The sequence below is a fragment of the Haemaphysalis longicornis genome, unplaced genomic scaffold, assembly GCF_048455015.1.
Source record: "Haemaphysalis longicornis isolate Haplotype H1 unplaced genomic scaffold, Haemaphysalis longicornis Haplotype H1 scaffold_6, whole genome shotgun sequence".
NCBI lineage: Eukaryota > Metazoa > Arthropoda > Arachnida > Ixodida > Ixodidae > Haemaphysalis > Haemaphysalis longicornis.
Window position 1 is genome coordinate 48,985,501 of NW_027526407.1, and position 254,091 is coordinate 49,239,591.

The 254,091-nt window shown below is 47.6% G+C and overlaps 4 protein-coding genes across 4 annotated transcripts; 2 read left to right on the plus strand and 2 right to left on the minus strand.

The window, feature by feature from the left end:
• Window positions 1–14,318: 14,318 nt before the first annotated feature.
• On the plus strand, window positions 14,319–29,694 carry LOC144141546 (uncharacterized). The gene is made up of 6 exons (XM_077673088.1): window positions 14,319–14,400; window positions 17,331–17,420; window positions 20,257–20,492; window positions 25,657–26,003; window positions 27,502–27,684; window positions 29,544–29,694. The coding sequence occupies exons 1-5, from the start codon at window positions 14,346–14,348 to the stop codon at window positions 27,653–27,655; spliced, it is 882 nt and encodes a 293-aa protein (XP_077529214.1). The 5' UTR covers window positions 14,319–14,345; the 3' UTR covers window positions 27,656–27,684; window positions 29,544–29,694.
• Window positions 29,695–62,649: 32,955 nt separating this feature from the next.
• LOC144142606 (uncharacterized) lies at window positions 62,650–83,087 on the plus strand. The gene is made up of 5 exons (XM_077674239.1): window positions 62,650–63,675; window positions 76,863–76,937; window positions 77,323–77,524; window positions 79,759–79,965; window positions 81,746–83,087. The coding sequence occupies exons 1-5, from the start codon at window positions 63,567–63,569 to the stop codon at window positions 81,888–81,890; spliced, it is 738 nt and encodes a 245-aa protein (XP_077530365.1). The 5' UTR covers window positions 62,650–63,566; the 3' UTR covers window positions 81,891–83,087.
• A 7,422-nt stretch (window positions 83,088–90,509) lies between these two features.
• On the minus strand, window positions 90,510–188,429 carry LOC144142607 (anoctamin-4-like). The gene is made up of 27 exons (XM_077674240.1): window positions 185,597–188,429; window positions 178,995–179,089; window positions 146,773–147,078; window positions 146,575–146,673; window positions 141,022–141,099; window positions 132,176–132,333; window positions 126,137–126,243; window positions 125,325–125,380; window positions 124,145–124,201; window positions 121,694–121,758; window positions 120,427–120,561; window positions 117,823–117,928; window positions 117,065–117,125; window positions 116,286–116,368; window positions 111,909–111,971; window positions 110,412–110,486; window positions 107,172–107,330; window positions 107,039–107,075; window positions 106,166–106,277; window positions 104,825–104,879; window positions 104,204–104,298; window positions 103,166–103,308; window positions 100,583–100,735; window positions 98,709–98,761; window positions 95,778–95,962; window positions 94,792–94,897; window positions 90,510–91,874 (listed from the first exon to the last, which is right to left on the minus strand). Exons 1-27 carry the CDS (start codon window positions 185,634–185,636, stop codon window positions 91,692–91,694), a joined length of 2,865 nt encoding a protein of 954 aa, XP_077530366.1. The 5' UTR covers window positions 185,637–188,429; the 3' UTR covers window positions 90,510–91,691.
• A 13,185-nt stretch (window positions 188,430–201,614) lies between these two features.
• Window positions 201,615–204,904, minus strand: LOC144141547 (uncharacterized). The gene is made up of 2 exons (XM_077673089.1): window positions 204,724–204,904; window positions 201,615–202,659 (listed from the first exon to the last, which is right to left on the minus strand). The coding sequence occupies exons 1-2, from the start codon at window positions 204,815–204,817 to the stop codon at window positions 201,680–201,682; spliced, it is 1,074 nt and encodes a 357-aa protein (XP_077529215.1). The 5' UTR covers window positions 204,818–204,904; the 3' UTR covers window positions 201,615–201,679.
• Between the last annotated feature and the right edge of the window lie 49,187 nt (window positions 204,905–254,091).

Below are 254,091 nucleotides of genomic sequence, written 5' to 3' on the forward strand. Positions count from 1 at the left end.
AACCCAAAACTAATCTGCTTGGACACGGAGACCAGCTGACCGGGTGACTCGCATTGAGCCGTGAAACTTCCACGCTTATTTCCAACCATCACAACGGGCATGTCATCGGTAGTGGCATGAAGCCTGGCTGTGCGGGCACGCTACGCCCCTTCCACCCCAACTCGTGCACTCATAAACCGGCAACCAGTGAAGGGCCCGGGCTTAGGAGTCACGAAACTGTCTCGCGGAAAGCCTTTCAAGCTGAACAAAAATTATGGGCTCACGTCAGTGTTTCAAGTGGGCAAGTTGCTTTTCGTTCCGGAGGGATTCGCAGCTACACGACAAGGTGGAATTTGAGGCGGCAATGGAGGCGACATGTTCGGCGGCAGCGGATTCCCGCCATTTTGACACCCATTCCCGCTTCTGATTCGCCACATTCATCTGATAATGATCCTACAGCCGTTATGAGCCGAGTGCGCAACTTGAGAAATAGGCATTGGTGGTGGCGAGGGCAGTATGAGCTGTGAAATAGGAGTCGGCGGTGGTGAGGGACAGCGCTGTAGCCGCACCGAGTAAATCGGCATCGCCGAAATGAGAACTTGGCGGGTTAGACATACACTGCTTCACAGTAAAAACGCTGTGGTTCATTCTTATTTTTAGGGTAACGTAGAATACAGTGACAGGTGATGGACGCCCTCATTAAAAGCATTATTACGCAGCCACCCAATATTCTTCTCGCGTTGTGACGAGCAGAAAACACGCCACTGACCGGGGTTATAGAATCCATTGTGCAGTTAACACTACCTAATCTTTATCTTTTATTTATAACCTCACTACGTTCACCCCCATCTGAAGTAGCAGGCCCCGCCGTTAGAGGGCTAACCTCTTCAGTGTTCATTAGACTCCTCTCTCTCTCTCTCTCTCTCTCTCTCTCTCTCTCTCTCTCTCTCTCTCTCTCTCTCTCTCTCTCTCTCTCTCTCTCTCTATCTCTCTTTCTTGCGTGTGTGTGTCAGGATTTAAGAGTTCCATTTCCCCTTACTGCATATTTAACATCTTCGGGAGATCTCTGTCTGTTGTGGTTAAACTTGAGGATGAGGCAAATACACCAACCAAGGCCGTTTATTGAAAGCGGTCCCTGTCAATAAACGCGCTTGCTTGCTGCATCTGACGCTTCCTCATTGCATAGTCTGTGCTAATAAATACTTCGTTCCATCGCACGTTGTACACACCGAACATGCTAGCGGTCCTCTAATTTGATCCCTGCGCACCTGCCAGTGTGTCTCCACAGCTGACGTCACCAAACAGACGGGAGTAGGGTGCAAAGGACCGTGCGTTTTCGGTTTCTGTTTATGCTTTAAGAACTAAGAAAGGGGATTACGTAAGCGAAGCTTTCACCTGGAAAGGTAATTGTGCATGTGCGCCGTTGCCATGGTGATACGGAGTAACTCAGCTGTGAAAGCACCGCAGTTGTGCGGGTGCGTGTCACGAGGGAGCTGTCGATGGCAGAGTTGGGGTGCTTGTGAGTGAGTGGCGATGCCTCCTTGAAAGGGATTCAACAGTGAAGACGTGGTAGTGACGGAAGGAGACCGAAGCACCTCTCAGTCCCGTACAAACAAGACCCAATAGCTACGTTAATGGACCCCCAAGTTGAACAAGAAACCGCCTTTGGTTAAATAACGAGATCTACGATCAAATACGCGACGTCAATGTTACCACGAACACTGTGCCTTGGGTTTCGTTTCACCCATGCTATGTTAGCCGCGTGTGCCCGCTCCCGTGACATCTTACCGTGGTTGTACGCCCAGCAGGGCCGCCCTCGTTTAATAGCTAAGTGGTGTCGCCTTGTCATCACTAACATGAAAATGTTGTTTATCTGTTTGTAAGGTTCTGGAAACTTGAAGGAAAACTTCGTTGCTTGGATAGTTCTCAAATAAATTATGCGGGCAAAACAAGACAAAAACTGCAATGCACCAAATCCATCCGCCGTTGCCGTCCACTCCAGTGCCAACACGTGCTTCGTTTAAGTATAATATTACTTCGCGGTGAGAGAGAAGTCACCGCTGCGTATGTCCCTTTTTTGTCATTGTGCCTTCCTGCGCTGCTAAAATTTCTGTGCATAATTTTTTTTCTTTGGCCCGCTGTCCTACTGCAGGACCATTCCGCTTCGTTCCACCGGAGGCGATGGACGTCCACTCGCCTGAATTGCCTGACGGCCACCCTAGTCTCAGTGGCCGCTGTGACACTGATCCTTCTGGCCCACCACCTGATTTCTGTCCGATGGAAGATGGCTGGATTAGGAAAGACGCTGTGCACCAGCGGCGAGTGTTTGTACCACGCGAACCTGGTAGCGAACCACATCGACCGGGGCGCGGACCCGTGCGAAAACTTCGAGGCCTTCGCCTGCTCGCGATGGGAGTACGCCGCCGGAGCCTACGGATACGGCACGGCCATTATGAGAGTGCAAATCTCCCATTGGTTCACGGAGTTTGAGGTAAATTATGATCCTGCATAGCTATGCAATGCTCGATACCCACGAGATACAATAGGGCAATTGAATACATAAATTTATTAATACAATAGGGCAATTGAATACATAAATTTATTTCACAAGAATGACGCTGACCTTCCGTGGAAGGGATGGTGAAAAGATGATTGTCCATGTCTGCATTTTTTTTTAATTTGAGAAGGGCAGCGTACGCTTTTAAAGACGGTAGTATTTCTTGGGCAACTCGAACGGGAAAATTTTGGACTGTCTGTCGTATATACTCATAGCCAAATCTGAACGTCTGAGCCCGGTTTCAATGTTCATACTTCTCACCATTGTTGAACAAGAACAAGGCATCGCGCATGTATAAGGCAGAAAATCAACCCATGAGTAATATTTGCAGAGTTCCTTTATTAAAAAATTACGAGTGCTTGCTTTTCACGATAGCAAGCAAAATACTACATCAACTGCAGAAAACTGTGACCTGCTGTTGCCCGTGCTACCTGGCGGAATTCGAAAAAATCAAACGCCAACAACAACGAAAGGTTCCGCTAGACGTTACCCGTTCCGCTTGGAATGCTCGTGGAGTAGAACAACGTGGTTCTATAAACGTTTAGTCGGGTGCCTCGATTCACGCGCGTCTCCGCCGTATGGCAGCGCTGGTATCGAGGCACCCGACTTGGAGCAGTTGAACGCGGTAAATTTGAATTGACTTGAGCAAACCTTCGCGTGGCGTGTTGTCTTGGAAGGAACGAGACTGGAGAGGAACAGCATGAGAGGTGAGCGGGAAAGAGAAGGGATGCATTTACTTGCCAGGGTTGTCTGTCGACTATCGTCTTGCGTCGACATTTTCAACGAAAAGAGCAGCTACGTGGCCAGTTTTTAAAAACGCGAGACACCTCACTACAGGGCAGACAGACAGACAAGGAACTTTGTCACTACAGGACTGCGCAAATCATTCCCCGATAAATTCTGTGCGTCAACATATTTTTCTCGATGCGCTGAACATCACAGCAGGGGCGGAATAATATTTGAAGGTATCTTCGAAGAGTCCGTCCTTAAGCTCGTGTAATTAACCCAATGAAACTGAAAGGATTGTTCTTTGACAGCGATGAGTTAAATTAGTCACTTGGTGCTGTCGTCACTCCCTCTGTAGACGCTTCGGTACTCCTACTCGCAATTTTTCTCGTTTCGGGGGACAGTGCATCTTTAGGTTTCGCGTGAAAGGTGCACTAAGTAAGGGCCTGAAGTTCACTCGTCTCTGCGCAATTCTTACTCTTAGTCTAGTGATTCAACATTAGGATGGTATACTGAGGTGTAATAACAGACCCGGAGGGAGTGCGGGTGCCTTCTTCACGAGAACTTTCATACTTGTGACATAGGCGGAAATCTTAACACGTAATTGAAGTCTTGAACAGTTGTGAAACGCTCTTCGGTCTGCTTGGTCTTCTCAGCAGTTCAAGGAGCGGGAGAATACGCGGTGGCAAGGCCTAGTGGCGAAAACGTAAAACCGATTTTCTCTGTCGCCGGGCGCATGCATGAAAATCAATGATGAAAAATTAGCCTAGCCTGAATTTCATGGTCCCAAGAGCCCAGTGCGTTTACCCTGGAATGTAACTTTCATTAACCCTTAAGCAAAATATTGCTGTCGAAGAGAACGCTTATATAAAAATTGCGCCCACCTCCCCGCGAGGGGAACCCTGTGTAGATGCGACGCATCGTGGGGTTCACTTGGTGTTTCCGTTGGATTGATTCTGAAATCGCGTGAAACGTGTCGGGAACGCGTATGATTATTATGTTTTATGATTATTATTATGTTTTCTTGGCCAATCTTGGTCAATCTCTCTAAGTGGTATGCTTGGGGCTTCGCTGTCGCAACGACCTTTACTCCATCATTGTTGCTGTAAGTGGGAGCTTCTTTTCTTTTATTGCAAGTGTTAATCATTGCCCCATCATGCGTTGTATCATAGCTTCTTGATGTAGTTTGAATGAGTCAAGGATATAAGGCGCGTTCGTAGCATTTGATTCTGTCTCGGTTTTGTGGCGCAGTGGGAAGAGCACCATGTACTTCGCGTTCCCCCCACAGGGTCGTGGGATCAAGACCGGGCGCCGCTATTATTTTTTTTATAGTGTAGGGGGAGGGGTGTGGACGGACAACAACGCCGTATGGAGGGACAAGGCGAGTGAATGAGATGCAGTCGCATCTAAAACACGCACATATGCTGCAATATGGGCGCAGGCGTCCAAGTACCGACCTCCGTCATGCCGAGGTAGCGTGGTGTGTGAGCGGCTCGCAGGGAAGTTGCATCCGTTCCGACGAAGCAAAGTCAACATTAAAATGTAACTGGTTTAATGCATGGGGAGTAGAGAACACCGATGATAAAGTTAGCAGCACGCTGTCGTGCTTACAAGGCGGCGTTGGTTTGCAATATGACAACTCGAACTGTCAGATAAACGTTCTCCGCGGTAGACCAGGATGCACTGGCCTGAACTTGCAGAAGGGCGAGAATAAATGCTCGGAATTCCCAACGGTGAACAGGCGTTCAGCGTGTTGCGCACAGCACCAAAAGTACAAACACACAAGACGCATTTCCTAGATTCTGTGTTTAGGTTCAGAAGCCGGTGCACACTGTGCCGAAGAGAGGGCTGGAAAGGGGGAGTCCACCGGACGGTCGTCGTTTGTGGAAGGCTTGCTCGAAAACGTCTCGGCCGAGCCCGTTCGAACCGGATGCCGCAACGGCGCCTGCTTCCGCGATTCAACGGTGCGAGTGGCGCGCGGCAGTCAGTCTCCGGCTTCTGGAAACATGTTTGATGAGCTGGTTTCACCGCTACACACGGAACCTTGCTGCAATGCAAAATACTTAGCCGGCGAACCTCACGCGCACCGAGCAACACCGAAGCATCTCGTGCTGATTCATAACAGTGCTTATATCTTGGCCCGCAGGATGTGCTCGCGGGAGGAGCTGCTCTCGGAGCACCTGGTGTCCGCGTCCGAAGCATGTACGACCTGTGCTTGTCTGACGTCAGCCACACTGCATCCCAGAGTGGCGTAAGGGCGCTTAAGTCGTTCATGTTAGCACGCAATCTCCGCTGGCCCGAGCCTCCGCTACCAGGAGTCGAACCTTTGGGCGTCCTCCTGGACTTGGCGTACCACTGGCGCCTGGGGCTCTGGTTCGACGCATCTCGCTTGCATACCACCCCTGTCACCGGTAACGCCCGAGAGCGTTCCAGGACTCTCCTAATCGAACCCGGAGCGTTTGTAGGCGCGTGGAAGGCCCAGCACGACAGCGTCAGGCGTAGTGACGGCTACGACCTTTACTGGAAGGAGTTGCACTTAGCCTTCTCTGAACCCGGTGAAACGCTACGGGACGTCAACATCAGCGAAATCAAAGAGAGAGAAGCTGTAATATTACACGAACTTTCCACAATTTTGTATTCGACAGTGCGGAAACCGGTTCGCTTCCCTATCGAGGACGTGGATCGCTTCACGCCTGCTATATCCAAAAGTACCTGGACTCAAGAGATAGCGAAAAAAATCGTCGCAGTGGAGCGAACAAAGCTATCACTAACGCCATTCGAGAGCATCCTTGCCTCGGACATCGCCATCCTTAAGGTCCTAAACAAACTGTACGCAAGATATGACAGACAAGAGATCCTGGACCACTTGTCCTGGTTCTTCGTGCAGGTATTCGCGTCCCTGGCCGACCGCCGGTATTTGGTACACAAGTATGGAAGCCAGATCCTTGCGGAAAAACGGAGACACGTTTTCTGTGCTACTGAGGTGGAGGCCTCCAATCAGTTTCTTATCGCGGCGCTTTACGCGAGGCTTCACTCCTCGGGGGTTGCTCGAAACAGGGTAGTCGTTCGACTGGAAGCGGTTAAACAAGCGGCACTTCAGAAAATTCTCAACGGGACATCATGGGTGGAAGACTTCTCTCGGGAGCTGATCGCTGCCAAAGTTCGAAACCAACAAATTGTCCTCTGGCCGCCTGATGACCTCCTGAGTGACGACGCGCTGTCTGAAATGTACCAAAATCTTCGTGAATACAGAGGTTCTTTCATCGAGTACTGGTTGGACGCCTACAACCACAAGAGGACCCTGCTGGGAGACCCAAGGTACGGTGTCGTCAAGTTAACTTCCATGTATTTAAGCTAACTCGGGTTATGTTGGTGCGGATGTGCCTTTTCTTGCTACAGCTTTCAATAACGAAAATTAGGCTTTCATTTAGAAATGTCCCCCACTTCCAAGTTCCAGCTGTGGCTGCTGCTTCAACGTTCCCCGTCGATGTCTGAACTTTATTACACACTGCTTTGTTGTCATGTGGAAATTTGAGGCAATAAACGCAGCCTTAATAATTATTTCTGTGCTAACATAGTAGTCGTTAGTCACCCCCAACTTTCATTTACTATTTGCGCAATCGAGGTCTTCTGGTGTTTGACACTATAATAAGACAGGCCTTATAGGCTCGAACTTTCTTCAGCTTTAAGGGTATTGATGACGTCAACGAAGCAAAATGGAGTCGAGCGCGCAATGTATTTGTCATTTTTAGTAAAACCTTCCACCGCCACCGAGTAAAAATGTTTTCAGGTCCCACAATGTTTCCTTGTGTAAACGAGTACACATCTGCGGATATTCTCACGGAGTAAGCCAGGTCCTCTTGCAGTCGTAACAACCTCATCGTTCTCCCGATAATGCTCTGCAGGTACGAAGAGGCTATGAAGCTGGCACGCAACTTCGTGCTGCCGTATTTCGAGTACGACTACGTGTCCAACGCTGTGCGCGTGGCCATTGGAGCTGTGGACATACCCCTGTACGGAGCAGGAAGCACAGCCGCCGTGCTCTACGGAGGTCTCGGCTTCTCCTACGCCACGCAGCTCGTCAAGGCGTTCGACGAAGGCGGCTTGACTGTCGACCCCCATGGCGCCATCAACGGCTCGTCGTCGCCACCTTCGTGGAAGCGCAAGTGCAGCACCGACCATCGCTCACTCTTCCCGGAGATCCCTGCCCTACAGGTGGCGCACGCAGCGTTTAGGCGAGCGCTTGCAAACGATTCCCGAGCGCCGAAACGCCTGATGGAGGACTACACCGAGGAACAGGTGTTCTTCATCATGACCTGTTTTACCCTATGTCAGCTTGAAAGAAGTGCTGAGCGCTTCTACGGCGGCGACTGCAACCGGGCGGTCAGAAACTTCGCGCCCTTCGCGGAAGCGTTCGCCTGTCCGGACGGCTCGAAGATGAATCCGAACAGCCGGTGCCCATATTTTGACTAACTTGCTCCATGTCTGTAGAGACCTGCGTCTTGAGGTGGACGAATTCAACTAGAGCGAACGTTACAACAGCTCAGTTCATTGAAAGCTCTGAAACAGCGCTCTTGCTTGAATCAGGTAACGCTGCCTGCGGACATTTGTAATTGCTATATTTTGGGAAAGAACTCGTCAAATACTGTAAAAATGTGCAAAGGACATTTAGGTTTGGAAGGCTTGAGATGCGTGCGCGGAAGCGCCACCATATTCCTTACCGCGTTTACAGCAGTGGCGAATATCCCGGGATTTCTGTTCTGTCTATGTTATTCCCGAAAACTTCTCAAGGCGCGGCAGAACATGGGGAACTTGGGCTATCATCTAAATTGCCACTGGGACTTTGCTGCGTCAGTGAGACACAGTTAACGCACTGTGTTTTTTCTTCTTTCAATGTGAGTCCCAATAAACACCCTTTGTTGCTCAGCTGTACACCAGCGCATAGCCAAAGTTTTCGCCCGGATTTTCTCGTCAAGAGTGAGCACCGGTAAGTGTTGTGGAAAGGGGATAATTTTACTTCAATTGCTCGGAATGCGAAAACTTTGCTCATATTCGCCTCCTGGAATGTGTGGGCAGAATTTCAGGAATATATCCGGTAAGTTTTGAATCTGTCGTTATCAGACGCGTCGAGAATGCACGGATCTGGAAAACATCTCCCGAAATCCGAAGAATGGTCGGAGCGAGGCCCTTCTCGTAACGACATGGTTTTCTGGCACTTGATTTCGTTATTTTCTCATCACAGGGAACCATATTTTTCGTTTCGCTGGCAAATTTACCACATTGAATCGTTTGGAGCACTCGCATCACTCGGCTAAAATGAGGAGATGCACGCCCGTTTTGCCGTGTCTGGCCTGCAAAAAATCTGGAGACAAACGTTTCAGCTGCATCCGTACAGCCGCGTAGTCCAGTATGAATAGCCTGAACAAAGTGATCGTTGTTTAATCACAGCGCAGAAGATGCTCATGAACTCCCCCAAGGTACCTGTAGAAGCTGTTGATCTGTTGTAGCGTCTGAAGGTGGAAAAAGTTCCTACAGACCTCCCGACATTGAAGGTGTCTTCATGTTGGTGGGCATACATCTAGCGCATTTCAATGCGAAAGCATAAAATGATCCTTATGCAATATTTTGGCGTGTGGCGTCTGCGTTACCCAAAGGTTGCACTGAAAATGAGCGATGGGGCAAACAGAATAAAAGTAAATTAAAGCGATTGGGGGACCGTATGTCCGGGATTCGATACTGTGTCCTCCGTAATGCCAGTTCAACACGCAGCCCCTGCTCCAGTCCGAGATTTTAACTTTTTTTTCATGGAAAATACGCATCACGTATTCCGTTTTGGAATAAAGGGCCTGAAGTACATCAGCAATATAAGTCTGTGATTGCATATACTTAAGTGGCCATCCATTAATGGTTCACAGTAAAGAACGTGCACCCCCAAAAGTTCGCATAAAAAGCCTGGAAGACGCAAACAGGCATCAAGCAGGTGGAAAGATTCTGGGGACTCACTTTGGGCAGCATACACGCTCGTTACCCATGCACATTGTTCCTCAAAAGTGATTTCGTTGAACGATGAGATTACGTGCGAAGGTCAATACCTGAGCATCTCCATAAGAAAGAAGAGACCATATGGGGCTGCACTATTTTTAACCACCAACCCGCCGTGGTGGCGCACTGGCTAAGGCGTTGTGCTGCTGAGCCGAAGGACGTGGGGTCGATCCCGGCCACGGTGGCTGCTTCTCAGATAGAAGCGAAAAGTGAAAACGCCTGTGTGTCGATATTTGGGCGCCCGTCAAAGATCCCCACATAGTCAAAATTATCCCGGAGCCCTCCAACTGGCGCGCCTCGAAGCTCAGGTGCAGCTTAGGTGCGTTAAACCCCACAGTCAATCAATTTTTAACAACCGGAAGAAATCGAATGTACGTGTATATATCTCTATACCTTATAATTTGCAGGATCCCATGTCCCAGGAAAACGCTGTTGCCTTTCGGTAACAAAAGGTGGGCCTGGTAAATACGTCGGGGCCTTCGACATTGAAATGGGTGTGACAGCCATGGACTGAGTCCTACCATGGTGAATTGAGCACGCTATGTACAGAAGTATTAAAGCACCCTTGCGCTTATAGCAAATATGTCGGGCTTATTGGGGTGAAGTCTGAATACAAGAGATAGGAAGAAAACGATCGGAAGACAAAAACGAACTTGGGGTTGGTTATGACATGATGCAATCGAACCACTGGTGGCTTACGGAAGTAATTGGAGCACGACAATCACAATAGTAGCAAAGAAACTCTACGCTAATAGTGCGTAGGTAGGGATACTAGCGGCGATTGGTTAAGCCTCTGAGTCACAAAAGAAAACTGCGCAATGGGAAAGAGATAGTGATGATGGTAATAACAGCAGGTACTACTGGACACGTTCTTTAATGTCTGTGCTATTACTATTGCGATGAACTCTGTACCACCAGACCATGGCGGCTGCTGACATTGTCGCAGGAGATGTTAAAATCACGAGACCCGCTGTTGCGTATAGGGGATCGCATAGCTCGATATAAAATGTACTGCTTTACAAGTCCACAGTGCCTATCTGAATTTTTAATGGAACACAAGGAGTGCGAGGATTATTGTTCCCTTACGCCATGCCGCTCTGAAACCTCGCTTTGCAGTATTTTATTCATCACCATGACAGAGGTGCACTTCGGATAATCTTCTGCGTGTCGTACCCGAATTCAGACGCCTCTCAAGATGCTTGCAGAAGTGGCTGTTTCAGCCATTGCTGATTTACGCCTGCCAAAGTGCCCTGACGGGCAGTATTTCCTTTACTTCTTATAGTAGAAGTGCACAGGACGTCCGCTTACCATCGACTGACCTTTTGAGTCAAAAGCCCTAAATGGTCCATTGAGGGGAAGAAAAAGTAAGCTGGTGCACGGAGTCCGTGCTAAAGTAGCGACTCCTTCGGAAGCGGTCCACATTACGAAGCCTTCTAAAGGGCGAGTTTAAACTCGGCATCAGCGAGAAGTAGACCCTACGGAAGCGTTCCACAGCGCGATAGGTTCCATAGCGCAAGCTTATACTCGGCAGTAGCGTGAGGGGGTCGTCCACACCAGTCCACCGCAATTGTAGAGAGAAGGAGAACACAGCCAAACGAATGAATAGACGGGCGGATGAATTTCCGTTGTCGTCAACTCTCCCATTAGACGGAGGCAGAAACGAGCAGCGGCACAACACGTAGGAGACAGATCCAAGCCATTCGAAAGCGCTAAGGCGGATCGCAAACCAAGGTGTCCCCACCAGAATGATTACTAAGAAGCCCTTTCACAACGCAGGACGGAAGCAAGCCGTCTCGTGGGTTCAACTGGACATTCGTGCTTTCGCATTCACAAGCAGAAGTGTTCAGGTGTCCTCGGGCGTTAAAGAAAATGGTGTACTCCTCAGGAGAGTGCTGAGCTACGCACTTTATTGCAAGGACAACACTAAGACGTCAACTTTGCGCATAACCCGGGCGCCTATAAACGAGAAAAAACAAAAGCTATTTGGTTTAACCAGAATGAACAGCTTCGGTTGCCTTCGCAAATCATATTTAGCTTCACAGAGCAAGATGTGCCATACTGTAATACACTTGTAAATTCATTGAGGATAATGAGAACCATGTTGAGGATAATGAATAAATAAAGGAGTGACCCCCCCCCCCGGCGTTTTCAGAATTACGTTGCTGTTCCTCCCTTGCCCGTTTGCGTAAATATCTCATCAATTTTTTTTGCCGTATGCAGAATGGCCTCAGCCGAACATCGCGGTAGCCATGTTGGTTGCTAATTATTAATCCAACAAGTTAGGGTAAATTGCTTGGTTCATTTATTCGGGGCGACATGTTTCAAAGCGAAATCCTTTAGTGCCGCGTTTTGACAAAAAAAAAAAAAAAATGCCGTTGTTGTTGTTGTCCGGCACAGCAAATGACCGCTTCTGTGAACAGTCAATGAAAAAAACATGAAGGATGCTCGCACTAAGGCGTGAGACTTGAAGCTGGTGAAGCTGTACGCAACCTTCACGACCATCGCGAAGGTTTAAGTCCACGACTGCAGCCGATTTCCTTCTTCGCTGCCGCAACGACCTTTACTCGATCATTGTTGTTATCAGAGCTTCTGTAAAGCTTGATGTCGGGCTAGTTGGTGTAACATGGTTTTGAAGGTACAGTTGGGTCCACTATTAAAGGGAAACGGCGAGCGCGTGTCCGCTATGCTCCGCGAAGCGCCTACACCGAGAAGTGGCGAGATTCGGAGACAGCCGCACATGCGCATTGACCGCTCCAGGCGTGAGAAGCCGCTGTGTCGTCTGCTACGGCGCTCCGCCGCTCCGCTTAGCTTGCGATAGCCATGGAATTTCGTACTCGCAGGATCTGAGCGGCCGGGCGAAGCGCCGTAGCTGCCGTAGCAGACGACAGCGCGGCTTCACACTCATGGAGCGGTCAGTGCGCATGTGCCGGCTGTCTCCGATTCTCGCCACTTCTCGGCGCTGGCGCTTCGCGGAGCGCAGCGGGCACGCGCTCGCCGTTTCCCTTTAACAGTGGCCCCCACTGTACGTTGCGCTTGCTGTGAACACAGAGACTTGCACGGGAAAAAACGTAGACTTTCACCAGAAGACGGCGCTATCTTCTGATTCGATTAGGCAGTTTTAGCATATCGTTAACGTGTTTGCGTTACCGTTTACCGTGTTACCGGAAGCGCTGGCGACGGTGAAGCCTGTGCCGGTAGGTTACCGTTCGCGGTAACTCTCGCGCTGCGCAGTCTACTCCCGCAAACACGGTAAACGGTAACGTAAACACTGTAACGATATGCTAAAACTGCCCATTGATTGATAGGGTTTAACGCGCCGACGCAACGCAGGTGATGAGGCGCGCCGTAGTGGAGGGCTCCGGATTAATTTTGACCACCTGGGGATCTTTAACGTGCGCCGAAATCTCGAACACACGGGCGTTTTTGCTTTTCGCCTTCATCAGAAAAGCGGCCGCCGCGGCCGGGAATCGAACCCGCGACCTCGTGCTCAGCAGCGCAACGCCTTAGCCACTGAGCCACCGCGGCGGGTGGCGCTATCTTCTCGTGAAAGTCTACGTTTTTTTCGCGTGCAAGTCTCTGCGTTCACAGCAAGCGCAACGTACCTTCAAAATCAGAGCTTCTTTCGTTCTTTTTGGAAGTGATAATCATTGGACATCACCTTGGAGGGGCGTACTCTGCGACGTGTCTTTCTCGTACTGAGAAAGTGTTGCCATGATTACGGCGAACACTGGAGTTTTTTTTTTGTCGAACTTGGCGAATCTCCCTAAGTGGGTATGCTTGGCTTGACAAACGTGCACAGGGGACGCTGGGTGGTCGCCGCAAGGCACGCACACACGAGCGCTCGGCATTTTCTTGGTTTTTTAATTGCCGGGTGGTCGCCGCGAGGTCCGCGCTCACGTGCGCGCGCTCGGCATTTCTTGGTATTTTTAACTGCGGGCGCGAGAAATTACGATTTGCTAAAAAGCTGCGCTGTTAAAAAACAGATCTGAGTTCGCATGGGACTCGAACCGTGATCTCCATAGTAGGATCCGAGTGAGTTGTCAGCAGTGGAACAAAGGTCACAGCAGTGCCTGCGGCGTGACACGTGAACGTGAAAGCACGGGAGTAGAACACGACGCGCCAGCCGCGTAGAACTTTGCATTTAGAAAGCTGTGGCGTCCTTTAAAATATTTCGCGCCAAAAGACAAAATAAGTGAAGAACGAAGCGCAAAGACAATGTAGCAGCAAAGGAGCCGGTCGAGGAACTATCGCGTTAAAAGAATAAGTAACAAGTGAAGAAAGAGACGAAAATACAATGCAGCAGTGAAGAAGACTTTGAGAAGCATCACCAGACTTTCGCGTTCGAAGCACGTAATGAGACTTAAGTGCGCGAGGAATTTTTGAAATCCGTACCAACAAAATCCCTTTCACGGGGAGCTTCGCCGAATATCCTTGAACACTCGAGCACCAACAACCCGCAGAGACCTAGGCGCCATGATTACACAAGAACTTAGCCTTATCGCGCAGGGATTCAAAAGGGAAGGGCGATATAAGAGGCTACGCCACTTCCAGCCTGGCTGTTGCTTTCTTTAGTTTTCCGACTTCAAATGTAGAGTAGCGTCATTCGAGCAGAAGCAAAAACGCGGAGAAAGACAAGAGGCTGCACAGATTGGAGGGACGAAAGGTCCAGTGTGCGAGAAGATGAATAGTCACGAGCACTACAACAAAGGAAACACGCAATTCGCCTAATTGTGTCCCCAACCCTTGTTCCCACTTCTCGGCAAATCGTTGGGAAGTACGAACGCTGCCCAGATACTGGCATGACGGCAGCGAAACCAATGTCTCGTGCGCGCTATTGTGACCAGTCGCCGATTCGTATAGACGTTCCGTTCCTCCGGGCGGGACGTGTTATGGCCGTCCGGAGACAATACAGGACGCACACGTGGGACCTCATTAGCCTGATTGACCCGTGGATGAAGCTACGTCACCAAAGTCACGTGACGATGTCCCCGCGAGTGTCTTAAAAGGGATGCAGCTGCCGACATTTCGGGGTGCAGACGGCATGGAGCGTCGAAGGCGGGCCCTGACCATTCTGCTCGCTCTGCTAGCGGAATCAGGTGCGTATGGTGTTCAGATCCGCTCGGCTTCTTAGTCGCACGCGCACTAAGGTTCAGGAAGCAAACGGCAATGTCCCGACGCGGTTCGAAATTACTGAAACCTAGCGTTTTTCCCGCACGGGCTTCACAATGAAGCCGACGCGCACCTTCGTTTGTCCGGCTAAGAGAGGAATGTGTCCGGCTTGTTTCTCATTGCTGCACGCTGGTTTTTGAAGATTCCGTTCCAGGGAACCTGCCGTGTCACCTGATGCCAGTTCTCCCTGTCTTGCTGGGTTTATTGCGTGCGCAGCACAAAGATATGGCACTTGAGGCGTCGTGTTGTGCAGGGCTGAGCACGTCTAGTTAACACGGTTTTTTTAGAGGCTTTGAAATGAGAGCTTTTATTTTGGGAAGGAAGGCTCCAGGTCAAGTTGGGGGGAGGGGGTGTAGGAAGCAGGGGGCGTTTGTAGACTTGTACATTTCGGGGTCTATTGGTGTTCCAAAAGAGACACTGCTTATTCCTTTGGAAAGGCAGAAGAACCAAAGCGCCTTTCTTGAGAATTAGATTGTTGAAACGCGAAGCTTTATACCATGCAACCAGACAAAGTCGAAGACCAAAATCCAAACTGCTTCGACTATGGGTGCGTTTCAATTTACCGTTTAGAAAGCTTCGTTGCCGTCTTCGCGGACAGTCCGCCATGTTAAGCCCCGTTCCAATTCGAACGAAGCAGTCAACGAAGACTGCTTCGAGGAGACAGCATCGAAGTCAGCAACGATGCAGGCTACCTTCCCGTCTAAACTGATGATGATGATGATGATGATAATGATGATTAAAGGCCTCCCCTTTGAATCGGGGTGACGGCGTGCGCCATCTAGCCTATCTTATTTTGGGAAGGAGAACTATCAAGTGACGCCAGCGCCACCTTTTTGCGTATTAATGTTAAAACAAAAGCACTTGTTCCTTTATTTAAATATTTAGTATAATTTACTAGTGATGAAGATGACTTTGTTAAATTTTAAATTACGTAACGTTTGTAATAGCAACGGTAATATTGGTTACGAAACTTGCGGCTTGCGCAACTCAACATGTCTGCTACGACGCTGTCGTCTGCGCTGGTGTTGCGTTTGCGACCGCGGCGCCGTTCCAATTTTACTCCTTTAGACGTCTAGTTAGACTGCTTCGTAGGCTGTCTACCAAGCTGTCCACGAATTGGAACGCAGCCTATGTCGGAATGACGCAGTCGGATAGACGTCGACTTCATAACGCGAGGGACCTAGGTTCGATTCCTACTACGAGAGGCGTTTTTTTTGTTTTTGAGGCGCTTGATTTGCCTTCGCTTATCATCATCATCATCATGTGTAATGTTGGCTTTCTTGCAGTGCATTATGGTGTCACAATATAGGGCAGAAGTGAAGCGTTGATAGTTTCTCTTTAATAAGTTGTGCTGCAAGTTCGGGATGGGGGGAATGGAGCAGACTCACGGCTATACACTCGCACTAGGCCGCGGTGTTCAATCCGAAGCAGCGTGGAAGTGTTCAGTCTATGAGGGTCGGTGTGTGGGAGAAGGCATTGGAAGGAGGGCTACCAAATTATGTACCGAAGATCCGCGGTTGTGAGGAATGCGCAGTGGGGATACCGACGGGACAGAGATGGGGTGTGTCGTTTACGATATGCCTCCGGTGTATGGAGGATGTTGGCGAAGTATTTGTTGAGAGAAACTTCTGGCTGATCCTGGGAAGAGGGGCAGAGTGGATCCAAAGACGTTTAGTGAGGGGTCTGCATCGTTTAAGTATATTGCCATGAAGACTAACACATCACTCGCGGTAGCAGCAGTTGTTTAATGAAGCGAAAATGAAGCGAGAAATACTTAATATAAGAGAATGGGTGTCGCTGGCCCGTGCATTTTTTCGCACTGCGATTTGTGACGTCACGAATCGGGAATCGTAAAAAGGGATTGGTGGAGGTTGCTTAGACGTCTTTTTGAGTAATGAACAATGCCGGAGGACCTTACAAAAGAAACACAAGTGTAGCTGTTGGCCTTAGCTGAACTCTCGCTTCTAGAAAGACACAAACTTCAGCTTACTAAGCAGGCATTACAAACAGGCAGCCGCACTATACCCCATTACCACGGTATCGTTGCAGTTATGATTTCAATTAGCTGTGTGGCCTTGGGGAAGAGGAGTTCCTTCGTACGGTTCCTTCTTCTATAGCACCTGACAGGAGCCGGCGCTGAAGGTACCGACGGTCACTTGTCAGCGCCTTTTGGAACCGAAGGCAGAAGGAATACGTACCTGCTACAGTTGCTACACCTGATACCCTCACGGCAGGTTAACTTCCTTTCTGACATTGTGATTCTGCGTTATGACCATACAAGACCACACATGTGTGCTCAGGGGGGGTAGGGGGATGTAACAAATTACCTCAGGCCAAACAGCAAGGTAAAACAAACAAGAACAGAAAGCCCAGCTTTCTACGGGTCCGATAAACCCGTAACCCCAGACGCAACGCGGAGCGCCTGCGGGAGTCGGACCCTGACAAGGGAAGAGTTTCGCCCCCCCCCCTGTGGATAGAAACATTGAGTGGCGCACGGAATTCTGACTTAGAACAAAGGAAACGTGTTGTTTCTGTACGTGTGAAAGTAATAGCTTTTTTATTATATTCAACCCCATACTCTCGCGTCGACTTCGTTGTTTTTATGTCATTCAGTCCAAGAAACAGGTAACACACGTCTCCATTCCTATTTTCTTACTTTTCCCGTGTTCTATATGCAACCACTCTGCTCCTTCTTTCAGTGCAGGGTAGTGAAACGGGACTGCACTACTGCTTAATGCCTTTGCCCTTTCTTTCAATTTCTCCTGCTACTCCTCATCTGCACTTTTGCAATCGACTGGAACCTAAAATCATCTTCTGCACTCTCTGACTGGCGCTATCTCCTCCATTCCTGGACCAGCTGTCCTGCCAGCCCAATGCCAGGTCCTGAAGACCAATCATCCTCCCCCCTTCAACTTCCAAAGTGGCATCGTGAGGCTCATCATCAAATGTGAGTGTTGCGTCCGTAGTTTTTGTACGTTCGTTTTATGCGAAGTGCATGTCATTCGGCCGTGCGTAAAGAAAGTCTAATTGGAAACATGGTAGCATAAAACAGCGCTTAGGGCGACGGTGACGATGAAGAGCAGACATGATGTTCCTTTACCTAAGAAACACTATCATCATCAACTTCGTCGTCGTCGTAGTCATTGGAGCTTTTTTATTAAGTGCGAATGTTAAGTGCGAATGTTAAGTGCGAATGCACTTCTTAAGCGACCCTGAATCACGCGTCCACCGCCGTCCGTCCATCCGCACCACATACCCACTTAGGGCGATTGGCCAAGAAGAGTTCCTTCGCTACCCATTCGGCATATATTCGTGATACTAACCACTTCCTACGGGAAATTAACAACATAAAAATCCCTGATGGCGCCTTCCTTGTAACTATAGATGTAACTTCTCTGTACACAAATATACCTCACCGAGATGGGATTGAAGCCCTGGTTGAATCCTATAGCATACATCGGGATCACGAGGCGCCAAGCCCACAAGTCATTGAAACTTTGACCAGGCTAGTGTGGAATTAAATAGCTTTTACTTCCACAATCAGTATTACCTTAAGCGACCCTGAATCACGCGTCCACCGCCATCCGTCCGTCCGCACCACATACCCACTTAGGGCGATTGGCCAAGAAGAGTTTTTAAGTGCGAAAGCGACCCCACCACATACCCACTTAGGGCGATTGGCCAAGAAGAGTTCCTTCGAATCACCCGTGCATTCGCACTTCCCCATGCTCCCCTTCAGGGAAATGCGGGTGAATTTTGTTACCATGGTGATCTAACTTTCACAAGTTGCCCTGATGGGTTTTACTGAAGATTTTCGATGCAGTATTGACTGCGTTGCCTAGCTGTCATAGCATTAATAGGGTTTTGAAAGCTTATGTCTGCGTGTTCCAGTTACATTCACAGAGTTGAGTGCGCAGGAGTTCATTTTTGGAAGTCGGGAAGGGGGTTGGAGACACAGAAAGAAAAGGAATAAATGAGAGGAGAATGATGACGGGAGGAAAGGAGGTTGAAAATAGAAACCAGAAATGTCAATTCAATGTGAAAAAAAAAAAACAGATTTTATGGGCATAATCTTTGCAGCCTTACGACTATTTCACCTTTTGTCCCTTTCAAGGGCGGTGCAAAAAGGCTGGCAGACAGCTGTGGTTGGAGCAGACGTCTAACCTGTGTGACATCGTAGCGTCGCTTGCAACAAAAAAAAGGACGACCAGTTATTTGCTCATCAGTTCGTGTCCCGTCTTGAACCTGTGAATCCCGGCGTTTTTCAGTGATTTCCCCTACACAAATTAGCGCCAGTTTTGCTTTGAGGATTTCTCCTCTGTACTACCCGGCGCTGTTATCTGAATACCTCATCCTACGTCGTACTGCACAGACTCTGTGCTTCGTTTCATCCCGCTATTTTGTTTGGAAATTGCACGCAAAGCCGCCAACGCACGCAATTTTTGATCTCTCACACACGCCGCTGCGGTCCTCAACAATATGTACATGCCTGCCTTTCAGTTAGCAATCGCTTGATTTGCTCATTATCGACATGGCTGGCTGCATGGGCTCGTTTACTAGCAAACACACATCGTGGCGAGATTCTTAGTCGCAAAATCGTCGACGGTCTCCTAAAAGAACGTTGCTAGGCATGGGCGTCGGCACGGGGGTGCAAAAAGAGCACTCGCCCCCTCGCCTCTCCACCTCCAAGCCACACAGTACTTGGCCACTCCCCCCGGCCCTTTCCCTCTCCTCGAAATGCAACGGGTCTTCCCCCATCAAGACAGAATCCTGCCAAAGTGTATGAATTGCGACATCTCAGGCAAACTGGCATATCGGGTAGTCTTGAAGGGCGCTCCAATTTCGAAGTGGAAGGGTGCACTTTCGTGAGCCGCTGAGCTCAACCCGTACGAGATGTCGAGTTGGACATGGCTTTCAACTCAACAATGGGAGCGAGTCGAAGACCACTTCTCGCCCATGTACATTCATCCATTCAATGGTGTCCAGCAATAGGTTGTATTCACTGGCGAGGCACGCATTCAGGAAACCATGTGAGTGCGCCGTCACTGGTTACGACGGGCTCCGCGGGATGGCGGTACTTGTCCGTGCTAAGAGATGTGTTGGACGTTCCAAACTCTACCCGACCGAACGCACAGTAATGCCTCAACGCCAATGTGGGTACGATCAATAATATCTCTGTTGACATCACCGTAAGAATCGGGTTGAAATGGAGCAGACGACGCATGTCAGTGTTTTTTTTCTCCGACGTGCGGGCGCAGCGGCCCCAGCCGCGCCATGTCCGTGGTGCTTCAGCCATGTCCGCGGTCGTTTTCAGTGTTGCAAAGCCATGAAATTGACAGCTAAGCTTTTCAGTAAATACTCTCTATGGCCGGTATTCAATGGCGTGGAATGCATGCAGGCAACCATGCGAGTGCGCCGCCATATCTGTGGCCAAGCGTCTGTTGCTAGGCGACGTTGTGTGCACGGCCCCCAGATCAGGGCCGCTCTCGCTACGTCGGGCTCCGCAGGATGGCGGTACTTGTCCATGTCCGTGGCGCATTGGCCATGTCTGTGGCCGTTTCCAGTGTTGCCAAGCGAAGAAATTGACCGCTAAACTTTTCAACGAATACCATCTATAGGTTTTTTATGTAATCAAGAGTAGGCGTGTGCTCAGAGGTTGCTTGAAGCTGCCTTCCGGCCACCACTTGCATGTTTTCAAAGAAAGGCTCTGGCACGACAACCCGTTGATTTCCCCCAGGCGTCGCCCGTTTAACGTCTCTCCTCCTTCTCTCCTGGTGTTGCAGCGTACACGGATGAGCTGATCCGCGACCTGGGCGACAGCCCCGTGCTGCGTATGAGCGAGTCGCAGGCCGAGTTCCTGCGCCAGCGGCTGGCTCGGCTGTACGAACACGTGCGGCGCCACCCGGCGTTACACCAGCGCTACCTGTGGGTTGGTCGCGACAAGCCCCCGGGAAACCCCGACGAGCCGCCGGTGCACTACCAGGCCGAGTCCCTGCAGTCGGCCGTCGGCTACGAACCGGTAAGGAACAACCCCAGCATCCTGAAGTGCGTGGCAAATATTCTTTCTCATTAACTCGGAAGGCCTTTGTTTGGGCAGACAAGAGATTGAGTTTGCGTGACCCACATTTGCTGTCCCTCACATCTAGCGAAAGCTCGCGCTAATTTTAAATAGGCGTGTCTAGAATGCCGTTCGACGGTGTTATAAGCGCTCCACTACATCGACGTCTACCGGCTTTTTGTGGCAAAATTGCCGCGTCTGGCACTACATCACTCGAGATAACTTAAAGCTATAGCAACATAGCTAAGCTAAGCTAAGCATAACATAGCTAAGCATAACATAGCATGAAATAACGCACACAAAGAAATGATTTAAAACACCAAAGCTAACTTAAGGCATTAAAATTATAGTTCAATTTAAATATAAAAAAACAAAAACAACCACCGATGCAAAAGCCGGTCTCGAGCCACCGCCCTTGCGATCAAGAAACGAGGACGGATCCTCTACACTACAACGACAGATTCTTTGGGTGGTGCTAGCCTAGCTCTAAATATTCCAATGTCGTCGGACGGCTCTCTAGACACTGCGTTTTCAATATGCCCTCAGCTGACACTGACTTGCGACAAGTTCGCATAGATACTTTTCCTGGTCTTACTTAGTCCGCCGTCTAGAGCAATGCCCCCCCCCCCCCTTCCCTTCCAAAGAGGTCCTCAGCTTCTTATTTGTAGTTTTTTTTAAGCATTCCACTTGCGCGAGGTTAAATCCCACTTGTGCGAGGTCGCAAGCGTGTTGCGACCGTCAGATATGCGGGCTCGAGCCAGCCGTTGCACCGCCTAAGGGGCGCCAAAAACTACTGTGTGGCAAAGTGATTTGTGCGCAAGCGGGTTACACCGCATACGCGCCCACGCCTGCATGGTTATCACCTCCTCTGCAGAATTGGCGCAAGGAGGGGAGAGGTTCTTTATTTCCCCCCCCCCCCCCCCAAAAAAAAAAAACAATCTCTGGGACCGCTACTGGTCTTGAGGGGTTACTTTGTTGGGAAGACAGGTGATATCGCACGCGCTGCCTTTTGCTCTCACACCCTGCCCCATGAAAGTAGAATAAAACGGGTGTGGCATTTCTTTCTGCGATGAGCGCAAAATCTTGCCGTAAACACCACGGCATTTTTTTTTTTTACTCGAGTTTGCTCAGTGGGATCGTTTATCTGCTCTGGAGGTACACCACGCTCGGCATGAGCTTTTGATCCCACTTAATGTGCATCTTTTGAAATGCGTAAGCGGTCTCTGACTATTTCATCTCATAATGTGCGCCCGCCTAACGAGTGGTCCGATGTGCCTGATATGTATACGTAAGTGGGGCCCTATAGTGTACGGAATAAAATGCCCTAAAGCCTTCGTAGTAATATATAAATACTTCTGTTGATACCCAGAAATTGTCTTTCCAACAATGCACCCGTGTTGAATAGTGAAGCTTACTTTAAAGGAGCCCACTGTATAGGTGTGATGCCTGCTAAAAAATGACTCGGTCTTTGTAAAATGGGCTTTCCCTCATCATTTCAGAAACAGCCGTGAGGCATCATAATAGCAACCAAACCAAAACAAATAAAAGATTCAGAGATGTCGGATATCCCGAGATGTATGAGAGGAGCGGCTGGATCGATTACGGGCGCGCACTATTTGATAATCCCAACGTACCAGTTCCAGCAATTTTTTTTCGTTCTGTTTTTAATTTACATTACTCGACAATGCTGAACGTCACACAGAAACGTGACTTTCAGCCTACCTGCCTATAGACGTTGGGGGAAAATGGCAATAAATTCACTCATTTGAACCACAAGAGAGAAAAAAATGGCGGAATCTCACACAAACGCGAAAGACTTGAAAGTAGCGAAACTATACGCAACCTTCACGATCATCACGATGGTTTAAGTCCAAGATTGCTGCCGATTTGCTTTTTATTCACTACCGCAGCGACCTTTCCTCCATCATTGGTGCTATAAGTGTGAGCTTCCTCCATTTTTTTTTAAAGTGATGAGCATGGGACGTCACCTTGGAGGGGCGTACGCTATGACGTGTCTTTCTCGTTCCGAGCAAGTGTTGCTACAATTACGGCGAACATCTTCCCTAGTGGCTTTGCTTAGCTCGACAAACGTGCGCAGGGGACGCTGGGCGTTCGCTGCGACGCCCGCGCTCACGTGCACGGGCTAATTTTCTTGATATTTTTAACTGCGGACACGAAAAATTCCGTTTTGCTAAACAGCTTCGCTGTTATTATTAGCTGCATCGTCTAGATAATTTTAAATATCAGCTTTTCTCGGCCTTAAATGGTCCTGGGAACCCTTGCTGCGTTTTCAAAAGGCGTGGGGCGAAAAGGGCAGGGGACAGGGGAACCGCAAAATCCTGTCAGAGCAGTTCACTCTTGTGGTGTATTCGCCGGTGCCAGCTTTTATGGGGGGACAGGCTTTTACTCTGTCCGGATTGCTAGCAAAACTCCGGTGTTGGGCAAAGCTGTAAGAATAATTGCGCGCACTGTGCGCGGAAGAAGGGAGGGTGAACATGCTCTGCGGCAAAGCCAACGATTTGCCCCAAGCGCCAATGTTTCTCATTAAGTAAGGAAAGCGCTAGGGGTTCAAATGAACCACGAATACAAAGTATAAGTTTACTGCATTCAAAAGAGTGCATTAACCCCAATGATAGTGATGAAAATTTTATCGCGAACTTTAAACAAATGATGTAGATATTAAGCAAAACAGATAAAGCAGCGGTGTTTCACCAGCCATTTTTTCCGGTTCCTTATGACGTCAAAAGGAAGTGTTTGTGCGATTGGCGGCCGTTGACCAAAGCCACCAGTGAGAAACACGATTGTGTATCTTGTTTAGTTCGATCGTATCAGTGGGATGGATACTCAGGTGCGGGTAACGCACGGACAACTATAATTTTATTATTTTCCTGTTTACGTTAGTGCCAATGAAATGTAGCGCGAAATTTAAACTTTTAAACGAAACTGTTTTATTCAGGAATACACACGGATTTCACTGACGTTATATCCTTCCCGGAAATGGCGCCAGTACAACGAAGCAAGCGGCCTGTAAAGGGTGCACCCCTGCACACAGGGTCTTCTTGTGGAGAAGCAACCTTTATAACTAAAGGGTAGCGCTAGTATTAAACCAAGCAGCGCTAGTGTTAAACCAAGCGCATAAAACATAGGTATATTAGGGCTTTTTGGTAAGGTGACATCTCATCACCCCGCTACAAAGGGGAAACCAATAGTAATCATCATCATCACCATCAGTACGTTACATTTAGGGTTGTTCGTTTTCGGGTTATATATTATAGCACGAAAATGTTTTATGCCGGGATACACCAAGATTTTACTGACGTCATATTCATCACGGAAATGACGCCGGTACACTTTTGCCGAAACGACCCGCCAGCAGGACGTCGCTCACCAAGCACCCACACAAGACAGCCGCCGACCCACAAATCAACGCTCCACAAATCAACCCACAAATCAACGCAGCGAAATCAACGCTCAGCTGTTGATTTCGCTGCGCATTTCACTTTCGTGTTTTACCGATTCCTATGACAGAGGGATCAACCAGTTTTTTAATTGCTTATCGTTTTTCAGATAAAAGCATCTCGGGGAGTGGGGGGTAGTGGACCTAAGTTCGTTACCAAAGCCTGGTTATTTCAAATTAGACAAAGTGTTATTTCCTCTTCATGCACTTTTAACGCAGGGCTTCGGGGTTCGGTGAACTGAGCTTTTTAAGCGAAAGCTTTCCTAAGGCGACCGATGGCGTTATGTGAAAAAGGTAATACATTTCTTCATAGACCGGTTGGTCGACCGAAATGCTGTAATAAGATCTCTAGAGACAGACGCGTGCGGGAAACCAGGCTTAACCCATTGTGTCAAAACGGTTCCTTAAAAATCGCGAAAAAGGAACGCTTCTCGATAAGACAGTACACGCATCGAGCATGGAGAAAGGAGTACAATACTGTGTCTTTATCTAATAAACCACTTATCGGTATAAGTTTAGATCATTCGCATAGATGCGTTTTCTTGGTACCCAAAAACTTGTCACATGGGTTCGTTCTACGTTTGTGATGAGAATTTGATGATCGAGTCTACGCCTTTTCAACGAAGTTTTTGACTCACTTCGCACGCAGTTTTTATGTGAGATAGCCTTCTCGCTTCTCTCAGCTTTCTTTAGGGAGTGATGGGGAAGTTTATTTTACTTGCCTAACCCAGAAAGTGTCTTATGCATAGTTCCAATCCCCATACTACACTGCAATTCGTTTTTGTCTAAAAGCTACTTTTCCTTGTGAAGAACAATTTACAAGCATTCAAACATAATGACGGTAACAATCCTGGACGGTTTTTTGGGTTGGTTCGTAAAAGCGGAGTATTAAAATACCCAGGGAGGACATTTTGGGGCTCATAGTAAATCCATTTTGCAAACGCCGAATAGGAGCTACAATCGATCTGTTAAAGGGACCGTGACTGATTAGCGAATATTGTTAAACGTATATGTAAGTGATACAGGTAACATAAAATTGGAACACGGGCGTCATCAATTCATCCAGCGGTGCATCGCAAGCATGGTTTGGCAGCAACCTTAACATCAGCTCGTTCGGTCGCTCGCTCGCTCGCTCGCTCACTCACTCACTCACTCACTCACTCACTCACTCACTCACTCACTCACTCACTCACTCACTCACTCACTCACTCACTCACTCACTCACTCACTCGCTCGCTCGCTCGCTCACTCACTCACTCACAAACTCACTCACTCACTCACTCACTGGCTAGATCAGGCGAATGGGGGGGGGTCTTCAACAACAAATAAAAATAAGAAAAACTGTGCTGCTGCAACGCCGAAACGGTTTAGAATAGAGTTATAGCAGGCCGAAGGAGGGGTCCTAGTACGATACCCGGAAGTCAACCAGATCGACTGCGCTTGCGTAGAAACGTCGAACAGTTATGCGCATGCGCGGGTGTTCCGACCGTGTACTGGGCGCCGAACCCGTAACGGCTTTTTCACTCGTTCAGCGAAACCAATACCTTGAGCAAATGGTTCCGGTACAGCGCCTGGTACTCGGTGGACCCACCTGCGCATGCGCCAAACTGCCCTTGGCCCTTCTGCGCACGCGCAGTAGCGCCACTTGCCGTCTCGCGTCCCTCGCAGGCGGCGTCCTCCGTGGGTCCGAGCAAGCGCGCAGGTGAAGGGGCCAGTCGGGTGCAGCGGGACCCCCGCTCCCCCCGGGAAGGCGGCGGAGCGGGAGCTGTGCCTCCTCGGGTGCCCCAGGGCGAGCGTGGCAGCGTGCGGGGCGTGAAGAGGACCCCTCCACACACGCCGCTGGCGCCCCTCTCGGAGGAGATCTGCCGCACCAGCACCGCCTGGGAGCGCATCAACCAGACGGTCGACTCGTTCGGCAACGCCGTCGAGGTCGTCCAGGACGAGGCCTTCCCGCAGTGGGTGTTCTCCTACCGCTGCGCCTCGCAGGGCTCCCGCTGCGTCGGCATCGACTCCCTGTGAGTGCACGCCTCGCTTCACGCGCATGCGTAGCTGTACGTACCACTGTTGGGTGGAAGTGACGTCAGCATTCAAGTGGTTCGAACGTTAGCTTTCGGTGACGGCCACGCTAGTTTTCGGGAACGCACGTCATGATTCAGACGGTGCGAACGGTAGCTTTAGCTGGCAGGCAATACTATAGTTTTGTTTACAGAGGTTCTTTACTGACCCTCGCTTTACTGTACTTTGCAGGCGTGCAAGTTCCTTTAGTGGAAGATTTATTGTCCCGAGTATATGTGTAGTTAATGTCTTTAAAGGGCGCAAAAAAACAGTTGTCGTTCTCACATTTTGATTGAAGTCGCCGGGAAAGATTCAGGAGCCCCTGACAGGCGCAATAACCAGCCGACAAAAAAAAAAAGTTTGAAAGAAGTACACACACAGACGAGCGGATGGATCGCCTTCCAGTGTTCCGTGTGTCTCCTTCCTTTGCACTTAAGTTTTTGCCGATTAGTAAGTCACTTAGCATCAACTTGCGAAAGTTCCTGCCCTCAGCATCAGACACCAACGCCGGTTAGGTAACTTTGGATACATGTTACCACTGGGAGCAAAGCAGTTCTTCAAGGTTGGTAGCAACGCACCTAAGGGAGGAGCAAATCATGTTAGTAATGTTAGGTTAAAAATTTGTAGCCAAATGGATTAAAGGACGTGGCATCCCTGACCACCCAGGTAAGACTCGTGTTAATCACAGATCAATAAAGTTCAGAGCAGTCGAATATTGGTTGGAATACTCCGGTCCTTTCACTGAGCATGCGCAAATGCCTTTCCATACGATTTTCGCCTGTGCTGCTTTTTTCATAATAATCCTGAAATGTTTCCCATTGATTGTGACATAGCGCCCCTCACCACAGAGATAAGAGCATAGCGACATAGCAACGTTCAGCGCGGTAGGATATGCGTTGACTTACTTTTAGTCCGCAGCCCTTTGGCGGCTGCTACTGTGGTCTTGCGGCGGTGACGGTGTCGTAACTGAGCAAGCGAAGACTGAAAGAAAACGGCGGAGGAAAGTATGGCGAAAGTCTGAGGTGGAGGGCCGTATGCTGAGCCCGGACGAGACGCTCGTAGGCGGCGACGCTTGGCGAAAGTGTGATGGAGAGGCACTGAGACATGCTTCTCGTTGGTTGGCTCATCCGAACCACGTGACATTTGCTCGGGAGGTTCAAACACGATTTATAACAATATGCTCGGTGACGACGACGCTCTGCGAGATAACGGTAGCGCTGCCGCACGTTCGGTGATAACGCGATCAATTCCTGAGACGCAGCAAATATGCGCCATGTATAGTGATCATCAGCGCATCTTTCTCGGTGCGCATACACATATGCCTTGGCATTCGAGCCGTACCCAAAGAGTTTTTTTTAGGAGTGTCCCGAAGTTTCGCGGCGGGGCACGATCGTTGCCTTGTCGAATGCCATGACCTCTACACGATTGACCTCGAGTGATATGACCTTTGCCCTCCAGGTACGACAGCGAGTGCACGGAGCGTTCGGGTTTCATGATCCTCTACCACCGCAAGAGCGGCGCGGAAGGCGACAACCAGCCCTCATGGGGCGCCGTTGAGGTTCCCCACCACTGCACGTGCAAGATTACCCCCAAGGTCATCGCGGAGGCCTAGCGGCCCTCAAGAAGTTGCGGCAACTCGATGTACGAAGAGTACTCCTTACGGCGATCTCATGCCGCCTGCTAATGTAATGTTACTTCACGTTTTGAAAGACACGGGCCTATATCAACGATTGCAGGGACAGCGCAACGTCCCTCGTTCGCCAATTTTGTCAGTTTACCGCCTTAGTATTGCGCATTTTTTTTGGGTGCTTTTGTACTGTCTTTGTACTTAAAATGGCCGCGCCTTCCGTTTTTAAAATTGTCTTCCTCTTCTTCTCTCTTTTATTGTGAACTTCGGTTCTTTCTTTCCGTTTCAATTCCCGTATCCCAATCCCCATGTCTAGCGTAGCCGATATGACAGCTCCCTGGTTAACCTCCCTGCCTTTCCTGTATTGTTTCTTTCTTCTTCCCTTCGCCAAATGAGCTTTCTTTGAATTACAACTAGTAACACCGCTTACAACCACGCGCCGATTTAAAGACACGTTCGGGTTAATCGTATACGCCTGACGCACGAAATAGACCACCTTGCACAGTACTTTATTTCGACTCGAAGCTTTCTTTTTCAGCGAGCTGACTCGAGTGAACTCACATGAGATTGTACCAGTGTCCCACTAGCCTTATGCGGCAGGGGCCGAAACAGGGACCGACTATTTCGGCCATTCAGGGATCATACTCAAAACTGCACATATATAGCAGAGAATATAATGTAATAATCAACGTTTACCCTTGACATTAAACGATAATTCGTTGTGTCAACGGCTAGCAACACGATGTCACACTTTTTTCTTCAGCACGTACTTCTTTCGCAACGTGTAAATGCAAATTTCACGCATCTATTTGCTCCGTGCGCGTAAAGGTACAATCACATGGACGTATGTGCCTAGACGTGCTCGTGCGATGGCGTTCCTTGGCGAAAGCACGCGGAGAAGTCCCTATAATCCCGCATGGAGGAAAGAAATTAGTACGTGCTTATTGCGCCGAAGTTTGCGCCGAAAAGCTAAGCAGATATCCGCGCACTACAGCTGCGCGTACTGCCAGGTTCACACTGTTGCCGCAACTGTCGTAATAACTCTAAAGAATTACGTCATTTCCCGTCTCAGCCAACCGAACTGCGTGACACGCCGCTTTTTTACGTCCATAGCTCAAGATAAGGCTTTTGTGTCGGTAGTCTGAACATAGCGTAACGTCGGCAAACCAGCCCGCTGCGGGCACGTTTGCCCCTACCTACCCAGGTAGGGGCAAACCGGCTTACCCCTACACCTACCGGTTTACCCCTACCTACTCAGCGGGCCGGCAAACAGGCCCGCTGAGTAGGTAGGGAGAGGGGGGTAAGCTGGTTGGTTAAGTAAAAAGAAAAGTCGTGTTTGTATCGGACTTCGTTGTAATGCCATTTAGTGGTCGGAAATGACAAAAACAAGCTTCGATTCAAGTGAGTCTAGTGGCGACAGGCCTGAGCTGAACAGTGGCGGGGACGGTGATGGACGCTGCCACGGGGGTTACTCCTGCCATAGCGCTTCTGGCCCTCGCCGGAGTAATGCGCGACATTGCGCATTTGTGCGCACGCAGCACGCATACGCCCAGGTACTCCGATGCACGGTATTTCTTAAATTACCCGCCATCTTATGTTAGCCTGTGTCGTGTCCTGTGAATTTACCGCTGAAACAAACACCCCTAGAAATTGTCGGACTACAGCCGCGCGAACACCGGTTACGCACCACCGTCATAAAGCAAAGATGTGCAAAAATGCTAGCTTCATGAGTTTGGAACGATCAAGTTTACTGTGTGATGAGAGGGGCGATTTTTTTTTTATTCTGCATCTTGGTGGGAAATCAGACGCGATTTTTTTACTGCAACATTCCGTCTCAACCACTTATCTCATTTTTATTTGTTTTCTCTTTCAGGAATGAAGATTGCCCGTTTGAAGCCACGCAAGTTCGAGGAAAATAATGACCAGACAAAATAGTCTGGGCGCAGCCAATAAAAGTTAGGTGTACAGGTCTACACCCCTTCCGGTTCCGTCCGGTGCACACGAGCTCTACGTTGTTTTGTCTACTCCTTCACATTGTATTCACACGCCGTTGAAAAAGAAACACTAGTAACGGCAGTAAATTGCATTGCATTTCTGTCAGAGACTACTTTTAAGGCGAAGCTTTCTACGCCTCATGATGGATTTTGATGTCACTACATAACGCACCGCAGGAAAGCCAACTTTATGCAATGAGTTTCACAAAACGATGATGATGATGATAATAACTGAAGGCACATCAAGCACCTCAAGAAAAAGAAAACGCTTCCCGTGGACTGAATCGAACATGGGTCAGTCCCTCACGTTATGAAGCCGACGTCTGTCCGATTAGATAGACAGATGCAACTTTATTTGAGCCATTGAGGTCACCGTTGAGGCGACCTCCGACGGGGTGGTACCTTATTCGCAGGGCCCATAAACGGCCAGCACCTCCAGGCCCCGGGCCACTACGGCCGCGTGGGTCGTTGCGGCGGGGCTCGACCGTAGGATCTCCCATCGCTCTTTGGGGGAAGGAGGCAGGGGGTGTTGGTTGGGGATGGGATTTGTTTGATGGAGGCTTTGAGTGACGTACACTCTGCAATGACGTGTCGCAAGGTGCCTTTTTCTTGGCGACAGAAGGGACATGTGTCTTCATATTGTTGTGGGAACATGGTGTGTAGCAATGTTGGGTGGGCCAGCGACTCCGCTTGAATTCTTCTTAATGTTGTCTGCTCTTTCCGTGTTACGAGTACGATGGTGTGCCGGCAGTGCACGCCTGTCCTCCCTGTACATTTCTGTTATGTCCTTGAAGCTAGTGACGGGAGTCGGGTCGCTTCTCCTCCACTCGCCTCCTCGTGTGCCCGGCGTGCCATCTCTCGGGCGTAGTAGTCGGCAATTGTGTTGCCGATTAATGAGGAGTGAGCGGGTGTCCGTACGACCTCGACTGCGCCATTCCGTCATGGTCGAAGCAGTTAGGGTTGCGGAATTTGGCTCAGGTTGCATGGGAGAAAACCTCGCGTTTTAACCATAGTTCTTTTAAGAAAGGTGCTTTAATTTATTTATTTGACTGGATTACACAAGCGACGCTCCTGAAACGTTCCGTACGAAATAACCGTATTTACTCGATTCTAAGCACCCCCTTTTTTCAACTGTCACGATGCCCAAATTGAGCGGGGGGGGGGCTCTTAGATTCGAAAAAGCTAAAATACTCCCCCCCCCTCCCCCGCCACCTTTTTTCGCAGCCATATCTCGACGAGACGGGCGCAAAGGATAATGTCTTATCTGGCGAACTTCAAAGAGAAAAATAGATGCAGATAGTGAAGCCCCCCACTTACGTATGGTACTGAGTCACCCTGACTACCATTCGAGTCCACTGTGCCGCGTGGGCCGCCGCTTTCAGTACCCCCCAGCAGGTCGTCTGCTGTTCCGTCAAGCGGTTTTAAGTGCGAATGCACTTCTTAAGCGAGCCTGAAGCGTCCGCCGCCGTCCGCATAGCAACAGCTGCGGGTGCGCGCGCTCCTCGTCTTCCTTGGCAACGGGGGGAGATGGGCGCGCGCTGCCTGGCCGCTGACATGGCACATACCCACGTGGGGGATTGGCCAGGAATCTCCTCGTCTTCCTTGGCAACGGGGGGAGATGGGCGCGCGCTGCCTGGCCGCTGACATGGCACATACCGACGTGGGGGATTGGCCAAGAATCGGGCGTGAGAAGGGCTAATGCACCCGCTTAAAGGAGTACTGACACGAAATTTCAAAGCTGAGATCCGCTCTAGCAATCAAGTACAACGACAACACAAATAGGTGTCTGTGAATAAATGCATCTTTCTTTCTTTGTAGTTGTGTGTGTGTGTGTGTGTGTGTGTGTGTGTGTGTGTGTGTGTGTGTGTGTGTGTGTGTGTGTGTGTGTGTGTGTGTGTGTGTGTGTGTGTGTGTGTGTGTGATCTCTCTTTCGCGAACATTACCGAACAGCGCAAATTCAACTCGTGCATTCGCACTTTCACATTCTTCCCCTCGGGGAAATGCGGGGAATTTTTTTTAATTGCAAGCTTCATGAATTATTTGGCCACAACGTCACCTCGGACGAGTTCCCGCGGGTCTGAAATCCACCTTGCGATAGTTGCATAGAAAATGGGGTGCCTAGATTCGCATGCAAACTTTTTGTAGCGTGAGCTACACTGGCCGAGGTTGAGCAGTTTCGCGTGGCTCCTGGAGAGACGTGCTGTGCATGCGCGAGGAGCAGTGCCATCACACGGCGCACAGAACGTTGCTCGCTGCCCGGCGTCTGACACACCCCACGCGCCCAGCGTCTTCGCGGACCTCCGTGCCGCACGTGGCGACCCGGTCCACTTGATGATCATGCGAGGGGTGGCCGGGTGTGGAACCGACGGCTCGTGCGTCGCAGTAACACCGGCGTGCGCCATTGGAACCAGCTTAGCTCTGGGGCGATTGGTGACGCTGCGCCGGGGCCGCCTGATAAATATACAAGTGTCACATAATGCGTATACCGTGTGTGTTTCATTGAAGCAGCAGTAAGCATGATAATCAAGCTAATCCTAGACAACCAGGAAACCTAAGAATAACCAGCTGAACCTTAGCTGATGCTACGTATATCCTGGCATAGCCGAGCTAAGCCACTGGTAATATTTTTTTTTCCAAATTTTATCTCGAAAGAATAGGGGAGGGTGCTTATAACCGGGAGTTGCTTAGAATCGAAAAAATACGGTATGGTAATACGGATTTTTTGCCTATCACGGCTCAAGGCCGCCTTAAAACAACGCACATCTTTGAGAAACTCATTAAAATAAAATAATGCATTCCCTTCGAAACATTTGGAACCATTTTTGCTTCTATAAGATGGCCAGAAACACGAAATAATTCAGTGTGTGAATTCTGCATACACGGAAAACATACGGAGTGTCATTACGCTTTAATGGGAGTACAAAAACATGATAAACTGTGCGAACCGTTATTATCGCGGCAAATCACAAGGTTTCATTGATTTCGAAAATATCTGCTTTAGTTACGCCTCACCGCGCCATACTCCGTATAAACTCCGTATTCCCATAATTCAGCATATGCGGAATGTTTCAGTAGGGAAGGTACTGAGCGTTGCGTTTAAACTGAGGCCCATAACATGAACATAACGCATAACATGAGTAGAACAGCATGAACAGACATGAACAGACAGATAACCGGAGTAGACGTGGACTAGAAGCTGGCAGCTTTTAAAGCAAAGCTTTACTACTTTCTTCCAGCGATTTCGTGGAGAATGCGCAAATGACCTTTTGGCCGGAGACACACCCCCGCCTACACACCCCTCGAAGCGCATCGCGTGATTCGCCGGGCCCGTTGTTGGCGCTCACGGGCGCCGACAGCGGTCGCTACCGCCGCTGCGGCCGAGGCAGCCAACCACCCCCGCAGCCTCCCATGCATGCGGCGCTGGGTGGTTTCGGGCAATGTGACTCGTTGGCTGTCTCACGCCCGGCGAAGAGGAACGGTGCATTCACCATGAATGAACGCCGCGTTCGCCCGGCCTCCTCCTGTGAGCGTTGCACGGAACCGAACGGCTTAGAGACGTGGTCGGCAATACAGCTAAGTCAAAGGTTAACCAACCGAAACGAAGACTCAACCAGACTAAGCCAAGCTTTTGCTTTGCATATAAAAAGTTAGCGGAGCTAAGCCACAGCCATTTTTAAGATTGGTGTGGTATCATCACCCTCGCCCCGATTACAGCCAATCTCTCGCTGCGGTTTAAAGGGGTCATGCAGACAAAACACAAGTTAGGTTCATTCGAAAGATTGCTTCGTTAGAATCATACGGGCACCACTTTTAACGCAAACTTCGCTCAAATAAGCTACATAATTAGGGGAAAAAGGAATGGCCATGCGACCCACTAGCTCCTTTCCCGCAACAGAACCTATGACGCCATATGCCCAGCTGTGCGATTGGCTGAGGCCGGCAAAAGTAAAGGTAAATTAGGCACGGCTTATAAGCTTGACGAAGGAGCTATTTGCGTTTAAATGTAATGCATATTCATTTTACAGCAGTGAGAATGGTGCGGTAAACAATGAAAGTCACGAAAATAGACGTAAGCATAAAGTACCGATGCGCACAGCTGTCGGTATTGGGCGCACTGCTTGTTTTAGCTGCACAACACTACGCCGCCTTGCACGACACCGGCTGATTGGTGTAAGCGACGCTGTCTTACGTGACCCTATTTGTCGAGCATACCCTATGTTTCACGAAACGATTACTTTTTGCCGTAACAAAATAAGCCAGGCGCAAATCCGGTCAAAAGCAAACTAATGACGGACAATGGTCCGTGGATAAGTACGGTAGCGCCATCTGAAAGGACTGACGGCAAGCATGGCTGCTGAGCCGAATGAAGCAGTGGAAGTTAGTTTGAATACGCGCACTTATGACTTCATTGCTGACGTACCGAAAACACACGATTTGGCGGGAAAATAAAAATTTTAACCTAAATTGGTAAACTTGTCAGTGAATACAGCATGTTTGCTGCCAGTCAAGCGCTGGGGGCACCATGAAACACAAAATCTTCCGAATAAAAAACGTATTAGATGGGAAGCATCTCATGCTCGGGGCTGTGTCCCTCCCTCCCTCGGTGTCGTTGTCGTTGTCCGCCGTCCACACTCTACTGCGCATGCGCGTCTCTTCAGACCCGTCAGCGTTTGGGCTGACGTCAGCGCAGTCCACTATAAAAAGAAATAGTTAGGCGGCGCCCGGTTTCGATCTCACGACTCTCTGGCCGCAATGGGAGGTACGTGGCGCTCTTTCCACTGCGCTACAAACCGAGACGGGAGCATGTGCTACGAACGCGCCTCATGTCGTCAACTCATTCAAACTACGCCAAGAAGCTACTGATACAACGAAGGCACGTGAAGCTGAACGTCAACGGAAACGACGACCTGAAAACTAATGGGAACTTCATTCGACCCCATGACTGCTTCGCATACTACTCAGGGTTCCCCTAGGGAAGATGGTGTAATTTTTTTTTGTCGGCATGGCCTCTTTAAGCTCGTATGGTCAAGAAAACTTTCATCGTGCTTTACTTGTCACATAAGACCGGAGCTTAGAATAATGGACACGACATGCCCTCATCAATTACAACTTAATTTACAATCGCCAGATATAGCCCTGTTTGAAGGAAGCTGTCACGAGGTCAAGTTTAACGTCACAGCGGCGAAGGTCATTCCGACGTTTCAAGCAAGGTACGCCCCTTGAAGATCGATCACCGACGTCACGACGCCTTTGTTTTGTATCTTCGGCTTCCCGCCTTTTTTTCGTGTTTCTCAAACCTTCATCGAGAAGGAATCCACATGGTTAGCTAAGAAACGCGCTTATTTCTGGCACCGCCAACAGATTTCGCTCATCGATGGCGGCGAAAAAAGGCAGCAGAAGGTCCGCCGAAAAAAGGACCAGCGTGACGTCACGCCAGACCCCCTAGAGCGTATACGGGGCTGGCGCGAGATCTTTTCTAAATGCGATTCGGTTTGTGCCATTGCTGGGTACATCGCCGCGCCCTCTGCAAAACAACTGACTCATCGAAGAGCAATCCCCCGGCCGTTCCTGTATACAAGTGCAGAGAAGGCACCGCTGACGCTCCACTCCTGGTAGTTGCGTGCAGTGCACTGACAATGGCGGCTCCACTCATTTTCTTGGAGGCTCTCCGAAGCACCGTATTGCTGCTTGAAAAGTGTAGCACGCCATCCTTGCTTCAGAGCCATATAGAAAAGGTAGGGAGATAGCACTGAGCCTTGCGGCGTTCCTCTGCTGCCGAGGTTGATCTTTTCGCTTTGGATGCAACCAAGACTAAGTGTGGCTGCCCTGTCGCTTAGAAAGTTGCGGATATAGTTATAGGTTCGCATTCGTACCCCTATCTTTTGGAGACTATGGAGAATAGCTTCTTGCCTCACGGAATCAAATGCTTTGGCTAGATCTAACCCAATCTGTGTTGCCTCAGATAGAGGCACGGCCACCGCCAGCGAGCTTCCTTACTGCCCTTGGCCACATCTTTCTCGGCCTGCCTCAGCTTAGTTCAAACCATCCTGATTGAGGTTTTTCCCTCTTAGCAATTCACTGCTGACACCAGTCCTAAAAGGCAGCCAAAAAGTGTCGGTGACTGCCGGCTGGCAAACAATTAAGACTCCCTCTTTCTGAACAATGAACACGCCAGTGGGAAGCCTTGTTCTGGTTTTGTCTGCTCTGGCATAAAAGAGTCACTCCCATACTGAACCTTGCCTCAACACTCGTCTATGGGAACATTGTAACAAGGTACGGAAAGGCAAAGATAGCAATTTTGGTATTCATTGCCTTAAGTGTGACAAGTGCGAGCCTATGTACGATGCGTGCTCAGTCATATTTTGAGACGCTGGTCAGCGCACGCGAGAGATTGTTGAGGTCGCGGAAAGGCAGCGGATAGGTGGCTGTGTCAGTACGACGTCCATATCTTTGAGCTCGAAAGAGCTGGCCTTCTTGAATAAGCATTTATCACACATGCGTGCTTGACGGGTGCGTGGGGGGCTGTGCAGTGACGTGATAAACCTCGTAGTTATTTGAGCGTGTTGTTGTTCCGTTCTAGTTATATGTCCCGTGGTTGTTATTAAAATTCACTTGTAAGTAGCGCTGGTACTTCTCTCCCTCGTCTTGCGCTTTCTTTACTGCGCTTAACAAAGTTTTAGTGGAGGACCAACTCGCTCGTACCCACACGTTGTTAAATAAAGATGTCGTTTTTTTTTTGTCACGTTCACTCACGCCCCTTCGTGCACGGAACTCACGCAGCGGGTAGCGCTAGATCTACACCAACCTCCCGTGAAAGTGCGAAGTGGAAGGGACTGGCACCTCTTCACCCGCGGCGGCGCAGGGGCCTATGGGCGCCGAGTGAGAAGCAACGACCGTGGATGCTTGAGTCGAGTGCCGCTGCTTAGTTCGGCGAGGAATGCACGTTTGTTTGGACAGCGCCTTCGAGAAGACGTGCGTACGAGCGGGCCCTGTTTACACCGGCCCTCCCTCTCCTGATAGGCGGAGGACTTTCCCCTGCAGCGTCTGCATGGAGCGGACGTCAAACTCTTTCCACCAGAGGAGGGAGCTTCTACTTTGCGGTAAAGCCGCTGTTGGGGAGTAAATAGTTCCGAGTGTGAAAAATGAACCGTGCGAGAGGTGAAGAGTAACTCAAGCATGTTCTTAAGGATGTACTGCATGGGCTGGAGTCGATGTAATGCCTCGTCTCCAGTATTCCTTGAAGGTTCGTGCTACCACTCAGTAACGTGTTGGTAAAGGCTTCCTAGACCACGGAGAAAGAACAATATAGGAGTGGAAACGACGCTTCCAAGCCCTCATTCACACAGCCGTTTTTCACCCAGTCACGTCAGCGTCACGTCACCGTCTTCCGTCATAGGCGATGGTTTTTCGGGCGATTTCTCGTCGAAAACGGTGCGACGTTCCGTCACGTCAACGCGACGGGACATGCCCCGCGGTAAACTAGCTAATCAGAAAACAAATTTTTACGGCTAAATTTAGCGAAAAATGAGCACAAGCCATTTCCTTCGCTTTTCAGATTAAACGCTCAATTTTAGGCTAAACTGATCACTAGGCAGACGACCCTGTACTCTGACGGAGAGCTCCAGTACGAACGCTACTCGTTTACGTCTCCGTCGCGGTTTCTTGACGTGACGGAGCCGTGACGGAGAAGGTGACGGCTAACCTTCATCTGAGTGCTTCATCCTTCAACCGTAGCGGTGCATGGACAAAAGTTGCCGTTACAAAAGTGGTGGAGTGTGCGGAGTAACGCAGACCCCGCTCTACTATCATGAGCCCCACCCTCAGAAGTCAAGACAACGCGATCCCCTCATCAGTTATGGAGCAAGCTGCTGCCGCTGCGACACCCCAGGCCAGGCCCTTCATCGGACCGCAACGTTCAAAGGGACACCGGAAGAGTCCGTTACTGAGTGGCTCACCTGCTACGAGCATGTCGCATCTTTGAACACCTGGGATGCCGACACCAAGGTAAAATTCCTCTATTTGGCTTTAGAAGGCGCCGCAAAAAATGGTACACCACGCAAATTCTGACTGGGGCGCCCGATTCCTGGGAAGCATGGACCACTCGAATCAAGTCGTGTTTTAGCAGTCGTCATGCAGCCGAAATTGCTCATCTTCGCCTGCAAAACCGAATCCAGTTACCTTCAGAGAGGCCGGAACAGTACTACTATGACGTGATGCAACTGTGTGCACGGCTGGACCCGACCATGGCGGAAGAGGATCGCCTCCGGCATCTCCTGCGTGGGCTGTGCCCAAGCACTATGGAGAAAATTGTCATCTCTAATCCGGGCTCCTGCGCAGAGTTTCTGCAGATCCTTCAACGCATCAACCAGGCCGCTCTCATGGCCCGTGCCTCCGGCCCACCTCCTGCCTGCCAGCCGGCCGGCCCGTACCCGTGGACAGCGATCGCCGCCGGGACGCCCAACAATGCTACCGGAATGCAGCCGCCGTCGGTGAGCCCCGTCGTTTTCGATCGCGCGCATGATGCGGCTGCTTGTGCTGCGGCCGGATGCGTTCAGGGGCACGGCACCCCTACACCGAATAAGGACGTGAAAGCCATCGCAGACTCCATTGAGGCGCTCGCTGAACGTCTCAAGGCTATCGAAGACCAGTTACGCCACCCCCCTGCACCTTGGCCCCCGAGAGGGTCGCGGTACGATGATGGGCGTCCCTTGTGTAACTACTGCAAGCGCATTGGGCATGTCACCCGCCGGTGCCGAAACCGAGACGAAGAGCAGCAGCGCCCGGTCCGACGAGGCGCTCAGGGTGAGCCCCAATATTCCCACTCGGGAAACGGGAACGGCCGAGTTTAGGGTACCAGCAGCCTGGCCGGACCGTATGCACGCTGTTGGACAGCCAACTTCTGGAAGTACCAGTAAATGCAAATGGCGAAAATTCAAAAATTGTTATCGACACTGGGTCTTCCGTGAACATAATTTCTTCAGAATTCGCTAAAAAACTTTCCGTGGCTACCAAACCAAGCACAGCAGGGATTTTGATCAAGGGAATCAGCGGAAGTATGCTGTCACCCGTGGGAGAAGCTGACGTAACACTCCAATTCGGCGCCTCACGCATCAGCCAGAAATTTTTAGTTCTGCCAGACTGTCCATACAAGCTGCTAGGTGGCCTCCCATTTTGCAGAGCAGCCCATTTGCTCCTTGATTTCGCTAACACGAGGCTACAAATAGGGACCGAAGTTTTTGAGCTGCATGTTGAATCGAGCACCCCCGTTCACAATGACGTCCTCACAACACGGTGTCGAGACAACGTCCGCATAGAGCCGCGCACCGAGGTGGTGATTGAAGTTGCCGTTTCGAGAGATGGGCCTCATCTCATCGAGCCGAATGCAAAACTTAGAAACGGACTGCAGGTGGCATGGACCCTCACAAATGTGCAGTGCGGTGTTGGAATTGTTCGAGTTGCCAACCCTACGCTGTCTACAGTAACCCTCCATCGAAACACAAAACTGGGTTGGGCGACGTCCATCCACGATGCCCAGCTCGGAGTTGCGGTGCCGGAGGGCTCCGTTGGAAATGAGGAGCTCCATTTCGAGACTGGGCCGCACCTGCAGCCATCGGAGCAAGGTGAGCTCACGGCTCTCATCCAGCGTTTCCGCCACTTGTTCACCGCCACTTGTTCACCAGCGTTTCCGCCACTTGTTCACCCATTCAGCGAACGACAGTAACTGAGCATGAAATTGACACGGGCGATGCGTCACCAGTCCACCAGCACCCGTACCGGCATTCTCCATTTGAGAGAGGCGTAATCGACAGTCAGGTGGCCGAAATGCTCGGAGAGGATGTAATCAGAGTGTCATACAGCCCGTGGTCCTCCCCCGTGGTTCTCGTGAAGAAACCGAATGGAGGTTGGCGTTTTTGCGTGGACTTTAGGAGACTAAATGCAGTCACAAAGAAGGATGTACATCCGTTGCCTCGAATAGACGACCTCCTAGACGTTCTCCAAGGGGCCAGCTATTTCACTACTCTCGACTTAACATCCGGCTACTGGCAAGTCCCGATCCGTGAAGAAGATAAGCCGAAGACAGCGTTCACCTGCGGGTCGGGGCTATACGAGTTTAACGTGGTCCCGTTTGGCTTATGCAATGCTCCCGCCACCTTTCAAAGGATGATAAACAAAGTTCTAAGCGGTCTCCTATCGAAGGTGTGTCTAGCCTACCTCGATGACATCGTGATTTTCTCCAAGACGATGAAATCACACCTAGAAGACTTGGAAGGCGTGTTCCTCGCCCTGGAAAGAGCAAACCTGCGGTTGAAACCTGAAAAATGCAAATTTGCGCAGAAAGAAATCAAATACTTGGGCCACGTACTGACCGGCGCAGACATCCGCCCAGACCCAGGGAAAGTGGCCGCAATTTCAGAGTTGCCAACACCAAAAAACAAAAAGGGAGTACAAAGTTTTTTGGGAATCTGCAATTATTATCGGCGTTTCATCAAAGACTTCGCGAAAATTGCCCGGCCCCTGACAAACCTGACTAGAAAGGACGCTACCTTCGAGTGGACAGGGGAGTGCCGCCAAGCCATGGAAACCTTGAAGGAGCGATTATCCAACGCGCCCATTTTGCGCCAGTTCGAACCCGGAAAGCCTATTGAGATTCACACCGACGCTTGCGACTACGGCATTGGCGCCGTCCTCGTCCAGAAGGATGACGGACAAGAGCATGTCATCGCATACGCAAGTCGCCAACTCAACAAGGCCGAGCTTAACTACAGCACCACCGAGAAAGAATGCCTGGCTGTCGTGTATGCCTGCGCACAATTCCGTCCGTACGTGTTTGGGAGCCCCTTCACGGTTGTGACGGATCAGGCGAGCCTGGCGTGGCTGATGAGGGTGAAAAACGCAAATGGGCGCCTCATAAGGTGGTCACTGTTACTTCAGGAATTCGACATCACGCTCCGTCACCGACCCGGCCTGAAGAATGGGAACGCCGACACACTTTCCCGCCTGCCCTATGAGCCGGCACCTGCCAGTGAAGAAAACTTTTTACCGCTGCTCGTGCTGGATCGTGTGGACGTCGGGAAAATGCAAGGAGAGGACGCTTGGATGAAGGAAATGATAGAGTACCTTGAGAAGCCGAGTCCATCAGCGGTCAGGAAACTAAAGAGGTCGGCACGCTGTTTTCGGCTCAACAACGGGATGCTCTACAGGAGGGCCAAGGGTTTCGAAGAGGAGCGGGCAGCACTCGTCGTTCCCAGGTGTTTGAGGCGCGAGGTTCTAAGGCACTGTCACGACGACGTTACGGCGGGCCACCTCGGCATCAGGCGTACGTGGGAAAAAGTACGCAGCCGCTACTTTTGGCCAAAAATGTTTTCGCAAGTGTCGAAGTACGTCCTCTCGTGCCCTGACTGTCAAACCCGAAAGTCAGTGCCTGGAAAACCAGCCGGATTTCTGCAGCCCGTTCCACCGGCCGGACGACCGTTCCAACGGATCGGCATGGACTACTTGGGCCCATTCACCAAGAGCAGATGCGGAAACCGCTATGTGCTGGTGATGACCGACTACCATAGCAAATGGGTCGAAGCGGTAGCTTGCAGCGGCTTCCGCCGCGGAAGCCGCCAAGGGGTTTGTCGAAAGGTTGTGTTGCGTCACGGGGCGCCTGAAACCATCATCAGTGATCGAGGACAGCACTTCGTTGGCAAGCTCGTCGAGGAAACCTTCCGTCTCATGGGCGCGAATCATGTCACCACCACAGCTTACCACCCACAAGCGAACGGGCTGTGCGAGCGTTTCAACCGTACGTTGGCCGACATGCTCAGCATGTACGTTTCGTCGCACCATCGTGACTGGGACGAATTTCTCCCCTACGTGCTCTTCGCGTACAATTCGTCGCAACATGAGACGACGGGGTTCACACCTTTTTTCCTCCTCCATGGACACGAGCCCGTGCTGCCGATCGACGTGAGCTTGCGAGCACGAAATGGAGACAGCAACACGCTGGACGCCTACAAAATCGCTCGTTGTCTCCGACAGGCGCGCCTTCTTGTGTCCGAAAGAGAAAGAAATCAGCAACAGCGGAACAAGGAAATGTACGACGCAACGCGACGCGGCGCAGACTTCCACCCCGGGGACTTGGTGTACGTTTACACGCCCTCGAGGTCGAGGGGAAAAACTACAAAATTGCTGCATCGTTACCACGGCCCCTACCGACTCGTCCGGCAGACCGGAAAGAACAACTGGGAAATCGTCAACCGCACCGGCCGCAAGCGCGACATCGTTAACGTTGTGCGGTTGAAAATGTGCCACAACTTCCCGCACTCTGAGGATGACGCGGACGACGAGGCAGCAGTGAGTGATTGTGAGTGTGATACGCGTGCGCCCCAATGTGTTTCCCCTGCAGCCCCACCGCGTCCCAGTGTTCCTGCAGCGAGAATCGCCGGACCTGATATTCAAGCCACAAGGCAGAACTTTGATACGTCGGACACTGAGACGTGCCGTGACAAACAACTCGTGAACTATGACAGTGACACTGAAGTGTATTACAGTGCGTGCGAAGGAGACGATACAGTGAACTAGCAATGCAGCAGGGGTTGTGCGATTCTGTGTTGGGATATCTTTGGTAGGCTTTTAAGTGCGAATGCACTTTATAAGCGACCCCAAACCTTCCACCGCCGGCGGCGGCGGCGGCGGCGTCCGCAGTCCTCCTCTCCCTAGCAACGGCGTGGAGCGGAGAGGAGCGTCGGTAGCAACAGCGCGGTGACGTCACTTCACCACGTGACCGCGCTCGCTCCGCCTCCTCGCCGCGGCTGCGCGGGTGCGCGCCGCTCCCCGCACCGCTCCTCGCGCCGTGACGTCATGGTATGACGTCACAGCGCACCTCCTCTCCCCAGCAGCTGCCGCGCGCCTCTCTCTCCACCGTGACGTCACACTCTTTCCTCTCCCCCTCGCTCGGCTGCAGCTGCCGTGCGCCGCTGTCCCTCTCCCCTTGCGCTCGCCTCCTCTCTCAGCCACCTGGCTCGGCGCGCTCGGCGCGGCGTACCCCCCTATATATGCAACGATAAACTGCCAGACCTCCGTGGGTGGGCTCGCGCGCGCTCACGGGCGAATGCCAACGGATTTTAACTTAACTCCCCCTCATAGCATCACCCCGTGCATTCGCACTTAACCATGTTCACCCTCGGGGAAATGCTTGGGAGTTTTTTGCCTTATTAATCCCGCAATTTTGTTCCTCATTGCCTCATTTTATTTTTCATACAGGGTTGTTCTCATCCAACGCATTTCTGACCCGAGACATGTTTACCTTTTTATTTTGTGGATATTTCTAGTGGTGTATTGGGGCTTGTGAATATTTGCCTACTCCTGTGTATTCTGTGTTTTGTTACCAGGTGTTTTAGCTCAAGGGCGGTTTCATGAAGCTACTTGGTAATCCATTTGACTTTCCGAATGTGCAAGTTGTTTTTCTATTCTGCCATTTCTTTTGCAATTACTTTGCGTGTGTTATTAAGTCCCTCTGTCTGGGCCTCGCCCTCAGTTGTTCGTGTTTAATTACTTTCATGTGTTATTTCAAAGCTTCTGGAGTTAGTGGTTCGTAAGAGTGGGGGCACTCTTTTTTTTCGTCGGGGAAGGTGTCGCGAAGCCCCTGTTCCGTTTGTTCTTTTTTCAATTTTTAGCATCCCTCTTCGGCCACCGAGGCCCAGCTTTTCTAAGAAACGCAGGCCGGGTGTGTGTTGGCCCGTCGGCCGACCCGGGAGACGCGGCTCTCGAGAGGGACCCTCCGCGAATCTTGTATTGCCGCACGCACTGGCGTCTCCGACCCCCGTTGCGCGCCTACGCGGGCCGCTGTGTTCTTACGACGACCTTCCTGTTTCTTCTCCTGTTTACTTTAGTGTGTTTTGTCTAACTACTTGCTCTACGCCCGTAATTCTCCAAGCGCGCGTTTTCGAGTCGAAACCTTGTGTCTGTGTTTTTGGTCCTTTTCGCTTTGGCGGGGACATGTCTGATTGGAGCTAAGAAGCGTCTTCCTGATTGGCTGCGGGTGTGCCTTAGCCTTTTTCCACCCGGTCCACACACACTAGGATGCGCTTTTTCCCCCAATGCGTCCCCCCAAAGCAAATATAACGCGGCCCCTCTGGCGATTGAGGGCGAGCAACACCAGGAGAGCCGCTTGCTGCCGATCGTCGGGGCCAGACGCCGGGAGCCCTTCGCCCGCCAGCTATGTTTCGCTAAGTACTCTTAATCTTTTGACTGTCTTTTTCATCGATGTAATAAGTGTAATTGTTTTCAAGTTCGTATGTGCTAAATGTCATCAATGTTTACCCGTAAATTAAATCAGTTAAAGTTTGAACGTCTGAAACCTTCATCTGAGTGCTTCATCCTTCAACCGTAGCGGTGCATGGACAAAAGTTGCCGTTACACCGCAATCAATTGTGGCCGCTATCATTTCATCTATCAGGTGCCGCTACCCTCTCCTTCGCCGTCGCAGCTACGAAGCTTTGTAGTCCGCTTAGGTTTTCATTGTGGCATAATATGATAGCGCTCGTCCGCGCCCACCGCAATGGGCCATTTCGCCTCCTATATATATTGCCGCATGCCTGGGACAATCTCCCTGTTTGGGTATGTACCTTTCCGCCCACGAGCTGACGCACAACCAAAGCTGCCGTGGTAGCACCTTAGCCTCTTCTTCTTCTCAGACCCCAATGTTCAGAAAGGCACATACCCAAATCTCCCTGTTTGGGTATGTGCCTTTCTGAACATTGGGGTCTGAGAAGAAGAAGAGGCTAAGGTGCTACCACGGCAGCTTTGGTTGTGCGTCAGCTTCGGTGCCGTCTGTAGGTCTTTTGAACCCAGTAAATACTGCTTTTCTACCTTTATTCGTGACAATATATTCTTGCTGTGTGCCGGCGGGCAAGTGATAGTGAAAATGACTTGACTAGAAGTCAACTGGACAAAGATTGGTTGTAATGGCAAAAAAAAAAAAAAAAATACCGCTGGAAGTGTAGCCGTTCAGGAATGTCATCGGCCTTGGGACTATGCACATGGCTCGTGGTTATCCAAGCTGAGGTATTTCCTTTTTATGCTGGGTCTCGAACTTGTCTACCTATGTTGGTTGAGATTATCGCACAGTCGATCCCGGATACATCGAGCCCGGATATATCGAAGTATCGCATATATCGAACAGTCCAAGCATTCCCTTGGGAATCCTATGCAATAGGGCCTTTTGTACGCGTGTATAGAACTCTCGCTCACCGTCCCATTCCATTAATCGAACGCCGCGCCGCAGGTGTCCCTGCGAGTCCGCTTCTCCTAAAAGAGTTGTGGGCGATGATGATGACTTTTCGCGTGCCGCGTCGCCTGGGTGGCCTGCAATACTTGCTCAGAAACTCTTGGGGATAGAAAGCATGGGGATAGCCTTATGACAACAAGAACGCAGGGCGTGATTGGATGCGAAAAAGGAAGGGGGAACCGACGGTAGACGTTGTGATCCAGCCGCGGCTGTGCTGCCATGGAGACCAGTGCGGTGTGGTGCGTGCTTATTTTGTTCGCGGCGGCCTGTCTTTGGAGCCATGATCACAAAAAAAAAAAAGGAGGAATTTGGATTTAGCCACGGAGGCGAACATCATTAGACGGGTAGAGGCCACTGGAAAGTAGTCTTCGGTTGTAGAGGCATTCGAAATTCGAATTTCCTCGCAGCGCGTTTCAGCACGACACTTCCCAGACGATCCGACGTAATCTACAAAGATGCGGCCAAATGACCATTCTGACCAAACTATGGTGGCAGTGGTAACCTTTAAGAACGCCCTCATCACCACCGCTTCAATCCGGACAACTTCCTCCCTGAGCGCTGAAGAATTAGCTATTGCCCTCGCCCTCACCCAAACCACCTCTAAGGTTATATGACCGATTCCAAAGCCGCCTGCCGCAGGCTCTTGTCGGGACGGGTGGCCCCCGTGACATGCCGTCTTCTGAAATAACACCCGCCTGCCCATCGGGTAGACATTGTGTGGACTCCCTCCCACTATGCATTGACGAGCAACAATTTTGCGCATTGACAGGCTCGAGACCTCACTCACCGGGGCTGCTTCCGCACCTCTCCTCACCTATCAAGAAATCACCCACCGAACCACGAGACAGACGTTTCCGAGTCCTCACATATATTTGACCAAAGCCAAGAAATAACACTCAGAAAAATTAGGGAGACACTTTTCTCCACCCCATCCGTATGCATTTACTCTTTCCTACAGAGTACTCTGATAAGTGTAAATTGTGCCAGAAACCAGGAACTCTGACACACATATTATTCTACTGCACAAAAAACTGAGACCTTCCGCCCCTGAACCCGTCCCATTCCCTTGAGCAGTGGGAGATACTGCTGTCCAGCTGTCGACCTGAGGACCAGCTCCCGCTTGTGACCACTCCTGCTTGTGACCAGCTCCTGCTTGTGACCAGTTCCTGCTTGTGACAGCACATGGGCTCCTGGACTGAGTAACCATTCTGACATTTTTGCGTAATAAAATTGTCGTTCTCTCTCTCGCAGCTACCTGACGTAAGGCGAAGGGAGCGCAGCCCTGCCTTTCTGGAGCGTGTCGTGCGTGTACTGTTGCATCTGGTCCAGCAAAGCGGCTTCTTTGCGTCTCCAGTTGATAGGTGTTCGGAAAAAGATGCCGTTGTGTGCCTCGAGACTGAATTAGAGAGCTGTCAGCATTCTCATGCGCCATTCCGTATGCTGCAACAACACGTAAGGAGTCCTAAGTGTTGACGATAACGTGCAAGATGTGGCGGATCGCAACAATGGGGCGATCGCGGCGGGAATATCCGTTGACAAAGAAGCGGACCTAATTGGCGACCGTGACGTGCCCATGCGCCAATGAAATCCGACCTTGCTTCAGCATTCACCGCAATTCGCGGCTGTGCAGCACAGTGGGTGGCAGCGGGCTTTCTCATTTGAATGACGTTAGAAAGCTTGAAGACAGTTTTGAGAACTTCATCACCCAGAAGACAAAGAAGGTGAAACTCAGGGACTTTTTTCGTGCTAAATAAAGGGCGGTGGCCGTCGCTCCAGGTTTCGCATTTTCCGTGCTTTGAGAAACAAAAGCTGTCAGTGGTGTGCGGAGTCTTCAGATAACCTTCAAATGGGTATATTTTGCATTTCGAATTATTGCTATGTCGAGCGATCACCTTAAAGTTTGATATCCGTATTCCCCGTGGTGTTCGATATATCCGGGATCGACTGTATATCACGAAATGATGAATTGATGGCTTAGGCGAAAAATTTGCTAACACAACCTAAATTCTGATCCACAGGAATACCCTCTATTGGGGTGTACCTGCTAATGGCTGTGCCTAAAAAAAGATGCTATGCTCAGTTCCTGTTCTGCTGCGCGGGATGTCACGTATTCTATTCCCAGCTACGGAGACGGTATTTCTTGTATGAATATCGTTTATGCCACTATCACGCAGATTCTTGATATGAATAACTTTGTACTAAAATGACATTTACTACTGGCTTCAATGAAAAAATGGCAGCATCTCCACTCCGTGGATGATGGCGAGGGTGCGGAGTACGGGGACACGAAATGGCATCCGATTTGCGCCCCGAGTGTCATCCGATTTTCGCCCCGACCGTCATTCGATTTGTGCCGTGAGTTGCACCTTGATGATTCCCTCACGGCTCAAATCGAATTTCGCTTGATTTTCGCTTGATGGTGGTGTGCGCACGAATGGACGCGGACGGACATTGGGAGGTCCTAAGGTACTGCGCACCGTTACAGACGAGGAAGTAAGCCGTTTGACTTTCGGGTATACTAACTCACGGTCATAGCCCAATGGGTAAGATGGCTGACACTAACTCTGTCTGGTCTACCAGACACAGGCTCAAATCCTGCCGGTGCCTGTGTGATTTTTTGCGATTGTAAATGCTATGCGCACGGACGCGGACGGACATTGTGCAGTCCTAAGATATTCCGTACCTAAAAAAAGGGCCGCGTATCTGTTTACTTCGCCACAAATGTCGCCGAAGGACGATATTCTTGCGCCTACATTGGTCTAGAATGGGGCAGTGTGCTCAGTGTCGTATCCTTGCGTCGTTCCGCCATGATGTTCGTAGTGTCGACTTTCGTCATGCCCGCCAGGGGCGCTTCGGCGTGTTCAACCTTAAAAAAATACTCTTGCCTCATGTTTTATGACGGTGGTGGTTGTTCGGTGGTTCGCTCAGTTCAGCTCTGTTTCAGAAAAGAAATTAGACGGGTCCTGTGCGGTCTGCGGGCCGCATTTTGAGCCGAGGTTTATTATCAGGCACTTCGTGCACCGAATAGATCGCCAAGAGGTACGCATTCCTTGTGCAAGCCGATGCTGTCAGAAAGCTCCGTCCTCACGATTCTTGAGACGCGCACTCCCCACACCTGCTCGTTGGCTCCTTGCCTGCTGGACACTTTCCTTCGCTCTTCTTGGCATAGCATTTCCATTCTCTCCACTTTGTTGTGCCGAGTTATGAGCGACGCCAGGCACGGATGGAACTCCAAATTAAACAGCTCCGCTTTAAAATAAAACGCTTCCCGTTTGGAACAGAACCTGGGTCCCTCGCGTTACGAAGCCGACGTGTATCCGATTGCGCCATTCCTACACGGTCGAAGCAGTTTGTATTTTGGTCTTTCACTCAGGTACTATGCGAGAAAGATTCCCGTGCTAGCTATCTTTCTCTTAAAGGAGTACTGACACGAAATTTCAAAGCTGAGATAACTATGTAGAACGCTTCCTTTTTATCAGGAGATATCTCCCAGCAAGTTTCAACAGCAACCGTTCAGCGAAACATATTTAAAATCCTATTTTAATCTTCACCCGCACGAGAAAGCCCAGAGTGGACCGACATGACATCATCTGCTACTTGCCCCAAACTGCCGACTTCGGGGCCCCCGTGACGAAGCCTAACTAACTAAGTGGTTCGAGTGAAAAGGAAAGGAGATGCACTGGGGATATTATTGAGCCCAGCTGGGGGCTCACCTGCATACAACCCAGTGAGGGGGGTAGGGGGAGGAGGGGTATATAAAGATTAGAGAGGAGAAAGGGAGTGATAAAAGGATAGGTAGGAGAAAGGGAGTGATAAAATGATCGGTAGGCGAGCAACAAGAGCGACAAGAGCGAGGAGCCTCGACGTGAATCTCCGTGAAGCCGACGCGCTGGCTGTGGTTGGCGCGCACTGCTCGGGCGTGTGTACACGTCATGGTTTTGGGACTGACGTCATGCTGCCCGGGCCTGTGGGGACGGCGAAGACCTCAGCCGGTCTGGGTGCGCGCGTGCGCTCGCTCGCGTGCGCTTCCAGAGCGGTAGCGATACGGAATGGTGACGTCACGTGATACCTCCTGTTATGGCAGCCGCTCAGCGTTTGTTTTGTCGAAACCGAAACTGACACGAATAAACGACGCCGTAAATGAATGTTTACGCCGCGCTCGACCATTTAATCTGTCATTCTATGATTAGTGGGCTGGTAGGCGCGCATAGCAGCGAAAAAAACTTAACACGAAAATTTCGTGTCAGTACTCCTTTATGAAATGGGCTTTGATTTTTTGTCAATAAACACAAAGAAAGGGACGGCTCTGCTAGGCAACGGCTAGGCATGCGCAGGGCCCCGCAGAAAGTGGAGGACGCGGTGGTGGCCTTCCCTCGACACCTGAATCCTATTTCAAGTCTTGAGGGTTAATCCAGCATTAAGGCGGTGTAAGCCCAGTAGGATTCGTATCCCCAAAGCTGGCACTGTTTTGATGTAACAAAAGGAGGAAGATTCAAATTTCGGGATCCCTCTTGCCAGCCCACACATTACGCGAGGCCAAACAGTAAAAACTCTATCATTCGAACCGCAAGAAGATGCCCTCTCAGTGCGAATTAATGATAGTTCAAACCCACGAAAATGAACAATAACAACAGTACGCTGCCATACGGCATGACAACACTTTGATGCCTGTGTCTGTGTCCTGCGTTTTGTCTCTAAAGGCAGCAGTCAGCACTCCCATCTTTGCCTTCTTGAAAACTAAAGGGACGGGAGACATCCCATCCGGTGATGACTTGTGAGCTGACGGCGCACTACTCTTCGTCCTAGTAGTCCTCGTCGCCATGGCAATGACTGGTTTTGCGGCTCTGACCCGATATAGCATGCCACCATCTGTTAGCGCACCACAGACGCCCCTGTACTCGCATTTTCATCGATGGAGTTTGCAAAAAAAGCATGTCTCCAAAAAAGGTCGCCATGTGGCATTCAGATTGCCTTTACCCTATTTTGTTTTCTCCGTTCTGCGCAGCCTGGTAGGATGCGTCTCTCTCGCCGTGTGCCACGCGCCAAAGCACCTGTGCGGTGGCGCGTAGTTCGAATTATCCGTGGCGGAACCTACGCTGGTTCGAATTAACGGCCTCCTCCTCCTCCTCCTCCTCCTCCTCCTCCTCCTCCTCCTCCTCCTCCTCCTCCTCCTCCTCCTCCTCCTCCTCCTCTTCCTCCTCCTCCTCCTTCTTCTTCACCATCATCATTGTCGTCATCATCATTACCACCACCATCACTGTCATCATCATCACCATCACCATCATAATAATAATCATCATAATCAACAAAAACAGCCTATTTAGGTCCACTGCAGGACGAAGGCCTCCTCCATTGACCTCCAGTCACCGGGGACCTTCCTCCCTCGGTCACCACCCTTCCCCAGAATTAGCCCTTGCGGCAATAAAAGTTTTGTCTCTCTCTCTCTCTCTCTCTCTCTCTCTCTCTCTCTCTCTCTCTCTCTCTCTCTCTCTCTCTCTCTATTGACCTCCACCCTCTTCTGTCCTGTGCTGTCCGAGTGCATTCTTTGCCTCCGAACTTTCTTATTTCATCTCTCCATCGAGTAAATGGCCTTCCCCTTCTTATAAACTCGCCTCAGGTGTCCATTCTGTTGTCCTTGTGGTCCACCTGTTGTCCGTTTGTCGTACCGCACGGCCAGCCCAAGTCCATTTCTTTTTCTTGAGTATAATACGTTCTACTCCAGTTTTCTTTTTAATCCAGGTTGCTCGTTTTCTGTCCCTAAGCGTTACGCCTAACAATAATCGCTACATGGAACGTTGGGCGGACCTAAGTTTGCTTTCTAATTGTTTGGTAAGGCGGCAAGCTTCCGCTCCGTATGTCATCACCGGCAGGACGCATTGGTTGAATACCTTTCTTTTACACATAGACTTTTATGGAGACTTGGCAGGGCCAAATCGTAAAGTTCGAAATATCCAACAATTCGAATTACTGAAGTTAGAATTAACGAGCTTTCACTTAGTAGAGGGCTACGTGTTAAACCACTCCCAACCGGGACTGTTTAACGTGCGCCGATACGTTGGCAGAGCGGATTTCGAAGAGTGCCGCCTGCATGCAGCTGGACGGGTTCGAAACGTCGTCCTGTTTCTGGCTAAAGGGCTGCGGAAGCGTAAAACAGCTTCTGCACCACCTCCACGAATAACACTGCAGATATTCGTTTCGTATCGCAGTGTGCTGGTAGGCCAACATGCCGTGGGCTTGTTACGGCAGTGCTCTATAGGATTCGGAGCGGTCAACATACGGTCGAAAGAATTCTCATTGGAACCCTCATTGGCAAAACGGCGGCATCAGAAAAATATCCCTACAAGAGACGGACATTGTGGTGCTGTACTCGCGGTCTTCATACGTCAACAAAAAGGGCCTCGTCAGCACTTGGGTCTCTCCCAAAGAAACAAGAATTTTCTAAGCGTTGGCCGAGGGAGACGTGGCGCAGCCGCTGTGCTTTATAGCGGCCATGAAGGCAAAATACAACCCGGTTCAATTTGAAGCATCTTGCCTTTCGTAACTCACTCAGCTCAATGCCAGCCAGAAAAAAAAAAAAAGAAAAACGGTTTTAACGAGAAAAAAAAAAACACAAGTGACATTGAAAAGCTTTCAAGTTTCGCCCTACAGTGTCGCTATGGTCCCTAGAAATTGTGCATATTTCTAGGGACCATAGTGTCGCGATATGAGGCCCTATTCTCGACTGCACAAATTCACAGTGAACTGTGATTTTGCCGGAAGTCTTTCCTGATTGGCTTTCAGTTTTGGTCACGTGCTTCCGGTTGACAAAGCGGTTGCGTGTGCTTTCGTCATTTTGACGTTTCATGACGTTTACTGGAACCTAAAGTTTGCCTTATTTCTGTTTACTGAAAGCGCATAATTCTTGGCTGCCAATGAAAAACTACACTAAATGCAGTGCACATGGCAACGTAGGGCCTGTCTTTGCTATTCAACAACTCAACGGCTTGCATGTCACGCCCTCTCTGCGATTGGCTGAGAAGGCGTGACGTAATTTAAACAGTTGGCGGGAACGAATACGTCACACAGTGGCAACTTCAGCCTGCGTAAAAGTGACGTGATGCTACGCAGCAGCTTGAAAATGGCGACTGCTGACGCCGTGAAATAGGGCAAAAAATTTCGCCGACCTACCTCATTCAGTCCCCTTCCCTTGAGCAGTGGGAGTGTGCGCTGACCAGCTCGGCGCCGGAGCATCAAATCGCCCTGGTGCAACGAGCCCTGGATTCGGTGCAGGCTCGCGGCCTCCTGGACGTAGGAGGCTGACCATGTCCCTTTTCAGCTCCCTTGGCTGCTCAATAAAAATGTTTTTACCACCATCCCCTTCGGCGCTGTGAAATCCCCGTGAATTTGCACAGGCGCAGTTTCGCATGACGTGCGGTTTGAAGCTGTTTCCTACCGAAAAAACAAACAAACAAACAATAGTTCTGACTGTTTACAAGGCAGCGATCACTGAGAATACAAAAAGCGTGCCGTATTTTGTGTTTATGTTTGGCAATAAAATAAAATTGATTTGACGTAACAGCAACATAAGATGGCAGTACAAGCCTCTCCATTACGAAGAACCCAACGCACAGCATTTGTCCACACTCGTCCTAGTAAGGTGGTGGGTCACATGATCGAACTCAAGAGAAAAATAACAAAGAAGACTGACTGTTTTAATCATTACTACGCGGATTGAAGTCCAGCTTGACGAATGAGGGAATCGGCGGCATCGGTACGCTCCGCGGTTATCAGGCGTAGCGCTTCGCTGCCCTTAAGCGTCATACAACCGATGGTCACGGCCGTCTTTTCCTGTGATAACGCCATAAACTTGCAACAAAGCAGCAGACGATAGCAAGGCGGTGGTGGTGGCCGGGAAGGTGATAACGCAACAAAGCTGGCATTCAAGCAGAGAGCTCAACGGTCTTAGTAAAAGTGAGTGAAATAAATAAATAGATACTGTAAACAAGATTGTGATACGTTCTTTAGCGTTACACCGGCCTTTCGCTCGCTTTTGAATCAACGTTACTTGATCGCCTTATGGTGTTGACGCCAGTTTTAACCGAAAGACATGTGTTTCTTTTGCCAACTTGAGCTGGCGCCCTAATTTTTATAATACATGCCAAGTGTTTTTATATCTTTGTTGCGTAATATTGGAAAGCTGGGTTGTGATCTTTATAAGCAAGCGTAAAATTACCCTGCAAGTCGTCATAGTTATGCGTGCATCACGTCTCTGATTGCTTACGTTTTGCTTGCGGCAAGAACATGGCGAATTCACTGTGAATTTGTGCAGCCGAGAATAGGGACTCGGTACACAACGGGACGCTCGCTGAAGCGCTGCTCCCCCAGACAGTGGCGCCAGATTTCCCTCTAGTATATATTAGTATGAAACTAAGGTTAACAGCCCTTTAGCATTCAGGTAACACAATTAAACGGAACAATTGGGCAGCCGTGTTTCTTGACAGTGGCTGGGGTCGGCGACGGACAATTGCAGAAGAATCAAGAGTCTCTGACGTCATAGAGACTTCGCCAGAAAGTTTCTGACGTGTCGCCAGTGCTTGATCTGTTTTCTTCAATATCTTCACCATTTGGTTGAAGTTTGCGATAGAACTCGTACCATTGTTATCGGGACAACGCTGTCTTTTTAATGAGACAAGCTGGTATTTTGTCGCCATGGCCCCTATTATTGCCTCGTAAGGTCGGCGCAGTTCTGCGCAGAATCCTTCTCTTCTTTTGCGACAGCCAGACGCATGCGCATCCCGTAAGTAAAACAACTCTATGAGCTATAGGTGGTATTCGTTGAGAAGTTTAGCGGTCAATTTCTTCGCTTGGCAACACCGGAAATAGCCACAGACATGGCCGAAGCGCCACGGACATGGCGCGGCTTGTGCCACTGCGGTCGCACGCTGAAGAAAAAAATAACACCGGCGTGCGTCGTCTGCTCCGTTTCAGCCCGATTCTCAACGGTTGTGTCAACAGAGTTGTTATTAATCGCACTCACATTGGAGTCCAGGCATTACTTTGCGTTCGGCGGGCTAGAGCTTGGAATGTCCAACCCATATCGTGTGCTTAGCACGGACAAGTACCGCCATCCCGCGGAGCCAGACGTAACCAGTGACAGCGCACTCACACGGTTACCTGCATGCGTTCCTTGCTATTGAATACAGGCTATACAAAATGTGGCCCAGGAGGGTTCGTACTTCCACTTACGCAAATTCCTCTGAGAGTGGGTCAAGTGCACAAACAGCTGTCAGTAGACGATAGGGAACACATCCGCTTACAAGGGTACATTGCTGCAATAAACGAGGAAAACATCATGGCCCACTTCCCGCGCGCCTCATAACCGTTCCAAGCGTGGTATTCTTGCTCCAAAACCACGTGTTTATGGAAATCTTTCACGTTTTCGGCATTGCTCAGTGTGGATGAAATCTCCAAACTGCCGCTGCAGTGCCGACCAGGAATATCGAAGTAGCTGCAAATATCGAGCGTAGAGTTTGCTTTAAATCCATACAGGACCGCTCAGATCGGTAAGACCCTCATGCACCCTTAAAACTAACATTCCCACTCTCTGGTCCTAGCCATCTACCAAGTGGCCATTCTGGTTGCGCCTCTCTTTACGATAAGAATCTAAATAATCCGACTCCTCACCCCACCCGAATGTTCAACCAACTTCAGGAAAGCGGGAACGGTTTACCAGTAAGTGGCGTGGTACCTAAAAAGGGCGCTTCAACCCTAGCAACAGTTTTCTTAGGTTTGGTCGTTAATTTCCTTTTTTGTGTCAATAGCATCCAGTACTGCCCGCCACAGGTATGATAACCGCTCGGAACTGGCGACCCGCCGGGGTGGCTCAGTGGCTAAAGCGTTGGTTGTGCTGCTGAGCCCAAGGACGCGGGTTCAATTCCCGGCCGCGGCGGCCGGCTGCTTTTCTGACGCAAGCGAAAAGCCGGAACGCCCGTGTGTTCGACATTTCGGCACACGCTAAAGACCCGTCAAAATTAACCCGGAGCTCTCCCACGACTACGGCGCGTCTCATCGCCGGCGTAGTTTCGCCGCGTTAAACTCCATATTTTGCGGACCCAGCAATAACATCAAATCTGGCACTGGCTGGTTCTTGACTGAACATTCTTTAAGATGCGGCTGTAAACCTACCTTTGATAATGGTACGATTTTATCCCATGGCCGGACGCAGCTGATGCGAGAAATTACGGAAGCTGTGGCGATAGCAAGACTGGGAGATAAATATGTCAGCACGCCTCGCTTGTGCTCACCGACCAGGAATTGGTTTTCTTGGTCGCCGCATCGCTGGGCGTTTAATAACCTTGTTTAATATGTCTTCATGCTTACGCATGCGCAGTCGACCCTTGTGAAGTTTATAAGGTTCACACAGTGGTCCAATAAAACACAGTTTGAAGTTTGCGCCGTCTGTGTTCGTCTGTACTTCGTGCCTCCCCATTATTTTGCGCAATTATTTTATTCAGTTATAGAGTACAACATGCCCTGAATGCGACTCTGAAAAGTCGTTAAATCGCCGGGCACCGGCGATAATCCCGAATGTGGAGCGGCGTGCGACTCTACTCCGTCAAGCTGAGCGCACCGCGGCGCTTGCACGCATGACTCCCGGTGGAAGAAGGACCCTCCGCATTCCGGACCTCTCACTTGTCGGCCCTGGACTGTCCATCCGCCGGGAGTGACGAGAGCGGCGCGCTGCCCGGGCGGTTTAAACATAGCCCGGGCGTAGTGGGCGACCGCAGTTCGCCCTCCTCTCCGCCCTCTTCCTCCAGCTGTCTTCGACCAGTGCAAGGCAGGCGTCAAGCAGTCTGCCGGCGTCGTTGCTCGCGATGGCCCCAGCGCCGTTCGCAAGGAGGGCCCGGTGTACCTTTCTTTAGCCGCCGTTTCCTGCGCCCCTTTCCGGTTGTTTCCTCGTCCTCGCGCTCGTCTCTTCCGAATGCCACGCGTCAGTGATGACTGCGTCATGGACCTACCGCTCGGAGAAACACGGCCTTTTGCTTTCTCACTTTTTTTTTCTTTATTGCCGGACTTCGACATGCACAAAATCTACACGTTGCAACACAAGACAACGCGAGTAAATACAAAGACACACAGGTTCTTCCGGTTGGTGTTGTCATTAAAAAGTAATTTCAGTGCTGCCAGTGGTTCCACGCGTGCCAACCATTTAGGCACATACTTTTGGACTTTAAGCCCTTCAACATAAAGCGTCACACTCTCACGAAAGAACTGTCGCGCCGGCCTCACTAGCCGCAGTGCCTCTTCGGGAATGGTTGGCCGCTTGGCGCCACGTTTTTTTTGTTTGGTCGCTTCACGTGATGAAAGGGTACTTCCTATAGGGAAGCAGATGATACGATGCGGATCCCGACCGTGATGTGAATATAAATACATGCATTTATGGGTAGAGTTAAAATGACTTTTTGAAGACGATAGTCTTTCGTGTGCTACTGGAACGCAGACATTTTGGTCTGCCTGTCTGTCTGTCTGTCTGTCTGTCTGTCTGTCTGTCTGTCTGTCTGTCTGTCTGTCTGTCTGTCTGTCTGTCTGTCTGTCTGTCTGTCTGTCTGTCTGTAACTAGATTCAGCCACCCAGCTGAAGTGAAACAGAAGCTGTGCAATAGTCATATATACCCATAGCCAAATCTAAACGTCTAAGTCCGGGGTCAATGTTCATACTTGTCGACATTGTTGAACAAGAACAAGACATTACGTAAATATAATTAAGAAAATTAACACCTAAGTTGTATTTGGAGTGTTCCTTTATTTAAAAACTTATGGATGCTCAGTTTTTGCTAAAGCAATATATACTACATCAACTGCAGAAAACCGTCGCTTGCAGTTGCCAGCGATACCTCCTGGTGGCATTGCAGATATCAAACTGCAAAAGCAACGAATGGTTCCACTAGATAGCTTCCATATTCCCCTTGGAACGCTCGTGGAGCCGGGCAACGTGGTTCTATAAACGTTGTAGTAGGGTGCCTCCATTCACGCGCGTCTCAGCCTTACGGCAGCGCTGACATCGAGTGCACCAGACTTGGAGCAGCGGAACGCGGTAAATTTAAATTGACTTGAACAAACCTCTTGGGAGGAGCAAGACGGGAGAGGAACAGCATGAGTGGTGAGCAAGAAAGAGAAGGGAGGCATTTACGTATCAGGGTCCCTGTCGACTATCGTCTTTTATCGACATTCGCAACAACAGGAGCAGATACGCGGCCATTTTTTTGCGCGGTTTCGTTTCTGCTAGGACACTATGGTGGGAGGAGGATGCGTGCCGGTACGGACAGCGGTTGCGGTATAATCAAGATGTCTGGTCAAAATTTCAAACAAATTTCGTTTCATTGTTCACTTAGTTGGTGCACGAGGATCCTGTAGGAGACGCGAAGTGTCAAATGACCCCTGATTTTGCTGGTAGCCCCACCTTCATAGCGATATTCATAGTTGTTCGTAATTTTCTTGTCGTATACACATTATTTTAATCGTCGTGATCATCCTACTTCTGTCCATACCAGGAGAAAGGACTCCCTTATAGAGTTCAAACCGTTCTTGTCTTACAGTGCTTGAGTCCTTTCCTTACCCCCAAATCTTCTATTTCAGCCCCACATCAAGTTGATGTCTTCTTTTACTTGTCCTGTCTCTCGATAGCCCTTCTGTTGAAATAGTTGGTCACCTGTTATGATTTCCCTACAACAACCCCACCACCCCACTCTCCAAATGGGCCTTGAAGCCTTTTCTTCTAATAAAGTTATTCACCCTCTTCCACGGGCAGGAAATGTCGAAATGGCCAAATTCTTTTCCACTACTGTTGGGCAGCAGTCGGTTGTTTTTCAGTCGGTTGTCAGACAGCAGTTGGTTGTTTTTCATCAGTAGTTAGAAAAGATGAGAAAAAAATACAGATGGACTTTGTTCTTTTTTTTTTTTTTTGCAGGGGAGCAAAAGCCGAGATAAAAATTGACCCTTGGGCTTTTTCGCACAGCGACCGGTCTTTCCACCCGGTTTTGCACCGAGGCTGATAAGTCCCTAATGTCCACCACGTTCTTGTTATTTGCTGCCCGAAAAACTGGGAATACCCGAGGCTAGGGGGATCAATCCCTCTATCGAGCCCCGTTTATCTCTTCTCGAGTATGAAGTGTGAAGCCGTCTTGTAAATAATCACGTCACAGAAGCGACGAGTGTTTTCTCTGTACTGAGAAGAACGTGATACCTTGTCAGTTGCAATATATTGTCGGATCGCATTCACACTTCGCCAGAATCGACGCATCTCGACCTTTTTCTTTTCTCGTTACGTTGTCGGCGTGCGTTCCTGATATCAGAAGTGGCTTCGACTGCGTCAACTTCGGCACTTTCAGCGACGACAGTCTTCTTATCCGAAGGAGAACTTTGCCACAGGCTTACGTTTCGGAATTCGACCCACGTCACTCCTTCGGATGAACGCAAACAGCTTCACGCCAGTGACGTTACTAGGAATTTCGTTTGGCGGGAAAAGGGGGGGGGGGGGGGAGCGTCTAGCGACAGAGTACTTATGCATTATACACCCCCCACCACCCCCACCACCCCCACCACTACTACTATAATCATCATCACATCATCACCATGATCATCCAGTTTGTGTTCACTGTTGAATGGAAGTATCTCCCAAAAGTTTTCCACCTCCATCAAGAACTTGTCGAGCCCATTCTTTGCGCCCGAATTTTTTAGTTCACCCCTCCAGCGAGTCCTTAGTCCTCCCTGTTTCTTAAAATTCTTCTTAATAGCCATTCCGTCAAATATCTTTTACACCTGTCGTTGTGCTTACGCCTGACGTGTACCGCCAAACCCCACTTCCTACTCTTAGTTTGAACTATAATATGTAAGGTGAGTTTGTTCTCGAATCTATGGTCTTGTTTTCTAATCTTTGAAGTGTTGTTCCAGCCAATTTTCATTTAATGACCCGTTGGGCTGAACTAAGCTTTAAAGCGAAGCTTGCTATGCCTTACTGATGCCGTTCGATGCCGCGCCAGAGCGCACTGCTGGAAAGCCAACTTTGCTAAATTTTTTTCCCCAGAACGATGATGAAGATAAGTGAAGGCGCATCAAGTGCCTTAAGAAACAAACACTTCCTGCGGTCGGAATCGAACCTGGGTCTCTCGCGTTATGAATCCGACGTCTATCTGATTACGCCATTCTAACACGGTCGAAGAAGTTTGGATTTTTGGACTTTGACTTTGACTCAGGTTGCATTGGAGAAAGCTTTGCGTCTTAGCCATCTTCCTCTTACGAATGGAACTTTGATTTTTCATAACGCTTCTTGTTGTTGATCAATTCGCCCTCGCGCTGCAAACGACTATTCTCCTGGTTAGCGCAGTTGGTAGAGCGACTGCTCCGGTTAAGCGGTGGTCCCGGTTTTGAATCTTGGACCAGGACAAATTCTTCAACGGCGAAGTTTCTGAGAAAGCTGTATAGCTTTCCTTTGCAGCCGTTGGCTGCATTTAGGTGGATGTCAAACTTTCCTTCGCAGAAACTTACTCCGCCTTGGGGATTTCCCCTAAATCTGATCGATTAACTCCATTCAAGGTGCTTCGTGAGACCCCAAGATTATGCCCATTATGTCATTACTGGGAGTACACATTTGGGGGATATCAACTCTTCTAGGGACAATTGTAACCTACTGCTCCCGATTTCAGAATGGTTAGTGAATTCGTCAGCTCAATACTTTTTCTGCGTTTACTTTTGTTATGATTTTGATCAGCATTTATACCTTTCCCGTGATTGACCATAATAACTTACCGTTTCCAATAAATTGTTGCCTACCTTGAAGAAGTGTCCCTTTGCATGGCTATTAAATGTAACGTTTGATTTTCTGTTATTTACATTCAACCCTGCAACGAAAGTCGCCGGCTACAATTGTCAAAACTTGTTCTACAATCTCTGAGTGCTTTGACTGAATAAAACGTTGTCACCCGCAAACCTTAGGTGGGTCTAGTATTACCCATTTATTCGTACCTCTGATTTTCCCAATTCAGCTTCGGGCACACCTCTTCTAGACAGGCTATAAAAAATTTGGGGATACTGTGTTCCCTTGGATGACATCCCTCGTTATAGCTGACTTTTTAGGCGTCTTATCGTACGTATCCTTCCCGTGCATCCGTCGTATATATCTTGGAACAACGCAGTGCCCATGGTCAACTTCATGATTTCTTAACACATCACTCACAACAGCACTGAACGCTGAATTAAACGTTTTTTCATAAACTTTAAATGTAGTATAAAAATCTTCATAAATTCTAAACATTTCTGTATTAAGTGGTTGATGGGGCAGGTATATAGCTGAGAAACTTTCCCGCACATGTTTAAGGGGCGAAGCCCCTTAAGGGCTCGGGCTGTAGACTCATGTCGTCGTCGTCTCATGCCGTCGCATTATCATGTAGTCACGGTACTCAAACACCGCGACAATTGTTTTCGACGCCTTGCGCTAGAATTTAACGCGTACTAAAAGGACACATCGGGAATCTTGTTTTCCAACGTCTCGTGCCAGAACGCTTCGTGCTTCAAAGGCACGAGACTTACAGCAAAGCTGTGTACCTCTAGCTCCCCATGGTTCCATCTCCGTGGGCAAAAACGCCAAGGCGCCAAGAATACACTTATACACTGCTTGCTGCACCCCTCCCCAGGATTCACGTTAATGGAGATGGCCCGGGATGTTTCCCGCCTCGTGCTAGACAGGTTTTCAGAAGATGCCGCAGCAGGTGTATGGTTTGGGCGGCAATAACTTTTGCTACAAAAGCCAATGGTTACAAAATAGACGGCGCAAGTAGAATGGTACACTTGGTATAAAAGAAGGTACCCACTTAGATAGGATTGTTTGCCGAAGAACGCCGCTTGATGTGCATGCATGTAGTTTTTCACAGCACTTTATTGTTACTGAATAAAATTTTGTGAATAACAAACTTGGCTTTTTTTGTTTTTCTGTTGTCTGTTAAACTATTGACACATGCTCTCTAGGCTTCTACCTATTTTTCTTAACCCCCCCACCTCCTTGATGATTTAGCCGGTCTACTCGTAATAAAAATTGTTCTGTCTTTCTTTTCCTTCTAAGTTGGGTCTCCCGTTCCCACGTTATGCAATCGCGAAGCATTTCGCACCTTACTCTAAGATAACCCACGCCCTGTTGTCGTTAGACACAAAACAAAACTCTGAGTTTCGGTCATTTCGGTTTATATCTGATTTTAGAGCTATTAGACGCGCGCCACAACGCGCAGAATCAGTCGAACTAGCATCGTTCAAACAGCGGGTTCAAGTGAAACTCGCAATTATTATCAAAAATTTACCACTTCATCAAAGGGCCAATTCGATCCGTAACAGCTTTAGTTTCCGAGACACAGCTTGCCTCCGCCCGAATGACAGCTTTTGTGGCAATTACACTCGTTTCTCTTATCACCGCAAAGAAAGTGTGCCGGGTTGCACGTGGATCCAACCGGAGAAGATAGTGGCGCAGGCCAAGGTTCTAGTCTTTCCGCCACGGAGGAAAGCTTTCGGCAAAGAGTCTATGGTTGCTGGTCTTCACCGGTTTGAGATACTTCAGCCAGTTTTGTATTTACTCTTGACCTTCCTCCTGTGTTTCTTTTTTTTTTGTATTTTGTCCGACGCGTTATAACTGTACGTTGTACGCAATCAGTCTGTGAAACTATCGCCGCTGCAGGGCGTCGTCACACAATCCTGCCGGAAAAAAACATGTTTTTTAACAAACCGCGTTATTTTTGAACAGTAATAAATGTACCGGACCCTTAAGATAGCTCTGAACAACATTGCATTTACGCTTGCTAGTTACCGAGCCCGAAGGGTGCTTTCGTAAAGTGCTTCTCCTAGCGTTGCTTTGCGACGGCCGGCACTCATTCCTACGCCGAGGCAAGCTGCACGACAGCCGTCACGTCGCGGGACTCGAAAGTGGATCCTTCCCTTCGCGAGGCGCGACCCGTCTACAGCGGCGTCCGGACAGCGATTAACACAGCCGCACACTCACTTCTCCCTGGAATCTCAAACGACACCGCGCACGGAGCTCAGGCGCGCTCTTGACCCCTTCGAGCAGTCCTATCTCGCTCCAACCCACTCGCCACTGTCAACACTCTTCTTTGTGCATCGTCCTTGGGCCGATGAGGACCTGTGCGAGACAAGTTCCAGATCAAACAAGCCCTCACCGAGCGCCGATAAAGGGACCGCGTAAAACTAGTTCCCGAGGTCTCTTTTTCTCGCCTCCTTGACCAGACCCTCCGGGCACTCTCCGTCGCAGCCACGCGCTCGGCCCGTTATAAAACGGGACGAAGTGGCCGGCTTCTTCTTCACTTGCGCCGCTGAAGCACCGTGATACCGGGACCCTTACAACTCGCGGACGCACCGTTCTCACCTATGGCTGTCCCAGTATCTTTTCGTGTCAATAAGAGTTAGCAGGTCCGCCCGTTTCTCTGCCACATGCTCAAAAGCAAAGGCCAGGCTTACATTAGATTCTGCTTCTGTGCACGCGTATCGTAATCGACGAAGTACCTTGCCGTGTCTCTCGAAGGCCTGTTCCAAAAGTATTCTTTATGACTGCAAAGTTGTGGCTTTGGGGCCCCATAGCCGCTGCGTAGTCCCGTTAAATGTTCGTCAGTCTGATTCCCGCAAAGATCACACTTGCAGCGATGCGTTGGCTGTCCAGGCACGTAGGTCTTGCATTGGTTCTCCAAGAATACTTTTGTGCGAACTAGTGGGCTACGAGGGTCGCAACTCGTCTTGGCTTTTGAATAGAACTACTTTGAACACCTGCAACGTTTAAACACTTCAACGTCGACGTCCGGTTGAGAAGCCAGGTCTGGAGCATTTGAAAAATTTCATAGTATGTACCGCCAAGTGAGATGTTGCTAGCGTAAGACCCGAGCGTCAATCCACACTTCCACGCATGAACTCGTTGAGCATCCCGAATCGGACACCTCCACAGAGCCGAGAGGAGCGTCACGGTAACGTCACCGACGACTCGGACGAGTGAAAAAGCGTCGTTGGCGCGCGGCGCGAGCGGGCGGCTTCAAGAGGTGCGTCTTGGAGCGAGCCCCTTGCTTCCCGGCTGTCACAGCCGCCATGCTCGGAGGAGGAACCCCCGTGCAAGCGCCGCCGCTACTGCGTCAACAAACAAAGCAGCCCACCGTGCGAGGGACGCCGGCAGCGACGCAGGAGCCCCGAAAACGGCGCAGTCTGCCTGCATCCACCTCCATCGACGCAGCCCCAGCGACGCAGAAGATTTTGCGTGGTGACCTGCAGCGCCGAGTTCCACCAGGGTTGCCGGGTCGTTGGTGCTGTTCAACATTTGACAAATCGCGTGTTCCTGCGTCCTGTGGAGCAGTGTGAGAGGCCAGGAGCGGGAGGGGTCTGTGTTGTTTTGGCCGCGGGCCCGCGCTTTTGCGCGCGGAAGCTGGTCCTGTTCGGAGGTGAAGAAGTCGGGACTCACTCACGTCAGCGCCCCACTCGTTCGTCTGCTGCGAATCTCAGCGCACGTGCTCTCGGTCTCGTGCGCGCGGGCTGCCTTCGTCTTTGGCAGGTCGATACTGCCCGACACCGATATCGGAACTGCAATTGTTCGCGAGTGTGTGGTAATCGGACCTTCTATGAACCGACAGTGCGCAACCCTCGCTCGGGACTTCAGCATGAGGCAACGAATTTCGGCCTGTGCGGTGTTACTGCTCTTTGGATATCTGGCGTCGTCGGTGGCACAAGGTAAGGAATACGACTCGGTGAGGTGGGGGAGGTCCCTGTTTTGGGAGGTCCATACACAAGAGCACTGGCTTCGCTGGGTAGTTTCAGCGTAGGACACAAAAGATACAGGTATCGTGTTTCCTCCATTGGGCCACGCCTGGATTGTCTTGCAAACAAGAAGTGGATGGGAAAAAAGGAGGCAAGTGATTAAGATTAAAGGGAATACAACCGAAAGCAGGGAGCAAGAAAAAGAGTATTTAGGGAAATTGAATACAGCCTTAGGCATCCTTGAAATTCAATACAGACATGGAAGTGAGTGGATGGGACACTGGGGGTGCTTACCCTTGGAGACTGGGATCGAAGTAAACTCGTGCTGCATGAAATGCACACGACGAGTTCTGACTTTGTTAAAAGTACCACGGGACCGTTCCTATTGCAATTATTTATTCAAACGAAGTTCTAATTATCTAACGCGTAAACAAGGTTGGCCATCAACCCTCTTCATAAACATGCCCTTGCTTTTAGTTCTGCTTCCTTTTTGCGGTACTTCCAACCAGTGCGCTAGCAATATGTTCAAAATCCCAACCAACTTCTCTTTTTAAACTTTGCGTTAAATTCACCAATTCCGTACTGTGCACTCTACAAAAAAGGAGGCTATTAAAACGTGGAAGAGATGTCACTAGTCTTAGAAGCCCCACTTGCAAGCAATGCATAACCTCTGGAAGTGCCGACGTAACTTATTGTTCCACAACAATAAAATCAAGGAACTTTACTTCCATTATAATTGGTTTGAAAAGTTTTCTAAAATAGTCGTGCAGTTCCCCATGACGATTGTACTTACTGAGGGGGAATAAACATTTACTTGAGTGAGGAGGTATTGGGACGAGGGTGGGCACGTCAGCTTCCTATGGTCCAAAAGGCTACAACCCTGCACCGACTTCAGGGCTCCTTGCACCAGGGCTTATTGCACCTCCTTCTCTGCTGAGCTGGTCGGGTATAAAATTTGTGCTCTTGGAGAGTGGAATCTCGTGAAGCTAATAGTTAAGCGCAAGAACCTCTATCAATAAATATTTCCGGAGAAGTACGGCATTGTGGCTCATTGCAATCCTTTCAGAAGCGAGTATTTTTTTTATTCACTTTAACGAACAGTACAGTATTGATGGCGAAAGCTAGCTTGTATTGCGCGCAGTTTCAAGTTTCTAACGCTCTTCACAAGTTTACAGAACCACGAAAGCTATTAGCTTTAACACTATGGGAAGTAACTTTTAACAGTGAATATCGAAAAAGGTATTGCGAGTTCGGCAAAGTATTTTTACAGTGTTCTTAACCAAATCTTAACCAAATATGTGCAACGGTGGAACTGTTGATGTGCAACGGTTATGTGTAACGGTTTATGTTCAAAGGTGCAATTCTGTGCAACGGTTTTACTAGGTTTCTGAACGGACAAGATTTTTGAGGGAAAAAGCGGGCGATGTTACGGATATTCTGAACACAACTTTAAACGGCTTTGAACTTTGCCTTTATTGCATTCGCCCGTTTGTTCACGTTTGCGGCTTGAAACCATCCGATAAGACTTAGTAGCGTAATTTAAAACACAATATTCGCCATCTTTACCGCAGCGATGGTCGTCCATCTCTTGTTCGTCATTTCCACTACGTCACTTGCATGGGTGCTGTAAATTTTGTGTTAATTGAAAATGGAGATGTTCTCAACCTTGGGCGCTGTCTAATTCATAATGTGCTTCTTCTAGCACTTATCTGGAAAATTCTTATCTTGTTTGAGCGGCTGTTTGGGTAGTTTTTAGTGTGTATTCGTTAGTTAAGCCAAATAGTGCTAGACAATCATTCACGTTTGACTTGACTTGAATAAACTTTTACTAATGTCCAATCCGATTCTGTGAAGCTAAATTCGATGTGGAGTTCAATAAGTAATGTACACCCTTTGTCAAAATTTCCTAGGCCATTCTTAAGCCTCCTCGACTACAAAGAATTCAAAAAATAAGCTTTACCGCTAAATCCGACAGAAATATTTTATGACATTACGAAAGATATGTGTTTTTCTAGCTTTCTGGCCTAAAACGTTTCAGCCTTGCTCGGGACGTAAGCTTGTACATTGAATTTTTCGCGGCCTGCGCACTGTCTTTCACAAAGACTGTAGATATCCTAATGACGAACAGGAGCTCCAAAATATATCGAATTAATCAGAGTTACTTGTACAGTGCTTAGTGATTGATTACCAGGAACCTTCCAGTAGCAGTATCGCCAAGTGTCAGTAGTAGCAGCCCCTCATTTAATTTAGTGCAAAGATGAGGGTTCCTTTCTATTCCCGGGCGGAATGCTGCAATGGGTAAAATGTCTAAGTTGTCAGAGGCCAGATGTCACAAGTTTTATTACCTACCCCTGTAACTGCCTTCTTATGTGGTTTAATAGCGAAAATTGGGTGTTGACGGTCGACGAACCTTGAGCAAGATCCTTCAGATAATCGAAGTTGTGAAGTTCTGCCAGGGTTGAGAAGCACAGCTGATGTATATACGTTCTACTTTGCCCAATATTTCGATTCTATAAACAAAGGTGAATTCTTTCACCTTTCGTCTTCGAGTTTAATGTGTCTGTTAACTCAATACCATGATCTGAGTTTCGCATCGATTTTAGTTAGAGAAGTGTTCCCGATGCTATTAAGCTTTCAGGAAAGAGTAAATTGCCATGCAGAAATCCATGCTCTCACTGTAACGCCCGGAGCAACGAAACAACTGTAATGTTACAAAACTAAAGTTAAACATGCCGCGTTGGCTGATTGGCCGAATGGCTAAGGCACTGTGCTGCTGAATACAAGGGCGCAAGTTCGAATCTGGAGACTTTCACTACGGCGCTATCCAAAGCCTAAGTGTGGCTTCCGCGCGGGAACCGCCTGAATAAAACGAAACCAGAAAAGAAACGGTACTGACGAGTAGGAGTAAAACAACTCTGAATTGGCTCCTCCGTCCCTTTTGTGGTGTTCCATTGTTCCTCGCGCTGACGTATTATAATGAACCAGTACCAACTGGGCCAACGCTCTGTTTTCACCATCGCTTATTTGCCAAATAAGTGAATTTTAAAGCGATATCTATGCGCTCGCCTGTGCAGAACCCGCTTCCACAGTGGCGCGGCCGTTTCTGCAACCTTAGCTACGCAATCTCTCTGTCGCGTTCCAAATGGCGCCGCAGACACATCTGAAATAGCGAAGCTCTACGAATAAATTCAAACCACGAAGAAATCGTTAAAGAAAGCTAAAAAATTAGCGTACTTAGGCGTTCTTGTTTCCCGCTTCCATCTCGCGAGCAGCCGCGCCTACGGGGGATCGAACCAGCAATCTCCTGCTGGACATCGGAATGACTTGGCCGCTGAGCTACCACGGCAGGTTGAAACTGTGCATTCAGGGTCATAAGTGGGTCCACGAGAGACAGGAACTCACGATCGTTCGATCACGCACACTTTTGTGCAAGATGTTATGAGTCATTTGGGCGCAGATAGATGAGTACCTTAAGCCACATAACTCCTACTCTGGCTGAGGCTTTAGGAGAAAGCCGTTAAAGACGATGAACTCTTTCGTGGGTGGCTGTTGCTGTTTAGTGTCAATCTCCACGTACTACAAGAAAAAAAATGGGAACGTTCAAGGCCCAACGCACTTCACGCCAATTCGGTGGTGCACAGACGGATAAACTCGAACTATTTTTGGCCGAGTTCATATCAGACACAAACGTCAGCGGGAGCCTTAACTCCAACCCCCTTATCTAAATACGCACTTTCTCACAGAAGCGCTCCCATCGTATATCCGCCTCAACGCACTGTGCGCAAATATTGAATTTCGCACTTACGGAAAGCTTCCAGCTCCCCGTTACTTTGGAAAAGTTTTATCAGCTAAGAGTTTATGTCAACCTTTCGCTCTGGGGGCTACTTTTGGAATACGCGGTCACGGAAGGATACCACTCAGCCATTTGCGAGAAGTTTAGAGAGAACTTCGCGATGTTGGGTGACCATAATCTTTCGGCCTATAGCAGCAAGTCAATATTTTGGATCATAACATTTTAGTTTGTGCGATTAAAAAAATTAAAGCTATACGTTATTTTCTTTGCGGTAACTTGGTAACTTCGTAATTTAGCTCCCAACATATAGCTGCTGTGAGAGGCGTTGTGTATTATTTGTCTATTATTGCTAAATTAGAGAAAAGTCTTTCTTTTTCAGGCTGCAGTGTATGGTGAGAGAACGATATAAGGTAAAGCGCGTGGCGCATGCGCATGACACCTACACTGTGAAATTAATGCGATGTTGACAGTCGACCAGTATGGGCGAAATCTAGGGACACGAAAATGCAAATAGTACTGTCAATACTATCTACAACATACGCACTCGCAAGTTAAATATTGTTACTGACAACACTGTTCAGCGGACTATCTGTAGTAAAATTGTAGATTATCGATAGCTCACTACAATAAAACTGTTGGTATAGTACTGATTTTAGATTATCAGTACAGTGAGACCGGCTGTTGCCTGTGCCAGTATCATTCCCACTACACGGCTCCAGCCTCCTGCCGCGCAACGCGGACGTGGTCAATATGCCGACGTCTTAAATGAGCGTCGTATTCATTTCAGGGAAGTCAAGGCAGATGACCACTCAAAAGTTGTACGAGCCCTTTTTACAGCCCTCCGGTCCCAACTTCCTTCTATGACTACAAGCTTCTGCAAAACCATCCTTGAGACACTGCTGAGCTGCTTGGAACCAGTCATATTTAGGTTTTCTGCGACGCTACATCCATAGTTGAATGCCTGTTCGGAGGCATCCCTCGATCAACATTATGGCCCCTAATTCCAGGTCGTGTGGTAATGAACTAAAATGCGCCACTATAATAAAATGGAATGCTAGAGGCCTGAAACCCGTTTGTCGGACTTTCGTCAGGTTGTGTACATAAATACCTTCCCTATCACCGTCATTTGCAAGTCGAATGTATAGATGAAACTTTCTGGATATGAAACTTTTTCCTCATTAACTTCTGGCGTACCGAGCAAAGTATTGCTGTTCATCCGATTAGAACTCACGTACGTTCTACACTCTGTTAAGCCACATGACAGTAACCAGTATATAGGCCTTACGGTGAAAAAGAAGCGCTTATCGTTAACGCTAATAGGGGTTTATATATCTCCATCCGGGAACTTCGACTGCAAGAGACTATAAAAAAATATTCGAGACACCCCTGGACCATGGATTATAATCGGAGACTTCAACGCACACCATACGCTCTGGGGTAGCCAGAAGAAGGATCTAAGAGGTCGACGACTTGTCTCACTGGCATCACATGAGCTTTGTTTTGTAAACGACGGCAGCCCAACTTCTCTTCGCGGAGCAACATATAGCAGTTGTCTAGACTTGGCATTGGTCTCCGGAAGTCTGACTGGCAGTTTTGAGTGGTTCACAGATATTAAAGCCCACAGGAGCGATCATTTTCAGACATACCTGAAGATTGAGGGCCTTGATGCTTTGCTTCTGGAAAAAATAATCCGGCGAATAGACTGGAAGAGTTTCTAATCTTACATGGAAGACATCTGCCGCTAAGTGCTTTTCTTGAGCTTCGAAAGTGCCATAACTTTCACTGCGAAGGACATCACGCGTTGTGTGCGGATACATCCCAAACGTATGGAGTTCGACGAAGCTTAGAACATCTAAGTACGATTCGCCGTCGTGCGGAACAGAGATACTGGCGCACAAAGTCTGTTCATGACCTTCGTGAGGCCAGACGGACAAAACCAACTTAAGCGCCATTCAGGCGATACAAGCCCTAGGTGTCCGGATGCGTCTTGGTCTACCGCGCTGCGCCTCAGCAGTGGCAACCATTTGCACCGCAAGAGATCATCTGATAACAACCTCCGCGGCAGTATATGCACTCCGGGCTCGCATTAAACATTTCGCTCAGCTGCCTCATCACCACCTTGCATTCCTTTCGTCAACAAGACCACGGGCACCATTTTCGTAGGTAATCGCTGCTCGAGAGTCTACCCTCCGGATACACACCTGCGGCATGACCATCATCACCCCTTTGGTGCCTCTCGCAGCCACAAGTGTACCAACCATACCGGGAATAGCCAACAAAGCGGATATGCCGCCACAACGTCTTCAACAGCTCTCCATGCACTTTTTACAAGAAGCCTACAGAGACCGGTTTCATGTCTACACTGATGGCTCGGTAACGAACTTCAGTTCAGCCGGAGCTGTAATCATGCCAGCGAGATGTGTATACATTCAGTTCACGCTGCCCAATTTTACGACGTCAACTGCATCCAAACTCACAGCTATTCGCGAGGCTTCTGTACCTCAAGCAAGAATTACCACAAAAATGGGCTGTGCTTTGAGACTCTAGGCCATCTCTTCAGTGTCTGCAGTCTGCTCTTCGCCGCGGCCCGTACGAACAGCTTGTGGCCGAGATCCGTCATGAATATGACCTCCTAGTCAGGCATGGATATAATAGTTTTTCTATGGCTCTCAAGCCACTGCGGCATTTCCTGGAATGAATGTGCAGACAAAGCTGCTCATTATGCCCATGGAAGTGCCCAATTGGCCAGTATCCCGTTATCACGCCATGATGCTGCAAGGTGACTGCGCTCTATCGCCGGCAAAATCACGCTTGCTCTTGTAATACGCCGTAGTTTTCAGACTCCCGCTTGTACTTGCTCGACGCCGAGCTGGAGCGCCGCTTACCCATTTACATGCCACGATCATATGTCACCTTGCTGTGTCGCCTGTGGATAGGTGTTGCTTTCACCAAAGCTTAGTCCTTCACTATCGGAATGGTTGACAGCCCTGCGTGTGACGTGTGTGCCACGGAAGAAACAATAGAATACCTCTGGTGTCCCTGTTCCCGGTTTGCAACGCAGGGACCGTACCTGTCAACCACACTCCGGATGTTCGACAGCAGCCAATAACTGCGGAGGCTGTTTTATGCCTCAGCCGTTGCCCATTACAGTACGATAAAAAAGCATTCCTTTGTGTTTTTGAAGGACACAGACTTGTCTGCACAATGGTAGGGACACCGTGCACCATTTTTCATTCGTCATTTGATTAGTTTACCTGTTGAGTTTTACGCTTTATTATCGCCCATGGTTCTGTTTTTGTAGTTATCTTTACTTTTCCTTTTCTTGCTTCTCAAGGTATATTCCACGTCCTTTAAGTATCCCTTCTTTTGCTTTAATTCCCTCCTTTCCCATTTACCGCGCGTAGGGCAGGAAACCGGACTGTTCCCCGGTTAACATCTCTGCCTTTCGTGTACCGTATCTTCCGTTTTCCCATTACACTAACAACAATTGGGTATATTAAAGTTAGCAAGAGTACTTTTTTCGTCTGGGAAGAACGTCAAAGCGCCTTCCCTGAAGCGTTATCTCATAGAAGTGCTTGAACACAAAACATCCTAATAATTATTGGGGAACGCTCTCAAAATCGTTAAACAGCAGTAGAAGCTGTAGCAACTTGGTTGACGAATAGTCTCGGTAATATGGTAGGAAGGCACCTCTCTGGTTGCATTTAAACTGCGCGTAAATTTTCACTTTGTGGCTAAGGATTGTGTAAATGTTTTCTCTTACATTCTTCGACAGAGTTCTCTGGCTGGCGCAGATGAATCGCAAGCTTTTTGATGGAACCACCTTGTAGCGTATCAATGCTTTGCCGCCACTGCTCGCCTGTTAAATTTTACCGCCATCATGCTGGCTGAAAATCCGTTCTTTGTATTACTTTTTTGTCTCTAACTTTTGTCAAAATTGCTAATCCCCCTAAGGAAAACGGAGAGAAGATGAAACTACTTGTTCGCGCTGTTACATCAGGTAGTCTCACTTTAAGAAAGAACACCTTCATCGCTAGGCCAGATGGTGATCCCGCTCGAAAAGCAAGGGAAGCTAAAGGTGACACTTCAGCTCCGAAAATGAAAACGACCCGGGTCCAGCAGGGCCAATTTTTCCGGTTCCCCAATGTTCCCCCGAAGACACCACGCAGACGACACTTCCAAGGACACTTGCTCGGCAGTCTTGCTCGCCCCAGACGAAGGAAAAAACAAAAAACCACAACCTGGCGGGAGCAGGCAACAGTTGACAGAAGGGTCTCCCCGGTGCAGGTCACGTGCTGCAGGGTGTCAGGCTCAACGCCTGCCTCGGGCTGGCCAAGTCAGTCAAAGCAACCACGAAGCAAACCGTTAAGTGCTTCGACGCGGACGACGTGCGTAGGGGGCAAAGACATCATTCGAACGCTGTCTCCGCAACTTGGCAGCATCGCCAAGGGAAAGACGTGTTCACTGAACGGGACTGCGTTGCAAAACAGAAACAAAGGTTGGAGTCGAAGGAGATCCGTTGAGGGGTGAGAGTCATGTCCGCGGACAGAAATAGACGCCGTCTACTCTGGTGGCTTCAGAGAGCGTGGGGCAACCCCACAAATCACTACGAACTGTCGCCAAACCCTGGGGTTCAGCGAAACGAGTGGGAAAAAGAACAAAAGAAGACTTTACGCACCGTGTTGAGTGTTGTGTCTTTTCGTGAAGCTGGTTGCGTCGCCGTTTGTGCGAAAGCGGGTTCCTGACGGCTTCAGTTCGTTCATGTTCTCAGTTCAGACAGGTTCCCATAAGCTGCGCCTAGGGTGTGTAGCCTTCTTCAACTGTAAATCGCACGCAGTTTAGCAGTTCTGCAGTGGTGTAACCCCGAACTGTTGCACAACAAAAAAGTAGAGTCGTTTCGGCAGGTCCTCCCGAGTCCCGTTGTGGTCTTGCAACCTTATTGAACGCATCATAATAACCTCTACCATCTGTGTCGTCCTGAATTAAGGATTGAACGGTGGCGGCAGAGGAGGTATACGAACATTTTATTTGAGCCGAAACGGAGATGGTTAAGCGGTTCCTCTCTTGCAAATACGTCCTTAGCCCAGGAGGTCCTGGATACGTGCGGCCAGTTTCGGGGTTCTTGGAAGGTTATTTAAATGACAGCGTTGGAGACGTTACTAAAGGCTGTTTTTACGTCTAAAGCCTGGATGGCACTTGCTGAGAACGTTCTGAGATGGTCTAGAACATCCTTTTTGATTTGGAACACGACGTCTTGAGTAGAAGCAAGAGCTCAAAAACAAATCATCGTGTGTGCGAGTCGGTAGTATTCTTCATGATAGGCTGTAGTCGAGTGTGGCTGAGGCGTTCGTAAGCATTGCCTACATATGATGTCAGAGATATCAGGAGTAAATTATTCCTGCGCAGAAGTTCGTGGAGTTTACAAATAAATATAACATCCGCATGTCGTTGTTGGGTGTGAACCGTGCCTTGGGTTTATTGCGAGTTGAATAAGTCGAGCAGCGGTTGGAGAGAATCGTCGCTTAGGTTACGCAGTATTTTGTTATCTATGCCATCATGGCTAGATGTGGCGCTGCGGGTAAGCTTTGCCAGGACCTCATGAAGTTCATAAACGGTGAAACGGACGTCGAAGGTGAGATTCAGGGTCTCTGAGCATCCCGGATGGTCTGTTGTAGAAGGGGGTGCCAGCTTATATAGAGTGGTTTGAATATTGGCAAACAGCTAATCTTCAGAGCCGGTGCAGTTAGGTTGTGTGCCGAGGGGAGTTGGGGGGTTTCAATACAATTCAATTCAATTTAGTTTCTAGAAAAGTCCAGAAAAATTCCTGGGCAAAAATCTGCTAGTGGCAGCGTGGCCGAGGCCGCGGAACCGATACTTGGAATGGCATACAGTGCATAAACGTACAGTACATAACTAGGGTTGGATGAACGCAAAAAGAAACAAAACAAAAAAAAACATAAGGGGACTAAGAATACTTCCCATGTAAAAAATCGCAAATTTCACATAAATACAGGTGGTATGCCGATGAATAGTTAAACGAGCGCAATAAATTTTAATTTAACGGAGAACAACGACACTTATTGCTAGTGAAGAAAACACGGAAAATCAAAGAAATACAAATATCGAATTATATATAGAATGCAATAGTTTATACGTTGGCCCCCAGAAGTGACAGTGCTGAACCTAAAGAGCCTATGATAAAGAACCATCGGCACACTTTCGCAAAACCTATTGCAGTAGCAGTACCTTTCACCTTACAGTAGGTGCTCATCAAATAGGCACCAAACAGGTTGAATGCATTCGTTGAATAGGTTGTTGAATGCATTTGTTGAATACATAGGTTGAATATCAAATAGGTTGAACACATTTGTATAGTCCAGTGTCCAGTTTATAACTTGCATGCACGCGCGTTGATGCTCAGCATTGGGAAGGGGCCGCACGGGCGTATATGACGACCTGCGCTTTGAGGTGGAACTTCGTCACGACGTATCCGCAGCTGGACGCACAATGAGTAACGTCATGTCAACAAATTATTTTCTCCTGACTAGCCACCTCAACTGCAAAAATTTACGGTAAATCGAGGGTTTGTGTGCTTCACAAGAAATCGTAACGTAAGCATTTCAAAGTATCAAAAATTTTCTCACTTTTTCTACTTAACTTGAAAGCCAAAATACGAAACCTTCCCTGCCATTACCTAATCGCAACCCTTTGTGCGGCTGAATACAACGTTACTTCAATTGTATCAATTTCTACAGACGACTAGGGCTTTTTCGCCGCAATTTTTTTTCATGTGGCGTGCCTGGAGTTGGGCTTCATCCATATCTCGTTTTTAGGGATACCTTGCTGAGGTGCGTTGTAGTTCGCCAAAGTGAGGATTCACTGAACAGCGAAGTTGTGCACCTTCGGTTGACCTTTGGCCTTAGCGCTTCTAAGAAAGAAGCATCTAGAAAAGCGGCCACAGGATCAGCGCGCCCTTGAGCCCGTATTCTAAGCGTTCTCCGACACGTTCGGGCTGAGGGCGGATGCGTCTCGAAGCAGAGGCCGTTAACGTCACCGCTCGCCGTAAATCAGTCAGCGGCTTTGCAGCAGCCCGAGCTGTCGCAATCAAAATAGGGTGTCGTAAGGTACACGGCAGAGCCTTTTTGCCTTGTTCTTGTTCCCCACCCTTGAAGCTATTGAAAGAAGCACAAGTGAGTCCTGTTGCCAAACCTTAGAACTGTGGAGCCCTTAAGTTCTAAAGCAGGTTCGTACTTTGTGCTTAGCCTGTAGCCTGGCGCAAGCCGGTTCGAGCCGGTTGTGCGCCTATTGCGAGCACTCATAAAAGCCCATTTTCCGTGTCGTGGCAATTGTAAATCACTTTTGATCCTCCAGAATTTGCAGGACCAATTTTAGAGGTCGTCATGGGGCGAAGTAGTACGCAAAATCAAGTTTTAAATTACTGTGAGACCTGTGATATGCTTCGCTCAGCGAGTATAACCTGGGAACTGCAACGTGATGTTTTAACGCCCAAGCGCAACTTGTTCGGCATGGACGCGTGGTCCAAGGGGAATAAGTGTCGTCGAAGAAGTCTTGAGCGTTACTATAGTTGAAGGCTTGTGGAGCGCCCACATGAAAATACCTACAGCTTCAAATTCCATTCAAATATCTTCAAAATTAACGTGATAACCCTAGTGGTCGTTATTTTTTTCTCTCTGACTTTACTTATATTATTCATGCCCTTTTCCTTTCAAAGAAAAGATAATCCCGCAACGGCGAATCGAGATCAAATTATGTTTCTAAATCACCGCCTTGATAGTTTCACCATTTATTAATTGAATCACCGTAATACCATTGATTAATGGTATTACAGAAGTAGGAGGCTAATGCGAATTGATGCAGTCAACTCAAGGGTTTCAAAATTTATTCTAGGAACGTGTGCGGGAGTTTTTTTTGTTAAAGCACCAATTTTTAGCGAGGAAACATTCAATTTCAGACATCAGGGCTTCGGGGGTGCTTCAAAAAGAACTGTAGGCCCATCCCATATATCAGAAAAAGCTCTTCAGGCGACATCGATCTGCACCAATGCAATGTACCAGTGTGTGTGTTATTTCTCAGTCATTTTCGAGGAACAAGATGTCCCGAATGATGTTCTTCGGTAACTGACTGACGAGGAACTTCTGAAAGGAAACAACTTGCTAAATGCATTCATTGTACATGGGTTGTAAGCTGTATTCATCGGTAATAGACTATTGCTCGTCGATTGCATAATTATCAGACGGAAAAAGAGACACGTGGAAAACATTTTCTGTGAACATTAAAACTACCTGTGTCTTTTTACCAAATACTAATGAAATAGTCGGTTCGCGTTCCGAAAAAATAACTGCGCTCCGCTATCTGTCAGCCCGCTCAAGGTGTACCGTTTTGCTTTCTCGGTGTAGTGGTTAAATATATCTTGAAGAAACAGCCTTAACACATTTTGTCTGTGTTTATGTGTGCGGTCGTGTGTGTTCATGTTTGCGTGTGCGTGTACGTGTTTGCGTGTGGGTTGTTATGTAAGTATGTGAGCGCCTATGCTCATGCCTGAGTGCTGCGCTAATTTAAATATTTATACGGTCAGAATACTGAATGAAGATAGGCTTTCTCTGTAAAGCAGAATTATCTCCTAACGCCACTTTTATTCGCAGATATTTTTTGGCGACGAACCCGAGAAATCTGTCCTATCTGCCTTTTATTAGAACGTCTAGGGGCTCCAGGCAAATATGAGTGGAAAGGCTTGTCGGGAGATGAGGTCCTCAAAGAAGGCTTGCGCACTATTTAATAGCAGTCAATGCCACGTTTCTACAATTTTTTTGCATTATTTTACTTACGTAAGCTCCACAGTATTCATCGCACATGTTATGCCTTTAATCTCCACAGTGCGGAACATATGGGATCCATAACCTCCAAAAATATCATAGTTCACGGCAACGAGCGCTAGTCGATGCACTCGTGGCCTCGCAATAATTGTTCCACTTGCAGCCACCAAGTTTACGGACGCATAGCTAGATCTAGAGGTCGTTGAATGGTCATTTTGCGGACCAGGAATGCACGTGAAAAAAGAACCAAATGATTATTAGGAAGCCCAAGAATGAATGCCACAACAGTCTTGTGCGCGTACGGCAGTTCGTGGTTAAACAGTTCAAACATTTATTTGCGCAGTCAAGATCCGCTCTTGGTACATGCATGCGTTTATATTATATATGTTGGAATAACACAATTCGAAAAAGTAGTCTGGTTATATAATGGGCAACCATTCATATCAAATGTTTCGTTTCGTTCAAGATTATTATATGCTATACAAAGTACCAGAGTGTGTTGAATGACAACTTAATTTCATTTTTCATCGCAGTGGCAGCTGCACCTTCAAAATCTGACGAGCTAAGCAAAGGCTACGAAGACGGGCGATTAAAGCTTATAGTCAAAGGTAAGCTGCACGAATCCTTCCCGGGGCAGTCGAAGGTTCTTTGCTGCGCCGCAAGTGTATTGAGGAGCGCGCCAGCGCATGGCTAGAAAGTGTTGTTTGGTAAGGCAGACTTAACTTTACATTTATTCTGCCTGCAATGTCTCCGCTTAAGCGACGCCGTACCGCATCAAAGGCAACAACATCCATCACACTCATCCCTAAGCCCTGTGCCCGGAAAATCTCCAACTGGAGACAAGACATATACCTTGGTATGATCCAGTGACCGCGGGGAAAAAGTGTGTTTTTTGATGTAGCATGCGGTACTTCTAGTCTCCGGATGTCATAAAAAATGTTTGTCTGCCTCGATGCAATGCCTGCAACTCGGTGCCTCTGTTGCTGTACGCAGCATTTGCGGACGAGCTTGTGCGCGAGCTCTCTTCGAAGCTGGACAAAGGACAAGTGCAGCTCCTGGAGGAGAAGCTGGGGAAGCTGCCAGATCACATCCAGGAGCACCCGGCGATCGGCCAGAAGCATCTCTGGGTTGGAAAGGGCAAGCCGCCTACCCCCAAGGACACAGAAAGGAAAGAGCGCCACGCCATGGCAGCACGGTAAGCCTATTTCTTGCAATTGCGAAAGAAATGCCCTTCAAGCACAAGACAAAAATTGTCAAAGGTTTGCTTTTGTCAAATAATTGGCAGAAAATTCACAAACCGGCCGCGTGAATGAGGCCTAACAGGCGATTACATTGCGTGTTCTAATACAGCTGCTCTAGGTGGGTGCGGAAGCTTGGTATAATCCTGCTGATTGAAGTTCACGAATCTGTATCGAAACACGTCCATATGATACGATGCATGATTGGGGAGTGGCGTTCACGGATGCTGGCACAGGGTAGTTTTAAGTGCGATGCACTTTATAAGCGACCCCAAACCATCCACCGCCGGCGGCGGCGTCCGCAGCCCTGCTCTCCCTAGCAACGGCGCAGAGCGGAGAGGAGCGTCGGTAGCAACGGCGCAGTGACGTCACTCACCACGTGACGCCACGCCCTCACCTCTCCCTCGCGGTGCGGCGGTGTGCACCGCGCGCATCCCTCTCCTCACCCGCGCCGTGAAGTCACGCACCACCTCCTCTCCCGGCAACTGCCGTGCGCCGCTGCGCGCGTCCCCCTCCCCCTTCGCTCGCTCCTCCTCTCCCCTCGCTGGCTGCAGCTGCGCGCGCACCCCTCTCTCTCGCGCGCCCGCCTTCTCTCTCAGCCACCTGGCTCGGCGCGCTCAGCGCGGCGTACCCCCCTTTATACGCAGCGATAAACCGCCAGACCTCCGTGGGTCGGCTCGCGCGCGCTCTCTCGCTACAGTCTCCTGCTCGCTCTGCTCCAGTTTAGACCGTTCGCTGGCTGGGCGCCTCTCAAGGCGATGTCAGAATTACTACGCCGTGTACTCTCGGCGCAAGAAATGCATTCGCACTTCCTCACGATTCCCTTCGGGGAGGTGGGGGCAATTTTTGCTGGTTGTAACTGGAGGTGATATCCTAGGGCCGATTGCTGCCCAAATTATTTGAACCCAAGTTCCTCTACCATAACCCTAATGAGGTGTCGAGAAGAAAAAAAAACAGACGGTCGGTGGTATCAGAAGCGTGACGGTTAGAGGGGAGATAAGAGGGTAGCGCGCAGGGCTCGGAAAACTGTTCATGCTCAATAGTTCTTTGTTGAGCATGACTACTACATAGTCATGCTCAACCCGATGCGCTGTACAAATTTTGTGCATAGTTTTGTTGTGTTGTGTACATGACCAGTTTTCCGAGGCGGAGGGATAAAAAAACTGGTCATGTTCAATAGTTTTATATAGCCGTTGACGGCAGTAAGCAATTTATATTGGCAGACTGCAGTACTCGTCTTTTCTACGACTCGGCCACCATAATTTACACCTCGGGGCATCGATTCATCCTGTTTTGCTAACACGAAGCCTGGGGCTAGTCCCTGTGGTGGCTGGACGGCGTGAGTGGTATCAGGAAGTTCATGTGTGGCTTTTTATCGACGTTTAAGGAAAATGAATGCCTAACAAAAATATATGAGCGCACATGATCAGGTGTGATAGACACAGCTTCAAGCAACAGGGGTACTCGTAAACTTGGCAAAAATCATTTGAAGAATCTTTTCGGATAAATTGCCTAAAGGGGCAGTTAAGTGCGTTGTGAACGTTAAGTGATCGTCTTTGTAGATTAGAGTTCAGAATACGCAAGCAATTTTCTGATATTGCCAGCCAGATTTGCGCGTATATTTTAACAAAAACAGTGCTTTAAAAAGGACCGCTTCTGTCGTACCATCGTTCCTGCCAATTTGCTGACGTAAGCTATAGTGAACACTGGCAAGGGGTTGCTGCATGCTTAACCTGTACAAACTATGCGTGAGCTACGCGTCAGAGAAAAAGGCAATGCTAAACACCAAAAGAGAAGAAAATTGAAATTTTTGAGGTTACGATGGCACTTTACAAACCAGTTTGACTTAATTACGCCAGTTCTGGCGGTGGCCGCATATGGGGCATGGCGTTTTCGCTCATACCGCACATTACAGGTAAACAAACGCTTTAGATTCCATTAAATGTTCGAGTAAACAAGTTACACGTGTTAAAAATTATGACGCACCCTCAAATAAGACATCGACAAACTCCCTTTTATCTCCCTTTAATATAAATAGTGCCGGGCCATTCATTTTCTTCAAACGAACGTTCATTTTCTTCACCGTAAGGGTACTTTGTCACACCATGTAAAATCGAGCGGTTCCCGCTGATCGTATGATTATTCCTTTTGGCACTGATGGCTTACGCACATGGTTCTTCCCTAAACGCAGGCGCAAGTTCGCCATGCATAAGCGCGACGGGGCCCTGGTGCTTCCCTCGGAGGAGATCTGTCAGACGACCACGCAGTGGGAACAGCTCAACAGGACGCAGGACTACGACGGCCACGAAGTTGAGATCGTGCAGGACGAGATCCAGCAGTACGTCTTCTCCTACCGCTGCGCCACGGCGCAGAATCCATGCACCGCCATCTCTGGGCTGTGAGTGGGCATTTTACTTTTTAATTCTACTTCTTTCGTTGACTCGTGCATCCTTTACTTTACGTGTTACGGCTCGCTTAGTCTTGGTTGCGCTTTCGCTTTATTCAGACACGACTGAATAGTGATGAACTGTGCTGAACCACGCCCACTTTTTACGGTTATCGCTTGGAGAGGCATAAAAACATGCCAAGCCACCAAAACATTTCTCTTTGAACATGATATAATTCAGAGATTCGCATGAACTGGGAAGTGCGGGTAAGCCATGGCCGCAAGGAGTTATTCCCTCAATGAATTGTAGCATTATACGGAAGATAACTAAGAAAACGTTGTTTCGTTTGTCGCTCTTGTTGATAAATTTTCATGGTATAATCTGGTCATATGGTCAGTATGATTAGTTCGACGTCACAAAAAAGTTACTGGTACTTAATTTTTTTCTTTTATGGCGTCGAAATGCGGAAGCGTCACTTCTCGTTTAGTTGGAAAGCAAATGTGTGGGTGGGTATGTGTTCGTCGTGGCCAATCGAAATTGGTAGATAGTCCAGGAGCCTGTAACGGCGTCAGTTACCGGCCAATTTCTTTGAGTTGGCATGTGCGATTTCTGGGCGGGTATGTTGAGGTCACATCCAAATGAAAATTGGTGTATTGGCCACGAGCTTCTGACGGGTGTTGTCACCTTCACTAATGCTGTCACCTTCACAGGAGTGCGTATATTGGTAGGCATATATTCGTCCTTAAGGTTACGGAACTCATAGAGTTTCATACTAATATATACTAGAGGGAAATCTGGCGCCACTGTCTAGGGGAGCCGCGCTTCGGCGAGCGTTCCGTCATGTACCCGGCAGGTACGTTCCACTTGTCCTTGGCATGGCTCATGAACAGGCTGAAACGTTGGCTATGGCTGCAAAAAGCAACAATATTACCGTAAATGGTTCGTGAAATTCGTTTTGTTGTCATAAAATTGAACCTACAAAATGTCAGTAGTTTTTAGAAGCTTAATGTACGATGAACAAGAAGAAAAAAAAGTTACTTTTTTTGTTGATTTTGGCTTCGAGACAAAAAAGAAGCCGTATGGCTAGCTAAGCCAAGCAGGCGAGGAACGTCGCTAGCAGCAATGGCGCCGCCCACGTCGGCCCACGACTGCAGCGACAGATTTCCCTCTAGTATATATTAGTATGAAACCCTATGAGGAAACTTAAAGCTCGGCCGACTGGCCGAGCAACCCAAAATTTATTGTACGCAAGCTGCGGTTTCGGGTTGATAATGTTGGACCTGAAAGCGTATGACTAGGGCTAACGCTGTTGAGTCAGCTGTAAGCTTTTGACGACTGCTGTCATTGTCACGGCCAGTCCATTTGAGTAGGTATGCTGTTACAACGTCGCAGTAAATGGGTAGCAAGATGAGGGGCTTAGAGCTACATGCAACCAATGGGAATTTCGGGGACAAGGTCTTGCCACGCTTTTAAGAGACGCATGCCTGGGATTGCCACTTATTTCGCCAAATGCGCCAAGTGATCACCAATATTTTTAGAAGATGCTATAGACGTGGAATGTTCGCGTCTCTATGCGTGCATCTTTTTGTCGACACTGTTACATCGTACAACCATAACGTGTATTGCTTTTTTGAGCCATTTCACGGAAATTTTCAGCCGATATCTTCACGTCCTTGGTCTTACATACCGACTGTTAAATTAACTTGTCAATTCTGCTAGTCGAAGTCACCCCAATGTAAACCGGCTTTGAAACACCTTATTTTTGCAATATTATTGTTTTCTTTCTTGCAGTTATGACAGTGAATGCACTGAGCGCAAGGGCTGGATGTACCTCTACTACCGGCCGATTGAAGGGGAAAACAGAGTTGCCAAATGGGGCTACGTTTCGGTCAACCACCACTGCGTCTGCAAAGTTACCCCCAAGGGAGCCCCCTAGGAGGCGCTGAACCAACAAGCGACGTGGACAAAAGACTCTAACCAAGCCCTGGTTAACAGCACTTGATGGAAACATTAGTTGAAGATACAACTAGCTGTGTAAATATTAGCTCAAATGCTTACGTGCTCTGCCAAAATTTCTTGAGCACCGGCTCAAACAGTACGATAAAAATAGAACAATTTATGAAGTAGATGCAATTATCACCGTGTTAGCAAAATATTGAAACAAACCTTCAGTACTCTTGTCTTTGAATTGCCGCATTGACATTTTCATTTCCAGATTTGACAAAGCCACAACATTGACAATGCTAAAAAAACGCCTCAAACATAGTGCGCAAAATTAACTTTTTGAAAATCGGTATAAAAACCTTTGATAAAGTCATGAAACGCCAACAACTGCGGTTTTTAATTTTGTAAGCAGGCTTCGCTTGTTTTTTGCCACGTTTTTCGCTTTGCTAAACTGCAGCTTTTGGTAACACCAGTCATCCGTCCATGCTTTTGCTTTTTAACCTTTAACGCTGCAGAATAAAAGTCATAAGTATCATTAGTGACACACCAAGCGTCATATTTATTTCTACTAATATTCAATAAGCTGGGTGCATTTTAGGCAAGACATTTTAAAAGACCAAAACGCTTGCCACTGCTCCTTTCTGAAAACTTCTCATGAAAGTGCAGAACTGCAACAGTTTGCACAATTGCCATACGACTGTGTATTACAAGAGGCTTCAGGACATTACACTCATTGTTCACCAGCGCCCACAGTTTTCAATTTTTTATGCTTATGGAGAAAATAAATATTCTTGTTGGATTGAGAGTTGCAAGAAAGAAATTAAACGAACTTGTTGGGGCCTAAGGCTAATATTTTATCCATAAATCATCACTCACTGCATTGAAGCATCTCGAGAATACGTCACTTCGCATTCATGATCTGACTTCCTTCTTCAGTATTATATATATTTTTCACAGTACTTCATACCATATCACCGCACCACTAGATGTGTGATTTCAGTGGAGCATTCAACACATTGAAGTCGGCTCTTCCGATTGAATCATCGCGCACAGTTCCTCGACGAGCGGTTAGGAGGGAGCTCAAAATTACGAACTCATCTTTTTTTCTCTGTGTGACCATTCTGCGTGAAAGTGTGCTGTGAATTTGTACATGAGAATGAAGTTTTTTCTATAAAGTTGCTGAAGTTTTTGTGCAATGTTTTTTTTGCTGATGTGCTTTATTAAGGGGATACTGCACCACGTGCAGAATATAAACTGTTTCTCGAAAGAAGTTTAGGGTAATTACATCCACATACAATCTGTTTCAGCACAATGCACAGTTTCCAGAATCTGCCTTGCAGTTCTAGTGCACACTCTGTGATTTGTTTTCAGGGATAAGCGAAACTAAATTAGTTCAGGCTGGTGAAAATACGTGACAGAAACAGCTCGACTAAAACAGGCGAAAAGAAACTAGTGCAAAAGCAGCTTCTGAAGTCTCAGGCACAAGAAGAAATATCCACCTGTGTTCCACAAGTGGACAGCATTAAATTTAGAATTTAACAAAGAACACTGCAAAAAAAATGTACTAGTTTCCAGCGTCTGTATTTAGGCTTACAATGGCATTAAATTTCTACAATAAGGCACCTGAAAACCAGCGCATACGTTTGCGGGAATAAAACCATAACCTTGAATGCGTGTGTAATGGAATTAAAACATTTTACACAACAAAACAACCTGAAGGCAACCAGTGCAACCTAAACATTAAGTGCATGATTGATGAGAATGGGTTTATTACATGACTAAATATGTGCGTCGTTTTTAGCTCAACTTTTAGAATCTGTTCCTGGCTTGCGCCCGGTTTTTTTGGCCGCGATTTCTTTTTTGTGATTTTGTCAGATCCTTTTAAATAGTAAACACCCTTTTCTTTAAACTACCTAGCATGGCAAAAACACCTTAGGAGCACAAAGCTATGCTAGAACTAAGCCTATAAAAATGGAGTGATTCTTACGCCATTGCAAATAATTCATGGAGCACCCGTCATGTTTCGTAAGAATTTTGTATTCCTGCTGATATGTTATGGGAAGTAGCTTGCCAGAGAAAATATATTCTTATCTGTCACTTGACGCAACACCTTCAATTGTCGAGAATATAACCGGAGGGGTTTGGTTATAAAAATGTTGACAAAATAAAAGAAAATCATGCCGAGTTTTCTTTAAGTCACTTCGAATAACTTACAGAAAAAATATAGTTCAACGCACGCCTCTGAAGCTTCTAAGAGTGGATCTGCTGGTAAATGGTCTTCCTCTTGTTTTAAGCTATTTCCAGTATCCTCCCAATATCTACCCAGTGCTCTTCCTGTATGTTTGCATTTGTTCTTACGAGGACGGTACACCTTCTCCGGGAAGGTTTTTGGCTGTCACCATGACATTAAAATGAAAGTAATCTGTAACGAGCACTTCACTTAAAGGGAACCTGCAACACGCTTTGAAGAGCGCAAATAAACCTACGCGACGTTTAGACTCCACCGTCAGGAATACCTTAGCCAACTATAACACGTGCACGTGAAGCGGCAAGCAATCAAATCGCTGTGAAAGACGCGGAAAACCAACGGCGCTTCAATTTCCCTCATTACGCACCGCTGGCACTACTGAAATTACGTCACTTATGCGGTGGATGTCCTATTGGCTGTTGCTGGTCAACTTTCTCACATTTCCTGTGACGATCCGCCGTCGTCGGCGCTGTGCACCCACCTCTTCTATGCCTGAACCTGTACGCGCAGTTTTGGCGTTTCTTTTGTGTTTTGAGTGCGCACGGAGTTTAAGTGATGAACCCAATACAGTGGAACTTCACTTCAACGAACTTCAAGGGACCTCAGGGAAAAGTTTGTTAAATTGAAAGTTCACTCAATTGAAATAGATATGTTGCAGCTTCTTGCCACGCGCTAAAGTAAACATCAGTTTTCACATGATATTTCAGCCCGTTTGTTGGTTATTGTGGTCATTTGGAAGCCGATATTAACTATTTAGCACCTTTTGTAGAATGCACTAATCTTCTGCTACACATGTGCTCCTAGGACGGCGGTAATGATTGCTTGAATCACAGTGTCCGAGCTCTCGTGAACCTTCTACGGCATAACAGTCTGTTGGGACGCAAATGACTTCAGTTTCTTAAAGCACATCAGTGCTTTTTTAGCTGACATTTTTGGTGCTTCCTTTTCAAGCGTTGATTCGTCGTCTTCTTCTTCCTGAGGTAGTACGCTCGCTACAACTTCTTCTGTAGTCAACGTGGCGCATGTATCAACCTGAGAGCCCCATGTGTCATTGTCCTAAAAAGGCAAAGGGCTGCCTGCGCTCATACTTTCCGAAAATTCTTCCCAGCCATTGGGTTCATTGCTCTCATCAGTGGAGACTTAGGATTGTGCCAAGCAATATGTTCGTAGAACTGAAATGCGCACTGCGCTGAATTTCGTTCAACTGAAGGGCGTTTACATTGGGTTAAATGGCGGTTCAGTAGCGGATTCAAAACATTCGTATAACTGAATAGTTAGTTTAAGTGACGTTCGTTCAAGGGGTATTTGACTGTACTTCCCTTTCAACCAGACCACTCGACAATCAATGTTTTTTTGTTACAAAACGCCCTACCAGCCTGAACGTGCGCTTGCGAACAGGCAGATATGCCTGCTTTTTTGTTGCACCAGACGGGAAATAGGCCCTTCCACATTGTGGATAAAAAAAGAAAACTCCCCGGCCTGTGATATATCGAAGGCCGCCGAAGTGAGCGCCACGAGCCGCCCCCTCTCCGGGAGAGAGCGCGCAGCTTTCGTCGCTTTGTCCGCGGTCGAGTTGAGAGGGAATGATTACGCGCGATTTATGATAGCGCGTAGCTTAGGCGAGAGTGAATGGAATTGTATCATTCATGCGGGAGGACATTGCTGTGGCAATAGACTGTACCCCAAAATACATTATGAGGGGTCGGTGGTAAGTGTTGCTGGTTTTCTTTAAAATACGCCAAATGCAAGCTTGTGTAAAAACCAACTGAAACAAAGCCATAGAAGTAGAACACTCAGCTTTTAGAGTGACGATTAAAATTCATTTAGGGAGCTCCACTCACTCATAATTCCTGCTTGTTTCCAGCAACATACAGACCGTTGGTCCTACCACGCCAACGCCACTTATGGTCGATGTCCAACCTACATTCACGTCCCCCCAACCACACACCGATCCAGAACAACGTTCATGCACAACAAAGCTCAGTAAAGCGCGTTGTTGGGCTAGTTGGTTTTTCATACCTATGCGTGAAACTGAGCACACGGACGGGACAGAAAGAAGAAGAGACAGGACGCTCGTCTTGTCTCTTCTTTTTCCTGTCCCGTTCGTGTGCTCGGTTTTACGTACAAGTTTGATGCACAACTATTACCTGAAATTGCAGTGTACTTATAAGTGGTCAAGCGCGGGTTGTTTGAGTTGTTCTCCCTTGTCTAGATACCAAGAACTGGCCTATTCACTCAATAAACAGTTATTACAAACCGCCAGAATTTTTGTATTTTCCCTTTTTCTCCATCCCCATCAGTTTCCCCCATCGCAACCAGTGGTCTCCCTTTCCAGTAAATGATCTACTTTACTCTGTAGGTCCAGCCGAGGTCGAGGTCGAGGTCCAACCTATATTCACACCCCACAACCACACACCGATGCACAACTATTATCTGAAATTGCTGTGTACTCAATTAAAATCGGTCTAGCACGGGTTGTTTGAGCGGGTCCTCCACCGGATGTATCTGTATCTGACTGCCGAACCTGTACCGGGCTGCTAACTCTACCTACTGCCGATACCATGAACTCGCCCATAAACTACAGACACCAAGAACTGGCCCATTCATTCAATCAACCGAGGCTTCAGAAACTCGCAGCATTAGGGTATTTCCCCCCTTTTCTCCCTCCCCATCAGTTTCCTCTGTCGTAACCAGTGGTCCCTCTTTTCCAGTAAAGGTTCTCTACTCTACTCTGTAGGTCCAGCCGGAGCCCAGCGAAGCTATGGACATATACAATTCAAAGAAGATTGAGAGACGCGTTTTAGTGCAGTGGAATATCCCTCATGGGGTACGCCGATAATCGTGATGGTCCACCGTGTTCCCTGGCCCTTTCTTTCTCTCACTCTCACATTTCCCCTACCCCCATGCTTTGTTTGGACCGAAGATCACCGGACACAGATCGTTTGGGAAGTAGCGTAAGACCATTTCATGGTAAAGAGCAAAACTGGGGTCATCGTTCGAGGTAATGAGCTGCGCATTACGCCGCGATGTCTTCGCCGCTTCCAATGGCGCCCATTTTTCGCACTTTTCTCCTCTCCATCCGTATGCATTTGCTCTTTCCTACACAGTACTCTGATAAGTGTAGATTCTGCCAGGAACCACGAACTCTGACACATATTATTCGACTGCACAAAAAACTCAGACCTTCCACCCCTTCCCCTGAGCAGTGGCGATACTGCTGTCCAGCTGTCGACCTGAGGACTAGCTCCTGCTTGTGACAGCACATGGGCTCCTGGACTGAGGAATCACGATCACATTACTGCGTAATAAAGTCTCTCTCTCTCTCTCTTTCTTTCTTTCTCTCTCTCTCTCTCTCTCTTTCACTAACTCTCCGTCGCTGGTGCGGTGACGCTCCTTGCTGGTAGGCTGAGTTGCGAGAAGAGGCGCGAGGTTTTCTGAGTAGTGACAAAAGGGAGAGGGGTGGATATTGATATTTCGATTGACTCAGTAGGCAGAGTACTTACCGGCAGGTTGTACCGGTCTCTCCGCATCGTCTGGAAGACTGCTGGCACGTGAGAAAATAAAGTGCAAGTTGCTTATGCATGTGTTAAATTAGGACACCAACCAGCTTTCTTATTTGGAGCATAAATGGGCTCAGCAGAACAGCTCGTTTAAAGCTTATGTTCCCTCGGTTCGCATCTTTATGAAGGCAACTCGCCAATAGGGTTCCTTTTAGAATGCCACCCGCCGCGGTGGCTCAATGGCTAAGGCGTTCTATTGCTGAGCACGAGGACTCGGGTTCGATTCCCAACCGTGGCGGCCGCTTTTCTGATGGAGGCGAAAAGCAGAAACGCCCGTGTGCGCTAGATTTTGGCGCACGTTAAAGATCCCCAGGTGGTCAAAATTAATCCGGAGCCCTTCACTACGGCGCGCCTCATCGCCTGCGTTGCGTCTGCGCGTTAAACCCTACAATCAATCAATCCTTTTCGAATGCCTTTTTTCAGCTTAAACGTGTCCTTGCGCATGACAAATCTGATTGTTAAGATCTGTACTCGTCTGTCTGTTCTTCAGCGAATACATTAGAGCGAAATACAAACCACGGAAGCCACCGACGTGAAGGGAGCACCGCAGTATCGATATGATTATTGCTTGCATTTTGTGCGCCTTGTTAATGCGATTTATTTTAAGTGCGGAGCATCCTCGGACCTCACAGTGTCCGTCCGCGTCCATGCGCATAGCATTTACAATCGCGAAAAATCACACAGGCACCAGCAGGATTCGAGCCTGCATCTGGCAGACCAGAGTTAGTGTCAGTCGTCTTACCCATTGGGCTGTATATGACCGTGAGTTAGCACTCGAGAGTCAACGGGCTTACTCCCTCGCCTGTAACGGTGCGGAGTACCTTAGGACCTCCCAATGTCCGTCCGCGTCCATCCGTGCGCACACTACCATCAAGCGATTTAGGGAATAATCAAGGTGACACTCACGGCTCGAATCGAATGACGGTCGGGGGCGCAAATGGGATGTCACTCGGGGCGCAGCTTGTATGTCATTTCGAGTCTCCGTACTCCGAACCCTCGCCATTATCCACGGAGTGGGGATTCTGTCACTTTGTTTAATTGCGAGTGCAATAAATCGACGAAGCGTTTTCATCCCAAAGGGAAGGCGCAATCAATAAGGAAACTGATCATACGGCAAGCAAAGTGGTGCAGTGGGCTCACTCGCATCACCACCACTGCTGGTTCCGTGCGCACTGTAGAAAAATGGGGCATGGCGAAGGGTACCACAACGGTCCATCATCAGGTTCCTTTGAGCGCTGTTGGGACAGGACCTTGGCGAAGTCGAGGCGGGGAGATGGCTGAGTGCGCCTTAGTTTTAGCTGTGCCACACAAGTGGATGTATTGCACGAAGTAGAATTATAGCCCAATAGGAGGCCTAGTGGGTGTGGTAGGCAGTTGGGGTGATAATGACACCTTTCAGGCAGGAAACCGATGCTCAATCAGCATAAAAGCGAATGTACTGTGCGCCGGAAAAGGCACGTTAAGCTTTGCGCTTGTTGGCCGCACTGGTTAACACTACGCAATTTAACGGTATACGCGTACGCTTCGATGACCCCGCAAGCTTGAGGAATCGCCAGATTATTGTTTTGTGCCGTTGCTCAAACCGTTACTATCTTAAAAGAAACCACAGTTTTGACAGCTTCTTCTCATCCTAAAAAGAGCGTGTTGTGTTTTGTTTTTACGAGTAGCAATGAATTCGTCGGTGCAGCAGCATCATGGGGGGTGTACATACACCTCCATTACGAAGCATCGATCGCGAAATTCAGCGACTTTTATATCATACGTAACGGCCACCATTGTTCAGGCTTTACGTGGGGCATTCCGTAAACAAGTGTGACGAACGAAAGCGCCACGAAACAAGCCCGGCGAACAACGAGCATCTGATTAAGACCACCACATGGGCCACGCGGTAGTACTCTCCTGAATACGAAGCCGTCCAATGATGCAGCAACGTTTCTTCGAAAGCCTGCTTTCGGTACACGTGCAAGAGGAACAAAATATTCCGGCTGAATTCATATGGGCGTATTGACACTCCCTAAAAAGCAGAAAAGCAGCAGCTAAGAAAAAACGATGCTAGGGGATGGGGGTTTCAGGACGATGTTTAAATCGGTCGCAAGCGCATGCGTCTCGAGGATACCTTACCGTTCATTTGGATTTGTCACGCATTTTTTAAATCTGTAAAAATAGATTTGCCACATTGTTTCATCCTTCCGTCATTTTCTGTATGCAGTAATAGATTGATTGATTGATTGTGGGGTTTAACGCACCGACGCAACGCAGGCGATGAGGCGCGCCCTAGTGGAGGGCTCCGAATTAATTTTGACCACCTGGGGATCTTTATCGTGCGCCGAAATCTCGTACACACGGGCGTTTTTGCTTTTCGCCTCCATCAGAAAAGCGGCCGCCGCGGCCGGGAATCGAACCCGCGACCTCGTGCTCAGCAGCGCAACGCCTTAGCCACTGAGCCACCGCGGCGGGTTATGCAGTAATAGAGATGTACTGCCTTACCCGGCGCGCCACTCTCGGATAACTCTTGCGCTCGTTGCATATGTTTGTACAACAATGGTTTTCCTCGCAAAGTAGATAAATATAGGGTGCTCAGCGACATACTAAGTACATAAACGTTCGCTTACATCATGTAATTACACCAACAGCACCGCGCCATGGATGTAAAGCAACGTTGGCAACGTGTTGTAAAAAAAAAGAGTCAGGAGCCGTTCACAACAACAATATACGTGAAATGTAACTTCTTTTTTGCCTCAGATAAAACGCACAACAGTATACACACTGGACACACGTACACACATTCAAATTCACCCCCCCACCCCCCCGGCGACAGCAAACACACGACGTGCAGTAACACGAACTCACGTAAAGAAACTGCAGTTTGCTGCCTAGGTCAGCAAAAATATGAAAATATGTGCGTGAGGCCTCTCAAGTTTGCAGCTAATACGACGAAGATATTGTTTAGGAACCCTTGATAGTGACAGAGCTCAGTGAAACGCAATCATCATCAGACATCTCGGTAACCACCTGTTTCCCACAAGCTGCTCTAAAATTAGGCGGCTTTTCGCCCGCGAATGCTTCTTTCTACGTCACAAACCATGAGTGAAAGAGGTGTGGGTGTGCTGTGGATTGACGCTGAGGATACGCTTCACGAGGTTCCCATTAAAATGTCCACACGTAAAAACGCCAACCCATGAACGCCACCAGGTTCACCCACAATCGTACTCTGCAGTTCAGGCCTTCGTGATGACGTATGTAATATGTTCAGGCTGCAGCATTGATTAGAGATGATGAGCTGCTCTGCATGGGCCGTGGGCGTAGGGTGTTTGGAACAGTGAACGTCGTATTCAGCCTACGCAAAGTAAAGCCCCCTGCTGAAGTCTTCGCAAACGTAATTTGGCTTGGATGCTTCCCAGTCTTTACGAACAAATCAGGACAGCCAAATCGATAGGTGGGGTCACGATGGCATTGCTCTCGACAGCGCGTTTTGTTTGGTCCCCTCAGAATGAGCGGAAATGAAAGCAAAGCACCAGTCTATTTGCAAAAAAAATATAGACAAACAGCGTTAAAAAACTTTTCGAGGTTGCAAAAGGTGCGGTGCACGAAGTGTCCATTGAGAACGTTACCAAGGACGAAGCCTCTAGGCTATCAGAAATGCCATCATGCGGATATTTGCACCTTCTATTTGCAAAAAAAAAAATGTAGACAAACAGCGTTCAAAAACTTTTCGAGGTTGCAAAAGGCGTGATGCACGAAGTGTCCATTGAGAACGTTACCAAGGACGAAGCCTCTAGGCTATCAGAAATGCCATCATGCGGATATTTGCACCTGTGGACATTACAATATATCAAAAAGCACGAACGCCACAATAATTTTTAGCGCATTACAGTTCGAAACGCACATAACAGGATTCATGTACACCGTCCACGTTTTGTCTTTCGGCCCGCCTTCACTGAAGTGTGGTTGGCGACGGGCTCCACTGGGTAGTCCGCTTGCTTGGTCAGTGGCTTCGCGGGGGAGACGCACTCCTGGTTCCCTGCTGGGCCTGGTGGGGATCGCCAGAGTCCAGACCGGCGATGATCTCCTGGGAGACAATCTGCTCGCGCCTGATGCGCTCTTGGACCGACCGCGGCACATCCGGGATAAGGGCGGCCACCACGCTCGTGATGAAGAACACCACGTGCTGCGCATGGATGCAGGAAAAAGAAGGCGTTGTACTTCACCGGATTTTCAGAGAGCATTTCCAGAAAGTGACGCCCATGGAGGCTGAGCTTACACATTGCAGGCTCTCTACTTAAAGAGGCCATGAAGACAAAAGGAAAGTTTGGTTCATTCAAAAGAGTGCCTCGTTAGAATCATGTTCACACCACTTTTAACGAAAGCTTCGCTCAAATAAGCTGTATAATTAGAGAAAAGGGAAAGGCCATGCGACCCACTAGCTCATTTTCCGCCACAGAATTTATGATGTCATACCAGCCAGCTTTGCGATTGGCGAAGGCCGGCGAAAGCAAACGCAAATTAGGCAGAACTTATAAGCTTGCCGAACGAGCGATTTGCGCTTAAATTTAGGGTACATTCTACTTATATGAGTGAGAATGGTGGACACACAGTGGAAATTACGAAAGCACACGTAAACATAGAAGTACCAATGCGTACTGCTGTTAGTACTGCGCGCACCATGCTTCGTTTAAATGCACAGCACTGCGGGGCTTTGGGGTTGTCTCAGAGGACACAGGCCGATTGACGCAAGCGACGGTGTCTTACGTGACCATATCTGTCGAGCAAGCACTATGTTTCACGAAAAGAATATTTTCTCCATGAACAAAACGAAGCCAGGTTTAAATACGGTCACAAACAAACCAAAGGCAGAAAACGGCTTGCCGCTGTGTGGTGGCGCCATCTAGGTTGACTAACAGGAAGCAAGTCTTCACTCCCCAACAAGTTTAGCTGAAAGACCTGTTCTTATGGTGTCATCGCACACATCGTTCAAACACACATTTTCGCGCGAGAATCAAAATTTTCGCTTAAATTGAATAATTTCACAGTGAATAAAGCATCGTTTGCTTCCGGACAAGCGCTGGGGCATCACAGAACACGAAATCTTTGGAATAAAGCAAACTTGTATTTTCTCTTCATGGCCCCTTTAAAGGGACCCAGAATATCTTATTGTTTCAATGAAAGAGCTCCATCTTCTATGAATTTCTACGTTTTTGATGGGCGATGTGAACTAATTTCCTTACAAATTAAAATGTAAGAGGTAGCATACGTCTGTTTGGTTCTTATTGTTGTTGTCGCCTCTTTAGACGTCACAAATCGCACTGCACTGCCCACTCTGGAAAACGACTAAGTTGTACACAATATTGTAATGCACCGGTGGAAAGTTACATGGCGCGTCTGTCATGGTTGTTCATCGGCAGCCCTACAAAACATTTTCCTTACTAGCCTCTGTGATTTCTGTCGTCAGAAACAGTACGACAAACAATGTGGTGGCCAAATGATCAAGCTATTTTAACGCGAAAGTGTTTTATTTCGGGATGCACCAAGATTTCGCTGACATCATATCCGTCACGCAAATGACACTAGTACAACGAAGCAAGCGGCCTGTAAAGGGTGCACCCCTGCACACACAGTCTTTTTGCGGGGAAGTAACCTCAGTACTACAGAGTACGTTACATTTAGGACTGTTCGTTTTCGGGTTTTATATTTTAACACGAAAGTGTTTTATGCCGGGATACACCAAGATTTCACTGACGTCATATCCGTCACGGAAATGATGCCAGTACACCTTTGCCCAAGTGACCCGCCAGCAGGATGTCGCCAAGCACACCCACAAGACAGCCGCCGACCCGCAAATCATGCTCAGCTGCAGATTGCGCTGCACATTTCACTTTCGTGTTCTACCGATTCCTATCACCGAGATCAACCACAGTTTTTTTGCACATTTGCCGGCTTTTCAAACAACTATTGCCTCTGTGCATGGTATTTTGAAACCTCGCAGGTCTCGATTTAAGCCATACCGCTCCTTGATGTAACTGCTTCACACTGTCGCTAACGTGTGGTAACAACTTGCCATATATACCCGCAGGTGTCCGTCTATAACAGCAATATACATAGGTAAAGGGGTCTGTTCACGCTACCGCTATTTAACTTCGCTCTGCGTTGTTTTATTCCTACTTAACGAAGTATTAGACAGTGGTAGCGTAAACGGACCCCAAACGTGTCGATGGGCCACATCAAAATCCGCATGCCAAACGATGCTCTTGTTGGTTGGGCTAAGCGCTACGCGGTCCGTCGCAGGGATGCGCAGATTAAGTACTGAAAGCCTCGCACTCCGTTATTCGCATTACAGCAAGCTGTATACCTCTACCCCCAAACGGTTTCATCGCCGTGGGCTAAAACGATCTCCGTTGGTTTTATTATTGGTACTTTATTATTGGTACCCCTGCGAGGTCCACATCAGGTATGCGCCACCTAAAGCCTCTACATCCGCTTTAAATCTTAACGAGACGTTAGCGCCGCCGATATGCCGTTTGCAGCGTTTGCAGCGACTGCTAGTTTGACTGTAGATTACTACCGACAGCAGCATCATTATATACTGCGCCGTCGTGCTGTGAAGTGGGCCTGCACTTTACCGCGGTGACGACCAGAAATGTTGGCTGAAATGATGGAAAACGAGAAAAACAGTGTATATTTTTCCCATCCATCCGTTCGCACACCAGCTTCGCTTTATGCGTACTGCAGGAGAGAACATCGGAGGCTCTGAATACTGCATTAGGGTAACCAAATTCTGTTCAGGTGAGCGTGCTGTTTTTGTACCATAAAGCCTTCGTAGTAAGATTTATTCAATCCTAATTTAGCCTCACCCGCACGTTGCAACCAATGTTGTTATTTCAGTAAGACCAGGCAACCCTGCAGACACTAAAGGTACCTAAACGCATTACATGCGTAATTGCTTGAGATTATGGGATGGGGGTCACAATGCTGAAGGCGGATACCGAAACGGACAACCCACTTGCATCTTCGGTCTTACTAACAAATCAAGGCAACGAATCCCCCCCCCCCCCCAAACGGAACATGAAGGTACATATACGCAGGCTTACCTCAAACACGACGACGAAGAATAGCCTGGCGGCGAATATGTGCCAGTAAGTAAGTGTCAGTTGGTACTCCTGTTTGGAGCCGGGCGGTTCCCGGTAGTCCAGGTACCTGCGTGACCAAACGACACAAGTTGCGACCAAAAAACTACTTTCACAACTTCTAGAAAAATTCAAGTAGTTGCGAACGCGACACCATCATTGCAGGGCCCTCGCCGAACCACACGCGTTCGTGAACGCTAATTGTCATTAAGGGTTCACTTGGGTGCTGAGGGCTGTACGTTAGCATCAGACATGAAATATTATACGCTGTACGCTCTGAGCCCATCCTCGTTAGCGACGAATCTCTTCTTCCTCGAGATGAATGGTTTATCAACTCGTTAAATTGGCGATTCTGTTAAAAATAATACTAACTGCAAAATTTCTTAGCGGCGAACTATTTCGCTCAGAAAAGGTATGTGATAAAGGGGGCAAGGCACAGATGGCACGGTAAAGGTAATCATGCTACGCAAGGAGGTACAGTAATTGACAGGAAAATGAATAAAAATGAATCTATAGGGATTGCGTTGGAGTAGTGCGGAGAAGGCCAAAAACGGGAAGGCCCACTACACGCTGTTGGTATAAGTACTTGTGAGTTTTGTCGATTTCGACCTGCACCTTAAATGAAAAATAGCAAACAGCTTCCAACTTGTGCTTCAATAAGCGTACCTACAAACGTTTCTGCTGCAGTGATTTCATAGCACGAGTGCGAGCATTTTGTGCTCACACTTCTGAACTACATATCTGGACTCCGCTGCACTAGATGATTACAGGATATGCATCGCGCAAAATACACGTACGGAATACATGAATGAGATGCATTGCAGGACATGCATTGCACAAAATACGTGCACTAAATATATTGCATACACTGTAGCTCATGCACCGCATGCCTGCGCTGCATGAGCATACTTGCACACTCGCATACCTGCAGCGCAAAATACAGCTGATACCTGCACTCTCTCACGACGATGCCGTCCAGAGTGGCGTTCTCAGGGCGCGTCTCGTCGTCGAAGTCACTCGTGTCGAAGGCGGACATCGTGAAGTTGACGAATCCGCGCAGGCTGTGGTCCCGACTGTGCACCATGCGGTACAATAGCCGGGGAATGAAGTCGCTCGTGTAGGCGATTAGGAAAGCCTGCGCACGAGAGCAGAAGCCACTTGTGTGCGCTCATGCGTAGTGTAACGAACGGCGTAATAGGGCACATCACAGAGTGCGCAGCCGTCCAGCGCCAAAGCCGAGGCGACGGGCTGCCAAATGACACTGAGCGAGGCGACAAAGCTTGTGCTGGGCTGCAGCCTAGGAGAAAGGGTTGAAATCATCGACAGCCAAGCTGTGGCTGACTCTTCCTCTTACCTTGGAGCAAAATGACTCCTAACTCTTTAGCGGAGGAGCTGTTGTATGTCGAGCTTTTTGGTAAGTCTCCTGCAGGTCGTACGTCATGCAGGTGGCTTAGCGGAGACCGGTTCCCAGACCCACTGATAGAGGGCGCAGTGGCCCCGCAAGGGTTAAAGGGTAAGTTTGTCTCCCTCGCGCTAGGTGAGGGAGAGGGGAGGGAGCCTCCCACCGCTGACTTTTAGCTGCCGATTCCTTTGCACGAGCCGTAGAATTCGGGCGACGACGGCGCTGTCGTTCTCGGGCGGGCGCCGAGTTAACGTTCAAGCCAACACAAGAGAACCACAGCTCCTCTGTTTCAGTGGATTTCACACTGGGTGAAAATTGGTTTATTTTAACACGAAAGTGTTTTATGCCCGGGTACACCAATGTCTCACGCACATCATATCCGTCACGGAAGTGACGTCGCCAGAAAAAATGCCATTGACGCTGCGGCACCCGGATTCAAGCCCATGCCCTCTCGAGCCCTCTCACCGCAACGGGAGGTACGAGGCGCTCTACCGACTGCCCTATATGAGCAGAGACGTGCAGCTTTACGAACGCGCCTCATGCCCTTCCCTATGATTCATTTAGATGGTGCTCCCGTCTAGGAGAGGCGAAGCGAAGTAGCGCATCATGACGCTAATTAGCTCCGACAGTTGGCGTCTCGATGCCAGCGCCTTCGTGTACAGGGGACGCGGGTGAAATGAGGCAAGGCTCCGCTGTGGCGTCGTTCCCATGACCGTTGTGTGTCAAGCTGCTGCTTCTGTGCATGTCGTTTTTGGTGTTGTCCCGGAATAAATCGGTTATTTTTTTAATTTCTTACGTGTCGCCGTCACTTCGTCTGGCGGGGTCAGGCTCGCGAACCCTTCGCACATGAAGGAGGTTCCTGTAACATTCAACTGGTTTTGTAAGACACCTTTCGCTTTCGTGTTTTACCGATTCCTATGAAAGAGGGATCAACCATAATTTTTTTTCGTACACTGAGCGCGCGATATAGCCGTTCTAACAGTTATGTCTCTACACCCGCAAGTAACAGGCAACCACTGATAACGTGATTCAGGTATACAAGGCAGTCCGGCCCACATATAACTGCCAGATGACAAAGCTGAGCACTGCAGCACTTTATTCACACATCGAAACACGGAGAAGCGGTCAAAGGGAAACGTACAACCTGAAAAACCCCGCAGGGTTACTTTGGCTTACAGCTTATCCTATTCATGAAAATGTGCGACCACAACCAAGTATTACAGATTACACTCGAAAATAATGCTCTCAAAATGAGCTTTTCGGTACTATTATTACATGAAGGGTCCTATTGCATTCATCTCTTAGGCTTTCCTGCTCTAAGTGGGTCCGTAGAGATAAAAAAACGCCGTCGGGCAATTACATGGTAGATAAAACGAGTGAACAGGGAAGTGGGCGACGGGTGTTTGCAGAACAGCGCTTAAATATGTGCTCAGTAAATAACCTATGAAAATTGCCATAGAATTTCTAGTCGTCCGCTATGTCCCTATTCAGAGTGGCAGTAAAAGTACCGCTAAATTTGCTCATCAATACGAGCTGGCGCCCACGGATGCGCGCGGGCTCCAGAAAAGCAATGACCGTGAAACGCCATCTAAAAGGCCATCAATGGCGAAAGACCCCATGTCGTCCATATTCTTGTCACTGCGCTGTAAGCAGATGGAAACCTAGCTCTCGGGGAGTGGCAGACAGCGCGAAGTTTTTTATTCCGCATACAAGTTTTATACGGTGCTGAAGCGAAAATGAAGCCCTCAGCAGGGATTGCCGCTGGTAAGCTCGTTCCGGAGCCGTTACAAGCCGTTTACCCTAACACCGAGTTTCAGGAAAGGCTTTATTCAGCAATACATTGCGTTTGGAAAGCTGTCGGTGTTACATTAGGCATTAAAGCATCGGTGCTTATACTGAGGCGTATCGCGTTACAGACCATTGATGGAAGCAGTAATAAAGGACAATATAATTTGTACGTTGTTCGCTTTGTGTATAAATGCCCAGAGGAAAAACAGGTAGGCACTAGAGAAACATATATAGGTTAAAGCTACTGCAAGAACTGTCCTTTATTGAGTAGCTTTCTTTTCCTCCTTTTTGTTGTTCTATAGTAGAATGCCGGTAACCCCAATAATGCTCCCCAAGCAATGGTGTCATCTTTGCAGACTAGGCTAGGGGAGGTGTAAAATTTGTCCGACGCGACAGTATTCCGGAATTTCACACTTAACGAAAATATCGAGCCCTTTGGTGTAGCTATGCCCATCATATTTCAGCGATAGTGGTGCTCATCATGTGTCGTCCAGACGCTATGCTGTGTCTTGTAGTAAGTGGTAATTTTGACAGAGCTTAGTTGTTGCCAAGACCGCGGTAAAAAGCCCGCCCGAGTTCATGTTAAGAACAATTTACTTACTGACATTTTCTGTTCCATTCCCCGTTACCCTTTCTCAATTTGTGGGCAGTTCATCGCAAATAGCAAATTGACGGTTCACAGTGGACTTACATTGCAGATGACGGCAAAGATAGAGACCCCTTTCAGAATCACCTGCCAGGCACCTGCGCACAAAATAAAAAAAGTACCGGCTGATCTTGCCTACTGCTACGACTAGCTCGATAATCGCGTGGCAACGCTGCAAAGACAGCAAATACTTTGAAATCGAATTACGCACAATATGGTAACAGACCATGAATGTATAACACACGACACACGCACGTGCACTCCTATTGAATACGCTTCTTACCAGAAAGAGAAGCAGACGAGAAGCCATTATATTTTCTAAAAAGAGCAGTTAGGATCTTGCCCCTGACCACTAGATGGCATATTACTGTACTTCATGAAAGGGGTATTACGATACACGTTTTATGATGCATAATGACTCGTGATTCTAGTTTTATTCACACACTCGCTGCCACCAGGTCAACCAGCCCAGAAGAACCACTCCTTATTTGGGTGGGCTTGTCCTAAGTAAGTCATGGCTCACAATCATGATGATGATTAAAACGCGCTAGGAAGTACCTAGGTAATGATGCATCTTTGTTTCGAAGCAAGGCGGGCGACATGTCCTTTCATAAAACATTAGGAGAACTAAGAAACCAAACAACCAAGATGAAATATCAAGATAATTCGCGAACGATGCACACGGTGGAAGCCTTTATAGAAAGTCATCTTAGACGTCTTACCACGACCCTTTACGACTGTAGTGGTATTTATTGTTTGTGTGGCAACACCGGTACCAGTTCAAAAGCTGAATACAGCCTTTTACAGCGAAGCTGTATGTCTAATTCCCTCTCCCCAGTTCTCATTCAGGTGAAGCCGCTTTATTCGGCACCGCTGCTCCGCCCCCTTCGATGCCGCCGACGCTTCTTTAACACGTTTTGTACCCCTCGGAACCACCGAGGCCTCTTTCCTAAGTTTCGGATCTACTGATAACGATGCTGGCGCCGTTATCAGCAGTTGCCAGTTTAACTCCCTATGGGACGGAGGCGTGTCTTTCGCTCTACATAAGAAGAGCGGAAAGCCGCTGCCGCAGAACGTGCAGCCACCGCCGTTGACTCATCAAGTGCCACCTCGTCGAGTAGCTCCGAACCCCACTCGGGTGATGAGCAACTTGCCTGCTTGGAACTCCGACGTGAGCCTATAATTGTTGTTCACCTTGCAAAGCTTTCGGAGTGAGACTTTGGCACGTGTCCTTCACGTTTGAGCATGCGCACAGCACCTATTTCCGGTTTATCCGTGTGCACGAATGGGGGAGGGGAAGGGCGTGCACGTGCAGTTAGGATTTGGGCCTTCACCAGTGACATGCTCTTTGTACGAGCGGGGGATTTAAATGTGAACGTCTGACAGCCTAATGCGAACTGTCTGCTTTGCTCAGTGGTAGAGCGGTTTGAGTTGGTGTAACATGCATACAACGCGCGAGGGAAATGGACAGCCTTACATGTTCGTACTCGGGAAGAAAACTGTAGCCCTTCCAAGTTTCAGTCAGCTAATTGGCTAGGAAGTATGCATGCTCAATTGCAGATTACAAACAAACGTGCTTTGCTTCGTGCACTGTTTGAACTGCGCCCATCTTTTCTGATCATTCTTCTCTACGGAGTGGAAGAAAACTGAACATTTATTTCAGCTATAATATCCGACACGCGAGCTCCTTTCCTGAATCATTTGAATTGCCCCTAGTGTGACACCAGACGCATTGATCTTCGTTCATCTTAATAAAGTTAAGTCCTCAATCAGATTAGTATATATACCTAGCGACGCCACAAGCACGTTTTTTCACAAGTGCCCACTTAAATTGACTGGATACATTTTTCACGCATGTACGCGGAGCCTCGCACGAAGCAATATGTGCAGGTCCGCTGACCACGGTGGCAACGACTCACCTATGTTGGCAACCCGCTCAGCGAGGGGCCTCCGCATTTGCGACGTGTACTTGTAGGCGTCCAGGCGGATCTCCACGATGTTGTTGAGAAGGGCGAACAGTGGCGCCAGGGGAAATGCGGCCACGAAGAGGGTGACGAAGCCGAACTGGATCGCTGCGAAGAAAGAGAAACTAAGTTATTCTCTGGTTTATGCGCTCTCTTTCTATAGACGGCTTCAGCTGTGGGGTTTAACCATGGTGCTCAAGGGGGCCAGGGATCCCTCCCTGTCGTTGGCTCAAATATCCGCTTTGTAAAACTAAGGTGATATACTTCTCCAAGTTTATTTTGTTTAAAAGGCTCGCCAAATACTGAACACACGTGTACATGCGGCCCTTGGTTTCTTTTTTTTTTTCAAGCCTTTGCAGAATCAAAGCAATGAAAAAGAAATGTAGGAAAGGAAAGAAAGAAGCAACTAAAGAACCAAGGGCAAACAGAAGTGATTAAGGAAGAAAGCGATACACAAGTGCAGGAGTGAAACGGAAGATAATGTGAAGGAGGCAACAAAGGAAAGGAATGTGCAAGAAATGAATCAGATGAATAAGATTATACGTTTTTACCTTTTTTGAGCGCGTGCATATAACGCAAAAACGTGCCATCTGATTGTGTCAGCCAGGGAGGAAGTTAGAAGCAAGCAAGGGAGTTGTAATTATTGAAATTGCTGTGCAGAGCTTCAATCGATTATTGGTAAATGTCACACGCGACTGTTTGCATATTTTGGTTTGGAAGAGTTTTTTTTTTTTGCACCGGATGTCCTCGAGCAGTTTGGTGCTGACACTAGATGACTATGCATGTCTAGTTTTCAACATCTGACTTGGCCGCCTGGGCCTTCACCGATTCTTGAGCCAATTCTCCAAAGCATCAGTAAGTGACGTTCAGATTTTAGACCAAAAACCTACATTTGTTCTTCCTCTGGTTTCAGCCAAAGCAACCTCAGGGAACCGTAACACATTATCTCGCCTGCTGAACCTCCTTATGGCTATAAATACGGTATATAAGACTCAAACATACATCTTTAACATCCAAAGAGTAGCCGAGTGCTTATGGGAACCGCCTCGAAACACGTAATCGGAGTGGGGGTAACGGACATAGGGAGGCGAAAATCTAGAAAGTGGCGATGACAGGAAAGAAGGACACGGAAGGAAGGAATAAATGAGAAAAATAAGAAAAACTAACCAACCCCTCCCCTAAAGAAATCAGGATTGCGCACAAAGTTTGTCACCAGTCAGTATCAACCAAGCCAAAACTCAAAACACGAAACAAACTGTTAAAAAATTTAAACCCATGCCCAATCAACCCCACCCCAACCGCTGCCCCAACCCGATTCAAATCCACTTACTGAACTTGACTCGGACTTAAAAGAAAGCCATACCACACACATACCAGAAATAATCCCCCGTCATCACAAAGAATCACCTCATCCAATCATCACGTACAGATTCACTTCCGCTGGCGTGTTTGCTGTCACGCTTAGTTCTCGGCAACTTTCAAATAAGCCGCTCATCTCCCGGCATGCAGCGCGGCTCATCAACGCCAGCCTTCGTGCCCACAGCGTTGCTGTAAACAGGGACACGAGTTTGCGTCTGCAGCGCCTCTATTTTAAATTAACCGCCCGTCTCCCGGGGTGAAACGCGGCCTACCAACGGCGGCGTCCGCGGCAACGACGTAGCGTAAGTATCATCTCTAACACTTTGCATATGAATACCGTGTCCGAATGTCGCATTCGGATAGATGTCGGCTTCATAACACAAGGGATTGAGGTTCGATTCCGACCACGGCAGGCCTTTTTTTCTCGAGACGCTTGGTTTTTTGGAACACCATAACGAGCTTCCGCGACACAATTGGTCGCTTGAAGAGGAAGAAGCGATGAGGTTATTTCCGCTGATCCTTGTCGCAGGTGAGCTATGAGGATCAATCTGAACCTGTGGTTCTCAATACTAGCCAGTACCCACTAATCAGTCACGGAAACGATTGAATAACTTTTCTGTGAGTAGACAAGTTTTCAAGTCCCAGCGCACTTTAGCCAGAGGCCCGCAATATGGAAATCTGATAGCAACATTTCGGTACGTTACATGTCCCTCACATATTTAAATCCGCTTAATTTAGTACAGCTGCGCCAGCTAGCCAAGGTAATGACCGGAAATTGCTAAGAATAAGCGTTTCAGGACGCTCTTCACAAACGAAGGTTGCAGGAGAGGGACATGTCAATGGCTCTTTAAAAAAGTGGGTTTATCATCATCCTCAGCAACAACGTCGTCGTCGTCATCATCATGGTCATCATCATCATCATCATCATCATCATGTTCTATGCCACCTGCATGATGAAAGCCCCTCCCATTGACTTTCAACGGCTCCTATACTGCGCAGCCCCAATCCACTCCCTGCAGACTGATTTTATTATCTGTGGAGGTTAGTGATGGATAATGAAGAGTAAACCACGGTGGTGACGATGAAGATGACCGCGCGTCGTGGTGTGTGTGCGGACATATTTTCACTTGCAGCTGCAAGTCACATTCTGTGATAAGTAAAGAAACGTAGGCGGCGCACCCATCTCGAGGTACTCGTCGAACAAGGAGAGCGTGTGCCACTCCGCGAGCACGTAGTCGGCCTCCCAGCGAGCCAGCAAGCCCTTGCCGCCGTCACGGGCCAATTGGTCCCGGCGCCAGGATCGCCACCAGTTCATAACCAGCCTGGGTTGGACACGGGGGCACAAAGAACAATATGCGGTTTCAGTTTCGGTTTCGATGTTGCTGTTTCTAGAACCAGAGGGCTAACCTCAGGGTATATACAGGGTGGTGCAACGATAACTGGAACACTTCAAATTTCTTTACTGAACGAACCGCCGCTCTGTTCGCGCTAACACTTCACACGAAGGTCGTATTTTGTGGTCTATTTTGTTTGACACCGGAAGCAACGACAGTACGTTGTCTTATCGTCTTATACGTTGTCTTATCGCGACATTTACTCAGAATATTTCTTAAAATAGCACCCTAGAAACTGACATTTATAAATACAGCAACAAACAGGTCAGTATATATCTCATTCCAAGGTGTTGCTGACAGCCCATTGCGCGCGAAAGGAAAGGGCGCAAGTCTGGTCAGGGGTTCGGAAGAAACGCCCAACTATAATTTCGGCCCTGAAGGAACTTCGTAATGATAAAACCACTTACTGCTGATAATGTTTCCCAACGCGTTTGCTCGATACTAGCACAATGCTTGTGCGATACGTTCCTGTCTATGAGGTTGTCATGTCATCCCACGAACAACGTATAAGCGAGGTTCTGTAGTGTTTCGCATTAAACTCGCTTCATGCTACTGCTCTTATTTTTGAATGGTTCTTAATCTAAACTGTAGGGCAATCGTTTCTGTAAATGTGTCGTAAACATCGCATTGACGGGTCTTTGACGATCGGTAAGAATTTAACAGGCCAGAAGCCGCCATAAGGAACAAATGCTGTACAAGAACCTACTGAACCCACGTGCGAGTACAAAAACGTGTTGTCACAGTCCTCTGTGAACTATTTCATACCACAAGAAGAAAATAAATAGTAAGTGTCAGGAGAAAACAAACTGCCCGTGGCCCTTACGGCTGCCCGATCTCTTGGATGTTGTTGATGATCTGCTTTCCCACCATGACAATGGCCAATTGGACGCACACTTCATACAGACAGCCACCTTCGCACTGAAACAGAATCACACTTTTACTCTCGTGGGTCCGTAAACGGACGCCTATTGTAAGAGAGAATTACAATGGCACACAATTGATAGGTGTAAGTTAAGTGTAATACCTGCTCCATTAAACTGCTAGCAACTAAGTGTGATGAGTTTATTTGTATTGTGTTCTCTTGAGTCTATTGAACGGGTTTTGGCCATTAAATACATGTCCCAGCACTTTAATATGGTTTTATCCATTTGTGAACACCTGCACCAACTTTTCGTAATCATGAATGAAAAAAAAATGTCTTGCCAGGTACCCTAATCGAAAAAAGAAGCTGTAGTCACTGAAAAATCTTGGGGCCGGAAGTGAACTTTAAGACGCCAGTGGGAATCTCTTATTACGCTGCGCGAAGAAAGATCCAATAAGGGTACAAAAAATCAACCCCCAACTTAGGTTAGCTAGCACCTACAATTTGCTCCTTTCATAAAGTTAGTGCCGACGTACTACACTAATAAACGCTGAAACTCCATTGAATTGGAACTATACCTACCTTGTCCAAGCTGTACCCGAACAGGGTTCCTTCCTCTCCGGGGTGTCCAGAAAACCTAGGCGATGGGCGTTCAAGATTAAAAATTACGTAACGTGTGTGCAGGTTTCTCTGTTGCTCCGTGAGGCATCTGTTATAGGCCCACTTTTTATTCCCTGCTAAGCAAATATACAGGCTAGCTTAAAATAAAACCACTTTAAAGTACATTTATGGATTCCTTAAAGGGACCCTGCAACACTCTTTGAGCAGTGCAAGTAAACCTGCGCAACGTTTAGATTACACTGCCAGGAATACCTGAGCCAAATATTACACGTGCACGTGAAGCGGTGAGCGCGCAAATCGATGTGAAAGACGCGGAAAAACAAACCGCCCTCTCTTCAGTTGTCCTCATTATTCATGGCCTGAGGGACGTCACATAGGCCATGGCTGCCCAATCGGCTGTCACTGGTCAACTTCGCGGGTAGATTCTCCCATTTCCGTCGTCGTCATCGCTGTGTACGAACCTCTTCCATGCCTGAACCTGTAGGCACAGTTTTGCTGTTTCTTTTGTGTTTTGAGTGTGCGCGGAGTTTGAGTGATGAGCTCAATACTTCCCTTTCAACGGGACCACTCGACTACAAACGTTTATTGCTTCAAAAACGCCCTACCAGCCCGAGCGCGCACTTGCGAGCAGGCACCCATGCCTGCTTTTTTGTGGCACCAGACCGGAAATAGGCCCCTCCGCGTTGCGTAGAAAAGGAGAAAACTACCCGGCATGTGATATATCGATGGCCGCCGAAGAAAACGGCGCGAGCCGCCCCCCTCTCCGGGAGAGAGCGCGCAGCTTTCGTCGCGTTGCCCGTGGTCGAGTTGAGAGGGAACGATTATGCGGGATTTCTCATCGCGCGTAGTTTCGTTAATTGTGAACGGATTTTCATAATTCCTGCGGGAGGAGATTTCTGGGACAATAGACTTTATCCCAAAATACATTACTAGTAGTCGATGGCAAGTGTTGCAGGGTCCCTAATTTAGGTCCCTGAAAACACAACTTGTACCTGCCCTTTGCGTGAGTTGCACAACAAGCGAAAAGTAACGGAAACAGTTATGTATGGTAAGCTTTCTGCAGTGAGGCTGTTGCGATGAAAGAGACGACACTGTGACTAAATTGGGCCCAATGTTTTCAAAATACTGGTGTCAAGCCCATGGTCTGTCGCATTCGACGCACAAATGCCCCAAGCAAGCTATTGCAAGTGCACTTGCTGCAAACCTTCGTCGCAACAGCCTTGGAAACCCAACAATGCATTCGAAAAGAGCAACGTGCATCAAGAAAAAGCGCGAGTCTACCATGAAGGTTTGTCGACGTACCTTCCTTTAAAAAATGCGATGTAAATAAGCGAGGAGTACGTATTTAGGAACGTAAAAAGAAACATCTTGAAGGTGAAGCTGTCTTCGTATTCGCTCTGTGTCCTCGGGCGTTCTGCAAGTGAAAACATCCGCCATGAACATTTTTTCACTGAAATGAAATGAAAACGCGGGACGCATTCACTCTTAGGGAGTTCAGTACTTAGGGGGAGTCCTTAGGGAGTTGTGATTGCCTGCCTGCTTCACTTTTAGGGAGTGAAGCAGGCACACAAATCACCGACCTATCACGAGACTTTTCTGTGGACGAACGATTATTTTTTTTATTCATATTGCCTAATTTCAGCGTACTTGTGGGAAGAGAATTATACCGCCAATATGTTGGAGATAAAAAAGTGAAGAAATTCTACACAAAACAGCACACAAGAAATACTTGTTTTGAGCAGAGAGAAGAAAGTTACCTTCAGAGAAGGGCACCTTAAAACTGCTCGCTTGCGCCGGAACATGGTAGGAAAATTAGTCGTTAAGAAAAATAAAAAGCCACAGAAGAACGTGAAATCAAGTTCAACATTTTTCTTCTGTACGTTCTTTTGTGCTTTCAGTACTGCCATGACGAAATCTTGTTTCAAGCGTTTCGAATGAGATAGAAAGAGAAATCACGGGAGTAAGCTATTCATGATTTTTAAAACAGCTACAGCGTCCAGAGCAGATATGCTTCACAACCGTTTAAAACGTTTCTCTAATAAAAATAAAATCCCCACAGCTTGGTACTGTGAATACTTTCTTGGAACTCATCTGATGGGACGGTGCCGATATCTATTACTTAAAGGGAGGAGTAATACACATTGCAGAATTCATGCGTGCGGAGGGGAGCCATACCAATGTCAGTCAATCGTGTGGCTATCCGGCTGTACACCTGCGAAGATGTGAAATAAAGATCCATCAGTTGGAACTTGCGACATAGCGAGATGAAAAGAGCTGAGCTTGGAAAAATGCATGAGAATACACGAACCCGGTTCATAAGTAAGATGATGATGAGGTTCAGCATTGAGGCCGTGATTGCCGTAGTGATGTGGGCCAGGGCCCGCCAGTTCTGGTCTCGCGACAGCAGCGCCACCAGTATGATGCGGTAGGCGATGATGCCGAAGACCGTGCAGATCACCAGGCACAGCTGGGAGCGAAGTTAACGATTATAGAACAAAAAATGGAAAAAGTTTAATCAAAGCTGAAATATTATCACTTTTATTGCTTGCTAGATGCTCGTTCGGCAAAACAAGGTTTTGTTTACTCAGAAAAATAAAATAAAATCACAAACCTCTCAAACTGATATGCCCTGCATTTTCTAGGAATGTAGGCAAAAACCACATGTAGTGACGAAGCAGCAGCACACTAAAGCAGCAATGGAACATCCACGTGCGAATTTCGCACGCTTGCAAACAGGTGCTTGGTTTCTTTCTAGGGCAGCATTTAAAAACAAAACTATGCCAATTCACCCCACAATTTTGTATATCCCGACTTGTGACATGGTAATGACGTTGCGCTACGATATTAGTCTCCATGTTTCTCAATTTCTCACAAAATTGAACAAAGGTTTCTTCGGAGTGTTTTTGCTACCAGGCACAGTAATTCCTATTAACCAAGTTCAGTGTTCCACTCATCTTTTCTTTAATTTGTTCACGCATTGCTGTAGAAAAGCGGAAAATCCGTTTCAATAGGTCCCCAAAGTACAGTAATCCCGCGTTATAACGAACTCGCTTTACTCGAAATACCGCTTTATTTGAAATTTCTTCTGGCCCCAACCCAAACGCATGCATTCTAGGCTGCATTACTCGAAGCGCACGAAGAGCTGGACCCGCTTAGAGCGAAGTGACGAGCGGAGGCGTCGCCGAGCGGCGGTGACACAGCGGCGAGTAAGGTGGTCAATATGTTGGGTAAAAAGCTGGTGTTTCCCGGGCGATTTTTTGAAGCCGGTCAGGTTAGATTCGCCCCATCCTACTTCAGATAAACGGTCCAAAAGTGTGGTAGGGTGATTGAATTTTGTTCCTTGAGCGTGGACGCAATGGTGCGCGAACAGTGACACTCGAAGCGCAGAATCAGCAGTAATGTCGACAGAAGGGCGAGGAAAATCTCTTGATTTGCAAACTTAACAGCTGCATACATAGGGAGAAATTTGCCCAGTGATCATACAAGGCGCCTAGTGCAAGACCGGTCAGTTTTCATGATTGCGTTTTCTACCCACAATGAGCGGTTTATTGTCTTTTGAGCTTAACAAACACAACCTCAGACTCCAGCCATGGCATTTGCGGTGCTTTCCACCGCGAAACTCTCACAGTGTTCCGTGACGCCCCTACCTCCCCCCTGTAAAAGTGGCCACTGCCTTCCCTTCCTCATTCGCTTAGCAGTCTGCGAGGCGTTCGGGTGCCAGTCACTGCTTCGTCCGATTGGAGCAGGGGTTGCTCGTGCCTAACAAACATGAAACAGCCAAAGCTCACTGACTTTTTTGCACCTAAATAAAATTTTCCTTCCCTGGATCCATTGGGTTTTTATTCTTCGCACTTGTGGCACAATTGAATCTCAACTACTTTAGCTTGTCTCGCGTGGTCGCTTATATCAAAATACCGCTTATAACGAAAATGTTTGCCGTCCCGCTGACTTCGTTATAACGAGGGATTATTGTATGTCGCTAACATTGAATATAACGCCGGAGATTGTGCTTAAGACCGCAATGCTACATGCACCGAGCAAAAACGGGGCCTCACATAGAAATATCGATTAACCGAACATGAATAGCCTGGTGAGAAGTGTTCTGCTTCTCATTGGTTTCGTTTACCGGAAGAATACGCATTGGGTGTTGAATGTCTTACAGACGCTCCTTTACTGTAGTTTAGGCCAGTAAATGTCATCATACATTTTTATGTAGAACTGACGTCTTGTAACTGCTAAACTCCGTGCCATACAGTCAAGGAATATGAGATCTATAGCCACTGCGAATCACGACTTGGCGATAGTAGAGCCAGTGTTTGGCTGCTCAGTTCTTGCATAATTCTTTTCGTTCGTAATCTTGTAGATGGCCACTAAGTTACACGAAAAAAGTTTGAACTTTTCTCCTGTTACAAAAAAGTTTAAGTGTGTGCCGTGTCGAGTTTGCCTGCTGAATGTTTCCAACAGACTCGGCTGCTCCGTTTTTCTAACATTCAAAAAGATTGAAACAGAAAACAATGAACATTGGGTATAATTTTATTCATTCCATTTGGCGGCTTATCTGTAAATTTTATAGACACCAAATAAATAAACTGATATGCAGTCGTTACATTTAAGAGAAAATTCTGTTCGAGCAATTTTTCTTCCGAGCTCCCAATGCTTTTTAAAATTCGTTTCATTTAGGTCACAAAGAACACGTGGGGTTTACACTCAAGTCTAAGTTTATGTGTCGAATTGAGTGTTTTTGTATCGAGGTATTACAAAAAACTGGCGAGACTTGCATTAAGTTGCGCAAGGCTTGAATCGCAGCGAAGCTGGAAGATTTCTTTCTATGTGAGCACTGAAGGACACACCACCATGCATTGGGTTAGGTTTCAAATTGTTTATTTACATGTACCACCGTCGCTTTTTCACTGTGGTAGTAGTAGTTATTGTCATATCCATCTACATCGTCGTCTTCCTCATGCATGACTAGCGGTCCTGGATCGTTTTGTCCGCAGGCGTTCCCATTTCTCCCAAAGTGGAACGCGTCAGCACGCGCTAGAGCCGGCGGCAGCGGGCTTCGCGATCTAAGCGTGTGTAGCGCGAGGAGTGTTGTGCTCCCCCCTTGAGGCGCGGACGGAGATGAACAGTATTCTTGATATTTTTGCGAGCATCACGCGCAAGCCTGGATGACGCCGGGCGCTTCTCGTAAAAATAATGCTCACGTCGCGCGGTAGACGGTGGGAGTAATTACGACGGAAGTTTCCTGATGACGCCGCACACATTACGGCCAGCAACAACTGCTCCGTTGTTAATACATATCAGTTAGACGTTATAATCAGTCAATAAGCGTGAAAGAGGAAAAATAGCATTGTCACTGTTTCGGTCGTGCGTTCAGAAAGACATCTTCTACTCTAAAAATAGTGGGCATATCATTGCAACGACTCACGCAATCTTCACTTCAATTGCAGCAAAATATTGTAAACCTTAAGAAAAATAATGATTGCATCAAAACAATTTTCTTTGGGACTGGCGACAGGTATGAGTGTACAATATCGAGGGTACGCACCATGAACAAAACAACGGAGTTGGCTCCCGATATCCTCGCAATCTTCTCCCAAAAAGGCACGTAAGGTTCGTATCTCTGTAAAAGAAAGTTGAGTGTGCTACAGTATACTAGGCCACAAGAAACTCCAGCCACATCAAAAACAAGATTATTGTTGTATGAAGTTAGGCTGACGAGTACATTGAAAGACACACACACATCCTGAAATATATACGGGATTGAGCCCATGCGGAGCATTCAACCTTGCGTAGTATTATGACATAAAAACAAGCTAACACCCGAAAACAAAGACATCATATTTTCAATAGTTTTCTCTCACATTATTTACTATAAATTTAACCTATCTGTAATAATGGTGGCACTACTTGCAGCAGATCTGCAAAATGTAAGTGGCGATATGAACTAGCCAGAAGCGATTTTGTTGAATTGAAGAGAAGTTCCTCCAACACCACGTATGCAGAGTCTACATTACTCTAAAATGGGTACAGTGGCAAGCGTGGGATTTCGTCGACCTAATCATAAATTTTTCATAGTGATGTGTTAACAAGACCTTCACACGGAGTAATGACGAGGGCGTATTCTGTTCTATTTTAATTTATCTTCGCTGTATTCCGCCCGAAGCTGCCTGTTTTATTGTCAAGTAATTTACAGAACAAATTGCTTCAAGGTTTTGACAAAAACAGCTCCTAAATAACACGTATACACACACTTTTTTCAAGCGCATTGCTTCATAAATCTACACAATTGTGCACACACATGGCTATATTGATTATTGTATTTCTTACACGCGTCTCAATGAAAGGTTTTGCACATGCGCCCGACCACTAATCCTCACACCGAAGCCACAGGTAAAAGGCGGAATTCGTCAGCCATATTTATATTCGTCAGCCATAGTTATCTGCAACCATTTCTATGAAATGTCACGACCTCTAATGAACCCGTTTGTTTTATATCCACACAAAGGTTATACTCGGCCAGATCAGCACTGTTGTTACTCCAAGTGGCCCTATATAGGTCGTTGAAAGACATTTGTTGTACCGTAAACACGGCTAAACCCAATGCGCTGACAATATGTTTGTTCCGGCCGTGAACTCATGCCCTGTGTTCCGACAAAATAAGTGTCCCGACAAAATAAGCCACATCGGCATAAAACACTAGTTTGTCCTAAAGTTAGGATAACGACGCTTTTACGATTTTTAGGGATCTGTAGGCAGTAAACAGTAAGCTAGCTAGCTCTAGCTAGATAACGGCCTTCACTTACAATTCCTGAACGGGTAATTATGTTATTTCGGGTACCTAAATCAATACCGTTAAGAGATTGCATTACCGGCAGATGAATTGTGAGCGGCACCAGGTCCTATTTCCCAAATTTTACCAAAGGCACAAGCAAAACTGAGAAAAATTCCCTCTGTGTGCATTTTGACAGGTTATTTAGTACCTTACAAAGATCAAGTTGCTTCATGTCTATTTATCCCGTAATTCGAGCGTCAATTTTCTTACCATCGTCACTGGGTTTAGCTTGTACACAGTGGCTTTGGCTTCGTACTCGGGATTCACTACCTCCTAGGAGAGGAGTATTGAAGAGAAAAACATGCACGATGTAATAGCTGTCTTAAAGATGTAAGAGGAACGCAGGATGACACGATTCGCGAAGGAAAAATCATGCATATTGCTAATGAACTTTGTTAAACATAGGGCGTTATCCAATTAGGACCGAAACCACAGACTGAAGCGCATTTGCAATCAGCTCTGTGTGGTCAAAATCATATATGCGACTCCGCAAGACACCCTAAATGATATGTCGATCGCGGTATAACGACAATATGCTCGGAATGATACATGTAAAAAATAAATCAGTAAATTAGGCGATCAATTCTTATGTAGCTGAGTGAAGCCTTAATTACGCTCCGTCGGCAATATGCATTTTGCAGGAACATAGGTAGACGGTACCCATTGGCAGGTGCTTTCAATATAGGGCGCATTTGTGGTTTGTCTGCCTCGAACTATCCACTTCATCTATGTGCTCATTAAGTGTCATAACATTTAGGTAAGGGAAGATTTCTGAGATTCATATCGCGGGGTGATTTGACAGTTATGATCGCTGATGTCGTACATATTGTTATTATTATCAGTCAATGGTATTGTAGACGTGACAGATAAAAATAGAAAAGAGCAAGTGAATCTGCCGAGTTTTTATCAATGGTATCTCGTGTCATTTGGAAAAGACTAGGTTAGAACTGCATGACAACTACCAGGGGAAGGACGAGGTGACATGTACGACTGAGCGTATCAAAAATATTTGCAGCCTAGAGCAATGGTGTGGCCGGGCACTATTAAAGTTTATCTGTTTATTAAAAACATAGGGACTCGTAGAATTTTGTGCTCAAACAAACTTATTCCTCGCTTGCATCTAATGGCAACTAGCTGGTTAATAGATCGTTATTGTCACCAAAAGACGACGAAGAGAGATTTGCAGCATAGCGCTGTGGCATCACCCTCCGACAAAGAAGCTCTGGGTGGGCGTAGTCTGTGCGAGTTGTGTCATGGCCAGGTTGTAAATATTACAAATAGATCATTCTCATCTACCGTGGTTCCTGCTGCCTTCGTCCCGCCACGTAACAATATTTTAACGACTGAAGAAATATTTTATTTTAACCCGACATATTAAAATTTCAGCTTGAAAGGGAAATAAATCCTGGTAGACCTTTGTTAATCATAAAATATTAGCTTAGTTCAATTCAGGAACACGAAAAACAGTGAAACACTTTGCTGCACACAAATAGTCAACATCCGTTTGGTTGCATAAAGGTGGGCCGATAACGCACCAAGACACCGATTGTAAGCGTTTATAATATAACATTTTATGAACTTCAGCAGATGTGTTACCACAGAGGAAGTCACACAATTGATTGTACAGCAATTTTTCGGCGAAAATGTAATCGAGTAAGAAAATTTATTACAGAACCTCACACGCACTACACGCTAGGTGAGTTCCGTAAACAGCTACATCCGCTGTAAAAAGAGTAACTTTGGGGGTTGCCACTATAGGGGGTGTCATGAATGTCAGATCCCAGTCGAAATTTTAAAATAAGGCAATATTGAGCGTATTTACTCACACAACATTACAGGTGTAGAAGCGGCTACTCCACCATACATTTTGAAAATATTATCATGTTAGTTCACCGCTTGGCGCGTTAGTCTACCATAAAATAAACTCAGCCCATGGCAGCCCACATTTACTCTATACAACGAGTTGAATCTGCAGCCAGCAATTATCCCACCACGCTAGTCACCCGTACACCATTTTTTACAGTGCAGCTTTTGTTGCATTACACTTGCAATTTTCCTTCATTTACACAATGCGCATGCACTGACCCTGCTCTGTGGGTGCTTCAATGAATACATACGTGAGCGGACTGCCGGTTCCGTATGCATGGGGAATGAGGGAGAAAATATGGCTGAAACTTGGAGAATACAAGGGAAAAAAAAGAAATGTGCAAAAGAACGGCCACAGGAAAAAAGGGACATATTATCGGGCATCTTAAGAGAAAAACATCTCCGTCATTAAAAAGCAGATAGAAACGCTAATGCTTAAGTAAAATAAATCATGTAAAGTTTCCTTATGGCGTATTCGGTTGAGCATTTACGAGCGCCCTGGAGTGCCCTGAAAAGCGGCCGCGCCTTCGGCTGGTAGAATTCGAGCGCTCCAACTTCCTTCGGTTGGTTCTTCCGGAGCGTCCGGCTCCGAGTCGGAGCGCTCCCGACCGCTCTGACTTCGAAGTGAGAGCGTGGCGCGAACTGGCCGAGAGGACGGCTCACGTGACACAACGCCGTGGTTTAGACGGCGGCTTCCCGCGCTGGCTGCACGGTGGCGCTCCAGGCGCGCTGCTCCTAAGGTCCCTAAAATTACTAAGGTAGCGCCATTCTATGATCTCGCTGCCTTTCGCCCTCACCCGCGCTCGTTTCCTCCTCCGTGTTTTGCTATTTTCTTTTTCTCCGGCCAGCACCGCCCGCCATTGGCCAACAGGAAAGTCACGTGGGATTTTTCTTCTGCCTCCGCCGCCGGGTCGCCTCGCCGATGCCTCGCCGGCGGGGACATTGCGCAACGCCGGCGCTGCGGCGCCATTTCTGGCTGCCGAGCCACTGAGCTTCAGCGCCGGCTTTATTTATTTATTAATTTATTTACTGATACTGCAGGTCAAAACTTTGACCCAAGCAGGAGAAGATTATACAAAACAGGAATGAAACGAGACGCGCCAGCTAATAGCAAAGAAAGAATTAGCTGCTCGTCCCGAACAAATGTCGCATCAGTGTCGCGTCGCTTTATGTTGCTTCTCGGTGCCGATGTGTTGTGCCTCAGGCAGCACGAATATCGTCAGGGAGGGCAAAAGACTTCGTTATTCCGTACGGGAAACGCGACGCAGAAAGGAGAAAAGTTCACGGACCTTAGCTGCTCCTAAGGCCCCTAAAATTACCTTAGCTGCTCCGCGATCGACGATGGGTTCGGTTGGCACGCTGCCTCTCGCGCTCTGATTGCGAGCCGCCTTGGCAACAGGCGACTCCGAGTCAGAGGACAGGAGCGGTCAACCGAATACGCCATTAGTATGAATGAGCCCTTGCAAAAGCATTGAACTTGCTCGTAAAAGGTGTTAATCGGCATGACTACTGAAAATATATTTTCGACACTTGCCGGTTACTTCCTGTAACAAAATCATTTTTTGTTCATCAGTGTCCTACTTCTGTAACGGTCTGTAGAGAGTCATCGAAACATCTTGCTTCTGTGGCTGGAACATGCGCATTCAATATGGTTTTGCACCAAAGAAACATAACAGTTGCTCTTGTTCCTCTTTGACTGCTGATAACTGTTGCAGCTAAAGTACATGCTCTTTAATGCTGACTTTCCTTGCTGAACAGTAAAGGCTGGTTAATTCGAACCCGAAGGGGGCCATAAAATTGTTCGAATTAAGCGGAGTTAGTATTAACGGGCGGGCGCTAGAATGAACGGACATCACGCCACAGTGCACGGTCAAAACATAAACAAGCCATCTCTGGACTTGTTATCGCAAATTAGGCACTACAACACATTTGCAGGTGATTTCGTAAATTGTGTTCATGGAGTTCGAACAGCGAACGAAATTAACTGATGAGTTAGTTCTACGCCAGAAACAGACACCAACATGCTTTCATGTGAACAGCGAGCCATAATGTCGAAATAATTGCGCTTTTTATGCTGGAAAACTGGTTATTTACATGGCAGGGTCGAGGCAGGGTTGATTTGCAACAGATTGTAATCACTCTGGGCCGACATCTTCGCGAGGGGCGATGGAAACCAGGTAATCCCAGTTCGAATTACCCGTTCTGAATACCGACGCGTTTTAATTATTGGGAGTTCCCCCTACACTGAAATATAGAGTCAGTTTGAATTAACTGTAAGTCCGAATTAACCGAGTTCGAATTAACGAGCTTTTACTGTATTAGTGCTAGAATTATAGGTGTCTTCGATTTGGCTGCACTCATTCAGGTAGTGCAGCACTCGCCACTTCAATTTTAGAGAGCAGCGCGTGGCGTCGGCACTTTTCTCTTCTAGAAGTGCACGATGAGTTCATGGCTTTCCCTGCTTTCCCAGGGAGCAGGCGCAGAAGCAGACGACAAAAAATCAGGATAAATTCTGCAGGAACGGCGCCTGCGCTGAACTGGCTGAACTAATTCTGAACTCATGTAGAAACTGCAAGCCAAACCGAAGAGACCTTATATGTTATTGGTAAGAAGTTTCCATTCTTATGAACGGCAAATGTTGGGATACTAGTATCAACTGCAAACATCATTATTCTTACACCTGTAAGCACTGTAAGCACGACCCAAATCTATCATTCTTACCGTTACTGTGTCAATATCAGCAAGGTTCCACTCCCAGCCAAGCACGGATTGTCGTCTTTTCCACAGCTCAATGAAAATGGTCGCTGTGAATCATAGAACAAGCCAAACGTTATTGCCCTTTTGTTGATTCATAAACGCTACTCAGAGCTATTAAATTCGGTTTACTCGTAAAATTTCTGCGGGTTGCGCCATGGACGACCGGTGTCTCCATTTCTCGGAGTAAGCTACGGCCTTTCTAAAACGCTTCCATTTTTCACTTCAGAGCCGCCATCCGCACAGCTTCGAACTTAACGGGGTTGCATACTATATCATCCCTGGACGCCGCGGAAGGCACTGGCCAATTGCATCAATAAAGAATACGTCGCTAAACACGCCCCACCCTGTAAACATAAAAGGGTTGCAGCTGGTAGTAAAAGACATTGTTGAAAACATCTCCTAAATAGAACAGGGTAATAGGAAGTAGTGCTATCATTGCCACTTATGCACCATCGGAGATCGGGTCACTAAAACTAGGCATACATCTAATTTTTCTTGGAGTGGTACATTTAGCCGTTCAATGCATCTTTGATTTTCTCAGAGTGGAACATTAAGCGTAAGTGCTAGTTGTACCGAACGAGGGGCCTACACTAGGTGCAGTCCAACTTTCCTACTGCCTGTGATGTAGCCAAGAACGCTTAAAAATTTGATGCCTTGCTGTGTGACCTTTTGGAGAGCCGGAGCAAACGGAGCCGCTTGTGTAAATAACGAATACAAACCATGCAGCACGCATTTGCACTCACCCCACAACGCCATGAATATTGAAAATCCAACGGTGGCTGGGTTATCAAACATGTAGACAATCTGCGGGGAACGAATAAAAGCGTGGCATTCAGGTCAGTTGATGGGCGCTCCTGCAACGAAATTCTGCATGTGCTTTTAGCGATAAATTGTGCTTTATGATAGCAGGGCCGTGGCATGATGGTGCTCAGGGGAACAGTACTGCAACGGTAAGCAGCTACAGCAGAAAAAACTGCTTTTGCTGAGGAATACGAAACTACTGGTTATCCGTGCCGGTTACTTCTGAAAAGACGGCACGAAGTGTATGAAATTTATTGACATTTCAATGCGAAGTTAGAAATATGAAGCAAATACGTAAGAAGAGCAACCCCATAGAAACGGCACAATCACCGATGGAGGTGCGATTAGAGGGGAAGACTAAACCAATGATAACGATGAGGGGAATCAGTCATCTTGATACAGAGTAATTGCGGCATTGAATTCAAGCGTAACGGCATATAGACTTGTTTCATTGATTGATTGATTGATTGTACGGATTAACGCGCCGACGAGCGCAGGCGATGAGGCGCGCCGTAGTGGAGGGCTCCGGATTAATTTTGACCACCTGGGGATCTTTAACGTGCGCCGAAATCTCGTACACACGGGCGTTTTTGCTTTTCGCCTCCATCAGAAAAGCTGCCGCCGCAGCCGTAGACTTGTTTCAGGTACTTCAGTTGTATACAAGTGGGTATAAAATAAAAAATAAAAAAAAGACACCCGCCTTGCTAAATGTGCATTTGGTGTAGAGGTAATCATAGGTGCAGCGTTTCTTGCAGCCAGGACACAATACGAAGCTTCCGGCGATGTTGGCGTCACAGATCTCAGCCCTGTAAAGAAGGCAAGCAGAGCAAATGCACGGGAATTCTCCGCAACAGCCACAGTATGAGAGGCCATTCAAACAAGGTTCTGATCCGACAGTTAAGCGTCCGAAAACTAAACATTTCTATCATGTCTTGTGCAGCGTCAAGTAAGCCTATGTCGCCAACCCTTCAAACGACACTTATACCCCTGTCACAAGGGCACTTTCAATCGCGATTGAGTCGATTCGGATCGAGCTCAATCAGGATCGGGCGCTGCTACACGGCAGTTTCAATCGCGATCGCGCCCGATCGCGCTCAAACTCAATCCTCGTTTCCCGAGCGCGATTGAGGTTTCCAAGAGCGATCCGGCGAAATCGGTAACACTCTCGTCCCCGCTGAGTATTGGCACAGCCAGTATTAACTCTATGGGCACAGCAGGTGACAACTTCAACTAACGCCACAAATTTTAATAACATTACCCAAATAAGCATGCAGTAACATTTATATAGTTCCGTATAACTACGACCGCGCAAAGTTACCAAACGCCGGCCGCGAATTACATTTTTAGCGCCATCTGGCGGGCGTGAGTGCAACCGGCGCAACTTCTTCGAAACATGCCGTGTAGCAGCGGCGGTGCGTCGAGCGCGCTCGATAAGTCAATCGCACTTCGCTTGAATTCGGATTGAAAGTGCCTGTCACTTGCGTAAAGAATGTTAAGGTTGCTCGAAAAACACGTGCTTGAGGGACGAAACCCGCGTCCTGATCGGCAGCACAGCACCTTGGCCACTGAGCCGCCAATGAGAAGATCATGGGATCTGTAACTGCGAGCCACTATGAACCCTGTCATGATTCAGCCCGTGCGCGCGTAGTAAAAGTTTGGCGTAGTGCCATGAAGTTTTTGTGTACCGCGGTAAAGCCCGCCCCCTTAAACAAGTTACAAGCCGGGGCGTGACTGCAGCGCGGGAACTTGTTGGTGACGATTCACGATTCACGCCGGCGGCAGTTGCAAAATCCGGTACAAGCTGGATTCAGCGAGGTCGTGTTGCGAGAGGGAGAGAGAGACGGAACTTTATTTGAGCCCAAACTGGTTGAAAGAAGGGGGTGACTGGGAGGAAGTCACCTAGCCTTCCCCGTTAGATGGCGGCCATGAGCCCGGGTGCCCTAGCGGCATCTTCCGCCAGCTGGACGAGTAGTTGTGAGTCGGGGTGAGAACTGAGCAAGGCGGCCTCCCATTGCTCTTGAGTCCTGATGTTTAGTGCTCGATTAGCTGAACGAGGTTGCTGTGGGCATGCCCATATGATGTGTTGTAGGGTGGCATTGTCTGCACACCACTTGCATCTGCCGGAATATATGTCGGGGAAATATCAGTTGTTGAGAACGGGATTGGGGAAGGTGTTTGACTGCAGTCGTCTCCACGCAACCAACCGACTGCCATTTGTTGAGGGAAGAGTGTTGTGCAGGGTACTTGAGACGGCTCAACCTGTAGTGGTGCGTAATCTCCCTGTACGTGACCAGCCGGTCTCTGCTCCCCGTGAACGTAGGCCCGATGTCTCCGTCGAGGTCAGCCTGGTTGCCGAAATCTCGGGCTGCCTCGTGAGCCAGTTCATTCCCCGGCAGGGACGAGTTTGCTGGTGACTTGACTCTGGATACAGACTCCAGCCGCTGAGGCCTCCCTTCTTTCCCCTCCCTCTCAGACTCAACGTGCGCCGGCTATCACGAGACTAGGAAAGGGTGTTCTTGTGTGTTTGTAGTTTGTTCGAGACGTGCGCAAGGCGCTGGAAGGCGGCGGAACCGTGTCGCTTCTGTGTATAAATTCCGCCCTTTCAGCGCATTGCGAGTAATCGCTTCGGACTTCCATAAAGAGCGTCGCTGTGCTCGAGTCATGCTGTCAAGCCCACCCGCAAGGCTGCTGTTCCTGTATCGTCCCTGTCTATCTCTCGCCATGCAGTTAAGCAGTTAAGTTTCGCTCTCGGCTCTTTGTCGTCTACACCAAGGCGGCTCTCCTACTCGCCGCTCGTTCATCACGCTACCACTACATGACGGAGGCGACGGAGCTAAGTACTGGGACGCCTCCGCCATCAGCTACCCCCTAGTCGAAAAGGACTCCTTTAATGTACGCCATCCTGAAGTGTGGCATGTCGCTAAATACAGAACTAATTATGGAAATCAAATGTTAAAATTTCAATTACCTACAGTTTTAAACCGTATAGTAACGTCAGCAAACATTGACGTATCCTGTATACCAGTAAAAGAACTCCGCCTAATGTTTGTATAATGATGTGTTGTAGAGACTTGTACTTGTATCTTATTTTTTGTGTTCAAATGACAATGCAAAACCTCAATATGTTTTTCTATGAAGGCTTTTGATGCTTAGCCGCATGCTTTGTACGCCACCCCGTGTTCCAGGGGGTCAGGGCCTCTCAAGCTGTTTCGCTTTTACCTGTCCTCCTCGTAACATTTTATTGTTTCGGAATAAATTTCAATTTCAATTTCAATTTAACTGGTTGGTTATAGGGCCGACTCACGTGGGTACGTTGGTAGTCATCTCGAAGACGCCGTACAGTGTTGCCAATACTCCCACCACCGCCGGAAGGAAAAGCATGGACGTGTAAAATCCGATCCAAGCGAAGTACAAGCCCGTCTTCTCGCCAAAGTAGCGCCTGGAGACCGCACATTGGGGTGTATACGGTAAACAATGATCATATATCTCCAAGGCAGAAAACTGGCTTCGCTAAAAGCGAGTATGACGCGCCCTTTCTACTACCTTGAGTAGAAAGGCTATTTTATTCGCATTCGCCAATATTGCAGGAGCAAGAAAAGAGCGTCTGTCGAGCCTTCCATTAGGTATTGGTAAGGATTAAATTATAGACTGCAGCAAGAAAGGAGAGACATTGTTCGTTGAACGAGCAACATCTCTGTTTGCTCCTACGTTGAAGGCCACATTTTGTTTCGTTGAAATTTTTATTCATAGTATCCGAACTTTATTCGAGCTGCATGTTGCAATTAATTTAGTTTGTCGAACCAGTGCCGTGCGATAACGGGATATCGGAAGATCTCATCAGTTTCGGGATTGGTGGATGGTTGTGCTGGGCACTGGTCCAGAAATATTACAAGAAATTGCAAATGTGAAAAAATAACGAAAAATGCAAGATATGGCTTCTTTGATGCACACCTACGATTGAAATTTACCACTTCTTAAAGATTTTGTCGCTTACTTTTTTACCGTTATTGTAACCAAGAACCTGGGGTTCTCTCTCTAGGGCTTCATATCAGAAGTTTAAGCTCCAACCTCTTTCATCCTTTTGCTTTAATTTGGATAATCCAAGATACAGTTTAGGATTGACAATTTCAGGGCTATAAATCCGAGCGCATCTTATACACAGATGTACAGCTAAAGATTCAATTTATAGCAATTTAGCGAATCCGAGCAGTGTACAAATCATTGTGCGTGCATGTGGGCATTAGCAGAATTCTCAGCCTAATGTTTAAAAATATAAGTCATCAATGAAACCCTGGCCGCACTGTTCCAAAAGAGGCAGTCATAGCGCTGTGCAATCACTTACTTTGTATACGAATGGAGAGCTTCAGAGCTTCATATGTAAGTTTTGTTAAGTGCTCAAGAGTCGGAACATTAATTCGCTACAAGTAGTAGACGCCGCCTCAAACAGACACAGTACTTCTGCATATGTTCATGACCCATGCTAATTTCCGAAAGATGTGAAAGGTGACTCAAAGCATGAAAATGTTACTGCATCGAAGATGGAGCGACGTGCGTAAATGGCACATGCGTACCTAATCAGGCTTAGGGGCTGCTGCCTGTACCATTTTGCCGGGCGGGCCCATTCACTGTACAGTATCTGTGGACAAACGGAAATAAAGTCAATAATTGAAGATAGATTGGGGATCTTTTAAGAATACGTAATCATCTAATCCGTCTCCGTCGCGAACATGAGGATCGGTACGACTCGTACGCTTCCCTCCGGCTTTAGAAGTCTCGAACACGGCGCTTCTCGCCCGCGTCTTGTACACCTTACCAACCGGGCTTCGCTCCTGACCATCTTAGGGTGCGTTCCGATTTCTTCTTTAGACGGCTTAGTTGCTGTCTTCGCGGGCAGTCAGCCATGTTAAAACCGGTCCCAATTCGAAAGAAGCAGTCAAGAAAGACTGCTTTGAGCAGACAGTATCGAAGTCAGTAACGATAAGTCTAAACTGATAAGTGACGCCAGCGCCACCTTTTTGCGTCCTAATGTTGTTACAAACTAACTAGTTCTTTTATTGGAATATTTGGTATAAATTACTCGTGGTGAAGATGTTCCTGTTTAATTTTTAAATCACGGAATGTTTGTTATAACTATGACAATATTATTTGCGAAACCTGCGGCTTGCGTTTCTCAACATGTCTGCTAAGAGGTTGTCTTCTGCGTTGATGACATTCCAATTCTTCTTTATTTAGACGTCTACTTTCTTAATAAGCTGTCTACCAAGCTGCCCGTGAATTGGAATGCAGCCTTAGTAGCCACGTTTTTTCGCATGAACAGCGGTGTTGGCTAGCTGTCGCTACCTTTTTTTTTTGCCCTCAAGTGTTGGCATTTCGTCGCCGTCGTTTATATTCCTTCATCGTTTGCAGACTTAAACTGACACACGTCATCGCAACGAGCACAAGCGGTGAGGGGAGGGAGGATCGGCAGGAGAGCAGCGAAGACCGACAAGGGCAGTTGGCAAGCCGCGCTTCGACTTGACCTGTACCTAGCAATGACGGCGCGGAGCCAAGGCAGCGCCACCACAGCCACGAGCTCCTCCGTCGTCGGTTCTGTTACTCTAATGCGGAAATGGACTCTTTCGGAAATTGCGGAAATTGAACAACGAATTTGAACTGAGTTGAGCGACAGAATCGGAGCGAAGGGTGCCCTTCCTTCTAAACAACAGTTGTCCGACATTAGCAATTGCATTTATTTTAATCGAGGGGCACCGAATCGGGCACGGAGAAGCGAAAAAGGTAAACACTGGACTTACGCATGACTATGCCTTGATTGCTGCGCTTTACACGGTAAGGTCATACAGTGAAAGCTCGTTAATTCGACCTCGAAGGCGACCATAAAATTGTTCGAATTAAGTGGAGTTCGAATTAGCGGGAGGGCGCTAGAATGAATGAAAATCGCCCCACACTGCGCGGGCTGAACACGAAGAAGCCACCTTTGGACTCGTTATCCCAAATTAGGCACTACTACACGTTTGTGGAAGGTGATTTCGTAAATAATGTTTCTTAAATAATACTTGCATGCGCCGGAGCACTGGCGCCGGTGGAGCGGTGCCCTCTCTAGACGCGAAAAGCTGTTGCAGTAGCGTAGCACGCGCGCCACGTTGTTGTTTTTCTGTTTCGTTGTTTTTGTAAATTTGGTTTGGTTTGGATTCGTAACACATTCATTTTGGGTCGACTTCTGCCAAGAGCGATCGAAACCAGGGGATCATAGTTCGAGTTGAAATATACAGGGCTGTGGCAGGACCAGGGCGTGAGCTCGAATTAACCGGAAGTTCGAACTAACCGAGTTCGAATTAACGAGCTTTTACTGCATAACCATCTACCACAGCAACAAGTTCTGCTTGGTCATTATAGGTGGACGGCGGCGAACTTTTTATAGAGGCCTTTTTAACAAATTCACCACGACTTCACCGAGTTTACGACCGGTTTCGCGAAGTAGCCACGGAAGGCGCGCCAGGCTCGCAGTTTGGCCTTCCAATCCAGAAGGGTGGAGTGAGTGGGGGAAGGGAGTGTGGAGAAAGTAACAAAAAAATAGGGGGAGGGGTGATTTGGCCATTGAAACGAGGACGATGAAGTCGCCGTGGTAACCTTACATAACGAGCGAAACAGGCCCTGCTTTTTTGGGCGACCACTCCATCCAGGTTGCATATCTCGTTAATACCAGATCAAGGATGCTTCGCATGCCGTTCCGTTTGACTTGAACAGCAATTGCCTTAATTTATATTGTGCATTCTGAGGATAAACTGCCAGGAGACACACACGGAACCCCATCCCAGCGACAGCTTTTTTAGCGAAACATCATCAGCCCTTTGTGTGGCAAGAACTTCTCAGCAAGGATGATTCGATAATGTTATGAAGAAATTGCACAGATATGCGAATACCAGCTCCTTGCCTGAGGCTTAACCAGGCAAAATAAACCGTAAACCAAAGCACAGGACACTGATATAGCGCGAATTGGCCCAGTATTAGTCAAATACACTCACCCTTCTCTCGGTCGGAGTTTCTGTGGTGGGGTCGAAGGGGCCACTTCCGCAGCACCCCTGTAAGGACACAGTAGGAGTGGGGATGCAGATAAGTGGACGGACATGAGTTGCAACGTTAAGATCACTAGGTTCCGCACTTTTTTTAATCCCTCGGGCTAAATGTGTAGGCGCATGTTGAATAAGCGTTATTATAAACCGCGTTTTGACACGATAGGGAGGAACTTCCTGAATTTTTGTAGCTCTATATGAGTACCGCACATCAGCTGTTAAAAAATGCACAAATAATCGTGGCGGACATTCTTATTATTGGATGAAATGAAGCGTTGAAATTCTAAAAAAATGACGGCATTGTAATTGAAATGCCGCACCTTGGCGATAATCATGATCTGATCTATAAAACGTTAGTGCATTATAGACGTCCGATTTACAGCGCAATTCATAATAGGTAAAATAAATTTCTGTATCCGGAGTAGAGGCCACAGTATGCCACTTTCGAATATACCGGTTTTCCTAAAAGCACCTTGTGACAATAGGTAATACATTTTGACTTTTATCAACCACAGCTTTCACTGCTACGTTCTCATTTTAGGTGCGGAGTACTTTAGCACCGCACAATGTCCGTGCGCGTCCGTGCGAATAGCATTTACAATCACAAAAAATCCCACAGGCACCGACAGGATTCGAGCCTGTGTCGGGTAGACCAGACCGTCTCATCCATTGGGCTACGACCGTGAGTCAAACGGCTTACTCCCTGGCCTGTAACGGTGCGGAGTACCTAAGGACCTCCCAATGTCCGTCCCCGTCCATCCGTGCGCGCACCACCACCGAGCGAAAATCAAGCGAAATTCGATTTGAGCCGTGAGTTGTAGTTTCATTTAGGGAATAATCAAGGTGCAACTCGCGGCTCAAATCGAATGACGGTCGGGGCGCAAATCGGATGTCACTCGGGGAGCAACTTGAATGTCATTTCGAGTCCCCGTACTCCGCACCCTCGCCATCATCCACGCAGTGGAGATGCGGCCATTTTTTTTTAGTTACTCAACCTTTTACTGCTAGCGAAATATAATGATGACGGCGTCTGTCTCGTAAGCCATTAGACCAGCCCCTTTTGGGGCATGATTTAAGAAGCAATGACCAGGTGGTGCCAGTTGTGACCTTGACGAAGACGATAAGCACTTACGTCATGTAAGGGATAGGCTGCCAGGTAGACTCCTTCGTTGAGGAGCCTGTAAATGCCTGCAATCACGAAATGAATGCCGAGCATCACTAATCAGATCAGAACAAATAAAAATAGAAAACATTTGCTGTGGCCTTGGTCCCACTGGTTACAATTATGTGGTGAGATTGAAGATGTAGTCCACTAAAGGAAGAATAAACGAAGAAAAATTAAAATATGATTAAAACTTTTTTGCCTCAATTATACTAGGGCAGTGCAGAGATTTCATTTAAAAAATCAAACTACTTCATTCACGATATATAGGTCTATGCTTCTTAAACTGAAATATTGGAGTATGCGAATACGTGTTCTCATTTTCGTGTTCGTGGTTTGTGTGTTACTGGCAAAGCAGAATTACTGGCTAAAATGTGCATGAAGCTAGAGTATGTTGAGGCCTCAGATCCGGTGTATGGTATCGTAATTTTCTATTAGAATATTTAATCCTCTGATTGCATCATTTCATCTAGCACAAGAGATGGACAGGCATGTGCGTTGTTTTTTATGAGGTCTCTTCTTTCAATCCAACTGGCTTATCCTCAATTGCAAAATATAAACAACAGAAAATTTCCAATTCAGAAATTTTCCCAGCATACTTTCGTCTAAATTTCAGCCTAAACGTTTTCAGTTAATGCTTTCAATTTAAGTAAATAGACCTTTTTTCCTACCTTTGCAGTTCTCCTTTTACTTACTTTAAAGTTGCTCTTTGAGTCTATAAGTGTGTATACTAAACTCCGGATAGGTAAAGTTAGCTTAAGTCACAGTAAAGCTGTCCTCACCTTTCTGCCGGTCTGAGTCATCGTACGTAGTCCGCATGAGCACCTCCCAAGCGATCCGACTTCGAATAGCTTGCGAGAAAAATGACTCTCGGTTTTGTATTATGTACCTGCGGGGACACGGTAGTATCACTCGCTGAATTTCGTACATCACCCCAAGTGACGCAACCTCAGTATACGTTAACTAACTTGCTGCTACTTTGTTTTTACGGTAACAGCCTTGATGCACTTTACTATTCCTGGTGCCATATCTATTTTCAAAACTGCATTTTAACTTTATGGTCATGTAAGGTTCCATGAACCGAGAACCCCTGAATTTGGCAACTTTTTGGTGCATCAACTTCAACACGTATGTTCCCTTTAAATTTAAAGCGCCTAAGACAGACGTCTGCCGAAACAAAAAGCAGCGAAGATAGTGGCTCTAAATTTCTGTACCCACTCTTTACGCAATTGTTTTACTGACACATTTGCCGCCTTAAATGACGATAGAAGATCATTTGTAATAATTTTAGAGCTACGTACATCATGAAAAACATAAGAGTTCTTTTGTCTTATCCTGACAAGCCATGTAATGTCAACCCATAGACCAGCATCAGTTCACTTACAGTACTGCGTGCACTAAGACTGCATCAAGAGATACCCCGACCCTCTGCCACGCGCACAGACCTTTCGGGAATCTTTGGTGAAAGTACCTTGTACAACATCAACACCGACACAAACTGTACAAACACAAACGAGCGAAGACGAAGATCCCACCACCACACATCTTGCCACACGGTCACACACATCTACGCCACTACACCAAGCGGCACAGCGAGGGATCACTAAACTGCTACGGAAAAGTGGGCTGACTACGAAGGGCAGGTGAGCACTACGCGGCAAAAGCCAAGTGGGAGTACGGGGCGGGTGGTGTGCTACAACCATCTTTAGGAGCAGGTGGCACGTGCAGCAACTCCGGAAAACACCATGCAGACATTTGTTGAGCGACAAAACTAGAAATAGCAATGCGACAAGTTGATGTAAACTTGCAAAAACACACAGCAGAAGCGCTGATTCTCCAGTGTTTGTTCAGGGTCAGCGTTGATCCTTCGTGTTTTTGTAGTCTATGCCAACTTTTGGCTTTGTTATGTCTTGTTAGCCAAGTACCAACTTGTCCAATAACACTTCAATATCTTTAGTGTCACTCGGCATTTATCCTGTGCTTTTTTCTCTCCTGAGACATTAGAGCAAGTTTTATTACATATAGTTAAAAAAACTGTATAGGCGGCCCTTCTCGTGAAGGCAAATCATACAGTTAATGTATACTTCAAATCATACTTCAAACAAATCATACAGTTAATGTACTCTTACATAGCGTCTTTATTCTATGGTAAAATAGTATTAGAATAAAACGGAGCCCCTTAACACCTGGCTGGAGTAAACTGAGTTTCTTGTGGATAACTTCACTGAATTGTGAAGACCGTTTCCTTTAAAATAAGTTCAACCTGCGGCAAGCGATAAGTCCACAAAGAGGGTTGACACATCTCGCACCCTGTAAACGTGGTAGAATTTTTTTTACGAATTTCTGCAGTTTTAAGCCCGACTGATATTTTTTAGAACAGCCATAGAGTTCACAACAGGTAGTACGTCTTCAAACTATCTACATATCAATCTATGCACAAGTCTTCATTAAGCCCTCAGTAATATATTGTGAAAGTTGTAGTGTATATATTGCGCAGTAATATATATTGCATAGTATTATATTGTGAAGGGTATTGGTTATTTAGCTGTATGCTTTGCGACTGTCGATACTTTATGGGATTAGGTTTTCGGTTTACTGAACTGGTTATGGTCAGTCTGGGGCCAAAGATGCGAGACACATTCAATAAAAATGTTTCTACAAAACATTTTTGGGGCTGACATTTTAGTTACACTGCCGCAAGTGTAATACCTGCCGCATTGTTTGATAACGTTTACTCCATCGTCTGTCCAGCGGTGGTTTTGAAAATACGTGGTTATGTAACCGAGTGCGCACCAACGTGCATTGCAGCGTGCTGTCCTATATCTCTGGGATCTCCGAAATTCCGATACCTCCTAATGCGCAAAGCGTGGCACCGTGCGACCTGCTCCTGCGCATGCGTGCGAAGGGTTCTCGACGCCGCACTTACGACTCGGCTTCTTCCTCATCGCCTCTGTTCGACCAATCAGATCGCGCGTAGCCCAGCGCCACCGGAAAGCGACAGTGGAGAACAGGCGAGTGTTACTCACCAGCCCCGTCGAAGTTGGGCGGGTGTATCTTGTCTTACGCTGTCTCGCTCACTGTTTTAAGTTCGCTTTTGTAGCCCACCAATCAATCACATGTCACCCTTGTGCAGCGACGTGCACCTTGTGCACACCTGTTGTGCACCCTAGGTAGTGCACCCTGTGTACAACCTTCTTTTCAATATTACAAAAAACACGCTTTTGAAATAAAACCATGATCCCAGTCCTATGCTCCGTATGCAAAACCTAGTGTTGTGCACCCTATGTCATTCACCTTTTCACAACCTGCTTTGCAGCATTCAAAAAGCACATTTTTAAATAACATTTGGAGAAATACATTCTTTTGAAAGTGTTGAGGCCTACGACTCCTCGCTGGCGGTTAAGCACGCCGAAATGGCTTTCTGAACTGGTTACACAATGACTGCGAAAGGTCACGGGAAAATGCGTGCAAGTAGCGAAACAGCTCCATTTTTCATAACATTCCACAAGAAACGAGAGGCAACCATCGCGGGCTGGGCATTATAACTATTAGCAAGAATAAACCCAGTTGCACCAAGGTGAAATCTGCTGAACTAGCGGAACTGTGGTTCTTTTGTGCCGGCTTGAAGGTCAACGGGCGCTCGCCAGAGTACGGCAGCGCCGTCGCCGCCAAGTTCTACAGTTCGGGCAAAGGAATCGGCAGCTAAACGTCAGCGGGAGGCGGCTCCCTCCCCTAGCGAGAGGGAAAGGAACCCGCTCCTGCGAGACCACTGCGCTCTCTTTCGGTGGGTCGTGGAACCTGCCCCGACCCCTGCGTGACGCACGACCCACAGGAGACGGACGAAAAACTCTACCTACAACAACTAAGCTGGTAAAATGCAGAGCTCCGGTTATTTCGCGTCCCTCAATCCAGAACAAGGGAGGTCACAAAATGATTCTTGTAGCGACAAACCTCAATTGATAGCAACTCTTGTAAAGACATATGCATGCCTAGAGTTACTTCACTATTTTAAGCAAGCAAGAGAGGAATGATTGTCACTGGGATTTTTCATTTTTTGATATAAATAGGGAATAGATGGTTCATGAGGGTTAACGTCCTCTTTGGTAATACTGACTATGCCATTAACTGCAAAATCTCCCTCGTGATATTGACTCCAGCATGAGACGATCTCACACACGGTCGCTAGCGTGTAAATTACAGTTAAATATGCACAGTGCTTAGCATAATCGCAGCGTGCTGCATTTTCTCCGATCAGGATCTACGAACGCTGCGTTCAAAAACGGCCCCGTTAAAGTTCATAAACGTTAGCTCACTGTTGTGCATGTAGAAAACGTACCGCGGAAAAGGCTGGCTGTTACATCTGCAGCCATTCAATGCACAAAACACGAACGAACACGTCAGCACCTTGGCGAAGTCTGTCTACATAGATAAAAAACTGTGGTCGATTTCTCCGTCATAGGAATCGGTAAAACACGAAAGTGAAATTCGCAGCAACATCTGCAGCTAAGCATGATTTGCGGGTGCTGTCTTGTGGGTGTGCTTGACGAGCGGCGTCCTGCTGCCGGGTCGCTTCGGCAAAGGTGAGCTGGCGTCATTTCCGTGACGGATATGACGTCAGTGAAATATTTGTGTATATGGGCATAAAACACTTTCGTGTTAAAAATGTGCTTTGCTATACCGCCATTTTGCACCCATAAACTAGCTATACACATTTCATTGGCCGTCGCTTCAGCCATTACTGATTATTATGTTTATGCTTGTAGGCTTCCGCTTCACATCGGTACGTCGGCCAGAAACACATAGCTCCTCAAGGGTTCCAAGAAAGCTAATATACTGTTTGAAAAGGGTTCGGAAACAACTGCAGCAAATGAATCGGACCACCCCTTGTCATGTATGTCAAAAATTTGGTTCTCCTGCAACATTTACCGATAGCAGTGATAAGAATGGGACAAATTATTGTGCCCGCAGGTGTTTACGGAGTTTTCCATGTAGTGCCAGCCACCACGTCGGAACAAGCGAATAACCCCGAGAAGTATCATCTATCAGTACCAGCACTAAGGTTTAAACAAAAACCCCTAACATCCTCAGCCGTACAGGAAACTTGGGCAACGGGACGGTAAAGACCATCCAATGCAAAGGAAAAAACTGCCATCTATTTTCAATGCGCGTTGCCGCTATTTTTGGCCATGTAAAACGTCATTAAACGATTACATCAAGCTGAGGTTGGGAATATACTGCGTAGGGAAGTGTAATACCTCCTAGGTTATTGCAACAAGGATGCAAATGTTGGTCCCGGGATTCCAGATGACTACTTGCAAGAATGACCTGCGGCTCAAGCAGGGGAGGGCGCAGGAGCTTTTAGCATTGGTACCGCAACTGAAAGTGCGTTTGGAAGAAATAGCGCATCGCCCGTAGCCTATCTCCACTGGTTTTTCTTTTGAGTGTCCACCACGGCACCCGCCGCGGTGGCCCAGTGGCTAAGGGGTTGTGCTGCTGAGCACGAGTTCGCGGGTTCGATTCCCGGCCGCGGCGGCCGCTTTTCTGATGGAGGCGAAAAGAAAAAAAAAAAACGCCCGTATGTTTGAGATTTCAGCGCACATTAAAGATCCCCAGGTGGTCAAAATTAATCCGGAGCCCTCCACTACGGCGCGCCTGCGTTGTGTGTCGTGTTAAACCCTTAAATCAATCAGTTTGTACTGCCTTGTTCACAAGTTTTCTTTTACCCGCTAGAAATTATGTAACTGGTCTTATCACAATTCGTGGCCCGCAGTATTGTTTAAATAAATAAAAATAAAGTTTCCACCACGGCAGTTGTCCTTGGCGTCGGATTCACTATGCTCGCGAGGAAAGCACAGCAAAGCAAGCATCAATGTGACCCAAGAACTTTCGTCGCGAGCAACCCAGCTCTATCAAGATACGATTGGCGAGTGCGCTTCTTCGAGGCAGAAAACTTTAACATTTGCAGTGAACACTACTTCCGGCAGTTACAAGAGAAGTTCAACAGATGTGCATGTAGGACTACGAGAAACTATTCCACAATAGTTCCTGTGCTATAGGTAAGCGCTCAAATGCGGACGACTGTCTGCGAGTCCATCCATCAGTAACCGCCTTCTCCAAAGAAAAGAACATGGCAGGTAAACTGCAATTCTTTCAGGAGAGTGACAGGTGACATCGTTCTGATAACGTGGGCGCCATTTAAGACGGTGGTGGATGTAGTGCGAAGAAGCAGTGGTAGCCCTGACGCACCGTAAAACAATATGCGCACAATTGCCCTTGTTTGAAGTTTCGCAGTGAAATACAATCTACACAGCAACGCCGTTGTTGCAGCGCTGTCACGCCGTCACGCTGTCACTTGAGGCAGCCACTCGATGCAAAATGTGAATTCTGGGATAGCACGCGAAATACGACTTCAAACCCATGAAGGAATGTGGTGCCTGGAAGTGCGAAAAACGTTACCGTCTTTCGAAATAGTTTGCAGCCGAGCAAGGGGATACGCGGGTAATTTTTTGCATGCAACTGTATCGAAATGCTTGTAAAACTTCATGCCGCAAAACTCTTCTGCGATGCACTCAGTGAACGCCACTTTACACTGGTTTATTCTATTCTACACGCGGCAGTAATTCGAGCAAGTGAAAATTGGGCGTGTTTTTGTTAAACCGATCGTTTTAAGAGGCAGCGAGAAATAAGCGGTTAAGACCGTTTTACAACGCCCCACTACTGACAACGAAACTTCATGCGAAGCTCTAACGCATTAAATTGAAAATATATGCAGAAAATATTGCGCCTCTCAAATTTATGCAATCATAACTCTAACGACTCACATGTGTTCTCGCTGACGCACAAACTCGGCGTTGAAGTACGGCGTCTCTTCCGGGATGAGGTCTTTGTTGTAGGGGAAGGGAGTCCACAGCTTCTCCCAGAACGCCTCCAATCTGCTGGGTTTGGATTCCAGTTCTGCCTCGGTCGATGCATCCTCCAGCTGTTAAGGAGCATCAGCAATCACTTCAAGGAAAATGAGTGACGCGATTATCGTGGTGCTTCTATGTCACAATCTTGTTAGCACTTGCCACCGTGGACGTTGCGAATTTATACATTTTCTAGGGTACTGTAGTACTCTCTGGGACAAACGTTCATGCGGCAAGTGCTACCGCTACCTTCGGCTACTATTGTCATCGTGGTGCAAACCCACACGCCCACACACAAGGACATGCAAACGTGTGCACACGTACACATACGCGTTGTAATGGTGGCATTAGTCAGATTTACATTTAAATCAACATGGCAGCAGTGGTTAATGTTTTCTTAACAACCAATGCACCAACTGGTTCTTTGTTTGTGTTACGAAGAAATGAGGCCAATGACGGCGAACGAACGATATAGAAATATGGTGAAACAATTATTCAAAGGGGCTGTAAGTGTTCAGTTGGAAATTTAAGGGGTCCTATATAAGGCAGTCTATCGTCTGTGTAGCTAGACTGAGTAGCAGTGTTCAACATCCCGGCTTTCTCGCTCAAAATTCTGACCTCTCAGGAAACTATAAAAAAAACATTTCAGAACAGTGATATTTTGAATAGAGCAAGAAGTTGGCTTGGACATTAAAAGTTGGGAAGAATTTTCCAGGAATCTGAATATTTTTTGTGTAATTCGCTTTCAAAAATTGTTCCCCATGTATATTTACGAATAGTTTCCATGGTTCTGCAGTTAGGTCGCGCAACGTGTTAAACTTGAAACTGCGCACAAAGCAAGCTTTCATCCCCAATACTAGGTGTGCAAAAATCGATTGCATTGCGCTGATTAACTGCAGAGTAATCGCTACTAAAAGGACGGCCGTGAGCTGTAAAGCCGCATCTGTAAATTCAACAGCTATTTTTGTCTCACCAGTGGGACTTATGCTACCGATGCTATAATGAAACACCCACAATACTATTCAAACCAGCTTTACTACCGAAATCAAGCAGCGCTGGTGTGCTGCCGACAACTGTTTTTAGGTGCGAGAAATTACTGCGCTCGCTCGATCGGGATGTTCTTTCTAGTAAGTTATTATATAGTAAAAGTACCCGTTCGTTTAGCTGTATTGTCGTGCAGTGTGAGAATGCACTGCCGAAATCAAAAGCGAAGCATTTGAGTAGGACGTCCATAGATCTTTAACTTCACGGGATCATTATGAGACCACGCTGCAAAACTAAACGCCACGTGGCTCCCCCTCTTAAAACCTTGGAAATAACAAAACATGATGCTCTCGAACGATGGTCAAAGACCGCTTGAGAACAACAACAACAGCAACAACAAGACACGTCGGTACGCACAAAAAGTGATTTTCTACTTCTACTGTGCATGACGACGACATCAACTAAAAAAGGTCTATCAGTGACTCTCATGGTTGAACCACTGCTTGACCTAGATCAAACAACTTAAATAAAACGTACGCTACTGCAAAGTAAATTTGTTAAGCGATGTTCAATTGGGCGGCCCACAACACTGATGAATCGTGGAGGAGGAGGAGGATGAACATCTTTCTTGTGTTGCAAATTTGTATAGCGTCTTCAGGATCCAACGTCAGTAAAATGATTTCACAGACAATTGCAGACTTTTGAACGATACTTTTACACACCTATGAAATGAGCATGGGCACAGTGGTCGTCTATTGTCTAAATCTCTAGCAAAGACGGCAATACTATCCTATATACACCGTGGTACAACTTCCCCCGGTTGAATATTAGTTTGTTACATTTGGCCTATTCCCTCGGAAGACACGTGCAGTCCAATATCCAGTACTGAAGCTGTTCCAGTGCTCCTGTTATCTCAATGTCAAATGTTTGAACTTGGGCGAGTTAGTTCGGTTTCAACAATCCCACTAAAAAAGCTGCCATACGAGGGTGAAGAAATGACTGAAAAACCACAACCCACGCGCTTGTAATATATCTATTGCATCGTGCAGTCGATGCTGTGCGATGCTTGATCTTAGGCGAGTTGGTTCGGTTTCAACAATCCCACTAAAAAAGCTGCCATACGACGGCGAAGAAATGACTGAAAAACCACAACCCTCGCTCTTGTAATGTATCTACTGCATCGTGCAGTCAACGCTGTGCGATGTTTGATATGGGGCAAGCAAAAGCTCCAGTGAGGCAGTCACAGATACACCTTTTCGAACTACAGGGGAGGACACTCATGCGTGCAGGGCGACTCCGTGCACCGACTAGTGACCACCTACCCATGCTGCCGTGTTTCGTAGTCTCCTGGTAGCTGAGCCGGCCGAAGGCTGGCCACAGCATTGGGCGAAACATGAAAATTGTGTCGAAACCATTCGTGTCATTTAGATTGAGGCACCTGATTACAGCACTGAAGGACATGTCATTCGGTAAAGTATATAAGGGCCGCGAAAAGGCTGCATGTTTCGTGACAGTCGCAGGCCTAAATTGAGGCACACTGTGGTGGAATGAACACAACCGTGTACATTGTCGTTGGCTTCATTAATGGCGGACTAAATAAAGCTTCTCATCTCAACAACCTCACGCCCATGTTGCAGTGGCGGCGCAACTCTGAGGAGACCTTTACCGTATTTATTCAGTTATAAGGTGGTCACGAGTATGAGGCGAGGGTGCAGTTTGGAGAGTAAAAAAAAATCGCCACAAAACATATACCGAGCTTCGAATATAAGGCGGGGTATGATTTTCAGAATACGGATTTTGGAAAAACAACGACTTATATTCGAATAAATACGGTAATATTAAGTTTACTCGTTCTTTGTACGCAAGATAATAGCGTAGAGATACTGGAAATTTTCATTGGCCGCAAGTTACCACGCGAAAAAGAACACAGGTTCACCTGAGGCACATGTGCATTCAACTCGCGAATTAACGTAAAATAAATCACACCTTCTCCCGCACAGCTTAGTGGTTGCAGAAGTTCCTTTAAACCAGGTAAGAAGCTGTTTTTTTAAGCGGAGCTGTTTAAGCTTGAGCTCAATCCGTTCCTGGCGTCGCCCAAAAATGGGCGAGGCAAAGCGGAGAGGAGGAAAATGCTAAGCCAACAAGTGTGTTGGGAAGTGGCGAGGAAGTAAGGAGCCGACGAGCAGGTGTTGGGAGTGCGCGTCGCGGCGCAGATGTTCTGGTGGGGAGACGCACGTCGGGGATTGGCTGCTCCTAGTGATGACGTAAGCTCTGACGTGCAGGTGTTCTTCTAGTTGAGAGAGACGGCGTTAACTCGGTGGCATCAGTGTCACATCTACCGAAAAGATGGACAGACCTAAGATAAGCCAAGTTAAAGCTGGTGAAGACCATTAGCCCCGCTGTTTCCTCAGTCTTTGCACCTCAATTGCGAAGGTGGACGAATTTTGTTCTCGGTGTAGGTGGCGCGTGGGCGCAATCTTTTAAACTAGAGCCGCTATTTGCCCCGAGGGTAATGATGCAACACCACACGCCCTCTCTAGTCCCCGCTTTGAAGTTGAAAAACTGCCCTTCCAAGCTCCTACCGTTCGGTCTCGACGATACAAAGACGCGGGGATGTATACTTGCACACTCACTTTCTCGCGAGCCAGCTACTTTCAGCAGGAACTTGCGAATAAAAAGCTTTTACCTTCTGACTAAAAATGGAGCCAAAAGTCTGTCTTGGGGGAGCCTCATATAGTGCTTATCAATTTTACTTGAATCTTCTTCGGCCCGCACTGTTTTCGGGCTGCTTATTCCTGCTTCATTGCAGCGCTGCAGCTATATACGTGAATACGCAGCAAATATTTTCCGTGAAGGGCACGTGCGACGTCGCTGGTAGCAGCGCCCTCATGCCGGAAATGGCCATGGCAGGTATCGAGCGCCGCTCAAACCCACAGCGCCAGCCAGCGTATTTTGTTCTGCTTTTTTTTTTGTTGGGGGGTGAGGGGGGTCTGGCGCCACTCGCGACAGCGTGAGGCACAACCTTCTTGATGGTGTGTGTTCTGCCTTTACCTGGCCATTCTCCGACGCCATTTAAAACTCCTGTGTTCATTTATCCGAGCAATCTGAAGCGTATTTTGAATTAAAAGATTGCCGTAGTTTGTGTTTATGCGCTTCCGCATCACCTAAGTCAGCTCCAGGCTACCTGCGCGCTAAAACATTATCAGCGGTGTGAACTCACGCTGGCAGAGGATATATATATAAGACAGAAATAAGGGTTGGTAGTCAAGAAAACCTCGGAAAGCAAAGGGGAGGATATGGTAGGTCATAGAAACAGATAAAGAATTTAGAAAGAAAGAAAGTGGAGAAAAAATGCCCGCCAGGTGGGATCCGAACCCACAACCTCCAGAGGTGGGATCCGAACCCACGCTTTCCGAGGTAGGTTTTCTTGACGGCCAACCCTTGTTTCTGTCTTATTTTCAACGAGCCCCTCATTTCCTATTCGGATTCGCTATATATATATATATATATATATATATATATATATATATATATATATATATATATATATATATATATATATATATATATATATATATATATATATATATATATATATATATATATATTTATATATATATATATATATATATATATATAGCGATGAATAAGTTCCGGGATTCGGTTTCAAAAATACACGAGAGGGTAGACACACGTATGAAAACGATGATCGAACTAACGTTTCGACCGGGGTCCGGTCTTCGTCAGAGGGTCCGGTCTCCTCTGACGAAGACCGGACCCCGGTCGAAACGTTAGTTCGATCATCGTTTTCATACGTGTGTCTACCCTCTCGTGTATATATATATATATATATTTGTTCCCGCACCGAGGACTTCGAAGCAAACGCAGAAAACTTGCGCAATGTACTCGCGAAGCAACAATACCCACCACCCATAGTCAACGACGCTATTTGCAAAGCGGTCAACCTTGATCGCCAAGAGTTGCTGCACCATGAAAGGGAACTAAATCAGAAGGGGAGAGGCAACCTAGTTTTGACGTTCGGGGGCAACTCCCCAAACATAAACAAAATCTTGAAAAAGCACTTCAACATGCTACAACAGAGTGAACGGCTTTCGAAAATCTTCCCCACACCTCCTCGGGTCGTATACAGGCGCCCCAAAAATATTAAAGATTACCTCGTACACGCCAAAACTGAGAGGGCACCCAAGGGTGGGTGTCGACCATGCGGAAAGGCACGGTGCCGCGTATGTAAACACATGCAGACAACCACGGTGGCAGAAAGCACCAACTCAAATTTCAAGCATCTAATTCACGCGACACTCGACTGCGACTCTTCTAATGTGGTGTACCTTCTGGAGTGCGGTGTTTGTGGCATCCAATACATTGGCCAGACGGACACGGCATTCCGCATGCGCTTCAACAACCATCGCGCACATGTTCGTTCACTCCCGGATCTACCCTTATCACGACATATTAACTCCGAAAACCACCCGTTCGACTCCATCAGGGTCACACTTTTACAGAGTGGATTTTCTACTACAAGAGAACGCGAACAACGTGAATCTTACATTATTTACAAATTCAACACCGTAAAGGCAGGAATGAATGTTAGCCCGGGCATTATGTCGTCTATACATGCTGTTGATAATCTGGCTGCAGAATAATCCTCTATCTAAATTAAGTCTCTGTGTTGTTTAAACAAGTAATCAAGCTATTCTTATTTTATTTATTCCCTTCCTGGGGTGTCCGCACAGGCGGCATATGCCACAAACAACATCGAGGCGCCCGCCGCCGTTTACTCCAACAAAGGACCCGCGCGACTCCCGCGGGCGGTTAGAGGATTAGTTAAGCTCCTTCTCCCTGGTTCATGGTCAGGGACGACCCTGTCGGCTGCCCGGGCAGGGCAGAAGAATAGAGCTAAGAATGATGAATGGCACTCGCCCGTCCTGCCGGTAGGCAGAATCGTGCATGCTTTGAGCCACAGTGCGGAGATCGTACCTACACTCTTAACGAGCCTGCCTGTTTGTTTTGTGGGGTTGGCGTCACTGAGATATGTGTGCGGCTGCGACCGCTTCCTGTAAACTCTTCCCGTAAGGTCAGTGACCATTAGAATTCTGTGCCTCCCAGTGATGGTGTGAGAGCGTCCCTGTTACTGCTTTGCGCTTTCGTTTCTTAAGCAGAGCGGCCCCCCTCTGAAGTGGGCGCTACCTGTCACTCGTTCTACAAGCTGACGAACGATGGAGGACAGTGTTTTTGAAAGAGTTGTGTACTTCTCTCCCTTTTCTGCATGTTTAGGTTTGTTTTTGGTTTTGCGTTTTCTCTTTTTTTTTTTTTTTTCTCTCTCTTTTTTGCAAACCTTCACCTCACCTCGCCGAGAGCGTGTTTGTTGCTACCTCTCTCCCCAAATCCCCCCTCTCTTTTTTCGGCGTCGTTGGACGACGAGCTTATAAATACATGCACAGAAATACGAAATGTTGTCTTGAGAAAGATCGGCATCCGATCGAAACGTCGACCAATAAACAGTTTTGTTAGAAGCTATACCCATTTTTTACTATATATATATATATATATATATATATATATATATATATATATATATATATATATATATATATATATACACAGAAAGAAATGCCGGCAGTCTACAAGGCCAAAGAAGGCATAGGGGAATGGTTAGACAATTTTTTTACCGTTAGTGACGTTACATTATTTTTTTTTATTATTATTATTAACACGTGAGAAAGAAAGAAAGAAAAACACGCGCCCAGAGTGGGGACCGAACCCACGCCTTTCGATTAGATCTCGAATGCCTTACCAATTCGGCTATCTGGGCGACTGTGTTCTCCGTCACTTGCTGGGGTATTTATATTTACCACAACTGTATCTGACGCTCGAGGGTGGTAGCCAGCGCCACTCAGACTACACGGGGAGAAGGGGACCTTCTTTTCAACCCCCGGGGCGTGACTCAAACGTCTACAGCCTGTCATGAGCGGGTCAACTGGCGGGGAACCCTCTTATGCTACCTTGGCATCAAGGCTGCCAGAACCGAGGCCCTCGCTAAGCTTTCGCACGATAGTAAGGTTTGGAAAATGAGGGGCTCGTTAGGAAATACAGAAAGAAATGCCGGCAGTCTACAAGGCCAAAGAAGGCATAGGGGAATGGTTAGACAATTTTTTTACCGTTAGTGACGTTACATTATTTTTTTTATTATTATTATTAACACGTGAGAAAGAAAAACACGCGCCCAGAGTGGGGACCGAACCCACGCCTTTCGATTAGATCTCGAATGCCTTACCAATTCGGCTATCTGGGCGACTGTGTTCTCCGTCACTTTCTGGGGTATTTATATTTACCACAACTGTATCTGACGCTCGAGGGTGGTAGCCAGCGCCACTCAGACTACACGGGGAGAAGGGGACCTTCTTTTCAACCCCCGGGGCGTGACTCAAACGTCTACAGCCTGTCATGAGCGGGTCAACTGGCGGGGAACCCTCTTTGTATATATATATATACAAAAAAACTCCGAACAAGGTAGAAACCACGATTGTTGCCAACATTTCAGCAAAGAGACTTGCCTTCGTCATATATATATTGTTTTCGCAATTGCTGTAGTGAAGGCACATACATGATAATAGTGTTTTTCTCCTTGAAAAAATTTCTGCTGGACGGAAAGCGCGAATGACCGAACAGTCCAGTTCGCCAGGTTAGCAGCTAAAGAATGCTACACGTTCACTCCACATAAGGACACCGAGAAGCCTATGTTCCTACAAATACCCTCTCGATTTTATTGCTCCCCATATCCAATTTCTTCTCCGACTACCCCTTTTTGCGGGCACGACTGCAAGCATCCCGGTTAAAAAGAACTTTTAACTGCTCGTCTGCTAGATTCATGTCAAGCAATTTGGGAAACGATAGGAACAACGTTCGGGGGTACAACCTAAACAATTCAAAAAATTAAATGCTGCATCTGGAAAAAGTTTATACGGAACGAACGGATTTCGTAGAACTTCGCTCTCAGCCTTGATATGTTTAAAAAAGAATTACCATTCGTTCCTTCAAAAAAGTTGAGATAAGCGCGAAAGCTAAAAGTGCGTCCAGCCAGCCCTTAAAGCGCATACAATAGACAGTCAAACTTTCAAAAGATGACATCGCAACCGAAGAACGAACCAATGTGACGATTTTTCGCGCACTAAGCAAGCACATCTACGAACGATCTAAATGTATACGGATACGTGGTTTATGAAACGAAGGTATACTATTGTACTCCTTCACGATCGATGCGTGTGTTGTCTTAACTAGAACCGTTCCTTTCCCGTGATTTTCAAGTGACCGTTTTGAAACAATAGAAGCCTGCTTTCACACACGCGCCGGGTGTCCAGAGATGTTATCAGAGCTTTTCTGTTGATCAACCGGTCTATGGGGAAATGCATAATTTTTTTTTTTTTTTTGACAGAACGCCATCGGTCCACTAGGGAAGCTTTCGCTTTAAAATATTCAAACTGGTTAAACATAGAAACCAAAACCTGAAATATTCACTTTACAATGTGGCATTTGCGGAGACTGATAGATGACAAGCTACTTTAAATGTTTTATAATTTCGAGCGTGTGAATTGCACAAAAGTAATTCATCTATTTACTTCCTAGGAATGTAGCACACCTTCTTGCTCATGGAGGTCAAGGCGATATTGTGTAACACAAAGGAAAAAAATGGATTGGTCAATGACACTAAGCACATATCGCGAGAGGGAAAAAAATTGAGAGTCTTTGGCAGGACTTACATGCTTGATGTCTGGGAGAACGGGCTTCTCCCCACGTGCCACCGTAACCGTCGGGAAACAGAACTTTTTGCCCCTTTTCTGCATAAAGCAAGTGCGAAGAGCAGATAAATTGTCCGTGTATCTGCTCCTTTCGTTGCAAATGTCGGCGAAAGACGATAGTCGACTGGCGCCCCAGCCGAGTAAAGGCCTCCATTCTCTTTCCCGCTCACCTCTCACCCTGTTCCTTTCCCGTCTGGTTCCTCCCAAAGATAAACACGCTAGAGGTTTGCTCAAGTGCATTTAAACTTACCGCGCTCTACTGCTGCAAGTCGGGTGCCTCGATACCAGTGCTGCTGTACGGCTGAGACGCGGGTGAATTGAGGAACCCTACTACAACATTTATAGAACCACGATGCCATACTGCACAAGTGTTCCAAGCGGAACGTGGATCCCATCGAGTGGAACCTTTCGTTGCTATTGTCGTTTGATTTCTTAAATGCCGCCAGGAGGTAGCACTGGAAACAGCGAGCGACGGTTTTCTGTCGTTGATGTAGTATTTCATTTCCTATCGCAAAAACCAAGCATCCATGAATTTTTTAGTAAAGGAACACTGCAAATATCACTTATGTATTGATTTTCTGCCCTATATTTGCGTAATATCTTGATCGTGTTCAACACTGTTAACAAGTATGAACACTGACACCAGATTTAGACGTTTAGATTTGGCTGTGACTATATAAGACTATTGCGTAGCTTTCGTTTCACTTTGGCCGGGTGGCTGAATCGAGTCACAGACAGATAGACAGACAGACCAAAATTTCTGCGTTTAAGACGCTCAAGAAAGACTCTCCTCTTTAATAATTAGGCAGGGAAGGTGTTCGTGCTCATAACGAGTACGGTAATCTGTCTGGCCCTAGATTACTTCGGCAGGCCCCTAACTAACCACCTGTTGATTTCTAAGAGGCGCAGGATTGTTCAAATGACACTGTCGCCTGGCTGAACGCAGAGAGGCTGGAGCGGAGCATAATGTGAAGTTACAAGCCTGCTTGGAACAACAAAAGAAACAAACTATCAAGGCAGCCTCGACCTGAACTAAGGAGTATTTAAAGAACTACTGTTAACTGTACCTTGATAAAGTTTCGTACGGCGGTTTTAAGGCAAAGTGTACTTCGAGAAAAAACATTTGCACCACAGCTTCAGAAGCGCATTTATATATAGAGAGCGAAAATGACATCATTAAAAAAAACCATGCGTTATGCATGCATTCTCTGCTGCCTGATAACGTTAAGAACGTATGCACATGCAGACGCGAAGTTTCCCTGGAAGTTAAACTCCCGTACGAGTCAGAAAAATTTGAGCAGTTTTACTCAACGTGAAAGCTGTCGAGGTGCGGAACACTTATGCGCCGGAGGGGCTGTGTTGCCCTCTCTTGACTAATTTCAGTATCAGCCTATTGTTGATACCGAAAGTAGCCAAGAGGGGGCGCCGAAGCCCCTGAAAATGCATGTACAGAGATACTGGATTGAGTTTTCAATAAATTCGGGAACATAATGCGTTAAATCATGACGTTTTCTTTATTTTATGTCACTGTGTACTTATTTACGGCCGAGCAACGACAGCCTTATTGGCAACGCGGCCGCGGAAAGATCCCTCACAACACTTTGCATATGAGCAACGTGTGTCCGTGGGGCAATGGGATAGACTTGAGCTTCGTAACGGGAGGGGCCAAGGTTCTATACCGGCCTTTGGAAGCAGTAATCTTTTTGAAGCCTCTGTTTGGGTGCGTTACGATGTGACTATATACGGCGGCTAGATAGCATGACCCCGGACGAGCTACAACGACACGCTGGGCCCTTAAGTGCTTCAAACTTAAAAGCACACGAGGATAAAGATTTTCGAAACTGTTTTACGTATTGTCGAAGTTATTATGAGAGGAGAAAGGGATCGAGCTCAGAAGGATATCTTTTCCCGGCCTTTATAATTTTTGTGTTGCGATGGTGGTACCGCCTCGACAAGAGGACATTCCCCGCCATACATGGGACATTACAGGGGTTATTACAGATGTTGACATAGTGAGCGCTATCCACTAAGTCAACATACGGCCTGACGTGTATGTAGGTAGCGTCGGCCACTCTGACGTGACGTCAACGCTGTGACGCAACGGAGGCTGATGACCACGTATTGCAGCACTACGTATTGACCCCTATCTCGATGTTCCTATGATCATGCGCTGTCTTTTGGAAAGGTACACTTCTCCGAATTTTCAGATTCTTTTGTTGTGGTGTGGGATTAACTGCGACGAATGTTTGATTTTGCAGTATTTCCAATGCCAGGAAGTCTTCGAAGCTGTAGAGCCACATGAAAAACTGCTTACGGGGGCCGCAAGCTCAACTATTATTTATTTATTTATTTATTTATTTATTTATTTATTTATTTATTTATTTATTTATTTATTTATTTATTTATTTATTTATTTATTTATTTATTTATTTATTTATTTATTTATTTATTTATTACGGCATACCACTACACATCGTTCAGAAGGGAATTAAATCACAAATTACAACTGAGCAGAACGGTAACCTGTGTTGCAGCAGGAATATATATAAACAAAATTAACACAAAATGCACAATGCTACATGGGGAAATATTCGTGAACAATTTATACCTAATATGCAGGGTCCATCCGTTAAAGTTTCGAGTCTTTTTATTTCAGCGTCTTTTTAAATGAATCTTTCCAAGAGGCTCGGTTTCTATTTTGAGCACCTATTTTATTTTTTAGCGAATGTACGTGCAGCTCAACACCTTTCTCGTTTCCTTTCTCAGCGAACATGTTCGAGTTTTAGCATCGCTCCTACCGTGAAATGACGTAAAATCACAGGCATAAAACAGGCATGCGTATTCATCAAAGTGGAAAAGGAACGTTGAAGCCCGCACAAACAAGTACGAGCGAATCATAGATCAAATCCACACAGCAGCGGTACATTTTACCACAGACAAGTCATGGCTACCCAGTGTAATTTTGAAATACGCATACATGAGAGGTGCTTGGTTGACTTTGCAATGATCACGAAACTGTGTGCGCTTTGTTTTCTACCCATCTTGAGGACCCTCAGAGAACAGACTACAAGAAACAGTAAAGCAAAATCATATTTTGTATTTATGCCGCCCTCAACCAGTCGAAAGCTTCGGACACTTTGTTAACGAATTAAAAGGACTTTTCGTGGTGCCCTCTGCAGTACACGGTGCGCACATTGTGAGTGGAGACTGTGTACTGCCAAGAGAAGATGTACTGCACCAGCCGTCACCCACACCTGGCCACCGGATCAACGGGCACCATTCGACCCTGTTGGCCTTTATTTCTCCACATCGGCATCGGCCGAATATGTTCACAATCTTCTATGGGCTTGTCATGGTCTGCAGCGTCCCCGACATCGGCAGTTAACGTGTGGGGCTGTACTCATGCCGACCTGCCGACTAAGAACGCTGGCTCTTTGGGTCACATCACCGCAGCTTCTTAGACTTCATTGCTGAGGATGACTTTTTCCAGTGCATTTAACCATACTCGCCTCCACCGCACTATGCTGCAGAGCAAACTAAACAATAAAGGATTAACTACCTCCACGCCTCCATACTCCCGGCTGTAGAAGATACCGCGTTTTTGGGTGAAAGTTGGCAAGGTAGTTCGGCCGACTTTTATCAGCGTTTATTGGTTTAAACCGAACATGTTGACCCATAATTATCAGTACGTTTATTTACATACGCCCTTTGAAAGTCCCTCCTGCTCCTCCCTGTTCACGACTAGCTGCTGAAAGCATCTTAAGATTTCCGCAGTTTTATTGCACAGTTGCAATGAAGGTGAAAGTTCTGTGTTAGGCTAACGTCGAGTCTTAGGGGTGTTCCCGCCGTGATCCAAAAGAGATTAAAACTATTGAGCGTAATTTTGCAGACAGCATCTTCTGATGACCAGTTACACCGTGGTTTGGCAGATATTGATAACGTTCACGTAGGAGGTTAATATTGTAAGGAAAGAAATTCCCCTCGGGGCAGTAATCTCTGTATAAAACGCTTCTACTCATTAGCTTAAAGGAGTAGAGACACGAAATTTCAACGCCGATTCAAATATGTAAAATGCTTCCTTTTTATCAGAAAATATCTACCACCAAGTCTCAACAGCAGTCGTTAAGTATAACATATTATAAATCCATTTTAATCTCTGCCCGCACGAGAAAGCCCAGAGCGGGCCAGCATGACATCATTTGCTCCTTGCCCCAAACTGCCGACTCCGGGGCTCCCGTGACGTAGCCGACGCGCTGGCTGCGGTTGGCGCGCGCTGCTACGACGTGTGTTGCATGTCATGGTTTTGGGACTGACTTCATGCTGCCCGGGCACGCAGGGATGGTGAAGACCTCGGCCGGTATGGGCGAGCGCGTGCGCTCGCTCCCGCGTGCGTCCAGACCGTCAGTGGCGCGACAAGAACGGTGACGTCAGGTGCTACCTCCTGTCATGGCGGCCGCTCGACATTCGTTTTGTCGAAACCGAAACTGACACGAATTAACGACGCCATAAATAACTGTTTACGCGGTGATCGACCGTCTAAGGTGCCATTCTATGATTTGTGGGAGAGTAGGCACCAATAGCACCGAAAAAAAACGTAACACGAAAATTTCGTGTCAGTAGGGACCCTGCAACACTTGCCATCGACTACCAGTACTGTATTTTGGGATAAAGTCTATTGTCCCAGAAATCTCCTCCCGCAAGAATTATGAAATTCCGTCCACAATTAACGAAACTACGCGCGATGAGAAATCGCGCATAATCGTTCCCTCTCAACTCGAGCGCGGACAAGGCGACGAAAGCTGCGCGCTCTCTCCCGGAGAGGGGGGCGGCTCGCGGCGTTCTCTTCGGCGGCCTTCGGTATATCACATGCCGGGTGGTTTTCTCCTTTTCTCCGCAACGCGGAGGGGCCTATTTCCGGTCTGGTGCCACAAAAAAGCAGGCATGGGTGCCTGCTCGCAAGTGCGCGCTCGGGCTGGTAGGGCGTTTTTGAAGCAATAAACGTTTGTAGTCGAGTGGTCTCGTTGAAAGGGAAGTATTGAGCTCATCACTCAAACTCCGCTCGCACTCAAAACACAAAAGAAACGGCAAAACTGTGCCTACAGGTTCAGGCATAGAAGAGGTTCGTACACAGCGATGACGACGACGGAAATGGGAGAATCTAGCCACGAAGTTGACCAGTGACAGCCGATCGGGCAGCCATGGCCTATGTGACGTCCCTTAGGCCATGTATAATGAGGACAACTGAAGAGAGAGAGCAGTTTGTTTTTCCGCGTCTTTCACATCGATTTGCGCGCTCACCGCTTCCCGTGCACGTGTAATATTTGGCTCAGGTATTCCTGGCAGTGTAATCTAAACGTCGCGCAGGTTTACTTGTACTGCTCAAAGAGTGTTGCAGGGTCCCTTTAACCCCCAGCGTCACATTTTCCCGAGTATTGCTAGTAACTTCATTTTTCTAAGAGCGTGAGAATCTATCTTGATTGTGTTCAAAGGAATTAGCAGGAGTGATCTATTTACCTTGATGGGCATCCTCAGGTGTAGCTTCTCCGCGTACTTAATGAGCACTTTCCAGGGAACGTGGATCTTGAGGAAGTTGGTCTCCCCATCGCGCGAATTCTGCAATTTCGCGAGAGCGAGGACGGAACAAGTTAGACAAATGAAGCAGGAAGCTCAGCAATCGCAACGTCCATGATTCGACCAAAACGAAACACCCGCCTTCGCTTCTTCAAGTTCCAGGTCCAGGCCTTCCTTGAGCAGGTTCTCCTCGAAGACGCGGCGGTAGTTCCCGGCCACCGGGTCCTCGAGTTTCTGGTACGCAAGAACGAAGTCTATGCGGCGTCTGCCGTCCTGGAAGTAGAGGCTGCGCTGCTCCTCGGCACGACTGGGCTGTGGTGCCACCACTCCCACGTTGCGTGGGGGTGCGAGGGCCGTGCCGTCGGTTTCTTCGGGAGCCACGATGGCGACGTGGCCTGGTGCGGTTGCTGCACCGGGCGCCGTGCCAGCTTCACCGGACTCGGCATTCTGAAATGAGACGTCAGAAAGAAGTGCTCGTTACGGTCTCAACGCAGTCTTCACTGCATCGAGGTTGCGGTTGACAAAGGAGAAGTTAAAGGGAGTTTGCGGGAACGGTGAACCAGACTGTGTGTGTTAGAGTTAGATGTGTGCGGAGTCGTAAATACCGTTTAAAGGCCCATCTTCCGCAGAACATCAAGACCCTCAAGAGTTGGCATTGCCTCCTCTGGGACAGGCTCACCCAAAAGAGACTGGCATGTCCCTGTGGACTTCCGAAAGTTCCATGGCATTGCCTCCTTTGGGACAGGCTCACCCAAAAGAGACTGGCATGTCCCTGTGGACTTCCGAAAGTTCCATGGGTATACACAAGAGGATGTAGACGCCCTCACCTCCTTTACCACCTTCCACATCCCTGACGAGAGCTTGAGTCACCCCTTCTAAATAAAGAATTATAATAATTAATAACAGTAACACGCAGCCGAAGAGCGTCACCACTATCACCTTGTGTAGCGGCCATGCATGCTGAAAATTTCTACTGTCTTCTACAGCCACCAACTTCCTAGAGAAAACTATACGCTCCCGTTCGCTTATTCGTCCAGGACTTCAGTTCCTCAGAACCACCTGCTTCGTCACCCAATCTTTGGTTTACGTTGTCCAAAGCATTTAATCTGGCACTGCTTGAGCGTGGTTTGTCCATCAAATACAAGGGTTGACAGCCGATCAAAGAGGACAGAAAGTGTGGCTCCATGCTTGCCACAGGTGGTATATAGATCGTGGTGAATGTGGACATTGCCGTGACCTTAAATTAAGTGCGTGGTTCCCCACATCTTCATCTTTGGACAGCTCTCTCGGGTTCAACTGCTTAAAAAAGAGAGTATAGGGCAGCTTGTCCGCTTTCGTACACTAAGTTGTGTTTAAAGAGAATCTAAAGACTGAACGAAATTTTGTTCTAACTGAGAGGTCATACGTTTCCTCGGACTCTATTTTGTTCGACGAGCAACGGCGCGTTATTTCCTGAGAATTCCATAAAGACAACTGGCATTTCTCTCCCCCGCTTCTCTTTCATTTTTCATGACGTAGAAATCGCGTCACAAAGTTGGATCGAGGCACCGGTGCTCTCTAAAGCGCAAATGGTTGGCGCTAGGCGCTCTCAGCCTGGCGAGGGTAGCTTTTACGTCACCGAGCCATGGCTGACGACCGAGAACGTTTCTTTGACCGATGACGCTGGCTTTCACGTTTATTATTTGTAACCAACGGAACGAGAAATACCTTTCACCGCTCACACGGCCGGTGTGCCGGTCTACACCGGACACAAAGACAACATCACGACGACCGCGACCGCAGCAGCGACGAGCGTCGTTTCAAATATCGTGTCACCGCGGCTGCCCTGTTATGCGTCACTCACTCGGGAGCCTTCATCTCACTTCGTTTGTCAATCCCGCCCATCTCATATTCTCATGCGCAAACCTGGCGTGAAATACATAAAATACATACACACTTCCCGGCACCCGTCTCGAGTATTTTTGGTGGCCGAGGCTGCGCCCAGCCCTAACATAACAAGGGTAGGACTACTGCATGAATTACTGATTATTCATCAACAGAAACTCGCAGCGAACGCAAAATCACAAGTTCGGTTCCTTCGGGTAACCCCCGGCAGTAAGTACCCTAACCTTTCACGGGCGATAAGGTTCGAACCGGGTGCGGGCATGCTTTCTGCCGCAGATATCGCTTGCAGAAGCTCGTGCGTTCACCGTGTTAGGGTATTGACTTCGGTATAATTGCGCACCTATGGTTTTCCAAAACGAAACTGAAAGCATGATGGCCGACTCTGAAGCGTGAAGGGAGCAGCCTGCCTCGTCATGTGTAAGAGCAGTAGTCTATGCTTTTTTTTTTATTAAATCAGCTCACGGAAAGTTTTGATTTACATTTGTTTCACGTTCTCAAGCACTTAGGAACTGTCGATGTCAGCAAAACATTTATGTATGCTTTTTTACTGAGCTCTCGCTGTTCGCAACTCTTCTGACCTCACAAACCGTAGTACCCAAAAGCGTATGGGTCGTCGTCGCCCGTTTTTACGTTTCTAGCGTTTTCTGCCTTGTTAAACACGTGCTATAGTTGCGAGAATGGTGTATTTAGATTCTCAATACCGTAATCTACCAATACAGGCCAACTTGTTTCCACAGTTTAGTGTCCCTTTAAGTCATAAAACATGGAGTAAAAGTATAAAAAAAACAACTAGTAATCAAGCTTTCACCTCTTTGGCAGGGAAGTCATTCCCAGATAATTCGGGGTGCGATTCTGGCTGTGGGCCTGATTCCGATCCTGGTGCTGACCCCCGACTGTGGACCTTATGCCGATCTTCTGGGGGCTTGGCTTCATTGTCCGGCTCGTTAGAATTGTGCGCCATTGGATCTTGGCCGTCGCTTGTTGGCTTCCGGTGTTTTTTACGTTCCTTTTCAGAATGGTGTTTGGAATTCTTCGAGAGTGGCGCCGGATATCCCGCTGTGTCGGTCTTGATGGCAGCCTCATCTTTGGCGCTGCACCTTACCGTCGAGGGATGTTGCCCCACATCGACACCAGTGTGCGTGCTCTTCCTTTTCCGAAGACCTGAGGGCTCGTGTTCTTTGTGAGCTGAGTCTAGCGGCATATTGTTGGCACTGCTGGTTGCCTTCAGCGCCTCCATCTTTTGAAGATCGGCGGGGCTCTTCATGTGTGCGGCATCCTCTTCGGGAAACACGTTTGCCTCCTTGGACGTGGGTTCGGCCATAATCTGAACCACGACTTCAGAAGGAACTGTCCTCCTCTTGTGTTTTCTCTTGCTGCCTGGCTTTAAGAATACGCGTGGCGTCGTTGGGTCATCGCGACCAAGTAGAGGTGATGGCTTCCTGGGAATGTCGTTAGCCTTACTCCCAGAAATTGCAGGAGCTCTCGAAGTCGCGGTTTCTCTCCTCTGGCTCCTCGTGGTTACCCTTTTCGTTTTCTTTTTTCCTCCAAGTGTATTTGATGTACCTCAGGCCGAGCCTTGGCGCTGGTTCGGCAGACCTTTCCTGGCCGCAGGCTGAGATACCGGTGTCGGTTGGCGGGACGGTCGATTTCACATTAGAAAATGAGTCGTCACGTAGCTGCGAAAACGAACGGAGATGATCCTCGTTTCAAGTTGCGTTCTTTTCAGACAGCGATGTTTTATTATATCCACAGGATCCCGATCTGTCACAGCGTTTTCAATAGCGTAATGCTACACGTGGTCAAATCGTTCTTCCAAAAGTTTGTTCAGTAATATTTTAGGCCTTAAAACCAATCGTTGAACATGCGCAATACCACTTTCAGCATTCTCAACTATTTCTTTTGCTGACCCTATAGCAAGCCTTCATGGTTACCTTGAATAACCATTAAAATGTGTTTCGACAAACGCCTTTCTTAAATAAGCAAGTCAGTCCGCTATCATAATATTAACGCTAGTATGTCTCATCGTTCCAACCATTCTCCGTGTAACTAGCATTATTTCCCGATCACCGGCAATGTGAAGGGTAACGCAAGCAACTCCTAGTTTAGTGAAGCAAGCCGAACCGTGCCAAGGCGACCTTCGGGCGAAAATACTATATAGTTACATGATGGTCCAACGGCGAGCCGCTACATGAGCTTTGTTGCTTTTCCTGATGCCTCGTAGCTGAGAAGAAGCCGTCGACTAACAACCGAACAGCAATCCTGATTCTTCGACTTCATCGTCTTCACGTCGCCGGGCTGGAGTGGTGGTGGCGGTCCAAACAAAAACGCCAAGTACCCATGAAAGGAAGTTCCCACACAGCCCATTGATATGCCCGCATGAAAGATTACGGGTTACGAAAGGAAAATATGACATACACTTCGGCTGAGCCACCAGTGCAATGGAGTGCGAACGACGCATACATTCCTGTTGATCAAGCTTTGGCTGATAGCCCACATCGGCTATGCGCTAATCTGTGGAAATGTAACACTTCGGTAATCTTTATCGCAGTGCCTCGAGTGGCGTCCTACGGCACTCGAGTCCAATGCTACAGCTATAGCTACAGTGCCGTCCGACGATATTCTAATTTTGTAGCGTACGCTACACTGGCCGAGGTTGAGCAGGTTTGCGTGGACCTTGAAGGGCCGTGCTGCGCAAGCGCGAGGAGCGTTGGATTGGACTGGATTGCATTGGATTTGGATTGGATTGAATTGGATTAAATTGGATTGAGTGTATAGAGAAGTGGGTCTGCACATTCGGCGGTCTGCGCAGTCCAGAGGAATGACGACATAGCCGCGGCAGATGCACCGGCGCCGGCGCGTGCCCAGCTGTGAACCTCCATTGCGCAGTATAGCCAAGTCTGACGCTGCGCCGGAGCCGCTTGATAGCCGTTTCGCGTGGCTCCTGGAGCGCCGTGCTGCGCATGCGCGAGGAGCAGTGACTGGACTGGACTGGGTTGAATTGGATTGGATTGGATTGGAAATCGTTTTAGCAGCAGTAAGCATGATAATCAGCTAATCCTAGACAACAAGGAAACCTAAGAATAACCAGCTGAACCAAGCTCGCGCTACGTATATCCTGGCATAGCCGAGCTAAGCCGCTGCTAATTTTTAACACTGGCCTGACACAGGCTCAAGCGTGTATCGTTGTGCATGGTGTAGAGCTTGCGTCTCAGCATCCTGTTACTGAATGCTATAGTTCGATTCCGGCTCTGGCCTCCTTTATTGTTTTTACATCCTTAGTTGTGATTTTAATTTTTGTGGTTTAGGTTAGTTTTCAGTGCTTTAAATTATTTTTATGTTCGTTAGATTGTTAGGTTACTTTACGTTCCGTTACGTTACGTAACGTTAAGAATGGGTGAAGGAATTGCAGACGTGGCTTTTTTTTTTCACCGGAACTCCGTTGGACGTCGCTATAGTGGAGTGCTTATAGAACAGTCAAGACGGCACTACAGACACAGCTGATCTTTATATAGAACGACCACGCGGGCGCGGCAAGCCCGTCAGAAACTGCGCCAGAAACGCAACAGAAAAGCACAGATAGAGGTGAGGGTGTAATTATATACAAAAATGCCTTTGCCGAGTACCGTACATGTCAAATAGTTCACCACAACGGGATTGGGCTGCAACCTAGCTGCCAAACCGCTGTTGTTTTTCAAGAATCCCAGCACTGCCTCGAAGGCCTTGTTCGAACACTGCCCCCTCGAGCAGTGGGAGGCCGCGCTGTGCAGTTCGGACCCTCAGGACCAATGACAGGTGGTGGACCGGGCTGCAGAAAGAGCAGTACCTTCAGCGGTGCTCCACTTGGTTTATCCGTGTGGTAAACAAACAAATAGAAGTGTCTATTATACCCTATTGACTGTTGTAGTGATGGCGACATGTTGTTGTGAACTGTGGAGGATGTGATCTACACTGATTTTTCAGAGTAATAGTGGCTCTAGTAGTGTGTGTACTAGTGAACTGTGGAGAACTGCAGAGTGAACTGTGTGTGTATAGTGAGTGGTGTAGTGAGGGAAGTGATACATGTAGTGTGTATGGTTTAGGTGACCCGTGTAGTATTTAGCACAGCGGGCTCTTTGTATCGGCTATTAATAAATTTTCTTGATGAGGGCATGCAGGACCGCAGGCGCCGAAGCGCCCTCGACTAAGGGCTTCTCCAGCTTTCAAGCGCGAACCTCTTTTACTTGAAATAAATGTTTTCCCACCACCACACTGCAAGTCTGGCCAGGTTCACTGCAAGACGTCATCAGACCATACCCGATTGTCTGACCGGGTCACCGATGGGACTAATTTTTTGCACAGTGATGCGCGTAGCAGGGACAGTTGCGCAGTACATGCTCAATATTCTCTAGCATGTGACACGATTCAGTCAGGGCCACTCGAACCACCTATGAGGTGTTGGTAGCGATGAGTAAAAGCTGCGCCGAGCCGCAGTCGATGGAACAGCGATGAGACGAGTAGCTTCCCTAAGTCCCTGGGGGCGTCCGGAACCTGCAGTCAGGGTCCAGTCGATGGAGTCTTCTGTGGCGGCGGTCAGCGTGGGCCCAGTAATTCGTCCTGGCGTCGCGTAGAGCAGCGGTGAGAATAGCGGTCGTGCCCGGTCTTGCAAAGAGAAGGCGCACGACTGCTGGCCCTTCTGAGGCCGTTTTTGCCTCCGCGTCAGCCCATTCATTGCCGCTAACCCACAGTAGCCTGGAACCCACTGAAGCGTCAGAACAAAGCTACGCCACTTCTACAGCAAGTGCATAATAAGGTCCTTGTCTCAAAATACCATTGATGACCTGGAGCCCTGGCTTGGCGTGCCAGAACGGAGTCCAGGCTTGAGGTTGTTGACAAAAGACTAAACGAATTGCCTCCCGGATGGCCACCGATTCTGTAGCCGTACAGGTTGTCTTGTGAGCCTGTATGAAACGTCGGGTTACCTCCGGGATTGGAATTACCATAGCCGTGGTTGACCTGGACTCGGTCACGGAACCATCGGTGTAGACACGTGTAGTTCTGGTATATGTGCGTGTTTTCAACAACGCCAAGGTCAACTACTTGAGATCCACTGAGGGCAAACCGAAGTTCTTGATAACTCAATGGAAAGGCGGGTTGATGGTCTTGGTAGCACCTACAGAGGATTCTGTGAAACAGCCATTGGGGCGTAGCCAGATAAAATTATGCTTTGATGACGTGAAACTAGTGCCGCAAAACTGCTTCTGGAGCACGTGGCGGGAAGAATCGACAATGAATGACGTGCATGCCTCGTCAGACATCGGATGTAGACACCAAGCGCTTCGCACGAAAGGAGTTCATCCCCCGGATAGACACCTGCCTCGGCAATCCTACCCAGAGTAGTAGTGCATCGCTGTAGACCCAAGCATACTCGTGGGGCTTGTGCTCACATGATGTCCAATGTGCGTATACAGTAAGTGGTGAAGTTGGAGATGACTGGTATAATGCTCATATTAAAGAAAACGCAGGAAGCAGTGCCGACTCCTCAGCCACTCTCCGGCGAATCCTCCGTGACGTCACATAGCCTCGTTTGTGCGATTGGTGTCCGCTGTCCTAAACCACCGCCAAAAAACAGACTGGGCAATTCTAGTGGCGCCTCTCGGTCGTATTACTTGAATTCTAACGGGCAGTTAACACAGTGATAACTATGATTCAGTGCTGGCCCATATCATTTGTCTACTGGCCGTATTAGGCGAATGTAGTGCGAAATTTAAGACTTTCGTAATATTCCTTGTGTTCCATCGCTTGAAAAGAGCCTGTCGTAGCTGGAATTGAGCTGAGTGAGTTATCACAGGCTAGTTCTCTCAAACTGAACAAAGTTGCATTTTGTCTGCATCGCCCCTTTAAATGTACCTGATCAGTTTGTTCGCATTTTTCTGCATTTGTTTGTTCGCAGAGCCAAATTCCACGCGCAGCTAAATGTGACTCGTCTGGAACATTGGAATGTCGCGTGTTGTGAGCCCTTACATAGGGCATTCACGCAGGCTGCACTTGCCAGCATGCAACAGATTTGGCGGCCTTTCTCTGGCGCTCATTATGTCATTCGTGCAACTGCGAGCCAATCACTCAAGAGGGAAAGCCCTGGTGGGAGCATTGTCGTCATCAGCGTGACCTTTCCTTCCTGCAATCACTCTGCCCAGCTCGACTCGGTGGCTCCCAGCTCCATCAGGGAGACAAATGTTGATAGGCGTACACCGTCGGAGAAGCGACGCGTGACGGGGTTACTGGGCACGCAAGCCAGGGGAGCGAGATCGAAGAAAACATCGACGTAAGATGTCCGGAATAACCGACGGCATTGAGATAAAAAGGCGGGGGAGTAACGAATATACTCCTACGGCGAGCATTACTCCGGAGGATATAGCCAGCAATCTAGTTTTTTTCATTAGTTGGGCATCTTGTATGGGCACGTAGCGCTGATGTTCGTCGCCCGAATGGCCCGACCGTATGGTATTAATTCTTGAGTGAAAAATCACGTACCCATTACTGCCGCTGTCCGCGAACTTCAATTTAAGTACGCGTTGGTGCCATGCTAGAGATATCAGCAACCCCGATCATGACTCAAGGGACCAAGTAACGTAGTGATAACAGATACCATGAGAAAAAACTTAGGAAGGCACGTGTGTGAATGTGCAAGCATTACATTTTTCCCCTCTAGCTCTCCCTTACAAATTCATTCATTTCAAGCTGTGCAATCCTGGATCTCTAATGGTAGGTCGGTCATGGGAATGCCGTCCTCTTATACGGTAACAATGTTTACATAATCGGAAAGACAAGTCTGGTGTATAATCTTCTCGTCGTTATAGCTGGCGAAGGGGGGGAGAGGAGGGGGGTCAGCTGGTGATGGTTTCATCAGCAGCGAGCGGGACGGATGGATGTCCCGTGCGACATTTCTGTGTTCCGTTACACCTTCTTCCGAGAAGCCTCTTCGTTGGCGACTACATTCCACAGCCACCGCTGAGATAGGCACTTCAGAGTCCACCGCAGTCGATACGCTACTGGCAACAGAAACGTGTTCATTGGTGCGATTGTGTACTCTCAATACCATCGTCATAATCCTCCTCCGATAGCGTCGCTTTATTTTTTCTTCTCTCTGCTACTATGTCTGAGAGGCTTGGTCAGTAGCCCCTGTTAGGCCTCGATATACGCTATTAGCGGAAACCCGCTTTGGTACTTTTGACATGAGCATGCAAGGTGACTTTCAAGAACGACCAGTGTGCACCGCTTGCAGTTTTTTCGTTTGGTCGTTTGCCCTCCGCAACTCGCGCCAAGAGAGAGGGTGTTCTTCGTTCTTCATTTCGCACGGGAGAAAGCGAATGCATTCTCCCGTGCGCGCGTACGAAACACCGTCTACGGTGCTGCTACAGCTGAGGTTGGGACGAGCCGGAATGAAAGCGAAGCAACTGTACGTGAAGAAATTGTGGTGCATTATGTTGTCAACAATGGCAGCTTATAATGAGTACGGGGAGAAAATAAACGTTTATTTCTCCCATTGAATGGGAAGAAAGGAGGCTGGGATGCCAAGGCCAGCTGCAGCTCGAATGGCCCAGGTCACCAGGCCGCTCTGGTTTCCCAAGACTTCCTGGTCGTTACTGCTTTTGGTGTCGGTGCGAGGACCTCTGGTATTTCCCGGACGCCGTCACACTCCCACAGCGTGCTGTACATGGTTTTGGGCGCCCAACAAAAGAAGTTGCAGTCTCTAGCTGAAGAGCGTGCACGGGTGTTTCCTGTGCGGCTGTGTGGCCTGTGGGAAGGGGTTTGTTTGCAGTCTTCGGCACTTTGTGGCTTCTTCTTCGGTTAGCTTCGGGTAAACGGCTAGCATCTTCTTTGTGAGTTTACAGTGCTGTAGTACGTCCATGCTACGTTTGGGGATGGACGGGTGGTGAATGGAAGAGTCTTAAACGCCTGTGTGGGTTAAAGCACGGCGGCAGTGGTCTCGGGCTGTAGTATCTACCCTCTAAGAACTCGTGCCTAGGAGTCGAAACAATACAGATGTCTTATGACATTTTTCATACTTTTAAAGCATTTGAAAGTATAGCAAGTGTCATCGCTGAAATACGACCTTTCTGAAAGTTACGGCAGGCCGCTTGCGAGTCGGTGATGACGGTGGCCCGTTCTTGGGTATCTGGTGTTGTATGTATGTATGTATGTATGTATGTATGTATGTATGTATGTATGTATGTATGTATGTATGTATGTATGTATGTATGTATGCACGTATGTATGTATGTATGTATGTATGTATGTATGTATGTATGTATGTATGTATGTATGTATGTATGTATGTATGTATGTATGTATGTATGTATGTATGCACGTATGTATGTATGCATGTATGTATGTATGCACGTATGTATGTATGTATGTATGTATGTATGTATGTATGCATGTAGGTAGGCATGCGCGTGTGTGTGCGTGCATATGTATGTATCACCCCTCAACGTTTCTCCTAGCCTAGCAAGAACATCGCGAAACCTGACAAAACTTAGCAAAGCTTAGCAAGTCCTAGCAAAACTTAGCAGAACTGGAAGAAGCTAGGTTGACACTAGAGGCATTTTTTTACCTGAACTGGCTGCACTGGTGCAAGCAGTGCAGCATATGTTCATTTTTTTTACTACTTGATATCCTCAGTAGCATTCTGCACTGTTCTGCACGACACTGCACTAATCTGCACCAGTTCAGGTAAAAAAATTCCCCTACTGAGTTCCGCTGTTTCTCCAGCCTTCCACCACTAGTGCAAGATACGCCAATTGCTTCGCGAAAGCCAATGCAGCGCACATTCCTAATTAAAGGGATGGGGCGCACCGTAGTGGAGGGCTCCAGATTAATTATGACCACCTGGGGATTTTTAACGTGCGCCGAAATCTCGAACACACGGGCGTTTTCGCTTTGCGCAATAACACGGTGGAAGGACGAAATAGGAAAATTCGGTGGCCAAAAGTGTACTCGAACAGCACAGTACAGGAGTGGTTGGAAGTCAATGGGAGAGGCCCCTTCCCCTGCAGTGGACCTGAGTAGACTGTTGATGATGATATTATATATATATACGCATACTTCCGGACGACTCAGCTGGCAATAGAACGGAAGATGATAGGTGTAACATTAAGTGACAAGAAGAGGGCGGTGTGGGTTGGGGAACAAACGCGTGTTAAGGACATATTAGTAGAAATTAAGAAGAAGAAATGGACGTGGGCAGGGCATGTAATGCGACGGGAAGATAACCGTTGGTCATTAAAAGCAACAGAGTGTATCCATAGAGAAGGCAAGCGTTGCAGGGGGCGGCAGAAAGTTAGATGGGCAGATGACATCAAGAAGTTTGCGGAGATAAATTGGTCGCAGTTGGCACAGGACCGGGATAAATGGAGATCCATGTTAGAACCCTTCGCCCTGCAGTGGACGTAGATAAGCTGATGATGATATATATACTTATTTATGTATGTATGCATGCATTTATTTATTTCAGCCACTCGGCCGGCATGAACAAAAAGCCGAAGATTTAAAAACCTGCAGTGGTTCAGAAACTTTTCGATCATTCAGAATCTTTTTTTATGCACACGTACCAGCGATAGCTTTAAGCATTTTCCGGAATGCTGTTTCCGTGAGCTACCCGAAGCGCGAATTTTGTCGCGTGCTAGGCGCGAACTCCCGCATGCGTGCCGCGTCTTGTGTGGTGACGTCTCGAGTCGCCTTGTGCCGATGTCGCGAAGAGGCTCGTGTAGTCGGAATTCGTGGTCGATAACTCTCCTAGCGAAAACGAAGCTCCACAGGCAAGCGTGCTGTCGGCGCCTCTCTCTTTTCTTTTATTTCCTCGTTCCTTTCTACTCTCCTAAATTACCAGCAGGTTAAAATCAAAAGAACAGCACGTGCGGATTTAATAAAGCGCTATCGATCAATGCGGCTACAGAACTAAGCGCGTTATCTGTTGGAGAAAATATCAAAAGCGGGGGCGAAGAAGCGACATCGGTAAAAGTGCGGCAGCGCTTGCCGGGATTGGATTGGATTGACCGAGTGGCTACGGCAGCACGTGGCTCACGTCCGGTCAATATGGGCGAAAAAGCCCACCGCGCGGCTGGACAATGTTGCGAAACATACATGGAGCAACGAAAGATACACCTTGAAGAAAGCGATTGTGACACAGCGCAATCTGTCGTTATCCCGACAGCAAAACAGCACGTCACGACGCCGTCGTGCATGCAGCTGTTTTTTTGAAAGCTTCGCGAACCCCGTGCTCGAAATTCGACAACCCCTGTAGCGGTATACTCAGGTATACTCCCGCCAGGAATTGTCATTCGTCTCATGCTGTGGGCGGCGTAGTTTTCTTGGCGCCTTTCTTTTTTTCAGTCGTAGATAAAAAAAAAAGGAAATACAAAGATGGGTAAATTAGAAGATGGCGTGCCGTCTCGGCGTCTCAGGCCTAGTCAATGGAGCAGATTTGGCGCTTGACGACAGAAGCTCGCAGAAAAAGCGATACGTTTGTTCTACCACTCTGTGTTATTTGTTTTTCATTAGCCGGCGACTTTAGCATAGTGGAGGAAACGATAAGGCTGAAGCTTCATGTTTATAAGTCTTCGGTTAGGAGGTTGTACATCACGGCTCCGCCGGGATTGATTTTAGCTTGGGCTGTAGCCCGTTAACTTTTTGCTTGCATGTGGCGGTCTCTTGCCCACCTTGTGAATACCAAATCGATCACTGCATTTGCACTAGCTCGTTCTGTGATTTTTCCGCTGTTTTATTGCCAGGCGCATGTACTATTGTGGCGAAACACAGTTGTCCGTAGCCCTACCTATGTGCTGATAAAATACGCGGAAATTTTGAGATTTGCCTACGAATGCGTAAGTGTCCCCACACCAGTACTCAATGTGACTAGTCTTGCTTTTCCTGGATTGAATTGAAGAACCATGTCAACCCTGGAAGCGCGTTTTTGTTTGTTTGCTTTTCTGCTGTTTTAGTCGATCTCGTGAGGGTTATCGATTGGATAAACCTTCGCGCTTTCATGAATTCATTTGCCTGTTATTTTTCACTTTTTTTTTGGTTTTTGTTTTCTCTTCTCTTTGGCTTTTTGTAGTTCCTGGCGTGAGGGCATTGGTTAAAGTAAACCTTTGAAATTTGGTTACTCCTATATAAGTTTTTTACTTATTTTTTTAGTTTCCGGCGATGGACGATGTTGCCAGAAAAGGCCATTAATAGTTAAATTGGGCGACCTTTCGTTTCTTGTGGTCACATTTTCGTTTACTTTTTCATTTAATCTTTTTGCAATCACATCCACTTGCACTATGATAACTTTTTGATGTACCCACCAAGGTGGTGACTTACGGGACGTAACCTTGGAGTGTTACGAATCACTTTGAAAGAAACATCAGGGCGGCCCTACAAGTCATATAGAAAGAAAAATGATGGTAGTAACGCCCATGAGTGAAAGGGAGCCTCTTCGATGAAGCAGAAAACTCGGGTGGAGGATATACTAGCTTAAATTAAGATACCGAAGTGGGGTTGGGCTGGACATAAAAAAAAGAACATGATGACCAGTGGATCTTCCGGGTAACTAACGGAGTGGCTGACGAGAGACGAGACTAGAACTAGAAGACCGATAGATCGATGGAGGAATGACGTAAAGAAATTAGCTGACAAAAAATATATTCTGACAACGCATGATAGGAGCAGTTAAAACTTAATGGCAGATGCCTTCATCCCGCAGCGAACCGAAATGATGTGATGATGATGAGGACGACTACGATGATGATGACGATGATGATGCAATAGAAAATGTCGACGTTTTACAGCTCGAAGCACAGCGTGCGTTCTACAATTAAACAATACCTCGCAGCCTTTTTATGGTTGGGTGGGGGACTAGTTTCCTGTAGTTATGTTTTTTTTTCTAACTCGTACATTCCCGGCACTGCAGTGTCGGGATGACTAGCTTCAATAAAGATAATAATAACAACTGAAGGGTATGAAAAATTGAAGGCGTCGAATCGGTCGCCCGATTCGAAACATCGTCTCCTTCTCAGGAGTTTTTTTTTTTTTTAATTGTGCTTTTCTTTTTTTCATTTCTCTCAATGGGCTTTCTGATTAGAACGTTTCCCATGTGCGAACTAATTTTCTGCATTTATTTGGAAGGCAAGAAAGATAAAAATAACCCCGGCTGACAAAGCCCGCATACAACTCTAAATCGTGCCAGGCTTCTCCACGGGGCAGGTAGCTCGCATGACAAGGAGGCTTTTGTGGGACATAGGAGAGGGTTCTTGGGCTCGCTGTTGGGAATGACACGAATCGATTCGAGCTGGCGTGTTGGCGAGCCATTTGTCGCGTCGTCTTGGCGAAAGCGAACAGACGGAAATGCCGGGCCGGGTGGGCTGTTTCGTAGAGACTGGGAACATTCACCATTGCTCCATTTCATTCGCTGTTCTTGATATTTGTAGTTGCTAATTTTTCTCGCACTTCGTTCTGTGTTTTTCTTTCGTACGAAAATATTTTTCGCTGTTCCATACAGGCATTTCTCTTGACCAGCGTTACACTCCGCAGGGGAGCTCGCAAGTTGAAAGTCGATCAGTCACCGAAGCAGTGTTGAAGCCACAGTTCGGTGACGACGAGGACAAGCCTTGTAAATAATAAATAAAACAAAGAAACGGTGAACCCTCGCTTTCTATACGGCGCACCCTCTTTCCACAAACGGTCTTCGTATCCCCTCTACAGAGAAGTGCGTGACATCGTGAGTGGGTAGACGTGTCTTTAGAGCTATAACAAGAGAGCGAGCAAGGGCGAAAGGGACAGGGTGGCGTGTGAAGAGGCACCTCTGTTTTTGGCACCTGGTGCAAATGTAGCCTGCCGGTTAAGCCGGGGGAAATACCTGCTCTAGACGTCCGATTATTCGGGGAGGAATGAATGGCTACGCCGATTTTAGCTCAGCGGAGGTTATCCCTGTTACCTCTATGAGCACCGTCTCCATCTGCTTTATTTGCGTATATTATCTTCTCCATTGTGTGGTTGCTGTAAATGCTCTGTCCCGTAAAATTTGGAAATGCTTGTCATGCATCTTCGCCTCTAGTTCATAATTTAGTGTTCGGAGACAGAACTTTGAAGTTGTTAGCGACGACGGGATCAAAGTTACCGGTTCCCGATCATATACAGTCATGGATAAATGAAATGCGAATCAACAGGAACGTACAAATAGCGCAGTTTCTTTCAATGCAAGTCAAACTGTCGCATGGCTTCGTAACAGTCCCAAAGTTTGGAAATGTGATTTTCCAGCCGAGTCATTATGTGGTTTCCACAAACCATACTCTTCGATTTTGCGTGTTCCGGTTCATATTTTCATGATCTCTTGTCGTTTGTCTATGACTGTACACACAGAGACACGCGCCACACACACGTGCACTCACATCCACACCCACAATCTCAAAGAAATAATTGGACTCCATACACGTTTCTTGTAGTTATTGGCAGGGGGTCTGTAGAATTATTTTGGACAGGGCTGGGACATCCGGGGTTTTTCTAGCTTGTTCTCTCGGCGCGGTGTTGTAACTAAAAGCTGGCACCCAAGGAGTTGCCACCGGCAACTCTATTGCGTAGGGACACCTAGTGGCACTACCCCCTGGCTGCCTTCGCCGTGTGGCTCCCCGATTCCCAAACCGTCTGGTGCCCAGACCATCACCGCCACCTGACGCTTTCTCGCACCACTGCTTTCGGGCCTGTAAAAGCCTCCTGCGATGCCAACATCCGGAATCTCCAACGAGTGAGACCGCCTTAACATTGCTCTATTTCGTGGGGCTAGTATGTTTCCTCTTATACTGTACTTTCCTTCTTGTGTTCTTTCCTGTACCTTTAGTGTACACACCCGGTCTTGGTTCGCTTCTTAACGCACTACGTATTTCCTTTTCTTTCATACAACTTGATAATCCTCTGTACCAAACCCGTGTGGCTATCTCTCATTCCTGCGTCACTGCTACTGGTCCTTTCAGGGACCAGCAGCACTGCAAGGGCCAGGGCACCCCAGGATAACACCAGGGCACTCCAGTATAACACCAGTGTAATCCCGCTCGGAACGAATACGAGACATGAGTACGGGGGCTAGACGTAAACAGCGTCGCTGCAATATTTGCGAGTTCACGTCGTTTATGCGCAAGACCACGGAAGTCCTGCAGCGACACTCTCTTTCAGTGACGCAATACACAGACCGGAACAGGACTTCCGGAAACAGGACTTCCGGAAATGCTCTCCTGGCAATATTCGTGCTAGGAGAGCACGAAATGGCTTTCATGACTATTACCGGAAGCACTAAGTGCCTAGCAAGGGCAGCAACAAGATTCATGTTGGTGCACATGGTTCCATTGCGTTCGTGTCCGCGCAAGCCTAAGGGTGCAGCTCGGAAGAAACCATTTGTGCCACGTGCGTGAATTATTTGCGAGGAGGCCCGATTTATGTTGCCCTTGAATAGCTTGCCGCCGCAAGCATTGCACTCGATTCGCGAGCGCGTCTCAGTCATCAGTGGATAATGATGCGAGCTGGATCGAATAGCGAGCGACGACACTGAATTTGCGCGGAGCTACCTGCAAGCTCATAATCGAAGCTGAGAGTAAAAATACAGACCTTGATTTACGTTGGCAAGGTTGGTTCGCTATTGGAGGCCGCCTGATGGAGGCCGCTTGTTGGAAAGCGTCCGTCAAAAATATCCGTCTGTAATTTTGGCCAAAAGGGAAAAACTGAATCCTTAATAGATGAAAGAAATTTTAAGAGCCGTGGAGTAAAAAAGAAAAACAATGTCAGCAACCTGGCTTCGGATCATTTATAACTTAGCCTTCTATTAAGGCGTTTCCTTAGCACTTCGTCGGATTTATGTTCGAATATCCGCAGTCGTGTTTCCGCAATCCACAAGCATCCAAGGCCGCTTCCAATACAGTTCATAAAACAGGAGTTAGCATATGAGAAAGAACACTCCATGAGGAAGAGCTAGTAAAGCGTGAAGCGGTGGCGGCTGAAGGGCTGCGCAATATACAAAAAAGTATTTAGCTTTGTTGGTTGCATGCACTGATCACTCGAGTGCAAGACGCACCACGCGATTTCCCTAGAGTGTAGCTTTGCACGGAGTTCAGACGCGTCATGAAATGAACAGATTGCAGTCAAAACTCGATCTAACGAAACCCTATCTAACGAATTCCTCAATCTAACGAACACATTCAGATTCCCACACAGCCGCCTATACGGCTCCTTAACTTTTACGAACTCGAGTTAACGAAATAGATTCAGCGCCATTCCCGATTTAACGAAGTATTTGGAGAAAGGGACACATTTAAAAAGGAGAAATTGACGCTTTTGACTTGCTTATGCGCTTTGTTTGGGTTCACGAAGACACCGAGGACGCGTTGAACGCTTCCGTGCTAACAAAATTGGGTAGCACTCGCAGGCGGCAATCACAGACTTTCTTGCCAGGAAATGATTTGCCCCAGAGCAACAGCGCATTGTTGTTATTATTTTCACTGCGGCCTTTTAGCGCATTACTACATTATCGGCAGGTGAGCGCCGCAGTCACCGCAATTACGATGTCGGGGTAGCCGTTGGGATGAATAACGGAACGAATAATGAAAGGAACAACACTCGGGGAAGGGAGAAGAAACAGGCTACCTGGATCAGAGAACAAACCAGAGTTGACGATATCATAGTTCGAATAAAGAAAAAGACAAAAACTTGGGTTGGCCACGTAGTGAGACGAACTGTCAACACGTACACTACAAGGCACCGAGAGGTGGGACAAGGAGGGGAAGGCCATTAACCCGATGGAGGGGTGAAATACGGAACTTCGGGGTTAAACTGTGGGATCGAGTGGCGCAGCACAGGAGCGGTTGGAGATAAACGGGAGACGCCTTCGTCCTGCAGTGACCTGAGTAGGACCATGATGATGATGATGATGATGACGCTGATGATGATGATGATGAATTAGTAAGCCAATGTGCTTTTTTTACCGAGAAAACTGCGCTCGAAAGCGCAGCCCTTCCTGACGACTTGCTGAGGCAAAGTTTAGTCACCGTTAGCCCATTTAACCTGCACGGCCTGCGCGCGAACAAAGAGAACAGAGACATATCAAGCCCGAAATAGGTGACCGGACAAATTCTCAGGGCTGACGAAGCATGAAAACACGTTGTAAACCACTATGACGTCACTGCAGTAGTCGATTGAGTTTCTGCCGTCAATAAGAGAAGAACTAAAGCTCCAGACGTACGCCAAAACGGGGGCCAAGCTCCCCGACGCTGCCGCAAATAAGACTTGACAAAGTCACTTCAGTAGGAGAAGGATATTCGTGTCCGAAATATTACTCCATAGAGCGCTTAGTGTTAAGCAACCGTCTTCCTGTAGCAGCTTTCGGGAGCGTCTTTTTGCGAGCCGTTCCGTCACACCTGAGTTTTGAGTTTAATAAAATTGAAAAAAGTCGCTGTTAAATTTGGTCAGATTGCGTTAGGTTAGTTGTAGGATAGTTTTAAGGTGTGTTTACGTATGGTAAAGTTAGGTTAAGTTAGGTTTCGTTACGTTGCAACAGCCTTCTAAGATGCTCAATGCTACGGAACGAGCTGCGAAGAAACTCTCCCGTTGTTTGTTGCCCGGAAACTAATAAAAATTTCCAATGGTGGACGCTGCCTCCCTATCTCAAATTGTTTTCATTCAATTGCAAAAAAAAAACCGCGAAATGTCGTAAACCTTGGTGCTAAAGAAAATACAGCAATAACGCATCCTTCGTGCAAAACGGTGGAGCGACTTACGCAAAGCTTCAGAGGGATGCCGCGATAGGTGGTTGCTCTTTCTATGCAAACCTCCCGCGCCGAGTAGCTAGTTGTATGACTTGAATCCAGTTCCGCAGATTACGCGCTGCACCATCCTTTCGCGAGCCTCCAACAAACTGCATTCCGCTTTTTAAAGCAAAGCTTTCTATGGCGCGCCGGTACCATCCATCGTTACGCCCAAAACGCACTGCAGGAAAGCCAACTTGCACAATGGGTTTCTACAAAGGCCCATCAAGCGCCTCAAAAAAAAATGTACACCATCTTCCGGTAGGTGAGCCCTGAGGTCGACTGAAGTTCCCATTAGTTTTCAGATCGTCGTTTCCGTTGACGTTCAGCTTCGCGTGCCTTCGTTGTATCAGTAGCTTCTTGACGTAGTGTGAATGCGTGTAGGACATAAGGCGCGTTCGTAGCACTTGCTCCTGTCTCGGTTTGTAGCGCAGTGGGAAGAGCGCCACGTACCTCCCGTTGCGGCCACAGAGTCGTGGGATCGAAACCGGGCGCCGCCTAACTATTTATTTTCATAGTGGACTGCGCTGGCGTCAGCCCAAACGCTGACGGGGCTGAAGAGACGCGTGTGCGCAGCAGAGTGCGGACAACGACAACGAGGGAGGGAGGGACACAGCCCCGAGCATGAGATGCTTCGCATCTAAAAAACGCTTCCCGTCGTCGGAGTAGTACCTGGGTCTCTCGTATTACGACGCCGACGTATATCCGACTGCGCCATTCCGCCATGGTTGAAACAGTTTGTATTTTGACTCTGGTTGCGTGGGAGAGAGCTTCGCGTTTTAACCATCCGTTTTTCTTAAAAAGGGGGCTTTGATTTTTGGGGGGCGCTGCTGTGTGTACGGCGCGTGAAACAGCAGCAGGTTTCGAAAGGTGAAGCGGGCAAACATAGCAACGAAGACGCAAGGAATTTTAGCATTGGCAGCTCTCGCTGCGAAAACAAACAGGGGCGTTAATGTTTGCAACCGCCTGTACTTACTGCTACTCATTTGCACAGCATGAGCTCCATCAGCCCAGCAGCCAGGCTAGCCTATGGTAAGTGAACATTGGTACAGCTTCAGTTGAGCGAAAAACGCTGCATTCCAAGGGCAGAGGGAAGTGAGTGACGGGAGTGATGGGAGTGAGAGGAGAGGGTGTGGTACGCATTCCGTGCTCACAGTCATCGCTGTGCTACTCGTCATTTGCAGGGAGGAGATTGGGGTGGTGGCATCATCACCGTCATCATCATCATCATCCCGACCGTGAACGTGGATCCAACTGTGACTACTAAAGTAGTCTTTGGACTCCCAGTCAGCAATATTATGTATGATCTAGCCAATTCGGTAACTCGACAATGTTACTGAACTGTCCTGCGTCGGTGGTGTCCGCGCTGCATAGCAGAGCAGAGACAAACCGGTCGCCTGCTTGTGTACACTGCATCATCATCATCGTCGTCGTCATCATCATCACAATCACAATCATCATCAGCCTCTACCACGTTTTCTTTTCTTTTTTTTTTTTGAGAACGTCTCCTATGTTGTTCCAGCTTTCTTTGTCGTGTGCCGTTGTCCATTATCAGCCTCCGAATATTCTGATTTCGTCCCTTTATCGATTTAATCCTCCTAGTCTTGTAAAACAAAATTAGTTGCAGCTTGAGGTTTTCCACATTGCTTCCCTTGCGTTACTATGTTTTTTTTTTTCAACCAAGTTTAGCGGCGTTCTCGTCAGGTACAGTTTCAAGATAACCGTGTATATCTTTCTTTTGGTGACTTATTTTTCATTCCCTCCGCGTAGAACGCACAAAAAAAGAACTAACGAAGTAAGTTTTGCGGCTGACTTCATACAAGTGTTACAGAGCCGCAAGATGGCTCAATACTCGCTGGCATTAGAAATCCCTTTCATTCGCGAGAGAATCAAGTGGCGCTGTTTTCGATCGCTGGACACACGCGTGATGCACGCAACCCGAATCTCCAGAGCGCAGAAAAATACTCGCTTGATTCATGCTTCCCCATTTCCACCATGTAACACCACTTGTTTGTCGCGTCGCGTGAGCTACACCCCCGGCAGGGTTGTTATCCTCGCGTAAACAATTTGCCGTTTCGTTGCTTTTATTGTTGTTGCTCGGTTGCACCAAGGACGGTGTGTTCGTGGGATGGCCCGGGGAGTGAGCGCCACCTATAGGGCACCACCAATTTCCGTCATGCGTCGCCGTGTTTGCGGTTATACGCTGACAACTTTGCGCACGCCACGCCGCCTTGCACGGCCCGCAGGCCTGCTGTTGGTTCCCATGGCAACCCGAGGGGCCAGTCCTCCGCTACCATGGAGTCGAGCCCCAACGGCTTACGAACACACTGGGAAAGTTTCGGGAAAAGACACGGTGGCGTTGCCACTCCATTCGTTCATGTGGTGGGTAAACGTAGAAGGGTCGGCGCTCTGCCAACAAGGGTGACCTTATGCGTGCCCTAAAAGGAATGGGGCTGAACCTGGGGCGGAATTATAAGTATAACCCCATTCAAAAATGTCCCATTTCGCGCCTTTTTGACGACGTGGCGTAGCTGCACTTGGGATGCCTTTAAGCACGGAAACTAACGTCCCTCGCCTGGCTTGTCCTATTTCGCATGTGTGCCGTCTGCTCTCAGTCAACTAGAGCTCGCTCGATGTCGACGAAGTGTAACTTAAAACGTTTTACTACCTTAATCCCGTGTGAATTAAGTTTTCGCAAAAGTGCAGTACACACAAAAAAGACGCAATGTGTGTATTGAACCCGAGATAACTTGCCCATTTTTCACGGGAATTTAAAATAATTCTGACGTTTTACGCGCTTGAACATATTCTGGACTGTCAAGCACGCCATTGTAATTGTAAAGGGGTCACGATTAATTTTGGCCGCCTGAGGGTCTTTGACGGGCGCAGAAATACGTGCACTCGGTGTCATTGTTTTCTGTTTTTACCGAAAACGCCCGCCGCGGCCGCGGTGTTACAATGCCTTAGCCACTGAGCCACCGTGTTGGGTGGGTATGCAAGAAAGAAAGAAAGAAACAAAGAAAGAAAAAAAGAAAGGAAGAAGGAAGGAAGGAAGGAAGGAAGGAAGGAAGGAAAAGAAAGAAAGAAAGAAAGAAAGAAAGAAAGAAAGAAAGAAAGAAAGAAAGAAAGAAAGAAAGGGAGGAAGGAAGGAAGGAAGGAAGGAAGGAAGGAAGGAAGGAAGGAAGGAAGGAAGGAAGGAAGGGAAAGGAAGGAGAAGAAAGAAGAAGAAAAAAAGAAAGAAAGGAAGAAAGGAAGAAAGAAAGAAGGAAACAAAGAAACAAACGATGGAAGGAAGGAAGAAAGAAGGAGAAGAAAAAAGGAAAGACAAGAAGAAAGAAAGAAACAAGGAAGGAAGGAAAAGAAGAAAAAAAGAAAGAAAGAAAGAGAGAAAGAAAGAGAGAAAGAAGGGAAGAAGGAAAACTCTGAGATAAAAAATCGCAACGTTGGTGTTCGCTTCTCCCTCAGTCCTTCATTTTTGTTGAAGCACAGTCGCCTCCACACACGTTTTGTGTATGGCTTACTCCGTACCAGAAAATGATAGAATAAAAACGAATGAAAACGAGAAGAAGGATGGGTATCCTTTTCGTCGCGCGTGAATCAAGGAAGACGCGCGGAATTGATTAATCGATAGAGGTGCCAAATTGTGGCTTAGCCGGAAGACGAACGTTTCGACCTCGTCGGAAGCGGGAAGTGACAATGGGCGGAAGCTACACTCTCACGGCTGCCTGAAACGGCTCCCCGCCCACGCGTGGTCGGGGGCCAAATTGCCGGGACCGTGCTAAGTGCAGCCAGATGTAGCCCCTTCAGAGTTCTGCCCATATATGCTCTCTCCCTCGAATGGAGGCCATTCGCGGATATGGTCTCCGCTCCCATATAACACGCATTCGCCAAGTGGCCTTCGTTAAGGAGCCATGAAGACAAAATACAAGTTGGGTCTATTTGAAAGATTTCGTGTTTTGTAGTGTCTCCAGCGCTTGCGCCGCAGCAAATGATGCCGTATTCACTGAAAAATTAATCAATTTAGGTTAAAATTTTGATTTCCCGCCAAATCGTGTTTTGGTGACATCTACAATGAAGTCATAACGGTGCGTATACAAACAAATTTCCACTGCGCCATTCGGCTCTGCAGCCTTGCTTGCCGTCAAACCTTTCAGGTGGCGCTAGCATACTCAGCACTCCGCCGTTGGCTTGTTTTTGGCCGTATTTGCACCTGGCTTGTTTTTGTTACGGCAGAAAGTAATCGCTTTGTGAAACATGGGGTATGCTCGACAAACAGGGTCACGTAAGGCAACGTCGCTTACGCCAATCGGCCAGCGTCGTATAAGACAACTCCAAAGCGTCGGACTGCTGTGCAGCTAAAACAAGCATAGTGCGCCCAGTACCAACAGCAGTGCGCATTGGTACTTCTTTGTTTACGTGTATTTTCGTAACTTTGGTTGTTTACCGCACCATTCTTAATGTTGTAAAATGGATATGCATTGTATTTAGGCGCAAATAGCTCGTTTGGCAAGCTTATAAGCTCTGCCTAAATTGCGTTTGCTTTTGCCGGCTTCGGCCAATCACACAGCTGGGCTCATATGAAATCGTAGGTTCTGTTGCGGGAAATAAGCTAGTAGGTCGCATGGTCATTCCCTTTTCCCCTAATTATATAGCTTATTTGAGCGAAGAGTACGTTAAAAGTGATGCCAATATGATTCTAATGAGGCAACCTTTCGAATGAACCAAATTTGTGTTATGTCTTCATGTCTCCTTTATGCACAAGGAAGACAGAAGTCATAACTTGGCGATGTACACCCTTTGTCAAAATGTCGTGGGCCAATCCTAAGCCTTCTCGACCACAAAGAATTCAAAGCATCAAACCTTTAATTGTGGCAAAAATATTTTAAGTCAGTAAGAAAGGTGTTTTCTCTGACTTTCCGCATTAAAAGTTTCAGCCTCGCTCGGGGCGTAAGCTTGTACATTGCATTTTTTCAGCCTGCGCGTTTCCGGCATGGCCCACAAAATTGTGACAAAGACTACACTGAACACGCGCGTCTGTATTAGCTTTGAACATAATTAGTGTTTTTCTGAAGCTATGCACCGAGAAGCACCGTGTATGAGGCGTTTGCACAAGTGAGCTTGGTAGGAGTGGTGAATTTAGCTATCCCTCCCGCGCTTAATACTTCTGTTCGAGTTAAACGCTGGGAAAATGCGACACATCAGGGGCGGTATTCCCGTGTTTTGTCCCTTTTGTGTCCCTTTCAACAGTGTCCCTTTTGTGCGAGCCCTGATTGGCTAAAAGCGAACACCCGGACGTGACGCCACGCAAGCACGGCGGAGCTATGAGCCGTGGCTACTCGGAGCAGACGATTTGGAGCAGACGATTTTTCGTCGCCTTATTGTTGGTTCGCTCGCGAAACAATAAACACATAAAAGATACTCTGATACGGTTTCAGTTCTTTAAAATGCGTTTGCAAGAACAGTTACGGTATTTGAATCAAAGGCCCACTGCTTAACCGGAAGTACGTCACGATGAAAGGGGCGCAAAAGGGACGTTTTCAAACAGGACAGTTACGAGAATACCGCCCCAGGTGTTTGCACCAAATAACCTAGTAGGAGGGCGAAAGCTGTTGACTGGGCTAGTTGGTTATTCATACTGGTGATATGTATAGCGCTGAAAAAAACAGACGGATACGAAAAATGTACACACGAACACGCGCTAGTCCGGTGTGTATATTTGGTGTATATGGTGTGTATATTTCTCGTCCCCGTGTGTTTTTTCAGCGCTATACCTATCACCACTAATTTGTGGAACCGCCTCATAAACGCCTTTTACAAGAGTATAACTTAAAAAAAAACAGTTGAATACATGACTCAGCTAAAAGCTATCACTCCTATTAGAATCATGTGTGCAAAACATAGAGTTTCATTCAATAGCAACTAGAGAGGAATCTGGCGCTGCGATCGTCGCCGCAATGAGCGTGATGGGTAGTTCTGGATACCGATTGGTGCTCTATGGCTCCCGGAAGTCATTATGGATTAAATCGTGCAGCCAGTTTTGTTTTCGTTTTTGACTTGCATGAACGTATTTGCCGATGTTGGAGCAAGCGTTCAAAATACGTTTATCCTTGAACTGAATGCCGCACGCGCACTGACGCCGCTCTGGGTGTAAATGTTTTATAAGCAGAGTTGCGAATCGGGTGGGTTATGAATTCAGTGCCGGCACAGCGAGCACGAAAACACAAATGACGGTGGTGTATGCGGCGAAGTTGCCCGCGAATTAGGCGTTACGGCGCTGCTAATTCGGCAGATCAATGCATTTTCGAAACTGACGACGGTTTCAAACTGTTGGGAACAGGCCCACTTTTCGTGCGAACGCCGGCTCCTACGCGTCGTGGACCAGCAGTACCGCCGGCTGATGGCAACCGAGCTTGACAAATGTCAGTAATTCAGGCTAGAATAACTTCTCCAAATGTAATCGGTTTCTATTTTTAGGAACACAAAACTTTTCTTAATATTAAAAAGTACAAGCGCCGCAACTTTTAACAAATCGTTTTTATAAAGAAGTCCGCGTTCCGCTGTAGTTGGCGGCAAATGGCAAACCTATTCCGCAAACCTCCTCGACTCCGCATCTGCTTATTATTTAAACGCACTGTTTTATTTCGTATAAAACTCGTTTTTAGTCACTAACTTTCTTGTTCGCCATCTAATTTTAAACGGCGAACCGGGCATTAAGAGTTTTTTAGTCAAAAAACACAATTTGCGCAGCCATAGGCCCGTTTCGATCCCACGCAATCCGGTTCTAGGACTACCCATCATAGGTGACCGGTAAAAAGCGCAAAGGCTCATGGGTACATTGTCTGCTCCCGCGGAGTTCCGCCACTTCCGGTTCGAGATCTCGCCTGGCCTCCCGTACGCCGACGGCATTCACGCGCGTATGTGCTTGTTGTTTATGTTTCCACCGAAAGAAAAAAAAAACGCTCATGCATCGCACATTTAATGTGGAACAACGATGAAGCCTACTAGGAGCTTCTCTGAAAGGTAAGCACTCTGTGACAAATAAACAACACGCACACACGTGCGTGAAAGCCGCCGGCGTACGGAGGCCAGACGCGATCTAGAACCGGAAGTGGCTGCAGGAGCAGACTACGTACCCATGAGCCTTTGCGCTTTTTACCGGTCACCTATTCCCATCGAAGCGTAAGCGCTGCCCTGGTGTTCGCGTTGACACTATAGCGCCAGTTTCCCCTCTAGTTATTATTGTATGACACTGTATGAAAACCCTGACACACTTTATTTTCCGACGTATAGCTTGAACAACACGTTAAATATGTTCAAGCAGATAAGGCGTGAGCGGCGGAAATAGGAGGGCCCATCCTTTTCGCCATGCGACTTTTAAAATGAATCTTAGAGGTCTGTAAACCTCCCTGAAATTTGCATGTAATTTGTAATTTGTTTTTATTTGTCAGCAAACTTCCCTGAAATTTGTCTGCCTTCCTGAAATTTGTCTGTAAAGCTTCGTGGACTTGACAAACAACCACTCTTAAGAGCTAACGCCCAATTTTCCGTCCTCCTTTTTTCTGTTTTTTTTTCCATCACGTCGTCACTTCTACCTCGCTGTAAGGCCGTCTGGACTTACGCCGACAGTGGTGAGAGAAAAACGCCAGAGTCGAGTTTATAACTAGCTTAAGCATTTAATTGCTTCTCATTTTTCTTGCGGCGGAGCGAAATTGTATTTATTTATTTATTTATTTATTTATTTATTTATTTATTTATTTATTTATTTATTTATTTATTTATTTATTTATTTATTTATTTATTTATTTATTTATTTATTTATTTATTTATTTATTTACAGAACGCTTGAGACTTCTGTGAAGGAATAGTGTTAGGAGGGGGCTTGCGCCGTGCTACTTCAAATCTTCAAAAGTAAAACCTCGTAAAAAGTTATGTACTACTACTTGTTTCATGCCGCCGCATCCTATTACCATATAAATAAAGTTCTAAACCGACGCCATTGCTGCAACTGCTCCGTTAAATTCGGTGTGCGAGTTCAATAGCAGAAGTGAAAAAGAGAGCCTTTAAAAAAAGGGGGTAAGCCTAATATAACGGTGGCAATAATCTTCACAGCGGTTAAAGGATACTGAACAATCCGAGGCTATAAGCACCGGATCATTACGTAGTATACAACGTGAAAACTGTGGCACAGAAGAACAAGGCAGACGTCGGGGACTGGTACATGTCCACAAATATATTTTACATGACGCGCTCACCTAGAAAAGGAACAACACCAAGGAAAAGTACAAGCCTCTGGCATTGTCTTTCCACCGCTCAAACCCATGACAGCTTTGGCCTTGCCAGTTTATAGTGAATGACTGGACTGGAAGGTGAAATCAATTTAATGGTTTATTTATATTTCATGAACAATGAACGAAAGGAGCACTCACAAAAGGCTACTGCGTTGAGTAGCTTGACGAGGCGACTGCCCCCTTAAAAGTTTTCTGAACCAAAACGTTAAGTTCTCTGAACCAACAATTGACAAGCAATATATCCCCTTTAAAAATCTCCAATTAAAAATAGAATTCAGGTAAGTAAAGGAGGCAATCTCAATTTCGGTTCGAAGCTTGTGTAAAACCGGTGCTCTCAATTCGGCGTCAGCTCATAAACCAAATTGTGGTTGGAGTAGTAAATGTTATAGGTGTTGCAGTACTGAAGACAAGGTCGTCGGTTAAACTCCCAGCCGTAGTGGCCATTGTCACGACGTAGGCGAATAACCTAAACCTTCTTGCATGCGAGATTTCAACGCATGAGAGAGAGAGAGAGAGAGAGAGAGAGAGAGAGAGAGAGAGAGAGAGAGAGAGAGAGAGAGAGAGAGAGCTTTAATGAATACCGAAGAGGTTAGCCCCATGAACGACTCGTCTTGCTTCTTCAGATGGAGTGAACATAGTGAGGCGAAAAAAGAAAAGAACAGGGGAAGCAGCACATAGCAACAATCAATAAGAGGTATAATAGCGTGTTAGAGATCCATGACTCTAACTTGAGCGCTCAGAAAACGTGGATTGAACGAAAAACACACGTAGACCCGGTCTTCGCTGGTCTTGTGTCTTCGCTGATCTCCGCTGGTCTTTGTGCCTTTTTCGTTCAATCCACATTTTCTTAGCGCTCAAGTTACAGTTATGAATTGTCGCCAACTAGCCCGCGTTTCAGTATTATTGTTATAAATCGCTCAGGTGGTCAAACTTCATTCGCTGCCTTCCTTTGCGGCACGTCTACTCGTATATCTTCAGCTCCTGAAACCGCGATTAGAATCTCGAATCAGTACTCGCTTCTTACGGTGGTCTCCTGGAGACTCTGGACGGCGAAGCATTCGGCCCCTACGTTGTCCTCGGAGGCGGTGCGTTCGAAGGCCCTATTCCAGAATGCCATGAGCACCGACAAAGCACTCCGAGCTCTCGTCCCCAGCCGGCATAGATACGCGTGTCTCTACAGGCCGCTCTTCCGGGGAGAAGACTGCTGCGATCGCGTTTCCTCCTTTCCCCGCACCGTTAAGCGAAGGAAGGAAGGGACGAATGAAAGGGAACACAGCTATAGAAAACAAAGGAGAAATAAAGATCAAGTGAATGGAACGTAACAGACTGGAGGGAAACTGCATGCCATATGCTACTACAGCATTCGCTGTACGACTGAAGTACGCACGGAGTTCAGGGATGCCAGTTTCCCGCAGAGCAACCCGCCAAATTTTTAGCCATATAGCACCAAAGTAGCCCACTTTCAACCCACACAAATAGCCCATATAGCCAAATCAAAAACGTTCACACGATTCACTTTAAACGCTTAGTCACATGTCTGCTATTTGTCATGTCAAATTTGAGATGTTCACAGAATGACTGCAAGACAAAACATCTCTCGTTTGAAGCACAAGCAGCTGCACCTGAGTACATAGCGGTGGTGCTGAACCACTCCAAAAAGATCTCAGATGGGGTGAAGTCCTTAGATATCTGCTCATCTTGGCCTTTTCAAAACTTCACACTTTTCTAGGCATTTTTTCTATTACGTTTAGACTGTAAATTACGTTGCTATGATTAGAGTACAAAATTGCGATTGATTCGTTTATTCGTTTTGTGCGCCAGCCTTAGAGTGGCATATTGTCTACAGGTTTAGGGTGTCTCAAGCAAAAATACAGCACAGCCCAAAAATAGCGACATAACCAAGCAACAATTTTTCCCGCCAACTATAAAATTAAGTATATAGCCCAATTTGGCTGTTTATAGCACAGCCTGGCATCCCTGACGAAGTTTCCATGGTGTGAGGGGGGGAGCAGGGGAGGGGGGTGCCCTGTGATCAGTAAGGGAGCATTGCATTGAAAGAGCTTTAGCTTTCTCAAATTCATTGAGATTAGGGTGTTAAAAATAGTCCCGATTGTTAAGGGTAGCATTCTGGGCACGTTGGTGCTCCATAATGACGAAAAAAGTTGTGCAAAAAAAAAATGGGGAGGGGGGGGGGGGGGGACACGTACGGAGTGAGGATAGACCCACACCGCACAATTGTATTGATGTCAAATTATTTTTGAATGGGGGCAGACTCGTTTAAACCCAGACCAGTGGTTCACAGCCATGTCTGCCCCGAGGACCCCTTTTGGGCTTGCGAAAGTGCTGGGGGACCGACCCCACGATGAAGCATATGTCGATTGGTGTCATAATTCCAGACAATGTGTACTTGCAGCTTACGTCACCCACACACCCATCCAATGCCCGCATTTTCTGTTTGACGTTAATGACGATGCGCCTCATAATGGTAAACAATTTGCTCTTGAATCTAAAAGTGTTTTAAACACCGATATGTTGCCTTTTCCGTGCTTTTTTTTTTTCCAGAGCTGGCGTGTTGTGCAAAAAGTAGATGTGCTACACGCAGAAACTAAGCGTTCATGTAATGCGGCAAAACCATGTTTTTGCAGTGCAAGAAAATACTTGCAAAATCGAGAAAAGAATGGCGGGTGGAAAAGTTTTGAGCTAGGCTCGCGGATCCCTGAAATGTTCTTGTGGACCTCCAGGGGTCCGCGGAACCCCTTTTGGGAACCACTGACCTAGACCGAACACTTAAGCGATATTGATATTTAACACCCATCAGGGGATTCCCCCCCCCCCCCCCCCACCTCCCCCACAGCCCATGTTACGGGCAAGCAAGAAATTTATTAAGGCAGGGATGCTGAGATAAGGAGTGCAGGTTCCGGTTAACTTGAATTCAGACATTGTCCGTATTCTCGAATGGCCATATACGAGTCGGCATTTTTCTCATTTGTTTGTTCTGTGGTGCAACTGGAGTAAACATCCTTGTGATGTTTGGCTTACACAAGGTTTTGCAGCGACAGTTTCTCAAGAGCTATACGGAAACCGCGAGCCACAAAGCGGAAACAGGCACACCGATGAGGTTGCGATACCAGGCAGCGATATCAGGTGACCCGAAAGTGTTCGCATCAATGTTGGATAAATGAAACACACCGATTCTAACAAGCGAACGCGAGAATTGTCGGGCTTAGCTCTCTGAGAGGCTGGCGCCAAGTCCTACCGGGTGCCGCAAATTTCCGGGCGTTGTTAATTTCTCTCGCGGTTGTACGTGATTGGCTGCATGCGCAAAAACGTCACCGAGGGCACTGCGCACAGCCGACCACGGGAGACCACAGAGAAATCAACCCCGCAGAAAGCTTTCTGGTACCCAGTATAGGATTGGCCCCTGGTAATGATATCATGACACAGGCTGTCATAATTTCTATGGCCGGTGAGTTGGCCCTCCTTAATATATGCAATATGTGATGTCAAAACGGATCACAGTACTTCTAGCGTTGGTATAATAAACGTTGCTGCCAAAACGTCGACATCAAAGCTTTATTGCTAACAAGCCAGGGACATTTCGATTTTCTGAGGATGATGCCAGCTAAAGCGTGGGGTCTCAGTCATATCATCTAGCATCATTTTACTTGCTGCACGGTAGACTTAAACCTTACAAAGCGCTGAGGGAATTTTAAAGAAGTATAACCGGAAATAAATTGTTTATTAACGCAAAATATCTCCTGTTGTTCCATCCGTCGTATAATTGACGTCAAAATAGCATTCGGATTGCTTAAAAACAAACAGCGGTCCACCTAATATCACTTTCAAACCGCGTTTGAACTCTGTTGTATCAGTAGGCCATTGACCCAGCTAAAGGCCAAACAAAGAAATAGTGAAGAAACCAAATAGGAAGACACATAAAACAGGACAGAGTACAGAGAACGGAGCGGTACCCTCGCTACGCATATGACTCTTCCCCGTGTATATTCTTTCCGAAAGATAAGAGGCGGACTCCCGTATCCTCGAACGCAGGCGAGCCCAGTTGAGGTTCTTCCGCTTTCACAAAGGCGCCAACGCGATCGTATATTGAAAGGCCATAGAGACCGGACACGCTTCTGCGAAGGGAAACGCATCTGGCGGCTGTGGCCCGCGCGATAAATCCCAATGGCAGAAGAAACGGGGCGAGCAAGTGGGCCGCGTTTTCCGTGTTTATTATTTCCCTCCGAGTTTTTTTATTATTACTGCATCAGAAAAGGTGAGCGAATCTCGTCCTGCTGACGTCAGTGTTGCTTGGGAGCCCGAACCAAAACTCAATTGAGGCAAAACGCAGTTCAGGCAGTAGCGAAACATATACAACGGCGTCCTTCGGACACTGCAAGTCTTTCAAGAAAAAGCGAGATAATAAAATGAAAAAAGTCAAAAGCAAAAATCGGAAAGTGATGCTAATGTGCCGCCGATCGATCGAGCGATCGATCAATCAATCAATCAATCAATCAATCAATCAATCAATCAATCAATCAATCAATCAATCAATCAATCAATCAATCAATCAATCAATCAACTTTTATTCAGCCTTCTTTTCACGAACGTGTGACCAACTCTTACCGACAGTCATTTTGCACAGATGTGTGGGCAACCGGGCTGAATAAGCACCTTCCAATATCTTATACGCAGAGCTTTTGTATAAGCTGGTCGATGCTACAATTTCTCGGTTCCACTATTCCGTAGGTGCATATATATCCCTTAATACGCTGCCTGTACTAGGGACTACAAGTAGGAGAGGAATGGTACCTGGGTGGGGGGAGGAGATAAGGAATTTTTGTAGCTAAGAATGGATTCAGAAAGAACAGGATACGAGCACTTTGAAGTCAAGAAGAGCTGCATTCATATTTGCGGTTGGACATAAATAGGATGAGGATGACGATGATGGTGATGATTATGATGATGATTGTTATGGTGGTTATGTCTATTCGGTTCTTCAATAGAGACCGGGGTGGCCTCAACACCTACGACACCTCTGCGAAAACGGTATGGTTGCCTGTACGCAATATGCGCAGTGATCAGATAGCTCTCGAAGGCAGCAGTGTATTTGTCACGTGCAAATGCAATGTCCAGCATGATTGCGCAACACCCCAGGTCCCCGCGTTATCTCCGCTGCTACGGCGAAGCGTCTCGCCTACTGCGCCATTTATTACTGACCTCTTCCGTGAGTTAAAACAAGGCGTGTTGCTTCCGAGAGCGGGGAACCCTTTGAGCACTTCGAGAGGCATTGGCAGCGTCGAAGTCGGTCTGTGTTGCCAGTAGCCGCGAAGTCAAGCTGTGCTAAGGCAGTCCGCAGTTTAGAGATTGATGGAAGAAACAAACTTACCTTCTGCGCTGTGCTGCCGAAGTCTCCGTTCACGACGTGGGCCAGATCTGCGGGGGTGTTTGGCCGGCTCGACTGCTGACTCTTCTGCTGCTCTCCTGCGACAGTGAGGTACCAGCATTTGCATGCGCAGCGACAGAATCTCGAAGAGGATATTAACGATGATAGCCTTTCCTGAGATAGGTTAACAGTGAAATTTTGCCCCGCTTCTGGGTCTGTCTGTCTGTCTGTCTGTCTGTCTGTCTGTCTGTCTGTCTGTCTGTCTGTCTGTCTGTCTGTCTGTCTGTCTGCTATCAAACAGAAAGACACGAATCATCAAACGAAAGAGGGACAGAAACGCAACAGCCATGAAAGAAATATCGGTCCAGCCACCTTGTACGCGTTGTACGTGCAGTACGCGCGTTCTAAAATAGAATGTGCAGCCAGTGAGGGCGGCCAAAGAACGACTTGGAACGATGCCGACGGCAAATTGTCGATACTTGTGGCCAACACAAGGAGCGACAAGCGGCAACGGTCCAAATAGTGTTGTATCACGGCGGTGATGGGAGCAGTCTGCGTTGAATTTACCCAACCGGCCAAACCGCTTCCGCTCACTGACTAGCCAGCGTCACTATCAATAATTAAGTGACTCTGGCTACTGGCTAGTTTGGCCGGTTTGGCCGGTTGGGTAAATTCAACACAGACTGCTCCCATCCAGTACAGTATTCCGCGCTGGTGTCGTTTGCAACCGCAAAGGGATCAGTCTGTTTTGATTTTACCTAACCGGACAAACCGCTTCCGCTCACTGACAAGCCAGCGTCACTATCAATAATTAACAGTAACTGTGGCTAGTCAGTGAGCAGAAGAGGTTGGTCCGGTTGCGTTAATTCAGCAATGACTGCTCCCACGGCGGCCATGACGGAACACTAATTAGACCATTACCGCGACAAGCAACCAACTGCGCTTCTGAAGAGAGCAAACATGACCACTGAAATGTTTTGAGCGCAAAGAGCGGTTGGAACGCTGTGCGAGGAGCGTGTGAGAAACGCCGCTTTGCGGTCTGCTATACAGCTGGAGCTAGGCGTCCGCATCGGGCCGATCCTGAAGTCGCGAGGGAGAGGCCCGACATGTTCGCGCATTCTTCAGGATGCACCAATGAATCTTCAATTACTCTTGTATGATTTTTTTTTCGCTGTGGGAGTGGGGGAGAAAAAGATATTGGGGCTGCATTGATTATCTCCTAGGTCCCAATTCTGACGCAAATCTGGCATGTTTTTTAGAGGTGCAAGCCGAAATCGCTCTACCCACGTGAAGCCTTTGGAAGTTTCGAAAGCACCTATTGAATTTCAGGCGTTCGAAAGGCGATGCGCCTATGTCAATAGCGCTTTTCATCGCAGTCGGTTTCTTGCATCGCCTCTTACAAATGCAGTTCGATTCCATCTCAACAATGGTAAAGCGCAGAAAAGGCCGGGGAGGGAGTCGAGGACAGGGGGGTAATCTTCCCTTCGTTCAGGCAAAGTGACTTGGTCGAACATTTTACGCTGACGTCTTTGACCTCGGTCAAGGCCAGCATGGAATCGACGTTTCCATCGTGAGTGACATATATAGACGCGCTATGCAAGAGGGATTTCTTGAAAATCCTGGGATTCACGTGTTGATAGCGGATAGCTACCATGAAATCTGAAATATACAACCTATTGAAACTGGCAGGAACGTGGAATATTTACGAAATATCTCGGAAGTACACTTACTACACACCGCCGAGCAACGGGAACAAAAGTTATAAAACATCAAGATCACGACAGGGAGTAATTCGGCACGACGGAACATCAATACGACACACGACAGAACATCAGAATCACGACACGACAAGAATACGACAAGACGACAGTACGACACGTGAAAATACGACAAACTACAGAATTTTTTCTTGTCTTTTTAGAGTGGCCAGCAAGGTATCTAGATTCATCTAGAGCTGGCTATAAGAAGATTAGCTTGAGAAAATGAAGTTAAAACAGGGAAGAGTTTCAAGGTTTGGAGAAGAAACTATATCTTACCCCAATGCCTGCTCACATATCCATAGGATGGAGTAGCCGTGCAAGAAGCGAGATCACAAACAAGAAAAATAACGTCGAAATACTGCACTAATCTTTTCTTTTGTATTCCTTGCCATTGATACTTTGTTTATAACACCTTTTGTAACTTATACTGCCCTCTTATATTAGAGATTCTTACAACAGAAGATACCAAACAATAACCTATTAATGATGGACTGATAGCAGCGCAACCAATATTTTCGTAGCAGTAAACAAGGTCTATACCTTTCTTCACGATTCTCCTGCAACAAAAGGTAAATCTCAGGTTAATAAACACTTCATCTGAATACCGTCTGCTCGAACGCCCCGGCCGCCAGCAATAACAATGGGCGCTTTAAAACCGGTTGGGAAATAACAGAGAAAGAAAAAAAACGTGAGAAATCCGACGCAATAAACGCTTACATGGGAATAGATGAAGCTGAGGTCGCGAGAATACACTTATTCCACCCAGGTCACAAAAAGGTTTTTTTTTTTTAAGTATTCACAAATATAATGAGATTGTCCGGCTCATTGGTGCCCTTTTGTGTGCGTCCTTCTAAGTCTGTTTACGTATGCAGACTGTACTTTCGTCCTGCTGTTTTTATAATTTTGATAGTTACGTCGGTCTGCATATTTTTTGTGTGTAAGAAGGCTGTATTCCTAGACCGAAGGAGAACAGTAGCACCAAGTTCGCGCTGTCGTGTTAACCGAGGGCAAAAAAAATAATAATAATAACGATGATGATGATTATGATGATGATCCTAGACGTGACGCGGCTTCTCCTTTGTTCTAAGGGTTCGCGATGCGGCTGCCGTGGATTGTTGCCGCCCGACTGCGATGATGATGCTTCCGTGTTTCAGCACGCACCCTCTCAAGGCGGATGGCCAGTGCAATCTACACTCCTGTTGCTCATACGTGAATTGCGCTGGCGACGGACATTCCTTGCACGTGTTTTATTCATGGCAGAACACAAACATCCTTCGATCAGTCCGTACCTAAATATCCCACTTCGCCGCGAAGAGTAAACATCTACAACCGTGCGATGGGGGCTTGATCCATTCACAAACATTGAAATGAGCAGTTGAGTCGCCAATATTCGATCCGAAGGCACGACGGATCGCAAACAAAAACCCCCAAGGTCCCGATGAGAACAATTTCGCCTATCGATGTTGGATCGCAGATCGCGTATGTAGGTCCTCGACTTGAAGGACGGGTGAAGGTACCGCGCTAAACGAGAAGAATGAAAAAGAATGCCTAGTAGCTACGAATAGCAGGACTAAAGGAGGTGCATCGGTGCTAATGAAACCACGCCGCTATAAGGGAGAGTTGAACGTACAGATCGACGTTGGCGTTATACCGATCATTGCACCAACCCGTGCTGTTATCGACCAGCCCGTGTGCTGTACGCTGTCCGTGACGACCTGGTGTCATCTGGCCCTGGCAATATGGCACCCGTTGTTTTTCTTGCCTCCCGCCGAGTCGATAAGTCGATTTGAGATCAGTGTGTGGTAATGTGATACAAAAAGATAAAGAGACGGCCAGGTCATCAAGCCATTTCGATCGGAAGGGGTGAGACCTTAATGCCACGTGCGGAAACAATTTCCTTATCATGTTCTGTTTGTTCGTACGGGAAATGAATAAATTTGCACCGATCAAACCCTTTCAGCAAAACCCCTTGATCTTAGTTTGCTCATTGACGTGCATTCAATATGCGTGACTGCTGGCTACTATTGCCGTAAGCAGGCAAAACATGATACCGAAAATGGAAGTATACTTCAGGGACGAGTGGGCTGAGGATTCAATAAATGTGCAAGAAGTGCTTTTTTTATCTGTAGCATTCTTTTTATAGTAACCTTGTGGTTTGGGGGGTCGGGATCAACGTTTCAGCCATGCTTATCATGCTTCGAAAAAACCACTAGCGCCATGTGCCTACCGTAATAGCGAGCATGAAGACAAAGTGTATATACGCAAAGCCATTCTAAGCCACTACCATTAGCGGCACGGTTGATAGATGTTAATATTTGTCACCGCATATGCTCTTGGGCAGCTTTAAGGGACCTGACAATACAGAAGCAAAAATTAATGCGTTAGTTAAAATTCACTTGCAACTCTTTTTTTTTTTTGCAATAGTAAATAAAAAAACCCAAGTTAAAAACAACGTAGGAGAGAGACGAGATAAAATTAAAGGGAAAACAAAAGAGATAGAAAAAGGTCCCGGCTCGCTCTGTCGCCAGCGGTTCCGAACACAACAAAAACAAAATAAGAAAAGACCGTGTCTGGTTGCAAAGCGGCGTCGGAGAGAGGTGAAGTAAAAACAGAACAGAAAAATTGTACATTCTTCTCGCGCTGTCGGGAGCGGCACCCGAACAAACTTAAAACAAAACAAAGAAAATGACGCTGTGTGGCGAGGTGGACTGCGCCTGATTGCTGCCGTGACAGCTTCCTGCATGAGGACTGCTACCGGCACTATACGACAATTTCCTACAGGGAGCTTTGGCCCGAATCTTCTATGCTTAGACGGCAAGCTCAGGGAAAGCACTGAAGGTGGCATACGTTTCTCTGAAGGAAATGCAGCCGGCTACAAAGGAACGCTTACAGCTATCTCAGAAAATTCTCAGTTGAAAACAAATTCGTCCTCGTTCAGCATGTAGACAACCTTACTCCCGGAGTCCAAGTGCACGACGTTTGTAGGACATTTGCAGTCACTTGTGACGTAGTTCGTAACATTCATCGTTGAGTCATGTTTGCAAGCTATCGTTTCTGGCTTTTACACGTCGCTTCAACGTCCCCGCTGAGCTTGCGACAAGAAAATACGCAGTGAATATATGTTTCATGCCAGGCACGCGCTGAGTCACTATAAGTAGCGTCGGTCACAAAGCTTGGGCATCTTAAGTGGTTAAAGAGTGCACATTAACGAGTGCAACTGACAAAGGAAGACAGATGTGCTGAACTGCAGCTAAGTTCTTATTCAGCGCACAATGACACGTATATCCGACAGAGCCAATAGGAAGACTACACTCTGGGACAACTTAAGAACGATAACGGAAGTTGCCCCTGTGCCTCATTCCCGCAGCCGGTTGTTCCTCCGCACAGCAAAAAAGTGCCTTAGTGCGAGTATTTTGAACGTGACACGAGTCGTTTCCGTTATTTTTCTCACTTAATTTGCTTGAAAATTCCTGCAGCAACGACAACAAAAGGAGTGTGAAAATGCAGGCGACGTTACGCAAGGAGCGAAACGTCGTTTCAAAACGAGCGCGTGGGTTGACATCCGGGTCCGTCACTCCGGCGGAGCGATACACTACATTAGGTATTGCCGTTCTTAACTGGTACCCGAGTATAGCAAAACGAGATGCAAACACTCATATTCTCGCCTTCTGTCCACTACATAGCTTCGTTAGCGCAACCTGAGGCATGCGAGAAGATAAGTGTTCGTGTCTGGTTTTGTTGGCCTTATTGACTGTGCCAGGGTATACATTTTTTCTTCGTTTAATAAGGACTTTGTTGTAGTTAGCACCTCACCCTGTCTTTATTTCTTACTTATCCTCGTCTACGTGCACCCTTAAACCTTTGAAGATGCCTCAACAGCTAACCCACGATCCATCCTCGTAGGATCGTCCACGTCAGCAGCGCCGCAAAGGTAGGTGGCGGCCGCGGCAGCGTCCTTAACCTGCACGTTTTTTTTTTTTTTTTTTAGGGGCGGAGTACCTTAGGACCGCACAATGTCCGTCCGCGTCCGTGCGCATAGCATTTACAATCGCAAAAAATCACACAGGCACCAGCAGGATACGAGCCTGTGTCTGGTAGACCAGGCGGAGTTAGTGTCAGTCGTCTTCCCATTGGGCTACGACCGTGAGTTAGAGCCCGAGAGTGAAACGGCTTACTCCCTCGTCTGTAACGGCGTGGAGTACCTTAGGACCTCCCAATGTCCGTCCGCGTCCAACCGTGCGCACACCACCATCAAGCGAAAATCAAGCGAAATTTGATTTGAGCCGTTAGTTGCTGTTTCATTTAGGGAATAATCAAGGTGCAACTCACGGCTCAAATCGAATGACGATCGGGGCGCAAATCGGATGTCACTCGGGGCGTAACTTGAATGTCATTTTGAGTCCCGGGACTCTGCATTCTCGTCATCATCTACGGAGTGGAGATGCTGCCATTTTTTGTTCTGTCTGGCACCGCTTGCTACAGCGGGAGGCGAATTTTTATCTTTTGTGTTTGTTGTTATCTCTGCTGTTGTTTATCTGCTGTTATCTCGCCTCTCTTGGACGTTGTTCTTAACCCAATGTCATGAATTTGTTTTGTCACTTTTAGCGTTTGATGGGGCACTGAACACTAATTAACACTTAATGTCTCTTACATAAACGCCGAGTTGTCTCATTCGTGTGTCCTATCCACCACATTGTTGTAACTTGCGAGCTTGCACAAAAATGCAGGGTTGCTGTCTGAAGTGCTCGCCATCGCCATAGACTTCCTCGCTCGTAAAAACATCACGGACCATGCAATGTTCGGAGTAAGCAAGGGGAGGATAAGTGTGGTTAAGGAGGAACTCACCTAGGAGGAAGGATATCGAGTTGACAACGTGCAGAGGCATCTCGTCGCTTGAAGAACAGCACGAGGAGGACCCGCGGTACGAGCGCGGCGAGCCGCCGGCGACGAAACCAGGAGGTCGCGCCGGAGATCGGGCCGCGGGTCTCAGAGACCCACGACGTGAACGCTCCACTGCTGATTCTGTCTAACCTCCTGAGGGACAAGTCTTGCGAGAGAGGCGAGAGACCCTGCACTGGTCACTGTTCTTGAAATAGTACAGATACGATCCTCTCCTGAATACGAGAATTTCGTGGGCTGGTACTGCGCGAACACTGTGTTCCAGTGGTCGAGGAGGTCCTGGTACACAAATATCTTACGCACACACAAGGTAATAATCTCCCGTAGTCACACGGATGCCGTAGAACAACGAAGCAGCAGTGAAAAACGGAGATATCTGTCCATCAAGAAGCTCAGGCAGTCTTACGAGCGCACGTGTTTCTTTAAACGTTTTTGTGTTTCTTCTCGAAACAAGCCACAAGGTAAACTCCGCTTGTTAAAACACGACGCACGTTGGATGAAGTCAGGATCATGCTTGAGCTTGGGACTCAACAGCTGTCTATTTGTACCGCGGTAGACTTGAGAAAGATGGGTCACAAGACCGAGGTCACCAGCATCACTGCTCACTTAAAGTACCGTCCACAGCTTGGTTACTTGATGTAAATCAACGTCGAGCCGGCAGTTCAAAATATCTTTCGTCACTGTCAGTTGTAGCGGGCGTAAGGTTTCAGTCGACGAGCTTGAAACTATTTGTTTCTGCGTGCCGAGTTTGGCGGTAGTAACATTTCAAAGCACGTTCACCATTCGACCGCTGCAGTTGGCAAGTCGCCGAATCATTCTTGCGACACCAAGGAACCACATAGAAAAGGGCCGTAGGTACTGGGTAACAACGTACAATGGTTTTTGTGAAGGCAAACGTATTGCGCAACGACCGAAAACGGGTTGGGGGAAATGTCCGGTCCTAAATAGGGATCAATTAGTGGCATGACAGCAGACATCCCATTCCTTCTTGTAGTTATGCCCTATTGCTCTACGATCTCACTCTTCCATTTTGAACAGCATTCAGGGATAAAACCACACAATATTTCACGTCAACGTAGATTTAACGCTCCATAATTTGTCCAGCCGCTATTTTGCGTAGAACTGATTCGTTTCTCATGGGTGCGTACGAAACTTTCTTGTGAGAGCTAATGCTTGTGTGGGTTAAATCACGAAGAACATTCCTCCAGGACTAAGATTTGCGCTAAAGCTCCCACACGTCTAGCAATGAACAAACTAACTGATCCTCAAAATTGAGCACTGAGAACGCTTACACTCGCTCGCGGGACGGGTAAGAAACATTTTTATATAAACATGTCGGCATTTCTGCATTTACAAAAAGAAGGTACGTTGAACTTAAAAGGCTGCTTGAAGCCAATTCATATTATATCAGCACTGATATTTTCATTAAAAGAAACGACGTATTAGGCCGTGTTCAGTAACTCACAGTACCTTAGTGAAGATTTATCCACCGCTAACAATGCCTTCAGGTGGCTACTTAATCAGCACTTGCACTTGTGGAATCAAAGAACTTGGGGCTATCTGACACGTAAAGTTGAAGCACTCGATTATTCAGACTTATATAAAGTAGGCAGCACCGGTTGCAGAAATTTCGCGGAGTAAAAACAGATATCAGGTTTAACGTCTCCTAGCAATGAACGCTCCTCCCAGACATTTATGTGAAGTGAGGTTGATTTCAAAGCAAAACTTAAAGGATACTGATGAAGAACGGCGTGCTCTGGTCTAGGTAAACCCCACCGTGCCTGTAAACTTTATTCTCAAGTGTAAATTTTCAGTGACGCCGATTGCTTTGTTTTAAGCAAATTTTTCTACTCTTCCTGGCGCTTAATTTTTAGGAGCGTAGCACACACGGCGTTGACCGTTTACAGAGTAAGTAATTGTGAAGTGTGACGCGTAATATCTGCCTGCAGCGTACCAAAAGGGGTTAGACGTTCAGCCGTTCATAATCGTTTCTACTGGCGCCTTTGATTCCCTTTTCTGCACGCTGAAGAACATTTGAAACCGAAAGGAGTGGCAGAGCGTCAAATCTTGAGGGCACGAAGGATTGCTCCTTAGAAAACGAACCACTGTTGTCAAATTGATGAAAATATGCACCTGCGTGCCCTATGTGATTCTTCGCTCGCGCTAAATTCAGACGACACAAAAACTTGGCTCTCAATCTGGCCTGCAAGGCACATAAAAGTCAAATTCGAGTAAACTTAATCCGCACGCCTCTTGCAAGAACATTTTTCTCTCGTGGTGTCACACTGCTTGCAAGTACTTTATACAAAACATTAAGAAGTACTTTGAAAGGCGTTATCACAGACTGTCTTCGATCGCCGAAAAAATGTCGCTAAGGACCACTAAATTTTTCCCCACCATCAGTCGTCGTTTAAAGACGATAGATGCGAAGCCGTCGTCGAGAGTCAAAGGTCCAGACACGCCTTGCAGCTGTTGATGTCAAAACTCGCCTACATTGAAGAAGGATGCATCCGTGCAAACCTTGAATTTTTATGGGGCTGGCAGTGCTTGATAATCCGCGCGAAGTCTTTTGGTATGCACACGCTAGCACATCACCAGGTAAAGACACTTTGAACCATACGACACTGTTTGCAAACCCGCAAATGACGTGCTGTGGCACCCGTCACTATGACCGCAGGAATGGGCACGTGGGATACAGTGGGACAGAATCAGGACAGATCAATGCCGCGGCGCGACATTCATGTGGCACTCGAGGGCCATACACGGAGCGCGAAGACGCTCCTGGCCCAACCTCGAGCCGTTGTGGTCCGCGCCGGGCTCAACATGCGGCTAGGGGATACGGGCGGGCTGGGGCTGAGACGGTTTATTGATGACATCGCGGCGGTGTCGACGACGCCCTCTGGCTGGCACCGTGCGCAGCGGTCGATGTCCGGTGACGGCTGCTGCCAGCTCCGCAACCGTTCTTTTCGTCCCTTCCAAAAGATCGCGACGTGTTGGGCTTGGGCGGTATAAGTTACACTGATATAAAACAATACTAATTAAATAGGATACAGTTTCTTATTGGGGTGCCTTAACGCCCAAGATCTCTCTTTATGTATGTCTGTGCTTCATTCTGCGCTGCCCCCGGGCACCCTGTACCACATGGTATGGGAGTGTTCGGCAAACCCCAAAATTCCTAGAACGGCTTACCCTTCCCGTGAGCAGTGGGAGAAGGAGCTGTCGAGCTTTCGTCCCGACTCCCAGCTTCGGATGGTGGAAGGGCCGGAGCTGCTGGTGCCTCTAATGGAGTCCTGAACTGATGATCCCACCCCACTTCACAATGCTTGTAATAAAGTTTCGTCTGTCTGTCTGTCTGTCTGTCTGTCTGTCTGTCTGTCTGTCTGTCTGTCTGTCTGTCTGTCTGTCTGTCTGTCTGTCTGTCTGTCTGTCTGTCCCTGGGTTCAGCCACCCAGCCAAGAGGGAAAAACGCCTGAACCCGAAGTATATATACGCTAGACCATCCCAAACTACTACAAATGCTGCTATGGCTCATACATGTCAACATTATGCCGGGCACAGGAAACCTCAGGATTGTTCGAAGTAAAATTGGAGTGCGTAACAGGGAGTGCCAGTGTTCCTTTGACTAAAATTGAGCGTTGGTTTGATTTTTATGATAGCAAATGAAAAAAGTGTTAAAACAGTGTCAAAGAAAAGCAAGATCAAAGCAAACACTCAAACAAAAGTGTCGGCTCGAAGTGTTCGAACCACAATAGAAACCAAATGCGCCAACAGATGGGGCACGAGTATTGTGAACGAGAGAGAGAGAGAGAATAAACTTTATTTCAGGGAATATCAGTGATTATACATCTTGAAAGTGGTGCTCGTGGTTAGGTCGCCTTGATGGCTGTCAGCGCTAACTGATCAGCGACCTCGGCAGCCCTGGCGACCATGCGGACCTGTAGATCCGTGTCCGAGCTGCGCAGCGTGGCCTCCCACCATTCCTCGGAGAGTATTTCGAAAACGAAAATTTTTGTGCCAGCCCAGATGAAATAAAAAAACCGAGTTTAATTGAGTAAACGTCTATGGGATACATCATTGGAGGACCGAGAGAGACTGGGACGAGCGTGAGGGATGGGAGGATGAACGAGCAGGGGACGTTAGTTGGCAGGGGCGGCAGAACACTATGGTCTTTCGACGAAACCTTCAGCGAAGCAGGTAGATACGCGGCTATTTTTTTAACACGATAGTGTTTTCATCCGGACACAAAAAGAGATCAATGCCGTCATATCCGTCACGGAAATAACGCCAGTTCAGCGAAGCCAGCGGCCTGTAAAGGGTGCACCCCTGCACGCAGGGTCTTCTTGCGGGGAAGAAACCTTTAATACTGAAGAGTAAGTTATACTCAGTGTTGTTTGTTTTCGGGTTTTATATTTAACACGAAAGTGTATTATGCCGGGATACACCAAATTTCACTGACGTCATATCCGCCACCGAAATGACGCTAGTACACCTTTGCCGAAGCGACCCGCCAGCAGGACGTCACTCGCCAAGCACACCCACAAGACGGCCGCCGACCCGCAAATCGTGCTCAGCCGCAGATATCGCTGCACATCTCACTTTTGTGTTTTACCGATTCCTATGACAGAGGGATCAACCACAGTTTTTTATGGATAAAACCGCTGTTGGCAAAACGACAGGTATTAGCCGTTGAGAATTACGAGGACAAGCAGGCATTTGTCCTGCGCGACCAGTTTGTAAAAATCAACACCTTCGTACAGGCAGAAAACTCGCAGTAAATTTCCGTATTTGTACCAAACGATAAACTCCGTTCATTGCAAGGCTGACTTCCTTATTAAACGGGCTCATACATTCAGCGAACCTTCCTTCCTGTAGCAGTAGTAATAAAGGCTTTATTTTGCCCACAAGTTGTGCAGATTGCACCACTGAGTTATTCACTCAGTCATGTGGACAGCGGGAGCCCGATGTTTTGGGATGTTGGTGTCTTCAGCCAACTGGGCGAGGGCCTCCTGCACAAGGGGAGCTGGGCTAGAGATGACAGCCTCCCACTCAGGGAAGGATAATATGCTGAGCCTCCAAAATATAAACAGGTTAAAAATTGACTTTGAATGCTTTGATTTCAAATCATAAAGTTATGTAAAAGCAGAAAGTAATTACACGAGATAATTACACAAGATAATAACAAAATATAAACACACTATATAATTACAAGAGATCATTACCTCAACATTATTCTTGCGTTATCTGCCCTTCGCTTTATGTGTATGTGCGTTGGTGTAATTTTTCATTGAAATATTCGAGGGGTAATATTGTTGAATATTATCGTTAATTAAGATCGTCATTTCTTCTACAATTTTGAACGTTTCTCTATTTTATTAGCTCTGGATTTTATGTTGTGAGATTATTTATACAGATAGTAAAAAGTTATTCTCTATGTTATTTTGTTATGGGACAGTCCTGTGAGTAGCGGTGGAAGCTGTCTGCTGGTAGGTTACACTTACCTTCGTTGTTATTGGATAATAGAATAAATAGTGCACTGAAGTTTTTTCAATCACAAGCAGGTCGTGGACTTTCGTGTTTTGAACGGATAACAGGATTCTTTCTTCCGCTGAATGTTACCGGGTCTTACACATCACCAGCTAAGTCTGTTAGTGTATTTGTAAGCACGCGAGTAGGTGTAATCACGACTTAACGCCTAGGATACAAATGAAGCAGTGTTTAAGAGATAGAGCCCCGTAAAAATGCGCTCCTCTCAACCCCGTTTGTTTCCCCTACGCCTCCTCTACCCCTCGCTGCCCACTCCTCTTCCTCCTCCTTCATATTCTCCTCACTCTCTTCCCTGTCTCCCCTTCCGGCTACCTCACTCCTCCATTTTTTTCTGCACCTCTCCTCTGTCCTTATATGTTGCGTGTCCTCCAATTCCCATCGCCATCGCCCATTCTCTTTCCTATTTCTTCTCCACTCATCCTCCACATCATATTTCACACTTACCCACTCCCAGTTGCCCACCCTTTCACAATTCCCTCTACCTCTTTCACAACCCAAACTCCGTCCGCAATACCTTTTTGCCATCTCCTGCTCTCAATCCAAGCTCTCAATCCAACTCAATCCAACCCTCATTTTTCTCTTTATCATTACTCCTCTTTCACCTCTACCCCCCCCCCCCCCCTTCATTATCTCCAACTTCAATCGTACGTACCGCTTCTCCATTCCAACAGAATAAATAGTTGGGCGAGTTGGTCGTCCAACTCGCCGAATGGATAGTTGGGCGAGTTCACTTTCGAGTAATTCCTCCCCATTCCCTTTCCGCCACCTTCTTTCGCGACCCTCTTCCCTTTATATTCCCTACTACCCTCGTCCCATTTTCTCTTCTCGCCTTCCCCTCTCTTCGGTGCTTATCCCCTCGCCAAATTACTTACCCATGATTCCCAGTAACTAATATTTATGTCTGATTTCTGTGACAGACCGAAATTTTCTCGTTGATGTCCCCCAGGAAAGACTAACTTTAAAATTTACCCTTGCGTGAAGCCTCTCTAGGGTGAGCTCCGAGCCGGGAAGACGAACGATAGCGCAGCGGAATAGAAAGAGGACGCGTGACGTCAGCACCGCCGCACCTGCACAGTGGGGAGCGTGGCGGAGCTTCTGTGCGTGGCTCGTGCGCGGGTGTTTGTCTGCGCGTAAGTGAGCGGCCTCCGCCATCAGCAACGCCGCAGCGACGGAGCTGATCGCGGAAGCCGTGGTGTGCACTTGTGTGTGTGTGTGTGTGTGTGTGTGTGTGCGTGTGCGTGTGCGTGTGCGTGTGCGTGTGCGTGTGTGTGTGTGTGTGTGTGTGTGTGCGTGTGTGTGTGTGTGTGCGTGCGTGTGGTGATGTGTGCGTGTGTGTGTGCATGCGCGCCACCCATTTTAAGGTAATTCAAAAATGTCGACAAACATCATTGTCCTCCGTATCTATCGTAGATACCCAAATCTTCCGCGTCTTTGCTGCTTTAGACGGAGTGGTTTTAGGGGTAATATAAAACAAACAAAAAGTGAAATAACTTCTTTTCAATTATTCCACCCTAATTAGTGCGGTCTCATATACGTACATATACATACCACTCAAAGGTCTGTTTGCTCCCGACAGGGGCATCTCAGCTAAATGCTGGGAACTACCTATATAAATAGACAGACCTGTCCAAAAACGTGCCCCGTGCAGTCCCTACGGGAAACTAATGACCTACTGACATCCATTCATTACGCACGAGTACAGCCCTATCAGAGATTGTTCGTGCCACAACCACGACCACTCCTTATCGTGATGACCAGCTTTGCCGTTTGCGTGCCACAGGGTACACTTCATATTTTCTCTGTGTTATAGGAGACATAGGAAGTCATGCCTTAAACGGCTCAGCTTCGACCCTGATTCATGATATAGGAAAACGATGAAACCTTATTAATGGCTGTTCGGGCTATGGACAATGGGGGTCTAATTACTTAGGTACACGGTTCTATTCCTAAAGCGTGTAACGTGTTTCGTTATCTCGCCTCGTTGACGACCAGCAGTCCTTTCAAGAGTATAGTTACAGCGTCATAAAGCTACCAGGAAGCTTTTCAGTTCAAGTGAAAATATGGTAACGCGAAGAAAAATAAACAGGGCTGTTCATTTGCAATGCATTGCTTGTGGTTTTGTTGTTGTTGTTGTTGTTCTTATGAGGCGCAGATATACTCTACGAAGCAGCAACGCGTCTTGTAATCCTTCTGCTGTAAAAGAGCAGTGGCGTTAATCGAATGATTTCTTTCCAGCCTGATTGACATCCTTTAAAAAAGGGAAACAAAAAAAAAATGTACAGTAGCACGTTCCGTACAAAAATCTAACCTGGTTGCCCTCCACCGAGAATCGTGTTCTGGCAGATATATCAGTGAATGCTGCTTTCACCGAAAGACATTAGTCGTTCTGTAATTGATTTTCACAAGACCATATCTGACCATCGTGTGCATGCAAGAGTTGCGGCGCTTAGCAAAACAACATTTTATTGTTATTGAGCTTCCTTCCGGTATTGGTGTGATGCCCACCGCTAAATGGGACGTCATAAAAAAAATTGTATGCTCAGGAACAAACGCATAGAGGGATACTAAAATTCACCGCTAGTAAGTTTCATTAAGTTGACGCCACTTTTCTAGCGCGATTGATGAGTAGAAACTTATATGACTGGATTATAATGGATCGGGGTACACGTGAAGAGGGCGCGCGTCTCCGCCGAGTCGGAGCACCCAAAGTTCCACGCCGTCATCCATTGGCGGGACAGGTGCATGGAAGCCGCCTAGCAGACATGCTTTCGCCGTACATCAAACAATGTGAAAAAGCGAGTTTGATTTCGTTAAATCCACACCTGGAGATTTTTTTATTGTGTACAACGAAGACAAATGTGTTTAACTGTGCGAAAGATTGCTTGCTTCATTCATTCATTCATTCATTCATTCATTCATTCATTCATTCATTCATTCATTTAATGCGCCGAAGATAAACGTGAACTCTGAGGGGCGCCGTAGTAAAGGGCTCCTCCGGAATAATTCCCCACCTGGGCATCTTAACGTGTGCGGAAATCTCGACACACCAGCGTTTTTGCTTTTCGCCTACATCAAAATGCAGCCACCGCGGCTTAGATCTAACCCGGGCCCTTGGGATCAGCAGCACAGCGCCTGATCCACTGAACCACTGCGGTGGGTTCAACTGAGCAAAAAAAGCACGCCCGCTTTTGATTATTGCGAGGAGCATGGCGCGGCGCAAAACTAACGTGAATTATCGGTGCATCCGTTACTCCAGCCTAAACAAAGAGTCGTACGCGCCTACAGTTTGGCTTAGTAACCATTTTTACTTCAGGTTAGGGGTGTCTTTGTAAATGTTAGTGCTACTACATAGCGCACATTGGTTCGGTTCTGCGTCCGCTGTATTCTTGTGCGGGCTTACTTTCTGATTAAATCTTTACAAAGGAGCGAGATTCTCGGTGGGAAATATAGGTTTATTATGCATGAACGTTGCCTGGAAGGAGCGGATACTGTATTTTAAAGACGACAGTCTTTCCTGGGCTACTTCAACCCAGTAATTTGATCCGTCTGTATGTCTGTTTGTCTGTCTGTCTGGTCCCTATACGAATGCTTGCTCTTTTAAAGAACTATCGGTCGACATAACATCGTTCGTTTTCGACCTGTGGAGCGCAGTGGGTTACGCATGCACAACCTCGTCGTCTTCATGCTTGTTTTGACTCCTGCTATTTACAATGTACACTTAAAGCATTGAAACGACAAGTTAGAAGTTGTGCGGAAGACCAAACCCTAATTACACACAAAGAACTCGGCATTCTCCTTGTTTTTGCCGCATTAATGCTTGTGTCGAATTCATACAGCTTCTTGGTCAGAGGCTGCTAAGTAAGGGGCAGTTTCTAGTTTATATGTGTCTGGTTTATATGTTCATACATGTCAACATTGTTGAACAAGAAGAAGACATTACGCAATTATAAGGCAGAAAATTAATACACAAGGGATATTTACAGTGAGCCCTTATAAAAAATTCATAGATGCTTGATTTTTGCGAAATGATATACTTAATCTACTGCAGGGAAAAAAAAAATCACACTGTCGCCTGCGGTCGCCCGCGCCACTATAGCCTCTGGCGGCATTTTGAGAAAGCAAGCGGCAACAGTTACTAATGGTTTCACTAGGTAGGTTTTACGTTCTGCTTGGAACGCACGTGAAATACGGAAGCGCGGTTCAATAAACGTTAGTAGGGCGCCTCGATTCACGCACATCTCCGCCGTACGGCAGCGCTGGCATCGAGGCACCCGGCCTGTAGCAGTATAACGCGGTAAATTTAAATTGACTTGAGCAAACCTTTAGCGTGTGTTCCTTGGGAGGAGCGTGACGCAAGAGGGACAACATGAGAGGTGAGCGGGAAAGTGAAGGAAAGCATTTACTTGGCAAATGTCGACAAAGACTATCGTCTTTTGTCGACATTTGCGAAGAAAGGAGCAGACACGCGGCCAATTTTTTGTGCTCACATATTGCTGCATTTGCCACGTGCGCAGCGCACTTTAAAACGAAAGCAGCGTTTGCTTATGCCCATTCCTGTGTTCAGGCGCGTGTACTTGAGCTGGGTCTACTCCCCTGTTAAATGCACTGCCCGCCGGCAAAACAAAATGCGTTCAACACACACCAGCACAGACGACAAAGACTCTGGTAGGATTCTCTTTGCTTTTTTTTAATAAGACCACTCACGGACAGCGGTGACTCCTTTAGAGTGCGTTTTCACTATTGGTAGTCAACAATCAGTTCCCACTGAATTTATGAAATCGGTAGCGGCAGGGAGTGATAAAAAACCGCGATGGTTCGAAAAAAATATCCGCGGTGCTTGTTTAGCTATGTAAGAGCGCGTAGGTGACGGACGGACGGACGGACGGATGGACACACACACACACACACACACACGCACGCACGCACGCACGCACGCACGCACGCACGCACGCACACACACACACACACACACACACGCACACACGCACACACGCACACACAGCGCACGCACACACGCACACACACACACACAGCGCACGCGCTTGTAAGGAAACTGTAATCGTGAGACGTAATGTGGACGTTTTGTGACACAACTCCCCTTTTAACTGTAGTGCGTATGAAAACCTTGCAATAGCACCAAATCTGATCTATTGTTCACTTTGGACGTAACTGATATATGGTAGTCAAAATAAGTTGTCTTTTAAGGTACAAGTTTTCTTTTCCCGAACCAAAATAAAACTCAGCTTGCTTTTCAAATGAAAATCAAGGCAAACGGAATTAGCAACACTGTGTTGAGTCTTGTGCAAATACTTGGCTTATAGGAAAGTTTACTTTACTGGGGGATGCAAAAGCTACTGGGGTGTAAATATGTCTGCAAAAAACGAACGCGGGTGATTCAATTGGCAAGAGTCTCTTAGTTACAGTTTCTTCGATAGTGCACTTACGTCTTGCCGTGCCGGTGCTACTATGTTCGCTTCGTATAGTTCAGGATACCGCTTTACGATAGTTCGAACGTGGGATAATTGATACTGGATACTCTCCGTTTGCCACCTGGGATGAAGCGAAAGTTCGCTTCAAAAAGGCTATGTATCAGGCAAGCATAGAAATAATCCGCATCAACTGCACAAAATCAAAGGGATACGCAGATTTCTTTATACGATTTTACTGTAGTGCCAAGCGAATATGTGACTTTTTTTTTCGGGGAAAGAGAGAAACATGCTGAAGCCCCCTGTTGGGGCATTGTAGGATGAATCTGTAAGCGGCTCTGCTATAGGCATAGAGTTTCTTACAATATAACTAGAGGGGAAACTGGCGCTGCAATCGTACGCCTCAATGGGCGTGATGGGTAGTTGTGGATTCGGATTAGCGTTTTATGGCTCATGGAACTTGCTATGGATTGCAGGCAGTTTCGTTTTCGTTTTGGATTTACATGAACGCATTTGCCTATGCGGGGTGTTGGGATGAGTGATCAAAAATACGTTTCTCCTTGAACTGCATGCCTCGCATGCACTGATGCCGCCTTGAGTGGAATGTTTTATAACCGGAGTTGCGAATTGGGTGGGTTATCAATGCATTGCCGCACAGCGAGCATACAAACACAAATGACGGCGCTCTGTGCGGTGAAGTTGTCTGCTAATTATGAGTTGCGGCGCTGCTCATTCGGCAGAGAAATGTATTGTCAAAGTTGACGACGGTTGCGAATCGCTTGGAACAGCCACACCTTTCGTGCGAACGCCGGCTCCTACGGCGTAGAACATGGTAGAACAGCAGCACCCGTGACTGATAGGAACGCAGCTTGATAGATGTCACTAATTCAGGCAAGAATAACTTCTCCAAAGGTAATCGGTTTCTTTTTTTTATGAGCACAAAACTTCTCTTACTGTTACAAACCACCAGCTCCTAAACTTTTACAGGTAGTTATTAAAGAAGTCCGCGTCCTGCTGCAGTTGGCGGAAAATGGCAAACCTGCTCCACAAACCTCCTCGACTCCGCGTGTGCTTTTTATTTAAACGCGCCGTTTTCTTTCGTAAAAAACTGATGTTTTGTCACTAACTTTCTTGTTCGCCATGTAATTTGTAAACGGTGAGCTTTTTTGTCAAAAAACACATTTTGCGCAGCCACAAGCCCGTTTCGATCCTACGCAATCCGCTTCCAAAACTACCCATCATTCCCATTGAAGCGTAAGCGCTGCTGCCATGTTCGCGTTGACACTAGCGCCAGTTTCCCCTCTAGTTATTTGTATGAAACTCTATGGCTATAGGGACCGGGCGGCCGTTGTGTGGCAGCACCGTCGCTTCAGCGAACAGCGCGGCCCGTGGCGAACCGCTCGTCAGTGGAATGCCGCTGGCGGTCAGCGCAGCGTAGTCGTGCATGACTTCCTCTCGTTCTGCTGCGGTGCGGCTTGCAAAGCGCAGATAACCACAAGGACTTTTTTCAGATCGGTAAATCTTGAGCGTGGAGGCGACCTTTACGAGGCATGCCATGTGTGTTATTTACGCCCATACTCAGTAATTACAAATAGCAGACGACACTCAATGCGCCAAGCTGGAAGTCAAAGCTGGAACTGAAAGTCCGTTCCTTCGCGCAATTTTTTCATGTCTGCATGCAGTTTGGCGTATCGATGAGTATATTGAAGCTGAATGCTCCCACAAAGCCGGTGTGTACGACCGATCTAGGAATGCTCCGGCGCTGGTCTTTGGCAGTTGATGACGAAACGGCGTCGTGCACAAGCGAAAGACGAAGTTGGGGTTGCCTTCTACTTACATCAAAACAGAAATTTTGATGGACGACGCTTCCGTTACTTCATTAACTACGGCAGAAACATGTTTAATTTCACAGAAATGCTCTTACTACAATCATCGGGAATCGTTTACAGAATAAATACCGCATGATAGTAGAACGCTATTCTTGTCGTGGAAAGCATTGCCTTACAAGAATTGCAATGGTTACTGGCTAGTTGGTTAATGGTTTTTCAAAAAACAAATTGCTGCGTGGCTGAAGGACGCGAGACGGGAGGGTGCCGAAAAGCTGTACTCAGTTTCACAGCTGAATGCTGCGGTCAGTTCACAAGCTGCCACCTACGCTTGAAAAATCATTCACTTCTCCATCTAACGACGATAATGGTTTATGGCAAAGCTTCCTCGTGCGGGTTTCCTTAATTGACTTCTAGATTTAAACTTTGACTAGTTGAGCTTTGAATTTGACCAGCACGCAGTTTGGTGTTTTGATCGCAGCGTCTTTGACTGTGGTCATTTCCCATTCGATTTCGCACGAAGAAAGCTTCGCGTTCAACCATCGTAATCGTTAGACGGAGGGCTGGATGATTTTGCTGCTTAATTTTGAACTTCCATGCACCCATCTCCAAATACAAATTGCTCCCAGTGTGTCGGAAATGCGTCTGTGCTGGAGGACTCGGGCTGATGCACCCCTATTTGAGGCAACTAGTAGCGCGTTTTTCGTGTCTTCACAGGGCATTACACAATTTTTTTCAGGTACTCTATAAAAATACTTAAGCATTTAAAAAAGACAGGCTGACGTTAACACTGCCAAATTTTTTAACAGTGCCGCATTTTTTGACCCGTTTTACCATGCAGGTGGTAAAACGGGAAGGGTAGGAGGGATGGTTTGTAGCTTGGGATGTTGGGTGGTTGAATAACTTAAGCGCTTCATAAAATGACCACTACAAACGTGGGAGTTTCACTTCGGCAATCAGGCTCCCATGCTGTAACTGTGTCGCTCACCAAAAGCGAAGGCACAAAGCTCACGGTTACAGAAAGGAAGTGTAAACCGCCACGACGTTTCCACGGCCACACGGCAATAGATCTCGTACGCAGGTGCCTTTCTCTTCAAAGCACACGTACCGAGGTGTCCCAGCGTTAAGGCTGGCGTGGAAACCGTAGTCATTGAAACCAGAGAAGATAATTTAAAGTGGTACAAATGAATACTAATATTAACAGTTTTATTCCTACTCAGATCGCGCGGAGCCATGTTCAGAGCGCTGCAAAAAGCGCTCATGTCAATGCAGCCCATTCCCAAACTTGGAAGCGTCCAATACGTTTACGTAGCCGTTAGTGCTTTTGAAGAAATTAATGCGGATAATAGTAGTTTCATGCGTACTCAGAATGGGTGGAGCCAAGCGTAGGTCGCTGCAAAAAGCGTCAGGTCATTTTAGCCGATACCCAACTTTAGAAGCACCCGACAAGTTTCCGTACCCGTTACTGCATCTAAGAACCCAAAACATATGTCTAGACTTCGTTTCACCGCACATATCCGCTCACAACACAACCAACACATTCAAAGCACCGACGCAAACGCAACAAAAACACCGGGAGGCTGTGTAGTCCAATGCCACGGATCATTCCACTAACAAGGGGAGCGACGAGTGGTGGCGCCACCCGTCCAGCTGCCCGGTCCCTATAGAACGAGTCCGTATGGGTTGTATTGACTGGCGAGGCGCGCATGCAGGCAACCATGTGAGTGCGCCGTCACTGGTTACGTCGGGCTCCGCGGGATGGCGGTACTTGTCCGTGCTAAGCACATGATGTGTGTCTGACGTTTCAAACTCTACACCCCCCCCCCCCCCGCGAGCACAAACTAATGCCTCGACTCCAATGTGCGTGCGATCAATAACATCTCTGTTTACAGCACCGTTGAGGACCAGGTTGAAATGGAGCAGACGACGCACGCCGGTATTTTTTTTTTCTGCGGTGCGCGGGAGCAGTGGCACAAGCCGCGCCATGTCCGTGGCTCTTCGGCCTTGTCCGTGGCGAATTGCAGTGCTCCCAAGCGAAGACATTTACAGCCAAATTTTTCAGTGAATACCATCTATAGGGTCGCAATAATTGTTATATACACATGTATTGCTGGGAAGACATTCTTAGGCGCCACACAAGTAGTTTGGTTCTTAAGAAAAAAGGGCCTAGGTCGGTTTATTAAATACCTTCATAAGATCCCATGTATACCAATGTAGCTGACTTTATGGCGAGCATCTTAGATTCGGCTGCACTACTAGACACAAAAGCTTTGCTTGAAACATATTTTTCTATGGCCAATAATGGAAGTTTTACATCAAAGTATTATGACCTGAGGGCCTTTTATTACATGCCACCGAAGCCTCCATGTATACCTTAATCTAGGCCTTTTGTATTCTCGGCCTTCCCTATTTTACAGAAATGATTTCTGGGAAGAAACATTTCCACTGGAAGTACCAGAGGTCTTATGCTGAAATGTGGGGGCCGTGCAGCCTTTTCATAGCATTTTCGCATTCAGCGAAAGTGCGACACACCAGGCTTCACAGACGTACAGATGGGTTTCCATGTCGAGTCCACATACGAATGCTTGCTCTTTTAAAAAAACTATCGGTCGACATAACATCGTTTGTTTTCGACCTGTGGAGCGCAGTGAGCTGCGCATGCGCAACCTCGTTGTCTTCATGCTTGTTTTGACTCCTGCTATTTACAATGTAAACTTAAAGCATTGAAACGACAAGTTAGAAGTTGTGCGGAGGAACAAAGGCTAATTACACACAAAGAACTCCTCATTCTGCTTGTTTTTGTCTCATTAATGCTTGTGTAGAATTCGTACAGCTTCTTGGTCAGGGGCTGCTAAGTAAGGGGCAGTTTATAGTAAAACAAGGTCTGGTTTTAATCATACGCTTCAGTATTTGTTTAAAAGCGTGCCTACGGGTGAACAATGTTTTCAGAGCAGATAGCAGACTAAAGCATTGCTATTCCTCGGGGTAAAACCCTACTCCGCCGAATGCAGATAATACGACCAATGTAATACACAGAAACCTATAACCCCTAACTGCCCACTTGGACTTCGTACCCAAAATTTGCTCCAATCTTCGTGCACCAACCTCCCCCCTTTTTCTGACCTGCGTTAATAACAATGCTTAAAAAGAGGAAAGGAATGCTCGTTTTTTTTAAATATATATCAATTTATTCACAAGATTTACCGTTTTGTCCTCGATGTCGTTTTGGATCTTTAAAATAAGATGGTCTGCTGACCACTTAGTTGTTGCTGGTCACTGGGGAACCCACTGCCGTAGTTTCCTCCAAAGCTTCCGGAGCTACTGCCAAGAGCACCTCCGGGGACACCTCCAAAGCCAGAACCGGGGGCGTAACTTCCGCTCGGGCCACGACTTCCGGCTTGCATTCCTCCCAAACTTCCGCCCAAACCGTTGCCACCAAACCCTGGGCCACCAAAGCCGCCAGGCGACCGAGCACTTCCTTGACCGCGAATGCCTCCACCCAATCTTCTTCCGAAACTTCTGCCGGAGCCACGGCCACCATCTATACTTATTCCGGCGCGCGAACCAGATCCACTAGTCGAGCCCCAGCCCTGCGTGCTTCCGCCAAGTCCACCGCCATATGGGCTGTTTCCGTTGCCATACACATCACTCCCTGAACCACCAAACTCGCTTCCGAAGCCTGGTCCGTAAGGGCCGCTTACGGAGCCACCGCTTCCGGGAGCACTGTTTCCGCCATATCCACCACTTCCTGGCTGTCCGCCAAGGCCACGACGGCCGCCGCTGCCTCCGCTACCAAACCCGCCTCCGAGACCTCCTCCCAGTCCGATGCCATCGCCAAAACTGCCACCGCCGAGACTGCTCCTTCCTCCGAATCTGCCACTGCTACTGCCGGGACCACCGCTTAGCCCGAAGCCACCGCTGCCACCGCTTCCAATGCCACCACGGCCGCTGCCGAGACCGCTGATTCCTCCGAAGCCACGGCCACCACTGGTGAAACCACCGTCAAGACCTTCCCTTCCTCCGAGGTCACCGCTGCGACCGCCTAAATCAGGGCTTCCTCCGAAACCACCGCTGAGACCATCATAACTACCGGGCCCACCGCTTGCTCCTAAGCCTCTGCTGCCATAGCTGGGGCCTCGCCTTCCTCCGAAACCACCGCTGACACCACCGCCTCCAAGTGGGCCGCTGCTAAATCCACCAGGGGAGCCGCCACCTGCAACAGACATTATAGGCGCACGTAAAAATAAATGACGAAAAATGTTCTGTGAGTTCCGGGGTTCATGTATCGTTAAACTACGCGGTTGGAGGAAGAGAGAGAGAGAGAAATAACTTTTATTTGTCCAGTTTGTGGAGGAGAGCAAGACCTCCACCCTAGGCGTCGGCCAGGAGCCCTTGGGTCCTAGCAGCGTCTTCGGCTAACTGGACGGCCCAGACTTGATTCGCCGGGTCTGAGCTGAGCAGTACGGTCTCCCACTGCTCATTACTGCTAATTTTGCGGCTCTGAGGAGTCGCCTGAGGACATGCCCATAATATATGTGCAAGATCGGCCCGTTCCTTGCATCTCCGACATTTATCTGAAAACTGTCCAGGATAGCAATGACTATACGCGACGGGTTTATTTATCCCATCCGTTGTGAGTGCGATCACTCCGGACCAACGAGGGATGTGCTCAGTCCAGGATTCCCTCGCCGTAGCCGGCCATCCGCGCACTATTCACCAGGCGAAGCTGGGAGCAGGGCGGTAAAAAAAACGCGAATTTCGACAAAATAGACGCAACACGACTCCAGCGCACATTCAGGTTGCATTACTTAGGCACGTATGCAAGCCCAGCCCAGCGATAAATGCATGAAAAAGGAATGCCACTGAGCCTCCACGGACGAGTACTTTTTGATGCCGCCATCAGTATTAACCACCACTGAAACATTCCTCGCCAAGAGGAATGCTGAGTGGTGAAGGCGTATGGATGAACGCAAGATCCACGTTGCTAAAGAAAATAAAAAAAAAGTAGAAACAAGCGCACACATTAGGGCTTTCTTTTTTCCCTTTACATCAAATAAACCGGTCATCGCCCGGGTTTTGCTGTATTTTTTGCCCCGGTTTACGCTTTATATCAGCTATATATCAGCTACAAAGAGTCGTGCATGCACAGATGTTTATTGTGTGGTCTCCGTTATTTGCGCTGGCGTCGTTTCGGGCTCTATCCAATCATCTCTTGCAATTGTAGTTTACACTTACAAGAACTAAGTGTGAAATAGACAGCCATCTCCGACTAAGTACTGAAACTCGTATCTAGATAAAGAGTGAACATGGTCCAAGGGAACCTGAAGCAGAGATCCAAATTCAAAGCGGCCATGTGAAACACTCTGCGTGCACTTTGCGCGACAGCACTTAGTATACGCGCGAGAAACTTGTTAGCCTCCTTCTACCGGTACCAGTGGTAGTGCCCTGCTGCTTGAAAACTCTAGTACGCAATAGACGCATGGGACGTGCTCGTACGCTGTGCTTCCAGCAATGCATACCCGCTGTACTTGGCATAAAATAGCCTTCCTGCCACAATAATGGCTACCTCCTCCTCCTCTTTACGAGAGGCATCTTGGCTTCATTGTAGTTGCGATACCGCCTGGCTGCAACACGTTTTATCAAGGAAAGCAAGTATAGTATATCCCTACAATCTATGCCTTAGAGGCTTCTGTCCCTTCAGCATTATCTGGTTATCTAATGGATATCGGAAATCCCAAGTTTTATCTGTACACTTAAGCCTTGAACATAAGTCACTTTTTTGTGGAAGACTGGGTGCAGGGCATACAGTTTTCCACCCCAATTCCTTAGCCATTACGAAGATAGAGGAAAATATGCATTACATCTTCGAAAATAGTATTGTGGTTTGGAGTGTTTTTTACGCGAATAGATTAATAATTATCAGTGAACTCGAGCGGTTTTCGTTACTCCGGTAAACGAATCATTGTGAGAGGGAAAAAACTGACAAAATGGAATTCGCGCGAGGGGAATCCGAAAACATTTAACGCCCTAAAAGTCACAGTGATCATGCAATAAATTCCGTAAGAGTATAAAATTAATACGATTTTGAGAAGCTTTCAACATATCAGTTTAAACAAACTTCTAATCGTATTTTCACCCGACAGGTGGCGTCAACTACACTAGCCAGAATGACATTCAATTTAACCATGTGTCCGTTGAACCCTGAGCGGGGACTGTGATTCTCAGGCTTCAGAAGAAAGTATAGGGCTACGCTTTGTGGTTCGGATAGTTCTCTTACCTCCCAGGAGTCCATCGTAGAGTTTCTCCTGCCCAAGGGCAGTCGCATAGGCGACGGAGACTGTGAGCACGCAAACACCGAAGAAACGAGCCATCGTGGTGGTTCTAGCAGTATACACCACGACAGGAGACCCCGGCTATGGCACGCACGACCGGCCTTATATACCACACCTTCCTTATTACGTCACTGACCTGGCGCTGCACCGCTTAGATCGAGCATGCCCGAATAAGCACACGCTTATTGTTCCAGACTTGAAAGCATACGCTTTTGTCTATTGTGTAGGGGTTAGAACCTTGTTTTGTTGCGTTCAAGAATATGTCACCTGAAGAATATTTATTCAATGCCTTGTCAAGATGAGCTGACGTGCCCATAGCATCGGCCGAAAACGGTTCAGAAAGTAGTTTTGTGGTTGTTTGTGATTGATCGTTTCGTAACACTGAGGCAAAGCTTGCATACAAATGTTTTTTTTTTTACCCGCTCCGAGTTCGCTGAGTACGACTATGTTAAATTCGCGAGGTACACGTGTATCAGAGGGTTCCAGCTGTGCAACTTACCGAATATTTTTGGAGATAAAAATGAGAAGACCGAGGAAAATGGTAATGCCGTAATTTCTTGGAGGCCCTCATTGCAAGCTTTTTTTGTGTGAAAATTTCGCCGTTTCTCTACTTTGAGTGTGATCCTATCTTCCATTTCGCAAAATACTGTGCTCCAAAGTATTGTTTAGTGAAAGGCAACCTTGCAATGTTAGTGGCTACGATTTCCTGATCCAAAGCTTCCTTTTTGCAGGCATCCTTGTAAATGCCTAACTACATTACCACAACTAATTTATAGTTATTTTAGGAAGTAACCGAGAAGGGATTGTGAGAATAAATTGTACCATGTAAAATAAAATTCCAAGCTGTGCGTGGGAGTTCCCGCATACCCGCGGACCGTACAACCAGCTTTGAACCAAACAGCTACAAAATTTACAGATGGTTATCTCAGATTGATATGACTTGCACCGACAACTGTTGACGTGTTCTTATGTGGTTAAAGGAATTCTTTGGGGCTGATATTTCAGGGTGTGTGTCCTGTACTCATAGGTTTAAAACGATAAAAGACTCAAACGTGGTCACGTTTTATAGCTCCATTTCAACTTGCCTGAGGCAGATGGCCCTCCACATACACTAATTAGGCACATGGCGCTGACCTTTTTGGTCAATACCCGTGTGAAGATGGGTCATGCGTCATATTTGTGTGCTCAAGTGCCTGGAGGAGTTAGTAGTGTGTAATTATAACGTCCCCATTCCCACCTGCACTCAAATCTACAAGCTATGATGACTTTTTCTTCTGCCTGCTCCACCACAGGGTCCACCACAGAATCCAGAATCACAACTTGTTAAATTAGCTAGATCTTGAGCAGCTATAGCTGTTAAATGCTTTGCGCAAGTCTGCTACGCCCTTGTTTCTGCGCATTTTCTCTTTCCTTAAAACCCTTGGTCACACCTCCGGTACCGACATCAGTACCGCGTAGCGTATTTTAAAGAGATACAAACCAGTCCATTCCTTGTTCTGCAAAGAAGCTGCGACTTGATTTTGTTGCTATTTAGAAAGTATCTGTGCGATTTTCAGAAACAAAATACACGGGGGTAGCATCTGTAGAACGGTTTTCCAACATCTTGTTACAGTTGAGCTGCATGCATATGGCTACGCTTTCATGCATTTTTCTGTCCGTGTCAAGAAACTTCACAAATAAAATCATGCGCCCTTCGGTCTAACGACCACTATTGTTGAAAGTTTCTCGTGACAGATTCTTTGGTTGTCGTCTGAGTCTGGACTGAGTTTTGACCATGTCGAAATGGAGCAATCGGATAAACGCTGGCTTCATAACTCGAGGGAGGACCCAGGTTCAGTTCCGGCCACTGAACCATTTTTTTTTTACTTCACCCATGATCATTCATCATCATCGTCAGCAAAAGTTAGCTTTTCTGGAGGGCGTTTTCGCGTTACAGACGCCATCAGTAAGAATCATAAAGCTTCGCTTTAAAACTCCTCCAGTCTCCACTTGCCTTTGAAGCCTGCGCTTTAACTCAGCAGTTTTGAAAGGTGGCCGTCAATGGCAGTGCACCGTAGATGAAGTACGGGAGCGGAAGAACTCAGCCAAACGAGCGAACAGACAGGCATCAAAATTCACTCTAGGCGTCATCTCTTCGAATGCAGCGAGCAGCGGCGCAACATGTTGGAGGCAGATCGAAGCCATTCGAAAGCGTAAGGCGAAAGTGGATGGCGAAGCAAATCGTCTCAGGAATAAAATGCGAGACGCTGACCGCAAACTCTGTAACTATTAATGTTTAACGCTTCTGTTCTTACACAGGAGCCTTAGCCGCAATGAAAGTATCTCAGACTCACGCAAAAAGCATTTTACTAGGGTACACTCGCTTGCTTTATTGCGGGATTTCTTTCTATTCACTGAGTTACACCAAAAGCATTATGGTTACGGGCGCGGCTCTGAGTAGACCGTTCGGCGGCCCGCGTGACGAAAAGAAAATAAAAAAAAAACAAGACTAAGAAAAACAGCGCAAACGACAGGATGAAGAAAGGGATGACGAAACCACAGGCGCTGACGAACAACAGAGCGCTTTTATTCAGCAGAAAACATATATAGAAAAAGAAAAACAAGAAAAGGACCGGTCAAGACAAAGAGAGATATCGAAAAAAAGAAACGATATCTCGTAAAAAGCATAACCCGCCACGTGCAGATACAGAGTCAAATGTTCATTATAAGTACAGAATTTCCTTTTGTAGAAGTGAAACTGACGGCTCACGAACACAAGCGCCTCCTTTCTTCTTGATTTTGAACGCCTCAAAGATTTCCCGCTCTCTTCTTCCAGGATACCACGCAAGAATCGCGCAGTCATGGAAGAGAGGAGCGCAGCCGCAGGAAGCGCACTGCGTTGCCAAGGTGGTACTTGATGACATTGTTGGCATGCTCCCTCAGGCGATCATTGAGGCAGCGGCCTGTCTGCCCTATGTAAGTGCGGCCACGCAGCGACAATGGGATTTCGTAAACGACTTTTTCGACACAGTCAATATAGCGTGTCATGTGCTTTTTTAAATGCAGAGCATTTCTTAGCCTCGCCTATTCCTGCGTCGGACGGTGTCAACAGCTCCGCGTCCGCAGCAGGTGCGCCTCTCCTTCCCTCCTCCCTCTCAACAGCAGCTGGCGCGCGCATGCGTCGTAGTCAGCCCGTTCGCTCCGTCGCGGTCTCGGCGTAACAGGTGCGTGATAGCAGCGCGGTGGGGCGTGGAAGGGTGCGCGCTGCTTGCGCATGCGCGCTCTCCCCCCCGTACTGCTCTCCCTCTACTGCGCGCGCTGCAAATATAGCGGCTAGCGGTCGCTCGTGTTTCAGTCACTGCGTTGCTTCTTCCTTCCTTGGTTGACGCTCGTGCCCACGTTTACTCGTGTCTGCTACTCCACCATCACGGAAGAAGCGATGGAAGCAACACTGCCTTCAATCAGTACTGAGGCCCCAATGCTCTGCATTTACTCGTGTTCCCCTCGCGGGAAGGCGCGGGAATTTTTTTTACGCCTGCGCTTGCCTTTGGAGTTTCAGCGTTGACACGCTTGCACAATCGGCCCAGTTTTTTAGGTGCAGAAAATACGAGCCGAACATCTGCCTTACTTACAATCTTCTTCAGGGCATGGCTAACGCTGTGGACGTACGGAATCACGGCGGTTTTTTGTCGCTCCTTCCGAGGGCTCTTTTCTGGTACTATTGAGGAAAGCGCGCGCATCAACCTCGACGCTAAAGCGCACATGAGGTCACTCGGGTCGCCGGCAAACTTCAGGCGGCGGACCTGGGCGTCGAAACTATGTTGTACCTGATGGGAACAGGACCTGTTGAGAGCATTTGTGAGAACCCCCACGACAACGCCCCTCTTAACGAGCTTGCTGTGCGCCGAACTGAACGGTAAAAGGCCCTTTTGGGACCTATGGGCGCATATTCCCAGCAGGTGTGCTCATTACTGAACGTCAACGCAAGGTCCAGGAACCTTAGCTGGCCATCACAGGGTAATTCCATGGTCAGGGCAAAAGCCTCCAAGTGGGACTCAAACGTTGCAAAAATTTCTTGCCCTTCGTTGATCGTCTGTTTGTCCGTTCAGTTCGGCGCACAGCACAGCAAGTTGCCACTCAACCAACCACCATTCATGAATCATGCATTGATTTAACCCTAGCAAAGAATATCTCTTTGAAGTAATAAAGGGTGTGATTAAGTGCTTTTAATTGTCTCTGGTTTCACTCTTTTCAGGGCCACGTGTGTGAATTCAAGTGATGTTGCATGGGTAATCGTTGTGGGTGCCGTTTACAGCTTTGCTTTCCAACCACCTTTACAAGGTGGATTGGCACGCATTTTTTTACGAGGCATCGTTTTTTTTTTTTTCAATGTGATATCTCTCTTAGGTCTTGACCAGCCCTTTTTTGTTTTCCTTTTTCTATATATGTTTTCTGCTGAAATGAAGCCCTCAGTTGTTCGTCAGCGCCTGTGGTTTAGTCATCCCTTTCTTCATCCTGTCGTTTCCGCTGTTTTTCTTACAATGTACCAACTGGCCGGTCAGCAAACCCTTCTGAAAAAAAAAATCCCTGCATTCATGCGTGACGAAGTGCCGGCTCGCTATCTTTCTGCGCAGCTCGCAGCCAGAGAAAATAACAAAATAAACCCCCACCGCCCTGCGACATCGAGAGAGTTGTAGCGCACTCTCGGAGGCCGCATAACTTTCCCTGAGTTAGGCGACGGATTGTTCTAGAAAGAGGAAAGAAGGAAGATAAACAGTTGGACCACGGCGGACGTCTTGTTTGTTTTTCGATTGATTGATTTGATTGATTGATTGATTGATTGATTGTAGGGTTTAACGCGCCGACGCAGCGGAGGCGATGAGGCGCGCCGTAGTGGAGGGCCGCTCCGGATTAATTTAGACCACCTGGGGATCTTTAACGTGCGCCGAAATCTCGTACACACGGGCGTTTTTGCTTTTCGCCTCCATCAGAAAAGCGGCCGCCGCGGCCGGGAACTTGTTTGTTTTTCAATGAGTAGCATTCCTGGCCGAGTATCCCCCTCCCCCCGCCCAGCCGGACCGTATAACACCCGGCGTTTCCCCAAAAATGCAGATTTGGCCGAAGTAATATCTGTGATCGTTATAATAGCGTAAATGAGGTCGAACAGAATTTTGAGAAACCAAGATACAAAAAGAATTTTTTTTTTTTTCACAAAACCGATCTGACCGAATAAAATGTATTGTATACATCTCCCCCCAAAACCGAAAACTAAGAGACAAAAGTCCGCAGAAAAACGTTCACACCACGAATAAAAAAATAGCGAAAATGGCGAACTGTGGAACGCCTCGCATTTACCCCAAAAAAAAAAGCAGATTTGGCGAAAGTAACCCTGTAATTGTTATAATGGACCTTTTTCCAGTAGCGTAGCCCTCTAGCGGCGGCCGCCAGAAACACACTAAGGGTATTATGGAAGAACACGCTCCCTTTTTTTCCTCCTGCCCGGCGCAGTTGAGGAGGCCGTCCCAAGAGCCGCCCAGGGTTTCGGTCACAGAAATTTCTCGATGGGAGCCATACCGCCTACCTGTCGGCCGTGTTCGAGTGTTTTAAAGGGGCCCTGAAAGGCGTTTTGAGCACACTAAATTGACTAGCGCAATCGTTAGATTGGGTCGTCAACATCATCTGTGCCAAGTATTACTCTTTTACGCGCAGCGGAAAGCTCACACTTTTGTTGCAAAGTTTGTCGCTTTTTTCTCACCCTTTCCTTCGTGATTTTGGACGCCGCCATCTTCACATGTCTACATCATCGATTCCCAGATGTTCGTCATGAGCTAGACTTCCTGCTATTGGGCGGCTTTTTCACGCACTTCTGGCAAAGAGATGAGTCGTCTGCTCAGCGTCGGCTCACCGGCTGATCTGCCAGCGGAGTGCCGGAGTGCTTGGACATTTTACGACAAACGAAACAAGTGTAAACAAACGCTTAACCGTTTGTGTTGAATGCAACAGGGCCATAACACGACATGGATATTCTCTTACTTGAGTACGTTCCATAAAGAAAGCGTTGAAGCCCCGTGGCACTTCTTTCTTGCAATCGCAGAGAACGCCCTGAGCCGAATGCCCGGGTTTGACGCATACATTTTATTCAACTTCCAAACAATCCAGAGATGGGTTTCGAACGAACACAACGTCACAACATGCGTTGCAAGTCCGAAGCGCGATTGACAGACGATGGGTTGCCTCCTCTAGCCCCTCGTAAATTCGGCACTCACCTCGCGCGCGGTTTGCGGGGACGAACAGCAAGTCACTTAACTCTGGCGCACAAGCCGAGATGGCTTTTAGCCACGCACACTGCACATACCCCATGCGAGGTTGAGTCGTACGCCGCTTGAGAAAGATAATCCAGACCATGGGAAGCACTATCCCCACGCAGAAGCACAACGTCGCATTTCATCGCGAAACAAAGGCTTCCACAACACACACACCATCGCCTCCTGCAATGCCAAACGCATCTCGCACTTCCAAATGGGAGTGAGTAGTATGCCTGCAGTGCCCATATGCCGCGAGGTGGGGCCCCAAGCTGAACCGGGATCACGCAACCGTAACTGACTTCCAGAGCGGTTTGTGCCTTGTTGCCAGGGCAACCAATATTTGATATTGTCAAAGAAATGGTGCTCGCTCCAGCGCTAGAAAGCTCAGAGCCGCGGAGGAGCATGTTTTGCCAACGTTGCCGCTCTCCACCACGCGTCGCCCCAAGCTGAACTGGCGTTTTGTGCACGGGTTCTGTATCGGTTTAAAATGTCTTTTTCACATGCCGCCGGCAGGAATTACCACCGCCACAAAATAAGACCCGGCACCAGCGGGGCCACATCTGATACGGCGCTTTTTGTATAAACAGTGCGCTGTACATCCAAGGGAGCGAGCGCAGGATCCTCCCCGTGCGGCTGCGAGTTCGCCGCCGATAAAAAGTCGCGTGCCGCCGATAGCAAAGTTCTGCAGGAACGTGCACCGCGAAAGGGCAAGGCCAGGCCGCCGCACACATGGGACCAGATTTTTCGTTCGCTTTTCCAGCCTTCAACGGAGTGCGGGATTCATAGTGTCAACAAAGCTTGCCCGTAGCAGACGGCTGTGTGAGCAGCGCAATAGCGGAAGTACGTCACCGCGGAGGAGTGCAGCATCATGGGAGGGAAGGCTCGCTCGCCGTCAACAGCGGAGAGTAAGTCGAAAGGAGGAGGAAACGCGGCGCGACGATAATGCGCGGTTTTTGATTTACGATTTCTTAGCTAATACTCATCGCTTCAACAAAATTCTTGCGGGAGGAGATTGCTAATACATTGCTTTATTTGGTTACATGTACATCCACGCATCGGCGGAAGGTATTTCAGGACCCCTTTAAGCGAAGTGGGGTGGAAAACCGACTTTAAAGGTATGCCATCAATCACCGCTGGTGAGTTGGAGCCGCATTACGAGCTTGCAAAAGCCGGTTCGTCATGCGAACGGCAGATGCGGCGTGGGTGGAACCACCTCAAAAATTTCAAGCCACAGCTGCCGTTCGAGCGGTTCACGCGGTCTACCGCATCACAAGAGTGGGGCATCCCGCAGCAGGTGCCCCTTCGGAAGCACAACGCACATGCGCTGCCTCTGGACAGCGACACAGCGATAAAAACAGCATACTATAAACTACGCGAACACAACCAAACGCGGACAACTTTAAAGTGAAAGCGCTAAAGCAAAAGAAAAAATAATGAAAGTAGAGAACAAAATACAAAGATAGCAGAGCTCATAAAACAGAGCAGCACTTAGCCTACTCGGAGCTCGCAACTGGCTAACCCAATATGGAGTCCTATTGCTCACATTTTGCACCCCCTGATAATGGCGGATCGGTCGCTAGGAGTGAGAGTAAAGCATGCGCAGAGTGCTAATAGAAAAATGTCCATTGCGTAAATGACATAATTGGTCGGACAGAATTTTTAAAGATAAAACAATAAGAACAATAGAAGAAATAAAATTTTCACGAAAACGACCTGACCGAATAAAAAATAAGCATTCTATACATCTCCCCCAAACCTGAAGAATAAAGGGAAGAAGTCAACGAAAGAACATTGATACGCATAAAAATTGCGTAAATGGACCGACTCTGTAGTAGGCCTTGCACCTACTACCCTACTAATTAGGGTAGTAAAGGTACTTCATCGCCATAACGGTATATATTTACATCATTGGCGAAAACAAACAAAGTATACTTAATAAAATAATCCAACGTCTTTCGCTTCTCATAGCAATATTTGACTGTAAAGAACTCGCACTCCAGACAAGCGCATAAGAATGCTACGTATTTTGTCGACTATTCACTGAATATCTGCAGATTTTTTGTTTTTTCGTGTTAACGCGGCTATAAAAGCGCGCCCTTGTCGAGACAGAGTATCTCGTTGGAATGTCGTGATGCCACGGTGGTTTTTGTCTGTACGTGAACGGGCGTCGTTATTAACCATTTCGGCCCCGGCGTCCTATATCTATAAGACATGAACCAAAAGACTTCTAGCAATCTGAGAACGAAACCATAACAGCTACATTTCTGGGAAGTAGTTTTTCAAGGATGTCTCTTTCGATGGATATCACCATTGTTCGTTTTTTGCTAAAGCAGAATTCTAGAAACAGGAAGGCATTACAGTGAAGACCAAACTGACGTCAGGGAGACCCCAAGGACGGAAGTCTTGGTTTGATGACATGGCTGTAAATCTAAAACTACTTGCACTACCAGCCTTGTTTTGTGTGTGCGTATGCGTGTGCGTGCGCGTGTGCATGTGTGTGTGTGTGCGTGCGTGTATGCGTGTGTGTGCGTGTGTGTGTGTGTGTGTGTGTGTGTGTGTGTGTGTGTGTGTGTGTGTGTGTGTGTGTGTGTGTGTGTGTGTGCGCGCGCGCGCTCACGGTTTTACACAATTTGTGAAAAGAAGCAAAAAAATTTTCTGCTGAAAATTTAGATATTGCCTGGTGACCTAATTAGATGTGATGCCTGTAAATCAATAAATACTTGTATTAATCAATTTTTCGTTTGTAAGCTAATGGGGTCCAAATATTGAAAAAAAAAACACAGACGGAATTTTTCCACCAGAAAGAAAAAAATCAGGGCTCAAAGGGTTAATGGCCCGCGGTAGTGAACGCTCCAAAGACATGCTTCCATGTTCCCGAATCGCCATGTTCATCATGGGACGGCCAAGCGACTGCGGGAGCAATCTTCGGAGGTGGCCGCCTTCTCCTCCGAGCCTCCGAAACAGCGGTGCATCGTCGGCGCAGTAGGTGTCTTACATAGTGTCTTACATATGCATCGAGTTTTTTTGTTTTTTTTGTTTTGCATCATTACGGATTCTCGCGTCGCCCTTAAAGAATTGAACAGCATATTTTCACCTAATTATACGGCCCCGAATACACTATATGCCATCCGAGACCTTTAACTGGAAGGCATCGCCATCCGCATCGTCTGGTCCCCGGGACACACGCCTGGGGCACATGGCAACCAAACGGCTCACACCGCCACCCAGGAGAGACTTCACACACCTCCAGTGGTTTCCGGTGCCCCGTTGCAACACCTACCATGACCAAACTGGCAACTTTACTTGCGCGAATTCAAGGCAGAGAGTCACAAGAGGCTGCAAGATACCACCCAGGTGGGTGTACTAGGCCCGCTCAATACGCTCACACGCCCAGGGGAGGTGATAGCTAATAAGATCTATGCTAATATTGCCCTAACCCCTCATGTAGTACATAAATGGGTTCACGGAGCCAGCTCGCACATCCAACGCTACCGGTATTGTGACGAGACGTGCGTCCCTACCCTATATCATTTGATATGGGACACTCTCCTGCATTTCATATCCCAACCCACTATTTTTCCCTTGCTATTTCCCACCCATACCAGTCGTGAACCTTAACTTATCGCTACCCCTCAGGGGACGTTTGATGCACTAGCAGGAGACCCCCGGGTGTTTTTTCTACATTTATAAAACGTTAAAAATATATGGCATTGTGCACACTTCACGGCCTGTCGCGAGCCGCTATTGGACCTGGGTTGCTCACCCGAAAATGAAGAAGCGCATTTTCAACGCGTTCGAAAGGACCCCTCAGCGCTAAAGAAAAATATTGAATACTCACTGACCAGTGATACCTACAAGTTGGTGTCATAACCTGGACCGACTCCTGTCATGAACATAGCACCTATCTCTTCACTAAATCTGCGAACTATATCTTCACGGAACCATAGACTTTAAAATGCTATCCACCATTTCAAGTGATTAAACCATGAACAGTGTTGATTTTTTTTAACACGCAATTGTTTTATTCTTAGATACACCAAAATTTCACTGACGTCATATCCGTCACAGAAATGACGCCAGTACAAGCCGGTCGTGGCCGGTACAACGCAGCAAACGGCCTGTAAACGGCGCACCCCTGCACACAGGGTCTTCTTGCGGGGAAGTAACCTTTAGTGCGTAAGACTACATTATACTTAGCGTTGCTCGTTTTTGTATTTTAAATTTTAACAAGATACCCCAAGATTTCACTGATACCCCAAGATTTCACTGACGTCATATCCGCCACAGAAATGACTCCAGTACACCTTTGCCGAAGCGACCCCCCAGCCGGACGTCGCTCGCCAAGCCCACCTACAAGACAGCCGCCGACCCGCATATCATGCTGAGCTCCAAATATCGCTGCACATTTCAGTTTCGTGTTTTTCCTATTCCTATGACAAAGGAATCAACCAGTGTTTTTTTTTTTTCGATTATTCCCTCCCTTCCTCCGTGTCCCTCTCCTTCCCCAACAGGGCATTCATGCTCCTCTGATGGTAAAGGTATTCCTCCTCCTGACCAATTAACAGTGGAGTTGTTTTAGGGCTGGCCCGGACGACAGTCTCTGCAGTTATCGTGTCACGCTTTATCAGGAGCAGGTTTGTCCGCCGCGCAAAAACCGGTTCCCGGACCCACCCGCAGATGGCGCCACCACTTCGCAAGGGCGGGCTGCAACACGCATTTTCCCGCCATGGATTCCGCTCGACTAGAACGTGAACGTGCGCTCTCCCGAGAACGCGTCAGCGTCGTCGGCGAGCAGATTCGACACTGCGTGCGAAGGAATCGGCCGCGAAACAACCGCAATGGGGAGCTAACCCGGAGTTACGAAAGAAAGCAGCAGAAGCGAAACAACGGACAATGCAGCAAATACAGAGATACGGAAGAAAGCAATGCAGGCCCACAGACAGAGAAAAGAAGCCATTCAATGCAGAAGTTTGGGCGAGTTGGTGATAGGACTTCGACATGGTAAAAAAAATTCACAGCATATCCACGGGGTGAATGATGATGAGTGACACGGGACGAGGGCTAGACATCAACTGTCGAAAAGAAGCCAATCACGAGCCACGGGAGCAAGTGGCAGTAAGTAATCGACAGCCCAGGCAGGCTGACCCCGAAATTCTAAACAAAGAAGCCGAAATTCAACGGAATCTTCTTATAGACGACCCACAGCTCAGCTGTTTCAGTAGGTTTGATTGATTGATTGATTGATTGATTGATTGATTGATTGATTGATTGATTGATTGATTGATTGATTGATTGATTGATTGATTGATTGATTGATTGATTGATTGTGAGGTTTAACGCGCCGAATCTACACAGGTTATGAGGCGCGCCGTAGCGGAGGGTTCCGGATTAATTTTGACCACCCGAGGGTCTTTAACGTGCGTGGAAATCTCGAACACACGGGCGTTTTTGCTTTTCGCCTCCATCAGAAAAGCGGCCGCCGCGGCCGTGAACCGAACCCGCGCCCCTGTGCTCAGCAGCATAACGCCTTAGCCACTGAGCCACCGAGGCGGGTCAACAGATTTCCCACAGAGTAGAAGTGGGTTTGTCGGTTTCTTTAGTTCTTGTAATATCAGCTTTGTTCGCTCCCCTAATTTGTGTTAGTATTTCTGGGACGTTCGCCTCACTCGTGTTTCTATTATTTTGAGTTTCCTCTCGTGTATGTTCACGTTTTCGTACTTGCTCAGCCGTCTACAGGCTTAGCTTGAACATCAGATTCGACTTCAGCGTGAAATGTCTCGAAATTTCTAACGAAAAACTGTTCCAACGAAATCTGAAGACTTAAAGGAGCACTGACACCAATTTTCGGAGTTAAGATTATTGCACAGTTCGCTTCCTTCACTCAGCAGAATACCCTGGCTGAAATATGAGCGGCCTGCGACGCAAAGAACATACTTCAATTGGATCTCATTTATAGCGCCGACGGAGCAGCGCGCGTAGCGGCACTCAGCAAATGGACATCAGCGTGACATCACTCCAGGAGAGGAAAAACAAGTGACGCGACAGCGCTCGTCAAAAACTCGTGACGTCACTTCACGCGCGCGGCCCCACGAGCGGCGAGCGGGCGCAACACCCTCTCAAGCGGGCGCCGGTGACGTCCGCACAAAGCGGTGAGGTCAGGCAGGGAGTCTTGCATATGCGCCGTTCGGGATGAAAGCGCGGGAATTTCAAACAAACGATTTTCAGGTCGTTCAATGTAATTAACTATCGCGCGCTGAAGTATTTGAAGTGCTGTTTCAGGTTGGCCAGACCATTAAGCATCGATAAAGCAATAAAAGTGTAACATAAAATTTTCGTGTCAGTGCTCCTTTAAGTGCCCCCTTCAATTGAGATGGGCGCAGCAGTCGTCACTAAATTACGTTATACCGAGGCAGGAGCAGACAATGAGTGGATAAAGCGTTGCTCCAGCTAAGACAGTGTACGACTGTACATTACCTAGTTTTTTGGAAAATAAATGTCTTTGCTTCTGGGTTGAAGACCCTGTCGCGTTCTCTCCGCTGCTGCCGCCAAAGCTCCGCATCAGAGGGTCACCCCCGGGTCACTGCTAATCTGTGGAGCAGGTGGTTTTCTTTTCTTTTTGTAAAAGCAAAGCTTTACTTCTCTAGTCCAGCGGTTTCGCCGTGGACACGCAAGTTCACCTGTTGACCGCAGACACACCCCCTGCGACACACCCCTCGAGGCTCATCACGTGACACAACGGGCCTGCTTCCGTCTCTGCGCACAAGGCCCCGTTTTCAGTAGTTCTGTTCAACTAGCGGCAGCCGCCGCGGCGCATGCGGCCGATCATCTGATATCCAACCGACCAACCCCGCAGCCTCCCACGCATGCGCCGCTGGGTCGTCTCGGGCTACGTGACTCATCTTGCGCACGGCAAAGAGGAACAGCGCGTTTGCCCTGAATGAAAGCGAGGCGGGCCTCCTCCTGTGAGCGTTGCACGGGACCGAACGGCTTTGAGCCGTGGTCGGCAATACAGCTACATCAAAGGTTAACCAAGCGAAACCAAGACTCAACCAGACCAAGCCAAGCTTTTACTTTGAATGTCCAAGGTTAGCTGAGCTAAGCCGCAGCCGTTTCTTTTTTTTTTAGATGTGAAGCATCTCTTGCTCGGGGGCATGTCACTCGTCCGTGCCCCGCCCGCGCGCAGCTCCTCCGGTGATGATTGTGGCAGGATGCCCCTAGAGATTGGCCAACCAAAGAATCCATCACGAGATAGCTTCGCGTTCAACCACCGTCGTCATCTTCCAGTAGGGGAACCGCTGAAGAAGAAGAAGGAGAAGAAGACAAAGCTGCGAAGAGGAGGGCGTGAACAATATGCATTGTTATAACTCTGGTTCAGCAACATTTTAAATGCAGAGCATTTCTTTAACTCACGATGTCACCCGTTCTAGTTGTCCGTAGTAGTCCGCACCCCTCCCCCTACACTATATAAAAAAAATAATACTTACCGGCGCCTGGTTTCGATCCCACGACCCTGCGAGCGGAACGCAAGGTACATGGTGCTCTACCCACTGCGCCACAAAGCTGACACAGAATGGAGGGCTACGAACGCGCCTTATATCCTTGACTCATTCAAACTACGTCAAGAAGCTGCTGATACAACGCATTCACTACCTGTGGGCGGAACGCGAGGTACATGGTGCTCTTCCCACTGCGCCACAATAACCATACCCACCTGCTAATAAATGATGTCATACGCGCCTGCTAATAAATGATGTCACGTGACCACGTAATTACATCTCCTTATTTAATTACAATACAACAACCAACAGCAACAAGTGCAACAACATTAACGTAACGCAAACTACTTAACGTCGTGCGCCCCCGGAAATGCTCTGCATTTGATCGTGCCCCTCGCGAGGGGGATGTTTAGTTTCCTGCCGCAGCAAGAACCAGGCGGCCTCCTGCGCAGACATTTTTTTTATTTTGTCAATATCATAAACCAACGCTACCAAAAGCACGTTTTGAAGAGAAATGTGTTTTGGGAGAGCGTTTCATTTTGAGAATACTTGTTCCTATTAGGAACTTTTCAATCAAAACAGCTTCAAAAGCAGAATTGTCGCCCTCCCCTATTTTGTACAGGCATTCATAAAAATATAAAATTGAGAAAGTTGCAGACTTTTATGTAGTCCAAACATTTTGTTTTTAGTTAAAACCGCTCCTGTTTATGTTTGCAAATTAGACTTCTATAGTATGGCAGACATTACAAAAGAAAAAAAAACAACCAGCAGAAAAAAAAAGAAATGGGGAGTAGCAGAAACTTTGACAACCTGATTTGATGGTGCAGTTGAACATAGGTCAAGTTGCTTGGTTGTGGCGAAGTGTATTAGCTCACGCTTCATCGTTTTGCACAAAAATGAAACCGGTGGCTAAGTGGATGCCTTTCCCTGGTTTACTACGCCTACTTTGCATTCTGGCTGCCTGTTTGTGAAATTTACCCTTGCATACAAATTCTGTGGTGGTAGTGTTGTTCCTTGTACAACAATATTGTAACAATGATGTCCACTGCCTTACCTTTTAAATAAAGCCAAGATGTAGGTTCCATACATAGCCCATTTAAAAGCATCACATAAGCGTAAATGAACGACAACTTGTGTCTTTAGAAATTTGCAATGCAGTCAAAAATTAAAATTTGCCACAATGTGCTGCAAACACCTCAAAACACGTCACAAGGTGCAGGCACAGGAATGTAAAGGGATCACCGATACTTTTTTTCGATGGCAGACTACTTCAGTCTTAGACTTTACATTTTAAAACTCCGGCAATATCTCTTTGTGGTCTACTTTGGATCACGCGACAAGTAGTGACCATGTTCCTATTTTATTTGAGATAGTGTGCCCTTCTAGGTCCCCTCGTGCTCGTATGATTCGGCATACAAATTTACACCGCATGCAGAACAAAGTAAAAGCAGCACTTCAATCTATTCCATCCGGTAATGAGGACGAGGAACGCAGGGCAGTTCAGGTTACTTCGATCATTTCGGATGCTGTTAGGTCTTCTCAATTCATTATCTCTTCCCAAAAAGATGGCAATATCCCGTGGTGGAACGAAGGTTGCGCTCTGGCGTATATTCAAAGGCAGGCGGCTTGGAAGGTACTGCTAAGAAACCAATGCCCGTCTAATTGGACCAATTACAAATTTTCGGCCGCCATATTCAAACGGACAGTGTCTAAAGTGAAAGAAGCTCATAACACCCACAAGTTTGCCGCTCTCTCAAAGCCAAAGAATAGGCGATTGCTATACCAGTTTCTTCGCTCGAGAAAGGTGGTGCAAGAGCTCCACAATGAAAATTCAGTGGTTCATTCAACACAGGAATCTATTGAAGCTCTCGAACAAATTGCACAAGAACTTCAGTCCCGCTTTTTTTCTGCGCTCTCCGCTCCTTTTGTCAGTCAACTTTCTACTGTTGGTTTCAACCCAGTGAAAATGTCGGAATTGGCTGACGTTGTTTCACAGCTGTCTGAGGCTGCTCCGGGGCCAGATGGCATTACTGTGCCAATGTTACAGTTTTTATTTGAGGAAACCCCTGAAGGTTTACTCAACATGGTAAACACATCGCTGAAACATAGCTGGATACCTCCAGAATGGAAACTCTCTAAGATAGTGCCATTGCTAAAAAACGAAGGATTAGGTTACGTCCCAGATAAAATCAGGCCAATTTCCTTAACTAGTAGCTTGGCAAAGCTCGTCGAGAGGATATTGCATGGTCGCCTTATGCGATTTCTTGAAAGCAATAAGATTTTAAGCCCCACCCAAATTGGCTTCAGGCCCGGGAATTCCATTTGGAAGGCTCATATTGACATTGAGAGCCGCGTTAAACTAGCCCGTAGCCTAAAACACGTAAGCGCACTTGTTACTCTTGGTATAACAAAGGCCTATGACAGCGTAGAGTATACTACCTTAATGTCACATCTTGAGAGTGGCGAAATCCCTCTATACATTCAATCCTGGTTTGGTGCGTTTTTAACTGGAAGGACATTCTTCTTTTCGAAAGATGGCATATCATCTTCGCAATATCAGCAGTTTCGAGGTGTTCCTCAGGGGTCAGTCCTTTCTCCGGTTCTTTTTATTATTCTTCTCAGATTAGTTCCCATTATGAATGGAATATCAACTTACGTTTATGCCGATGATATTGTCGCGAAGCCCCCGTTCCGTTTGCTTTTTTCAATTTTTTAGCATCCCTCTTCGGCCACCGAGGCCCAGCTTTTCTAAGAAACGCATCTGTTGACATCTGTTGAAATAAACTTTGATAATATCTTCCCCCCGAATGCAAAGATGTTGCCAGCCCGAATTCCCAATGGATTGCTGGAGGATCATTTGTCAACCCTTCATTCCCATATCGTCATTGCTACCGATGCCTCACAAGTTGATGAGAAAGCTGGAGTCGGGATATTCTCCCAGTACCTCGATTGGTCCTTTTCGATCAGGTTACCTGATTTCACACCTATATTCCAGGCGGAATTATTGGCAATAATTTTGGCTCTTCAAAAACTTCAGCATAGATTTTCCCATGTAGTTATACTTTCTGACTCCCTATCTGTGTGTTCCGCATTAACATCCGAAAAAGATTCTCCAATTATCCGCACATTCCGATCATTTGTTCCGCATCAGCTTTGTGAGGTTCGGCTAGTGTGGGTTCCAGGACATGCAGGAATCTCATACAATGAAGTGGCTGATCAAATAGCCAGCATGTCTCTTGGTGGCCCTGTGGTCGTGCAATGTCCAAATGACAGTTTTCTATTGGGGGCGAGAATTAAACGTCTACAGCTACTCCAGGCTTATAAGCAAGACGCCCTTCTATCTTCTAGAGATTATAGCCACCTTCGTCATGCATGGAAGCCAATGTTTTGTGAAACAAGGATATGCGAGGTAGCAATCACTAAACTTCGGGGCAAAATTACCCCACTAAATTTTTATCTTTATAAATCTCGTCTGGCTCCCTCTCCGCAATGCCCTTTCTGCGACGAACTGGAAAATATAGAACATTTCCTATTTAATTGCAGCAGCTTCTCCCCAATGCGACGCACGCATCTGAAGTCAACCTTTAGACGCCTTAACCTTCCGCTATCTAATTCCGAGGTCCTGTCACTAGGCGCTCCCGCGCTAGGAGTCTGCCACAGGGATGTTGTGTCTGCCCTCCATTCTTATGTTGCGGTGACAGGCCGGTTTTCCTGCTAGCCAGCTAAACCTTCGCACTTATCTCATTTTTATTCCTGAATCTACTTTCATATCATACATATTTAAAAAATTCTGTTCAGTATTTCCTTTTCTAAATTTTGGGATCTAAAATAATGTAGGTCACATCCTCATTAGGTACAAAACTTCTTGGCCAATCCCCCGCGTGGGTATGTGCCATGGTCCGAGGCAACCAACCAACCAACGTTGCTCTCAGCCGGTGCACCAACGTCAACAACCTTTACCTCACCAACGCTGACGGAGACTACCGATTCTACCACAGAGACGACAACATCGACAAGAACATAATGGACGAGTTTCGGCGCCTTGAGAACCACCGCCTACTCACCGTCACACAACAGTACTTGCGTGCCTTTGCCACCGGTGTGGACCCGGACATGGAATTCCCTCTGGCGCTACTAAACACCAGATCACTCAACATAACGGCAACACAATGGAACCACACGGAACCCCCATGATGCTTCGCATCCTCATCAGGGTTCCCCACGGGATGAAGGTGTAAGTCTTTTTTAGGTCGGCGGCACCCTTAAAGGTGACCCACAAAGTCAATGACGACCTATTGACGACCTATTGATGAGTTGACGATCTATTCTTCTTGGCAGCACCCCACTAAACGCTGACAGAAAAGAAATGCAGAAAGTAAAAAGAAAAGAAAGAAGACGAAAAGCCCTAACGCACTTCTTTCATAACTCCTTTAGCTGACTAGACTTCAGTGCCTCTTTTCTGTTCTGCGCAGTTGTCATTAAATTTGCGAAACAATTCTACCCGGAACCCGGATCTAGACGCCAGTCCCCTTTACACATAAAAAAGAAGAGATGAAAGCAACGCGGGAGGGACATCGTTATCAGTATCAACGCGGACGGGCCATGATAGGTTTGTGTAGTACTACCGGCCTTCTTGGGACACACCCAGCTACAACATTATTCAGGGACCCATTCATCTGGCGACGTCTGCGAGGCACATTCTGGTGAACCTTACGAATCTCTACTTAGCTTAAAGGGATCTTGCAACAGTTTCTTCAACTTTTTTTCGAAATCTTAAATGCTTGCAGAACATAGTCACCCAACACAACCAGTACTTATATTAAGGGCTCGCAAAGTACCTCAGCCAAAAACTACCGCTCCATGCCCATCAGATAACTTAGAAACTCGCTCAAAATATTTTTCTCTCTTTCCCAGTCTTGACGTTCTTCGACGGCTTGAATTACATCACTGAGGCCATTGGCCGGTTTTCCTTCAGTTGCAGCAATGAACGTCTTTCAATAGCAACTTTAAAAATAAAGCCACAAAAACAAAGCAGAAACGGAAGGCGTATGTGGTGCGACGAGCAAATCACGCAGCGCCGCTCTATGCTGGCGATAACTATAGCTTTCGCAGTGCTTCCAGACGCGAAGGAACGGGTGAAAGCGCTTATCGAAAGTGTTGCAGGGTCCCTTTAAAGCGTGCGCGAAGGGGGTAGTTTTTCATGCAGGTATTAGCTTCTCTTGAGCCAGCTTCAACTTAACAGTGTTGCCCGCGCTGTGAACGTGTACTGTTTATCCAACTATCCGTGTGATCGTCACCCCTTTCATATTTCTATTTTAGCACTCCGTGTATAGTCGATAGTATCCAAACGTAAGGATTTTTCTATGGTTGATGACCTTCAGTGCAAAGCAGCTCGGGCGCACTCATCATTCTGAAAGTTGCCTGAGAAAGAACGGGACGTCAAAACTTCCGAACGAGCAACTAACATGCCACTCTGTCTAGGATCAACTGCGCTGACATATACAAGTCGGCTACCATTCTCTTTCGTTTGCCGCAGATGGCCTCGGAAGACCGCGAGGAAGAGGGCAGTGACAAACATCTTGGCGATGGGCTCGCGCAAACCGCTAACAACCAAGACGAACAACAGGCCAGTCTGGAAGGTGTCTCCGGGCTCGTGGAAGGAGGCGCCGCCCTTGACCCCTCTGCGTCATCCGCCCATTCAAAACAGGTTGAGGAAGACGATGTGGACCTCTCGTGCGAGTACTGCGGAATCACCCTCTTTGTCAGCTTCGAAGATAAGCTGCTGCACTTGGAGACGACGGAGCACTGGGAAAAAGTGATCCAGGTCTGTGGGCTGCCGCTAGAGGACGATTGCAAGCCATCTTTGCCACTAAAACCGAAAGTCCTAAACCGTTCGGCGTGGGATTCGGAAGGATCCTCCAACACCAGTTCGGAGGAGAGCTTGTACAAGGGGCTCAGGCTCTGAAGCCGACCCGTGGTGTGTCCGTCCGTTAGTGGCTCCACACGATGTTTAGGATGTGATGGCTAAATCCGCGACAGCTACCTGGAAATTGCTTGAGGAGCTCCCGTACAGTTCTCTGCTGACTAATATCGCCAAATTTATATGTTCAAAGCGATGTGAGACTTAAGACTATCCATAAAACGGACAGGACAAAAGCGCGTCTCTCTACTCCAGGAGAAACTTATCCATTTGCAGTGCTGTGCTCGACAGCTGTCTTAGTTCATGGCGTTTCGCGTTAGGGTTCATGCACGCTCGTGAACTTGGGTAGCCACGCCTTGCAGTCTCGAAATTTTTTCACCGGATAATGTCGGAGCTAATAACCAAAATTTATGCCTTGCCTTACCACCTGTGAGTGTTCATCCATGGGTGAAGTGCCTTCGTTCATGGTGCGCGAGAGGGGCCGACGCCCTGGAGTATATGAGAACACTGGCGTACGTAAGGGGACCTCCATCCCCTACGACATTTCCGATAGAGGAGGAGGGGGGGGGGGGGGGGGGTTCAGGAAACAAAAGAGGCCACTGCGGCTAACATACAGCAATGACTTTATCTTTATCTTTATTTAAGCCTGGTTATGTCCACTGCAGAACGAAGGCCTCTCCCAAGAATCTTCATCTACGCTTATCGAGTGCCTTAAGGCCTATAGTGTGATTGTATGATCATTGGGAGTTTTTTTTCGCAAATGTACTCAACCAGGGTTGCTAAATCCTTGTCTGGTGAGGAAATGCTGTTTGTGTCCCAGGGAGCCTCACCTAGCATTATTAAACCTCCCAATGGCCCCAATTGTTATACAATAACACTATCGGCCTTCAGGCACTCGCACTCGATAGGCGTGGCGGCAGATCTTTGGAAGAGGCCTCCGTCCTGCAGTGGACATAACCAGGCTTAAGATAAAGATAAAGACAGTAATGACTACTGGTATTTTTTTTTTTCCGCAAGATACACCCCAGCCACTTGCGGCTTTAGTGTATACTCTCACCACGCCGATCTGGCATTTTGCAATTTCAATGGGGAAAAATGAAAAAAAGCCAATCGGAGAGCTATGTAGACCACGGCATCATCCCGATGGTGTTCTTTTTTGTATTTCTTCGCTTGTTTTTTTTTTCGTTATTCTTCTTGCGGTTTTTTTTTTTTTTTTCATTTCCCTTTGTACTGCGGAGTACCAAGGACGGCCTGCTGCCCGAACAGATAGTGACGCCGAAAAATTTGACGCGTGTAGCCTGATGAATCAGCATGCTTCTTAAGGTTAACTGGGGCGTTTAACTTTCAGTTGCCTGCTTGGGAACAAATCAAAACAAGATTTTTCGGCAGGGAGCCCTAAGTCTCAGCGACGAAAGATATATGCTTGTAGAGAGCGAGTAGCATCTGCCTCCTTCGAGCTGTGGAGGCCTTTCCTGGCCAGCCCGGATCCGGATACTCAGCTCAGCCTGGTGGCCCTAACGAGGACAGAAAGTCGAAGCTAAAAGTCTTCCATGAAGCGAGGTCCATAACATCATCCTCTGATCGAGAAATACAAGTTTGTAGGGAGCAGACTCGGTTGGTGTGGGTGATGCGGGATTTATTTGGAGAGCGTAGGACCGGCCAGAAGTGGGAGCGGCGAATACGAGCTACCGCCCAGCTGCGCAGTCGTGTTCGATCTCGTGTGCGGCGCGTGGAACTGCTGACGCTCGCCAGGCACCGCTGATGATGATTGTGGAACTGATGATTACGATGATGATGGTGTCGTCACAGGGTCATTCCCTCTCTCTCCCTCTCTCTCTCAACCGCTTCTTAGGATGCCCGGAGGTGTATTTGCAAACGATTCGCTGCACAGAGCACCCACGTAACATGTCTGTTCGCGCGATGGAGAATTGGCTGCGCCCCAAACCTAAAGCGAACTAAAACATACCAAATCACCATTATTAACAAAAACGACACGTAGATTTGAGTTTAGAAAAAAAATTTAGAAAGAAATTAAGCAATGAAAAAAAAACTCAGAAATGTACCTGCTGGGACTCGAACCCAAGCCGTCAGCGCCAGTACTCAGTACTCCACATTGAGGCCACAGAGCCCGAATGGTGGGCCCGCATTAGCAGGCGCTCAAAATAACAGCGCGCGCAGTGACATCACACATGTCACGTGGGTGGTCTGGCAGCGAAGCGTTTGGAAACACGCTTACCCGGAGTACCAAATGCATATATCGATAAATGAGCCGACGTGCACTCCTTCTTCTGCTACATGTATCCCAGTTAAGTCGGACGAAGATTTACCCAAAGACAAAGCATCCTAGTGAAATGTATCCCCAACTGCATAATATCGGTCGTCATCGTTAGTTACAACCACTAGGCTTTTCAGTACTAAAAACCAGTCAAGTTATCTTTTGCGATAAGTTGCAACTCCACTTAAGTTTCTCTGCTAACATGGCTTTCTCCTTTCGCTACCTGAGCGCACTCCCTCCTCACCCCCCTCGCCCTGCACTTCTTCTTGACGCAACTTAGCAACCACTACGGAGAAGAAATCACACTTTGGATGAAGCGAGATGGCTCTAGAATCCGTTTCATATTTCAAGATATCTATTCATTGCGGAGGAGCTCCGCAACCACCGCCTCGTCCAATCGGCTTTCCAGCAGGCGACGAATGTTTTGAAGAGGTCACGACGAGGTTTCACCCCGTGTTCGGCGATATGCGCTAGCGCGGAGAATGCGCGGAGTTTGCATGGAAAGAGCAGTATACATGGTTGAAAAATAGCTTATATACTCGAGAACAGGTTAAGAACGGCAATAACTCATTGACGGTATCACTCCGCCTAAGCGACGGTCCCGGATGTCAACGGGCGCACGAGTTTTGAAAGAACATTGCTATGAATGCGTGATAACGTCTGCCTTTTCTCGCGTAGTTTGTTTGTCGTCGCTGCAGTACTTTACAAGCATATTAAGTCCAAGAAATCCCGGAGGTGGCTCGTGCCATGTTCAAAATATTCCCAGTAATGGCCTACTTGCGCCCCGCGGAGTAACATCCGGCTGGGGTGATGACTCACAGCGGCAACTTCCGTTGCCGTTATAGTATCCGAGTATAGTTACGGACGCTTTTTAATCGGTTCCCTCGTTGCCGCCTACTGCCGCGGACGCGCAATAAGCCACATGATTTGTACCGGCTACACTCACACTGTTGCTACTAGTAGCTAGACTAACTAATCGTATCCTGCCACCCAACCTCATAAAATTAACGTATCTCTTTTTAAAATGAATCTGGAATAATCATTGCCATTAATAGAAGTTTCTGTCCGGATTGACCCACGTACCGTAACGGGTACCAAAACAATTCGGGCACCTTCGCTATTGAGATGCGAGAACTGTGGAAACCGCGGAGCTGGTGGTATCCTCTAGCTCTAACGTCGGCCCCTTTCTTAAGAGAAAGATTATTCAAAATCAAAGCTATCTCCATGCAAACTGAGTTAAATCAAAGTCTACAATCCACCCTCCTGAAGTCCAAAATCCGAACTGCTAAAGTCTGAAGACAAACTCAGTCAGTCAAAGACAAAGCCAACGCCTGCGCTACAAACTCTAAAGAAATGCTGTGCGCCCCGAATGCGATGATAGCGCAATCAGATAGACGCCGGTTTCTTAACGCGAAGGACCCAGGTTCAATTCGGACCACGGGAAGCGTTTTTGTAGCGTGAGCTACACTGGTCGAGGTTGGCCGAGCCGTGCTGCGCATGCGCGAGGAGCAGTGACGTCACACGGCGAACAGAACGTTGCTCGCTGCCCGGCGTCTGTCACACAAGCCCAGCGTCTTCGCAGACCTCCGTTCCGCACGTGGCCACCCGGTCCACTTGATGCGAGGGGTGGCCGGGTGTGCAACTGATGGCTCGTGCGTTGCAGCAACACCGGCGCGCGCCTGTGGAACCAGCTTAGCTCTGGGGCGATTGGTGACGCCGCGCCGGAGCCGCTTGATAAATATACATGTGTCACATAATGCGTATACCGCGTGTGTGTCATTGAAGCAGCAGTAAGCATGATAATCAAGCTCATCCTGGACAACCAGGACAGCTACGAATAACCAGCTGAACCTTAGCTCACGCTACGTATATCCTGGCATAGCCGAGCTAAGCCACTGCTAATTTTTTTCTTGATGCGCACACTCCCAACACCTGCTCGTGAGCTCCTCGTCTCCTCGCCACTTCCCACACCCTTTTTGGAGCATTTTACCCCTCTCCACTTCACTGAGCGGGATTTTCTGTTAACGATCCGCACGGACAGAAGAACGCTTAAAAAGCTCCGCTGTTAAAAAATTTTCCCCAATACCCAAACACACGCACCCCGTCTACAACGCGGTTCGCTGCCGACATGCCGCTCGCCTGCTCCTCAAGAAGTACGGCACCAATCCCAAAGCCCCTACTACGATGACACAGCCACATACCGCATGTACCCGGGCCATGCCGTCGCAGCAAACCCCTCAACCAGCGCTATCACAGCTTCTCCCACAATAGCAACGATATCCATTGATACCACCAATGAGGCTGCATTCGCTTTGGCCATCACCAACGCACCTTCATAGGACATCCCAATACTGACCCACTCCCAATCCACTTGTCGCCGCTACGCCGCGGGACGTATCACTAGTATAAGCTCCAACATCCTAGCACGCCGACAAGCGCTGCCAACGACCTTGTGGTTTCCAGGACACACATCTCTTCCTGTGAAAGAGGCGGCACATGCCACCGCGCGCATGCCATCTTAGCCCCCTACTGGAATTCTGGACGACTCTATCCCCCCACATACCCCCCTCACAACCACCGACGACCGGAAATGGCGCCACCTAGAAACCCAGACGTAGCACAATCACTCACGCCTTCACTGTGTCAGCCCCCTATTCGCCCCGAGCGCGAACACAGTCGGCCCCTGGCGGCGGCGGGACGAACCGCTCCTAGTGTGGATGGCGCTCTCGCGTCGTCTGCTTTTTCACGTTGCGTGCGGCGCAAGACGCGTGCTGCACACGACAAATAACGGATATGTGCACTTGTTTGGCAGTAAGCAATGACATAGTTACCTCTGCTTGCGCACTTCCTCTAGACACGCAATAATCAGCGGCCGTTGAGGGTTAAGGCGCTGGTTTAATTCCACGAAACGTCTTCGCCGTGGTCACCGCTTGAGTGTGAAACGTGTTATAAACATTGCTTCCACACATTGCACTTTTCGTATTGTTGAGTGCAGTCGTCTGCCGTTTCGGGAACGTCGAAGGGGGCTTTTTGAAGGTGGCGTGGTGATTATTTAAAGGATAAAATTTTAGTACGCGAAACGGGTAAGAAGCGACAAGACCTTTGCATACGCGTGCAAATTCCACACCCTTGTAAAATTGCGCTGTGTCCTTATAGAAAGAAGAAACAAACAAAAATATTTAGACTGCACACGACCCGTGCGCTATCGCCCATACATTACCGGACACGTATTTTACACCCGCAAGTGCCTGTGTGATCGTGTCCTTCCGGTACCTTTTCTAAAATAAATACCATTTTGGACAGTCGTTGTTTATACTGAGGAGGAGGAATAAATATTTATTCAACTGTATCGAGTTGCTAATTTTACGTATTATTTAAAATACGTTTCTATGGATACGCAAGAGTATTTAGGGAGGATTTTTCGGTAAAATTAAGCAGTTGTGGGTTTGCGTCTGTCATGTGGCATTTCATGTGTCATTTTCATATATATCATTTTCAAATCCGACATGAATCACCTTGTCCAGAAACGTGTCTCACTCAGCATAACCAAATGCCTAATGTGGTCACGTCTTAACCTCTTAAGATGGACCTAAGTTTAAAGAAAGAGAAGAAAACGCGTAGTATAATGCACGTTGTTGCCCACAGGTGTGAGGGGTGTGTGCCATGACTCGCTGTTTTTTTTTAATTTTTTCCCACAATTCTTGCTTTCAATACAATTTTGAAAAAGGCGAGCCACAATTTCTTGACAATCTCGGACCAAAGGGGGGTTAGTCAGTTTTGAAAATACGTTTAAAGTACAGCTTTTTGACCGCTACAGAACACGACGCCTAGTGTAGTTTCGATTGTAAGTAATACTGATAACCATAGTTTGGCTTTTCGCGTTGCATCCCTTCTCTTCTCGCTGCTCTTGCAACGATGGCAGGACTCCCCCCCCTTCTTCCCCCCAAAAAAAGAAATGCACAGAATTTCTTTTTAAACCAATCCTCAAGAATTAAATGCCAAGACAAAGGTGATATTCAGTTTACAACACAACACAGTAGTTACAGGGAACCCGTTGCGCTGATTCGCAACGGGATAAAAAGGAAATGTTTTACTACATCTCCAACAGCGCAACTTCATTTATTGCCATCTTTAGGGTTCGTAAGTGACCTTAAACGCAAGAATGCAAACACATCTCGCTGTTGCAGGCACCTGTAAGTTTTTAAAAGGAACGCAAATGGTCAACAGAGCAGCCGTAACAGAAAATGTGTGCTCACTGTGAGGTCCCGGGAGCTTGGTTTGCTCTCTGTAAACCTGCTTGTCACTTTGCGAAAACCTAGCTAAACATGAGATGTTGATTGTACTGCGTGCGTTGACAATTCAATTCGCAAGTTCACTTGCGACGAAAGCCGTAAATAAGTGATCTGAAACCGTTATTCATCAAACCTTCCTCCAGATTCGCTAAAATTTCATTTAAAAGACCCGTTAGAGCGGTTACATTTATATCTCTGCGCTGATCAAAATTCAGTAATTTTATGTTGCCTTTTGAACACACAAAAAATATCGTAAGCTCTTAGAAAGAATTTCGGGGCAGTTAAATAGTGTTACCATTTCAGGGCATCCCACAAATGCAAGAATGCGTCATGCTACGAGTGAAAGCGATTGAGATTGCCGTTGCTAACTGAATATCAGAGATCAAGGCTTCCTGATTTGTTTCTATTTATGCTTTTATTGAAGGCTCAAAGCCATAGTCTGGAAAGATCAAGCTTGCTACGAGCCACAGCGTACAAGTTCATTGTCACAATTACGGCCATTCTGAGATTCCCGATGAGTCGTCGCTTTTTTTGGCGTAGTAATGAAGACTGACTGCCGCTTCCATGCTATACATTGAACGTTGAGGAACCGAACTACAGCATACCACTCTTGTTTGCACTTTTCGTGCGCACATACGGCGAGAAAAAAGCACGAAGCGCGCCCACAGTGTGCATTCTTACGGGCCGCTCAGCGGAGCATCCACACTAGCAGCGCGACGCTGTCGCCACCTACATGTCGAGCTCGCGGCGATTACCTACTCACCTATTAAAGACGATACTCTTTCTTGGGCTTCTTAAACGCCGAAATTTAGGTCTGTCTGTATGTCTGTCCGTCTGCCTGACTCGTTTCAGCCAACCGGCCAGAGTGAAACATAAGGTGCGCAATAGTCTTATATACCCGCAGCCACATCTAAACGTCTAAGTCAGGTGTCAATGTTCATGTCAACATTGTTGAACAAGAACATGACATTGCGCAAATGTAAGGCATAAAGTCGATACGTAAGTAATATTTGCAGTGCTCCTTTATTGAAAAGATCATAGATGCTTGGTTTTTTGCGATAGCCGATGAAATACTACATCAAGCGCAGAAAACCGTCGCCTGCTGTTGCCCGCGCCACTGTAGCTCCTGGCGGCATTTAAGAAATCAAACGCCAGCAGCAACAAAAGGTTCCACTAGATAAGATCAACGCTCCGCTTGGAACGCTCGTGGAAACGTTGCAGTAGGGTGCCTCGATTCACGCGCGTCTCCGCCGTACGACAGCGCTGGCATCGAGACAACCGACTTGGAGCAGTGGAACGCGGTAAATTCAAATTGACTTGACAAACCTCTACCGTGCTATCTTGGGAGGAACAGCATGAGAAAGCAGCGGGAAATAGATGGGAGGCATTTACTTGGCAGAAGCACCAGTCGACTATCGTCGTTCGTCGACATTTGCAACGAAAGGAGCAGGTACGCAGCCATTTTTTCATCCTTCAACTCCAAATGCCACCAGCCACCTAGTTTATACACGTCTGTCCAATCCCCCTACCCCACCCCTCGCTTCCACTATGCAGAGCATTTGGAGCGCAGCTCGAAGAACCGGAAGCCTTGATTCTTGAGCCTTGAGGGGCGAAGGCTGCAGCCACGGCCTGCGTCCTACCGGAATGGGATGGTCACCTATTGCTCCACTTTTTAACTCAACGCCCTTCTCTTATTTTCTCGATAAACGTTTTCAACAACAACTTTCCAGACCCCGGGTCATCGCCAATCCCACTCAGTGCGTATGCCTCGAGCTTAAACTGGATGAAGAAAAACAGGAACAAGAAGAAGAAGAGGCCGAAGAAGATGGAGGCCATGAGTGAACAACAGGGCACACAAGGGTCCAATCAACCAACCAACCAACCAACTTACAGCGGGGGATTTTGCACTGAAACAAGCCGGACCGTTCTAAGGCAAGATACCGAACCGCCCTCAGGTATGACATTCACAGAGTCCTTTCAGGGGCTCAGACTATAAGGAATGGCGCTAGTCGAGCTGACGGAACCGATAGAAGGGGAGAAAAGACAATAGGTGCATTAACCTGCAAAGTGACCACTCTAGAAATTGTGAAGCAGTTGCAGTTTTAAACTCCTATTCGATTTATAAAGGACCTGAACCCTCACAGACAATAAGCCTAACTCTCTGGGCAGCTGCGGGCCTAATTCGCCATCCAAAAAAAAGTGCTATCACTCAGTAAACTGATTCTTGTTACGCATCTTTAAAAAATGTCTATGTATCTGCTCGCTCTGCTGAAAACGACGTTGAAAGGCGATAGCCTTCTGTAGCCCCTCCCATGAAACTGCCTCTCCTCTCCTTCCCGCCCACCTTTCACGGTGTTCCCCTCCTGCCTCAGTCCTCCCATGATGACGGCAATGTAGGTTTCCCAAATTCCATTCAATTTTCCCGCGTTCGCAAAGGCTCGAGCGCCATCTGTTGGGACATTTTTTTACTGTTTGACATGCCGCCCTAACCACAAGCTCTCGCAAGCCCTTTTTGTAATTTGGGGTTGAAATTTTGTTCTCAACGCGTTTTTTTTTTTTGCTATCGCAAATTATTCTAACGTCTCTTTTTGATGAAAAAGCAGTGGTAGTATCAATTACGTATTGGCGTTTTGCTTTAAATGTGCCTACTATGTTCTTTTTGCTGAACAATGTTGGCGAGCATGAACAGTGCTTCCACGTTCGGTAGCCTTGTAAATGTTTTTATTGGCACACTTTATTCGCATGTGGAACCTGAGGTAGATCCTTTTATCTGCGTATATCATACTTTATCCTGTAATACTCCTATTATTCTCTTATTAACAACGTTAATCACACGTTATATAATTGTCAGGGAAACTTTAACCAGGCTCTTAGTGCACGTCGTTTTAAGATACTGCAGTTGGCTCGGACTTTGGAAAACGCGGAATGCTTGGGATGCAAACATGGCGTCACTGTGTGCCGTGTTTGCCGTTCAGAATCTATCCCCGCGTTTATTTCATTTCGAATTGTAACCGCACACGTAGTGTCTCATTCATGAAGCAAAGCTCTTGTTCGCCTCTCTGGAACGTCGTACAAAAGTATTCCATTTATGCTCATTGCGCAAGTTTTATCACTTTGGTGTCATCGTCGGAACAGAAAAAAAACAAAAAAATGTGGTTGATTCCTCTGTCATAGGAATCGGTAAAACACTAAAGTGAAATGTGCAGCGAAATCTGCAGCAGAGCATGGTTTGCGGGTCAGCGGCTGTCTTGTGGGTGTGCTTGGCAAGCGACGTCCTGCTGGCGGGGCGCTTCGGCAAAGGTGTACTGGCGTCATTTCTGCGACGGGTATGACGTCAGTGAAATCTTGGTGTATCCTGGGATAAAACACATTCGTGTTGAAATATAAAACCCGAAAACGAACAACCCTAAGTATAACGTACTCTTTGGTTCTAAAGGTTTCTTCCCCGCAAGAAGACCCTATGTGCAAGGTGCACCCTTTACAGGCCGCTTGCTTCGTTGTACTGGCGTCACTTACGTGACGGATATGACGTCACTCAAATGTTTGTATACCCCGGAATGAAACACTTTTGTGTTAAAAAACACACATCGAGACCATTTTACATCTTAAACTGCATCGATCAATTGACGTTCCTGCTGAGAGAAAACGAAGGTTTTGGCGTCGACTTCTAAGCTGCCATTGACCAACGAAACGTGAGCTTGGTGCTTGGGATACTCGTGTAGCGGCGCCGGCCTAACGATAAAGAAACGATTCGGTGTGCGCCATAGCGAACGCACACGACAAATTGTAGGCGTACCTGCTCACTTAGTTGCAAATGTAGTCGAAATACGAAAGTCTTCCGCCGCCCTTGTGCACCCTCCCTGTACTCGGACTCTTCCCCTCACTTTCGCTCCTCCCATGGTTACTACAATGGCGTGTTTCTAAATTATCGTTGAATTTTCCCGGGCTTGGACTGCTCCCGCGCCATCTGGTAGAAAAGCACGCCACTTACCTGCCTGCCTGAATTTTTTTTTTTCATTTGCTATCGTGGGAACAAACCCAAGGTGTATTCGCAATTAAAGGTACGCTATTATTTATTTATTTATTTATTTATTCAAAAATACCCCTAAAGGCCCTCACTAGGAGGGTATTACATAGGGGCAGGATACATTGAGAACGAAAAAAAAAAGAATACTAGCAGCACGTTAATAGGCAAACAAATAAATACAAGCGGGTGGGAGGCAAAAAAAAAGAGAAAAGAAAAGAAAAAAGAAAGCAAAAAAGAAGGAAAACAAACAAAAAATCTTGAAAGAACTCTAGAACCTATAAAAGCTCTTTTTAGTAAAGTTAACATACGAAGTAAGTGTGTAAAAGTTCTTGGAATTTGGTTGGATCTGTAAAGTTTAGAATGTGAGATGGTAGGGAATTCCAATCCACAATTGTGCGAGGTATGAAGGATTGTGAATATTTGGAAGTGTGGCATTTCACACGTGTCACTTTTAAGGCATGGTCCCGTCGGGAAAAGATGGCCGGTGTCGATGAAAAGAAATCAGGATGAAGAGAAGAGTGATGGTACAGTTTATGAAACAATGATCGACGCGACAGTTTACGCCGAACTGATAGGATAGGTAAAGATGCGCGAAGTTTTAGAGCCGTGATGCTGGTGTGACGTGAATAATCTGAAAAGATGAAACGAACGGCACGATTTTTATCAGTGGTTATCTACGAACATCTTCTCTCAAGCCCGCCTGAGGTTTTCTTGGCGCTGTATAAAGTAAACATCTGCGATCCGTCTGTGGTTTCCGTAGTTGTTTCTTGTCAAAGAATTATTTCAATTTTTAACCGGCCAGTTGACTCACGTGACAAACAGACAGACCAAAATTTTCGAGTTCGGGTAGCCCGATGAAGAACATCGTCTTCAAAACTCGCGCAGTGGGCGCTAAGGCGGGCATCCTACGCTTGTTTATCGGGCCGACCCCTGACAGCTGTTTACAGCTGAGACAAGTGTCTACGCCAAGGTGCCGACGCATGTTCAGATGCTTCCGGTCTCAAGCCAGGAACTATGAGTAGACGACACCTGTGCAATCCAGAGCACGCCACTCAAGCGTTACAGACAAGCGTCTTGCCCTCTGTTCATAACATGTTTCTCCGCAGAGTAACTGAACAGTCAAACTTTTGAATACTAATGACATTGTATTAGCGCCGTAGAACGGAACACAGAAAGATACACGGGACGAGTGACCACGTGTCTCTCTTCCTGTGTCCCGACCTTCAGCGCTAATAGTACAATGTCCTCATTATCCAATAACCGACTATCCCCACTTCTCATTCTTAATTAGTTAAACTGTTGCTTATCGTGTGTCAGCAAAGCCCAGTTTTGGCGGGAAAAAACAAGCTTTATGATTTTCTTGCCCCTTCAGAGTGCTACCTGGTACCGACGTTGATACTGGAACGCTCAAATATTTGGTGTGGATGTTATACCATCGACAGCACCGTCGATAGTTAGTTGGATGCTCCGATAGCGTCGATAGTACTATCGATTTTGTAGCACCTCTTTTTTTGGTGTAAAACGATACGCTGTTGTTCTTTGTCTTTCACCGTTCGGTTTGCGGCGTCTCTGCTCCGTCAACGACTGTTCACACGCTGATGAAAATACGCTCACAAAACTTTCGCCTTTTCCTGCAGGTACAGAGAATAGCGTATTGGACCGAAGCGCGGACGTGCCGCGTCAAAGCGCGTGCCTTGGAACTTGCATCGCCATCTGCGCCTTCGGGGCCGTAATTTACATCCTGAAGGGGAGGCAAGGGTCCACCTCACCGCTGCTTCAAGTCACCTGCCGCAGCCCCGAATGCCAAGAGTTGTACGCCACGCCCACGTGGCTCGTGGACGGCAACGTCCGTCCGTGCGATGACTTCCACGCTTACGTCTGTGGCAACTGGATCAGAGACAGAGAAAAGAAGAGCTTTATGGCCGAGTCTCTCGACCTGCACGTGAAGCTTGTGCATAACACGGTGAAAACTCTGCGAACGCACACTCTGACTGAAAACCTCCAAGAAGCTGCGGAAACCGGTAGGGCCCTGCTTTCGGCGTGTCTGGCGCACATGGCTTCCAGGAGACTCGACCTCAAACGCGACGTGACGCTTATCTTCAGAAAGCTGAACTTAAGTCGGGTTTTGGAGCAAACAACCTCACTCGGTGCAATAGCTGCTGGTGCAGAAATATCTTTCAGATTCAATCTCAATGGACTTGTCCGGCTTCGACCACAGAAGGCACGATCGACTGCTTTGTTGTACGCCCTTCCCGGTTTCTCCTTGAAGGACGCTTTGCCCCTAGAAGCTGTACTCGAGCCGTACGTCAAGGCTGTAGTTCGGGCTACACTGAGAACGCGAGAATACGCTCAGCTGTCTGCCAAAATTCTCGCGACAGACAACAGCGTCGTCAAGGTTCAAGGGGAGGGAGAGTCACCGCCTAAAGTTATCGCAGCCAGCGAGATGCTCCTGCAGCCTTCAGGACTTATTGCTGCTGTCAACGGGTCTTTGGAGAAGTTCGTCCGACGATGTAACCTGCGTCGGGCATTAGTTGTCGTCCGCAGCTATGACGTCACGGTGAAATTGCTTCATGCTTTCCAGAACACATCTGTGGAGAATTCGTCGTGGTACATAGTGGTACAACTCCTTACAGACCTCCTCCAATTTGATTACGTCAAGAGGTTTGACGGTGCAGTCAATGTAACTGCTCAGAAAACTTGCCTCTCTTCCACCAATGATGCCCTCTCTCCAAGGTGGTCCTTACTAATGAGATCCCTCACACATAACAGTTCTCATGACAAGGAAGTTGGCCCTGTCAACAGGCTCTTTCATAACATCAAAAAGTCACTTGTGGATAACAACAGTTTTCTGATGACGGCGCTGAACGACTCTACATCTTCGCGCGTGCAAGAAGTTATCGACGCGATTACGTACGTTTCCAGTCAAGACCTCATCGATGAAACGGAAAAGATCGTTCTTGAAAAGTCCCTGCTCGTATTGCCTGGCACAGGTTTCCTCGACGACCACATTACGGTTCGCGAGGAGGCTCGTCGACTGTCACAGTTCAGCCCGCCAAACTTTCTGCTCGACGTTTCTTCAGGGTTCGAATTCGAGACCAAGCCATTTTTCGTCAGGGAGCACAGTTCGTTCATCGTCCCCTTTGCACTGGAGGCCCCGCATGTTTACTATAATAGGGGCCAATTAAGATTTCTCAACTATGGTACCTTAGGCGTCATCATGGCACAGGAACTTACAAAGGTTGTCACACCCGGAGCCACGTTCAACTATAGCGAACCTATATGGAGTCCAGAAGCCACAAGAAGGTACGAGTCCACGATGAGTTGCTACGCGGGCTTCCATGGAAGCTTCCGGTCCTGGGCATCGACTGGAAGCGGCGAGTTACAGCTTGAACTGTTCGTCTGGCTGACAAGCTTGCGCGCGGCCTATGATGCTCTTATGAAGGATGAAGGAGCCCAGACGGAATCTTTTCAGAGGGAGTTTTTCTTGAGGTTCTGCCTCGCTGTTTGCGGGTCCTCACGCACCAGTGCCTTGACAGCCCGTCAGAAGTGCCTTTGGCCCCTCTTTGACATGCCGGAATTTTCAGCTGCCTTCAAGTGTTCCAACAGCACTTTCATGGCCTCGCAACATAAGTGTCATGGTTCAACGTGAGCGCGCCCAGTGCGGACCGTTCACCGTTCTGGACTAAGCGGCCAGTATATTCTTTATAAGCGAGCAAGAGATAGATAAAAAAATGAACCTAACTGCTGACATATATTACATTGATTTGAGAAGCTTTCCCATGACGCATGCCTCGTCAATGTGGGGTGCAGACTTCTGGCGCACGGTTGTTGGCTTTGTTGAAGGGACGCGGACAGCGTATCAAAAGATATACATGGGGTTTTGTAATTAACTTCTCTTTTGTCAATTTGTTTAGGGATCCTAGCGCCCGCTCAAACAACGCGAGCGCTTGGTTGGTATCGTCGTGCGCCCATTTCCCCTATTCTCGCCCCGGCCCCAGTGCATGGGACCGAGCAAACCTTTTAGAATTCCTGCCCGAGTTTAAGACGCCAGAGACCGTTGGGGTATAGTTCACTGTAGTTGCGGCGATGAAACACTGTCACGCAGCTGCCGCTATGCCCTGTTAGGTGGTCAGTCTAACCATATTGGCCTATTTCTCGCGGGAACCGAGCCCTCTCTCACCGGAACGAGCAACGCGCGCCCTGTGCGGGAGACGGTTCGGCGGAGACCTCTCCGGGACATCCCAAGGTACGTCACCATTTCTCTTCCCTCCTGTAGCCCCTCTGTTGCGCCGGAAAGCCCGCAAGCCCCTCCTGCTACCGGCCCGTGCATTTTAGGTTGCTCCTGTGTCTCGAAAACTTGAGTACGCCCCGCGGTACGTGCCTGTGAGCAAACCGATTTGGTCTCTGCAGTGAGCATACGGCGAGCGCGGCGATGCGCCCGTACATCTACGCGCAGCGCCCTGGACTGTTGAGCCCCTTGGGCAACGCAACGATGACTCGCTCCCTTACGCATTTCTCCCCTTTTCCATTTTTCCCTTAAAGGGATCTAAAGACAGGTAACCCGGAGGTTGGCACCTTAAAAACGTCTCTCCTCGTACCCTGGGCATATTTCTTGGTCGCCTCTACTCCACCTACCCAGTAGACGCGGTGTTTAGTTGGCGCAGCGGTGCTTCACCTAGTAAGCGTTCTTAACTGGCTCGAATCCACGGCAGTGGCGGTGGTAAACCTTCATTTATTTCAAGCGAGAGGAGGTTTGCGCTAGAAAGCGGATTAAACTCTCTTAGTCCAGGGCTCCTGCGGCGGCTGTTGTTCTGCGTGCCCGGTCCACCAACTGTTGGCTCAATAAAGTTTACCTCTCTCTGTGTCGCTCGTCCACCGTGTCCGAGCTGCTCAGGGCGGCCTCCCACTGCTCGATGGTTGGAGGCGAATAATGGGGGATGCTGGTGTGTTCTGGCAAGCCCAGCCGGTGTGGTACAGTTTCGGATGTTCGTTGCAACGTTGGTTCCTCGCAGTCTGTGTTAATGCTCTCTTGTAATGATTCGGTCAGACATACTGCGAGGGGTGTAAAGACTACACAAGATTAGAGGAAGGAGTACCACGAGTCATACCGTAAAATGTAAACAACAAAGAAATGACCCTAGCGTCAATAGCGGCAGGGCATGCCTGTCCTGCAGAGAGAGAAATAAACGTTTATTGGCTGAAAAGACTAGCTACGACTTGGTCCTTGCCGGTCCGAGGTGGTAGGTCTCCTCAGTCCAGGAAACCTTTGGCGGTGGCTGCCGTCTTCGCCCGGTTCACCAAATTCTTCTGGTTCTCGGGATCCTCGTAGACGAGCAGTGCCTCCCACTTTTCAGCGATGTCGTGGTCACCGGTGGTATGGGCGCTTGCGTTGTCTTGTGGTACGGAAGTCAGTGTTGCTGAGGATGCTTGACTATCCACAGGTGGGTCTGGACGGCGGTCTTCGCAAGGGCACTCCAGGTTCATGTGTGTCAAGGTGTAGGGTATGTCGTAGTAAGGGCAGAGATACGAAAACTGCGTGGGGTAGATGCGGTTCATGATTATTCCGTGTGTGTACGTGTTTGTTTGAAGCCGAAGAAAGATTACGCTTTCTTCCTTGGTGAGGTCGGGGTGTGGTGGGGGATATCTGAAGTATGGCCCTGTAGGTGATGGGTACGTCTGCTGCGCCCGTTGCAGCACGGATGTTGAGTGGCAGGAAGGCCAGGCAGGTGTGCTCTCAAGCTGCAGCGTGCGCTACTTCGTTTCCCGCCATCCCTTCATGCCCTGGGATCCAGGTAGTAGTAGTAGTAGTAGTAGTAGTAAATTTATTTTGCCCAAAAGTTGTGGTGATTGCACCACTGAGTTGTTCACTCAGCCATCCAGACAGCGGGGCTCCCGGTGTTTTGGGAGCTCGGTGTCTTCAGCCAACTGGGCGAGGGCTTCTTGCACGTAAGGAGCTGGGCTAGAGATGGCAGCCTTCCACTCTGTTAAGGATGATATGTTATGAAGGATGGGTTGATTTCTTCAACGTGATGCGGTATTAATGGACATGACCAAATGATGTGGCGAAGTGATGCTCGTTCCACAGAACAGAAGGGGCAAGCGTCCTTATATTCGCCAGGATATATGATGGACATGAGATGTGGAGTGGGGAATGATAATGTTTGGAGCTGCCTGAGAAGAACTGCATGCCTTCGACTGAGCGATGGATGCGGTGGTGGAAAAACTGCCCGATCCTGGCGTAAATTATCAAGGATATCGCCGAAAATATGGAGGCGGTCCTTATAGCCGAAAGGTTGCGGGATATCTTCAGGGGTCCTATGAGGCTCTCGGCGAACCATATCTCGAGCAGTCTCATTGGCTCTCTCATTTCCCATCAGGCCACAATGTGCCGGTGTCCAGATGATGTGGAAGGTCCGGCTATGAGGGGTGGGCCCTTGCGACAGGGTTGCCAAGATTCTATATGATACCCTGCCGTTTAAAAAATTTAGTACTGCCGATTTAGAATCGGTTATGATGTTAAGATGCGGAGACCGGCTGTGGGCTATGGCTAGACCGATTGCCATTTCCTCTGCCTCTGTGCAGGAAGTGCAGCTTACAGATGCTGTAGCGATGGGGCTCCCCTTGGAGTCGACCACCGCTGTTATCCATGCGTTCCTGTCTTGATATGGGGCGGCATCGGTGTATACCACAGGAGACCCCGGTGCGTGTTGTTTGGCAAGGGCCTTCGCTCTTGCCTCACGGCGTTCCTTATTGTGAATGGGGTGCATTCGCCTAGGCGTTGGGGACACTCTGATGACATTCCTCAGAGGAGGCGGAATGGCAACCAGTCGCGTGTAGTGTGGTGTTCGTGGTACCAGGCCCAAAGACCTCAGGATGCACCGACCGGCAGAGCTGCGAGACAGCCTCTTTAGCTGTGCGGTTGGCTGTGCCTCTATAAGTTCGGAGAGGGCATTGTGTATCCCGAGGTGCAGTAGGTTTGCAGTTGATGTGTGTTGGGAGAGGCTGAGCGCTCGCTTGTCTGCCGTACGGATGAGGCTATCAACTTTCTCCTGCTTCTTCTTCCGCAAGGTGAGAAACGGCAATGCATATGTAACGCGCGAGATGACGAAGGCCTGCACCATCTTTATCCAGGGACCAGGTGACATAGGTATCAGGAAGTTTGGGGCGCGTCTTTAATATTGTAAGTGTCATCGCGGACACGCGTCCTTTTTGGAAGTTCCGACATGCCGCTTGGGAATCGGTGAATATCAGTGCTCGGTCGCTGTAGGTCGTCATTGCCAAGGCGATGGCTCCTGCTTCTGCACTTTCAGAGTTACGAGCCGGTATTGTTGCCGACGTCAATTCCCTGCCTCGTTGGTCCGTTACGTGAGAGCAGTGTGGTCTGGATATCGAGCAGCGTCTGTGTATCTGGTGTTAGGATCTTTTAGATGCAACGCATCTCATGCTCGCCCCTCTGTCCTTCCTGCGTCTGTCCGGCGTTGTCCGCACAGCTGAGCCTGTCCTCCTCTCCTCTCTCCGATAGCGAACACTCTCTCCCAAACAGCTGCGGGTTGGCGCAGCGCGCTCTCACTACGTTGCTAGGCGCCGGTGGACGGAGCTGCGCTCGGCGCTGCGCGCGCTGCGCATGTGCAGTACTCTCTCTCTCCGCGCTATCCTCTCCTTCGGGCGCTGTGAATATAAAGCGGCATGCCGCGCTCCGACGGTCTCAGTCGACGGTCGTCCGCGTTACGCTTGCACTCTCTCGCAGTACTCGACGATTGCTTGATGCAATCGTCGAGCCCCTAACTGTGCACTTTACGGACCACAAGGCACTCATTCTCGTCGGCAATAAAGACCGTACCTGAGCATACGTGTACTGCATGGGCATTGCATGGTGAAAATGGAAAATTACGCCCACCTCCCCTTCGCGTGAGAATCCCTGATATAGGCGTAATCAATACGATGGAAAACGCCAATGGAACCCCCCATGAGATGCGTTGCATCACACCAGGGTTCCCACGAGGGGAGGTGGACATAATTTTTTTCATATTTTCGGAGGAGTGCCTTCGATCTTGCCTGTCTTCTTTCTTTGTGGTAAGTGAGGTGCATGTTACGTGGTATTCGTGCTATACAGATTGTATCTGGGAGTTCCGATGCTAGTCACGCTTTTTGGTCGGTGTCCGCGACGTAGGTTTCACTGTAATTGAGAAAGTGGAGTACTGCTCTGCCTGTAGGAGTGAGCTAGAGGCGCTCGAGTTGGCTGCTTTGTGGGCTTCGACCATCTCCTCCCGCGTATTATGTACGCCTAATTTACGCAGCTTGTCGGTGGATGCCATGAAAGGAAGGCCTGGAGCAGTCTTGGTTGCTTTCCTAATAATTATGTCCAATTTTTTTCTATTTCAGCGTTTTTTAAGGCTATGTATGGGGTGCCATACGTCATCCTATATACTGGTTATTAATGCTTGAATGATCCGTAAGGTGTCTTGTTCTTTGAGCCCCCTTCGTTGATTCATGATTCTTTTAATGAGGTGGGTGACTTGTGTCACCATTTGCTGTAGCTTGGGAAGATGAGCTGCACCCGATACATCCTTGTGTATGGTAAGACCCAGTACACGAAGGGAGTTGACCCTGGGAATTTCCACTCCGTAAACAGTGACGCTGGGATCCGGATCAAGAAGTTTGGGTGGTATTCCTCGAGTTCGAGCCTTAAGCACGAGAAGTTCAGACTTCTCCGGAGCGTACTGGAGGCCGCAAGAGTCCAAGTAGCTTTTTATCACATCGATATCCTCCTTCAGGGCGTCCTGTTGTCTCCCAGTTGTAGGCGCCTTCGTCCACGGCGTGAGGTCGTCTGCGTAGAGAGCATGCCTCAGTCCTTCGATAGTCTGAAGTTTCTTTGGCAGGGGCAGTATGGCGATGTTAAAAAGCAGCGGGGAGACCACTGAACCTTGAGGCGTGCCTTTGTTTGGTAGGTGGAATTTTGCGCCTCGAAGATTGCCGATGCCCACCGCTGCCGTGCGATTCGTGAGGAAGTTTCGAACATAGCTGTAAGCTTTCGGGCCGCAATTGGTACTTTGCAGATTTTCGAAGATCTTTTCATGCTTGACATTGTCAAAAGCGCCCTTGACGTCGATAGTGAGTATACCGGACTTGTGATGGCGATCCAAGCGGTCTATGACGTGCTCCTTCAGAAGCAAAAGAATGTCTTAGGTAGACAGATGCTGTCGGAACCCAAACATCGTGTCCGGTATGTACCCGTTGTCCTCGAGATATCACGTGAGCCGTTCGTGGACCATGTGCTCAAGAAGAAGTTTACCCGCGCAGGAAGTCAGCGATATAGGGCGAAGTTTCTCAATACGTAGAGGCTTGTTTGGCTTAGGAATCATTGTCACATCGGAATGCTTCCACGTTGAAGGTAGTTCGCCTGTTTCCTAGCATACGTTAAAATACTCTAGGAGCGCTTCTGTTGCGTTTGGAGGTAGGTTAACGGAATAGCTTATTGGTAATCTTGTCTTTGCCGGGCGAAGTGTTCCTTGTGAGTTTGGCCAGGGCTGCCTCCATTTCAGCTTTTGTGAAGGGTCGATCGAGGTCGGGATTATGTTGGCCACGGTATGGATCAGTACTTGTCGGACTGATGGGATGTCACCGGCCAACTTGCGTTGAATCTCATCTATGTCTCGTTGGGTGCCTGCGTATGAATGAGCGTTCTTTAGAGGTCTTGCTTTTGCTGCATTTTTGTCCGTGTAATCGCCAGGAGGCCTCGTAAGATATGCCAGGTCTTTTTTGCGCTGAGGGTGTGGTCACATGTCTTGTCCTAGTTTTGCTGGTAGAGGAAGGCGCACATATTCTTCGGCTTTCTTAGTGATGGCGGCGATTTTCAGCTTGAGTTTTCTGTGGTGCTTTGGTTTTTTCACTACATTAATAAATAATGTATATAACTACACATTTACGATTTTTTCTTTTATTTATGTAGTTATAAATCATCAGTAAATAATTTTTAATGGCTCTTTATTGTCGGAACATTTCACGGGGCTTTTTATGCCCTGCGCGAAGCTAGGCGGGGTGGTCAAAAACAGAAAACGGCTCTTTTTTCTCTCAACAGGCTTGCGGGGCCACTAATTGGGGATCGAAAATTAAATTATATTCGCTGCATTTCTGGGGGCTCCCGGTCACCAAATTAAGCGATATCGACGGTCCTCGTGTTCAGCAGATATATTGTTCAAAAACAGCATTTGTAGAAACCAGTGGCCTATTCCGAAAAAAAAAAAAAACAGGCTTCGCAATGAACTCAAAGATAAAAGTGTAGGAGTGACGTGCTTCTTACGACGGCCTGCCTTTGATGCCAGGCTTTCCGGTGGTGAAGGCGGGATTTATGCAGCCCTTGCTGTTTTTGGAATGCAACACCAGGAAAGCCTCCATGACCATAACCCTTCGATTTAAACAATGACGGGACATGTCTAACTGAATAAAGGTACCGGCAGACTTTGTGCGTCACCGCAGATAATTTGGGGAGTTGAGGAGCCTTCCCTCCTACCATTCCCTGCCCCTTATTCTGGGCGCACGCCTATACGCCCTTCTCGCAGCTCTAATTCCTCCGACCGTTTAAAATGCAGTCGTATTTTTGCGAAATCCTCCTAATCATCACCATAAAGCAACTTTATTGAATGGTTCTAGGAATTAGCTTCACCAGTGCGTCCGTTTCGCGAGTAGAAGCGAGAATTGAGACCCGTGCTGGGGCCCCCATATCCTAAGGCTTGACCACTCTATATCTCTCTTTTGAATGCTTTAGTGTGGGAAGCTGGCGTTTTCGCAATAAGTGGGTGCCTAGCAATGGGGAGCTTTCTACCTTACGGATATTTCAAAGAAGAGGCCGTCCGCATAGGCACCCGACATGCTGTGCTTTTTAGGGCGAAATCCTAGCTAGTAGACCTCTATATTTCAAACACGTGCGTTGTGAGGTACAGATAATTGCTGGTGCAAAACTAGTTCAAGTTGTGGTCGGAGCGAGCGCGCAGCCGCAACCGTACACGCGGGACTCTCTGAGAGGGGAAGGCACCGATAAGGGGCGAACAGGAGGCATGCGCAATATTAGCCGCCTTGAGAGAGGTGAAGCTAGGCACCGGAAGGGGAAACGGGGGGCTCCTGGCGATGGCAAGCGAGCAGAACGAGCTTCGGAGGGTGCTTTAAGGGCTGTCCGAGTCGCTGATCAAATCACGAGCGCGGCCGCAAAATTCTACAGGAGGCTCCTGGCGATGGCGAGCTGGCGGAACAAGCTGTGGAGGGTGCTTTCTAGGGAGCCATGTTCAATAGAAATTTCAACAGCAGGGCAATAGAAGGTCGAACTGGGCTTTCGCTTCCAATCTTTCCGTTTAATTCGGCTGAAATGAACGATTTTAAGCCCCACCACAACCAATCGACCGAATCAATAACGCTGGATATAGGCAAAGGCTGCTGCACCCCGGGGATCCTTTCCCCCGGGGTGCTCCAGCATCGCCCGATCGGGGCTGGCTGGAGCGCCCCACGGAAGTGACGTCACCTGTTTTTTGTTATTATTTCTTGGATTTGGTCGTCGTTGTTGATCGCCGAAACTAGTACGAAGTACCATGCCGGCCGTGCAAAGCGGCCGTGCCGGCACTCATGTTTAGGTCGGCTGTGCTTTTCATTGTTTACGATGAAAAGCACGCGCTTTTTGTACGAGCCGTAAGCGCAGGCTGATAACTCTCCTCCTTGGTACATCGGCTGTCGTTCGGTACGTGTTGTATTATCTACGGCGCACCTGCGGGCAAGGCAAAACCACTCCGAGTGGAGGATTCAGAGGATTGTGTTGCAGGTTTAAATTCGCCGGCTTTTGTAACCGCACTTCTTTCTTTCTTTTTATTTTGGAAGGTGTGTGCGCACCCCATCACGCCATCAGGTTTGATCTGCTGTGGCTCAATAGGGAAGAATGTGTCCTCAAACGTGGGCACTGGCTGAAGACTCTGCCGGCAAAGGTCTAAATAGTGTTGCATGAAGGCTACTTGCGCTCCCATTTAGATCATAGAATCTGTGGCTTTTTGTGGGGAGAAGAATAGGCCGAAGGAATACCTTTGAAGGTCCTCATTTGACAAGAGTTCTCTTGGGTCTAGATTACTGGTGCCCAGTGCACTTGATCTTCCACTCTGGTGCACTGTAGTACGCGCCCCTGAACACCAGCGTTTTTGTCCGTATAGTTTTGGCGCAGCAGCCTGAAATGTTTTGAAACCTCACCATATTTTCTGTGCATAAAAAGACCAGCAGCTGCCTTATTTTGGGGAGTGAAATCAGCACAGCTGGGACAAAAGAGGCCTGAATTATATCAGATGTGACAAAAAGATGTTTGGAGTAAACGCGTGTTAATATGCCTCTTTTCGTCGTGCCTACAACTCTGTATATTTGGTCATGTTGTACCAACTTTTCCGAGCTTCCAAAGTTACAAGGTACACTGCAGTGCTACAAGTACTGATCACAATTAAAGTGTCAAAAAATTTGGCTTCTGGAACAAGCCCAACTTTGTCACCCTTGTTAGTGATGGCCTGGAAAGAATCATGCCGAAGCAGGAAGCACCGACCAATCCAGGAGATACACTGTACTTCATTTCACCAACTTCACACACCGTTGTAAAAATTGTGCTGGTAACTAATAAACAGCGAGAGCACAGCGCTGTACCACACGCTGGTAAGGGCAGCAAATGTAGCGCCAATAGTCTCCCACATAAACTGTGCCCACAGCTCCTGTCAACACCAAATTGATAAAAGCGTTGTTGCACATAATTTGTATACAAACGCCATGTAAGTAGTGCGCATGTTGCTTCTGGTCATAGCAGCAGCTGTCCAACAGCCTACCACTGCAAGTGATGAAGAACCGGCCAACCATGTGACGTTTGTTGTCCAAAAAGAAAGAAGCATACAGGCCTTCGTTTTCTGACAAGCAGACTGGATGCTCATCACGCTGAAGTTCCCCAGCAGTCAGAGCTGTGTGTGCGCATCCGTTTACGCGTATACGTACTGCCACGTGCACCTGCAGCTGGCAGCACGTGGCAGCAAGGTTCCATTCTGCCAAGGTGCCGGTTTAGCGCCGTAGTGAGAGGATTTGGCTGCTGCTCTGGCGAAATGAGTTCAAGTACACCAGTCCATACAGCGGTGGCCCCGCCGAGGCCACGTATATGTACGGTCAGTTTTCGCGTTTGATGTTACACCTTCGTCTTTAAAACTGGCGAAACTTGCACCAAGTGACGCAAGGCGAGCTGGAGGATTTCTTTTTAGATCCTCCTGAAGCACTGAATGACACACCACCACGTATTGCGAAATTTGTTTATTTACGTGTTCCATCGTCGCTTCTCACTGTGGCAGTAGTAGTCATCGTCATATAAGGTCCCTAAAATTATCGTCATATCCATCTTCCGCATGCATGACTGGCTGACCCGGATTGCTTTGTCCGCAGGCTTTCCCATTCCTCCTAAAGTGAAATGCGTCGGCACGCGGTAGAACCGGCTTCGCGAGCTGGGCGTCTGCGAGGCGTCTTGTGCTCATCCTTGTGGCGCAGACGTACGTGACTGTTTTCCTGGTATTTTTCCGAGCACCACGGGCAAGCCAGGTTGATGCCGCACGCTCATCGCAAAACGCGTGCACACGTGCGGGGTAAACGGCGGGAGTAACTATGACAATATGTTTTATTGATTGATTGATTGTAGGCTTTGACGCGCCGACGCAACGCAGGCGATGAGGCGCGCCGTAGTGGAGGGCTCCGGATTAATTTTGACCACCTGGGGATCTTTAACGTGCGCCGAAATCTCGTACACACGGGCGTTTTTGCTTTTCGCCTCCATCAGAAAAGCGGCCGCCGCGGCCGGGAATCGAACCCGCGACCTCGTGCTCAGCAGCGCAACGCCTTAGCCACGACATGATGTTTTCTGATGACGCCGCACACATTACGGCCAGCAACGTATGGCGGCTGGTCGTAATTACTATTAATTTTATAATGGGCACAATAGCAGTACTGTCGTAAAAAAAGAACTGCAGCTAAATTATAAATCCTAATTGTTGTATGCTAGTGACATGTTGCAAGAAAATCAGAAATGTAATAGTTATATCCCTTCGCTCACCAGCCGTACAAGTTGTACCTGCCCCATGAACCTTCAAATGCTGATTAGTCTCAGGGCCAACACATGAGCCATACATGCTCAACTGTTCCCAAAAGGACTAAGCAAACACACAACCTCCAAGAAAACACATCCGGCATTGGGAAGAAATATTCAAAATTGGCTCACTTTATTTGACCAACAACCAGTACATTTTGCTTTTATAGCCCACAAAAGACCATCGCCAGCACTGCATTATGGCTGAAGAACTTTTCTGCAGTTGGCTTTGGCAACAAGCAGAATGCACCATTATGAACTGGAAACACATATGACAAGCCACAGCTTTTACCAGCCCATTGGTTGCACTGGGTGTCAAGAGATAAAAAGGAAGAACCAGCAAAAATGCTTTAATGTATTTAATGTATGCACAATGATCAAACATTAATTCAGAGTGTAGAAAAACATCCCTTCCAGCATGTTCGGCTGATCAACCCATTTGTGACAGCCTTATCGAAGTGAAGGCAAGAACGAGTCCGTGGCAGGATTTCGATGTGGGCTTTAAGAACTGTAGGCTGTCTGCAGTCATAATTACTATTGTGTGCCAAACACCCTAGTACACTGAGTGCAGTGAACTTCAGCAATGAAAGTAGTCATAAGAAATTTTTATCGTATGGTGACCGTTGCGAATCCTAGTAAACCGTTACAAGCACCTGGCATGCTGGCAAGAGAGAGGTAGAGATAGTAAAAGATTTTTGAAAGGAGAAGAGGCCAGCCTGAGAAACTGAACTTGGGCCTGCTACTTAAATGCCACTGGGGCAAGGAAGGTACTGAATACTGAGGGTATGAGAAATGACAGTGAAATCAACCAATGAACTTTGTACACTTAAAGCATGTATGGGGCGCAGAAACAGACTAATCACTGCATAATTCGCATAACTTATTTACCGACCATAAAAAAAAAGTTCCCCAGTTTGTGAAATTTCACCACATAGACCCAAGAGTCCTGACAGGACAAGCAGCGATTTGACAGCTCGATCTTCTTCTTTGTGTCAGCCCACGTGCCAAAAATCTTTCGTTCAGACAGAGGGTAAGCATTCAAGCGTAGTAAGGCTGCTTCAAGGTCTTTTCACCCACTAGTATACCTTGGTCAAAAACTATGCAAATGATCAATTGTCCCTGTACAGCCTTACACAGAAGGCAGTCTGGGCTGTCCTCGCGTCCGATTATGTGCAGATACTTTCAGGTCAATGCTACTTTAAGCCGCAGCCTGTGTAACAAGGTTTCATTGACTTCTGTGAAGTTGAGGGGCATGAGCGAGCCAGAACCTTTGCTCGGAATCAGTCCTGGGGAGCTGTTCCTGTCAATTCTGTGGGTCAGACCAATGCAAGGCAGCAGCTTGTGCACGGGCTCTGTAGAGTATTGCATTGCTATCTTGTCTTATGATGTGTGTAGCCTAAACAGTGTATATCCTTTAGCCGGCACAAGGCAGCATTTCCTTCACAGAAAATTAGTTCTATAATTGTAATTACACTAGCCAGTTTCTAAAAATTTTTTCAAACAAAGAGCTCGACTACAAAGTGTAACAAAGGGAAGGGACAGCAACGACTTCCAGCTAGTGCCTTGTTTGAAACTTACGACCCATATAAATACCATGCGCTTTATAACATCAACATAGCAAAAACAGCACGACGCCATGCTGCAACTTTTCTGCTACGACACCCCCATGAGCACTGCCAGCTTTCATGTCCGCAACCTCGTTAAACTCGGTTTCCCCTTGAGAACATGATTTTAGTGCTAAAGATGACAGACACACTTTACTGGTGCTTGCATCTATCAATGAAACACCAGCAAACGTCAGTTAATTTGAAATTACGGGGTAAACTTGGAAGCTGGCACAACTAGGTGGGATGGGAGTGGCAACAAAAATCTGTGCACAATACAGCCCTGTTGTGGCATTTTTCAGCACGGCGACAGTTGTCATACCGCCCTTGTTAACCTATATTCGAATCTCCTGATACTATGGAGAGACTTGTTGCATTGGTGGCACACTGGAATTACCACTGTGTTGAACCATGGAGCCTGCCAGTTGCCATTCGAGTATGCGAGTCTGCCGATGGAAACTTTTTCTGGCGACTGTTGCACTGCCCTGCAGTGCTTCATGAATTATTTCCTGCTGGCACAGCCATTCCATTCCACGCAGGCAAACAAAATGCGCACAGGCCGCATGCAACAGGCATGTGTTTGTGTTGTTGTGTGGGAAGCAGGTTTGCCAACGGGTACCAGTCGGCTGCGGAGTAGCACCCAATGTATGCTTAGATGCAGATATACCTAGCGGGTCCACCTTGGTTCATTCCACGGAGGCAAAAGCAACGCTTTCTCATGTTTCTCTGATGGTGCTTTTCAATGGCCTCAACTTTGCATTGCATTAAACAACGAGACAGAGAAATATTTTATGGATTTGCGAGCAGAAGGATGTTAGGGCTTCCACCCCGTGAGAGCCGTTCTTAGTCCAAATGCACTGAAACCCACAAGCGCCGTCAAAGTCGCCCACCCCGGACTTTCACTACCGCCTTCACCATCGCTACAGTTACATCTGGATTTTTTTAATTATTAGTAACGATTAATTATTAACAGTGACTCTACATGGCTAGTCAGTGAGTGGAAGTGGTTTGGTTTGTTAGGTAAAAATCAGAACAGACTGCTTTCGCTATATGTTGTGAAGTGGGCGTGACAGTGACCCTGGCTCGTCAGTGAGCAGAAGTGGTTTTGCCGGTTGGGTAAAAATCAAGCATGACTGCGTTGAGGGGCAGACGAAGAGTGTGGAGCACGTCAGACATACTTTTAGCCTGTGCGATCAGTGTACGTGCTTTGTGCCATTGAGAAATTTAGCAGGTATATCCCGTGTATTGTTTTTTACAAGTTTGTCCGACATAAGCGTTAAATCATTCATTCCTTTTAAAAGCAACACGAAGCCAGCAGGTGAGAAAGAAAAAGGTATGCTAGTAATACTAAAGGAAATTCAGGCTATTAGCAATGGTTCAGAATGACATGCAACCAATCTTTGCTAGCATGCACAGTAGCTGACGAAATACTGCAGGGTAACAGTAGCACATGCACACGTGATTACAAAGAGGGTTATGGCATGTACAGGTAAGTAAGGTTGATTTAGTGCTAATAGGCTGCGTGCACACGTAAATAAAAATACCCTGCAAAAAAGATGAACAAGGCAACTGAGGTTAGAGCAAATAGAAAAAACAACTACGCAGAGTCACCTAGATGGTATGCTTAGAATGTAGATATAACAGTTCAACACAGCACGTAGCATCTGTCATTGCTGAAGCCACTGACGCATCACCTAGCCTGTCATAAATGGGCACGATCACGTACGTTTGGCGACATCGTAAATTTTGGAGCACACGAACACAACACACACGGAAAATGCCACAGTAACTCACGACAGATATCCGGCGCATTTTTTGGCCACGCTTGTAACGACAGGGATCACGGCAAGTTGAAGCGAACGAACTCGCTGTCACTGCGACGCACCATTGCTAGCTGATGCTCTAGATTATTCACGTATACACTCCTGCAGCGACACGAATCTGGACACTTGCAAGTCGAGTACGGAGCAGTATCAAAGTATTTGCCTCGCGTTGTGATACCGACACAACACCGTGTATAACAACGATTGTGATGATAGCATCGATGACTGCGGCGCCAGCAGCTTCACACAAACAAACCTCTGGAAAACTATGACGCACCACACACATCGGTCACGTTTTGAAGGCAACACGGTGCTTCGTACTTCACTGCACATTTTGGGGCAACAATTGGTTCTGATACGTACGTATTTGATATGACAACATTGCGCTCTGCGCAAGCGCTGACCAGCACTTCGCGTTGCTGCCACGAATAGTCATCGGACTGTGAATTACTGCAGAAGATACAAGCGCGGTGACACAGGCTTGGAGCTGAACACCTCATATGAAACGAAAACACAGCGCAGCACCGCACCACTCGTGAGCGACTCCGCACAACGCCGACGCTCGTACATTCTTGCTTGCCTCGGCACCGCGCGAAGCTGGAATATTTGAAACAGGCCAACAGAACAAACTCGGAACAGACGTACCACGGAACAGACAAGCCCGTACTAGAGTGAACTCTACCCGTACGTAGGCCAGTACGGGGCCAAAATTCGCTCTTCGATGGAATTCGGCCTCTTCTCCATGCCGCTCGTCCGTAGGTCATTCGTAGAACCCGTGGTAAATCTATAAAAAGTGCTTTGTTTACACAACTTCTACGCGAGTGTCAAATAACAAACTCGAGTTTCGCAGAGAAAAATATAATGCAAACATCTACAAAGCATGTCTATGACGTCACGGTGACTAGGTGATGTCATATTAAAAGACAATAAACTCAGGCAAAAAATAAATCTTGATACTGTAATATTAGTGTGTCACTGCCGAAAATATATGCAACACTATTGAAGTAATTGCAATTAAATGCAGTTACGCAATTTTTTTGTTGACGTACGTCACTTCCGTGGGGCGCAGCAGCCAGTTCGGGGGGAATCGGCTCGGAAGCCCCGGGTTGCAGCAGACGCAGCCCTGGATATAACCCAAATGCAAATAGTATCATCATCATCATAACTACGTTTATGGGCTGCATCGATCTATATAGGTCTTCTCAATCTGTGATCTTAAACTGTTTAAAAAGTGTCTTTTGTTATTTTAACAGCACTAATCTAACTTTTATAAACAACAAAAACTATATTAAAGCCAAAAAATTAAGAAAATTTTTGTCAATAAAAGATCTGTTCCTCAGTTTGTCTAGGCGCCGCCATATAAAAAGAGACCTTTTGTGATTGGCTATCAACCCTCAAAACAACACTGAAAACCAATCAGGGTAGACTTTTGACAAAATGGCGACGATCTATGAAAGCCGGGAT

What these genes read in the sequence shown, in the direction of transcription:
- LOC144141547 (XM_077673089.1), bottom strand. Translation starts at nt 204,817, where the DNA reads ATGGCTCGTTTCTTCGGTGTTTGCGTGCTCACAGTCTCCGTCGCCTAT. An exon ending in CTACGATGGACTCCTGGGAG is followed by an intron (nt 202,660 to 204,723) that starts GTAAGAGAACTA and finishes TGTCTGTTGCAG; the next exon opens with GTGGCGGCTCCCCTGGTGGA.
- LOC144142606 (XM_077674239.1), top strand. Translation starts at nt 63,567, where the DNA reads ATGAACCGACAGTGCGCAACCCTCGCTCGGGACTTCAGCATGAGGCAA. An exon ending in GGCGTCGTCGGTGGCACAAG is followed by an intron (nt 63,676 to 76,862) that starts GTAAGGAATACG and finishes TTTTCATCGCAG; the next exon opens with TGGCAGCTGCACCTTCAAAA. An exon ending in TGCACCGCCATCTCTGGGCT is followed by an intron (nt 79,966 to 81,745) that starts GTGAGTGGGCAT and finishes TCTTTCTTGCAG; the next exon opens with TTATGACAGTGAATGCACTG.
- LOC144141546 (XM_077673088.1), top strand. Translation starts at nt 14,346, where the DNA reads ATGGAGCGTCGAAGGCGGGCCCTGACCATTCTGCTCGCTCTGCTAGCG. An exon ending in CGCTCTGCTAGCGGAATCAG is followed by an intron (nt 14,401 to 17,330) that starts GTGCGTATGGTG and finishes TTCCTGGACCAG; the next exon opens with CTGTCCTGCCAGCCCAATGC. An exon ending in CGTGAGGCTCATCATCAAAT is followed by an intron (nt 17,421 to 20,256) that starts GTGAGTGTTGCG and finishes CTGGTGTTGCAG; the next exon opens with CGTACACGGATGAGCTGATC.
- LOC144142607 (XM_077674240.1), bottom strand. Translation starts at nt 185,636, where the DNA reads ATGCCTCTGCACGTTGTCAACTCGATATCCTTCCTCCTAG. An exon ending in TCGGCAGCACAGCGCAGAAG is followed by an intron (nt 147,079 to 178,994) that starts GTAAGTTTGTTT and finishes GTCTCATTTCAG; the next exon opens with AATGCCGAGTCCGGTGAAGC. An exon ending in TCGGGTACAGCTTGGACAAG is followed by an intron (nt 104,299 to 104,824) that starts GTAGGTATAGTT and finishes ATTCTGTTTCAG; the next exon opens with TGCGAAGGTGGCTGTCTGTA.